Below are 242,833 nucleotides of genomic sequence, written 5' to 3'. Positions count from 1 at the left end.
TTATACTTTTATACTTTTCATAAACCCCTTCCCCTTAGTCTCTTATCAGTTTATCATTGGTTTTTGTTTTGCAGGCTTTCCCAGCATTGGTTCTTGCTTCGCGGGCTTCGCCCTGTTACTGAGGGGAATGGTCACCTGATGTCCCTGTTTGGCAGGCCCCTGCAGTCGGCCCCTGCTCCTGTTTTTCTGGCTTTTCCTCCTTATAAGTACGCTTAAACATACACCCCAGAACAACAGGATACAACGTGCTATCTCAACAAACTGACCAAACAAACATTATTAAATTGAAAGATACACTCAACAAAACATTAAACAATTTTAAACCCTTATTTTTCACAATCCCCCCTTTCAATTTTTATTGTTTTGTTGCAAGAATGTCAAAGGGCCATAATATAATGACAGAATTAACAGAGAGGATATTATAGTAGTCAGCCAACTATTCACAAACCCAATACACACAGTAGTAATGTTCAGGATAGATGCAATAAGGCCTACCCGCATAAGCAACAGGGCGCCAATAGGATTCTAATGTCTGCATGTGAGACACCATTACCGGTATTAAAACCCCCATCCTGTGATTCCACACCACATGGACTCTTCTGCCTCTCTGATGGCCGTTCTTCAGCAAGCAACACCGGGAAATGTTATCTTCTCAGTAGCAAACAGTACTCTTCAAGGGATACAGGACAATTTACCTGGCTCGTGGGGTGAGCTTAATTTGTGTCTTATCCTGGACACGATTAGATGCAGTCTTGGGATACTTGATAGAAATCACCTGCATGAGATTCTGCAAGGTGATCAAAAGTATAGAAGGCAATCAGGACAGACATTCGCACCACTTTCCCACATTTGCCTGCATTTTCCACACAACAGTTTCACAGAGTAATCGCAAGAGAAGGATCCACAATCACAACCACGGGATTTACAATGTTCTATAACAGGGTGCTTATAATACCGGAGGTGATTTTTAAAAAATAGAAAAAGCAAACTCTAACAAATCTACAACCAGGAATTTTAGGAAGGCTTAAGAAATTAAGGCAGATTTCTTAACCAGCAAGCTAGGTGTGTTCTGGGGAGACATACAAAGCTCCAACAACCCTTAACAGCCTCCAAACAGTAGGCTGCAACCCTTTCCTCCCTTCCTGTGAAAGGGGGTATTGTTTAACCCTAAGTGGGCAACCAGGGAACGCCCAACTGAATCAGGTGCATAACAAATCTCAGGGTTAGTTGTTTTGGTTTTTTTTTCTGCCATGACCAAGAGCTGTGCCTGCTGCTTTTTGCTGAGTTTTTAGCAAAGCCTGTCCTAAGGGCGTATCAGGGTCCAAACCCAAATACGTCTTCACACTTCTTATTCTTTCTAGCCATTCAGCAGGGTTTTTTTGTTTTTTGGTTTTTTTTCTTTTGGCACTCGTTTAGACACCAGCCAAGGTGGGGCACCAGCCCGGGGGAAGTCCCCAGGGCCACTCCTTGGCGGAACCGCATGCCAACCCCGGCAACAGCCTCGCCGCTGCCGCTGAACTTTTATTCCTGGGGGAAGTCTCCCAGTACTTCAACATGAGCCCTAATGGGCTATCAGGGGGAACATCAGGAAGATATTAACACCCCCCTGGGATACCGAAAGGCTTCTCAAACACAGGCTTATTCATCTGGGCCCATGGGCCCATCTTCCAAGGTACCTTCTTTCACACAGTTCAAACGCTTCCCTCTGTTCGTGGCTCAGTCCCTTGCAGGCTCTGAGAAACGCACTACAAGGAGGTCCGCACTCACTTCGTCCTACAGGACGTCTCACTCACTCAAATCTCAATCAGGCACACCTTGGGAACTGGTCCTCCCCAACTGGAGGAGTCAAACCTTCCCCGGACGGAGGAAAATATTTCTCCCGGACCAAAGGAAAACCATCCCCAGCTGGAGGAGTGGGGGGAAACCCTCCCCAGCCAGACAGAACACTTACTCGTCTCCTGCGAGTCTTTGCCCGGGGCCTTCGTGCACGTGAATTACGGGGGGATCCTACAAAATTCCTTTACTTATAATCTCTCTCGTTTCTCGGTATGATCTCTGAGGTCTATGGCACGGAGCTAGACCCCAGGTCCACCCGCAAAAACGCGGATGGGGCACCCACCCAGGAGAAAAGCTCCACAGCAAAGACTCTCAGGATCCGAGTCATGGCATCAATTTGTCAAAAATGCTGACTCTATGTTTAAAACTTTTTATTGAGAGAGATATAAGTAAAGCAGCGTGCTGTAGCACGCTGGGCAGCCCAGGAGCCGTAGCCCCACCACTGGCTCGCAAGTTCGATAAAGTAAAACCGGTTCTTTTATACTTTTCATAACCCCCTTCCCCTTAGTCTCTTATCAGTTTATCATTGGTTTTCGTTTTGCGGGCTTTCCCAGCACTGGTTCTTGCCTCGCGGGCTTCGCCCTGTTACTGAGGGGAATGGTCACCTGATGTCCCTGTTTGGCAGGCCCCTGCAGTCGGCCCCTGCTCCTGTTTTTCTGGCTTTTCCTCCTTATAAGTACGCTTAAACATACACCCCAAAACAACAGGATACAACGTGCTATCTCAACAAACTGACCAAACAAACATTATTAAATTGAAAGATACACTCAACAAAACAATAAACTACAATTTTAAACCCTTATTTTTCACAGAAATATTTTCTAGTTGTTGCAAACATCACACTAAAGCTTTCATTAAGATAGCTATCCACTAATTGTTTAAATATGCAGCAGGACAGTGATGTGACACTATTTTAAGCCTAGGCAGTATCAAACAGGCGTAGAGTTACCAGGGACCAGAACTACAATACTGGATTAGCAGCAGTCATGTGCTGCTCCCCCAGTACACAGAACCATTGGTAGCTCCAATGGGCCCATGTCACAGTCTTCTTCCTAATTTTGGTTGGTGGAATACACCATAGCCCCAGCCAGCAATGCTGCACATTCCCAGTAGCTAAGTGCTGGTGTTATGAACTGTATAATGTTTGTTCATTTAAAACCTTAAGCAAGGTATATTTCTGATAAGAAGAATTGTTATGAATTATATAGTGTTTGTTATGAGTTGCATATATTGTTTGCAAGGTATATTCCTTTGTAATTTTAGTAAAGATAGAAGCAGTAAAAATGTTATGTTTATACTTTATAAAATAAGCTGCGAAATGTACCCGGGAAAAGTGGGGTGCTACATGACTAAAAATGTGTAGCCACTTTTCAAGAAGCCCCTCTATAGGGTGATAAAGAACCCAGACCCCTGGCAACACTGCGCACATGCGCAGAATGGACACGGCCAAAATTCGTGGCACCAGCAGGTGGCGGACTATAAAAACTATAAAATCACTGCTTGTTGTCGCTTGCTAATAAATTCTAATTGGTTTTAATTGGTGTGTCCTGGTCAATTTTTAGGACCCAATTTATAACACTGGGGCATGGAGACACCACAGGACCAATAAAGGGTCTGTGGCTCCCAGGAGGATAAGGCAAGAGACAGATAATAGGGTAGGAAGGCAAGAACAGGTGGCAGGTCAGGTGGGTTCTGTTAAGACTTTTCAGAAAACCTAGTAATGCCCCCAGCAAGTATGTGTCCTTGAGGTCAACTTTCATTAAAAGGTTTATTGCTAGAACAGACGCAGATGAGCAGTATTTTTACCATTGATGTCCTCACATGAAAAAGCCCTACACAATACTGCCAGCATCTATCTTAACCCAAATGCAAACAACTCCCATATATACAAGCCACCTCTATCAAAAGTCCCAAACTAGTAAATATACTGCTGCCCCCCCCCCCCCCGCACTCCTTCCTTGTATTCTATGATGGTTCTTCTCCCCATTTTCCCAGAGAGGCTGTACAGATGCTTCTGAAGCTTGTCTGTTTACTTCTTTTCCTTTTCAGGTTTCTAGAGCAAATGCCAGAGGATTGCTGCCACCTGCTTCTAACTGTTGTCAGCACAGGAGCTGTGAAAAGCAGGGGCTCAGAGAAGAAGTATCTTTTTTACTACTACCAAAAGCCTTGAGTGACACAGAGCTAGAGGAATGACTTTGATGAGAACGTGAGATGAAGGGCAGAATTCAGGTTTGTACTACACTAAATATGAAGTCATAAATTGCATTTTATTGTAAAAGAAGCAAAGAATCAAGATCAATACTCATACCAGAAGACCACTGAGCAAGCGATGAGTAACAGAGAACTCAGAAAGACAATCAACAGAAGTTAACAACTAAACAAATTTATAAAATTTGCTATAGATATCTATTAGCAGACATTTGTTTTGGATCTCCATGAGCACAATGAATTAATAAACAGCTACTGCAGACATATCATTGGTTATATTAGAGAATTTATCTTACAAGAACATTGTGTACTCCTTCCTTTTTATTCCAACTGATGCATAAGAGAAACAGAAAACAGAAGGTATATGAGCTTATATGTTAATATAAGTCCTTCAGTTTTTCTCCCCCCTCTTGGCTAACTTTTCTTTTGGATTAAGGTATTTTGATGCATATAACGCTTTGCTTCTAAGCATACTGTGACTTCCCTAGAAATACTGCACACTTACATACATGTTTCATCTGACAACATTTAGCTGTATCAGAGACCATTTAGTGATACTGATGGCACCCAGAGCAAACTTTTCTTAATAAATAAAATCAGATATTTATCAGACTGTTTCTTTAAAAAAGGTACAAGCTGTTTCCACAAAGTCAAATATTGCCCAAGGCATATCTGAGCTGCATGTAGCTTATCGGCACACATCAAATTCCTTCAGCTCTGCACATTCAAGCACTTCTGATTTGCAGTATTAACCCATAATTCAGCTTTAAATCAAGTTTCTCAGTCCTCCTCTCAGTTCCCCCTGCTTACAACCTAATTTGGAAACTTCTTTGCCAAAATAAAAAAAAATAAAAATACTTTCCTGTTCTTAGTTGAAAACATACCAGTTCATCCCACCACAAACTTGTCACATCTCTACCACTACTTCTAGTTATATTAACACTTTTTACACTGAACACTTTTTACATAAGCATCTATTAACTTGGAAAATTACCCCAATTTGCACAGCTTCAAAGACTTTGGTTGCACTACTTTAGCAACTTTGGACCATTTGCACAGTATTGATTTCTTTTGGAAAGCCAACTACACCACCTTTTATTCTACAGAAACCATGAGGTAGTTAAAAGCCTAGTCAAAAGCTTCAAGGCAACAGAGAGCAGGACATTTTACCTTGAATGTCTTTCTAACTGCATATTAATACAAGGGCTTTTCCTCACCACTTGTTTTTTGGTTTTTTTTTTTCACTGAAACTGGTCATGAACTGAGTAGAATGGAAAAGGTCAGATTATACCACAAAGAAACAGCTCCATCAGAACTCAACATATGCTTTTCCCTCAGAGCCCTAATTCCAATACAGTAAGCATATCTTGACTCTGCCTCCTCTACTGACCCTCAAAGAAAAATAAATATTTGTTAGCTTCTCTATTAGGCTCATCTCAGAGCTTCCAATCACTGCAAAATAATTACGGCTTAACCTCAGGCACACTTCCCTGTGCTGCATTTTCTCAAGGTAAAAATTATAACCGTAAAACAGGAAGCTTGGGAACATATAGGTTAGAATGGAATAGCTGCCTGGGTCTTCAGAGCATGCACACACATCTGCTCACAGGGATTTGAAATGAAAATTTAGGTTCCCTTCTGCCCCTGCTGAGGCCTGTGGCTCACATTCCCTGTTGGTCCTGGCATGTACATGAGTTTGCTCCTAATCATAAAGGAGGTTTTGGAGTATAAAACATCCTGGATATTAAACTATTAAACTACTAACTACAGCTATAGGAATCATGGATTTTGATAAAGAAATTAATTCAGAATTTACCAGTTCTCAGGTACATTAAGGTCCTTGAAGCTAGGCAATAAACTCCCAGAGACCAAATCTCAAACATCTCACATAATAAAACAATAGTTTTGGCAAAAACATTTTTCGCACAGCTACATCCCATAACAAAAGCTACCAAATAGAAACTTACAGATTACTTTTTGAAGGAGAAAAAACATGGTATAAAAAAAAAAGATGCCTCTAAAGGTAATAGCTAAGCTCCCAAAAATCTTTTCTGAATTTAAATTCATACTTATTTCGAGTTTCCTGTGCATCCTAAACTATCAATACAAGTCCAGTTAATACGTGGCCATCAGAGTAGTAACAGCATAAAACAAAACAAAAAAATGCAGAATTTGGTTTATAGTTCTGAAAATATTGAGATTAGCAGCATTTAATTGTTTGTAATGGATTAAAAATAAAAATATAAAACAACAAAAAACCCAAACAAAACAGAAGAGATGGGCCAAAGTTATTAAATGCAATCATCAGGAATTTTATTAAAGCACTGTATGTATTCTCAGTCCAGCAAAATTTCATTTGCCCAGGTGTCAATATTTTTGATGGTCAAGTAAAATAACATAAATCCTGCTCACACACCCCCCTTCAGATTCCTCATTGTAGTAAAATGTTGCAAAGCAAATTTCAGGCAGAGCCTGGTATTCTTTCATTACACATTCCTAAGGTTTGTGTCTTCCTAACCTTTCATTCTCCTATTCCTGTCTATTTCGTTTTATCCAGCACATTCTCTCTTACTGTCTATATAAGAAAAAAGTTCTAACAATGTTTTAGAACTGTTAGTAACTAATTCTTAAAAAACATTGACCTGCGGTCTGATTTATTGCTTTCTTAATTTTCTCACTTTATGATGTAAACATTGCACTCTCTTTACAGATGTTCTGTATTATTACAGGTAATCAGCAGAGATAATCTTGCCAGAACTAAAAAAAATCATATAAATCCACTGTCCACAAAATATAGCAAGTCCAGCTAAGAGGCATAAACAAAGGATTTTGCATTTACAAAATACATGATAAAGTATCTAAAGGACAAAATCTAAAGATACAGAAGTGGCCTAGTGCTGTATTCATAAGATTTGCAATTTATATAAGTTACCATTCAGGAGCCTATTAGGTCCCTAAATCTGAAAATGCACTTCAACAATACTGTACAATTTGTGAAGCAGCAGGGTACATGTGCGTTTGTATAGGTGTGAGCAGTGGAATAAACTAGAAAAGAGAAATACTGTGCTGAGCAAGAAGTTTAACAGATAAAAAGGAATGAAATGGGGATACAGAGGCTGCAGAGCAGAAGACAGAGTCTGATGTAGGAACAGAAAAAAGATGTATGAGGCTAAGTAAGGGACAAAAAGACATTTGAGGTTTAACGCATAATACAAAACTAATTACTGGCTCCATTAAGATGCAGAGTCTGGTGTCTGTGGGTAGAGTGGCAAAAATATTCCCATACTTCAAGTACTTTAGTTAATGCCTAACCAGGTAGCAGGCAACAAGTAAAACACTCCAGTAATCAACATTTCTACCCTACCTCCCACTTCCTTGTCTCTCAATATATTCTGCCAGAACCCTCAGTATTTCACACTTTTCCTCTGCTTCACTTCTCATGGCTCCATCCTGGAGACCTTGTCTGCCTGCCTCTGCACTTCCAGTTTCAGATTTAATGGCACTTCCCTGGAGACCTGTCAGGGTGTCACCCTAATCGGCTGGAGGAGTCACTGCTGAGTGACACCCAGATCTTCCCTGGGGGGTGAATGTCCTGCTTTTGCAGTCCAAGGGAGCAAGAGACTGGGACCAGGAATCAATACAACCCATTTTAACTAGCAAGAACCACCTAGTAATACCTTGTTTGTATTTCTTGAACGAGTGACACAAGAAACACTTATTTCATTCCACACAATAATTCACCACAATCAGAAGGAGCACAGTAAGGGCAACACCATCTCCCAGCTGCTGATTACATCAAAGGTTTGCAGCACAAATTCGATTTTATGATGTTAATCTCAGCCTGCCACTCAGAAATTTTCTCTGAGGGATATGATTTTTCTCTGGATTTCATTTTAAGAATGATTTTCTTCTTCTACAATCAATAAAGATATGTTTTCATCAAAAGACTCTATCTTGGCAGAATTCAATTGGCCATCTCAAAACCTTTTGGTGACACAATATTAATTAAAATAGTTTATGTTGTACCTAAGCTGGAAAATGGGGCAGTGTAAACATCAGCAACTCAGAACACTTGTGCTTTATGTATTGTCATAAGGTAGGCTAAGGTAATCTTCACCTCGTTGAAGTTACTGTTTTACTCCATAAGCTATTATTTTAAGCTTTGCACAAAAGTATCATGAAATGCTCTTTTGCTAGGGAGAAAAATGAAAAATGCAGGGAAAAATACAAAAAAAACATTTTCTAGAACTGTCATTAAAGGATTCAACAACAACAAAAACAATGATATAATAGCTATTTTAAAAAAAGTTAAAATTACTGAATGTGAGCTGGCTAACTTGGTTTTAAATCATGTATCAAGAAAGCAGTATACATAGAAAGTTTATTGGAAAAAGAAATACATTAGGCAAGTGTGTGTGGAGCTATAAAAGATACCTCTAAAGAAATTTTTTTTTTTTTACTGTCTGTAATATAGCGTTTGGATGTCCTATCAACTACAAGAATAGTTATCAACTGAAAATGTAATATTGCTTAAACACTAATACAGGACAACACACACGTGAACTATTGGCCACTTCCAAAGCCTTAAGAACACATATAGTATCACTTATCTTCTGTGGATTCTCCTATTCAAATGGTAAAATGCTTTAATGAAGCAGAGCCTTAATCAGGCCTTAGAACATTCACCCATTGATTCTTACAGGAAAGCACATAGGACAGAAAGTGGACATTAGGTTCTGTAGAATGTAAGCTTTGATTTCTACAAAAATGCACCTTATTAACTTAAAGACAGGTTTTAACTTCAGCTTTACACACACCAAGTATGCCTGCCTTAATTTCATGTAATAGTTTTCCATGTGAAAAAGTGCTACTTCCTTACCCTAGTAAAGAGAAAGCTCCTTAGATTTCCCCAATTATAAATTGTCTTTTCAGCAGAGACATTTATGTCCTTTAAAGAGTCAACAATCCCAACATAATCCCACATGAATCAAAGGGCCTACAACAACTTGGAGTCAACTCCAAGTTTATGGCCTACATAACTTGGAAAGTGTAGACAGAAATAAGTTTTAAGTCTGTGTCAAGACTTCCAGTAGATGCAAGCAACTGCCACATGTAATGTATAAGAGAATTGATTTATTCTCTTTTTTTATGAAATATCAGAGATTCTGTAGTAAGAAAGGCATAATTAAACCTTAATTAAGTCTTATTTACACTGCTTTAACACTAAGTATATTGAATCTGGTAAGGTGAAGAAACATGAAATCTAAAAGAAATAGAAAAATCTCAAAAGGAAATGCAGTGAATGGGCATCAAAACTTTAAGTTAGTTATTTTGTCTGAAGTGACCTTGAACTCATTAAAGATAAAAAAAAAAAAGTTCATCACAAAGGTGATGTTTTTGGTTCAGCTACAATGTACACCAGCATGTTTCAATATCAAACAGAAGTGAAATCAGATGCTGGAAATAAAACTACAACATTTCATCAGCCTTAGGTTTTTGTATAGCAGTGTGATGATCAGTGGTGTGAACAATTGCTACATAATGACCGTTTCCAAATGACATAAAGAACTCCTATGTTTTCCACATTGCTCCTTGAATACTCCTAATTACCAGAGAGGCCTCTATGCAATGCTTGCTATGGGGCGTACAGCTGTTTAGTGTAAACAGCTCAGAATGGTTTATTATATGTACACAGTCGAATCTGCTTAAGTAAAAGACACTTTATAATGGAGCAGAAGCAAAGTCCGAAACTGATTCAATGCATTGCAATGCATAGATTGCTATTTTCATTACAGTAAACTTCTAATTTTAGCTCTGAAAATTATCATCATAAAAACCTGCTCGTCATGTAATCAAACCTATCAACCAACACAAACCTTTTGAGCAAACCTAGCTCACCATGACAGCCATTTTTATGATGAGTATTCCCAAAAGATCCTATTTCTGTTCCAGTGACATTGGCAGCATGCTCAGATTCCATAATATATTAAGAAAACACCACTACTGCTTCTAACAGTAAACAAGAAAAGTAATTGTAACAGAAATACCACAAGGTTCATAGTGAGCCATCCTGATTTATTTCTTAACTAAGTCTCAAAAACCTCTAACATAAATATGAAAACAGTTTTATTTTCAAGAGGAAATATAACAGCTGTAAAACGAATAAAATTTGATTCTACTCTAAGGTTTTGTTTCACTTATTAAGGTATCACTAAAATAACACAACGGCATTTTCCCATTTCATTGAGCTTGCTGATGTGTCCTCACATTACTGATTTTCTCCAGGAAGTCCACTGAAAAAACAGACTGGAAGACAACCGATGGAATATTTATAACTCACTGGATCACTTGCAATCCCTTGCAGTCAGGAGTCTCACACACCTCCCCTCAGAGACCGGGGTTGAAATACACCATGGTTAGTGCTCAGCAAACAGGGGACCAAACAAAGCTCCCAGAAACTTGCATGAAATTTGCCTTAAGTAAGAAAACAGACGCCGCACCAGTCAGAAAGGCTTAGCACCCCTCACAAGTGCTCTAGGGTACCCAATATTACCGTTTTCGTGGCCGCAGCAGAACTCGGACGCACCCCGGATGGCTCCCTTGCGGCACGGAACCAGTTTGGCAGCCCCAGGCCAAATCCCAGGGAACGGCTCCAGGTTTCTCACCGGGAGCCACCCAAGCCCCAACTCAGCCCCGTTGTGGGGACGGGAAGGCCAGCCCGGCGCTGGCAGTCTGCGGGGTGAAGGAGCGGGGCGGGTGGGAGAGGAGCCGCACCTGGAGCGGAGCCGAGCAGGAGAGGTGTCGGCACAGCCCCTCACCTTAACGGCTGCCGGGAGCCGTTAGCGGGACGGGCTGGGTCGGACCGTTGGGCGGCAGCGAGAGCGCTGAGCTGAGGAGGCGCGAGGGCTTTTATCCCCCTGGGAGCGGCTGCAGCCGGTCCCGCTCCCAGCCCGGACACCAGAACCAGGCGGGCCGGACCCAGCTCGCGCTCCCCAGTGCCGCCCGCAGCTCGCGGATCCTTCACTCCTGTCAGCGCTCTCTGAAGGAAGGGAATTCAGGCAGCAGCTTTGCCCTGACCCCTTAGGGCACAACAGAGAGAGCAAGCGGCTCCCAGACAAAAATTACCGGGGATTAAAACTGGGCTGCCCCTCCGCACTCTGACTCAGGGGCTACGGACCTGGGCGGGGGTGGGATGCACCCGGTCCATGGGGGGGGGGAACTGGTATCTGAGGAGCCAACCTGTCCCTCAGGGCCCCTGTGCCTAGTCGTGAGGCACAGGAAACTTTCCTGCTGTCCTCCCTGCCTTAAGTAAGGCGAAAAGAACATTTCCGCTGGTAGGAGCAGCGTGGAGGTAAAACTGCAGGTGTTGGTGGTTCCATTGAGGAAATGGGTGCAGGGCGGCGTTTGGAGCCGTCCGGGCAGCTGCTCCAAGGACCGAGGTTGATGTCGTACAGATGTGAGAATCAGGAGCACCTGTGCGTGTCAGTATTTGAGGGCTGTAAACCCTTAAGCAGGGCACGGCGTAGTGGTGGTGGGTTTGCACCACTTTAAGATATCAATTTCTTTATTTCTGTTTGAAAACAGTCAGACTATGGTAAGTGAATGCAGCAAAGGAAAAATGAAGTCTGGGTCTTTGTTCAAAGGTCACTCACAGAGAAGCAGTGGTTTGCAAGAGATTCTTGTGAGGAGCCAAACTGAACTGGTCCTACAGAATGCAAGTGAGTTCATCTTAAAAGCTGAAATAGACCCATAGAGATAGGCCTGTAAACAAAATAATGGGAATTATAATTTAAAAGTTTTTTTCTTTAATATTGTGAGTTTTGTGTTTTGTTTTTTTGTTTTGTTTTTTTTAAATAAAGAAGTTACATTGCAATGCATAGGGAGTTGGGGGGTTTTAAGAGAGTTAAGCATACTTTTAGTGCCTGCAGTTCTCCTATTTCAATATACTTAATATAATTAAAGTATACATTGTTTTTGTTTTAGTGTTATTGAGTTTATGTTTGCAGTAATACTGTTTCCCTGAGGCATCTATCTTAAGATAAATATAAACATTCTAAAATATGTTAATGACATTACAGTCTGCATGTATGAGTCACATTTTGGAGGTAAGTGAAGGCAGTGAAAAAAAGAACCATTTACAGTTTGTAATACTTTGAAACACATTTCTCTCAAACTTTTGCTTTTGTTTGTTTTAACTGTTTTGTAATTCAGATTTCTGACTGTTTTTAATGTAATAAAATAAAAAGCTTTAAAGATGAGATTTCTTAAATAACTTCAACTTATGAATGATTTTATGTAGACACATAAACTCTGAATATAGAACTTCAATGGATCTTTGATGGGCAGCTTTCTCAGGTAAGAATGAACGTGGGCCCTTGAAAGTCAATAGTGATAACTGGAACCTTACCTGAAGTTTCTGTAGTCAAAACACGAAGACAGTGAAATGATTGTATGAGACCAAGTAACCTAATGGATAAACCAGATATTGCTTGTGCTTTTTGGCACTTCATGTGAATTGTGAATTCTGCCTGTGAACCTGAATAAATGATTTTGACAGCTTCTCCTTAATCATTGATAGATGGAGGTTTCCATAAGAAAAACTGTCACATACATTTTAGCACAATTTAACACAAAAGGAAGGTCGATCCAAAGACCTTAATTACATCTTATGCTCAGAGAGGGACATGAAGCTGTGTGATTTCTATTTTGTCTTTCATCACCATATTTGTTACCTTGGTAAAATGAATAATTTTATAAAAGTAGTACACATATTTATACCATTTTAATATGTTTACAGTGTACATGAAAAATACTGGTTATAAAAGCTATCTATATCATATATATATTACTTGTATTTCCACCTATTCAGACCCTCCATGCCTTGTATACCATTTGTGTAAAGTTTTAATTATTAATTTTTGAAAGAAATTATTTAGCTACTACAGAGCTAAATAAGTAAATAATTAAAATAGCATTTTTATGGTTGTGGCTTAACGTGGAGTGTTTTTCTGCACTGGTTTTATAGGACCTATACTGCTCTTGACTGCTGTAGCAGTAGTAGGAAAAGTAATTAGTGTTAAATATTTGATTCTTTAAATAGTGTTCTCCTTCCTTCTACAGTGTTCAGTGATTTGGATATTTTAATGTAAAAATGGTAAAATTTTTAGCATAAGTACAAACACATATAAGCATTAAGTTGAAGGTGATGTGGCAAAGACAACACCCCTAAAGGGAGATAAAATTGCAAAGATTAAGTATTTGTATATACTTCCCTGCTTTGTGGCACTGGTTCTTGGTGAGAACCTGCAGTGTGGGAAGAACAAAATTACCACAGACTTATCAACCTGCCTGCTATGATATCAGCTGGGTTTGCACATGAAAACAACCTGAGAATTACCTTATCTCAAAACACTTCTTATGAATAACTTATGATGTTTGCAGAACATTCATGAAGTCCATAATGAATCATAGTCCAAGCTAAATATATCACAAGTTGAATTACCACACATGAAGCTGGTAAGAAGCAAGAATGTGAACAAAATAATTAAAACTGGTCACAGTTTCAAGCTCAACAGAGATCATTTTATTTTGGAGGAAAAGGAGATCTGGACAGTTGGATCTGCACAAGAGAGAAAGAGCAGTTCCCAGGTAAATGAATATAGAACCAGAAAAGCTCTGAATATTGCAGGCATGGGCAGAATCTCATCTGAAGGAAATGAGACATTTTCAAGGCTGAACTTTTTGTATCAAAGCTACATCATCAGTTGCTAATTTGGATATTGCTTTCACATGCTGTCACAGAAGGCTTGCATTTTAATTCTAGTTCTTTTTGTAATTTTTAGTTTGACATGGAGACTACTTCCTTTTGTGCAAACGTCATTGTAACAGAAAGGGATCTTGTGAAATATTTGTCAGCTTCTTTTGTTGAAGAGGATTTCTTTTGGCTTGGTGAGCTAGTGCTAGATTCAGAAATGCTGTAGCCAGAAATGTTCAGAAATTCCATTGCCAGCTTAGGTACTGGTATGTCTGGAGACATGGTGAGGCTAATTTTTCTTTCCAGTGTTTTATTTTCCCCATCTCTAGTGTGATAAATAATATATTTACTTCCATTATGAAAAGCCATGAAATCTGGTCATGAAAAGCACTTTAAAAAAACCCTTTTTATATATATATATATATACAAAAAAAAAAAAAAAAAAAAAAAAAAGCTGGGCCTGTTTCTCACATTCTGGGGTTGTGTAGGTATCTATGTATTTGTATTTATCACTAAAAATAGTTATGCTAATCTATACCTTGTTCAGACCATATAGTAATATAGTCTCTGTTGTAATTATTGTAGTCCATTAATTTATTCAGCTTTCTTCCCTTCAACTACCTTTAAGGATTTTTGTCTTTATCTGAATGGGTAGTAAAGTAATTTCAATGACTGAAATATTTATCTGGCTCCAATTAGCAATCAAGGCATGTTTTTGAGCTGAATGAAAGCAATTAGTGGTTAACAACATTGTTGACAGATGTCACAAACTGAAATATGGAAAAGCATTAGCTTAGATTACATTAAGGGATAGTTGTCAGGTGCTGAGAATTTATTGTATTATGTATAATGTGATGAAAAAATGGGCTATTGTTTTGCAAAGATAAACTATGGTTATTTTCACCATGGGATAAACTTCTGGAGACTTCAGAATGTTGTTGATTAAATTAGTGCTTTTATGAGAATAAATTGGATAAAAGGGTGAGATAAGTCTATATTTTATACATTCTGGAATGAAAGAAATATTTTAATTTCTTTCTTATTGGATGTATAAACATGTAACTTCATGTTCTGGGAAAAAATAATGCCATATCCCATAGGTCTGAAAATGGACTACTTTTACATTGTTATTAATTTTTAAAGATTACCAACAATTAATGTTTTTGTTTATTTATTGTTCCGATACAGGGGTGTGATATACCCTTTGAGACGCCAGGGGGAGCAAGGAGAAAACAGGGAGGAAAGGTAAATTTTATTAACTGCTTGGGTTTGCTCAGAATGGGAAAAAAGGATTTGCTATTATTGAAGGGCAGAAGGCATTTAGACTTGCAGAAGAAACCTTCTTGTTTTTTCCTCCTCGTAAGTGTTTTTAGATGTCCTTTTCTTGCTATAGTTACATCATACTTCTGCCTTAAAAAGTTATTTGCATAAAATATGTATTTAGTTTTTGTTCCTTGTGTTTTTCTGAGGGAAGTGTGGAATACTAAATAATATTTTTAGGGGTGAAACATAAGGGAGCTTTGTAAACAATTTTTCCAAATTTTAAAATTCTTTATAATAAGCATCCTGACCACCCCTTTTTTAGTTTTCTTGCTCCTGTAAGATCATATAACGTAAGCAATTATGGCAGTAATATTTGTTTCTACAAATTACCAGAAAGGAGCTTATAGGGAGGTGGGTGCTGGCCTCTTCTCTCAAGCAAATAGTGTTAGGACTAGAGGAAATAGCCTAAAGTTGCTCCACGGGAGTCTTAGACTTGATGTTAGGAAGAATTCCTTTACTGAGAGTGCAATCAGGGGCTGGAATGGGCTGTCCAGGGAGTTGCTGGAATCACCATCCCTGGAAATATTTAAAAACTGTGTAGATGAGGCACTTCAGACATGCTCTGTGGGCATGGTGGTATAGATATATATTTTTATTCAGGGAGGAATAAAAAATCCCCCTCCCCCCCCCCTTCATCTAAATAGTTCTACAGTCACCTAGGAAGACAACTAGTTATAAGCATTTCACTAAAACATAGATTCTGGGCAATTCCTGTATTCACAGAAACATTCACACAATGATGAAAAATGGTATCTGATATTTCCATTTGGGAAGATGTAAAGAGCCCAAAGTAGCAAGTCTGGCTCACAAGATGAGTAAAACTGAATGTTCCAAAGAAAAATTTTGGGTTAATTTTCTATAACTTGGAAAGAGGGGTGGGGTGGGAAAGGTACTAGCTATATTTACTCTCCAGGTGAGCATTTAAATTAAGAAAAAAAAAGAAAATATTTTTTTGTAATCTCAAAATTTCCATGTGCACTATGAAATAAAATTCTATGTTTTAATAATTTTATTTTTTAAATACACAAATGTTTAATATTCTGTGTTTTGAGAGATAAACCGGATCTGAAAACACTTGAAGATCATTCAGAAATGAGAACTTCTCTCCTCCAGACCAAATAAGACACTAGCCACTAGGTGTCTCTAAATATAAAAAAAACAAACCAAGAATACAGCTAAGGCTGCCTAAGATCAAGAAGAGAGATGCAAGAGAGTGGTAATACATTTTCTCACCCAGGGAACAAATCTGCACTTTGAACAATCAGTTACTGAGTAGAAATGTTTGGTTTGGCCTCTGATGAGCTAAATTTCAGCATTAGGAAGGAGGGTCCTTCCTTTGTTTCCTGCTGGAAAAGGGAAAGTGGAGTGCATTGAACTCATTTATCAAGGTGATTCTTGAGAAGCCCAGAACACATCACCTGTTATTCCTAGCCAGAGCTGTGCTGATCTTTTGGAGGCAAAGACCAAACTGATCTGACCTATAGTTTCTGTCTTCAATATTGCTCATATCTTCTCAAGGTCAGAAATGAGCTGATGGATTTTCGCTTACCCTGTTGCTTTGATGTAATTCTTCATATCATATTTTGTTAGAGTTCATTATTTCTATTTTCTATCACTTATTGAGTCTACTGAAAATTATAGTATGCACCTGAGGTTGCAGAATATATAACTCCGAAAGGTAGAAATGAGCTGGCTAGAAAAACTTTTTTTTTCTTGCTTCCCTGGTCAAATTCCTTCAGCTCAGTTTCATCTTTGTGTTGTTATGATCACAGTAATAACAATACAGCTATACATCATTGTGTTACATCTGAAGAGCATGTAGCTTTTTACCGAAATTTTCTTTTCCCACTAGTTCTCATTTTAAGCCAAATATTGACTTCAAGCAGAAGGCAAACAGTTTATCTCCTGGTCTTCTGAAGAGTTTGGCATATTTCTTTACGTGCTAATGTAAGGAGATGCTGATGAATGTTAGTTTACAATGTTAATTTTCAAAGGAGAAAAAGTCTCCTTCTCAAGGGGAAACAGTTAAAATGTTTGTTTCAAGGTCACAAGTTTTTTTGTTTTGTTTTGTTTTAAATACACTTTGTAGCCAATATACAAGCAGCCAAGAAAAGATGGCTTCATAATGTGCGCAAACAGAAATGTAGGAGATGCAAGGAAACTGCTTCTACACTCTAAATTAGTAATATTAACTGAAATTTGGCTAATTTTTCCCCACCAAGTTTATTTTTTAATACTCTCCTTTACAACTATCTTAAAACAAAAAAGCAGTGTTTTCATTTTCCTGTGAGAGTCGAAAGGTTATCTCCCACATGTTTTTGCAGTCAGTATTCAAATGTGCTCTGTTCCTTGTTTCCATTATGCAACATACTATACTAAAATCTATGGCCGTGGTTTTTGAATTACAAGTATCCTGTAGAGGAGGAAATTCCTGAGAAGAACAATGTGTAGTTTCACTGCCAAGTAGGTAAATCATGAGACTGAAATCTCCTTGCTTTTGATGAATTAAGTCAAAGACACTGGTGAGCTTCACTTTGCTGCAGTTTGCTGATATGTGCTATGTAAGTTGATATAAAGAAAAAGAAGTAAAAAGATAAAAACAAACCAAAACCCAGATTGTCACAAAAACAATTAAGTTAAAAATTTAAAATAATCATGTCAGCTTATTTCAGCTGAGACTTTTAATTGAAAAATAATTGCATGCATCTTTTGTAAGTGGATTACTCAACAGTGTCTGGTATGAGCATTGTGCCTAATTACTCCCTGATATTGAATAGAGTGGAGTGAAAGTTTAGGTAAAAATGCAATGTATATATAATTCCTTTTTTTTTAATGTCTGCCTAAATTTGTAATTCTGCATACAGATCTGCTATGTTGGGACCTCTTAATTGAAGTCAACTTATGGAACTGAAATGTAGTTATCAGGCATTAATTAAGAAATAATAGCAGGGAAGAGGAAGAGGTGTGATGAAGGGATGACTAAATAATAGGGTAAGTACTTGAGGTACTGAAACTGAGTTAGTGAAACATGCATGTTCTGTGCAGCTTCAATTCTTATGCCCTTTAGCCAAACATCATCCTGACACCTTGTTCCAGCTCAATGCTTTTTATTTTGATAAATATAATAAATTCTTTTTCCCAATGAAAGAGCATTTGCATGTGCCTGGTTTTCAATTCACAGTGACCTTCTGCCTATGTTCGAGTATTCTTTGCATATTTCTTATAAAATCATAGCATCTTTCCCAGTTGCACATCTAAGTAACAATCACATGACATTAAAGTAAATGAACTAAAATGACTGCTGTGGCTGCTGGAACCCAGGGATTTAAGGAGAAAATCAGTATTCCACATGAAGGACCTTGATACCTGGAAAGGTGAGTGGAAGAAAGAGTAAAGTTTGCACAATTTCATAAGGATGCAGAATTGCAGCTGTGTAACTTTTTCTCATGAGAAGGCTTACCGTGAACTCTGCTTGCTGAAACGTAAGTCAGCAGCAATTATATTTTTGTTCCAAGTAATTTTAATTTTTTTTTCATCTGACACTTGGGATCATATTCTCAGCCAGTATGATGAGCTCTGTTAACTTCAGAGCCATGGGAGACTTACTTAAAATAAATAAAATTCAGAGGAGAGATATGCAAATATATTAAGCTAAACCACAAGACTAAAAAGTACTCTGTCAACAGCTTCACATTATGGTCTAGTAGCATGATCCTGAAACAATGCAAGTTCCAGACACTTCTGGGGGGGAGGGGATGGGAAATATCAAATCCACACCTACTGTGCAGAGTAACTGTATTCAGTGAGATCCTGCACTGAATTTTCTTCAGTGTTACACTTAGATTTTTGACTTTGTGGGACATCAGGGGATTGCGAGGAAGGAACCTCTGGAGATATCTAGTCCAATATCCTTGCTTTAAAAGTGTTAGCATGAGCAGGTTGCCCAGGATTGTATCTGCATTTTCTTTTCTTAGGCAAAACACTGAGCTGCAATTTGTGTATGCTGCCACTTCACTTGCTATGAGGCAACAATGAGAAGACTCAGTCTTGTTTACACCCTCCCACAAGGTAACGATAAAAATTGGAAAACACACCTCTCCTTCCCCAAACTTTCTCTTATCCAGGCTAAACAGTCTCAGCTCTTTCCTTTCTTGAGGCAAGCCATCAGCTAGACCCAGTTTATTGGAACTCCAGGCAACCATTCAGTTGTGCCAAGTTTGTTGTTGCTGGCAAAGACAGCATTTTAAAATACATTTAGACTTGTGACAGCTGCATACAGCAGATAGAGGTTGAGGAAATGAGGACAAGGAAGCAGCTGTAGAACTTCTCTTTGCCTTTTCCATCTCAGAGTGTGTTTAGAGGGAGAAATAATTTGTCAGAGCTCTTTCACTGCTCTGTCAATGGGCTGGCTTTCCCTGTGTGAAACGTGGGAGGAGCGTGTACAAAAAGTGAAACACATTTGCAGTAGAGGAATAGGAGGACAACACTAATTTCGTCATCAAGCCAAAGTACTTCCTAAAAGAAGCTTAATTTCAATTTATGTTCTTTAAAATATTTCTAGTGGAATGGAACTTCTCTCTGTAAAAGGTAGGTTTTTCTTATCACACCATCTCCTTCCCTAATGTGACAAATATTTAGTAGGTGGCTATAAAAAGTGACTTCATAGATTGCAGATGTACATTGCTTATTTAAGACTATGAGAATATTTCTTACAATACTTCCATCAAGGAAGTCAAGCAAATGCAGTGTGTAAATTCTGTGCTCCTGCACAGCAGTTGAATCACTGCACCGTGTGGGCTCTGCTTGTGGCTCAGCTCACCATTTCCCTTGAAAATGAAAGTTTTGTCAGTGTGAGATACGATGGAAAAATTAATGCTGTCAGACAGACATTCTGCAAATATGAGGCAATTCCAGAGAAGACTTGGGGTTCTCTAGGGATAGAAGAAAGCAAGAATAAGGAAAGGAGGGTAGATGAATTGGGCAAGTGGGAAGGGAATTGGAAAGCAATAGTAAGCTTTTGGGTTTAAAGTTATGGACTCAGCATTTTTATTTTATTGCCAATTACTAGATTCTAAGTATAGAAGTGAAATATCTGATAATTTAAGTATGTTTTTAAAGCAGGACTGCAGTGATGTTTCATTCAAATTGAGATGAACTGTCTTACACACATTGAAAAGACAGAAAAAAATATAATATTTAACAATATTATTGAAATGTCTAAAAATTCAATGAATGACTGTAGTCAGACACTTGATGACCTAGTTAGATTTTTGTAATTATGTAATGACTATCTGAATCACAATCCTGCTAACTTCAGGGCATTTTTCATTAATGGAAGGGATACTATAGAGTGGAACCTAAGCCTGTTGAACAAAACCAAAATCTGAAATTATCACTTTTGAAGTTACAAGATGTTTATAGCAGAATGTCTTTTCTAACAGGCAGAATAAATAAAAGTAAATACTGACATGAAGGATTTGCAAGATTTTACAAGCTACTCACTTAAGATGAAGTCTGTGAGCTTTCTATGATTATTATAGAGAAGACTTTTTAGAACTAGCATTATGAGGAGATTGATATTATGCTACTTACCCCAGTCTCCTGGTCCCCAGACTACAATTTGTGTTGTATCCATATATTTAATTAGTTTCTGTAACCTGCAAAGACTTCTGATGCATTTTTGTTCCCAAAGAATTCCAAATAATCATATTTATCATCTTATCACAATTGTGTTTATATTTTTTTAAGAGCACTTGTTTTTGTTTCTTATTGAGGTTTTTCATACCAAAGAAATCCCCTAGGTTGTGGGGGTTTTATTTTTTTGATAAAGTTTACTGGCAAGCATTGTTAAGATATTATCTGCATATGATTTTTTTTTTTTTACAGTGAAAAAAGGAAGGTTGAATAAAGCAGCTGGTAAGTCTGATTTCCTTTTTAGTTTCTGCTTTTTTATTTCTTGGGCATGCATGTGTGTTATCACAATAAAGAATCATGTAAACTTGGGACTACTTGAATGCATTTATCAACAGTTTAGTACAAAACAAATCACGAAAGGATTGAAAAATATACGTACATTTTAAAGGCCAAGTTAACGAAAGAGATTGTGGCCTCAGACAATCTGTATTTTTCAGTTATAAATCATTGTCTTTCAGATCAGTGATATTTTAATGCTATTTCCACTAAAAAGAATTTTTACAAAATTTGATGATTTAAATAGGTCATCAGTCAAGGGAAACTAAATTTTTTTTTATAAAGAGAGTGTAAGAATTTAGCTTCATCAGAGCAGGGAGGAGGTGGTGTCTAAATTTTCCAAGTGAGTGCAAACCATTTAATGCTATCTGGGCTACAGAAAGCTAACCTGAACTAGCACAGTTTAAGCTGCTTCCTGGGAACATGATTCTCCTAACTGTGACGTATTCATTCCTCAGGCTGTGAAATATGTTTAGAAAGTGGAGACTGAAGAATCATGGAAATTTCATTGACATTCTAATTCAAACAGAAAAATGTTTTGTAGGTGTCAGCAAATCTTGTAATTCTTTGGTATACAAAAGAGGCAATTTACAAAAATTTTCAAATGGGAAAGAAATTTGACTACTAAATTTACTACTAAAAGATTTCTTGAAAAGTTTGTCATCAGTTACAGCTTTATGCAATGGAGATGTTTTAATTTGGGGAGAGGTTGTTAGCTGTATTTTTTATTTAAATGTCAAAATAGGTGTGGGTGCTCAAAAAGGCTGGAGTTCCTATCTTTCAGCCATGTAATTTAATTGAGAGGTTTTTTTGAAAATTTCTCAAACCTTATGTTTCAAGCCTCCAACCTATAAACAATATTTTTTAATTGGTTTATAGTTTATTATAAATAGGTTATTTATAACAAAATAATCTATTAATCTATGTGCTATAAACACATTTTGTTTATTAAAAAAAATTTTTTGTAAATTTTGTGTTTTGTTTGCCTTAGTTACAAAGAGTGTTTAATAGAATAGTGTGTGAGTCACACATTGTTGAGATCATTTCTCAAAAATAAGTCACCAGTCACCAAATCTATATTGACTTTGTCAGGTTTTTTCAGTGTAAGAACAATAACATGTTTGAGAAGTCTGGTCAACTGAAGTATAGGAAATAAATAAATAACATTGATCACTGTTGATTTTGTTCCTTGAAATACATGGTTCTCATTGCATAACATCCATTAGCCTTTTTGTCAAACATCATCTAAGATCTACATCCAGGATGTAGAGAGCAACCTCTCCTCCACACATTTTGTTGACTTCAGTGTAATTTGATGCAACCCATTGCAGACAGAGACATCTTCCCTCCAACTCAGACTGGTTTATAGACCTGTGGTAACAGCTCAGAGAGGACTTAGGTTCTTGGTGACATTCTGGTCTTGGCACCAGTGTTGGTTTTTTTAAGAATGTCTTTTTTAAAATATATGTCAATGTTCAAGCTTATGTAGGATGCTGGAGGCTTACGAAGGATATATTGCATACCTGCCAGTTGAGATGTTTTTCTGAACAGCCACATATCAAGATGATACAATATGCCATAAAGGGTAAAGATTTCCCTTAGTTCTGTTGCTTTTTTTCTGTCAACGATATTTTCAAGCTCTTTAAAATTTTAAAATTTTAGTCTTTTTGCTGATTAGGTGCAAATTGAGGAATATTCACATTGTTCATCTACAAAGATACCTAGAAAAATATTTGAGTTCTAATGGGACTCCATCTGAAACCTGTTTTCCTGCTGCAGGTATATATGCAAACAAAAAGGCAAATCTAAATTACATGTTTCAAGTCTGTGGCCTGAAGCAGATGTAAAAGCCCAGTAAGCAGTCACCAATATTACCATGCAACTGAAAGGCAAAGCATAATAACTATTTGCAGAAAGGGAGTACATACTGGCTTCATGCAGAATCTGTCAGGGAGAAATAATCTGAGAAGCCATGTCTGGAAGCTGATCCTTAAAAATACTTGCTTGCAGTTAGAATTATGTTCTTTCCCACCTGTGATGGGCAGGGATTTCTGTCTAATCCTGTTAGAATTAAAAAGAATTTCCTTGTTTAAATCTATATATTTGAACCACACCTCTGAATATTTTGTATGAAGTAAGAGTTAAACCCCTACTAATATAGATTTTCATGTTTCTAGCTTCAAGGAAGAAATAAAGTGGGTTTTAATGTGCTGGTTATTTCCTTTTCAGATGCAGTTGAAACCTATGTTGTTTTAAAAGTTCAAAATCTAAAAAGCACTACAATAGACAGAAGGGGAAGAGAACCTTGCTGGGAACAGGACTTCATGTTGTAAGTAGCAGAGAATTCTTACAAATTGGTTTTGTTGTAACAGCTGTATTTAGACACCTGGGAGCAATTAGTAATATAGGAGACCACATACAGACAACAAAAACAGAAAAAAGTGTCCAGCTCAGAGAAAATATGACAGGGTAATTTTAGGGAACAGAAAAAAGTTGCAATAAGTCAACATATATGCCTTCTTTACATGCTGTTTTATGGCTCAAATAATAACTTTAAAAAATCTGATTACTGAATACATAAAACATATTAACCTGGGGCTAAATACTTCCCCACTCCCCAGTCATCAGGTTTCTCTATCAGAGTGTTCAGAGCAACAGCCTAAATTACCCAAACAGGAGGATCACATCTCTGAAAATTAATGTTACTAGGCAGTCCTCTTAAAAAAACATCCTGATAATGCAGCTTTTATTTGTAGAAAAGATTGTCATATTTCACTGTAGAGCAAACACTGCTATCTGATGAAGCTAAGTAAATTTTTCTTTTTTTTTTTTTCCTGTTTAGTGATCCAGACAACAGTTCTGTAAAATGTTTAACAAGGATTGGATTACAATGTAACAGCATATCAAGGAGCAGATCAATTAAATTTCAACATCTGTCCTGTTCCCTTTAGTGCAGGAGGAAATGACAAAATATTTTCAAGTAGCAGTGTGTAATCTATCCTCTAAATATTCTTCAGAAAGGTGTTAAAACATTATTAAATACTTTTCTGTTGTATGAATGCTTTGCTTTTAATTGAATTATATATGTAAATAAGTGTTCTGTGATGTCATAGTTTAAAGGCTTGGAAGGCAAGTAAACAAATGACAGATGCCCTTTAGTAACACCTCTCCCTTCCCAGAAAGGGAAAGGGAAGAGGATAAGGGAAAGCAACCTAACCTGCAGGTTGGAAACTATACTACACAGATTTAATGAAAGAATAATGATGGAGAAGAAAATAATGAGATATATACAAGTCTATAGAAAACCACTATCATGCTTCTCCCTAATAACATCACCACTGAGACTGTAGGACAGGCCCTGGAAAACATCCTGGGCTGGACTGCAGCAGGCAGGAGCTGGATGCAGGTACACACAGATCAGGATCAAAGGCAGCACAGCCATAGTTGCCCCAGGATGCCACTCAGGAATGTGAGGAGAGCTTGACCCTTGTGATCTCTCATATTTATACTGTATGGGATGGATTACTTCGTGTGGTCAATATTGGTCACCTGTCCAGTCTTCTCCTTCCCATATGGGGGTCACACATGTGATTTCTCTTCCTCCCTAGCATGCACGAAGTTTAGCAGAATGAAGCGGTGACCTTGGTTCAGCATAACATTGTCCAGCAATAAATACAAACATTGTTTTACCAGTTCTAGAAGCAGATACTGATTTAAAAACATGTTGTTAATTTCAGTGAATGCAGTTGATTAGAAAAGGGTTAACCAAGAAGTAAAGCAACTAAAAAGAAAATTGGTTCTGTTCTGGCTCAAACCAGAACATTCCACCTCTTATTTCATACCATTTGCATCATCATCATCAGGTCACTGACTGTATGGTCACCTGGACTTTTTGTCCTCAAATACGAATATACAGAATCATCAGTACATCTTTTTATACCAGAGTCCACTGAGTTAATTTCTTTCATGGCTGCCCATGTCCACCTGTCTGTCCAGTCTCACAGTGCAGGGAGATGATCTGAAATTTGTCACAGTTCATGGCCACTGGCTGCAGGTTACAGGTGTCATCCTTGATGAAGTTACTGATGTCACTTGATGAAGCTGGTTTTGGTTTCATCACCATGACATTCATCACTGAGGAACTACATGTACAGAAGCTGCTCTGAAGCTCAAGATGAGCTAAAGGCACCTCATGGCCCTGATTCTTCTTGGGTAATATCCAATAGCACCAAGTCTTGTAGCAAAATAAAGCTACTGACTTTGGTGACACATTTGCAGCAGAATTGTCCTTATCACTTTGTATAAGCAATCCTGACCAATAAGACCTGAGACTTATCCAGTCTAACCCTTGTATCATGCCTGTCACCTTGCCTGTTTCTTCTGTTTAATGGTTTGTGTGTTTGTTGTTTCTAGTGAAATCTGTGCTGATGGAAAAGGCTTCATAATAGAGTTGTGGAAGAAAGGCTTGCTCTGGGATAGTATTTTAGGAGTTTTATGGATTCCCCTTGCAACTGTGGAACATGCAACAGATGTAAGTTGACTTTCTGTGGAAATATCAACACGGAGAAATCTAATTTCTCATTCTTAGCCTCCTCTAATACTGTAATGGCATTTGTGATTGATGTATATTTCTATCTCATTTGTTTTGCTCTGTAGTATTGAGGCATAATGCACATGTGACTCTCAAAGTGACAACTGATAGGCATTAGCCATATAGCCTGGAGAAACAGCTCACATATGAAGTCAGGTATAAATCAGTAAGCAGGTTAGAGTTCATCTGCACTCATGAATTATTAGGGAGTGATGGACAGTTTGGTTTTTGAGATTAGAGTGAGAGATTTTCAAATTGAGGTTCCTGACCTGGATCTTCATTGTGTGACCTTGGGTAAATTTCTATTAAACTGGGCAAAATAGTGTTGTCTCGTCTCTCAAGGGAATTGGCCAGTGCCTCAAAGAGGAAAACAGAAATTTGCCCTGTGGTACTGTGGAACAAATTAATAGCATAGTGAGTGCAGTGAGAAGGATGAGTTGAAAAAAATGGGTCAATCACAAGAGCTACCATATGTCCAGCATAGTCATAGTTAACCACTTGAATGAGAATGCATGTTCTCAATGGATTAGAAAATAAATAAAAATGGTTTCTGGGAGTGTGGAAATACTGAAGCAATCTGCAAGTGCTGCAAATTTTTCTGAAATTTAGAAAAATAAGAGGCACTGTATTTTAATATTGCATAGTCTTCCCAGTCATAAATATGCTTTCCTAAACATGGACCATAGAGTCTATTCTTAAACAGTAATTCTGAAGTAAAGAAGGTGAATTTAATTCTTAAAATTAAATTTAGTTTAAATTTTCTAAACAATAATAAAAGGCAATTGATGATGAGGTAAAGGAGAGAGAATCAGGAAACTACTTCCTAATGCAACTTCCATCAGTTTCTATAGCCACTTCATTATAGGAACTAATAAATATTAATATATAAGTTGCACTGACAGTTCAGTGATTCATGCTCAAACAATGAAAGCAAGGGAAGAAAGAAATTCTTGCTTAAATTAGAAGTTGTTCTTTAAGACAGCTGCCAAGTGACATTTCGGGCCCCAATGCAAGTTGTTTTGCTCTGCTGTCCCCCCTGTTGTTGAGTTACAAGTTGCTGACAGAGTGGTTGAGGTTCAACAGTAAATACTGAACCTTTAATCAAAGATGCAGGAGTAGAGATTGTTTCTTAATTTTTCCAGACCCTCTAAACCTTCATCTGTAATTGGGACACTGTGGAGCTTTCCTAGTTATTTATCCTGCTCCTGTTAAACCCCAGAAGAGCTGCAGGGTTATAACTCAGAATTAACCTGTAAGGGAGTGTTACTTCAGAAGCTCCTTTTTGGCTTAGTTATGGCTTATTGATTGTTTCCGTCTTACTAGAATGTATTTGTTTGATACTAGTTCAAAGGGAAACTGGAAAAACTCAGTTCATGAGAATAATTTTCAGTATTCATATTTTTTGTGTCTTATACATTAAGATATTCAGATGATTATTTGTCTATATTGTAGAGCATGGATTTTGTTTTTTGAATTCCATGCCTGTGAGAAAACTGGATGAAGTCCTAACTGCTACTTATATAAACAAGAGTTGGAAATGTCTAGAGTGGATCCTAAGCCTATTAGTGTCATAAAAAAGCTTCTATTGATTTAGGGGAACCTTCATTCAGGAAAAGTGGATATGCTACAAATCACACTAAGGTAACTTTCAGAACATCTTCTTGTAGGAAGGCCCAGGTTCCTGGTGGACATTGCATTCTGAAGTAATAAAAAATGGGAGTGAGATTCAAGGCACAAAAACACCAACTTCACATGAGATCTTACTGGATGTCTACTTTGCATTACCTTTTGGTGAGTTTCAGGAGGTCTCACTCCAGTTTTCCAGCTATTCTATTCCACGTAAACATTCCTGAAATACAGGGGCAAATAGTAATTTTTCTACAGAATCTTAAATGCTTATTCATTACTGATGAATCAGTATAACTAACACTGGTAAGTAACAGAATCACTGAGAGCCATTTCCAATAAGGAGCTAGGTGAACCATTTCCAATAAGGAGCTAGGTGAACCATTTCACTGGACAAACTTCATCTACGCATGGACTGTAGAACTAAAAGGAGTATTTCCTTAGGGCTCAACCTACTTGGCCCTGTGCATTATAGCTCTGTATCATGTTAGTTTTGACCAGCTGTTCACACAATGTAAGATACAGAAAAATCTATGGCTTCACAGCTTTTTTTTCTTACTAGTAAATATTGTCTACCTTTATGAATAGTGTGTATGAAGATGGAAACTTCATACATACGCATGAAAATATGAAGGCAAAAATGGAAATTGAACATCAAATGATTAATAGCCTTTTTATTTCCAGACATAATACAAAGAGATTGACTTTATCAAGATTAACAGTCCACCTATATCACATAGTCCAACATGCCAAATAGGTTCAAAGGTATTGGCTTAATATTTTGCTCTTTAAACTGTCTAATGAACTATGGCTAAAAAGACTAATCTTAATATTAGGATATTATCCTATTTACAAGTATAAAAGTAAAACTTGTGAAGAAATGTGAATGAGGAGTTATATATCTTTTGAAAGATACCAAAACTGTATTCTTCAGATGTTTAATGTTATTTTTGAAGTGTATTGTCTGAAACTGAACTTGGCGATGATAAGAGCAGAATAGTTCTTTCTGGTATTTCTGGATGTAGTCTGTGTGACTACACTGCTGTTGGTGTGTGTGGCAGAATGTATACTTTTTCACAGAGTAACTGTGGACTGGTCTGGATTCGTCACATTCTGGCTTTTGTTTGTGTTTTGTTTGGTATTTCTTCCCCAGCTACAAGAAAATTTCAGTTTCCCGAGTACAAGTTCAAATGGAAGTACCCTTTTATTGCTGTTCATATGTGCCTCCATCTAGATTATTATCACTTACTAGATAATTTTATTTACTTCAGGAATAATGAGTAGTGTACCTATGTAGAATGGACTGAGTCCTTAAGTATAAAAAGAGAATAATAGTACAAAGAAATAGAAGTTTATAAAGAAGATTATAGAAAAGGACAACATTTTGTTTAGTAAGAGTCAAGTACCCATTATAAAATGAGAAAAAATGGCAGAAACTGTCTTTATTCCATGTGCTATAAATTCTTTAAACCTCCTTTGAATCAGCAGAATGTTTTAACTGTGTCCTCGTGTAATTTTCATATCTATAAATGTGGTGCATGTTTGTTACGGAAGCTTTACAAGCTGGAAACTCAGGTTGTTACTGGTGACAGGCTGCTCCTTGGAGGGAGTGTTTGTAGATTGCCTGCATTCTGTTAGCAAATAAATATGTTTCAAACAGTCTTTTAAAGACAGTCCCTGGAACTGTAGTCGTGGAGCACTGGAAATCCTGTAGAGGTCACTCCTACACTACAGTTTTCAATGCAGAAGGAAGAATTCCAAAACATTGGTCGTCAGGTATTGAAAAATCCACATTTATCTTTACCTCCTAGCAGGATTTTGACCAGGGTATTATGTTTTCATTTCTTATTCTGTTAAATGACTGTCAGCTTAGCTGTGACCAGCTGAGAATCTGTTCTTTAATATTGGAATCTGTTCAGCCCCTTTGTTATTATGAACTACATGAGAAAGGTAGAACACTGCAGTTATTTTTTACATTTTCTGAAAGATTTCCATTTGAGAATGCCAAATACTTGGTAGAGAGCCTTCCACATTGCTTTAACAATATAGCTTCATTTGGCCTTGCTGCACTGCATGTAGTAACAGGGAAGTGTTTCCCTACCATTACTTCATCCTAGAATTAAAAAGTCATGCTTTTTCCTAGAAGTATCTAACATTAGTTGGGGACCAACAAAGTTGTTATTTCACTAGTGCTTTCTAGGCTGAGCTCCAATAAAAAGATGCCAAGTGAAATAAAAATTACATGAACTTTAAAATTCTGCAAGCATAGTAACAAATAACAGTAACTTAACAAAAGTCTCTAGTTAAATAATATAGCCTAACTGCAAACATTTGTAGTGTTCCTAAAAGTAATTTTTTTAAAAGGATAGTCAGGTTTGTTAAAAAAAATATAAAAATTTTTCTTCATATATATAATGCCAGCCTTGTAAGAGAAGACAGAAGATCCAAAGGACATCAATAATTTTTTTTAAGTACAGCATTGCAGACATATATCAAGCTTCTTAGCATTCAATTATACATTAGAGAGTATAATCTAAAGAAAATAAAGATCATTTTACTTAGGCAGAATTTATTTGGTAACACCTATAATTTTGAAAGTAATTTTTGTGGCTTAGGAACCAAGATCTCATTTTGCCAAGTAATCCAATGAAAGTCAACAGGACCCTGAACCTCAGGAGTAATTTTGGAAAATGCCATGCAGGTATTCCCTTCTTAGGCTTGATAGAAATTCAACTCATTACTTACTTCCATATAAATTAAATAACAAATGAGGATATGAGAATGAAGTAAAACTGAGATTTATCTCTCTTTCTGTATTAGTCACCATGGTAAATCAACATGGGATTAACAAATGAGAAAAATAATTGTTCGATACAGTTTTGACCAGCTTAAAATGAGGCATTGAAAAATTAGGCATGGAAAAGCTCGTGCTGCAAAGCATAAAATTATAAGTACAGAGCACCTTAGTTAGTGTAATAATTCACATACACTTGCATAAATTAATGCCCATTTTTAGGTTGTAATAGGAAAACCTCCAAATCCTGTTGTTATCCAAAGTATTATCTTTGCCTTCATTTCACAACAGTGCTGCTTTTATTTTGAGCAAGAGATCCAATATAAATCATACTGCTTTAGAAGCTAATCAGGGGTGAGTAAACAGTGTGAGAGGAAATAAATCAAAACATGGTTCCTAATATGTAATCAAAACAGCAAAAATGGAAGAAAAGACATGGCACACATTCTTTTAATTACTTTGTGGAAAATGTCTTCACACTCAGGGACAGATCATTAAGCCTTTCATCTCACTAAAGGTTATAGCATCATGTATAGAGTAAAATGTTCTGCAGAAAATCAGTTTGTACTTCCAATTGCTTGACAGGTTTCTCCAAAGAGATAAGAACTTTAAAAAGTTCAGTTCTAGGCCAGTAGCACCCGGAATTAAAGTAAAATCTGATTTCTTAACTTAAAACACGATACAACAACAGCAACAAAACTCCCAATGCAACAACAAAAGAACAACACCCTCCACATCCTGAACTCTGTGTATGGACACATAAGAAACACAAGGCCAGTTAAGAACTGGAGTTGGTCTGGAAAGATTAAGAGATCCGTATCTTTCCTAATCAAGCAATATGTCATTTTTCAGTTGTAAAATGAACTGTGTCCAAGTTTGTGTAACAAAAAGGTAACTGGTTTAGGACTCTTAAATTTTCAGAGCAACAATCAGAAGGTGATCTTGGAATTCTGCTGTTCTTACAAAATAATTTTATTATAATAATTGTTTGTAATTGACTTGATTCTCTGTAACTATGAATTTAATGACTTAATTTTGTTAAGGGGTACTTCCTCTTTTACAAATTCCTTCAGTCAGATGGGCTGAATGATTCCTAGCACCTTGGGTTTTTTTCTCTACAGATATCCACACAAATTCAGATTGCAGAGGCTGGCACACAGGGACAACCCACCAAGGTTCAAGATGTTCACATCAAGATACATATTGTAGCTGGTCAGCCATGGAAAGCAGTCTCAGAATGCAAGAAAACAAACTAAGGTATGCTGATTTGCCATATCAGACTTGTATCACAGTAATTACAGTTTTTTTAAAAATATTTTTAGATTTTTAAAATTACATTTATACATTATTTTAAACAAAATGTGACTAAAAGTTTTATAAACATATATAAACATGTTTCCATCATTATGGTGACATAGTGTACGATGAATCTTTATATTCTATTGAAAGAAAAACCATGAAAAATCCTGTATCCCTCCAAAAAAGTTTGTGAATATTTGTGCGTTCTCAGTGAATGTTTGGTGGTCAGAAAAAAGCATTTCAGCCTACAAACAAACATAGATATTAAAGGCAAGAAGAAATAGTTTTCACAAATTCCTACAAAGGGGTAAATAACATTTGATAATCTGTTGTAGCAGATTGTTATTTGTATATGTGTATATATATAGAGAGAGAAGGCTTCAGAAATGCAAAGGAGTTGATTAATTTGCCTTCATTTAAGGTGATGCTTAAAGGATACTATTTTTAAGATTCATTAGCTTTTCTGAGTTCTTTAATAGCAGATACATGGTAAAGCAAGTTTCTTTTAAGTAAAAGGAACATCCTACCAGAACTGAAATGCACTCTTTCTGTCCATTCTTGTCTCTAATTCTTCCTACTCCATCTCTAGCCTCCTGTTGCAACTGTGGGGCTGATCTTGTCTCCTCTTTTTCATCTCCTCTGTAACTGTACACTGTTGGAACAGGCTATCCTGAACCCTGTGTTGAATTAAACAGGGAGCACCACTTTTCAGCTTGATTAGTTTTCTGCATGTTGAGTTAATTTAGTAATGGTGAATGGAGGACACTGAAAGAAGCTGTGCTCCTTGCACTTCCAGCAGATCACTACTTTCCCTGTGATGTCCATCTCCTTGGGTCATTATAAGAGTTTTTCTTGCCATGAAAGATGAACCATCTTTCAATGAACCCTACTGGAAACTGATCTGGATTTAAATTTGAAATATCTTGCCAGGTTACTCAGCTTTGTGGGCTGTTTAACATGGCCCACAAAATACTCAAATATTTTGTATCAGCATAAAGAAAAAGCAGAAATGAGAAGGGGCAGTTCCAGCTTATTCCATTTTAAAGTTCTGTACTGTTAGTGAATCAACAGCCTCAATATTAATAAGCATGGAGCAGGTTAAGTTTTTGAACCGTGAACAACAGAACTCCATCTTGCAACAGAAGGCATTAGAAAGTCTTATGTTGCTGCTGTTTGCATTAGCTTTAAATTAAAGCTCTGAATTCCTGAGTCAGCTTTAATAGAGACAGCAATGACCCATAAATGTATAGTTTGAAAGGTGAGAACACACTGGGAAGAAGACAGTACTTCCCTTGCAACAAGGAGCTAATTATGCCAGGGAAGAGGTGGGTGGGGTCAGGCTGCAATTATTGCTGGGTTATCTTTAGCAGCTGTGCAGCTGATGGGCTTGGTTCAGGGGTATTTCTGAAAGCAAGCAGGAAGAGGTCTTCTTCTCCAGGATAATATGAAGATCAGCATCAATGTGAGTTATCCTTATGAAAGTCTTGGAAAATGTAGAAGAAATATTTGCACTTGGCAAAAATATTATTTCTGCTGTGCATTCCTTGAAGCTTTATTTATTAATTTTCTCTAGAGGAGAGTCAAAAGATGTAGAAGTAAGTTCTAAGACTTAAGACTAAGTAACCTGAAACAAGAGGAGGGGAAAAAAGTGTATTACAATATATTTGGATCTGAATGGTTAGAAAGTGGAGTTGTTGCTGTATTATGTATATGTGTACACAAGGTGTTCTAAAGAAATTAGAAAATGTTATATTGTTACTATACATAATGTTGCTCTCAACATACAGGTTGGTGAGCAAATTCATTACTTCATCCTTGAAGAAACTAATTCCTCACAATTTTATTTTTAAAACTTGAACTCTACACTGTGAAAAAAGGCAGTAATATAACTGATATAAACATGTTAATGATAACTAGAATATATCCTAAAATTTAAAGTTGTAAGCAATAAGAAAAGGCATAAGAAAAAAGCATAGTCACACTTAAAATGGTTAGTTGGTTTCAGTCTTATAAGCAAGCTTTGTTCTCTGCTCTAGTGCTTGGAAACTGAATTTTTAAGTGCAGCTTGAGCATCTGCAGGCCTATGGAAAGGTATAGATTTAGTTTGGTTAAAAAAAATAATCTTGGAACAAAGTCCTGCCTTCTGTTGTCACTGAGAGAAACAAAAGCATCTATATGAGGTAGCTGGGTAAGGCTGAATTCTATGAACCCATGTGAGGCTTAAAATGGTGAGGCTTACTTTCATGTAGTTAAGTGTGAAAAGCCTAGCTCAGTTCTTAGCAATTTTGTCAAGTTTTTCACTTCAAGGTGGTGTGATTATAGCTAATATGGACACACACTGCCTACTGTTTTTCCTAAGGTTTTAATGAACTGCTAACTATTTATTTAATGTTATACAGATTCTTTTATCTGTACTATATAATTGAGGCCCATGAAATTAGTAAAATTGAATTATAGCTTCTGAAAAAATTGCAAAAATTCTTAAAGTGAGACTTTTTTTTTTTAATAGCTCCATATTCCAGTTACACTTTCCAATAAGAATAGTGTTCCCTTTTCAGTGCATGAGTTAACTTGACAGGTAGTGGTGCAAAGCACCCTGTCATCAGCTGGAAATGATTTAGTGCAGTCAGCTTCAGACAATCTCCTCACAGGTGCTGTAACAAGGGCAAGTTAATTGTAGCCCAGGTGTCTATAATACTGCTAATGTCACTTTAACTTGATGTGCAAGGCTGAGGCAGCAACTTCTGCATCTACAGTGAGAGATATTACCACAGAACATGTACTGCTGCACTCTAAATGAATAACAGCTGTGTAAATCCTCCCCAAAAAGTTTAAAGTGTCTTTGATTTGATCATACAGTTCCAATGCACTTGACATTGTGCAGAACGTGTCTCAGAAGGTTTGGCCTTAGAAGTGTGGTATTTGAAAGTACTCTTGGTATTCTGAAAAGCAAAGAACCTGTTTTTTATCTTTTATTATTCTCTTATCCTCTTCAACTATTACAAAATAAAACTGGAAATTACCATCAGCCTCCTTATCCCATATTTTCACAGGAATTACCATTATCTGATACTCTTGAGAAACTTATTGAAATGAAGCAAACAAGAAAACCCCACAGTTTTGTGGTAATATACTGTCCAAGTACAGCTCTGCTCTGTCTGGCCTTGAGAGGTTGATTTAAGCACTAAGTGTTGGTTCCAGCATGACTGTTGCTAGTGGGGAGTGGAAATTGCTGATTAAAAAAATGTCATAATAGAGTGCAGCTATTTCAATTTTTCTTCCATAGTTTATTTCCCATTATAGTCAAAGCTGACAATATCGATGTGAGTGATGTAGATTAGACATCATTAGGTTAGAAATCAATGCTGATGTTCAGGACTGCCTATTCCAAACTAATAAGTATTCAGAAGATGTCATTGTCTGTGGCCATGCTGCAACTGCTATATAATTAACTGCTTTACAACAATGTCTGTAGTGAGATTTAATTGCACAAGAAGTGCCATGAAAATGTGAAGTGATACTGAAATACTAGAGCAATTTCAATGTATTTGGGCAATGTAATTGAGAGGGAAAACATCAATTAAATAAAATTGACAGTGTAACTTCTGTTTACTATTAAAAATCGTTTTTATAAACCACAATGAGCAGCCCTCTTGTTTATTTAGCCTGTGCATTCCTTTGCAAATAACTGTCTTGGCTGGTTAATTGACTGCAACAGGACTGGTAATTTTGATCCTAGGAAATGTGAAGGCCTGCTAAATTTGATGCCCAATGCATCAAAACTTTGACCCAGACTGCTTTACTCATCAGAGCTGAATATTGCTGGACTTCTCAGTAAAAGGCTTCTCTTCTAATATTCCCTTTCTCATTGTTTTTGTGAGTGGCACTGGTTCAGAATCCACAGTTGGGCCCTATGTTGTAGGAACAATGAAATATCAGTATGATTCTCAGGCACTCTTAAGGCATTTGTCTTGTTTCCAAATATTTTGGTTATTCTGCCACATGAAACTAATGCTCTTATAATCAGCTCTGTTTCCCTTACTTCCTGACAATGCTTGTGTGAAGTTCTCCTAATCTGCTGTTATTGCTTCAGTTCTCATTTTCAAAAAAATCATTCCCCCAGTGGTCTTTGCTACTCAGTAAAAGCAAAGCATGTAAACTGCATGTCATCTGAAGGCTTTATTCAGTATTAAGAAGGTATATTCTGCCAGGTAACTGATAGGTTGCGTTGTGAACTGATAGGTTCCTGTATGTGTTGTTACCCACTATAGATCTGAATAGATATTTAACAATCATTTGTCTAAATGGGACCAATCACTGTGTCAGCAGTTGACTGAAGTCAACAGATAAAATGCTGCTTCTGCTGCGTCTCTTACACTGAGTTTTATAAGCAGAAGTGCATTGAACTGCTGTACTGGTCTGCACTGCTCAGCAGTCTGATCACAGTCCAATGGCTTTCTAAAAATGTTCCAGTCCAGTTAAATGGTTCTATCTGCCTACATCTTATGCCTTTAAACTTAAGAATATTCTTGACCCTAATTTCAGGTAAGGCAGAAGAAGCAGTTTTTCTTTGTTCCTTCAGAATCAGCATCAACAACCAATTCTGCCTCTGACCTTGAGGTTTATTACAGCAATAATTCTTAAGGTTAATTATCTAGTATTTCCAGTCTGCTTAACAGCAGCCATATAGGGTGGACTAATTGCTAGTACCTGTTTCCTGATTTACTGTATATTTTTTTTAAAAAGTGAAAAATCAAAAGATTCAACCTGCAACCATGCAGTCTCAGAGATGAGGGCAGGGGAAAACAAGCCTCTTCAGACTTCATTTGCATCATGTTCACTCAGCTGTGCATACAAGAGAGAACATTTCTCTCCTCAGCTAAAGAGCTTTAATCCAGAAATCCAAGATAATTAAGTGGTGATGTGTGGACCCAGGGATATCACTGGTGTATAACGTAAATACATGGCAATTTCACTTAGCTGACAGGCTGCTACTGTCCTCTGTAGACAGAACCTATAGACTTTTACTGTATACTTTTTATTTTGCTACCTAACTGTTTTTGTGCAAGGCTGTATCTTTTAAATTACTTAGATTCTTGCAAGTGTGGCAGAGTCAATACCAATGATTTTAAATTGTGCTTAACAGAGGTGAACAGAATTAACATTTTTTGGCTTGAACAAACATTCATCACAGGTGTGGTGAAACAGCTGCATAATAAAATCTTATTATAATTAATCTGTTTAATGGTATAACTTCTTTGTGGGGGCAGCCAGTTATTTAAAAAACCTGTTAGAGATCTGTTAATGATGTTTAGCTGATCAAATGTAGGTTTGTGTTTATCTGGCTTTTTCATGGAGGTCTTGTTTTGCTTTTTGGGGGTTTTTATCCATTTCCTTGTAGAACTGTATTCCAGGCCTTGAGAAGTATAAATGGTACCAGCGTGAATCTTCTAGTGCAGCTTACAAAGGCTAGTGAGGGTGCTAGCTCTGCATCTCACAAGGATGTGCCTCTACTGAGAAAAACCCCCATCTCTTGGTGGTTTGTTGTTTTGGCTTCTGTGTTTTGGGTTTTCTTTAATCTGCCATTTGATGCCAAGGACTTGGTAATACCGGCTTATGAATCGCTCTATTCAAGCAATATATTCCTTATATTCTTGTATACTCTATTAATAATGTAAGGGGTAGGGATCACATTTTGTTCAAGGCAGTATACTCTTAATGAAACTTCCTATAATCCAAGGGGACTATAAAACCAGTCTACTGTACTTGAATGTATCTTAATTGCTTCAGAATGGCTGAATAGAAGGGAACTGTTTCAGAACTGCAGTTTAATATTTTGTTACAGCAGAGAAAATCAACATATGGGGACACTGCCATGTGTTTTGCTGTAGTTACTGCCAAGTGCTCACTTATTTTTTATCCCTGTATGCTGAATCAGCTGTGTGTGTGCTGTGTTGTAGCTTTACAATCAAATCACCACCAGGTCTGGAGACTCTTAACTGGAGAGATTCTGTTTTATATTATCTACTAATGGCCCAAGAACAGAGTGTTGGGGTAGTTGGAAATGAATGCAGGAAAGATGGGAAAGAGATGTTTCTCAAGCATTACCTTCAATTGTAATGAAAAGAAGAAAAAAAATGCCTAAAATGTATTTTCAACTTGTTATGTTAGATTTTAACAATCAAATCTGAGTAGAAAATCAAAAATGTTTGAAATATTAATATCATGGCTTCTTAGATTGCTATTTCAATTTACCTTACAGTGAAAGTGGGCTGGAGTTAAAAATGGTGCTTTGGATGTAAATAATGGCAAATCATGGCTGTCTTTAACCTGGTCATCCTCTATAAAATATTGATCTAGCTCGCAGTACATCATTCATCAGATATATGAAAATTTCCATGTTGAGGGGTAAACAGGTCATAATGAAGTGTTTTCCTCCTTTATTTTGCAAAACTTGTTTGAATTTAATGCTGACAAAGCAAAGCTACTTGTGAATCCACACACTCAAACTGTACTTGCTGAACAGCTGATCATACTGAGTGACAGGCTGAAAGGATGTGACTTCAGATCAGCCCCTTTCCTGCTAAGCAAAAAGTTCCTCTTATGCTGTTTACCTGGATAAATTTTCATAACTTTCTGCTAAGAATAACTTCCACAGAGCTAATATTTTCTAGTAGGCAGGGGTACTGTATACAGAAGAAATGCACAGGAAATGAATGATTTTTCTGGCTTTTATCCCCTTATCCATAGACTTATCAGAGTTTTGGCTTTTCTTTCTGTACCTTTCTGTTCTGACTATTTTTTTTCCCCCTTTTTCATAGGAGGAACAAAGACCAAGCTGGTGAAAGTAGCTTTTTAAGAGCAAGATGGGCCTGGGCTATTCAGAAGGTAAGAGCCACTCTTAAAATAACTGATGTATTACTGTAATTGAAATTATTTTCTCAGATGGAGGAAGAATTTAGTATAACATCTCTAGTGCATGTAAACTTGTAGTCAGTTACAGCAAGACCTGAGGATGTGACTGCTGAGTTTCTGGTAGTAGACACAGTTCCTTCTGCTGGTTCTTACATATGTGGTTCCTTCATCTTAGGATTCTTCTATTCTGAAACTGAAAGAGAATTCAGAAGAGATTCTTAAGCTTTCTTTAGGTGCATGAGAAATTGTTGCTGTTTGACCATCTTGTATATTAATACAGAAGCTGTAACTTCAGACACCTATTTCTGAAAATTTTTGATACTGAGAAACATCAGTAATTTGATAGTATTTAATAAAAACGGTTTTAAAAACATTGATAGGTTTTCCTATAAGAATCTTGTAAGGTCTACTCATGGTACCACTGCCTAAATAGGCTTGAGTTTTTAAATTAAATTTGATAAGTTAATTAAGGGAAATTATTATGATTATCTGCTTTATGTTACCAAATATTTTCTTTCTCACTGTTGCTTTTGTACTATACAAACTCTGGCCTTGCAGACAGAGATTACAATAGTCTCAGGATGCTTTTTCATATTTCCTTCTGTGAAGACTCACTTTTCATTGCTTGTCTCATTGCCTAGTCAGTAGGATAAATTTATTTCCAAGCTTTATTTTCAAATAACTAATGTTATGTGGTCAGTAACTTTCTGGTGTGATGAAGCAGCTGTATTTTGTTCAGATTAATAAAGAAATGCTAATGGAGCTTCTTCCCACTACCATTCTTCAAAGTGATTTTGAGTTCAGTGGTTAGAAGATGATTGGAGTAAACAAGTTAACATGCATGACCCAGAATCTAGGTTTGTCACTGAGCAGTTGAATTGTTTTCTGTCACAAAGGAGTAGAAATATCACAGTGCTGAAATAAAGACAGATTGCTCATCACTTAATCTAGGATTAGGCTGAGGCTGAAAGATGGTGACAATGTTATTCTAAGTCTCTAAGGTATTGGAAGATCAGGTGGATGGTAGATGTAAGCAAATACCTCATGTGGAAGTTATTTGTTTTTGTTTTTTAAGTGTTATATTTCTATAAATATTTAAAGGGCCATTCTGGTTTTCAGAAACAGGACACTGATATCATATCATCCTTCATATATAGTGCAGTTTGTGACATGAAGTGTAATTCTTTGCTTAGAAGATCTAAGAGGCATGAAGGATGAATCTTCTTCCAATCTCTAATTAAACTAAGCTTTACACTTTCAAGTATTATGCCTAAAAAAGGGCCACTGAGAAGAAGAATCTGCAGCACAAGAATATCAGAAAAATAACCAATCCTCATGTATTTTACAGAAGATACCATATCCACAGAGCCTCATTAAGGAGACAAGCAAACTGAAAGCAAAAGTAATTTGTCACAGAAAGCAATCTCTATATATATGTGTTTATACTCTAAGACCCCACTTCCACAAGAAAGAAACTGTACTTTTCTGAAGGGAACTGGAAAAAGAAATAAAATTTAACCACAAGGAATTGGAGCAGGCTGTAAGCAGGGGATCCATCAGAAGAGACTTTTAAGAACAGAGGAGTAACAATAATGTTTTGAGGGGATTTTTAACTGTTCATGGAGGTTTAGGGAAGTGGGCTTAGCAGATGACATGCAGTGATTCACCTGAGAGTATAGTAGCTAATGAGTATTTATTCAAACCTTGACCAGATTAGAAAAGTACCAAACTGTTGTTCTGCTGTATGTGTCTTTTTTTTATATATAACAGATTGCCTCAGTGTCTGTTGGAAATAGCTATAGTTAGGCCTTCTTGCAGTCACAGAATATAGCCATGCTGAGGTAAAAGTATTGGGGAAATTCTTCCTATGTGTGGTAGGGGAGAGGCTTTAAGCATTCAAAGAATTTTATATTAGGAATTAATAGCTTGTAAAAAGGCAATGCAGGACTTGTTAGGGCTCTTTAATTACTACTCTGCTTGTCGATTAAAAAAAAAAAATCCAAACTAATGTTCTTTTACAATAATCCGGAAGTAGTATCTGCTTTTCAGTTTTATATTCAATGTACTTCTGGGAACAGTAAACAGTTGGGAATTTGTTTGTTTGCCTTAGTTCTCTAACAGATTTGAAATAAGGGCTACAGTGTACTGGCAATAATTTTGAAAAGATGCATTCAAAGGGTTTTTTCTTTTTACTCCATGTCAACCTTGCATACAATTACATGGGTTTTCCCCTTTCCTCCTCAGTTGTGTATGTCACTTTGTTTATAACTTTAGCTACTAATTCTATGGCTATCAGAGACAGTTTTGCTGCTGAAACATAATCTCTTATATACATAATTGCCACCTCTCTGAGGTGGATATGCTTTTTATAAAATACAGAGCATAGTAATTGATCCCTAAGGCTAACAGTAAGTAGGAGGCTAATCATGTGAATTACCCCTTGTATCATTCCAAGAATGTTCAGTGATATTAGTAAGTATTGGAAACTAAAGACAGAAAAACAGGGGCACTAGATTTTCTGGTCTTATAATGTGGAGATTGACAGTGATAATTACATTTATTTGCATATTGTAATCTTCCCTGTGTTTCTAATCTCTTAGTTTGCAAAATGAGCATGTCACATTTGTGTGTCAGTATTTATGCCATTAAATAATAAAAAATGTTGTGTTTTCCAGTATGAAAAAAACATTATATAAATTTAAATATTCATAATGGATTGTTCTTAGGCTGTTCTTTATGATTCATGGTTAACTGTATGGTGGATGCACTGGTGATGCTCAGAATGCTCTCTAGCAGAAGTTTTCAGTAGCTTAGTTCTGTCAGCCCTATTGATTTAATGTCTGTCCTGGAAAAAAATGTGATCAACTAATACTAAAGCAGATGTCAACACAGTGACAGCAATGGGAATTCAGGGCTGAATAAGAAGAAATTCTTTATTTAGGAGACATGGTGTTATGAGATTAAGACATAGCTTCCCTTTAAAAGATTTTAATAGGCCCAAAGAAATTAGACGTTTTTTAAAATCAAGCTTTCAGTTGAACAGTTGTTTAACCCTGCATTACAAGTAATATTCTGTATGCAAATTTGTCTTCAACTGGGCATAAAGATATATTTGCTTTTCATTACGTATTGACAATAAGTTTTAATAAAAATTAGATTTTTCTTGTAATTAAAAAATAATCAATATTCAAGTGACAATCATCATCTTCATTTGGCAAAATGACTGCCGCAAACAAGTCGATTTCTGAGTTTTAGGTATTTATTTTGAAGGTGAACTATTTAAATAAAAAGTAACAAACTGACAACTTGAAAACAAAGAAGTGTTGAAATGCACTTTATTTTCAATGAAGTGAATTTAATATCACTGCAAGTTTCTCAGTTTCACGACATTTTGACAATTCTTTAAAGTCTTAATTGATGTTATGAGAAAGCTCAAAATACTAGGCACTCAGGGACTTTCCAGGATGCCTTTTCTTTATGAATCACTCTTTTTATTATTATTCTATGAAGAAAATTATTGATATGTCATATCAAGCAGTTTGACTTTTATGATACAAGTGATCTGGTCTATCTCACGTCTGAACCATCTTGGTTAACATTAAGAAGGTGAAAGGGAGGAGATTGGAATAACAGTTCTAGGATCAGTTTATAGTTGCCCTTAAGGCTTTCAGAAAGTTGGGTTTTGTAAAAAGTTTGGTAGGTTTAATTAGACAAAAGTGGACAACAAGGAGTACAATACTTAGAAATAGTGTAAATTACTTCCTCAGAGAGATGATGTGAGACTGATTTATCTTTCATGGATTCAGAAATCATGCATGACTTCATCCTGATTGGGGCCTAGAATGCAGGGTTCTAAGCAGACATAATGGATTAGAAATTCAGCTGATAGGTCAGGATAAGAACTTTCCTATCAGAGGCATAAAGGAAAGTAATAAAAAGCAATAAATGTAGCTGATAATTGCATGGAAGCAATTTCAAGTTTTATGCTTCCCTGTTGGTAAATTTTCTAGCACAGATAAATTATAATCAGCATGTATTTTAAGTTAAAATCTATTCCATCACTTTTTCTTTCATGTCTCTTGACTTTTGTGCAGGATATACAATTAAAAATAAGATAAAATCATTCTTACCTCTTACTTGACCAAATAACTGCTTTTGTTTCTTTTATTTCCTATCTTTTTAAGTAATCTCACTAGAATATTAGGGGTTTGTTTTCTGAAATAACTGCCTCTGAAAGCCACTCAGGAGGAAAATATATCAAAGTCAATAGTATTTTGAAGAGAAGAAAATGGAGATGGATTTTATACATCAAAAGCTATAGTTAACTTATTTGAAGACTTCTTTTACTTAATTCTTAAATGCATCGAAGAGTTTGAAACTCAACAGGGCTCAGATCAGGGAAAGTTTACTAATGAGAAAGTGTGCTTCACATGTAACAGGACAAATTAAGCCAGCTAGTGTTAATCAGCTGGGATGTCCTTTATAGGCCATCATTCTGCAGAAGCAAAATTCCAGCTTTTGGAATGTGGTGAGGGTAGTGAAGATAAATAGGACTGGGAAGGCAAGACTCCATCAAGTTAGAAAGGATTGAGGTGGTTAATTATGATGATAAGCTGAGAAAGGGAAAAAGTCCCAGGGTGAGGAGAGAGAAATATTGGGATTTATTTCAGGGAGAAATCTGGGATAGGAAAGAGCTCCAAGAATAGAGCACTGGTGAACTTGGAATCCTGGCACACAGGCTGACAGGTCATACACTGAAAAGCCAACAAATGAAATTTATCAAATCTAAGCAATGTCTCGAGAGAGGGCTAAAGGAAAGAGAGATCCAGGAGAGGAAATTACCTTGCTTCCAGATTGATGATAATTAATGATGTAACTTTTGCTCTGGCAGTCCGAGGACTGTGAGCAGAATTGTTACAAATATTGAGCAGAATCTGGTTTTGAGTTTTTGAGTTCCTGCTTCATCATTATGGATCTTTCTTGTGATCTACCCTCCTTACCCCTTTTCAAATTAGTTGTTTTAGTTCATTACTGAATATATTTTTCCAGTTACATAGTGTGCTCTTTATTGCTGAACCTTTCTATGCCAAGCCTCAGGATGACTCTTCATTGGTGCTGCTGGTAGTGCTGTTAAGCATATACTTGGATTTAGGTGTATGACTGAGGGTTGTGTGAAAAGGAGATGCTGTAACTCCCACTGTAGGTCACTGCTGTCCAAATGAGCTTTACCATATGCAAAGAGGCTCTGCAAGCAGGATAAATGTGACTTAAGTCCAAATGGAAATATTCATTTCTTAATATGAACAACAGAAAGCTTGATTTAGGGAGTTACTAAGTTAATCATTAATATGCACATCACCCTGACAAGACCAAATGTTTCTCTTCTGTTTTCTACACTGGGCTGGGAAAACAGAAATAACCTGACTCTTGTTGACACTGAATTCCTCTCTGCAGATTCTCTCCTTCTATAGCTTGTCATACCAGTACATTAACTCTGAAATGCTTGAGTTGCTAACTTTTTCCCTATTTTATTTGTCTTATTTGGTCTCCCTCCCCTGCTCCTACCTGCCTTTTGATTTGCTCACACTTTTATTCTCAATAAAGCTCAGCCAAGGTCATACACCTATACAGCATTTGAGAACTAGGATCAAAGACACTTGAACAAAGGTGTAAACAGTCAATACAAATAAGTTACTTTCAAGGGGTAATAATAAAAATAACTTATATAATGGGACAAATTTAAAAAGTAGGCAAACTATGTAATTCTGAATTTATTATTTTCCTGTCAATATCAACACTATTAATTTCTGAAAGTAGAAATAAGTAGAAGTACAAGTAGTAGAAGTAGACGAGAGTCAAAATAAGTATTTATATAATGCAGCTCATATGACAATTTTAGGATAATACAAGAAAGTAATAATATTCCTGAAATATACAGCTTATGTCAGTCCTTGACCATATTACATTAATTTCTGTAAAGATCAGCAAATTCTTCTGCATAAAGTACAAAGTTGCATACATAATTAGTTATATTGCAGTTGTGGAAGAAGAATGAGGTTTCATATTCTGCTGAAACTTTTAATGTTTTATTCCACCATCTGTTGTTTAGTAGAATGGTCTGATTTTAATTTATATTTACATATTTATATATTTTTATTTTTAGACTATTTGTATTTATATAATATTTAGAAACAAATATTTTCTGTGATTAATAAAGAGTTTCTAGCTTTAGTCATAGATTGTGTAAGAGATCAGTTACTGCAGAAAATATTAGTCTTGACAAAACATAAAGGGGCACAATAATGGAAAGCAAAGAATGAAACTAAAAACAGTTCCCTACATAAAAAGTGGAAACTGAGTCAGATTCTTGATTTTAAAAAGTTCTTTAGCAAACATTCTACTTTCCTAGACAAGAAAATCAAACAGTCTCCAGTATTAACACATACCTAGATGGCAACCCTGAGCAAAGTACTCATAAGGAAAGAACACAGTGGGAGGATTCAGTTTCAGGAGTAGCATATGTTGGGAAATTTTAAATGTTGGATGTAGCCAGACAGGGTGAAATCTCCCTTTTTTCCTCTTGAAGTGTGCTTGGTTAGTGGCCTTTCTAGATTTCTTTTTTCAGTTGTTGTTGGGCTTCCAACCCCATATCTGGTTTGCATTGAGATCCCCTTTTTGATTCCTTCCAAAATCACAGGCAATTTATGTCTAAATTTCAGCTGGCAAAAAGCTGTTACCATGGTGTAAAAATGCTTGCCTGTACCCCATTAGTAGGTATTTTTTAAAAATCACAGAAGTATTTTTACTTAATGGAATTCCAGCTGTGTAACTTAGTAAACAGAGCAATTGGTTAAAGGAGACAGTGTGTGGAAAAGGTTTTGTGCAGGACAGGAAATGGTCTTAATCTTAACTTCAGAAACCCCAAAACACTTATGGCAGTCATCTGAATTAAAATCCAAACCAGCTCACAGGTGGATTCCACACTTTTAGGGAATAACAAGACTTGTGTCTCATGAATAGTTACTTTCTATTCCTCTCATCATTAAGTCTAATTTTTAGAACAAAACAGCAAGCTTCGCAGTAAGTAATCACTGCACAGAAAGGAAAACTCTTGCGTGGAGCAGAGCACCTTTCAAACACTACGTGTGCTTCCCGAGAGGGCTGAGGCTGCTGCGGTGCCTCTAGAGCAGACGGGACACGCTGTGAGGAGCTGCGGGCCCCAGCTCTGACCTCACCTCAAACTAAAGTGCAGCCAAAGCAGCTCCATCACCTCCTTTAATTCCCTGCCGCCGCCCGAGGTCACGCAGCCGCCCCCCGTGAGTAGGTTCGGCCCGGCGGTACTGGGGCCGCCAGGGGGCGCGCGGGGAGCGGCGGGGACGCGGTTCCCCCCCCCCTCCGAACCCACCGCGAATTCCCGGCGGCGCGGTACGTGCGGAATGCGGGGAACCGGGAAGCCGGGGGGAGGAGGAGGAGTGGGGGGGTGTGCGGCTGCGGCTGAAGGCTGCCAGCCTGATCCCCCCTGGGAGAGCTGCCGCTCAGGGAAACTTCCTGTAGCGCTTCCCCTTCTCACACTCGCTCCATCTGCGCATCTCTGATTAGGTCAGAATCTTGTTATACAAGAGCGTATCGGCGAGGCTTGTTCTGAATCGATTGACTAGATCTCAGAATTGGCAAAGTTAGTGTTTAGGTTTTTTTATGAAAGAGAAGAAATATCCATCCCTTAAGCAGAGCAAGGAGGTAGGGGGCAGACAATAGCTTAATTCTGTGACAGCTTTTCCAACTTTCAGGCTGAAATTTATCGGGAAAAAATAAAGTATTTTTAAATTGTTCCATCAGTTGTTCATTTTCATGATTTCAATATAAGTGGTGAACAACAGAAATAGTCAATATCTCTAATAGCTATGTTTCTTACCACTGATTGTATTCCTTAAAAATAAAGTTAAAAATTATTTAATTATTTTCACTGAACAAACTATTATGAATAAGAATTCCAAGTGTAATCTCTGAAAGTCATGGTCACATAATCTTGAAAACAGAGACACAGAATAACTGTTTTCTCCATGAAGGCTTACAGCTGCCCATTGGGGGTTGAGTGTTTTGGTTGGGTTGTGATTTGAAGAGAGGTGTTGGGATGTGGTGTTTGGTTTTAGTGAGGGTTTGTTGCTTTTCTCCATTAATATACAGGGACTGGCTAGAGCTGCGTAATAAATTGCCCCATCTCTCTACAAAGTCTGCATTTCTTCTGCTCTTCTATATGTGGGAACTGTATGTTTAACTGTGTTTGTGAAGTGCAGTAAATCAGTGTGAAGCCTTAAAGGTTTCTCAAGGCCATCTTCACCAACATGTGAGGTTACTGGCAAGTAGCCACAAAACCACAAATGGCCCAAGAATGCAAACTGCCCTCTTGTGTTAGTTTCTTGAAGGCTGATGTGAAGACTGTTTCAAGATGCACAGTAATTTCATTCCAGTCATTGGCTTACAAGTATCTGGGGAATCAGAACTTTGAGAGTTTTAGCTGTCACACAGAATGAAAATCTTTGCTTTATATTTACTATAGAAAATTCATGTCTGCGTGAGGAACATGTGAACAGATGTGGCTGGTAGGTCTTTATATGTGAAACTAAATTCTTGACTGGTCAGTATCATGGAAAGCCAAGTCAGCATTTTGTGTTTTCAGCATCTTGTAACATAACAGAATAGTATAAACAGGGTCAATATTTAGGAACTTGGTTGAAGATGACAATATTAGTCTAAGTGTTGAATTAACATTATTTGAAAACAGTGTTTTAAGAAATGACAAAACCTTATATTTTTGCAAAACATTCCCAGTACTATTTTATTGTCTGTAGTCCCAAAATCACTTTTGATCTTGATAAAATACTTATTTCTGTTATGTATATCTACTGTGGGTAGCCATGCTTGATTAGGCTACCTGATTTTTCTTTTTAAATCCTTACACGAGTAGTGCTGTTTATTTTGAAAGATATTATTGTTACATCTTACATAATTAAGATTATGTCATTGAGTATTCTACAGAAGCTGAATGCTTGTACAAAAGTTTTATTGGGTTCTTGGGGTTTTTTGTTTTGTGTTCTTTATGGCATGTGGCAGGGCACATTTGCAGCATTAGCTTCTTTAAGTTTAGACAGAATATTAAGTAATTACTGTGGGATAATAGCTACAATAAGTTTTGAATAATAAGGCTTTCATTCATCTGGTTCTTAACTGTAAATCTAATTAATGGAGTGTTTAGAGGTTCCATTCATTTCAGCAGAACTTAATAAATAGGATGGTCTGTAATTGTTTTTATCAGACAATCCAAAATATTAATTTTACTACTGCCTGTTACAGATTTTATTCTAGGACTGTTCCGTTTATAAACTGTACTTTAAAAGCATTCTATCCAAAGATTGAATTACTAAAAATAATACAAGGATTACAGAAAGTGAAAGCTACAACCAAAAAGCTATAAATAAGCATTGCTAGAAATTGTTTGATACTTTTATTCAAGGTATCCTAACAAGCTTCTCTGTTACAAATGTAATCTGTTACCAGAAAGTCCAAGTTTTGCTTTTATACAAAAATGCTTAACTTGCTGAAAACTTAGCAGCACTGAAATGCCATATAAAATACTGTCTCCCAAGATTAAAGGGTATAATGGGATACCTGTGGTATTATGCATGCACACATTCTGTGAAACTTTTGTTGTTAGATTATGCATATACTTTGTCTGTAGAAGGTTTTATAGAGGATCATACTGGATGTATTTCTGCAGTTCTTCATGTGTCAGAGTTTCAAATATAGCTTCAATATATGTAAGGCTGAATGTGGCCTCTCTGTTAAATCAGTTAACACCCCATATATTCTGTACAGAAAAATTTACTGCATACACAATAATAGTGCATGCTGCTTTTTGAATCTCTGTAAACAAATAGGTGAGTTGTACTGACTTGTTATTCCTTGGGAGCATTAAATGCTTTTTGTGGAAAACAGATATGTTTCATATTATCTGGAGCATCCTTAAATAATCATGGAATGATAATAGCTGTGAATCTACTCAGCAGATTCATTACCAAAACCGATCAGCTGTTGATGAAAGCAGAGCTGAAAGATGTAGCTACACGATTGTTACCCTGGGCTGTGTAAGACTGATAAATAAAAGGTTGGGTGAAACGTGTTCCTCCCGAGCAAGAGATGCTGTCTCCCACTGGTGTCACTGCGTGTGCTGGGGCTGTGAGCAGGGTTTCTCAATAAGCCCATTTTACTCTGTCTGTGAGGCTGAGGGGCTGCCTGCCACGCAGGAGGGCTGTGGCTATTGCAGCAAATACTGCATTCAGAAGCAGTGGCAGGAGAAAACAGCAGTGAGTGAAGTTACCAGCACATAAAACACCAGGATTATTGCTGTTCCTTAATGCTGATTTTGTATTCGAGCAGGAGTAGGACACTGACTCCCGTTTTGCTGTTAGAGAGGAGAAATAAAGCTGAGCTGCAGAACGAATTAGTAGCTAACACCCTGATTACTCTTTGCTGTTAGCACAAGTTGTAGGAGGGGGGGGAAAAACAGGAGAGGGAGAAAAAAAAAAACAAAACAACCAAACATTTAATGCTGCCTAGGGAATACGATGGAATTTAGAACAGCTACCATTGCGGACTAACAGCATGCCTGATTGCACTTGAGTTGAATCACTGAGAAGCAGCCTCATGTTGTATTGAACTGGTTTTAAGGCTGAAGGAAGAACGGCAAAATAGTAATGGAGATGTGTACAGTATTTCTGCATAAATGGAAAATAATATAAAGATGGTGGTATGTAATTTGTATTTTATTTTTAAGAAGAATTTAATCCAGGTATGTATCCTCTTTGTTATTTTGTGTCTATTCTACACACATTTTTCTCTTTCCTTTGTTTCTTTTCCTTATTTTCACTCTGAAGGTACCTCCCACTGTTCTAGCTAATGCAATGCATTGATTTGTAACTGATATGCTTTCTAATGCTGTAATGTTGATGAAACTGTCTAGGCTTGTGGGCTTAAGATTCAACACTTTATTAAAAAGTGGGGGGTCATTTTGTAATGTTGGTAAGTTCGCAGTTTAAGTTGTGAGACAGGATAGTATTTGATTTCACAATGAGTTGGAACATTTTAATTGGTATAAAAAAGATATATTAATAATTTAGAGGAATACAAGGTGAAAATACAGTATGTTTTTCTCATATCTGCCAGTACTTTTTTTACTCATTCATGATAAGATTAGTAATAAATTGAGCTTTACAGATGCTTCTGTGTTTCTGGGTCTTGATTAATCTTCAAGATGAACACCCTGCAGCTTTCTTTAGAAGAGGCAGCTTGCTTAGAATACATGCTTGATTGTTCCACAGCTAAACCTCTGTGCTAGAGTACCCTCTCTCATGGACCTTCCCCAGTCCACAGACTAAAAAACCCTGTAGCTATTTAATACTTTGCCCATCCTTTTAGGTTCATGAAGGTAACATTAGTATTTTGCCTTCCACAATCCCAGAAGTGAAGTAAGAGTGGCTGAAACTAATTTCTTAGTGTGAGATTGAAAGATCATTTTTCTTTAAGAGGAAGAACTATTGAGATATAAAAATCTGACTGTACTTATTAACCCCCATCTTTCTATAGTTACCCAGGTTCTATTGCATTTCTTGTTTTAATGCTGTGTTTCAGCTGACTACTGATTATATGTAATATGTGAAATAGAACATAAAGCTATATGCCCTTAGGCTAAGGACACTAATAGTTGTCTTAAAATGGGCATATCTAGTAAAATATATTAAAAACATTCAAGATACTAAAAATAATGGTCATCTGATTTTTCAGTAGTCCTGAAATCTCTTAAAACGTTGTGTTGCATTTCTAATTTGAATGCAGCCTAGTTTTATGTAGGGTTTTTTAATAATGTGTTGATGTAAAAAGAGTTCATATCAGTTTCAGCATCTTAATACTGATTTTAACCCTTGACTGACAGGAATTCTTGTGCCTCAGAAGCATTCAGTGGTGTAACATTATGTAATGGCTTTCTGATGTGAAAATAAACTTTGGTCATAAAGTTGTAGGTATTTTTCGCAGAGGTGATGCTTGTTTCCTCAATGGTATAAAATTTCCTCAGTAATACAAATAGGAACCTTTATTTAGTGTAATTTGGCAATTGAAAATGTAAGCATACTTAGTACCTTCGAGTGTTCTAAAAAGCAGTGCTAATTCTTTCCATATAAATCAACCTACTGAGAAGTGTTGAGAGAATACTGTTGCATCTCAAAGCATTAAGAATGAAAAGTAATATTTAAACCTTGAACATCTTTTGTTAATGATAAATTACTTCTGTAGAATATATTATGATAGAAATTATGGTTAACAGTCATCTCGATGACCTTTCATATCGAAAGAAGTCATGATGCAAGGTAAATCAAGTCTTTTCAGTGGGATTTACACAACCTGAAGGGAGTTGTCTGAAGATTTTCTGTCACTGTACCCTTTGCTTGATCCTACAGTGATGTCAGCACAACACTTTCATAATGACTACATTGTGGAAACACTTAGGAAATCACAGGTGGAGTACTGGAATTCCAGGTTATTTTTGAGGAGGAGAAGATTGATAGCTCAGAATACCTCTCAATTCATTAAAGTCTGAAGGACTGAAATACCCAATTTTCTTTTAACTGTAGTGTTTTGAAAATATAGAAAGAGTGAAGCGGGACACTAGAGATTGGTTCATGAGACCATTATAGTAAAACAAAAGCTCTGAAGCGTAAAAATTCTTTGGCACTTAAGAAGGTTCCTGTACACATTTTTTCCTAATCGTTGTTATTCAATTAGGTTGACAGTTTTAAAGCAGAATTTCTTACTTTCAAGTGGGAAACCAAGTATCACTCTGTAGTAGTCAGGATATTGAAGAAAGAGCAGAGAATTTTTTCTTACAGAGTTTTGCAGCAAATTTCAAATTGTTTAATGTCTATCATTCTTATCAGTGAATGTCATTTCAGGTACTTAGCAAGCATGGCTCATAGCTGTGTGTGGCTACTCATCCTTGGGTATATTGCTGTCCACAGCAGTTAAAGTGGTCTGTTTTTGTGGCATTTTTCAGATGTGAATGTCACAGGTGATTGCTAACATTTGTTGTATGAAAGACCTCATTATCAAAACTGTTTGTCCGTTTCATACTTTTCTGTACTAAGAATTTAATGGAATTATAAGTTAATTATATTTTAGAAAATATTCAAAACCTATTTGTTGGAGAAGGATGGAACTCAGGAGGTTTACAAGTAACAATATGATTACTTCAAGTTCTCTTAATCTAAACTTTTCATAGAGAGTTTTTTTTTAAGTAGTTTAAATAAAGATCCTCCCCAAACTCATATTTATTCCAGCTCTCTAAAATAATCTGTGTTATACATAGTGATGTAGTAGTGCACACATGATTGCAGACTCTGTGGTGGTCTTTGTCCAAAAGAGATCTGATTCAGGGCAGAGACTTGCCCATCCCAAGGGTCAGGATTCAAATTCTATACCTGGAAGAAAACAGAAGTGTTTTTTAAAACTACTTTTTCTAATGGACTCACTATGGAGAATCTTTAAAGTTGCTGAAAAGTGTGAAATATTAGTATTATGTAAGACTTTGAATGTGCACTCAGTATCCTTGTACATGCATTCCCTGTGTGTGTGTTGTGTCAGTTTATGTTCAGTCACTTGGACTCTAAGGGTAAATTGCTCTAAAGAAAAATCCAAAATAAAAACAGGTAAAATTAAGTACAGGCTGATTTGGTCAAACATATGTTGACTCTGTCTGATTTTTAAAGGCATTAAATAGGTTTGATTATTCTGTAATCTCTACAGTAAATCTTTTGCCTTTTTGTGGTAATCTGACATAATAGCATGCATGTAATAGCCTAACTAATATTTAAAAGCCTCATACTAACTTAGTAATACAATTATCACCATATTGTCAGCAAATAATTTTTCCCTCTCCAGATTTTCTATTGCTTTTGTGGCCTGCATTTATGTAGGAATGGACAATTAAGCGGAATTATATCTAAATCTTAGCATCTTTTGAAAGGAGAGTATTGACTAAAAATAAATTTATGGAGGACAGTATAAATCATGTATACAGCTGTAAAAGCTGAGGCAAAGGACTCTCATGTCCTCTGTTGCCTTCATTATATACTGCAGTGACTTTTCATTTAAAAAGTTGGAAACAACTAGAAACAAAACAAAACGAAAACCAACCAACCAAACAAAAAAAAGTTAGCCAAATACTACTGAAGCTGTGTTCCAAATCAATTGCAGTCTCTTGTTCTTTGTGTGCACTAGTAGATTCAAGTACACTATACTCACCTATCTACTGCAGGTTATGTTTAGGAATCTGTTCAGTAGCTTTTCACAATTAAGAATTAATCTACTATATTTGGCAAATCTCATCCTTTTGTCTTCTAGTCAAGGCCAGTTTCCTTTAAGGACAATTCCTTTAAATACCATTTCCATATTTGTAATATATAATACATATATATACACACACACACCATACTACATATTTTTTCTAAAGCAAGAAACAGTGTCCTACATGTTTTCAACAGTTTTATCAGTACATCATAAACTACTGATTGGGAACTTTAGCCTCACAGTTGCTATATGTCTCCTCCAAGAAATGCAAATACTATGAATACACACAAAGATGTGGAGAATAGTGTAACTTTAAAAATTAAGAAAAAATAGTACTAAAAATGAGGGTTTATTTTTTAAACTTATGTCTGTCCTCAACAGTAATTGAGGAAAATGTATCTTTAAAAAAAAAAACAAAACAAACAAAACTTTTTTTTTTTCATAGTGGTCATATCATAACAGTAAGGGAATGCAGATGACTTTTCTCCATGGAATAATTACCCTAGCTAGCTGGTAATTTTCATTTTAATTCAAGCTGTCCTTAAGACAATATGCTTCTAGATATTGCGAAGTAGTTTAATTGCAAATAACTGTTGAAACCCTTGAGTTAATTCAGTAATACACAATGTTCTAGATATTACTGTTTCAGATGCTGTTCTAAATCCCAATGAGCCACAATTAAGCTTGTGATACTTGCATCTGTTTTTATCCCTAAACTCAATTAAGCTCTATGCTGAAAGAAAAGATAGGTCAAGGAATAGCTGTGTCCTACAGTCTGCCTCATGAACACATCTACAAGCTGGCTTTGTGGGTTAAAAAACTAACATTCTAGTCTCTTTAGACTGGGTTTTGCAACAAGAGTCTGGTGGTTAGTTGTGTTGGTAACATTCTTTATAAATAGAAAGGCAATATATTTACTGGTAGATGGATACATTAATAGCAGGATCCAGAAGGAAATATTTCTTCATAAACTAGCAAATACAGTGAAATTTCCAAAGGATACTGACTGGCAATAGCAATAGCTTTCCAGCCAAAAGGTGTGCTGATAGCACTCCATGCTCCCATCTGAATGTTGGAAGGGCATTGTGAATTATGTGAATTATAGGACAGGGCAAAACTCTGCTGGTGAAAGCCTAAGGAGTTCCTGAAGAAAGATTAATTCTTCAAAAGAGAAAGCAGGACTGCTACTTGCTGTCCTCCCTGTCTTTACAGGGTCTGCAGGCATGTGCAGTATTAAGATATCACTTCACCTTGAGAGGTTCACCAATAACACTGATGAAAAATGTCAGTATCTAAGAACATAAGGAAAATTTAAGAGGAATATAAAGGAGCAGATAATTGGCCTATTAATTTGATGTTATAGTAAAGTAATTAATCAATCTGGAGTACACAGTTATGCTCCTCTCAAGAAAGGTAGTGTAGGTTTCACCCACCAGACAAACACTGATTTTAAGTACAGCTATGTCAGAAAAAACTTATTTACAGGTGACCATTTGACTAGTGAAATACTATACCTGAAAAATCTGTAGAACTGAATTCTAGTTTGTAATTCACTCCTTATGTTCCTGACAGTAAGAGAAACTCAGCTTCAGTTTCTGCAGCTGCAGAGGTGATTGCTTATATTTTGTTTATCATGTATGATTAATTAATGTTTGTGAAGCATTTTACATATCAAATAGATGTTGCTGTCTATAAGTAGTAGTGACTACATTGGCAATGATGTAGAGAAATATTGCTGCAGAAAAAGACTTTTTGGGTTTTTTCCCCTCTACTGTCTTAGTGTTGTGAACACAAAAGAGCCCTATGCCTTTTTACAGAGGGAGACTGCACTTTAGTCTCATTTTCTTCCCTGTCTGCTTCTTCTTGTAGCTGATTAATAGTGTAAAGTTTAAGCAGGGTTATGGTTCTTCCTGGTTCTTGCTTTTGGGGGAGACAGTTTGCATCCACAAAGCTACCTCTGAATGGAGAGGGCTGCTGTTTCACAGGGATCCAAAGAGAAGGTCAGTTGTGACCTAGCTTTTTTTTTTTTAATACATATATATATATACATACAGTGAAATGATTCTTTAAGAATATTCAATTTTCTTTCTAGATAAAAAGACAGGGCCGGATTTGATGATTAAAAAAATGAAAAAATAATAAAAACAAACGAACAAAACCCTCCCAAAACCACAAGCAAACAACCCAGCAACAAAAACAAAAAATCACACTTGGGAATCTCTGAGGATCTATTCAGATGTGCAACTGAAATATGCTGCTTGCACTGAAGCAAGCACTAAAAGCACTTGCAGTAAAAAAAGCTATCATCTTAACCTAGGCCACCCCACTTCTACCTGATGTGTTAGTTTGACATTTGTACATCTTGTATCATTGTCTATCTTGACATTTGTATTTCTATCTGACAAGTTTTTTTTTTTTTTTGGCAATGCTTTTGTTATCAACATATCCTTGAAATCAATCCAAGTTACCTGTTCACCATCAAGCTGATTGACAAGAGTCTTGAGTAAAAAGTTGGAGGAAGTGTCCCAGAATCACAGAATTATGGAGGCTGAAAAAGACCCCTGAGCTCAGCAAGTCCAGTCTGTGACCTAACACTACCACACTGACTAGACTGTGGCACTGAGTGCCACATCCAGCTTTTCCTTACACACCCTCTGGGACGGTGACTCCACCACTTCCCTGGGCAGTCCATTCCAATGCCTGATCACCCTCTCCATGAGGAAGTGCTTTCTGATATCCAACCTAAACCTCCCCAGGCATAGCTTCAGGCCTTAACCTGCTGTTCTGTCACTATTTGTCTGGGAGAAGAGCATGACCCCCCACCTGATTATAACCTCCCTTCAGGTAGTTGGAGAGAGTGGTAAAGTCCCCTGAGTCTCCTCCAGGCTAAACCCCCCAACTCCCTTAGCTACCCCTTTTAAGACTTTTCCCTTAGTCCATTCACCAGCCTCTTGCTCTCCTCTGGACACACTCCAGCACTTCAGTTGTGTCATTGTGTTCCTCCTTTCAAGAGGAACATTAACCTTTTCTTTTATGTCTTATTTGACAATCTGTAACACTTTGCAGTTTCCTGCTCTACAGCCATCTAGGATACAGTTTGTACTATACTGCTATAACATTTCAGCTTGACTCCTGTACTAGAACGGGTTAGAATAGGTTAACCCATCTGTGTTCAGCTTTTTCATATAAATTTATTTAAGTCAATAAACAGGCAGAGTGACAATTAAAAATGGGGTTATGGTGGTCTTTTGGGAAACCTGGATAAAACTAGAAAAATAAATCGCTGAATGACAACTTTCAGCTTATTCAAATTGTCTTAGTTCTAGTGCTGCTTAAAAGATTGTTTCTTATTTCCTAATGTTATAACATAAACTGATTTAAAATGGTAGGTGCAAGTCTGTGCAAATCTTGGACAACAAAATGGTTGAGATCTATAATGACTCAAACTTGATTCTTTGTGTAGATACAGAATTTTAGAAAATGAGTACTTGACAGAGCAATGGTAGGTTGTGGACTGATGAACAGCTCATGACTAATATACCTGAGGTGGAATGAAACTCGCATGAGAGAACATAAATCTGCTCCATTTAGCAGATCTGCATGTTTTTTTAACAGTACAGTTTTTAATTTACTATGGTATTGTCAGAAACCGGATTTAAATTGAGTGCTGAATTTGCAGCCATTCATAATACTTTAGTTATCTCTGATAAAAAGCTTAGTTTAGACATTGGGTCAAACCTCTTCATGAACTGGCTATGAAATTAAGATTCTTCTATAGAGAAGAAATAAACCTTATTTAAAATGAGTGAAAATCTTTCAGGTCTGATAACCTCATTATTTCTTGATGTTTTGTGGGGTGAGCTAGTAAATAAACCTTCTTGTTTGTTTACATGTCATTGGTTTGAAGTCTTTTCAATAAAAAGAATGTCCAAGTCATCTGAGTGATGTTGGTTTAAAAGGACATAAGCTCTTAAGAGGACAAAGGGGACAGGCAGTCACACTTCAGAACTTGTACAGTAAAAGGTTATATACATTCAGTATAAGAGCTGAATGGTTAACAAGTGTTTCTACATCTGGAAACATGCCTTTGATACTGAAAAGAGCCCCAGCTCTACCAATATGTGAAAACAAGGCAGCCTTGGCTCTAGAGAGTGCTCTCTAATATTCTGAGATGCCATTTGCAAGCCTTGAAAATTGCATGAGTCTCACTGAACTTCCTTTTGGTTCCAAACATTGCTTGCTCTTAATTAACTCTTAATACTCTGACTTCAGGAAGAAGTCTGGAAGGAAAAGAGCTATGCTGATGCATATATGTTAAAAATAAGATATGTATTCCACAAATATTTCACCTTTTATAAAATAACAGGAAGAAACTTTGGGAAGTATGAAGAATGTTTTCTATTCTTGCTCTGCCTGCTCCTGGGCTGCATCCCAATTTTATTACCACTTGTGAAGAAATAAGTCTGTTTATATCCTCTATTCCAGGATTTCAGAAGCCAACCAGGCTTTTACTAGCTTTAATTAGGCTCTATTCAACATAATACATTTTGCTGCTGCAGTATGAATCATTAGCAAGTGGCTTTTATTGATCAGGGTTATAAAAGTAAGGTCAGTGCAGCCAACCTCTGTACTGAGAAGATGAGATCTTGAGGTGTATGAGCAGACCATAATGTTTCGTACAGTGCCATCCTATTTGCAGATGAGGACAATTCATATCCTTTATTCCTCTAAAGACACCACAGACCAAATTTTAATCCTTCACATATCCAGTATCTAAACAACCTCCTTATTCTGCCAAAGAGTTTTCAGCTGGTTTAAATATCAAAATGTCTATTTTAAGAGCTATTTATCAATTTTTTTTCTAAGCTATTTGTCCTGGTTTTATTCTGCATTTATGAGACTGTGAGGTGAATGCTGAGCTCTACAAAGGAATACATTTGTATGTTTAACATTAATTGACTGCATTCCCATGGAATAAAAGCTCTTGTTTTATGGAATAAAGACTTTCAAATACTTATGAAATCTTTTCTTACTGTTCCATATTTTAGAACAAATTGCTTCCCTGTTGTAATGGCATCTGTTTTGTCCTAAGGCTTGTAAAGCATATTTATTTTTCCCTCCTCTCATCTTGCATAGGCTATTTTTTTTCTTCTTTTTATCTGTGACCAAAACAAAAAACTTAGTAACCTGAGTGAGGCTGTTCCATCAGTTGTCATTATGATTTTCTGTTATTTTCTATAGTGGATTTTTTTTCTTAAAGAAGACTAATGAAGAAAGTATGCACACTTTAAGTCCTGGCTTACCAGTAAGATATGATTAAGGTATAAAAATAAAGCATCTATTTCTCAAACAATACTCATGTGCATAATTCAACCTCAAGATAAGACAGCACTTCATGTATCTATATAAGTATATCTTATTCATTTATGTTAAAAATACTATCCTAGAACTTTCAGCTTCAATTGTTCTTGAAAATTTCTGTTCAGACAATTATGGGGAAAGTTTAAACAAATATTTAACTCGTGGGTGCTTCCATTGTGTTTGGTAGCCATTGTAATGTCATTCCCTCCTTTTTAGACGTTTCAAGAAGCCATGCTCAACAGAGAGATTTTGCAAGACAAACACAACCCATTCAGGATTTCATTTTGAACACGTGGATGTGTGATTGAAAGAAAAAAAATTGCATCAGAGCATCAGTAGTATATATTTCTATATTATCTGTTGGTGAAATATTTGCTGATGATCCTGTTGGAGATACAAATACTTGTCTGGATCAAGAATTGGGGTTTGTGGAGAAAGGTTAATATAAGTTACACTCTATGGTTTCTGCCCTCTTAAAGAGCCTAATCTCATCTTACATATATAAGAGTTGTAAAGGAATGTTTACAAAGAAAACGGGAACTAGTACAAAAAGGAAAGAGAATTGTCAGAGCAAAAAGGAACAAGATTTAACTCAGATTGGGCAAACAAAGAACCCCAAATTTTCAAACACTTTGAAAAGCACTGTTAAAAAAATTGCCAAGTGTCCATCTGCTCGCAACTTATCAACTGAAGAAGAGGAAAGTAATAGAGAATTTTCCCTTTCTCCAACATTCAGTTACCGAGTTGCTATTGCCAATGGACTGCAAAAGCACGTTTTTGTAACAAACAGTAATAGTGAAGATTTTGTTCCAGATCAGTCTTCAAATGATAGCTCACATTCTGACTCCCCAGGGGAAGTAAAAAGTAATAGCAAAACAACTGAATACTTATCACACACAATGCCTGTCAGACGCAACAGAAAAAGCTTAAGCAGCCTCGCACCATCCGATGGAAGTTCTGATGGAGAACGCACTTTACACACTCTGAAGCTGGGAGCTTTACGAAAACTAAGGAAATGGAAGAAGAGCCAAGAATGTGTCTCCTCAGACTCAGAACTAAGTTCATGGAAGAAAACATGGGGCTTAAGAAGTAAATCTCTAGACAGAACTGGCCGTCACCAGAAATCAAATACTCTTGAACCTGGCTTTAGTTCAACAGGCTGTATTAGTCAAACCCATGATGTTATGGAAATGATCTTTAAGGAGCTTCAGGGCATAAGTCAAATTGAAATGGAACTCTCTGAATTAAGAGGACATGTTAATGCCCTGAAACAATCAATTGATGAAATTTCTAGTAGTGTAGAAGTTGTACAAAATGAAATTGAACAATTGCGAACTGGGTTTGTACAGTCCAGAAGAGAAACTCGTGACATACATGACTACATTAAGCAGGTTGGCCACCCAGGAAACAAAGCAAGTCTGAGGTTTCTAAATGTGCCTGAAGAGAGACTTGAAAAAACTGGGAGCATAGTTTACAAAATATTAATAGATAAAATGGGGTTCTCAGAGGCACAAAGCACTATTAAAATAGAGTTTGCTCAAAGACTGGGGCAACAAAGAGACTGTCCAAATGCAAAACCAAGACCCATCCTTGTTTACTTTGAGTCATCACAACAGAGAGATTTGATTTTAAAAAAGTCTTACAAACTTAAGGGTACTGGCATTGGAATTTCTACAGATATATTTTCCCATGACATAAAAGAAAAAAAAGAAAGAACACTGCCTTCCTCGCAGACATATGAGAGTATGGATATGAAGATTTTAACTGTGGAGACAAAAACTAAAATGCTTGACTGGGAGTCACCTGACAGTGATAGGGACTTGGAATCAGATATAAATAAGAACAGTTACGCAAAGGTATCTAAATCAGCACTTCAGATTAAAAAAAGCAATACGAAGGGGAGTATTGAGTCCTCAAATACTAAAGACCTTAAGAGAGCTGCTGATGACAGCACCTTTACAAACAGAAGAAATTATGGCAGTCAGTCACCAGAATTTGACAACACAGAAAAACAATCAAAGACTTATTATTCAGATATGACTCCTCTATGGCATCTACAGAATGACTTTGCAACACCAAAACTTAGTCGTTCAGAGTCAGATTTCTCAAAATTGTGTCAGTCTTACTCTGAGGATTTTTCAGAAAATCAATACTTTAGCAGAACAAATGGCAGTTCACTTTTGTCTTCCTCTGATCGAGAACTTTGGCAGCGGAGGCAAGAGGATTCTACAAACTGGTATGGTAGTTCCCAGGAACAGACTTTTGTTCAAGATACACAACAGTATCCAAAGCAAAAGGAAGTAGTGGAAACAGAAACTGTTGGCAGTGGAGTAAGCAATGGAATAATATGTGAGTCTGGAGACAGAAGCCACTATGATAATTCTCACCTTTCTTTAGGTGGTGATCTTTCCCCATGGAAAGACTGGAATCAGCTGGAACAAGGGGCAGGTTTGGGCCTAGACTCATCCACACAGGAAGTTTTTGTGTATGATATGAGCACCCCTTCAGATCAGCAGACAGATTTTGGAAAGTGCCAAAATTCTGACCTCCAGTATGATACTGAAAGCTATGATTTTACCCTCGACGGTACCTCACCATCATGTCCAGGCCTTGATAGTGAAACACAAAGTCAATGGACTGGTCAATATGATGATTATCAGGAAACAAATTCTCTCTCTTCTTATCAGAATCAAAACAGGTTGCCTATGATGTACCGAAGTCAGAGTGAACTACCAAGTGATGACTCTGAAGAAACAGCCCCTAAATCATGGCACAGCCGATTAAGCATAGATCTTTCTGATAAGACTTTCAGCTTTCACAAATTTGGATCTACACTTCAACGTGCTAAGTCAGCTTTAGAAGTAGTCTGGAATAAAAGCACACAAAGTTTGAGTGGGTATGAAGACAGTGGATCATCTTTTATGGGAAGGTTTAGAACTTTATCTCAGTCTACTGCAAATGAATCAAGTACAACGCTTGATTCTGATGTTTATGCTGAGCCTTATTGCTACAAAGCAGACTATGAGGAAGACTTAATGGAACCACCTGCTGAAAATGAAACAGACTATGTAGAGGTAATGGAACAAGTCCTAGCTAAGCTAGAAAATAGAACTAATAGCAGCGAAACTAGTGAGCAAGTCCAAGAATATGAACTGGAACAGCCTTCATATGAGCAGCCTTCATATGAGCAGCCTTCATATGCAGTACTACCAGAGGAGGAATGTGACTCACAGTTTGACAGTGTGGTCAGTGAAGAGATCTTGGAAGTTGAAAGTGATGTGGCTGCAGACAGAGAAGTAAGGGAAGATGAAAATCAGAATGTCCAAGAGATACTTATTGAAACTTCAAAGAAAAAAAGAATACGACCATCATTTAAAGAAGCTGCTTTAAAAGCATACAAGAAACAAATGAATGACTTGGAAGAGAAGATCCTTGCTGGAGGTAATAGTATTTTAGTTTTGCCTTTTAAGTAAAACATTGTTCTTACTAGATTTGGACATTCATTTCTCTAGTGTAGCTGATCATGTTTTAATTGAATTTGATGACAAATATTCTTTTTGTGTCTGTTTTTGTTTATAGGGTAAAATAGTCCCATGGAAGTCAAAAGGATAAAATTTTACAAAATAATTTTGAAGGAATTCTCTGAATATATTTAGTCTAACGTTTATGAGCTATGAATACATTGCTATGAATGTCACAAGATTTAAATCCTATAAAAGGAACTAAATAGACCACTGTTTCTGATTTCCTTATAGCTTTATAAATGTATTCATAGAAGTGTTTAGATATTACAGTATTCAAGGAATCGTTGGTTCTGCATTCATCCTGATAAGCAGTGTTTTCCTTCCTGTATTCTACCTATAGCTTGCTATGTATTTGCAAGAGTGCAAGTCTAAACTGTTTTTAAATCTACCCTTATCTGTACTCCCAGGAAGCCCTCAAACAAGTAATTAGTCCCCAGAAAGGAAAGAGAAGGGTGAGGAGGAAAAAGTGTAAATGGTAGCATCCATACATGAAAAGGTGATAGAAAGGAACTTCACTCACAGGGGGTGTTGACACAGATTTATTTATGATCTTTGTCTTCTGAGTTAACAGACTTCAAAGTAGTCATATACATAACTTTAATGCCTCTAGTAGTAAACAAATATAGTGGCTTTCAATATTAACAGACACTGCAATGCTAAAGTTTTAATATTGTCTGTGCATTTAATTGGGAGCACATAATTCCTGTAGCTAGCCAGATGGTTAATTGTCACCTTGACTGAATCTTGACTTTCTTTATCTGCCTTGAAAAAAGTAATAGTCTAATACATTCATTTTAAAGATGAAGAATTGATCCTCTATCCAAAATTGCATTTAGTAGTAATGAGCATCCAAAACTTGAGCTGCTATAAAGTTTCTTTTTCACATGGACAATAACTTTTACATGAACCATATAGTCAAGTGGAAAGTATGTTACACAAGCAACTAAATATTCCTGGTATGGAATTTTATTTTAAAATCCATTTTTAGATGCAAATAATTGCACTAGGTTATAGATTTACATTTTGAAGATAATTTTTCTATAGAGCTGTGTTAGACAATAGTTTGTGTATGCATTAAAAAAGAGCAATAATAACTATTTTCATGGCTTTTTCATGATTTTATGAGGAACAGGAGGGGAGACCATAGTAATTTTACTTCAAATTCTATGAACTTTTATGAATTTAATTTTTTTTATTGTCTTACTCCTATATCTGCTTCACAGTCAACTTCTGATTTCTTATGTGTGGTTGGAAAATTACTACATGTATATTTAATTCTTTGAGGTAATCTTCATTATATAACCAAAACATAATGTATTCTGTAATGATTGTTTCATCTCTCCATGAAGGCAGGAGCAGGTAGGCAGTAATCTGACTAACCAGAGATATAGGCAGGTAATACAGTAATATTATTTCTTCAATTTAGTAGGAAAAAAAAGTTTAAAATTATTTTCATTCTAGTAATGCATGAGGTAAGGTCACAGAAGATTTGGTGTATAAATAATTTATTAGTGCACAAAAGCCACACTGGATAGTCCTGTTCTCTCTCTCTAGCTGGAGAGGAAAAATACATGATGGGCTGATTCCTTATGAATTTTTTATCACAACAAGGTTTTGGCTACACACTAGAGTGAAAGTAATAGGATATAAGGATGAGAGGAGACATGAGCAGTACATGAGTAATCCTCAAATTTAAAGTTCTGTAAGGACATAGATGCATAGTGATGATGCATGTATGTTGATGAGAGAGAGAAATGCTAGCTAGTGGTTTTATTTGTATGCTGTAATTGGAATAACTCCCAGCCTTTTATTTATTGTTCCAGTACTCACTTGTTATTGCTTAGTTTTCTTTTTCCCTAATAAATTCTTCCATTCCATCCCATCCCATCCTTATCTTTTTACCTTTTACAGGTGCCTTAACATAAGAATCATTCTCTCTCACTATATCTGTGGATAATTTTCCAGAGTTGCATGTTCTGAGTTGCTATTAATGATAACACACTTTTTCTATGAACAATAGTTAATGAGCAAAAGCTTCTTGATCTAGTTGATTAAGATCTTGCTGATCATTTGGGAAAATAATTAATAAAAGCTGTTAGTTCCTATATATAAAAGGAAATAGGGAAAGTAACCCTTTTTTAATGTTCTGTTAGGAAGGTCAATCACTTTTCTTTCATTAGGATTATCCTGAGATTTTTTTGAGTTGATTCAGTTAAAAAGAATGATCATATTACAAAATATATTGAGCTTTACAGTATTTGACACATGAACACTACTTGAATATTCTGTGAGTAAGCATACATATGCCAGACACTGTCAATAGAGCCTGATCTTCAAGAGGACTGTATTTTTTTGAGATCACCAAAAATTCAGAATCAGTAGTATCATACAATATTCCATAATTAAGTAGTTTTCTTGATAATCAATAATTATTCTTTTAGAGGTAAGTTTCAGAAGTTGGTAGAATTATCTAGTAGTTGTTGAAAGACACTAAGAAACAGGAGCCATTAGATGTCTAATGGGACTCGGTTTCTAAATACCAGAGATGAAAAAAAAATATGTCCTTGTTTCAGATTTGTAGACCAATTTATTTTCTTAATAATTTTTTTTGCCTTGTTAGACACAAATGCAGTTTTTATCTTCACCAAGCTGACCTCTTGCTTTGGCTCTCAATGTATCCACTCATAATTTTTCTACATCACTGCTAGTGAAGTGCTAGCAGCAATTCTTCTATTTCTCCTGTCAACCAAGCTTTAGTCAAGTTTGACCTTCTGTTTGTCAGACAAGCATCACTCATCTCTTATGATGTTCTAGCTTTAATATTAGCTCTCAAGCATTATGCAGTCTTATCTTCCTAGAATATACTTCAGCAACACATCCTCTAGGCTTGCATACTGGAATATTCTTTTCTGTAGTGATAATATTAGCTTCTGGGTGCAGCAATAATTGTTTTAGCATGGTTTAATTTGTGGCATTGTTTTGGATAGACTACCTTAATGTGCTGGTTTTATTTGACCCTGGTTTTCATCCTTTTCACCCTTTCTGAGCAATACACCCAAGTTAGCATTGTCCAGCTCTGACTGCAAACTACTTCTGACAATGTGTACATTACTACTTCCATGGAATAGATGTATTTTCATCTAATTCCAGCAAGTATTATGTCTAAATGGTTTGCTTCCAGGAATGATGTAATTATGTCGGTTTGGTGTTGTAACTGGTTTGCAGAATTAAAGATTAAAATGGTACTTCAAGAGAATAATGAAGTTTAAATCTTTTTCCAATTTGGTGTTATGCAATTATGTATACATTTAAGAGCGGAAAATCAGGGTAGCATACATAATGCTGTTTTACTGCTGGGGTTTCCTAACAGTTTAGGCTTTTATGACCTCATTACAATTCTTGTGCTGTGGTGCAGGGGCTGTAGGGGCTGCTTTTTGCAGTCACTGAAGAAAGTGTCTTAGGATGAAGTTCAGAAAAATGTAAACATCAATGTAAAAGTAAAATAATGAAAAATGGTTTGAAGGGCACTTATGACAAGGGTGAGGGGAATTATCTTCTGGCCTTTTATACAGATGTCTCTGCTGACAACTGAGATTATTGACTTGGTTTATTTCTGTTGGTATCACAAGCTACAGAAGTAAAAGTCTGTCTTCACTTCTATAACTTCCTTGCTAGTCTACCTTTATGATGGAAGAATCTGCCTCTCCAACATACTCTAGAGTTTGGGGTTTTTTTTCTTATGGAAACAGTAACTATCTTGTATGATCAGTTCCTGTGTTGTGTGGTAAGTTACAGGTGGCAACAGTGCTATTAAAAATGGTTAAATCCATGTGTTAATTTGAAAACAGCTGTTAACAGTATAAAGTTCAACTTATATAAGATCTGTTACTTTTGAGCCTGAATTTGTATAGTAATTATACAATGTTAATAAGCACTTCTTGCAAACCTTTAAACTGATAGGTGGACAGAAAAAATATTTGAGTCTGAAAGAATGCCAAGTAAGCCTCCCTCACTTGATCCTCCCTTCACCCCTGCCTGGGGACTAACTTACCCCAGTGGAGTCTTGTGAACCATTTTCAAGAGAAGGAGGAATTTAGTGGGTATGTTGAATGTTATACAGCCTTTTAGTATTTGGAACTTCCTATTAGCAGAACCCTAAAGACAAATTTTCACTACTGAACATTTTTAATTTCTTGTTTTCCTAAAGGTTTATGTTGCTTTATGGGATGCTTAGAGTGTGGTGGTGGTGGTGGTGAAGGAGGATTAGAAATAAGTGGTAAAGAAATAAAGAATGGTATTGAGCTGGAGAGAACCTCTTAGCTAAGCAAGTACATTTTAAAATATGGCTTGCTAAATATTCCTTAAGGTTGTCTTTTCCTTCCTGAAGTTCTTGTGTTCTGTCACTGACTCCCTTAAGAATTCCGCATAGAAAATGAACTTATTTGGAGAAATGTCATGTGATACAGTTTATCATCATGCTTTCCTCAATGCAATTAATGATATGCTGCCTTTTTTATTCTGTATAGGTGTTATAATTATGTAAGTTTAAATGAACAACAGAAGCAAACATTGTTACCACTACAGTACCCTTAACAAAGTTTTCTTGACTCTTCACCAGTTAAGTAATTGAATATAATTGAGTTTAAAATTATCAGACTCCCTAAAAAAAAAGGGGAGGAGGTGGAGTGGATTTTCCTTTTGCCTTACATGTTTAACATTATAAAATATGATTTTCAATAGTAAGTAGCTAGATGACAATCGTATGCTTCATCATTCCACTTTATAGCTGTATATATGGAATGCACTGAGCTGAAATTGCAACAAGTATGGAGCAATATCACTGCATGCATACCACTGCACCCTCCAGTTAGCTAAAACTGTGTAGGGTGAAGAGGCATAAAATGAAAGCTATACTGATATTTTTTAGTGTACTAATTTTTCACATAAAATAAAAATCTAAGGAGAAACACACTAAATGAAACCAGCATTTACACTGTTCTTAGTGTGTTCATTACTTTGTTACATTAGTTGTTTGCCACAGAATGTGTGGATGACAGAAGAATTTATATGAAGATAAACCCTTTTAAGTAAATCATTGTCAATCAGCAGTATAATCTGAGATGTCTAGCCTTGAATCCCTGCTTTGAAAATATATTCAGTGGTCTCTTACATAATCACAGTTCATTTCTTATCTACATCAAGGAATGTTGCTGTCTACTCTGGTAGCCTAATGACTACCAAAGCTAATTCCTTGGTGACTGAACGCTTCTTGATTTGCTGCTCTCATGCATGGACAGCACTTCCACAGTTCAGATTATTTCTCTCATGGTGAGGCCGGAAGAAGAAATATGCAGCAAAGTCTTCAAACAAATTTTGTCTCTGAAGATGTAGTCATTTCTTACCCAAAAAAAGGGATGCTCTCAAAATCTCATTTTGGGAAATTTGCGTCAGTTGTCTGCTTTATGCAATTTCTCTTGAATAAAGAGGCCATTAGATTGGTGCTTTTTTAAAATAGCAACTGCAAACAAAAGCAAAAAAACATATAATACCTTTTTTTCCTTCCTAATTTTTTATTGTTGCTCTCCTTCCTAAATTTAGGCAAAATTAAGTTCCAGTAGGGGAAGTATAGTGAAATTAGGTAAAGCTGGTTGAGACCCAGGAATGATGATAAAAATTTCACATCCATCTCTCATGGTCTGAAATACCAAATTCCATTTAATGTGGAAGACAGGTCTCAACAATTTTGTACTTTTAATATAACTTTGCAAACAACTGAAATAAGAATATAATTTATGTAATTTTTTAGGCAGCTGGTAGCAAAATTCCTGAAAACTCCTTAAAAATTGCATTTCACATAAATAATATTGAGATTTATTATGCAACTTTAAAAGCAGTATTACAAATACTATGATCAGATATTCTAGAAGAAGGTGTAGATCGCAGGAACAGACTCTGATGAGACATCTTATTTCACAAGTGATGTCCAGCCTGAAGTTTCCCTCATTCATCAGATTTTATCTTCACCTTTTGGACTCCAAAAAAAAAGCAAAGATCAGTAAGGTGACAATTAAAACACTGCAGTTTCAGGTATGTCCTCTACTACAAAGTGTCAAAAAAAACCCCAAAAAACCAAAGGAGACACCTATTGGCAGAATATTATGTAAATATGATTTTAAATGTTTTAAATTGACAAGATAATAAAATAAGGGTACTCTTTCTTGTCACTAAATATTTTCTTATCATGAAATGCTTTCGCAGTTATAGGTCTTCTATTGACATTTAGGCAGTAATTTCTATCATTATAGGAATATGGCTGATACAGAGGAGAATATCAGCAATTCAAGTGATAACTTTCTTATATATTCTCAGTAGAAACACTCATTTTCCTTGAAAACCTAAATGTAAAAATCATGTGGAAATGGGATACAGGATATGAATTACCACGAAGTTCTGCATGTGTGGCAGGGTTTCTTATCTACTCAAAATGTAGTTTTGCTTGTTTAAATGTAGTAATGGTGGTCTTGCTGCCTTGAACCAACTAAACTCAGGTGTTACTTGGATTCTGCTCTTCATTAGCTGAATAAAACAGTAACAGTTTTTTATAGCATAAGGTATCTGCTCAGAAACTATTTTTATCTAACCTGCATTCCCCTTCTTCCCAATTCTCTTTCAGATAGCGGTTCTGTGGATGAAAAGGTTTAAAATTATGTATTTATTATATAGGGATCATGTATTTTGTTGATGTTTGTTTGTGACTTATTTGACCTCTTTGTTTCCTTCATTTTGACTGTGAAATTTGCATGTTTTTTCCCAGCTTTCCACTCTTTTGTTCTCCCTTGAGTGTATTGCAAATGTGTTGCATTCTAAACAGGGTAACCCTCACTGTTGTGCTTATCATAATTGCCAACAAATGGTCTGCTACTGTCAAACATGATATCTGGGATTTTTGCCTCCAATTGTCATCTACACTTCATACACCATAGGACTTAAAGGACAGCAGTGTTTGGGAAGTACTTCCTTGCCTTTCCATGGCTTCTTCCACTGTGTTTCACTAGATGCTGAATGCTACCAAAATGTATTCCAAAGCCATAGTTACTCTAGCTTTGGCCTGGAGCTGACCCTGCTAAGCATTTTCATACTAGGTGTTGTATGTTTGATGCAGTTAAATTCTGTCCAAGACTTGCTTAAAGGCAACTGAGTAACTGTCCCTTTTTTGGTCTTTATTAAAGGCTCGGATAGTAAGTGGGAGTTCCTTGGATGCTTCCAAGCTTTATGCAGTGCAAGCACTGAGTGGGTAAGTACCAATGTGACTGGGAATTCTTTTATCTATTGAAATTAGCCTCATGATATTAAACTACTAAGGCTTTACTAAGTCTTGTTCTCATAAGATATTGAATTATTTTAGAAATAAGATAGTAAGTTTCATTATGTGTCTTTTCCTTTTTTTTCTTTTTTTTTTTTTTTTATTGCCCTTAATTTTTAAGAAGTTAATACAGCAATTCAGTTGTACATGAGGTGGATGACAACTTTTTACCTTTTTGCACGTAAAATAAATGTCTTTTGACGTTGTAGTTTGATTTTATCTCTTCATTTTAGTATATGTGTAGTAACGTAATAGCAGTCCAAAATTTGAAGGTCAAGGGGAAAAGATCTTCCCATTGCTGAGAGCAAATGTGGCAGAAACCTGTACATTTCGTTTGGTGGTTTTCTTATGGAGCTGTCTTACATCATGTTCTAGGGATTCCTTCCTTTGAGGAAAATATCACCTTCCTATTTTGAATACTTTTTTATTATTCAGTTTGGAGAGGAAAAAGAAAAACTAAAAGTCTTTGGTAAACTTTATCAGTTATGTTATATTTTAGAGGGACATTGTCCTCCTGGTGGAGCACTTTATGAGCACAGTTTGCTATAGTTATGCTTTGCTACAAAGACAAGGTAATGAGATCAAATTATCTTATTTATCCTATTTATTCTCTTTCATCTTCTCAGTAGCCTTCATTTTAAAGGCTATAGAAAAGAATAGACATTATGGGTTTTTTCCATAGGTATTCCTTTAATTTTTAAGTTATTTTTCTTTGAAAGACTCTAATGGTATTAATTTGCTCAATATAATCACATAGTGCTGTGAAAGATATAGCTACAGTAGTATTTGTACAGTCACTCTTGAGCTTTACAATGGCTTAGGTAATTTCTGTACATTTTCATAGCTCAAAGTGTTGCATTTCTTCCTTTTTCCAGCTCATAGAAACTTCAGAGTTGCTGTAAAAATGTGAGGCTCTGTGACATTGTACAGAATTAGTTTCTGAATGCAGCATGAAACATTTTGTGCAGTAAGAGACAATTGATTTGGGATTTTTATTAACTTGCTCTTTGGCATTAGAATAAACTTGCAGTATATTACTCTTGGCTCACAAATGCCATAATTGCTTTGACTTTGTTGACTTCAGTTTTCCAATAAAGCTGAAATTATCTCCTTATTAAACTAAAAAACTTTCACCTTATATATTGGTCAGCACTGTTTCCTACTATCCCAAAACACATACTCCTTCTTCGGGTGGAAAATAGAATGATATAAGTAGTGTTACTTTTCTTTCTTGACTTTCAAATGCAGAACATTAATATTTCTGTTTGGATAATATTGTTCCTCAACTTGAACTTAGCACATCTGAAGCAACTTTGTTTCTTTTGATTAGATTACTGGTTTCTGTACTTTTTCAGCAATGAATTCACAACAGAAACATTTACAAAACCACTCTGTGCTGGTGTTCGCTTTATTCTTCTAATGGAAGGCTTTCACTGGAACATTGCAACTGTGCCAGCAAATTATGGCAATAACATTTTTATTTGATGTATAACCATTTATATTTGGTGGCTGCTTTGTTGAAAAAAAAATTAATGCATTGACATTAGAAGAAAGAAATGAAAAAAGCAGAAAAGCATCACAGAGGCAGCTTCTGATATTTGCCTCTAATTCTCTTCATCCTGTCCCACAAGCAGGTATGTTCTTTGGTTTTTTGTGCCATGCCATGTCAATTAATTTTTAAACATGGCTTTTACAGCCTCAGATTTTATTAATTTATGATTTGAGGCACCACAAATAGTAACATACCTCGCCACTGAGAATCAGGAATCTGACATCTTAAAATGCACTACAGTAAGCTGTGGTCTACTGAAACTAATAATGATCATACTCAGAAATATTAGGTGTAAGCCTGGCACAAAACTTTGTGAAATCAGAAATCTAAGACTGAAAATAAAGCTAGTCCAAAACTGCCTTTGATTTATCATCTGTGGCTGTTAATGACCAAATTTGGTTCACTGCATGTTGGTTGGACTTTCATTGCATAAGCTAGAGAATTGTTTCTTAACCAAAATCTTAAGAAAAAATTTCAGTTTCATATGCTATGTTTATTTCCCCATCTTTAATTTATTTCCTTCTTGTTGCTCTGTTACTTTTTGTTGATTGCCACCCCATATGAGTAAGCTTAATAAGAAAGAATTTGTTCTGTCAAATTGCTTAAAATCTGCAAAACCAGAAGAGAAATAGTTGAATATCTAGTTAATGTGCTTCAGAAGCACACCAAAAATAGTCAGCATTGCAGATTTTTTTCTTTTGTTGAATGATAAGTTCTTTGCCTTCAACTTCATCATCATCTATGTCAGGATGTTATTGAGTTGTTATTATTGGAGGTGGGGAGAGGAGTAGAGAATTTAATGTATAGCCTACATAACCTGAACAGTTTGTCTATGGCTGCAGTGTTTAATGTTCCAAAAACTATGTACAAAGTCTAATATTTCACTGCATTTACAGCATTTCCCAGTTTGTTAGTTCTGATAATGTAGCTATTCTCTTGTTTTTCAAAAAAATTTGATCTTACAACACAGATGCATATATTAATCCTTACTTCCAACTGATAACCAACAGTCTTTGTGTAATTATGGTCCTCTTAAATGCTATTAGCAGGATCAAATTTGTTCTTGAATGGGGATTTTGTGCATAGCAGAATTTCTCATTCCTATCACCAGAGTTGGGGCTGTTCCAGTAAAGATGCAAGAAAAAGCACTAAATAAGCAGTTGTCCAAGAAAAAGTTTGAAATGTGTGTTTGCAGTCCACATAGGTATTACTGGAACTATACTCTCCCACTGGATCTTCCAGTGGATTCTCCTGCTCTCTACTTAAAGCTGAAACAGATATTGCCAGGTGTACATTTACTGTTTAGCTATCTCTGAGGCAGGAATGATGGTGGGTCAGCCTTTCCATGTCTCTACTAGGTATTGTTCAACTAATTGTGCACAGATCCACTTTTATCCTTGTTTTGCCTGTGTCCTTGAAACAATTTTTTTAACTAGTTCTGTAATTCTTTTAAATAGTCCTTCTAACTAGATATTTACATTGTGGAAAAAGTAATTAACAGAATTTATAAATTTTAATAAAGAATGCTATAGCTGTTCTGCTGACAGGAGTAACATGGAAATAACTTTCCTACAGACCCTTCAGTTTCTACCACAGACACCCCCTTCACCTGAATATATGCAGGAGTCCATTGACTACTGCCTTGATCCTTCTATATGTGACTGGATCCACCATTATTCAGCCTAAATGGCAGTAGTGAAAATTTCTGGTGGTGCCCTTCTTCAGCACACTACCTTGCTTCTGTCCTTTCCCTCTGTCTTCCCACCAAACCTAAAACATAGAGGCACAGGCAGACATCTGCTCTAAGCTCCTTCATTCCATTCTTTCATACAATTAGCTCCTCCCCAATTTTAAAATATGGTCTTTGTTGTTGTTCTCTTCTTTTGAACTCCACCCCTTAAACAATCCTGAAATCTAAGACCACTGTTCCCTGCTCCAGCCAAAACTTTGCCAAAGCTGTTCTTCTCCCTTTTTCCTTTAATCTTCAAAAAGAAATGAGGATTGAAGAAATACTCTTACCTTCAAAAAGTTAAATGTGAATTTGAAGTTTTAGTGGGGTATTGGATGTTTGGGCTTTTTGGTTGTTTTGCTGATTGATTTTTTTCTTTCTTTCTTTCTTGTTGAGCATTGTTTTACCTGTAACTAAGCTTAATCACATCAGGAATACATAGAGAGTAATTAATGGTTCTCCAGGGTCCACTGATAAGGTAGCAGAGAAGTGGGAGACAACTACAGCTTTTGTTCCAGAAAGATAGTTTGAGAACATGTTAATTTGTGTTGAAATACAGACCACTGACTAGTATGCTAAACAATAGAGGCCTCTGTGTCCTGCAGCTATAACAGCTGCAGATAATTCCTTGGATTTTAGTTGACTACTGCTATAAGGATCACATAAATTTCTCATGCAGAAAAGGTTATAATGGAATGAGTTTTATTCACTGCTGATGGAACTGCTCCTGAGAACCAAAGATCCCCAAGTTTCTCTCTTTAGTCTCTGTACTTTTACTTGTGCCACCTCAGATGACATTTTATTTCTACCATTCTTTTGCTGAGATTTTTAGATGCTTCTCAAAGATGCAATTTGTGTCTTCTCTTGATCTTTATGCTCATAAAAAGAAAATTCTAATATCAAAATCCTGGAGCTCTGTATGTGTATATATAATAGAAATACATAAGCAGCCTATGAATCCCTTTTTCTTACAGAATAGTGCAGGTGCATAACAAGGAGGTATGGGAGAAACAGATAACCTCCTAAAGTTATAGAATGTGTTAGTGTAGCATTGGAAAAGTGGTAATGCTCTTACTACTGAAATTAAACACTCCTATACTCTAGGTAAGTGCCTTACCCACTCAGGCAAGATAAGAAAGGGATTACCACTTTTTTTCTCTCTTGGAGCTAAAAGGTACTCTACAAACAGGAACAGAGGGATGCCTTCAAGAATTTTAATTTGGCCAACATGCAATTTAGGAATTTTGTGCAAAAATAGTGTCAGTATGGATTGACACATTAGAAGAATTCAATGAAAACCATGAAGAATGTAGGTTTTTTTAAAAAAACATCCAATTTCACAAGTAGAGTCATCTCTCTTTGTGTATTTGTCAGACTTCAGCACCTCAAAATTAGCATAACTACTTACTTCTTGCTTAGCTTTTCAAGAATTCCTGTTTAGAATTTTACAAGTCAGAATGATGTGGTTGCTCTGAGAGGTGCCAAGACTCTTTCCACTTGCTTACTATCAACTACAGAGTCCAATTAAATTTGTGCTTTTCATTTGAATGCACAGTCTGACAAAACTGAGGTGGATACCCCTTCAGTATAACCTTGGCATGCCAAAAAATTTCTGACAGCTACTTGATTTGGCCAGGATAACAAGTTTTCTTCTGTGGAGGGATTTGGCTGATTTTTCTTTAAGTTCTAAATGTACTTTTAGCTTATATTAAGGCTCTTTAATCCAACTTTCATTTTCAGAAAAAGTGCTAAGTGTTCCTTTCATGGCATTTTAATATACTGAGGACCAGAAAAGGCTGTAAATCCAGTCCTATAATTACTTTTATAAGGCTGGTATTTTCTCCCACTACTCATACACAATTTCAGCTTTCCACTCCAACACAAATTATGTGGATTTGTGGGTCTTCAGTGTGGTTGTCTCATAATTATTTTCATTAATTTGCTTGGTTCCATTTTATTTTTTTTATAAAGGCCACTGGCTACATCTTGTGATGGTTTTATATGGCAGTGATTCGTTTCTTCTTCCCTTCTTACCCATTAGTTCAATCTTCAAAAATTCATTTCAATTTTCCTGAGATCAGATCATCATTATAAGTTATTAGAAGCTGCCTAGGTGTTTTATTTATCACATTTAACTACAAAAGTTTCATTATGCTATAAAACACTAATCTAATCTGAAATATAAAGTCCTAAGAACCTCAGGAAAAGTATGCCATTAACCCAAAATATATATTCAGTACATATATTCAGAGTGACTTAAGAAGCAAATCAGTGAAACCTTGCTGCTTTGGTTTCATTATTATGTTCATCTGGAAACAAACTTGCTTACACAGAGCTTAGAGTGGTGATTTTTTGCAAAATTTTTATGCCTAGGAATAAAAAACAAGAGGAGAAAGTAAGAACTTTTAACTAGTAAGATTCTTGACACCACAGGGTTGTCTCATGAATTTTGCTGATTGAATCTTGTTTCTCAGTGCAAATAATAGAAGATTTTTGTCAAAGTCTTTGCAGTTCTCTTGATCTACAAGATTAATTTGATGTATAGATGATCCTGGACATTATATTTAAACATTTGAGCTTTAATATTTGACCGCTGTGATCACAGTACCAGTCTGTGGGATTTGAGTGTGCAGCAGTAGTTTTGGAGTCCTTATTTCTAGTATTAACTTTAACAGTTAACAGTTTCTTGATGCTAATTGATCTCTTGCATCCAAAACACTGATTTCAGTGTTATCCATGCTGCCATAGCTATTAGTTTGGCCTGGATCTTTGTTTTCCACTTTGTGGTTTTATAAATCTATTTTTTATTTCATTGTAGGGATTTTTTTTCCTGGTATCTAAAAGGGCTCTTTGACTTGAAGGATAGCTTCTCAAATTTGTTTTACAATGTATTCTGTCTGGAGAGCTCCTCACTAAGTAATCTCTTGGCCCAGATTTAGTCTGTTCATTTTATCCCTCTTTTGTTGTGCCCCTGCACTTGTGTCTAGCATATTTTAGGCTGGATTTTGACCAAGATAGCACTTCCATTTCCCTGCCAGTCAGAAACTGTATCCATCCATAGTGCTGCTGCCACCAGGGATAAACTTACACCAGAAACTGAAAGTATGAGAAATATTGAACAGAAGGGGAATACCTCCAAAAATATCGATGCCATTATGACATTTCTTCTTCTCTGATTTTAGTTCAGTTAAGCTTTTCCCAAGCTGAACTTTTGAAGACCCCCATCAAAAACTCTCCAAGAAAACAAATTTGCTGCTCCACATCTGTTGAATGTAAAGCACTGAAATGAGTACTACCTGTGTATTGCTGTGTCCATTGCTTCCAGAAGCATGTGGAATAGTAAGGGGACAAAATAGAACCCCATTTTATACCACATGAGAGAGAAAAATTGTTGTAGGTTTTGCCTTAAAAATAAAACAAACAAGCAATCCCAAGAGCAAATCAACCAAAAAAAAAAACCCCAAACCAAAGAAACCCCACTTATGTGGAGTCTCACCAAATGTCCATATATCCCAGCATCTTGCTCCTTCTGCTGGTGGTCTAAAGCAGATACCTTGGAAATGGTCAGAAAAGAGTAAGTAACCACAGCATGGTATTTCCTTAGGATACTCTCCTAGATTTCCAGGATTCTAGTAGTTCAAAATTCAGAGACTGATTTAACCAGAGCGGGTTTCCTTTTTTGTAACATCTGTTAATGTATTTCACTTAAGTCATTTGGAGTTCTCCTGTATAAATTCTGTTTGCTTGTGTTGATTCATCTTGAAAATATTAACAGTTGAAGTAGCAGAGTAGAAGAATCTTTGTGTCTGAATTGCTTAGAGTCTGGCATATTACCATAATCCAGCATTGGTCTCAGTTTTTATTAATATTACTAGGCTGTATATCATGAAAGCTGAGATCCCTGATTCATAATACCTTTTGGATTTTGCTGCACACATTGGAACCATAACCTCTATTTCCAACAAGAATCATCAGCCAGTTTTGTCTTGAATAAATATGGTACTCTGCTAGCAGGGAGGGGTTGCAATCCTCAAGTCAGAAATGGAGTGTTTGGGACAAAGAATTGACCCCTCAGAAGAAAGTGAAAACTCTGTAATTAATTTCAGTTAAATGTCTTTTCACCCAGTAATTGTGACATGCATAAAAAAAATTGGGGCTTTCAGATGAGAAACTGTTTGCTGTGACATTCCTTTTTTAAAATATGTAGAGAGGTAGAAATAAATATAAGAAAAAATATAAAAGCTTATTTGAGACAGTGTCAAAGAGGAGCGTGGAGAGGAAAATTTTGGGTCTTGAAAAATAGGGTCTACTTCTGTATGCTTCTCTGAGGATCTCAAAGTATCTCTGCATTAGATCTGACAAGGTACATAGCAGTCTTCCAACACACATTGTGGACAAAATGGAGGACCATAATAGCTGTAATACCTATTCTGAATAGTCAGGAAGAATGAGGCATATTGTTATTGAATCAGTATGTAGTCTTTTAAATCTCCTAAGCCTGTCTGCCTTTTATTCTTTGAAGTGGCTCCAAGCTGTATTTGAGATCTAATATGGGGTTTAAATGTATGCTTAATGAAAAACCTCAAACCAGGCAAGAGAAAATACTGATGGTCACCATGGAATTACCTTAAAATGTGACCAGTTCTGTTTTATACATTTACATGGACACACATGTTATTATGTATTTAGTTAGATATTTTACTCTTTGTATCTAATTTATGACACCAGTAATATCCTTTACAATGTTGGCATCTACCAGCTATAGAAGTCCTGTTGATGGAAAGCTATTCTAATTTCTACTTTTCTAAAGCTAATTTCTAAACCCATGGCAAAAGGCTTTAGGCATTATTAAGCAACCTTTCAGCTGCTCTTTGCTTTGGGTGAATGCCAGCAGAAAGTCAGCCACACCAAGAATTCTCTCATTAATCTTTGTCACATTTTAACACACCTTCTTTAGCTAATAACTGCTAATTTTGATCTTAACTGTAAATGCAGATATAACCAGTTCCTAAGGATGCAAACTTTTACAGCCTAGGTTTTTATTTTCTTCTTTGCATTTTAATCTCCTGCAGTGCTGGTCGTGGGCTCTATGGAATTGATAGCATGCCAGACCTCCGTAGGAAGAAATCTTTTCCCCTTGTTCGAGATGTGGTAAGTAATTTCTGATGCCATTATACTGTTGATTCATTTGCCAGTTATCTAGATCTATCTTGTAATTACTATTATGCATGTGAATGATAGTTTCTCAGCTATTGTTTTATGGAATAAAAGGTATCTTGAGAGAATGGATTGAGGCCAGTAAAAGTCAGTGATGCAGTTATTATAGTATACTAGATAAGTCTGAATATATCATTGAATATATATAGATATTACTTGTGGAATTCAACTAATGTGCATTTTGTGCAATAATAAATTACTCATTTTCCTATTGACTTAGCTTATGAAGGCAGATGTTATTTAGTGCTTGGGATACCAATTGTTTTGATTTATTATGATACTAAAAGAGGAAGAAAGTTCCTTTTTAAAAAACCAACCCTGTTTCAATAGTAATTTTTCAAAGATTTATGCATACTTTTTGTACAATATGAGCTGTTTTACTAGCAGTCATACCAGACAATAATAATTTAGGCAAATAAATTTCAGAAAGGTAAAAAGAATGGCAGTTCCTTTGAGACCTATTCTGAATCGCAGCTTAAACAAAATTAAGTAGACTCTCTCTGCTTGGAAGAATTTTAAGCCCCATTCACATTTCTCTTTTTCCAAAGAATCAAATTCACAGTTCACTAAAATAAATATTTAGTCTCTGGTACAGGTAAGCCCCCAAACCAATTTCTTATGGGAAAGAAGGGGCATCAGCCAAAGTGAATTATTACTATATTTGTCTTTAAATGGTCAATTTTTGTCAAATTGTTACTTGAATGTATTCTAAGCTCCTCTGTTCAGCTACTTTATAGTGATATACCATACTATCTGAAGAGAAACTGCACAGCAACCTTTTAGAACAGAATTCTTCCTGAAGTCAACAAAAAGTTGCATTTTATGACTTAGTAGAGCTTGCATTAATTGATAACTATCAAATCAATAGTCATATTGATGACCATCATATCAAGTCATTACACTGTTAATTGTATCTAGCATAATTTTTGGCTAGAGTACTTTTATGCATATTAAAGCACTTTGGTTTAGTCTTAATTGTTGGAAATGTTTACAGACAAGTATCCAGACTAAGTTGAGATTTCAGAATCTTAATATTAACTATTCACTTTGAAAAACACTGATGAACCTAAATTTGAAACAAATTCCCATTTTGAATGGTAGCATAAAATTTTCATTTTATTATTCATATACATCAACATTCCTGTTTAAGTATTAACTATTTTGCTGTTTAGTCACTGAAGAATAGTTATTCTCTTGAAAGTGTTCTCCCTTTAACAAGTGGCAGTTGCAGAGTTTTAAAACTGAAATTTATTCTGGAATTTCATCATTATGAATTTAGAGTATAGCTCCTAGGGTATATGTTCTTTCACTGTGTACTTCTTTAAGTAGTAAATTATATTACAGTTCAATTCTGCAGCTATAAGTATAAAACAATTTTACCAAGTTAAGAGGAACTTACTTCAGACTTAGTGTAGGTCATCTTCATCTTTGAAAGACTATTTGAAGGCATGTGCATTTTAAGCAGTCTCTCATGAGCTCTGATCATGTAGTTAGTGGATCCCAAAATACCTCATTTAAATTGTAAGAACTGATACATTATAAATAATCCTTTTTGTTTACTACTATGATGGTTTCAGAAATATAGAAATAATATTGCTATAAGTGCTAGATTTTTTTGACACTAAATGAATTAGATATCATGTTATATCTTATTTTTTATTGTTGCAATAAATATGAAAAATTATTAATATTTTTGTAATTTCTTTCCTATCTTGGCTGGATTTTTCAGGCTTTGGTAAGTTCTTTTATACTGATAAACATTTTTAAATGTTCATAATAACTCTTAGGAATTTCATTAATATCTAAATGAATGCCTGCATTTATCTTTCTTCCCTGCTGCTATTTAAAAACAGAAGGACAGTATGGAGAAAATTTTTCTTGCTGGATTCATAAGGTCTTAACTTGTTTCCCATAAATAGGTCTGACAGCATTTATTTTTCCCTTCCTCTTTCCAAAATACTCACCATTCATTCCTTCCTTCCATCCTTAACAACAGACACTGTTCTGTGTTCAGTGTTACAAGCTGTTGAATTATCACCAACTACTACATTTTAAAACAGAAACATTTTATTTATGGGCTGTTTCTTGAAGTGTTTCCTGACACCAATAGATGAATGAAATTAATCCTTATGAGTTTTTTAACTAAAAACTCTGTAAATTTAGCCCATAAGACTTTTATCATTACTGATTTTATCACAAATTCCTCTAGATATTACTTCTGTTATTCTTCCAACATCACAAACACTTCATTAAGAATCTCCTAATTATGTGTTTCTTATAAGGTTTTGTTATTTTATATAGGATGCTGCACTCTGATTTAAGACACATTTATGATTAAGGAGCAAATTGGTTAAAGTACATGATTCCAGGAGTACCTTTGGGAGAACTGGGCCTTAAGGGCACATGACAGTGTCAAAATTGCTTCCCTGCTTTCCCTTTTCTCACAAGAAACTGGATCTGTGTATTGACCTCCACTCAAAGCATGAAAATGCAGTTCTTCTGCTGGCTCATGTGCTTTGACTGATACATTGCTGGAGGACATAACAAAGTATCATCACCACCCTATGTTTAAGGTTAATATTATTATGTCCCTTGTATTCCTGCCCTGACAAGTAATCTGCATTGCTCTATAGCTTGAAATAGCTAGGACTGGTTATTCTAGACCTAAAAGAATTGAGTAACTGTCTAAGTATTAAGGACATGAAGATTAGAGGTCAAACTATAAAACTAGTTTGCCTGAATATGGCAGCTTTCCAAGACTTTGGAAAGAATCCTAGGCTTCGAGAGGGCTCAGAAGATGGATGCTTTTAAAATTCATCTCTTGCAACCTGAGTATGAAAATTATTTCTTTTCTTCCTAATGTTCCCAAAACATTTTTGCTTGCTATTTCTCACTGCAGTGTGTGAGTCCTGTAGCATTGCGTTTCATCAAAAGTTTGAAAAAGAAAAGTTCTGTTTTATTTAAAGCTCTAATTTTTTTTTTTATTTAAAGGCTCTGTTTTATCTTTCCTGTCACTTTATCAATCTGATTGGCACACCAATGGAATTGCCCATATTCACATAAAAGGAAAAAATGGTCACAAAGAGGCAGACAGAATTATTTACTTATTAATAACAGAGTGGGAAAACTAATAGTGAATTAATGGCATAGACTAGGTAAACTTTTGAGAGTTTAAAAGAAAAAAATAGGGTGGGGGTTCTTTGCATCTCCCATTAACTCTAATAGAACAGTGATGGGTCATGAACTTCCATGCTAAGGATGATGTAAAGCTAAATTGTTTCTGACCTAGTATGTATGTCACAAAAATAAGAATGTCATGTGGAAAATGTCACTGAGACTTGCTGCAATAGCTCTGTAATGGTGGACTCCAGAGACCTAATTCACAGCAAGGTGAAAATCTGTATCCTCACAACAAAGGCAATGACAGACTTATGGCTATTGGGTGGTATAAGTGATCATCCTCACAGTGCTAGACTGTGAGCACAGCAGTGTATGACAAAGCAGATGATGCTTTATGGAAGAACAGAGATAAAGCACAGAGATGCATGAGCCCAATTTTGCAGGTAAAATGCAGTAATGTAGTATTACTATGGTAAAAAAATTTTTACAGTGCTTCTATCAGGCCAAATGGGCTCCTGATAGCAGAAGTGACATTCAGAGTTGGAATATTATTTGGAAAACACAGAGAACTTGTTTCCCCAGGGTCTTTTTCCTTCTGATAATTGTACTCTCTAATTAATTCTCTAGAAGCTATTTAAATTACAGGGATATTGCAGTAATGGAGAAAAAATACTCATTTATTGTATATTAAAATTACTTTATATTACCTTTGAATGTGCTATAATAGAGCAAACTGGATTGTCTACAGCCAAAGACACGTAGACTTCAAAACTGGGAGGTGTTCATAAACCCATAATATCATGTGGGCAAAAGAGGACAGATTGAGGCAGAATTCCTTTTTTATCTCCCCCCAAGACGCAGAGTATTTCTCCATATAGCTATTTATTGTATTGAATTATTATTGTCTTTAAGGTAAGGATTACTTTTAGGTTTCCCTGCTTTTTAAAGTATCATTTTATGCATACTCACACAGTTTTAAATGCTCAGTCAGTTACAAAAATTATCCAAACTGACAGTTTGAACCATAAAACTATCACAAAATGATCTTCCATGTTACTGCAGGCACAGACAACTTCCAAATTAGGGCAGGATGCCTATCCTTGTACTACATTAATTTGGTTGTCAAAGTGGAAAAACAGTGACAGCCTGTGGTTTAAAAAAACCTGAGTCAGAAAACTGAATTACAGGTTTTATATTAGAACTGGCAGTTCAGCAGGCACTGCTGAAAGAAACAGTAATGATGAAGGAAAGGGTACTGCAACCCTAAAAGTTGTGTGCTGCAAACATTAACTGAAAGTTTATGTAATTCCTGCAGTTTTGCTTATATACAATGGTGTAACCACATAATACCTGACTTCCATTAGATTCAGCAATTGAAGTTACTAGTTTAATTTTTACTGTTTTGCACTTGCTTTAAACAGACCCTTGCAGCTCGAAAATCTGGGATTTCCATGGGAATGCTCATCCGGACCTCCGTAGACAATGATGAAATGGTAAGGGGCTTCAGTTTATGTCATTTAAATAATGGGTGTTTTTTTCAGAAATTATTTAAGCCTTAGACACTCCAAACTGAATGTTTAAGCATTCCCATTTTTGCATAGGAATTCTCAGGGATCTTGAGCAGAATTTTCTGCAGATCCACAGTTAAAAGATCAAGTTTGTTTCTACTCATATCCGTGACAGTCAGGAGACATGAAGTGAGAAACCTTTGTTTTACAAAATAATTTTAAATTGTACAGCTGCACCAAAATTTATCTGCAGTCTTTCAATTAGAATAACACATATAATTCTAGATGAAGAAATGCTTAATTCATGCAAGTGACAAGAAAAGTATTTTCAAAAATCATTCTCATAGCAAGTAAAATCTATTTGTTGTGGTTTTCCATTACTGACTTGACATATTTTGGAAAAGAAATTTACTTTAAACAAAAACTCAACAAGTACTATTTTGTTCAGGAATACTCAATGCAATATAAGCTAATTCACCTGTCTGAGTTAAGTAAAAGCATTCATTTGAAGGAATAAGGGTCCATTTTGTGTTCCTTAAATTGCTAATGCAAACATAGGCTTCTAGAATGTATCCTGCAGTGAAAAACACAAAGTCTGGCATTTTTCTTACACTGTTTTTAACCTGCATAGTAGAACAGAACAGAATATGTTGACAGATATTTTGGGAGCTGTATAGTACAACTGTACACTCATCCATCACTTTTTTTCTGATTTATTGTGAACTTTCTGTGCTTATATGGTAATCATAAAGGAAAAATTCCATAGTGCACAGGGATGAATTGATGAGGTGGGAAGCAGCTACTGTTTGAAATTATCTTTCTGTAGGAGTAGTGCTTATTTTGTTCTGCAATCTGAAAATAGCAGCACAACTTGATAGAATGAAGAACTGTGGAATCTTAAGAAGCAGTTAAAGGCTGATGGAAAATAAAGAGAAAAAGCTTGCAATGAGTGCAAAATAACAACTTTTTCAATCCATATTTAAGTTCAGTAAAAGGCCTAAGATACGCCATATGCTTTACTAAAAGATGCCTACTAAAAAAAGAAATAAAACTATTTATAACTATTACTGCTTTATATGAAAATAAATACAGGTTCAACTGTTTATTTGAATGCCTTCCCTAATGCAAAAACTACCATGCTGTGACTTCAGAGGTCAAAAGGTACAAGTTTGGGAGATAATATGGATTGCCAGCAAAAAAAAAATGCAGGATAAGAACAAATAATTTGGACTGCACTCAGAGATTCTGACTTAAGTTTTACTGTTGAGGAGGAAAAAGGAAGGCAGCAAATCCCCCTGGACAGCTCAGCCCAAAAATTTCTCTGGTGCTTCCTGGCCCTGAGGGTAAACTACTGAATTATGGTTCAGGAGAATGGAAAGAGAAAAATAAGTTGAATGTAAGTTTATACCACTATACACTTTGGCCTTCATTTTAACCAGGCCATGTGGAAACTTGTCTACCAGAAATTCAAATAAAACATAAGTCCAAAGGCAGACAACAAAAATTTTAGATATGTGAAAGTTCATTTGGTGAGATCATGTAAACAACCAATTCATGGAAGAGGTAGATAAGAGAAACCAGAATCTTATGCCAGCCCTCACTAAACATAGTAAAGGGAAGTGAGTACTCTTTCAAGGATAAATGTAATGGTACATCCAGTAAAACTACTGTCAAGATCTTGAAAATAAGTGAAAGGTTGTACTTTCTTACTTGGTCTGTAAGTAGGTATCAGAACTCAGTGCCCTAAAGCATCATTAAAACTGTGTAAAGCAAGATCTGGAAACAGAAAGAACAAGACCTTTTCAGGAATAAAGGAACTCTTCAGATACTCTCCACAAAACCAGATGAAGTAGTGCAGTCAGTGATGAGAGCTGAGGAAGAAAATCCCCTTTGGGCAGTTATGTCTCTGATTTAAGGTTTTTCTGGGGTATTTTTCTCCCTCATCTTTGTCTGGAAATAATATTAGTGAATCAGGGGAAAACAGATTATTTAGCTGATTAGATTCAGTGTGGAAATTCTTTGAGCTAGTGCCTTTTATTAAAGTTCAAATGCCACTTACTCCAAAAATTAAAACCTGAGGTTAAGGGCTTTGAGCTTTGCCACCTGGCTTTACTGTTTTGATGTAACACAAACATGACACAGTGAGTTTGTGTGTGCCCAGGCACTGATCCAGAGACACTTTATGCGAAGTGTTGACTCCAGTAACAGTGAAGCTTATGTTTTCAGTTGAGCATTCATTTAATTGTTTTGCTGAACAAAGAGGCAGAGCTGCAAGTTTGTGAAAACAGTAAGTTGATGGTATTGAAAAAGTATCTCAAATACTATACGACAGAAATAAACTTCATGTCAGAGGATAAGCAGATAACTAAAATAATTCTCCTATATATTAACAGTGCTAAATGTTGCCATACCCAGAGTTCAGGGCATGCATACAGTGGATTCATTTAAACAGAGAAAAATGTTAGGAATGAAAGTCTCTAGATGGTAAAATAAATAAAATTCTCCTTTACAAGTGTGGTTTGCTTTATTAACAACAGAGGAAAGATCATGTTCAGCAGCAAAACCGTTCTACAAATTGTGTCTTTCACTTGCAAACTCCATTTACTCTCAGATGTTTATTTGTAGGCCTGTCAAGCTGTGCCAGTTCATGACTTACTGCCATTGCACAAATAGGTAAAATCCTGAAATTATTTATCCTGTGAAAAAAACAGTGAAGCTGAACAGGGTGAACTGATACTGCTTGAGTGTAGGAATGCATCAGCGTGATCAGCAAAGGGATCTGTAAAGAGCTGAGAGTTTCTGAGAAACACGATGCATAAACAAGCTGCATATGTTCATTTTTAGGCTGGTTTTGAAGTTTTCTTTCTGATCCCTGTAGCTGGTAGGCTGTGACATGGGAGGCAGAGGGTAGAGAAATGCACAAAGATGAAGTCTGCTGAGTTAGGTGACCTTGAGTAGCCCAGTCACTCAAGGGTCTGTCAAATTAAACCAATGCAGACTTGTGCTTGCTTTCAGGGGAGTTACTGAATGGCTAATGGTGTAGAATAGGCTAAAAAAGCATGCTGGAGAGCAATTTCCTGTTTGTTTTGGTCATTCCTATTATATAAGATTCTTCTCTTAGCTCAATTCTACAGTGTTCTCAAAGGTGCTAGGGTCAAATGTCCCTGAAATATCTGACCAGATTTGGTCAGGATTCACAGGATAACTTGCTTTTGACAAGTGTCTAAGAACTTCAGTAGAAGTAAGTAGAAGCAGAAGTAGAAGTAAGAGCTCTCTTCAGTAAGAGCTGTTACAGACTAAGCTACTTAATATTTGCTTTTGTTATTTGAAGGGTTTAACTTATGAATCTGTAGATTTATGGCTACATGGTAATGGTTTTCCTGTGGTGTCAAAACTCTTTTAATTGATGGCTGATTATGCAGCATTACACAGACCTACACAGAAAAAAATGTTTTCTTCTTATCAGACAATTTATTATTAGCAGAATGTCTCACATATTTGAGCAGAGATGCAGATACATAAAGCCAAGAGCATGTCAGTATGCTTTTAAACAGGCTTGCATTTGGCAGGTACTTACCACAGCTGCATATTAAAATTAGAAAGTGCTAATAGATAAATAAATAAGTTAATAAATAAAAGTTAAGTAAATTTAAAAAAAAAAAAAAGGTAATAAATAAGTTATCCTTGCTTTCTCTACTATCAGAACTATGGCAATGATGCTAAAGCTCATATGGGTAAACCACACAAATTCCAGAATCTTGTTACCCAGTTTGGTACAAACAACCAGACAGCATTACAGTTACATGGCCTTGTATCCACTCAGGGTGAAGTTATGGTAGGACAAACAGACTTTTCAGAGATATTCTATTTCTTTTAATATGTTTTCTTCTTCCTAAAGAGAAAAGAAGGAAACAGTTCCTAAAGGAAACAGTTTCTTCTTTTATAAGGGAACAAGTCTGAACCATCTAATACATTCATGGCAGCCATATGTGCATTTAGTGAAAAAATAAATAAGTAAACCAAGTTCACGTTTTTATGTGGTGTCAAGTGCTGCCTACACAGTGTTGAGTTTTTCTTATTTCAAGTAAATCAACAGGACTTAGAAGATCTGGTTGCCTGAAAACAAAGCTTGACTAAACAAACTATACTGTTGTAGCCATATAAACCTATCTTTTTTATGCAAAACTTCACAGACTGCTTTTACCTTATTAAACACAAGTTCTCAGGTTGTTTGCTGTACTTGTAAGTGAACAGCTGAAAATCATTCTCCTATTAGAACTGCTCTTGGATCTTTAGTCAAAACAGACAAAGAAATCAGTGTGGATTTTTGAGAGCATGGATCATTCTTCTTTATAGCTAAAAAGCATCTTGGTGCTTAAAAATAAGTGGTGAGTATGCTATTGTAGAAGCACAGAAAAAATGGAACTGTAAAATTGGTCCACTTTTATTTTAAGATATTTTATAGCATTATTTTATAGCATAAGTGTCTATATAAGGATATAGATATATACATGTTATATATATGTTATATATGTTATGGATATATGTGTTATATATATTTTATATATATTATAATATATATATATATTTATAATCTAAGCACATTTTATGCAGAATGACTAAGTTCCTCTAGGAAGTATCTAAATATTCAGAAGTAATGTGCTAGGTAGGTAGTTACTTAAAATGCATCAGTTAATGTAACATTAATGAATTTTTAAATTTCTGCCTCAAAATATAAAAAATATTTAGGACTCTGTTAATTGCCTGACCTGATTCCAGCTTAACTCTCCTGTTTCAATCATCAGTCAAAACAGTAATTCAGGGTACTTTTATCTTCAAAGAGCAAGAGAAAACAAATGTTTTCCAGATTGTTTTATACTTCTATGTATGTTCTGGTATTTTGTAACACTGCAAGTGTAATGACATATGCTTCAGCTCCAGTTTACTCATATTAAAGTCTTCAACCAAAGTCTTGCTAAATTTTTTTTCTTACCAACAGAAAATACATGTCTTCAAGAAGACATTGCAAGCTTTGATCTATCCAATATCATCAACTACACCTCATAACTTTGAAGTTTGGACAGCTACAACACCCACATATTGTTATGAATGTGAAGGTCTACTTTGGGGCATAGCCAGACAAGGGATGAGATGCACTGAATGTGGTGTCAAATGCCATGAGAAGTGCCAGGACCTCCTAAATGCTGACTGCTTGCAGAGTGAGTATTTCCTGAGAGCTAAAGCTTTGCAGTATTTAACACCTTTTGAGGTCATCAGCAATTGGTGAAGGAATGTTGATTCTCACTGCCTGACACCTAACCAGAAACTTTATGAAATACCTGCTGTTGATTTACATTTCTGCTTGGAACATGTTTAATGTTGCTGGTATGTTACAGGAGCATCACACAGTGTTTGGTAACATCAGCGTATTATTTACTTTCCTCTGTCTATGGCAACACTCAGAGCAATTTGTTACATGACTTAAACCCTCTTTTTTTGTTTAATCACACTACAAGGAGTGTCAAAGGAAAGATAAAAAAATAAATTTCTGGTACTTATTCTAGTCACATTAATATGTTGCAAAATAGATAAGAATATGAAACAGTAAGTAGGACCTTGTACCTTCAAAATACCAAGTCATGATTGCTAATTTAGACTGTAGAAATTAATTTAAATCTCAAGATCCTTAAGGTCAATATCTAGGCATGTTCTAAATTGGGTTTTGTATTACCCTCACTAGAATCCTTATCCTCAACAAAATACTGGTTTCTGGTAGTAGGTGTAGTATTAAATCAGAACTTATTTCAGTCATGTTGAGCCTGTAACATTCCCTAGGGTAAAAGGTTTGTTAACTTCCTGTGCAATATACATTACAATATTGTTATAATGAGTCTGATCAATACTGCACTAGAAGAGCTGTTGGTAGACTGCCAGCAATAGAGGATTGAAGAAACAGCTGCAATAATATAATATACTATAGATAGAAAGCTATGGTGACTTTTCAGTAAAACTTCCTTTAAGTTGTATTTTTAACACATTTCATTTTTATATATACTGTTAAAAATCAGCAAGGTTTTCAACAGGAATGCATTATTGCTGTTCAGATTGTGTCTGTGGTTTATCATTTCCTTATGAAATTGTATCTGTGCTTCTTAAGGAGTAGCAGTAAATAAGAGAATATGAAAAATGTTGCTTTCCTGCATCTTTTAAGAACCACCTGTTATGCTTTCCAGGCAACAACACAATAATCATCACTTTTGTGATAAATTCACTAGAGAATTCTTTAGCATTTGGTTTCACAGTAGCACTTAACTATTTTTCTACTAATTCTTAATTTTTAAGTGTAGAAAATCCTTAAACCACTAGAACTTTCATCTTTCACATTCAAAAAAACTAGGTACGCAGACCAAGAGATTTCCAAAATTTTTCAAGAGTTAATAGCCATGGAAAACACCTTGAGGAAGCCAATATATTTCAGCCTTTTTCACAGTCTGGAATCACTGGTATCTGATATCTCATACATATTTATATATATTTATATTTATATTTATATTTATATTTATATTTATATTTATATTTATATTTATATTTATATTTATATTTATATTTATATTTATATTTATATATATATTTTGTTCTGTGCTGAGAAACCTTCAGATAGAATGAAAACAGTAAACAAAGCAAAAAAAAAGAAATTCTGTAATATTTCACTGAGATTTTTGCTGAAGGATGACACTTTCCAGCTCTATAGACGCTGATAATTTTTTCTTTAGACACAGCAATCTGAGAGTTCCTCAACAAAAATAGCCCTGAAAAGAATATAATGGTATCTGGTCTAGAGAAAGAATTGTGTTCCTTTGCAAAGCAAGTTGTTCATCATAATTTTGTCTTAATTTTACTATCCATCTGAAGAGAATGGTAAAACTCAAAGTAATATTTTGATCCTCCCAGGAGCTGAGGATGGCTAGTGGCATGTTTTCACCTTTTTGAAGACTGAAGTACTTACTGCTGTCGGTAGTAATGATGCTGACAGTGGTCACACTCAGTGCATTGAGCCTTCAAATAGTGTTTAACAACATGAACTAAAGATCAGCAATACCCTTAGGAAGTGGTACTGTGTCATTGATTATAAAACTTGTACTATTCTTGCATCTTGCCTTATATGTCAGACTTCTCAAGAGCTGAAGTAGCTCAAGAACTTGTTAGCTTGTCCTTACTGCAGGAATTTCAAATTTTGCTTCCAACATTTCTAATACCATTCTGCCCATGCAAGTCTGATGTTTCTTTCCTCAAGAAAGAAATATCCTTGCAATCCACTCTACTGCAAGGTAGACTTTTTTTTTTTTTTTTCAGGAGTACACTTAGGTTACATACATTATCTATTGGAAAGGCATTGATCAGAAAGTCTTTCCTCTGGAACAGTAGGGTCATTTTATGAGAACTTCACATTGGTCTTTAAAGGGCATCTAAGACCTGGTATGATTTTTAGAGAGAGAAATCTCTCCAGAGCTCTTATGGGAAGGCCTGTGAATAAAATCTGTAACATGGTCTCCTTAAAATCTGTTTTTGGTTTTTTGGTTTTTTTTTTAAAACCAGCATTAACCATAGTGATTTTGATGTAGCTCTTTCCAGAACCTCTTTGTGCTCACTAAATGCAGTAATCCTTGCAGAAATTTCCTGGGTGGCTCCAGTATTTGAATGATTGGAAAAGTATTCCCTTAAACCCTTCAGCTGCAACCTGAGTATAATCTCATGCATACTCTTTGGGAGCAAGGACATGGAAGATTGGCTGAAACAGCCAGCAGAAGGTTCTGCTGTTAACTCTGAGCTTTGACACTTTGTTCACACATGATGTTCAAGGAAGGGATAGAGTGAATTGCTGAGTGAAGATGTCAGTGTTACAGAATTGTTTGACAGGGTAGACACAAACTAATCTAAATTTTTAAATCCAGTGAATGCTTTTGGAGTTTTTTTAGATTTTGAATGCTTTGGTAAGTGGCTTTGTTTAAATGAACACGGTTCCAGGAAGGAATGAAAAACTTTATGTGTGCAGACAGCATCAGCAAACATTGAGATGTATCTAGAAGCAGTGAAGAAAGCATGTGAAGCTGCTGTGCTCTTTTCTTTCTACTGTTCACTAGTTTTCCACAATGGGAGAGCACAGCAGGAGTCCAGGTTAATGTCCTTACTATAAAAAAGCAAAAAAACCAAAACTTAATTTAAGAATTATTCATATATGTGTTACTGAAGTTTAGCTAGTAACAAAGGCAAAGGACAGAACAGACAGGCCCAGATACTGCACGCTTGTACACTCCTTTCTGGAAGAAGCAGTATGCCTACATATGTAAGAAAAGTTGCATGTTTGAATGCTCTTACAGTACTGACCAGTACTGAATCAAAAAATCATTTCTAGTTATAATGCATAGATGGTTGACTATGATATTAACCTACCGTGTTAAATTAAATCAATTGATAATTTTACGTGTTGTAAAGAATACATGTAAGAGGCTTGGTATTGTTGAGATAAAACATGTGTTGTCTTTGAGTACCAAGAATTGGCTGTACACCCTCAAGAAGAAAAAGAACTAAGCAACTTTTATAAATTGGTATTGACATTTTCTGTCATTTCAGGGGCTGCTGAGAAAAGTTCCAAACATGGTGCAGAAGATAAAACACAGAATATTATCAGTGCTATGAAGGAAAGAATGAAGATTAGAGAGAAAAACAGGCCAGAGGTGTTCGAAGTGATCCAGGAAATGTTTAATATTTCCAGAGAAGATTTTGTACAATATACAAAAGCAGCAAAACAAAGTGTTTTGGATGGAACATCTAAATGGTCAGCAAAATTAACCATAACAGGTAAATTTTCTTCTGAACTGATTGCTCTAAGAGTTTTTCCTTCCTATTCCCCTAGTTTGAAGAATAAGAGATCTATTATGATTAAAGATTGAATTACATATGCTCTCACTAAAAATTTTAGTAATTTTTTTTTGTGAGAGACAAAAAGCTTTTTGTGACATTAATTAACACTTTAAAAATAAAATATTATCTCATCTTTATTTCATTTATTAAATTTTCAGGTTTAATATATATTTCATGATGTAGATGATGTATTAGTGCATCATCTAATCTGTGATACATCTTGTAATGTGTTACATGTGTGTAATTTGTAAACAGATAAATATATTTGGATTATGTGCTCTAAATATTTTACTATAACCACTTCAGATTCCATGGCAAATTTTTTATGTGTCAGGGAGAGGCCATTAAGAGATAGAATTGCCATTTCTATGGCTGAAAAGTAAAGTTGGCATTCACGTGGGAGTGGGGAAAAGTATTTGTCAAGTAGAGCATGAATTAGTTACTCTGTCAGAGTTGGTAGGTGTGATTTTAGCTATGCATGGCTCTGGAGTCCAAACTAAAGCCTATCACATCTGAGGCAGTATATAAACTGTATATGCAGCTGAAGAACACAGATATGTGCCCAAAGAAACTTAGCAGAAATCTGAGATTGGGAGCAAGATGGTATCAGGAAAAGCAGAGGCTATGGTTGTGGGATAGTGCATGAAAAAAAAACCAAACCAAAACAAAAAACTGTTGAATTTTGGAAGAGCTACCTAGCACTGGGGACATGAAGAGATATGTCAGGGAAAATATGTAATTCATATCCTTATTTTTAGTAAATAAGTGCAATAGTTAACAATTCTTGAAGACATTTTTAAAGCTGGCATTTTTATGTCCTGCATAAACAGGAGAGGGATCATTCCTTTATAAAAGGTTCCGTTTGGATTTATAGTGAATGGCAAGACAAAATAGATTTTGTTTAATTCCTAAGAGTCTTTTCAGGAATCAGACATGTAAAAAAGTATCAAACTTATTTTTTCACTGAAGTCATAAGATCTGATTGAACCCACAGCAGGAACTAATCTGATGAGTAAGAGGGTGCCATTTTTATGTAATCGTTTTTCTAAGAATACTGAGGGAATTTCATTATCCCAAATGATTGACATAATATGTTAACTAAATTTTACTACTGTAATGGTTTAAATAGTATTTGCAAAATAATAAAACCAAGCTCTGCTGATGCTGGGAGCCATGGCCAGTGTTTTGGCTTCAGCTTCCTGGGTTTGGTAGGCTGCTATCTGACAGTTCTGCTTTCTCTTGTGATTTCCACTTTATGAATTATGATGGAAAAGCAAATTGAGTGTATTTGTAACATAATGCATATACATTAATTATACACCCACGTTAAGTGACAGAAAGAGTAATTGTTTTTCTGAGAATGTGGAGGGAATTTCATTATCCAAAATGATTGACACAATATGTTAACTAAATTTTACTACTGTAACAGTTTAAATAGTGTGTGCAAAATAATAAAACCAAGCTCTGCTGATACCAGGAGCCATGGCAAGTGTTTTAGCTACAGCTTCCTGGGTTTGGTAGGCTGCTATCTGATACTTCTACTTTCTCCAGTGATTTCCACTTTTATGAATTATGATAGAAAAGCAAATTAAGTGTATTTGTCACAAAATGCATATACATTAATTATACACCCACATTAGATGACAGAAAGGCTGAGAAATACATAAATAGTTAATGATAATTGATCTGAACTGCCACTCTGTCTGTGATGAAATAGAAAGTATTCTGAAAATCCTCATAGTGCATCTCTTACATGAGAAAAATAAATGCAGAAGTCATAATCATGTCCCTTATGATTATTTTCATCATCCACTGGGCAAATTTTGGAAAAATTGAGGTTTTATTTTGGAAATTCTAGTTTGGATTCTTGGAAAAAAGAACTGAAATAATTATTTATTTGGAAGGAGGGAATGGAAATTTAGGAAAATACTAGACTCAAGCCAACATTATATTATATTCCATGCTGATTAAACCAGTTTGAGAAGAGTATCTGAATTATGCATGGCAAGAAAAATGTTTATTTTGTCTCTGTACTGAATCCTTACATTTATTACTCTATTAAACCATATCTGAACATTTTGTACAGTCCAGAGGGGCAGTAAGAGAAGCCTTGACTATCTCTGGATAGACAGATGCTGGGAAGATTTATCCAGAAAGCTTTATTTCAGGAGCCCTCAGTCTGAGGTCTTTGTTTCCTGTTGCTGTTTTTACTGTCTCATTTATTTCTTGGCAATGAAAGCTGTGAAGGCTTAAGCCCATTTTTTTCCCTTTGTTGCAGTTCTTTGTGCTCAGGGCTTACAGGCTAAGGACAAAACTGGCTCAAGTGACCCATATGTTACTGTGCAAGTTGGGAAAACCAAGCGGAGAACAAAGACTATTTTTGGAAACTTGAATCCAGTATGGGATGAAAAATTTTATTTGTAAGTATTGAAGACTCCTGTTTTTCATTTTTTTTGTCATTTTTTTTGTTTTGTTTTGGTTTGGTTTTTTGAATTTACATTTAGGAAATATAATGCTACTATGTGCAATATTTACTAAATTTGAAAATACTTCTTGTCTGTACTATCCAAATTCATAGCATTAATGAATTAGCAAGTTTTGAATGGAGAAAGCATAGAAGTTTATTGTGACTGTATCATATAGTAGTCATACATCTCATGATTATGTCCTCTGTTGGTGGTGTCTATTTATTCTAATTTTTTAGTGACCTTAAGTAACAGTTTTCAGACTTTGACCTTTCATACCAAATGTTGTCACTATGTCTCAGATGCTGACCTTACAAGTTAAATGAGTGTTTTTCATTCAACATCACAATCTTCTTAGGTGGAACTTGGAACTTTGCTAGTAACTGGCATGCTTCAGGCTCTGGGCTGGGCTGTTGGTAACATCTGTCCATTCCAAGACAGGGTTGTCCAGAAGTGTGATGCAAAGAATGCAGAATGATCCTCCTGTCTCCTTTTTCTGACCAAAGCCTTTGAGATGAATAGGATGTAGGGGGGGTTGTCAGAATATCACCAAAGTTCAGTGTATCACCCTGGCTGCAAAGTAGATGTTTCCATCTGTTATATGCTGGCTAGGGTTTGAATATGATTTCATGCAAGTTCTAGTTCTGGATCTGTGTTCCCAGAACTCCCTTCAGGAAGACATAATTGCAGTACAGGAAATGCCAAGCCTCAGATACTTCACTGTTCCTTTCTTAAAAATACTGCCTTAGACTACAAGTTCCTGACTGAGAATATGACCAACCAATCAGTACATGCAAACTCCTCCAACCTTTTGGCACTATGTTATAAAAGCCTAATATGTTTTTACCTAATAGTGCTATTCAAAACTAATTTGGTATAACTTGATGAAACACTGATTCAGTGAGGATAAAGATGATGTGTCATTTTTATAAGCAACAGTGAATTTATGAAGCAGCATCAGAACAGCTCAGGATCCTGAAGACAGCAAAGTCAAGTTTTAGAAATTCTACTTAGTCACAATGTGCAAGAGACTGTTTCAAAATAATCACTCACTGCAATGTAAAATTGTCGTCAGGCTACAACATGTTTAGTTTCTTCTTACATTCCTTTCCTCAAGTAAGGAAGATAAAAGTTGTCATTTTTATTATTGCAAAAACAATGGAAAAAATTATGCTAGGGCTTAGGCATTTGTAATACAGCTCTGTTTTCTTCAAAAAGATGATGTGTCATAATACAAGAAGTTGCCTTATTATCTGTCACAACAGCTATTTTCCTTCCTTGTTTTTTGACTGAAATCTCCTACCTTATTCCCAGGGAGGTTATTATTTCACCAGTGAGTTTGAGATAGTTATCACCCAAGATACCTTTTCTATTTGTCTGGAAAAGGTACGGGGTAATCCAACTACATTAAACAATGTATCTCTATTACTTTCACAGATTCAAAGGCCAGTACTAGAAATTAATAGCTAATTCAGAGAAAAAACACACTCAGAAACTTTTACCAGACTTCTCCTATACAGATCATGCTCTTTTTTTACAGTAATTTGTGCTGCTTCAGTTACAGTTGAAGTGTCACACTTCATTGAATGACTGTGAGTAACCAAATGTAGGAGATTAATGAATTTATTGCATTTGATTGTATTATCTATAATTCCAAAATTATATATTTTTTCAGGTATCACTTAGTATCATCTCCTGCTCTAGCAATAACATTAATTAAAAAAAAAAAACAAAAACAACAAACCCTATTATAGCATAAGTCTCCGTCTGCCTTGAATTTAATAAATTTTCAATCATTTTTATAGCACTCGTACTTCCTAAAATAGTTATTTAACTTACTTAAAGTATTGGATTCCAGTGGTAGACATATGAGAATTTCTAAAGTGTATAAAATAAACTATAAATATTTAGCCAGAAGATTAAATCTAAAGTAGATAGTTACAACTATTTCTGTGACTCAGGAAGTGTTATACAAATTGGGCTCTACTTGGGATATTTGATAGTCCTGTTTAAATTCAAATACGAATCATAATTTTAAGTCCTAAATAATAAATTGCTAGAATAAAATGTGTTTCAAAACCTTTAAATCATATATTTACTCGTAAGACCAAAGAATTCATTTAAATCTCCCCATCTGTTCAAAAGCAAGGACTTGGAGAAAACACTGGTTTCCCACTGTGCATTTGCTCTGTCAAAGCAGACAGAGTGAGGGCAGTGCTCTGGTTTGCAGAATCAGACATAACTCTAATGGCTGCATGATAAGCAGAGGTTAAATGTTTCTGACAAAATATAATCTAACACACTGTTAAATGATCCTGGGATAGATTTTAACATGGCAATTCATAAACTATAACTAAATTGTAGCTTACAGACAGCTGCGTGCATCTCAGTGAAAAAAAACAAGCCTGTCAGAGGAAGAACACATCCTTGAAATCTATATTTTTTGTACACAAGCTAGTGAGGTAAATAGGCCAGCAGATGCTCCTTGAATGAGAATGCCACATAGGTGTTAAGGGCTTTTTTCCTTTCTATTTGTATTGTTAGAAAGGAGATAACAGAGCAAGTTGTGGGGTGTTGATTTTTGGGGGGATTTTTTGGTTTGGTTGTTTGTTTTTTTTTTCAATAAAACATCAGTGATAGAAGAGTTTATTCAATGCCAGCACAAAGGAAGAGTCATGCAGCTATTTGTCACTTTTCTCTTTCTCATTAATTGTGGTGTCTGGTATGGGAAAGGAGACTGTTTTTTTATTTTTTTAATTACAAGGAAGAGATGTTTTGGCTGAATAGTTTTCAGCTTTGTGAAAACTTATAGATCTACAGACTATAATAAATGTCTTGTTCATTTTTATTGGTTTCTTCACCACTCATTTCAAGAATTGATTGCTGAAATATGGAAATCAGCTTATTTCTGGCAGTGTTGTCTAACAAGCACATGTCTCCAAATTGCCTTTCAGGCTCTGGAGGTTTCATTTCCTCTGGCCACTCATTAACACCTCAGATACAATTGTATAACACAAACATGTTTCACAGAATCATAGAATGTCAGGTTGGAAGGGACCTCAAGGATCACCTGGTCCAACCAGATGATTGTATAAATATATAATATATATGGTATATGTATATATTTATATATAGATATATATAAAACAGGGTTATTATTTTACATATTAATTCAATTTTGGCTCTGTGGCTCTGATAAATAGCTTCACTGGTTATCTATTACTTCTTTTAATGCATGAAAACATTTTATCTAATTGATCTAAATTAGACCAGTGGCAAGGGTTTTTTGAAGACTATAGTTACCACCTGGCCAAAGTAGCAGTTGTCACAAAACTGTTAGACTTTGATTCCTGACATTCTTGATAGACTGAAAACATCAATGTAGACAAAAACTGAACCTCAATTTTTCCAAAATTTGCCCAGTGGATGATGAAACTATTCATGAGGGACATGATTATGACTTTTGCATTTATTTTTCTCATGTAAGAGATGCACTATTTCAGAATACTTTCTATTCCATCACAGATAGAGTGGCAGTTCAGATCAATTATCATTAACTATTTATGTATTTCTCAGCCTTTCTGTCACCTAACGTGGGTGTATAATTAATGTACATGCATTTTGTGACAAATACACTTAATTTGCTTTTCTATCGTAATTCATAAGAGTGGAAATCACTGGAGAAAGTAGAAGTATCAGATAGCAGCCTACCAAACCCAGGAAGCTGTAGCTAAAACACTTGCCATGGCTCCTGGCATCAGCAGAGCTTGGTTTTAATGTGTGTATTTTAGCAGATAATATTGGGGGAAGGTATTCTCTAGCAATAAACAGCATTGATATAGATTAGAGATCACAGTGGTTTAAACATTTGTGGTAGTCAGAGAAGTTGTTCATCTGCTTCAGATTTCAGCCCAGGATTTCTGACTACGGAAACATCTCTGGCAGCTATTTCAGGCATCCAGCTGTGGATGTTCTTTCCTTAGAATTAACTTAAAGGGCAGCACTCAGTTTATTTATACTGAAAAGTAGTGATTAGTGAATTCATGTAAAGCAATGATCTCTATTAACAGCCATGTATAGGAAATAAATGCAAGAGGACCTTACCAAATTCCTTTCCTACGTCATTTTAGAAATTCTTGATCAAGAACTGACTTTTCCAAGAAGTTTTATCTTCACTGTGTCTGAAGTCAACAAGATTGTTTAACTGTTTGAATGGTGTTCCAGTTTACAGTAACACCTGAATAGAGTCTTGTGAGAATTGTTGAAATAGCTTAAAGTTTGTTTTATAAGCAAGAGTATATATCAAAGAATTATATTGCACAAAGCCAGTTGGGTAATAGAAACCTGCAAATTGGTTTTCTGGAGCTACCCATTCTAGAAGTTCTCCAATAAGCAAGCAAGCCTCTGAGAAACATCCTACTAATTAAAATAACTATCTTACAGCTTCAGCCCAAGACAAAAGAGCAGAACACCTCTAACAACTAATTAAAACAATAAAGTATTTGTTCAGCAATAATGTTTTTTAGTTTCACAGTACAGCATGTTTGGTCTGAGTCTTTTTTCAAACTGCTGTCAATCCAGTTTAATTTTATACACCTCTCTTTTTGTTATGACAGAGTAAACTCATGCATGAAAAGACATAATTAGGCACATTCTACTTTATCAGAAAGCATGGGCCTTGACACTGTTAAAAAATTGGGACTGTCCAGACTAGAGAAGAAACAAGTAGTGGAGGTAAGGATGTCTTTAAACACATCCTTCCTCCTGGAAAGAGGAAAGGACTTATCTATTTTCCATGCTTCCTATTACAGTACCTCAAGAAGCAATAGGTGCAAATTCCATTTAGAGAGACTTAAATGAGACTGCAGAGAAGGTTTGCCAATGGTAGGGCTAAAGAAATACTGGAATATATTTCCTGAGAGAATATGGAGCTATCTCTCAAGGCATAGAAGTAGAAAGGACAGACCTATTATAGCAATGCCACAGAGGCTAAATACTTTTTAAAAAGGAGGAATGGACAGAGTAAGAGAGAAGGAAGATAATTACAGAGTGGTTTAATCTGTCTGTCAATCACTACCCCAGCTCTAAAATTGGAGTAAGAATAGTATAACACTTCCCCTTTTTATGTTTCTTTTTTCTTCTTTTTATATTTCTTTCTTTATTTCTTCTTTCTTCTGTCACTTTTGAGGATATTTTTAAAAAATAAGCTGGTCATTATTTGTGGCATTTTTGGCTTTATTATGTGTATTTTATCAGATAATATTAATAGGAAAGGTTCCTATTAATAATTGTTTCCTAATAATAATGGGAAAAGGTTCCTATTAGGGTACAAATTCTCCAAAGCTTTTCTGCCACTAGCTGTCTGTTCTTCACTTGTTCGAGTTCTCAGGGTATACAAGACCAGTTCTAAGCAAATTTTTGCTTATTTCATGACAGAAAAGATTCTTCCCTGCTTTTTTTGAGCTCTGATCAAAAATAGTGTGTTTGATTTTTTTATACTGCTCATTTGTGAATGATGAATAAAAGCTAATTTCAAAAAAAATAATAAGCTCCAAAATGTGCAAAACTGGACATGAGCAAAACTTGTCAGTCAAGTTCATTTTTGTCATCTCAGACACAGCAATTTGTCTACTGATTCCTTACAGAATTTCAGCAAGATACTGTATTTTGTTGTAAAAAATTTTCTTTATGTTAAAGAAATAGCACTTTTTTAGGGGAAAAAAAGCCCTCCACCTAGACTAACTATTCACATTATGCAGATTTGTTAGTGCATGGAAGAGGTTTTACTGAACATTACAAGGAAAGAATGACCAGTGTATTGCGTTTTGATACAGTGGGAAATTATCCTCCATAAATTCTTCACTAGAATTTTAATTCATTTGCATAAATTTCTTTAATGAAAGTAGCATAGTATCAATTGACTGCTATTTTAGCACTGGATGTAGATCTCTTACATGAGGTGTACAATCAATTTATGCCAGTACACATGATATTAGATTTACATTGAGCTGCTCTAGTAATAATAGTTTATTACATTTTTTTATTACTCTAGCCATTAGAACAAGTGGGAGTGTTGTGAGGATTATTTCATGTGTAGCATTCTGGAAATGCAGAAGCCATGTATCATCACCAGATTGCTGGTAAATTATTAATACCATCTCCTCTACCTAGCATCTCCAAATACAGTGCAGCTTTTCCAGATTTCAAAAAGCATCATTACCTTCATTCTCTGTATTCTCAAGAACAATTAACTTCTCACGTTCCTTTAACACACCTGAGTGAACTATTTATTGTGCAAATAAAGCAGAGTGGCTACTAGAAGAATACTGGAAACAGGATATGTTGCCTTTGCCTTGAATTTCCTGGGCTGATCTTCCTGGACAGAATAAGCAGAAGTAGGAATCCCACCCAGTGCTTTTTGTGAAGCCACAGAGCTTCTGCACAGATGTTATAAGTGATGAAAGCAGAGTGTGCAGCTCATGATATCGTGCAGTTCCTGAGAGGCTGGGCAGGTAGGTAGAATCATGTAGAGTCAGTTCTTTAACTGTAATAGTAAATCTCCCTCCCATCTCAGTTCCACAGGGCAAACATGTAGATATATGTGTTCACGCACCCTTCTGTTTTGCATAACAGAGCTATGCTGATTTTAGAGTCTTGCACAGCAAGGTTTAAAACAGGTAGCAGAACTAAAGGTTTAGACAGAAATGGATATGTGAGCAAGCCCATTGATTGTGAAAGGTCTCATGAAATTTCACTGATCTAAGGTTTATGAAGAAAAGATACAGGATTGATAAATGTGGGTACTAGGGAAAAGTGCAGTTGTCCTGATCATCTGAGTAAATATTCCTTAGTAAGCTAAGTGTACATCAGAAGGAAATTGGTGTTGTATTAGTGAAATATGGTACTGGTACTGAAGTACCATTTAATTAATTTTGTATCATCTCCCTGAAAAGCAAAGCAGGGAGAGGGTATCTGAGATATGGTGATAAAGATCACGTAAAGGCCTCATCATCTAGAAATCTCTTGTTTAATATTTCCATTTTGTGCACAGCTAAATGCAGTTCAGGACTTTATCATCGTTAAGCAATAATTCTGGGCTACATTTTAGGAGAATTCTATAGATTCCGGGTTTACCCTGATTTCTTGAGGCAAATATATTTATTTGGTGCATCTGTGTCTTCCTATATTTTGGATGTCTTTGTAAATATCTTTTGAATTTTGTGGTCAGAGAAAATTCCTACATTGCCTAATACTACATGCATCATGTTCTATGAAAGAAAGTGGTCAGACGCAGATGAGCTCCTAACAGCCTCCTCAGGATGAGCCCACCCCATAAATAGACACCAGTGAGTCCATATGAAGGGTAATGTATGAAAATAACAATTATAGGAGAAGATTCAATAGGTGATTGTAGTTTCTCAGGCATCAGGGAAGCCAGTCATAAGACAAAAGTAAAATAGGCTTCATTAGTTTTGCTAATCAGAGAACAATGTGTTTTTTAATTACCAGAGATATCTGCAATGTTCAAATTCGCAATGCAGACACAAGTATTTCTGTGGTACTGGGTGATGTCTGTGAGCCAGAGCAAAAACTGTGCATGCCATTTGTAGTGACTGATTTGCCTTGACAGTAATAATACCATTTAAAGCACTTTATACTTCCAAAGCCCATTACCACCACTAATTAATTCCTAGAACACCCCTGAGGGGTGCCAGTTTGGAGATAAGTTATACTATTACTGTTTTAATGCTGGAAAGACTCAGATCACAGTGATAGTGCTTGGAACAGAATTCATGTAAAAACTCTTAATCAAGTGTTAAACAGAAGATCAAAATTTGCTGCTACACTTCAAAGCTATATTTAAAGACAATCAAAGATTTGTAACATTTTGTAGTATTACTGAAGGGGTATTTTAAAAACTGTATGGTCAGATGCATGAGTATGTAGTAGTTTCTTTTCCATTTCTGTGAAAAAATGCAGGATGGAGCTGTGAGTAAAATTTTATTCACTGGGACATCTGCAGATTGCAGGTGAAGCCCTCATACACCCAGCAGCTCCTCAAATCCATTCAGCTTATGAGGGGTCAGTAAGCCACTTAAATTTGCAAGGAATCTTTTAGTACATAACAGTCTGTGCCTACTTCTCCTTACCATGGGGAACTTGAAAAAAGTAATATATCTTTTAAAGAAAGCAGTTACATATTTTCCCAGGTTTTTCTGATTGCCTGTCTTTCTTTGCTGTTTTTTTTTTAAAAACTTCCTGCCATGGACTGGAAATTCTTTATGATTTTCTCACTTTTTGTATTATAACATTCTAGGCTACTACTTTTTTTTGTCTAGTTTATGTACTATATAGCATCCCTAAATCAATAAACCTGACCTAACTCCTTCTTTGTTAAATACCATTAAGAAGTACTCGTTGTAAATTAATTAATTAATTTTAATTAGTTCATTACAACCCTAAATACAAACCATATTTATATATAATTCTGTCGAGTTAATATCTTTACTTTTTCTTATATGTAGGAATTGCATCTTTGTCCCTGGAAATCTTTCTTTTTATTATACTGAACGTTGCAGTTGTTTGTTTTCTGTCACTTTGTGCAGTTTAGCAAGTGTATGGAAGTGGGGGACAATAAATTAGACTGCAGAAAAAACATAGGTAGCTTATGTACCACTCACAGTTTTGTATTTTATTATTCTTTTACAGTGAATGCCATAACTCTACAGACAGAATAAAAGTGAGAGTATGGGATGAAGATGATGACATCAAATCTAGAGTAAAACAACATTTCAAAAAGGAATCAGATGACTTCCTTGGGCAAACAATCATTGAAGTAAGAACACTGAGTGGAGAAATGGATGTATGGTATAATTTAGGTATGATTCTTACTGATTTTTTTAAAACAAAATTAGGTAGACTGTTAGCATCTGTAGATTCAGTACCAGTATACAGCTTTAAAAACCTTAAATATTGCCAGTTGATTTGAAAATGAAAGATACTTTCTCCATTTTGATTCAGCTATAATAATTACAGAGAGCAGACTAATCACAACAACATAAAAAAAAAATTAATGCAAAATGAAAACAGGTATCAGAGCCCAATATTTCAGACCAGTCCATTCACAGTAGCATTCTGTGGGAAATAAATCTACAAATATACATAGAAAATTTGAGGAAATATTTTGCTGTCCACATTCCTTTACTGATAATTATAGTATATGTTTTGTGGGGTTTGGGTTTTTTTTCTTTACCATTCTGGGCCTATTAATTTTATTCTGTTTTCACTCTGTTTACACCTGTGTTTCTTCATGAAACTTGCTTGTTGTCAAATGTATTTATATGCAGAGTCATAAAGTGAAGTCAGCTTGCTGAAGCTTGGAATGCTCCCTGTTGTTCTTAAATACTGCACTTTCTTGTCTGGGCAGGTCTTAAGAAGAAAAAAGTATTTTAGAATATATTTCCTTTACCTAAAGCTAAGCATATACATATTATTCAATTCTAAAAATCTCTTTGGGTGCACTAAATATTCTGGAGTAGTATTTTTAAGTTAATCTCCTATATTTGACAATTAAAATGTGATAGAAACATTTATGGATGTCACCTGAATTATGAATTAATGATGATGATGTTGGATGACATAAAATTGTAGTGCATTTGTTTCCTGATCTACAGTCCTAGTTTCCTTGGAGTGTTTCATTTCCTTGTGACTTATATAGATGTCAGGGAACTAGTTGTTTTCTTATTGAGAAATACTTGGTTTATTTCCTGTTTATGATGAGGATTTTTTAAAGGTAAGATAATTGGGTTATTATTAATTCTAATTTATATTCCTTTAAGAAATCAAAATACTTAAATGGATAGAAAAATGATAGAAATCATTATGAAATCGATTTTTGAAAAAATCTCACTGAACATATTTGATTTGAAACTGTTTAAATGTATTGAAAATCTGTGTCCTCTGTTAAAGGAAGAATCTAGAATGACCTTTCAACCAGTATCTAAAAAGTGGTAATGGTAAATGGCTCATGAGAATTTTAATATACAAAAAAATTGACAAATTTTAAGCTGCTACATACACAATTGACACAGCTGTGGTGTCACATCATACAGAGGAAAGAGGAGTGAAATCCTGAAACAAATCGATTGGATTTATAGAATAGCAATTCTTATTAATTGTTATGTTCATCACCACTTGCACCAGAGTCCTTTTGAAAGAATCATAAAAATTTTAATCCCTATTGGCTCGGTTATGCCTCTGGAGAAGACAGGAAAAGTGAAAATTGGAGTCAAGATCATTGTTCTTGACAAGGAGTTACAGCAGCTGAACAGACTTGTGCAGACAGCATAAAGTTCTTTAGTTCAGGTTATAGCTAAGGTCTTCATAACTAAATGAAAATATCAATAATATAAATAAAAATAAATTAGTATATATACCATATAGAAAATTGAAATCAATTGAAAATGGAAAACTGTAAAGCATGGTTTGAATTTGGCAGCTAAAATAAGAAAGGTTCTTTATTTCATAATCTGATATTTGCTTCGTCGCCCAAACTGTATGTGATGTACTAAAAAATTTCTCTAATTCTCAACAGCTGGACTGTCTGCCTTTCAAAAACATTCTTATTAATCTAGACTGAAAGCTTTTCACATGATGTCTGTATTCTTGATAGTTGCCAATATTATTATTTCTCTGCTCTTCAGAAAAGCGAACAGATAAATCGGCCGTCTCTGGTGCCATTAGATTGAAAATCAATGTTGAAATAAAAGGAGAGGAGAAAGTTGCTCCCTACCACTTGCAGTACACCTGTCTACATGAGGTATGTTGGAGAAGTTAAACAAAGCTGTACATAAATTAATATTGAGTAGTTTCATAGATAAAGGAAAAAGGGTACAGAACATGAGAATACTGAAACAAATTGGTGCTGCTACACCTCAGCAGAACATTATTTTAGCTTCCCTCCTTTTTATTACTGATGGCATCTCAAGTAGTGAGTCAAAGGTAGAACAATAAAACACCAACAGATCATTCCTGCCAGGAGGAGTTAGAACCAACAAGAGGTGGAGCCAGGTAAGTCCTCCTGCCATATTTTGTATTAGCATTTTGATGCTCCATACAAACTTGTTAACAACAAGATACAACCTTTTCTGTATATTACAGGAATATAGCTGTTAATTGTGAAAACTTCTTTATTATTTCATATTTTGAATTAATTTGCCTTAATTAATATTTTGGAGAGAGCAAGAAAAAGCAGGAAAATCACTGACAATATAATGTAAAATTTGCTCCTCGTCTTAGATTGCTTTTGTCAACATTGAAGAAAAAATACTGCCAATATGAGTGTGTTTGTACTTGATTGCTCTTCCCTCAAACACTGACATACATGGAAGTTTTGTTCTAGAAATACATGTACTTTCTGAAAACTGATAGATACATGGCTGAATGTTCAGCTCTTGTATATATCTACAAAATCCCATTGTTCATCATTCCTTGGAGAATTGAATGTTCAGATCATTTGCACTCAGAGGTTTTGACATGAGAATGCAAATATTTTGACCTGTGAAGTAAATGGGAAATTACATTAAGGTAATCCACAAGATAGTTATGGACTAATTAGAAAAACTGAAATTATTTTAAAGGTTTTGGGGGGGTTTTGGTCACTGAAAGCAGGAAATCAAAGCTGCTGCTTAGTTTGCAGATACATACAAAGGTAGGTGATCTGAGAAGCACTCTATGACATTAACATCAGATTAAATACTAGCTTTGGTCTACAGGTTGCTGAACATAAATTTTATTTCATGGCTTCAGCTCCTTGAGAGGCTTTTGCAACATTTCTGGTAGGCTTCCTGTAACTTGCAGTTCTTAAATAATGAATTTGAAATTTTTTGGTCACAGGCCCAATTAAAGTTGAAGCATTATGTAGTAAGCATTATGACACCATTATTTCAATTATTAGCAAGGGCAGATGACAGAGAATTGAAAGTTTCTGTACAATTTTATGTTGCAGTCTCTCTGTGCCAGTTAACTGATGTGACCTTATATCAAGGAGATAGGTCAATGTGCTGAATCACAAGCCTGCACTAACTAGAATTCCATTACAAAACATGTGTTTGGAGTCTTAGTGCCATTCTTCATTGAAACAAACAAACAAACCCCAACTAATTAACATTCAACATATTGATGACTGTTATGTAGGATATACTTTCAGAATGCCACTTAAAATCTGACAATTCCGGTTTGAAATGTCTCTTAAATTTAGAATCTGTTCCATTACTTGACGGAAGTTAAATCTAATGGTGTCGTAAAAATCCCTGAAGTGAGAGGTGATGAAGCCTGGAAGGTTTACTTTGATGATGCTGCTCAAGAAATTGTAGATGAATTCGCAATGCGCTATGGAATTGAATATATTTATCAAGCTATGACGTAAGTTTTATTATTTCTGGTTTTCTGTTCTTCTCTCAAGAATGAGGGAAATGATGAGTTCTGAGCCTCCATGCTTTCATTCTCCATTTCATTTGTCCATCTAATTCTTACTGAAGTGCTTCTTATTTCCATTTATTTGGCTCTTACGGTACCACTGCTAATGCATTTTTTCATCTTTATGATACTGGTATGAGGCAAGAATCAGAAAGACTTTCACTGTTTCAAAAGGGGAAGTTCCAGAACAGGGTTTCACAAGAAATAATCACAGAACAACAGCAATAGCTACGGTAAACTTGCATAGTGTGTGTAAATAATTAATGCAAACCACGTTTAACTGCATAAGAACCTGTGACTACGTTGTCCATACCAAGGCAGCTGTCTGATCACTTCAGAACACAGCACCACTGAGCTTAGAGGTCTGGGGGTGCAAAATCTCTACCATGTATTGTTAATTTGTCCAGTGAAAAGGACCATATGGTGCTTGTACTGCTGCCACAGGAAATCAGAGGACTCCAAATGGGTTCTCTAAGGAAGAAATATGGATACTTTTTTTTCTGTAGAAACTCTATGGGATTTTTTATCAGAACATGTATCTCACTTCCTCTATCTTTTTACAGTACATCCTAAAAAAGTTATAATAAGTATGAGGGCACATAAACAGGTGAAGTTTTCTTTATTGCAGGGTATAATGACACCATCTGCTATTACAATGAACACGCCTTCACTTTATATAGCTCTTTGTGAATTATTGTACTTTGTATCTAACAGATAAATAGAGGATATATTTGCAATGTATATATTATTAATGCTTGTTCTCTGAGGACTTTAAACAACATTGCACAGAAGAATTAATTAAGCTTGACAATTTCCCTGTGGTAGTGTATATCTGTAATACATATGGCAGAACTCATGCACTGAGTTTCATTAATATTTGGATATTCATGTTTTGCTTCTCTTTAAGCATGTATATCTTTACAGCTTGATTAAGTTATGTTACCTACTAACTAGCATAGTGTTATAGTCCCATAATTTTATTTAAATAGCTATGCCTTTTTTACCAAAGTATTAATCTCCAAAATGACAGGGTTGTTTCTGCTGTATGTATCAAATGAATTCAGGGTTTTATAAGATGAATTCTCAAGAGCTGTTAATGCCAAGGAAAGGCTTTTATTGCTGTTTTGTTTAGGAAATAAAGCAGGACTGACTTAGCATCAGTGTTTCTTCTTGACTATAGCCCCAGTACCTGGTTATCTCAATACAACCACAACTGAAAAATTTATTTTGAAGTTTATTTTCTTTTACCTTTTGATGAATGCTATCACTCTGAAATTTTCCAGGGAAAGTTTGAAAGTTATTTTAGGAATTTAAATGTAGCAAAAATCAACATTGCAAAAATAGCAATATATTTAATGTATTTAAAGAGCTTTTTCATGTAATGATTTTAGAAATAGGTTGCATTTTCACATAAAGAAGATGCTTTATTTTTATATCAGTAAATAACATAACACAGATTTAAAAGAAAGTAAATTTGCTCTGAACATCTAAAATGGAGCTGAGGAAGCACTACAACACATTTTTCAGTAATCTTAACTCAAATTCTAACAAAACCATTTTAAGTTAAATGATGTACTTCAGCTTATACTTTTTTTGTTCTTGCTTTCTTCTGTACCTTTTCCATCAAACAGCCTTGCTACTGCTGACTGCAAACCAGGCATTTGATGGCAAGTGTAATCAGAAAGTGAATTTGGTATCAGTAGTCACAGGTAATTTACACAGGAAATAAAATCTCAGATTTAATTTACCCCCATAGCCACATTCTGTTTAAGACCACATTAAGGTAGGTGTAAAATCAATAATTAATGTAATCTCAAATAGTACTTGGAGAAGAATATATATTCATATCCACTGGTCTGCTGATTCATCTGCAGAGCTCTCCTGGTAAGAGCATCCAGACTCTGGGGAGAATAGTAGGGAAGATACTAGATCTGCCATGGGGAACTTTCTTTTTGGCTGTTATTTGGTGGTTTTATTTGTGTTTATGAGATCACCTTTTCTGCTGGAACAACTTCAGTGATGGGGAGGAAATTTACAGCTTCATGATTTGGAAAATATAATTGTCAAATTCCATTTGGTAATGATGTGCTCCTACTAAAAGAGAGGCAATTTTCTACCATATAACAGAGAGGTAATTTGGATGTAATCACTTGGCTCAAAGGGATATTGTGTAAGCATTTTATGCTTGCGAATCCAGTTGCAGAATATTTCTATTGCATGTCTCATGATAACATTGTAAATTAAAATGTTTGCATTTGTAAATGTAAAACTGACTGTGCTTTCACAGCTGATGATCCAGACCCCAGAGAGCACCCCCATGCTTCTTATATCATGTATCAGACACAAGTGACTTTAGGGTGTTGCTAATGAGGTGCTCTTTTTGTCTGAATGTAATTTTTATAATTCATAATTGTTTGGAGTCTATTACCTAGTATATAAAGTGTCAGAGGTAATGATAAGCAGTATTGACCCTTTTACATATGGGTAGGCAACATATGCTGGGCTAGTAGCATATGTCTCTCTGCATTTCTCAACACAACATAAATCTCATTAAGCCTCCCTAAAGTACCACTTCCTACAGCAATTTAGCATCCTGTTCTGCTATGGCAGTAAACAACCCACTTGTCTATCATTTCAGGTTCATGCTGGTAGCTTTGTCATCTATTGTCCTCCTAGTAAGCCCTGATTGTTTGTTTCTGCTTCACAATGTTTATTGATATTTATTCCTTTAAAGCACAGAAATAATATTTCAGAAGGATAGACTTGATGTTCTAGATACACTGAGTATACTCATCAAGCACAATTGTGGCAGCTCAGCAAATACAAATAGTAGTCTAGATTTTCTTGTTCCAGTGCCTGACTGCTTCATGGAAAATCTGTCCAATATGTGAACAACTAAAAGTTCTGAAAACACTGAATCATCTAATGGGTTGGGTTGGAAGGGACCTTAAAGATCATCTTCATCCCTTTATCTCCCACCTGATACTGCCTAAATATAAATCTTGAAATTAAGAATGTTTTGTAGTGATCTTATTCACTCTCTTCATGTGTTAAATCTTTCATACATCTTATAAGCTCTTTGTTATAAGCAGCCATTTGAGCCAGTAAACAGTGCAGCTGTTTTGCAGCTCTGGGTTTCTGGTGCAGTACAGCAAGTTATTTAGGGTTTTAATTTGTATATGTTCGATTTTCATTTTAATTTAAGAATTTGAATCTGAATAAATTTGGAAGTCTTAAAACTTTGCTGATTCTGATCTATAAGAGCTAGCTAAATAATAAAATATACGACTTACTCTAATTTGCATGTCTTTATATTGTTCAGTATTCTAAGAAAAACAGAGAATACATGAAATATTTCTGATTTTTTTAAACAATAGTGTCAGTTACTTGGACATAACTTTCCACTTTGAAAACTGTATATTGACAACAGGTTTTCCTTTTTTAATCACCTAACATTATCTTCTTGCTGAATCATCAGTGTTAAAATTTCACCTAATAAATTCTAGTTGCCTATGAAGCAGACTGCTTAAAAACCAGAGCTGAGTTAATACACCCAGACCTGGGTGGGAGTCACTGTTGGGGCTTTCATGCATTTGCCTGCCTGAGGTGCTGCGACCAGTAATGGTCTTTGGTTTCTTTGAGAAAAATGAAATAGTCTGGGAATTAAAAGGATTCGAAACCAAATAGAAAACCACTTTCCCTGTAGTTTTGTCTGTGATCAGCACTCAGCCCAGACTTGTGCTTTCAAGATTCTGTTGAATACAAAGTGGAACTCCATCCAAAAAAATGCTTCCAGCTGAAGCTCTAAAGGTTGGAATGACTAAATGCTGGCATCCTAATGGAGATGATATTCTGCCTGGAGACTCACAATCTGCAGTGCAACCTTGGGTGGCAGCTTCTTCCTCTCCTCTTTCCCTTCCTGTAGAATTTCATGTTATGTGAGCATCAGCCCTTCTATTTGTACTCATGCCTATGCAGCTCTGCATGCTGCAGAAGGAAACTGTGCAATGTCAGATCTTCTCACAAATATCTTAAAACAGCTCTGTCTGCTCCTAATGTGGGTGTATGAAGTTCACCCAAACTTTTCTCCTTCCTCTCCTACTACCAGCAGGTACTTCACTCTGTAAGGGATTCCCAAGCTGTGAGCATGCAGCACAGAGATCTCCATGCCTTCAGTCCAAGCACTGTGCCACAGGACTGGCACTGCTGGAGTTTTTTTCTGGGATCAAAGCAGTCCAGATCAGGGAGCAGGACAGTAGTTACAGGCTTGTAAGACAAAGTAAATTTCTTCAAACTCTGGAGGAAACAGGGGGTAAAACCCTTTTGTCTCCTGAAACCCCAAATGGGCTCTGAGATAGACTTGTAGTAAACATTGTTTCTGAATATGAAGCTGGTTCAAGAGCTTACCTAAACTTTAGTGGCCTGAATTCAGTGGATTGATTTAACTTATGGCCTAAATTGAATGAAGGTGAATCCAGTAGTTGTTTGATGCTTTACTTTTCATTAATATTATAGCCTAAAATACAAGCCCCAGTAAAATGCTGGTTTGAGTCTTTCTGTTGGCATTAGTCAAATCCTTTTCCACTAGAGTACAGATCTGTACAGTTTGTGTTTCATTTTGTCTGTGTTTAAGAAAGAATGCGTTACCTGATAGAAATCAAGATGGTTAAATTGTGTTTTTGTATTTAATAAGAGTAAAAACCTTGTGTGAATCTCATGTCTTCAATTTGAAAATACCAGTGTGCAATGCAACAACTGACAATTATTTCAACCCTGTCTGAATTTTCCTCACATATACCAGACAGCTGTCCATGAGGTAGCTTGAAAGTTATTTTACTGAAGCCAAAAAGAAATTCTGCTGAGAGAAACACCAGAATCTTTGCCATCTTTAATAACTGTCAGTTTGTTTGGATTATAGGCACTTCTCCTGTCTGTCTTCTAAATATATGTGCCCTGGTGTTCCTGCAGTTATGAGTACATTGTTGGCCAATATAAATGCTTTCTATGCTCATACAACAGCAGCAACAAATGTATCTGCCTCAGATCGGTTTGCAGCTACTAACTTTGGGGTAAGCAGACTTCCTTTTTTAATACAGTATCAGTTCTCAGTCTTTTTCTTTTTTTTTTTCCAATACATGACAGCATATTAACTTCTAAATCGAAACCTTTTTTAAAAGTTGTTAATTTCAGAAAGTAAGAGTTACTGTTAGCTTTGGAAAATTTAACCCTGAGTGTTCACAATCAATCACCATAAAATCTAAAGATACTCTTTATTTCCATATATCGCTATATGTAAGGTATATAGAGTAGAAAGCACTGGCATACATGAATTGTACTAAAATCTTCAACAATCAGATTTTGTTTTTATTGCAATGGAACTTGTGAAATACTAATTGTGCTAGATTTATTCTCAATTACTAATATATTCTTGGGCTGTGTCATCAGTGAACTCATATTAACCTTATAGATCTAGTCATAAATAGTAGTATTCTTCTCATAAGAGCCTATAGAGATAGGGTCTTATTTTTGCTGAAATAACTATGTGTTGCCTAAGTTATAGATCTGGATTAGTTATCTGAAATTTTAGGAAGAATACCAGGATCTCAGGATGTGGTAGCTGGCTTTCCTTCTGTGGATATGTATCTGACAGTGCAGACTTCGTGGTCTTTGAACATGACAAAAAATAAAGATACATTCATTGTGTATTTCAAGTTGTTCACCTCCCCTCACTGGGAAGATGAAAGCAGAAAGGAAGAGCTCAAAAGTTGTTGCTTTTGTATCTCTACTATTACTCATGATATAGAGAAACACAATTTGATGCTGAAAAATGCAGTCATTCTTTCCCTTTTTTTTTTTTTTTTTTTTTTTTTTTTTTTTTTATAGTTGTTACTTCTATAACAAACACAAAGCTAGAAACACAGTTATCAGGCTATGCTCAGCAGAGTAATTCAATCCATGACTGCAAAAAGTGTAATGATTTAGTTGTGTAAAGAAAATTTGTTCTAGATGCTAAAACAAATTTTGATTTGTAGCAGTGCATTAGGTACAGAATTCCAGCATAATGTTTTCATACAGAGCTTCAAATAATTGAAACTAGATATTATTTTTCATTTCATGCACAAACACCTTTGAGATAGGGCTTCTATCTCTAAAGTTCCCTTTGCATAGTACTACCAAAGATTTATTTTTCTTATTATTGCTGAATCCTGAATGTTCTCAGGTTCTGATGCAGCTGCTTAGGTGTAGATAACCAGAAGTGAGTTCTAAATATTCTTGAGGAAGTACAAAATTAATATTTCATTCATAACATTTTCAAATATAAGGGATTTCATAAGTTGGTTTAGGAAAAAAAAAAAAAAACAAACCAAAGCAAAAGCAAAAAACAACCATGAAGTTATTGTTTTCAGTTCCACTAAGTAATATTTTTAGAGGAATATTTACTCTAAAAACCAATTTATTTTTCTTTTATATGTTTAGTCTGCTGGAAGTACTCATGCATGCATGTACCCAGGACTCAGTCTTTATTTTGGAGACAAGGTTCTTTAACTCTCCTGCAGGTTTGCTTTGATACAGGAATATAAACATTGCTTCATTACTATAGACTAAAAAACTACAGATGAAAAGCACTGTCACAATATTTATGAACTATTTCTTACCATGATATCAGAACATTGCTCTGTTTTTATTCAGGTTTTCTAAGTCAAGCCCTGGTTTATTATGGAAAGACTCTGTATCAATGTTAAAACAAAGGTACTCTTTCAGTGTTAAAGCTCTGAGACTTTTCAGTTTGATCTAGCTTTTGAAACTTAGAATGGTTTTGCTGGATCTTCTTTCTATTTTTTGTTTTTTCCTGTTTTTCTAATGGTCAGAACTACTTTTATCCTCGGAGTGGATAGAGATTAAGTCCTCTCTGATGTAAATGCCAGTTTACCTTTGACGCAAATTCCAATCCAATCCATAGCTCAACAGATGGGTGGTAAGACAGCAGAAAGCACCACTCGTAGACGTTTGCAGCTCTTTTTACAAACAGTTGACTTATAGGCAAAATATTAGATTACTTTTCTCTCTTGGGTCAAAAGGTATTTGTCAGTGGGTAGCTGCACAACATTCATCAAAAAGAACAGCTCAAATTCCAGTCCTCAGGCTACAGCTGGGAAGGATTTGGCTGGCTGAATGTTTCAGTGCAGATTTATAATGTGACAAAAAAGTTCCCTTTTGATTGATCCCTTAAGGGAACTGTGCCAAATTAGTGGCTTTTGGTATAAGTTAATGCTCCACTGATGAGAGACAGTACACAAAGATCTCTATTTTCATATTCGTGTCGACCGTATTTCAGGGATGGTGTGGATACAATCATGAATTCTGAGAGCTCTCAGATCTTGCTACTTCTGCAAGCCTGCTGCTTTCACAGAAACTGGCAAGGATTTCTGCACAGTTTTGTGCAGTGGGCTATGGAATATGTTCTAATGTGAAGATTAATAATTAAAAGCTCTCGTTAGTATTAATTGGGAACTGCACCACTCAGCTGGGTGTCTCAAAACAAAATGTTTTCACTAAACCTTCATCTATCAAGATAACAAGTTAATCTCCCCAATTGAAAGGGAATCCTGCAACTGCACAGTATCAGAGCTTATTCTCACAAAAGCCACTGTTTCTGAAGTATATTTTTCCATCACACTTCTACATTAAATACTTCTGTAAATGAGCATCATGAAAAGGAAATACACGTTGAGAAGTGCTTTCTTCAAGAGTGTAAACAATTACATTATAAAAGTGTAACAATTTTACGTGTTTTAATAAACCTTCCTAACATAGCTTAAAACTTTGCATTTTATGTTTTATTTTCCATCACAAGGCAGAATGGTTTCAAACAGAAAGAAGGTAGATTCAGACTGGATACTGGGAAGAAATTCTTCACTGTGAGGGTGATGAGGCACTGGCACAAGTTGCCCAGGGAATCTGTTGGTGCCCATCCCTGGAAGTATTGGATAGGGCTTGGAGCAGCCTAGCCTATTGGGAGGTGGAACGAGATGATCTTTAAGACCCCTTCCAACACAAAAAAATTCCATCGTTCAGTGATTCTGTAACTTTGTGCTGAATTGATGCTGTTTGCTGACCTTTTGGTCAGCAACATCAGTCAGTGCTTTTCAATTTCTAGATATATTGAGGCATTTGACATGTATCAGTCATTAAGAAAGGAAAACGCTGCATAGGGAAGTGTGTCCCCCCACTAATGTACTGCAGATCTGCACAGTATGGAATACAGACCAGGTAAATAACAATACAGGATAGAAAAGGAAAAGAAAGTGGTAAAAGACACATTTTCTTGGCCTTGAAACAGAGATACCTCAGACCTGCACCTCTATATGAAAGTATGGAAAACAACCTCTTTTTTTCCAATAAGTTAAGAATGGAAAGCAGCTTTCTAAAAAGATATCAGTTGCAGGAACCTGAAAATTCTAATGAATCATATTCTTGTGTTCTTTTGACAGAGGGAAAAGTTCATAAGGCTGCTGGATCAATTGCACAATTCTCTGAGGATTGATTTATCTAAATACAGGGTATGTGCAAGTTATTCTATCTAGAAAAAAACACAAATGTTTTTTCATTTAAGTATCCCTGTGTGCTTTATCTGCTTAAAGACGTTTTAGAAAATAATCCCTTGCTCACTACTCCATAGTGGAACGGTGGAGAAAACAGGAGGGGTAAAAGTGAGAAAACTCGTGGGCTGAGATAGAGAGATTTTAATAGGCAAACCAAAAACTGCACATGCAAGTAAAGCAAAAAAAAGAATTCAGTCACTGTTTCCCATCAGCAGGCAGGTGTTCAGCCATCTTCAGGACAGCAGAGCTCAATCGTGCCTGAAGGCAGATATGTTAATCCCAAAATCTTTTAATTTAGTAATGTTATCCAGATAATATTGGAGCATGAGGATATTTGGCTGATGTCTCCTTAGTATGAAGCCATTTAAATAACGCTACTTCACATCAGTCTTCCTGTTAACCTAGAGATTACAGTATAAATTTCATATGTGATTTCTTCATTAAGCTTGCTACTTCATTTATGCCTATAAGTGATTAACATATTGTGGAGAATGGATAAATTATTTCCACTAGCGACATTTTACAGTATTTTTGTAGGGATTTTTGCTCTGTTAATGTTTTGAAAATATCCCAAGATTTCAAATCATTCATATTAGAAATACAAGAGAATTATCAGCAGTGTTCCTACTCATGTCAAAGGGATACCCATCACTGACTTTCTTATATCCAGATTTCAGATAATGTGTGAACATTTGTAATCCTTCCAAGAAACATCAATTGTTGCAAGTTGTTTTTTGGTGGGTTTTTTTCTGAGCTGTTCAAAGATCTTACCTGTAACTAATTTCATATGATTTCTCTCTTCTTGATTCACCAGGATAATTTTCCTGCCAGCAATCCTGAAAGACTCCAAGATCTTAAATCAACTGTGGATCTGCTTACCAGCATTACTTTTTTCCGAATGAAGGTATTGTCCTTTATTTGCACAATGACTCAAAAAAACCCAAACAAACAAAAAAAAAACTGTTGCCTTTTATTTTCCAGGAAAAACAAGCTCTGTTTAATAATCTTAATAAATTCATTTCCTTCAGTTTTAAATTACATCTCCCTGCTTATTGGAAATGTATGAAGTAAAGTCATCTTATTCATGCTTTTTATCAAAAATGTGGTGAAAGCCATTATCTTTGAAAAATAAATAACTATATTTTCCTTTTTTAACTACTATTTTTACATCTCCCAAAGGAAACAAAATAAAATTGCCTTTTTAATTACTTCAAAGTCAAGTCACATAAAGCACTCACTTGAACACCTTAGGAATATGAGTTGTGTAGAATGTTTTCATAGAAGTATTTTCATATCACGTGTCAAATGGCAAAATATGTCTGATAACTCTACTTGCTTTAGTCACTCCAGATATTGATAGGTGGTCAAGGTCTGAAATATTTTTAGAATAAAACACATTGATATTACTGGATAAAAATGCAAAACACAAAACAATGTTGTTCACAATAGCGTGTGATTTCACTGTGTTAGGCACTACATGAAAAGAAATAAAATAACCCATTCAAGTTCAAATTAATGTATCCTAAAGTAGAGTAAAAAGCTGAACTCTTTGTTTTAAATAATAAAGAGCTATTTGATATTCTCATTCAAAGGAAAACATATAATTATATGGTTCAATTATTGTCTCAATAATGGAAATTTTTCAGCTAGACACAAAAAACCTAAAGACCCAAACCCTTGTGAATATATGCCTCTTTCATCAGATCCATAATTTAATTCAAAGAAAACTTAGTAATAGAGTCTACAGGTTTAATTTATGTGTTTTAATGCATCTTTAAACTAACATTACCTGAAGTCAACACAACTTTAAATATTTTACCATTACTATAATTCAAAGCTTTTTATCCTGTATTATAGAAATACATTCATTGAAAATTGAAAACTTGGATTTTTTTTTTTTTTTTTTTTTTTTTTTGATTGTTGTATCTAATTCTGGTATTCTATCATTTTGGATATATTTCATATATTTTCTTAGGTCCTTGAACTACAGAGTCCACCCCGAGCCAGTACTGTGGTAAAAGATTGTGTAAGAGCCTGCCTAGACTCAACTTACAAATACATTTTTGAAAACTGCTATGATCTTTACTCTCAGTTACTAGATCAGGTAAGCCCAAAATTAACGTTTCATACTATTGTACATTAATTGTTATTAGTTTACCACAAGTGAGTACAAAGCATCCTGGTGTTCCTTCATATCAAAGCACTCACGTTATATTCATTTTCTTTATGTCAGAGAGCAATACATTATAAATAAACCCACAGATAGCTATGAACTCTAAAATGTTTAACAAGATGAGTTCAAAGTGACCATGTTAACTCTTAGTGATCACATTGGACATGACTATAAAATTTTCCAGTGACTTCAGGGAAGGTGACATTGGATTGATTGTTCTTCATTTAGGAATTTTAATTAAGCAATAATTTTTAAAAATTTAATATTTCACTTCAGTAGCTTTAAAAAAGAAGCATTATAATTTGCTGAAAATTATATATTGTCTTTCCAGTCTTATGATTTAACACCTATGATACATACTTGGATCCAGTCTTTAAAGAAAGCTGTTTCAAGATAGCTGAGGATAAAGATGTAACATTTCTTAATACTAGTTCATCAGGCTGAACTGTCAAGGCAAAATAGAAAGATTTGTCTTATTCCAAATACTATGCACAAGCCTTGAGAATGTTTTTTTTTCCTATAATATGGCCAGGGTTCTTTTATAAGTAATGTTAAAAGGAAGAAATTTGTATCTGCAAAATTATACAGCTATCTAAAAGCTGCATCACCTCTTTATTGCATTACTTCTTGTTCCTTCCTTTTACCTGCTGGGTAGTACACTGAAAAAATGGTATTTCAGTGACTATTCCTACCTTGAAATGGATGAATTAAGTTTTTTGGCAAATGCACGTTGGCTGTGTAGTACATAATAGATAAGAACAGTCATGCTACATGATGTAAGACATCGTATTTTATCAGAAAGCACATTTCACTTGAATCAAAAATACGAATTCCCATATTTCAGGAGAGGCAGCACATGCTATATATCCAACTTTTCTGATATAAGAATTTATTTTCTAATGTTGGATTTCTGTTATGTGAGAAAACTTGTCCCAAGCTCCTAGGCTTTGAAATAAGAATTTCTTACCAGAACCCATAGGCCCTGACACTGTGAGAGCCTGTGTATGGATTTTATTCTCCAGCAAATTATATTGCAAGATGAGTAGCAGTACAAAAAGGAGCAGCTTCAGATACCAGATCTATTTAACTCATAAACTGTTCTGTTTTCTTGCTGTCATTTACTCTGCAGCAATTCGTTCTTGGCTGTTAAATATAATATGAGCTGGCTAGACTGGGTGTTGCATAAGTCTGCAGGGCTTATCAGCATTTGTTAGCCATATCAGCAAACAGTGAAAAGTAAAGAAATCTTACTTATGAAAGCATAAGTAAGATGCCTGTGAAAGCTTATCTGTTTTTTTTTTAATTTTGTCACTAATTTTTTGTTTTAATTTTTAAAATATAGTCTGTTTGTTTTAGTAGATGGCTTTAAAATACAGGGAAATTACAGCCTTTCTGTTTGGTAGGGCAATGTATAAGAAGCTTAAAGTAATGCTTCTCTCCAGTTTTGGTTTGGTTTGGTTTTGTTGGAGCAGAAGGGTGAGCAATGTTATTTCTCTCTTACACAACTCTGCTTGATGACAGAGCGATGTAAGATCCCAACACAAAAAACCCCACAAATATTCACTCAGCTGGAAAACTGAATTAACTGCTTTAGACTGCATTTATGTGCCTCTGCTACCCTCTTTCAGAAAGATTTCCAGCAGGTGAGGTTTTTGGTAGAAACTGCAATCAGACAAGTGTCTGCAGAATTATGGTCTCAAGCAAGCGCAAGAAATTTTTGTGAAAATGTGCAAAAGCCTCTTATAGTTTGTTACTGATATATCTGCACGTGCATTTAATTTCAGTAACAGCTGAGTGTACAGCTTGTTGGAACCTATAGCTCTGGAAGTTTTTCAGTGAATCAGGGGGACTGACTTGTCATATCATTATTATAATTATGAAACAGTAAGCAATATTGTAACTAATAAAACCCCTTGGTCCAATTATACCAGATTCCAACATTAGAACTTCTTCATTAACCACTCTCTTATCTCAGCCTGCCTCGCTATCAGATGAGGCCTCCTCCTGTCAGGGGGAGGGAAGGAGTTCATTGTAGCTTGGTGGTACAGCACAGAAAGTTCATGCCTGAGCTGCACAGCTGAGATTTGAGCTGTGAGTAGTGAGAGCTGAAATCGATGAACCCCAAAGCAACAAGAAATGGTTCATATGTAGGTCACCACCTGCTCTCACTCAGGGGAAAGGCTGGCAGCTGCTGTCCTGCTGAGGCCCACTGCAGGCTCCGGGTTTTACCATGGTTCATTTCTTGCCTGAATCATATTGTGGAGATGTTAACAAAAGGTGGAACCTAGACACTCTGCTTTAACAGTGGTATTTCCATCTGGCCAGAAGTTAAATGTTCCTGCACTTTATATATATTTATTATCTCTGTGTGTAACTCATGTTAACCACCTCCTGCATTTGCTTTTGTCTACAATCTAAAATTCTCAAAGTTGCCTGACACAGTATTTCTAAAAAATATGTTTAATGTCTGAATGTGTGGAGTTTTCTGATTTTGGGTTGAAAAATAGAACAATGAATGATGAAACTGAGCATGCTCAAGCTGGAGTTTTGGGAAATCATATATTATCACTCTAATAAGAGTAACAAGTAAATCAAGCAACATGCTCAACAACCCCCACTTCCTCCTTTTACCACTCTGTGTCAGGGAGGCAATCACTCTTTTAAAGCAAATATCTTGCAGAACAATATCACCCCTGGAGAACAGCAATATTTCCTAGGGTAAACATGGTGAATGCTAACATTATGCAAAAATGTCATAGTGCAGCTTCATATTGGAATACAAAGAACAGCTGATTAAAAAAAAAAAAAAAGAAAAAAGGAATACTACAGAAAATAGAACATGACACCTTGAAGTCTTGCTGACACGTATCACTGTCCTTGTTATTTGAGACAAACCACACTGATGAGGAACTACCTATTTCCTTATGCAACAGATGTAGTGTTTTCTCTTTTTAATTAATATTGAACTGGGTGAAGAGCTAGCTGTCTCATGCTGAAAAAAATAGTTTTGCAAGCACTTTTATAACTTTGAGTCAATTTAAAATATGTAAATATAGATATGTAACAAATATGTTAAGAAAACAAAAAAATCTGAAGTCTTGGCTGATGCTGTCATTGACTCAGATCTCTTCAGTAACTCTTTTCGGAGTCTTCTCCAAATCAAATCTCTCCTGTTCATGACTGATAGCACCAGACACTGGAAAAAATACACTGGGATACTCTGTATTTGACATCTGCTCAGCAGAGTAGTAGTGGCATTCTACATGATTTTGGAGTTCTTTTCCTTTGTTACTCAGCTCTCTGGGTTGTCAAAGCACCGTGCAGAAGACCAGGAGCTAGCAAAAAGTTAACTAGTTCTGAAGCCACATATTGGGCAGCTGTGGCAGCACAGGGCCATTCCCTTGGGATTTATCTCTGCTTAGAGGGATGGCACCTTAGGTCAGGTTGATCAGAGTTTCTGTATTAACAGGGTGTGGTAGGCTGGCATGTGGATGGACCTATGCTTTGAGTGATGGCTCAGTTTTTCTGTACTCATCTTTAAGACTCTGATCAATTCTACAGTTGGATTTGGTAATGCAAGATACTTAATTGCTTCCCAGTGTGTAATTCCTTTTCTTTTTTAGGAAAGCTGCCCCAGTTAAATGCCGTTTCAAGTTTTTTCTGTGAAACACAGTCCTTGGATAAGATGCTAGTTTAAAATGGGTTTGTCTTCTATAGCAGGCTTCTATTTGGTCTGCCTTAAACATGCACTAGCTTCTGCGGAAAACTGGAAGATTAGAAATAAATCTTTTCTCTAGAAACAAGTGCTTTTAATAATTTATACCGGAGAGAGCCCCTGTGAGTGACATTAATGCTCCAATATTAATTTCTGGTTCGAAAAGCACTTTTGCTTGCTTGCATGGTTATAAATTGCCAGTGATACTTGTCACACCATCTGTTGTAACTACTGAATCTCACCTTTATTTCAGTAGCTCTAGACACTGGGGTTGTTGCATTTTTGGATCAGCTAAGGATAAAACAGTGTGATTAATTAGACTTTTCTAAAATATTCCACAGTGACCACAAAAACAATTTCAATTAAGTGTTGTTGGAAGTCCCTTTGGGCCATTCTAAATGTTGTTAATAGATAAAAGTTAATTGAGGCTAAGAGAATATTTAATTCACTATGACCCTTATATAGTGTCATATTAATTCAAAGAGATACAGGGTCAATTAAAGTGGTCAGATTTGAGCTATAAATGAGAAATACAGAGAATATTTGCTTAAACCTGCAAGATAAGAGACTTGTTTATTTTCTGTGATTTATTCTGACAGCTGTGTGGAAGAGACCTAGCATGTGCAGATATACCTCTCTGTGTAGTAGAAATTATGTTTGTGTATGTCTGTGTCCACAGAGATAAAAACATTTACATGCCATGTCCTTTCTTGTGATTATTACCAAAATATAATTGGGCATCTCAGGTTCTCTGATTTGGATGTCAAGCTGGCGAAGCCCTTTTTGTTTGAAAGAACTACACAAAAATCCCATTTCCCTGGATTAAAAAAAAGAAATCAAATCACAAAATGGCTTTTCTCACAGCTTGAAACTGCTTGGCAAAGCAATACCTTCACAAGCCTCTCTTGAATACTTCTATTTTCCTAGTATTTTTTCTGTCTGAGGATTATTTTTTTTTCCCTCCTACTTTGTGGGGTTTTCCTTCTCTCCCCTCTTAAATGTGCAGTTTGCAGTTCTACCAGTCAATCTGAGAGTTCTTGGAAAATATCTGTGCTGAATACTTCAGAAAGTAGCCCTTTTAAATTTGGTTATTAAAACAACAGAAATTTAACCACTTCTTTATGTAGAGTGAACAGCATAGTAGCTGTTAGGCCCAATAACTTCAGCTTATAATCCAAAACAAAGTGAAAAAGGTTCCTTATCATTTATTTGTTCAGTGTTTATTGTGTAGTGCATAGAAGTTCTGCCTCAGTAGACAATTTTATCTGCACTCAATATCAGCACAGCAAAGAATTCTAGAATGCATTCCACTGAAGTGTGGATGTGCACTAAAAATCAAGTCTCCGTTGATTACCTTTGTAGAAAAATAAGATAAACCAGGTGCCTCGAATTGCCAGTGAGTGGGTGTGAGTCCACCTGTGTCTGATTAGGACAGGCCCCTATTGGGCATGAGCAAGATCAGGGGACCAATAAAGGTGGGACACACACCCACAGAGAGCAAGCTCAGCTTGCTCTGGTGCGAGGCATGGAGAGGCCAGCAGCTTGTCGAGCCTCTGGAGCAAGAAAGGCTCTTCCCACTACACTTCTACCCTGGAAGCGCTGTGTGGTGGCTGGAGTCCTGGAAGAGACCAGCAGCTCGTCGAGCGTCAGGAGCAAGAATGGCTCCTCCCGCTACACCTTGTCCTATGTGACTTTATTTCCACTCTGTAAGTGTTTGGCTGTATGTCCACAGCCAGGGATAGTCTGCCACACAGTCTTCTACTAAGTTGAATGGACTGTCTTTGTCCAAAATTTCAGAAGATTCTTACTATGTCACCCTTTAGAATCAAGCAATAATCTTTCGGTGGATATCCTCATTTTTTCCCTAATTTCTCTAATATAAAATATATTGAATCTTTTCAATACAGGGTAAGAAACAAGAAGTTCCTAAAGAAGAGCAGGGACCAACAACAAAGAATTTAGATTTCTGGGCACAGCTTATTACTCTGATGGTCACCATCATAGATGAAGATAAAACAGCGTATACACCTGTCTTGAACCAGTAAGTAATCACCTTCCCCATAAAAATAAAAAATCCTGGATTTATCAAAATAAGGACAGGAAATACACCTGAATCAGTGTTGCATTTTAACTATAATCTATCTAGAGATTTTTTAGCATACAGAATGTAACACTGACATAGTTTGATAAAGACTTAATGCTCTGGTAATGGAAAGAGAATGTTTTGGTTTAGGAACACTAAAGATGCATGGTAAGTGAACCATCCCAAAAAGTTAACTAATAAAATATCATGCAAGAGAACTAAATGGATAGACAGGTGGGAAATTTCAGTGTGACAGTATCATGATGGTGTCTTGGCACAAAAGGTGTTCAAATCCCTCTGAGATCTTTAAGGCATTGCAGTAGAGCTTTAGGGATGCATTTGTAAAAGAGCAATGAATTCTTAAAAAGATCCTTTCCAAATTTATGGCTGGCTAGAGAGCCTAGCTAGGCTGACCTGAAAATTTATTAAATGGAAAGCAGTATCCTGGGTTTACCAGAGATGGAAGCTGACTTCTCAGAATTGAAGATGTAACAGATGAGAGAGGTAGAACCAATTACCAAACCAGCTGAATGACTTAGAGTTGAGATACCAGTAGAGAAGAGAGAGTCAGTCAATAAACACAGAATGAGGAGACCAAAGTGCTGGGGTTTGGAAAGAAAAGGACTGCACAGAAATATATTTCACGAATTAAGGGTGGATAAACTAATTGAAATGTCACACAATGAGGGCCTTGGGAAAAAATTTCACTCTTCTAGGTCTTTGGAGCTATTTAACAGAGATTCTAAATAGTCTGGGCATAGTCTAGCTGTGTTGACATATGAAAAAGTTAAAATTGAAAAATATATCCATATGATGACTAAACTTTTAATAAAGGTGTCTGCAGTGTGCTTAATGGAATGGTCTAAAGGGATGCAAGAACAAGTCTGCCTATTTCAGCCAAGATAGGGTAGATACTGAAACGCACTCAGCACATGGTGATGTGCTGATTTGTTGATAAAAGGTACCATACATTTTATGGACCCACAGTGCAATTACCAGAGGAGCCCCCTGATGATAAGCACCAGTTGAAAGATGTTTTGTTGTCTTCTCAGTCCTTCCAGTCCTGGATAATAAATACCTTTGTTCAGTCTTTTGCTTGACCCTATCAGAGAACAAGTTCTTAGCTTGAAAGAAAACTATTTTCCTGTTTAGTCCTTTTATAAAACTTAGTGTGAAGTTCCTCTTTGAAGGAGAACTCAAATTATTTGTCTGACTGTCAGCATAATAAATATTCTTATTATAAAACATACAACTGGAACAAATCCATACAACCCATACAGTGTTTCAGTCTGTTCATTGAAGTTAAACAAAAGTAACTGGACTTTAATTATCCTAAAAATTGTTATAGAGAAAGGAAAAGGATAAAGGGTTCCTCTGAGTAGATTAGGACATTCCCTAACATACAGCTGAATGACTGTTTAAGATACGAAAAGAGACTCAGGGGTGGACAGAATTGGGACAGATTAAGGGACAGAAAATTTGTTTGCCAGTTTTCTCACATTGTCACTTTGTTTTGAAAGTGGAAGGGGGAATGCAGGGAATAAATTTTCTTTTAGAAATAGGAGACACCAAGAGCAAGAGATTCAGAGGGTGTGGGTGGAAAAACTTGAAAAGCTGTTCAGAATTGCTTTGGATACTTTTTTTCTTAAGAAATGATACTTCTAACACAAAAGCAGTATGTAAAAAATACTGTAATACTGCTATATGTTGAGAAAATTGACAGCCTCTTCCTCATTCCTTACCCCAGAAAATAAAATGCATGAAAGCAATAGGTAAGTTGAATGCATAAGAATATTGCAAAAATATAACTCCTTATCAGAAATATATGGCCATGTAGTGTCTCAGTAGAATATTCAGGCCTACATTTATTTGAATTCTGTTGTAGAAATGAGGTTACTGAAGATCCCCAGGAGATTCCAAGCATTCTAATTTTTCACAATAGTATAATACTGCTCAGAGTTTTTTCCTCAACCAGTTTTGGAAAGCCTATTTTTATATCTACCTTGGAGGAAAAAAAGATACTGTGATAAAGCAGTTTGAACTGCATCAGATTATGAATCCAGATGAAGCATGGCATCATTGCCTCAGCAAGCATCACAGCAACTCAAAGACCATTCCTGACTGTTCAGTGGGAGTTGTGTGGGCAACCTGCAGATTTTATGTGACGTGAGAAACGTGACAAGTCTGAGGGAAAAACATGAAGTCTGATATTTGAGTCATAAAATTCTCATCCTACTATTTAAAGCAATATAAAATGTGATGGGAACCTGATTCACAAACAAATCTAGGACTTCCCAGCACTTGTCAAATATGCAGTGTATACACTGTGAGACAGCAGAAATTGCTATCAAAATAAAATCTGTTCAGTTAAGAGGAAAAACAAAGTATGAAAAAAATCTTTAACTAAAGTATGCTTGTGCATTTGGAAATCTAGATCTAACCTTTGTGCCTCTGCACTCGTTAGCAAAATGGTTTCCATTTAATTGCATAGCATATATAGTCAGAATGTGGTTTTTGTAACTGTAGCAGATTCTTAAAACAAGGAGCAATTGTTACAGCTCATGTCCATGGCCCAAAAGTTGCAGGCTGCAGATGTTAACTTCCAGGAAGTTACTGGGTGCCAGTCAATTAACCTTCTGGTTTCATCACCACATCATCAGCCTGAAAAACGAAACCACTCACAGAACACTGTTAGTTTATGTAGCAATTCACATAACTGTAGTTAATGTGGGATACAAATTCATGACTCCCAAAGATTCCATGCTCTATTGATTAAGCTAGACAAACAAAAATTAAGTATTCTCACCTAGGGTTAGATTCCCTTGTGGTACACATTGTACTTCTCCATCTTCCATCATCACCCACCAAGTGTGTCCAGACCCTTGAGCAAAAGCCACAAATGGGTTTGCCTTTGCCCGAGGCAAGATAGCTCTAGGGGGTCTTAAAATTTGTTTACTTAATTCTTACATCTTTGTAATGTCAGGATCTGTTTTCTTTACTCTGTGAACATGGTGCGTTTCATACTCATATTTAGTACTTCAGTAATCCTTTAGTACTTTTTAGTTTTGTGTTTTAGTGACTCCTGCCGAGCATATGGAAAACCTAGCTTAGCTATACCTTGCAATTTTTAGTCTCTACCTGAGAGCTAAAAATCACATTTTGGAAGGAAGATAAAAGTCATAGGTACCATTCAAAGCCAAATACTATTAATGTTGGCTTAGATAGCCAAAGTTGACTATAACCTATAATTATCTGAGTCACTGAAGAACCAAGAAGAAATACCATTTATTATTTGGGTAAAGAAAGCATAAGTGGTGTTTCAGCAAAGCTCATCAAAGATGGTTAGAGAAAGTACTCCAATGTGAAGTAGTATTGCAACATCTCCAAGGAACTTTCATTTGCAGTTGGAGATAAGAACTTGGAGCAATGTCAGCTCTGTGTTCTTTGAGAAGACAATAGTGAATAACTCAATAAGAATGTTAGGGGGAAAAGCAGAGCCTGAAAGAGATGGGGAAAAAAGTTCTATTATCAAAGTTAAATATTTGAAGTTAGAATGTATTGTATTAAAATTCAAAAAGTCAAGATAGATTACATATTGCAAAAGAAAACAGAAACCAAAGAAAAATGGGACTGAGTTCTTTTTCTGTGAACACTGTATTTAGTTGTAATATTCTTTTATTTCACAAGAACTGCTGAAAGAATGTTTTATTTTTTTATTTTTTAAGACCAGGTTAGTTATATACAGTATAAGCTAGCTGTCTTGTCCATTATACTTTCTTCAGAAAAGTCAATATTATTTTGGTTAAAAATAAAACTTTTTTTGATAGGTGGATGGTAGAGCACTGGAAGAAAAAATAAATTATTTGCTTGCAATTTAATTAGAATACATATTTTCCAAAATGAGATGGAGCTTTTGTCTTAGGAACCAGTGAAGCAGTGACTGTGTGCAGCTCTTCACAAACAGTGTAATCTAACCTGTCACTGCATGCACAGCTTAAAAATGAGGGTACTCTTATAAGCACCTGGATGAAATTAAAGCCACCAGATACGGAATATAAAAATTTTCAGAGAGGTTCAGGGACTTTGGTACTCTGAAAATGTAGCTGTCTGCAGAGCTAAGAGCAGAAATTAAGAGAAAGCATTTTTATTATGCTAGGAATTTCTTAGTTTAGAATTCAACTAAAGACGTGCAGTACTACTAGGAAAATGCTTTTGGGATTTATTTGTGATTTGTGTTTTGCTTCATACATTGATTCTTCTCATTTTCTTTCAAGTTGAGTCCTGTTAATCTCTGGTTTTATGTATAACTCTTTGTTAGAACAAGCCAGTGTAAGCAGTTCTCATTTAATTTTTTGCATTATTAAAACCAGTAGATGTTCATGAGTGGCTACCATTTATTTGCTGTGTAGTAATTTTGGAAATTACCATGTCCAGACTATCTTTTGGTTAATTTATATCCCATGAAAACCGATTTCATTATCTTTATTATCTTTATTAAGAAGTTCCACCAAATAGTATTTTATAGTTGACATACAAGTCATCATGGAAGATAGGAAAGTGATTTTAATAGCAATGTTTTGGATAAATTGAGATTTTATAGCATTGCTGTAAGTATGACGGAGAAACTGGGAAAATTATGGCCTATGAGACAGAAATAATTGTAACAAGAAGAAACAGAATAACTAACAGCATTCTCCTCATTGTCCTCTTGCTTCACTAAGAAATGTGAAAATGTGTGGCTTTTACAAAGGTTAGAAAATGTTGTGTGTGGAGGTTTGCATGGGAAAGTTCTCTGATATTTTGCTGCCAAGGGACCAAATTCTAAAATGTTTGCAACAGAAGATTTTTTACCTTGAAATAAGGAGTTAAAATACAAATAACACAAAATTTATTACTTACATAGATGATCTAGAATTTGAAGTTTGGTTATCACTTTCCTTTAATAAATGAGCTGCTGCTGTTACCATTTATCTTTAGCATGTGGAAAATTTTGCATCCTGCTGTTGTATGTTAAGCTTTGTTTGCTTCTCACAAATAACAGCACACAGGCAGAAATGATGATCCTTGCACAGCACCCTTAACTATGGCAGCTGCCAAATACCCAGCAGTCTCTGATTGTTGTAAGTATGGAAAGCAGTGTGAGTTTCCTTTCTAAAGAAAGGAAGTTTGGAAGAAAGGAAGTAACTTGGAATTCAATGTACACACAGAAAGAGGGAAGCTTCTGTTTCTGATGTGCTACAATTAGCAAAGTACATTTTGAAAATCACCTCTTTGAAGTTTTACAAAGCTTTAACTCATTTTCATGAGATCTATTTTAGTATGCCCACACTTGCATAAGAACTTTGTCAAATGGAAATGAAGTGGATAATTGAGACTTCTGTGGATAATTTGACATGTTTTAAAATGCCTGTTTAAATGGATTTTTTAGGGTTTATATTTAAAGTACATAATTGATTGTTGGATTTGAATAAGTAAGTAGGCTGTCATTTGGGCATAAATTTATTTTTTTTATCTATGGAGATCTTAAAGATTTTTCTTTTTTTTTTTTTTACTTCAGAGCTACATTTAATTGCAACTTTTCAGGCTTGGACAAAGGAGCTCTTCTAAACCATGACATTTGTTACTTAAACAAAGTTCACACAGCAGAAGAATGTTAAGCAAAACACAATACTATTAAAAACTCAGCTGCCATTTTAGCAATTTAAGGACTTGAAAAAGTCCTGCTACCATCCCAATAAAGTTCCTAGTGCAGGGTGTTGGGTTTGGTGTAACAGGATCCTGGGCTGCATTAGGAAGACCACAGCCCATGGGTTGAAAGAGATCTGTGCATTTGGGTGCTTATTACCAGTTTTGGTTCTCTAATATAAGACAGACATTGTCACTCTGCAAAACCAGAGTGGACAACCAGTAGTGGGCACATGGAGCACATAACATGAGGAGAAGCTGTGGGAGCAGCATGAGGAAAACAGCTAAGGGGAGTGCTGGTTGCATTCTTCACCTTCCTAATGAGATGCTGTCAGAACATAGCTAAATCTCTTCCAGGAGAGTAGTGAAAGGCATGAGCATACTCTTCAGGTAAGGAAACATATTAGCAGCAAATCCACATTCCACAGTGAGAGTGGTCCAGCACTGCAATACATCACCCAGAAAGTCTGTGTCATTTTAATGCTTGGAGGTATTCCTAATTCAGCTGTACAGCCCCTGAGCAACCAGATACGGCTTTGAGCTAGATGACCTTCACATGTCCATTCCAGCTTAAATTGTTCAAAAGTTTTATAAAAATAGCTGCATTATCTCCAAACAACATCCAGTCTGCTGAACATGTAGTCAGTGCTGGATGCCTAGAGAGAACAAGCATACCCCAGTCACCCTGGGCAGCTAAGGCTTGAAACAGTAGCCACAACATTACAGCTTTTTTAGTTAAGGACAAAATTTTACTCAATCACAATTTTGTGATACTTCTTGACTCAGGTTCTACCTCTACTTCCTTTTCAGTGGCAATCAGAGCAGAACTTTTGAATGCAAGATGTATTCTGTCAATCTTGTACACTTTGTATAATATTTATTAAAAGAACAAGTAACTGAAACAATCATAAATATTACTTAGGTAAATGTAAATATATACTACCAAGGGGGAACATCTAAGCCCAGGATTCGATGTTAGCAATTGCAGAAATTGGTTGAAAAAATTAAAATTGTTTACATCTTACATTCCATTTAAGAAAAAGCAATGCAGAAATGCTGTATAAATTACACTCTGATAATTTCTGTCCAACACTCTGTAAAACAACAATACCTTAAAAATTTAACATCAAATTGGCTATACCATACAGTTTTTATGTCTCTGTGCCATTCAGTTTTGAATTATTATAGTTACTATGTATATGAAAGGAATTATAACTATGGCAGTTAACAGCTATTTATTTCTGAAATACGTTTATAAATTGTTGGGGTTTTTTTAATGAGCAGCTTGTGGCTCATTAGGTTTTTGATACGAGATGTTTTACTGTCTCAGATTGTTGTGAAAAGTATAAAGAACGTAGAGGAAATTAATGGAATAAAGCTTATTTTCTTGTGTCAACATAATTCATCTGAATGACAGGATAAAAGAAAGCCCTGAATCAGAAATGCTAAGTCGTAATGTGAAAACATTTGCCAGAGTTTGCTTTGTGCATACCTGTCTGGGCTGTGTGGATTAGCAAACATCCAGGTTTGTGAAGGTGATGCTGAAAACTAGAAGTTTACTTTGCTTATGGGATTCCACTCACCACCAGCTCTGATATTTGAGTACTGTTCATAAATGCAATAACAAATTGGAAAGGCAATGACATTGTATAGGGAAAAGGCTGGGATTGTGCTGAAGCCAAAGTCCTGCCACAGAACTGCCATTATAATGTGATAAGCAAGTAATTTTACTTTCTCAATTAAATTATCTGGAAGTCCAACTGTTGAACTGTAAGGAACTTCCATGACATTATGTCTAGCTGAACCCTGGCAAGCTACAGGGTGTCCTTTCCAAGCATCTTAATGCTTGGAGAAGTGTGTATTATGGCCAGTACTTCAACCAGGCAAATTAGGTACCTATTAACGTTAGTCAATTAGGTCAATTTCACTGGCTGAAAATGCTGATTAGCTTAACTCTCCATATTACATTAATAACCCACTTTGGATAAATTAAATCCTATTATTTGAATCCTGCTGAATACACCTATAGGTATCATAAGTGTCATGAAGTACGTTAATTACATATAAAAAGTGAGAGGTTTATACTAAAACCCAGAGGCTTCCTGTTGTATGCTCATTTTTGTCAGTCATCTGCTCAGAGGTCACCATGCTGGTTACAGTGTGTACAGGATGGGTGAGAATGGCAGTCAGTCCTACAGCTATACTACTCTACTCTATAGAAAAATATATCCATGCAATATAAAATTGCAAATATCTGTACCCTAAGCACCAGCTGGAAGGATTTCACTGGTATCCACTCATTAGGTTTATGTTTCTCATGGACACAGAACTTGATATCTCTGAGTGACAGCTTTAGGTACCTAGCTAAAGCCAGGTGGGATGAATTAAGGATACTCAGTAAAACTACAGGAAACAACCTCCTGAGAAGATCATTGTATTTTCTCTGTGCACATGTATATTCACAAGTTAAAATGCACAAACATATACATACCGCTAATCAAACAAATGTATTTATATCAGATTCAGCTTTGCATCATGGACAAAAAAAAAGTGTTGTTATCAAATCAGCTTTTCAATATTTCCTCGAGCAGCTTTGCTAAAGTTAGTTTGTGGTGCTAAGAGAGCACTCAGACTGGACTAGAGGTAAAGAAGAGAATTATAGTTAAAATATGGATAAGCTGAACAAAAATTGATATTGTTAACAGAGTTAATATAAAATTCTGTAACTGAGCTTCTGTTTGCCTACTAAAGGCATATCAGTGACCTGAGCTAGAGGTTCTTTCTTATTAAAGTGACAGGGCTAATGAGCTGTTTGCAGGTATGACACTAAGAGCTTCAAAAAATCATTCCATTTTTACAAAAAAGTATAACAGTATTTTCTTTTTTATTTCTTATTTATTTATTATTATTAGTAGTAATGTTATAATTTATTATTTTATTATATTATTTATTAATGTCTTTATTATTGTATTTCTTATTTTACATTTTCTGTAAAATATTCTGTGAAAAGTTGTGCCATAAATTCAAGAGAAAAGCCATAGAGCTCTGTGTGTTTCCTCATGAACATGTTCTTAGATGATTTTTTATATTCATGGTGAACAGTGAGTGTGTTCATACTGCTCTCACTGCACAGCTGTGTCAGACCCACAGGTCCAGTAGAGCAGACTTTTGTTTTTTTGTTTTAAATAAAAAGAACAATTGCTCTCCTTTTAAGTATGAGATGAAACAAGCAGTGTGTGTCACTAAAATGTCAGCTTTTGCTAGTAGCTAACAGTGAAGATGGTAACTGAAAGCTTAAAGCTTTTTTTCTACATAGAATAAGAAGCATCTGGGATCTATGAAAAAATTGTTGAAAAAATACTTACTTTATAACAGCAAAAATACCTATAAGGGACTGTTTTTCAAAGATGACTTGAGCCATAATGCCAAAACAAAATGTATAATTCAAAAGTGTGCATTTTTCAACCTTTTACATTCTTTAGTGTTTTATCCATACTTCAAGGTGGATACTTCAAAGTCTTGAAGCAGTAAATTGGGTTCAACTGGTACAAATCCATATAGCTTCATAGACAACTTGACTATTTTCCAGTGTAATAAGGGAACTAAGAACCATGTGTTACTTTAACTGATAAACATCTGAGCCTGAGTTTCGGGTTTTTCATAAGCCATCTGATTGATTTAAAGTTGAAGTGTTATCCACAAGATGGATGTTTCTTGATTTAAAAAGTGGTGTGAGGGAATTGCTGCGATATTCAACTCATAATTAGGCCCCTGACATTAGACCAAGGCAAGGTTTTGTTTGAAGATTGGATGGTACAAAACACAGGACGTGCATACTAGGGGAATTATTTTGTGGAAATATTTGCCTTTCTGATGTGCAGCTGTAAGCATAATTTCTAGGAGCAGGTGAACTGATATAATGTGATTGATTGCAGGTTCCCTCAAGAGCTGAACATGGGAAAAGTCAGTGCTGAAATCATGTGGACTCTGTTTGCCCAAGACATGAAATATGCTCTGGAAGGTAATTAGAACACTTAATTACACTAGAGAGTTCACTGAGACTGATTGCAACAGCAAATCACACCTGGCTGGCATCAGATTTCTGAGGGTACTGGGAGTTTTCTGACGTACTTGTTTAAGATACTTCATAGGTAGTGAAAAAGAAGCACTGTAAAAGAAAAAAATCATTTTACTGTGACTATATGAAGTTATCTGAGGAAGGAGAAAAAAGAACTGTAATTTGAAATGCTGCTTCTTATTCCCTAAATATAACAGAATCATCAGTGTCCAAGGAACCACAAATATGCTTGCTAGAGAGTACTGTAGACATTGCCTGTTTTCTTACTAGCTGAAAACAGGTAACTTGTATATAAGAGACATTTACAGAATGAAGTTGTGGAGAAAATAAAGGTAAGTAAACCTTTTTGTATTCAAAAGACAAGTCGTATTGAAAAAGAAGTTGGACTTAAAAAGCAGTTTAACAACTCAACAGGCATAAAGGATTAAAAAAAAATGAATATTTGAAGATCAGTGCCTATATTATTTGCTCTGCAATGCCTAATGCAATATCAGTGTAATGTTATTTTGACATTGTAGGATTTTATGATTATAAAGAAAAAGAGCTAAAAGATGAATTACTAGAATTGCTCCTAATGGAAGAATTATTTTGTTCATCTGCTGTTGTGTTACTCTGCAAATTGTTCTATTTGTATGTGGAATTTGCACACTAAGCGCAGCAGAAGATGAGAAGAAAGGAAAGAATGAATTAGAGGCAATGTGATTATAACATGCAGAATGACAAGAGAAGACATGAGAAATCAATTCGAAGATGTGGGTAGGAGAAGAGGTGTTCAAACTAATACTTGCAGGTGTTGTTCTATAGTCCTGTCAATCAAAGGTATAAGTTTGAGAAATCTAACATCAGGCAGGAGATCATCCTTTGAGAGTGATCAGTCAAGTCAAAAGCTACCAGGAGAGAGAAGTATGAATAACAAATGAAAGCTACTACTGTAATCCTGGTTACACCTGTGAGAACAGCCTTGTATCTCAAGAGGTTGTAAATCAGGAACAGCCTCAGCAACTCAGTATTGTGATGGCACATAGAGATAGCTAACACAGGTTGATAAGAATTTCTAAAAGCCATTAGAAGTGGCCTGTTGGCCTGCCCTCACAGCTTTGGGTGCATAAGATCCCTGTGCCCCCCAGTGCTTGTGTTGTTTTAGCCATTGAACTATAAATATTCTGTACAGCAACAAGATAATTCAGGGAAGATAATTAACTCAGTTTGCTGAGTAGAGCACATTGATCACTCAAAAGGCAGCTTCAGATCACACTGTTTGTTTCTTGGTTGTAAAGAACAGAACGGGAAACTTTTGAGGGAGAGTTAATTATACAAGTTATGAAATGGGGATGATTGAGTTGTAGAAGGACTTGAAAACAAAATATAACGTTAATAACCTAATTCTGCAAAGAATCTCCGTGTATGGAGATACATTGGTGTCTTTTTTTCTCCTATAGGTACAGGGGTAAATGTCCCCTTATGGGCAAGCACATTAGTTCTAAACTAAACATATGATACTGATTCCAGCACCTCCAAGAAATAAGATAAATCCATTGAAACTGCTTGTTTCTGCATTGTGTTTCAATAAACTTTAAGTGCAATTTGCTAGATAACAATTAGAGAACACCTGTGTGGTTTTGTCTTCGCTTCTGCTCTACAGGCAGAGGCAGATACAAGACAGGTAATTATTAAAGTTCAGCCTCACATTTATCTTGCTGCCTGATTATTCCTGTTTTGTACTTCATTCTACTAATTGCCTATAAAATGCTACCATGCATATTTGGTAATTTTTTACACTCACTTTGCACTCTTGTGACAAGCCAAAGTGCAGAGAATCAAGTCTAAATGTTTCCTTCATGGAAACATTTTTTTTTTTCTTCAATGAAACAATAGATAAAAGAAACTGCCAAAAAAAATAACATCAAAGATGCAAGGCTGCATATTCAGTACTTCAGACCCAAGAGAATTAAGGCTGCCTTTCTTACCCATATTCTCTTTTTACTCACAGATTTCAGGCATTACAATGTAGCATCTAATTATGTGATAACATTTTCTGAAGAGTATATTCTTTCATAATTTTCCAAATTTTATGCATAGTAGAGATTTACAAAAGCCAGGATCAATGTAAACTGGATTTGTACACCAGCATTATTTGTTCTCTTTTATTGCTTTCTGATTATGTGATTACTTTGAACTAATGTTGAAAATTCAAGTACAAAGTATTTGAAATTTTCATCATATTCTTCAGAACCAGAGCTTTAATCATCATCATAGATATCCTAGCAGAGACAGTGATTCCATTCATAGCTTTTCCATTTCCATAGGCTTTCCATGGTCAAGTCATGCACAGAGTAAAAATTCCATTAGAGTAAAAAAGCACAGTTCAGATTATTTCAGTCCTTGGAAGCAAGTGCTTATTTCCTTCTGTAGCCAATAGTAGCTGTGTATATCTGTATATCTAAAGACAGAATTTTGTCTCCAAGGGTTTGTTCTTTGAATAGCATTGATCTCTTTATTTTTCATGATACATAAATTTCACTCTGGTGTGATATTGGAAGGTAAAAGCTATACTGAAATTGATTTTATTAAATTATTTTATGTGCTGGCATTTTAATTTGTCTTAGTTGCATGCAGGGCAACAAGCTTATGTTTAATGAAGCTGCATATCTTGCCTCGTCCTCTTAGGGATGTTACCATCCACTTCCTGGAACTCTTCTGGAAGCATTTGGCTGTGAAGTAGTAATTGATGAGACCAATATGCTAAATTTTAAATAAGGAGTAAAAAAAAACAGCTCAGTAATATTTAGGAGATACAAAATTAATTTGCCTAAAGGAATGTGAAATGTTTAGGCAGTACAACACAGAGAGTAAAAAATGACAATGTTTTGTAGTAGAAAATAGAGTTGTATGCAGCAGAATCACACATCCCTTCTGATATGACATTTTACATCTATGAGACAGTATTTTGGTATTTTGTGCCCTGAAGTTCCCATAAGCAGTTTATGTCTCCTAGAGAGGAATGTCCAGCTCTGCCTTTTCAGATGCTAAGCCAGGTGGCCTTGGACTCACTTGTAGCTGCTGTGAAGCAAAGCAGGGGCACTCTGAGCAAATGGCCTCTCACTTCCAGAGCTCCCCCTTGAATAAAAAGAGCAATGTCACGTCTTCTCTCTTAAAGTGCACTGCTTGCAGTCAAGGACTGATTAGCCCACTTCCACTGCAGGCAAGGAGACAAAAAAGAACAGTAAATAATTTTTTTTCTCACGATTCAGAAAAGACAGTCTGCTTCTCTTCCTTGGTCTCTGGTCAGTGAGGAAATATTACTCTGGTTAAAAAATCTTTGAACAAGATCTACACTGCCTTTCCTAATTTAGGTATGTGTCCTCATTACATTCACTTGATCTTATACTTCTATTTGACAAATATGAATAGCACAGCTTAATCATCTCATAGATGTGCTGAAAGTGTAATGCATTGTATTTATGAAGTGATCAAAGATATTTTGATAAAAAATTTCAAGCAAATGCAAAGATTGGCTATGAAGTAGTCTTTTATGAAAGATAAAACTTACTTTTAAAGGTAGAAGTAGAGATTTTTTAGTTGTAAATCAGTTGTAAATAGCTCCATAAAAGGAGATAAGGATGGCAGATTTTCAATTATATTTATCTTGACACAAAAAGCTCTTGCAGAAAGACCAGTAGTACTTCACATTATCAAAACCAATCTACATTATACAAAATTATCAATTAATTGTGTCCCACTTTGAGTTTCAGTTAATAATCAGTGACTTCATTGCCTGTAGGAAAGTACAAGAACCCAGGAATGAGATGAGCTTGAGTTTGTTTTTCTTCATTTGTAGCGTGGGCCAGTTTGTTACATTCAGTCAGAGCACAATAAGCATAATAATACCCACCTTAAAAGAGGCAATGAGAGCAAGCAGCTGCTGCACTGGAGAGAAACTGAATTGAGATCAAGTACCTGTAAGCAAGCTGCATCAGATTGCTGTGGTGTCTCCACAGTGATCCATCCTCAGCCAGCCTCATTCCTCATAGGACTTCTTTAAGAGCTCTTCTTCCATTAGCCAGACTCAGTTTGTGCCATGAATATAATTTCCAATTATAAAGTTTGGAAATAACAAGTTTTCTGGAATAGCAGTTCTGAAAGAAAAAACCAAAATATGCAGCTTGTAGCCTCTAGAATGATTGGTAAGTAAATATTGCAGATAAGATAGAATTATGTGACAATGGTGGAAAACAGCATAAGGGTTTTGATGGGAAATTTTGTAGTTAACCCAAACACAATCCCCTCATGCTCAGTCTCAATCATTTTCCTTTGAATAAACTCTAATGCAATAGCTTGTATGTAGTAATTAAACCAGATGAGTATGATATAATTAATTTGTTCCACATAAGTGTTCTTTGTAGCAGTTATTCATCTCTGCAACATTATCCTTAAAGCACCAAAACTGGACAAGCTTTTTTATGTTACATATTCGTATATATATTTTTATGTATATCTGGTGAATTTGCCCATTTTTACTTACAAATTTCCTATTTGCAGTTCTTGTTCATAAAAATTCAAACTATTCTGTAAAACTGTTTCATTAGAATACTGCAAGCAGTTTAAGTGTATGTTGTTACAAAAACAAAGGGTAGCTAGGAAACTGCTTTAGAAAAAAGAAAAAAAAAAGACAGCTCATCTACTCAAATAAGGCAAAAATAGAGTTGAACAAAGTATCAAACTGATTACTTAAATATTTAAAATGTTCATCTTCTTTGAAGGTTGTTAGGTTACCCTTTTCTCCTTTTTTAGCAACTAATACATATCAAAAATTACATGGATACTTAGTGATGTTTTTACCTCAAGGTTAAAAGGGAAAAGGGCCCTATAGTGAAGGGGATCCTATTCCAGTTTGATAAATGACATTATGTCTTTAGTGTCATGTAGATGTCTGTGCTTATTATGTCTTACTCTGACTTTATCAGTGACATGCTATGACACTGCAAACATCAGAGCAAAACAATAGTTGTGTTACAATTCCTTTTTGTTTGCTGTCTTAAGTAAATCATCTCAGCTTTTTGGAGGAATTTTTGGGAAATGAGCAAGAGAGGAAAGTGTTTCTTGATATATTTTTTCTGTAAAAGAGCAATTGTCTGCAGTTAGATATTTGCTAGATCCTGTGTCACCAGGTCAGTGGCTGATTTCATCATAGAGCAAACATGAATATATTCATGCATTCCACATCAGAGTCCTTTTAAAAATCTGTCTTCTTTTTCGGTTACCCAGACAGCACCTGAATAGAAGATTTTTTTTTTTTTCTTGGTGCTCTTTCTTTCTGGAAGTTTTCTTAAAGGCATTACTGTAATTGTAATTTGTGCAACTGAGATGGAACAAATCTGCACCCAGTTTTCTTTGTAGTTGCAGTTACATCTATTACATCAAACCTGCAGAAAACATCTGAGCATTAGAGCATTACCCCTAAGGAGATACTTAAAAAAAAACAACCCACAGTATAATCAATACCATAAAAAAAGATGGTGCTATTTGAACCTCAATAGATAAAATCAGATAAAGTGCCCTATAGACACAGATTACAGTTTACATATTTTTACAGTTTACAGAGATCTTATTGGTTTTTTGGATTTTTTGTTGATTCATGATACAGAAATACAGAATAATGTGCTGTTATCACTAATGGGAAATGCAAATTTCCTTGCTATGAAACTCCCTAGATGAATCAATGCTTATAAAAATGCTGCATTACCAGGAATCTTTCATTAAAATAGCAGGGGAAAAAAATAGTTAATAATAGGCTCCCTGTACTGCAGATTCTGCTTATCCAGCATTAATTATGAGAAATGTCTACTATTTCTATCATAATCTCTGCTGAGCACATTTACACATCATTCCATTGGCAGTTTTACTTCAAGGCTGACTCAGTATTACAATAATTTTGCAAAAGAGAGTGGGCAACTTCTTTCTGGGTCCTAATCTAAATTTAGAATGCCAACAGAGATGTTCCTGTGTTTTCTAGATGAAATTCATGAGCAGTCCAAATAAAACCACTTAATGTCATCTAGTTAAAATTGTCTTGGGCTACCCCATATGGGTACCTGTTTTTAATCTGTTCTTTGATTTCTATGAACTGAAGACGTAACATGGATGGGCACAAAGTGACTTTGTAGATCCTGTGAAGTGTTTTCTGCTGTTCACGGGGGTTAATATTAGGAATTTTGGATGTGGTTTTTTACTTATATGTAATACATTTGGAGAATTTTGAAATTTTCTTTCCTAGGTACAATAGCCTGGAGAAAAAACTCAACTAGTCATTAATTATTCTTGTGTTCAATTCTAATGTGTTATGAATTAGATCTTAAAAGAGAAAACATAAGTGAATGCCATTTTGTAAGTTTTACCCTTCCTTAGAAGTTTGTCCATCACTGACAGCAGCTCATTTCTAAAATTGGATCAAGAATTTACTTGGTTTGTATTAGTATAACAATCAGTCCTAAGTTGCCTTGTTTAATATAATAACACATCCAGGCAACCCTTCAATGAAAAATTACTGTTCATTTCAGAAATTCTACTCAATTGGGCTGTAATATAAGACAGATTTTTCTTAGTAGTGGCTTAAGAAGTAGATTTTGATAGCAATAAGAATTATTCTCAGGCAAAGACTGGTATCACCTGGAAGAACCACATTTTATTGAGCATGCGTTTGGTCATCTGTCACCTCTAGTAGTTTGTGGAAAAGCTCTTACCAGAATAAAAAAAAATAACATTCTGCAAGTATGCAGAATGTAAGACCTATGAGAGTACACATACATCTTTCTGTGGTTCTGTATAAGACTAGTAAGCAATGATATTATGTAGCAGAAGCAAGTTTGTGGGTTTTCCTTGCTGCAGTTGAAAAGCCTAAACTGTGGTCTGGTCTTTGCTTTGGCTTGGTTTCCCTAAGAACCTGAATACTGCAAGTACTGCTGTCTCTTAAAAAGTCAAATCAGTCGTGCTTTAAAATGCAAGTATTAGGTCACTAGTGCATTGAGGCACAAGGATGTTATTTACTGTTAGTGCACTATTAAATGCTTTTATTTTAAATCCTTCTATTACAGAACATGAAAAGCAGAGGTTATGCAAGAGCACAGACTATATGAATCTGCACTTCAAAGTGAAATGGTTTTATAATGAGTATGTGAGAGAACTCTCTGCTTTCAAGGATGCTGTGCCTGAATACTCTCTGTAAGTAGTGCATTGGGAACCCTCAGATGAGTTTTGGCTTGGTTCAAGATTTATTTTGGTTGAATATTTATGTTTAGCTTTGTGCAAGATCTCAAGATGTGTTGCACTGACAGCTCTTTACTTTTTGTATTTCCTTCTCTTCAGTTTTTCATCCTATCAAATGAAATAGTCCTGATATTAAAAGTGCTATTAGCTATTTCATTAGACTTTTTATCCAACTGTTGTAACTGCAGCTCTTCATAGATGAAAAAAATATTCTGGTCAGAAAATGCCTAAGGAAGGTATGAAATGCTGGAACAGCAGCAGTATTCATTAGAGGCCCCTGCATTTGTTTCATACCCAAATTTGGATAAAGATTGAATGCTAACGGTATACAGTACTGAAATTATTCTTCATGCATTGGATTAATATTTCAATGCTGGTTTGATTTTTTGCCTTTCCTTCTGCAACATTAACTCCTGTTCTTTTATATGAGCTATCTGGAATCTCATTCCTTAATCTTTTGTAAGTCTGCTGATTTGCTGAGATGGCTTGAGGCCTGTTATTGCTTTAAATTTTGAGGGGTTTTTTAAATAAACATATGATATTATAGTAACTGAAAGTTGTCTTAAGTTATTACATATACAAATTTTAAAATTCTTAATAAAGAAACAATATTGCTAAAAGACATACTCTAAAATAGGTGGGCATTTTAGCCACTAGAACACACTAGACACAAGATGCCAATCTTGTGGGTCATATGGCATTTCTTCTCTCAGGATCTTTATGAAATATACTTAGTTTACAAAACTGCTTTTAATTTTCAGGTGGTTTGAACCATTTGTCATTCAGTGGCTGGATGAAAATGAGGATGTCTCAATGGAATTTCTTCATGGAGCACTAGAAAGAGACAAAAAAGATGGGGTGAGCCTTTACTTTTTAATGAAAAAAAAAATTCCTAAGACATTTATATTGCAAAACCAGAAGAATATTGGGTCCCATAGTATGTTTGGTAGGCCTCCAAGGATTCTGTCAATAACACTAATGGTGTGGCTCTAATTTCATCTATCTAAATTCCCTATAGATTTCAGTCTTTGGTTCCACTAAATTGCAAGGTGATACTGGCATCATGAAGGACAATTTTGGTTTTAAAAGTTTTGAAAGAAACAGAAATGTCAAAAGCCACATTTCTCAGTATTATCAGTGTGACTTTTAAAAAAGAATCAATAAAATTATTTGTTACTTTTTATATTAGGAAGAATTTCAAGTGAAAGAAAATCAGTTAATACAGTTTGAATCTCTGAACAAGTATTCATTTGAATGTTTGTCTCTAGTTTCAGCAAACATCAGATCATGCCCTCTTCTCTTGTTCTGTGGTTGATGTCTTCACACAGCTCAATCAAAGCTTTGAGATTATTAGGAAACTGGAGTGTCCTAATCCAGAAGCACTGTCTCATTTAATGAGAAGATTTGCAAAGGTAAATTAAAATCAATGCATCTCAACTAAGCTTCAGAGAGCCTGGCACTGTGTTACCATGTACTTTAAAGCTAAGTAATTGGAATCAATATGTTCTATCTCTGACTGGGGTCCTTAGAAAGATGTGCTGTCTGTGGCTTAAGACTCTTTTTTATGTACTTTGTCAAAATCATTTACCAATTTGAAAAGTCCTATCGACTCTGAGATGTCATATTTATATATGTTGTACAATCAATTTTTACTCTTGCTAAGCACTGATAACAATCCAATTAATGGAGCAATTTAGTGAAATGCAATTATCTGAGTAGTCACTGCAAGGGGAAAAAAAATCATGGTATGGCAATAAAGTATTGTTGCCTGAAGTCCTGAGGAGGTAGTTCTTATTCATTTGCTGTTCAATATATTCAACTTTCTATTTGAATTGTAAAATTTCCTCACAAGCTTTAGATTTCCATTATACTTCTGATGGCTTTCAAAAAATTTGCATTTATATTTATATCGTTTGCTCCATTACAACAGTTTTTCATTTGCAAACAAAGTTCATATTTACATGATTATTGCAAGGTGAGCTCATATTGTCAGGCTTTGAAAAGTTCTCCCTTGGTCTTATTTTTTTGCATTATATTTTTAATCAATGCATTATCACCCTGCAGGGCTTTTTGAGCTTTCAACTATTCCATCAAGTAAGTAGCATGTTGCAAGGAGTAGAGCTCTCAATACATCTCAAAAACAGTATGACTAAAATTAAAGTATCTCTGCTATTGAAGATTACATTCCATTAATAACAACCCACCATCTGCTGTGCAAGGATTTGAAAATGTGCTCACAGGGCTTTTTATATTATAGCTAAAAAATGCCATATACTAAATGTGTAAGAACCTGTAAAAACTATTATTTATATACACCTTTCTTGTGTTGTTTTTTTATTAATTTTGAGTTATATTATGAAATATACCATTTAAAAAATTCTTCTTCTCTCCTAGACTATTAACAAAGTGCTTCTTCAGTATGCTGTAATTATTTCAAATTACTTCAGCTCATACTGTGATAAAGAAAATGTGGTGAGTAAAAAGCTGTGTTATGTTTCTGCCTTAGAAATTACCTTCAAATGACTTACTGTATTTTTTGAAAATGTAATCACTTTTGTTTGGCAGAAAAAGCATGAATGGATGATGGGATTTTTGTTTTGCTTTATTTTTAATAGGCAAGAATGTTTTCATAGCTGTTTACATTCCTGTGTAAAAGCTGGAATAGGTGGAATTAGTTAAGAATCCTAATTAGAAATTTCAGTATTAAAGTGGAAAAGAAAAATGGCCTGGAACACTCCCTGGATAGCAGCCTTATACAATGGTGAATCTGTTGGGGATGATCTATCAGGATGTAACTCTTCATGCATTTGAACTTTACAGATGCACTTTCCATGTATTCCTTACCTCTTTCCCCTCCAGGGGAAAAATAGAGAGCTGCAAATAACACAGAACTTTCTTCCCAGTATGGAGGAGTGAATGCGTTGCACACCTGTTTTAATCTTAATCAGTTCAAACCAAGCTTCAGCTAAAATAATCTGTCTCTGTATTTGACCCGGTATGAGCCATAACTAGTCTCAAATTTTAATGTAAAAATGAAATAAAATCTGTACCTATGTTTTCCCATGTCTTTCAATTTAATGTTAATATTAAGTAAAGCTTACCACTTTACAGAAGAAATTAGTTTTAATAGTGTTCAGTCAGTGAGTCAAGCTGTTTGTGTAGTCTTTTGACCTGTGCAGTGGGATTTTTTTTTAATTGCTGAAGTGCTTGACTTCTAAAGTCACCCTGGTATGCCAATCTTTACGAAGACTTTAGATGGAATTAATCTCATTATGTTATAAATTGTTGTATCAGATGTATTTGGGGGACTTAACTTATTTTTGATAGAAGCTGCCTTTATGAAATACACTTAGCTTAAGAAAAGACCACTTGATCTGGTGATCTCAATCAAATGCAAAAATCTGTCAATCAATGCAAAAGTCTGTCTTCTGCATTAGGGCTGCTAGAAGGGATTAAGCTAAATAGTTTTTTATGATTCCAGTTAGACTTTGGCATTTTTTTTTCAAGTCAATACGTCTACTATTTTTCTTAAACAGCACAAAATGTGCACATAAACTGCTCAAGTTAAAGCATTCCAAGGTGCTTTTCATAAAGATCTATGTATCTAATGTAAAAACATCCTCTTATCTCCCACCTCCTGTCAAGAGTTTACAAACAAACCTGGTTTTAAGTATTGTACTTGCCACTCATTTTTCCATGTTGTTACATTTAGCTGTCGTTCATATAAATTGCTGCAAAGAGTATTCTGAAGGACAAGATGATAGTGAAATAATTAGATGAACATGTTTGTAAGCTCTGGTTCTGTTATTTACTTACAGCAACAGAAATTTTTCCATTCAGCCAAGGTAGGCTTAGTCCCTGAAAAAGCAACCCTTGCGAGCCCCAAAGGAAGCTTTGAGAACTGCCTCCATCTGAAGTATTTCTCTCATAGCTTCTATATATTGCCAAAGGCATTTGCTCTTGTTTTGAACAAAAGAACCATGATGTTATTTTCAGCTACTTACTCCCCTGTGAGAAATCATAATAATTGGATTGTAATACTGCAGGTGATTTCCAGAATAATGAATATGTCATAATGGAGATGGCACAGAAAAGGACGACTCAGTTTTAGTCATCATAAATTAATAGAAGGTAGATAAAAAAATAGAAGTAGTCAGGTTGGTAGATTTTCTAAGGAGCAAGAAGAGAGGTGACATTTCAGCCATTATACAGACCAGTGTCTTTTGCAGGAGGGGAAATAGCATGCTTTACTGGAAAGCATTAGTGTAATGATTAAGAAGTTAGATCAAATTTCTTTTTTTTCCTTCAGTTGAGAAGAACTCCCACACCAAAGTTCTTTGAGAGTAATGTAGATCTAATTAAAGCTAAATTATGTTCTTGATCTTTTGAGTACCAAAGTCTAATTCTACCATGTTTTAGCAGTCATTCGAGTAATAGATCCCTTCTTCTATAATTCCAGACACAGTTTGGACAGAGTCTCTGTCACCTGACCTGATCCAGGAGGGGGAATCAGGAAAAAGAAAGGAGACTTGTGGGTTGGAGTGAAAACAGAATAGCAATAATGAACTAATATTAACCCCAGTACTACTGTGAGATGCAAATTTAGAGAGAATCGGACAGAATTTGTATCTTACATCGCTAAAATTTCATCAGCTCCAGATGCCAGTAGTGAGCTGTGCACTTCTGGCAGTGAAGGCTGAATGCCAATATTGCCAGCACAACAGCTCCAGAGAGAACACACTGGTGGTTACAGCAAGTGGAGGAAGAGGCCTCAGGAGTGAGATGACTGATGAGATGGACAGGACCCTCTCAGGAAGAAAGCCATGGTAGCCCCCAACATCCTTGCAAACCTCCCAGTTTATAGTGAGGTGGTGCTTATGGTATGGAGAACTTCAGCTGTCAGTCTGGGTCAGCTGCCCCGGGCTTCCCTCCTGGCCCTCTGCATGTGCACACCCTTGGTCACTACAGAAACCTGCACACCAGAGCATCTTAACTCTTTTGTTGTCAAAGACTTGAATTCCACTGTCTCTCAAAACAACAGTTCCTTTGAACAGAAAAGAAGTATTTTAGAATTCTGTTCCAGCAAAACCAGAACAATTTTGTAATAAGCTGCTTAATTCATAGAATCATAGAATTGGCTGGGTTGGAAGGGACCTCAGAGATCATCGAGTCCAACCCTTGAACCACCGTTGCGGTTGCTAGACCATGGCACTGAGTACCACATCCAGTCTTTTTTTAAATATCTCCAGGGACGGAGAATCCACCACTTCCCTGGGCAGCCCATTCCAATGACGGATCACTCTTTCCGTAAAGAAATTCTTTCTAATATCTAACCTAAACTTCCCCTGGCACAACTTAAGTCCATGCCCTCTTGTCTTGTTGAAAGTCGTTTGGTAAAAGAGCCCAACCCCCACCTGGCTACACCCTCCTTTCAGGTAGTTGTAGAGAGCGATGAGGTCTCCCCTGAGCCGCCTCTTCTTTAGGCTGAACAACCCCAGTTCTCTCAGCCTCTCCTCGTAGGGTCTATGCTCGAGTCCCTTCACCAGCCTGGCTGCCCTCCTTTGGACCTGCTCCAGAACCTCGATATCCTTCCTGAACTGGGGGGCCCAGAACTGGACACAGTACTCAAGGTGTGGCCTCCATGTTTTAGTTTTTACCTATTTATCTAGCAGTTGCTGTCTTTTACATTGTGGTTCTTGTGTTACCTTAAAGAAATGAGATTAAACATCAATATTTGTAGACTAAAATGATCATAAAAATCATAAAATCATAAAATTCTACTGTGCAATTCATTCACCAGCTTTCCAGGCAATGCAGAGTGTATGTTTCTGGAATCTTATCCTGTTAAGGAAATTGCCTGTTGATTAATCAAATACTTAAGCATCAGCCATTATCTGGGTTACAGTGCTGCCACAGTTTTCTGCAAAGATTTGGTCCAAAAAACAGCTTATCATTCCCTTTCTCCCAACCTATTTTCACTCCCCAAGAACTGTGATCATTTTTGTGCCTCAAAGAGATAGCAGTGTACTACTAGCATGATTCTACCAGATGTAATTGGACTGTGTGAGTAGCAGCTACATGGTTCAGGAACGGAAATACTGGGATCTGGAAACTGCCCAGCTGGTTGGGAGCAGGTATGAATTTTCTGGTGGGGCAACACTGTCTTAGGGTCATAATGGGCAACACTGGCTGTGTGGGTTTGCTGTCTTGGAAAAGAGGAGACAGCAGTGGTCAGGAACATGAAATCCTCTAAAAAACACAATTGCATGAATTTAAGGCTGCTGAAGAACTGACCTTAAGCCCAGAGGCTTTATATTCATAAAAAAAAGAAAAATAACATGCACATTCTCACATTTGCTGTTTTCTTTGTAGCCCTGTATCTTGATGAACAATGTTCAACAGTTAAGAGTCCAGCTTGAGAAAATGTTTGAGTCGATGGGAGGAAAAGAGGTGAGCCATACTCGTTTCCTGTTTCATTCAAAGTTCCTTAGAGATCATTAGCATCATGATTTCAACGTAGCCACAGCCTTAACTTCTGCTTGCAAAGAAAATCAGTACTTAAAAAAAAGTCTAGAAGAACTATTCAATGTCTTGACAATACTTGAAAGACCTAACACTATTTCACAGAAACATGCTAATGATCTGTAAATTTCAACCAGCCCTTGGGTGTTTTGTGTTGTAATCTGTAGTGGCAGCTTTATTTTAATATTTGTATTGGACTATACTTTGCTTCTTTCTGTATCAGCCTGTTTTGTCTGTATCTGAAAATTCTGTAGAATATGTGCTTTGTGCTTTGTCTGTAATGTCATGTCTCTGTCTAATGCCTTCGACTTGCAATCCACTGAGCAGAAGAAAGAAGGAGAGAGATTCTCTTATGAGGTTTGTGATAGTAAGCATCTTTTATTATTCCTGACTATATTGTCTAAGGCTAAGAATAGTCATAATTCCTACTAATTTTCATTGATGCATTTGTGTAATTCCCTATGATCTAAAATCAAAAAGAGCTATGCTTGGGCATTCAGTTGACACTCTAAATTGAAAAGCTTTACTAGGGAGATGGTGTAAAGTCTTTCAGAATTGCTGAAAAATCTATGCATCATTTTTAAGTGCACTTTTCAGTATCTGACAGCCTGCTTGTACTCAAGATTTGGCACCATTTCACCAAGAGCTGCTACTCAAAGTCCAGAACATTCTTCGCTTTACCATCTTTTATATTTCAGAAGATTTAAAAGTGCCTGGAGTCCTGTCAACAGTAAAAGGACAAAAATACATGTTTGAGTACCTCCCTGATTGTAGTCTTTGACTGTTTTGAAAGCCAATGAAAAAACTGACATTTTTTCAAGCTACAGAATATCATCTCCTTCTTGAAAAAAAATTTTTAGATCATGAATATGCCATCCTTAGTAATAGTAGCTGGCTTTAAAAGAGAAGCTACATCAGCTTTTTCTCATTGAGACTGTCATTTGATAGTTTCACAAAACTTAGATATAACATGACCACATTACACACTGGAAATTGGAAAAGTGGAAAATCCATTATTTTATATCCCCACATGCACAGTGGGATGCTGCAAAGCGAAGATAATCCCCTGTGCCATTCACCTTCCAAATGAAGCTATAGATTAACTCCGGTGAGGAAGTTTTGCTGAGCTAACTGTAGCTTCTTGAAGCTGCCATGGCAAAAATCCTTCCTGCTCCAGAGAACAGGGAATAAACTTCTGCAGTCTTGTCAACTCAAAAATTTTGTATCAGTCATTAAGACATATCTTTATCATCCAGACATTGCTATGTTTTTTGTGGTTACTATGAATACCCCTTCACTCTGAATATTACAAACGATGTTGACTTCCATGCTCTTATGTTTCTGTGCTAAGTACTTTTCTATTAAGGTCTTGGATAAAATGCTAGGTATTGAATGGCACGAATCATAAAAATAGTTAAGTGTCCATAAATCCTGATGAAGACGGGGCAGAAGAAAGCTGAGTAGCACTTTATGTCTGTATCTATCACATAACTTTCAAATCAGAATATTTTCTTGAATCTCCAAAATGCTCCATTTTCCTTAAGAAAATATTATTTCTTCTTTTTCTCCCAATTGTTTATACAATAAAACGAGAGGAAAAAAATAGGGGTTTATATATCAGTTTTCTTTCAAAGTCTCTCATCATTTCTCATCCTTTTTGCTTTCCCCTTAGATTTTAATGGGGAAGAATTATTAAAGGTTTTACAGTATCAAAGGAATGTTTCTTACAGGTGTGGTGCATCAGGCAACCCTTGGAGAGAATTTGGAAGTTTTTTTCAACCCCTTTGCTAGGTACTAGATCTACCTGTCTAATTTATACTCCAAGAAAAAAGATCTAAAAAATGCATTTAAAGTTTTGTTTGTTTCTTATTAGGGGAATTTCTTGAAGAACAGTATCAAAGTGCCCCTCAAATGTTTGTCCTCAAACTGGGGTACTTACTCCCCTAGCTATTCCAGTACTGTAAACAAAAGTGGCCAGTTTATCTTATTGAAGTGGTACTTATAAAAAATAAAGCCAGCAATAAAAACTGAAAGCAGCTTCCTTGCAGGGAAAATAGTTTAATATTTTGCTTGTGAAGAGCATAAAATGTTGGATGATTTTCAGTGGAATAGGGATTTCTACTTCAGTTAAAGCAAAGCTAATTTTAAGAAAAATTAAATGCTGTTAATCTTCTCAGTGTCACATTGTGAGCAGTACATCTTTCAAATTATGCAGTCAGAAAACCACTCTCAAGAAACAGTCCCTGTGCAGAGTAGGCCTATTGCAGGGCAGGGAGGTCTATAAATAGCAAAAAATCTGGGCTTGCAGCTCTCCTGCCATTAAAATAAAATATTCTGAACAATGTGAGGTATTTTTATTAACTTTCCTCTTCTGCTGTGGCAAAGCAGAGGCTTATTTTGAAAAGTATAGAAATCAGAGTAGTCTGCCATAATAAATTAACACTAGTAAAGTGGGATCCATTTTACCACTGCCTTGGTTTTGTTTTGTTTTTTGTTATACTCATATAATCATTTTAGTTGGAAAAGACCTTTAAGATCATCAAGTCCAACTGTTAACCTGGCACACTGTCAAGTCCACCACTAATCAAGTGCAGGATCATGAGAATAAATTATTGTAAAGCAGAATTTTGGTTTAGCTCCTGTTTGTTTCACCCAAAAGGAAGCATTCATTTGCACTGAATCATTTCTTCGTGTCTGACAAGTTGGAAGCTGAGAAAAAGGAAAGGAGAAAAGCTAAGGCTTGTATTGCTTTTCACCAGATGGCAGAACATGTCAGAAATGAGTTGCAGCAATTAGTATTTTAAAACAGGTAGAAAGCAAGAGCCAGGTTGTTTGTGTACAACAGGATTATATTGACTGTAGGCAAGTCATAATTCCACTCCAGTAAATTCAGTTCCACCTTTATATGTAATGCTTAGAATTTCTGATAGCAATCTATATGTTGTCCTAAAGACTTTGGTGGTACGACAGAGGCCAAGACTTAAGCAGAATAGTTCTGAAAGGTTCATCTTTATTAAGTCAGAGGCCTGAGTAGTTAGAGCAGTGGCAGCCAAACACCTTCAAAATTCACTATACTTGGATAGAGGTTGGGGGGGTAGAAGAGGGATGATGTCTATAAGAGAAAAAAAGAACATCTAAAGTGATGGATCTGACAAATACTTGTATCTTCCCTAGATGAACATACAGTATGTAAAACCATTTTTTTAATAGAAGTAGGCAGGTGGTCCCACTAGGAAACTCTAAGTGATTAGACCTATTAAATAGCAGATAAGCAAAATTCCTGTCAAAGATGTTCCCTTTAACTTGTGCAAAAGTAATTTTCATCTCTGTAGTTTCCTATAGAAGCACTTCTCAGTTCACAAGATTGTGTCCATACCAGCACACACTGAATTGCAGCATGGAATAGCTCAGTCTAACACATTGTGTCATAAGCAGCCAATTTAATCACATCTTTTAAATCTTCTCCAAGGTTTGTAGGTATAAAAAATTCAGAGTTTTAGACAGGCAGCTGTTTTTCAGTTTTTGGAAACAATCATGTTCAAATATTACTCTTTTTATTTTTTTTTCCCAGCTGCTCAGCAAAAGAATTTCTCTACTTTTTTGTAGCATCCAGGAAAAGTCAAGCATATAATTAGCTATTTAATAATCTGTAATTAACAAATCTTATGAAATGTGCAAACAGATTTGAAAGTATGCTCTGTTGTGAGCAAAAATTAACTAGGAAATAATATTGAACCCAAGAAAGATAACCAAGCTCAGAACTGGTAGAAAATTATGATTTACACATTAACAGCTTAATAATATTTCCATTACTAAAGTCTGCTCTTCAAAATAATCCAGATTTTGACACCTGAACAGCCTACATATGTATTTAGTCCATACATGCTAGGAGCTGTAAATGGAACATTTAATAGATAAATGGTCCTGTCTCTCTTTTGATTGTTAAAAATAAATGGCATATTAATAACACTTATCTATTTGCCCTCTAACAAAAGCATTGCTCAGTTAGGTTTTATTTTCCTGAAAACCTGTACAAGCATGGAGTTTTTTCCCTTTTTTGTCAAACTCTATATGGAGCTGATGAAACTCAAGAAGACAAAAAGAAAGTCCCCAATACTGTAGATGCCATTTCAAATCTTTATATCCCACTATGACATTTTCTCAGATACTGATCAGCATTTCTTTTTGCCTCACTTTCATCCCTTCCTTCTAATTTATTGCAAAGTAGGGTAACACTGGGGCTAGGTCAGCCCACGTCTGGGTGGCTGAGCTTTGTGTCTAGGTACTTAAACTGAATCAAGTAGCAAATAGTATGAAGAATTACAGACTGCATTTGCCTGAGTTCTTACACCCTTCCCTTCCCTTAATAATTCTGCACTGTCCAAAATCTGATGGGCTCATGAAACAGAGGTGGCTGCTTTATTGTTACTCCCTTGCAAGTAATTTCAGCCAAGTCAAACGTGCTGAGGACTTCTTCCCTTGGCCACTGGAAAGCCTTAGATAATGAATTATTCTCTTCATCACTGATTTGCCTGGCTGGGAAATGTCCCTCCTTTACAGAGTGGTTTTGAGAGCTCTGTGTTACTGTCTGAAATAGTGTTGTGATGTCAGTCTGCCTAAGTCTTAACTTCATGAACCCAAGCCATTTGCAGAGTGCTATCGTGTATTCCCACACAATTCTTTTCTGAGAATAAAACCGGATACAAAATTTGTCAGCAAGCATTCTTCAAACTATTGGTGAAACAATCAAACCTGCTAAATCACAAATAAAATTCCTTATTGATCTTGTTGTTGAAAAACTGGTGTTTTCAACACAATGTAGTTGTGTTGCAAACTACAGCCTTTTAGAATATTTGAGTGGAAGGCAGTAACTCTTCCTACTTTGCCTGAATTTTTCTCTTCCAAATATTTTTCTTTTTCAGTAAGGCTTCTTAGCTGAACACATTGTTCATAAAAAAAATTTAAAAATAAAAAATTAGTGTATTAATTTATATAGAAAAGATATATAGAAGATAATCCATTATAATGTGTGTGATGTGTAGAAATACTGAGGCTGATTAATCTCTACTGTACATCCTGAAACCATCTTTACCAGTTGTGAAGCCCCCCTCTGAATTGTATAGTATAGAACCATGATAATAGTTCTCATCCTAGCTGTTCAATATCAGTAAAAAAAAAAGCAGGTCATGCTTGTCATATATTTGGATTATGTCAGTGAAATGACTCTCTGATCTGCCCTGAGAATTCCCCAGCACATAGAGGGCATGTGATAAAATAAAGGAAAAGTGCACATTTTAGTTCTGGTGAGACACTCAAATTGTCGTATTTTCCAGCAGTTAACCAAAACTAACAATAGGAGCTTAAAATCTTGTTGATTTATTCTCAGTCATCACACCACCAGGTGTCTGGCACCTGGACAGCCAGCCCGCATACCTCTTTATATTCCACTCCCCCTATGACACTGCATTAATGAGCATGAGCATGTGTATACACAAGGCTGGATATCCTGCCAGATGCCTCCAGCTGTGCACACACAAAGTTGTTCATGCAATTTGTGAGCACAACCCTTCTTAAAACATCCAGCACTTGCATGCACTTTCTATGATGTGTGTTTGCCACAGTCTGATTTTAGCATTTAATCCAACTTTGACCAAACTAAGTCAAACTCCAAGTGAATTTAGCAAAGATATTGTATTTTCTGGTTATTGCTACAACCTCTGGTAGAAAGTAACCACATTGACCTTTGTAGTTCCATTAACAAGATGATTCTCTAGCTTGTGCATGATCTGGTAAGAAATTCTGAGTCTTCTGCCTGTCTGGTATTTTTGTGCTTTCGCTGCTGCGTGCCATGTTCAGTGTGAATGCTTGTGTGTTCAGTATTTCTTAAATGTTAAAATTCCAGTGTTCTTACATTTCTGTTCCATGTTTACCCCACCAAAGGAGGCTGTATAAATTTCTTAATGAAATGTATTTCCTGGAAAAAAATCTTTGCCTTTCTTATTAAACCCTGTATTTGTTAAGTAGAAGAGATATTACAGTAAAATTAGCTTTTTTTATCCCTGCTTTTCATATGAAGGAAATCTCCTACTTAAAGTATATGAACTGTCAGAGTGTATCTGCCAGGGAAACTGCAAAGACATGAAGTGGAGAAGCAACAGAACTTCTCTCAATGTAAAGTAATTAAAAACTAAATTAGTAAGTAGTTACAGGGTTCAAATATGAGCTTCTCAGATTAGAAAAGTGTTACCGAGTCACTGAGTATCTTCTAAGACATGTATGACAATTTCTCTTGTCACATAGTTCAGTTTTGTGTAAAAAAAATGTACTGAAAATCTCAAATTTTTAATGCTTTTAAACCACACATAACTGGCAAGGAACAAAATCATGGTCTGAATTTAGAACACAGCCTTTCAGAATGTTTCAGAGTTTGTTTTTTATTTACTTTGCCTTAAAATTATTGTGTAGTCTCATGTAAATATACAGTGTGCTGAGGCAGAGCTTCCCCTTGACAAAGTATGATTAATTAGAGCTGAGCTACTGCACCGCAGCACTCTCAAAGCATCAGATGAAGGATGGGCACTAAACATTGCTCATGAATGCAGGTCAGGAAAACAGAAATAGAGATGGAGCAGGATATGTGTTTTAAATGTGCAGTTTCCTTTGAAATTTTCAGAAGATCTGTATCTGACCTTACTGCAGAACAGAGCCCAGGGACTATTCAGGGCTATCTATGCATGGCTCCCCATCCCTCTGAGTGTAAAGCTGTATTTCTCCCCTGCATTCTGTTTTTTTCTAAGTTTAGAAAACATGTATCAAAGGTACAGGATCTGTACATTAGAATGCATTGCTCTGTGCTTGAATTATGTATGTCTTAGTGGCTTTTAGAAACAGAATTACTGAAATTCCATTCCTTGCCTCGTAATACATAAGTAGAAGCAGCATGGATATTCTTTAAGCCATTTTTCCAGTGCTGGCTGTTCTACTTTTACACTGCATAATAGGAATCATGGAAACATCTTCCATGCAAATCACAAAAGAAATTACCAGTGGTGGTGAAGTGTACAAAAAAAAAAGCAAGATATTAAAACATCTGCAGTATTATCAACACAAACACGAAATTCTCATGCATTCTTCTCTTTGGTTTCCCTTGTTGAAAACCATTTGCCCAATAACAGTAAATTATGTTCTTGTGACTGCCAACCCAATTCAAACTTTCCCATAGAAAGATGTTGTTAATGGAAACAGTTTTGATTTCTAATTGTACAATTTTTCACCATTACTATCAAATATTTTTTAAGTGGTAATTGGATTTTTAGTCCCACTAAAGCAGTTCTGTGTTGAAGGAGGTGTTTCCACATTTGATTTTCCATAGCACAGTGTCTCATGGCATAGAATTCCTAATTCATCAGCTGTACTGATAAACCCAAAAGCACAGTGTGTGTGTGAAACATAACATCTCTTATCTCTTTGCAGTTGGACCCTGAAGCCAGCGTTGTTCTAAAAGAACTTCAGGTGAAACTCAGCAATGTACTGGATGAACTCAGCGTCACATATGCTACAAGGTATCAAATTAGTTTTACTGCAAAACTTGGTAAACACTTCTGTTCAAAAATCTATCTCATTAAGTCTGGGTGGGTGTTTGGATATCCTGTAGTACAGCTTGCTTCTGCCTTCATGAAGTTGTGTGAATTTGTGTGTTTAGACTCTACACATAGCAGTAACCTCACTGTAAAGAAAACTGAACATTGCCTGTGGGCAAGAACATGTTACAGAGGTGATGCTGATGACTTTTGTTCTGCTTTTTATAAAACAAAAAATGTTGGTTCGGTCTTGTCTGATGCTATGTTAAACTCTTCTTTCTGACCATGTTTATGTTATTTCCTGAGACTGGCAGCTTCTTCCAAGTGCCCTGCTTCAACCAGGGATTTCTGCCTGTGTTTAGCCTGCTTCACATGGTCACAGTGAATGGTTTTCTTGGGTCATGTACTTGCCTATGGCTCTACAAAAATTGTCTGCTTAGCCTTACTCTCAAAATCTTTCACTAATCAGAGTGCACACTTCTGTCTTGAATGAGGATGATGCTGTGCCAGCAGTGCCTGTGTGACAAGAAGCTGCAAGTTATTTTTGCTGAAAATTAGAAAGGAATCTAAGAAAGAGGGATTAGTACTGTAGTGGTATTCATTAAGCAAAATCTGCAGTTGCTTATTTAATCCATCGATGAACTGTCTGTGTGGACAGCATTCCCTTTTTCTGAGTATGCTTTTTGTCACATTGCCTTGCTTTATTTTTACTTCCAGGCCCTGGATCTGTCATCACTGACAGTGCATGAATATTATTTTTTTCCAGGGCTTCTTTTTGAATGAGCCAGCCATGTTTCTGCAAAAGAAAACCCAGGAATAGCTCAAACTAGGATATGTTCCAGATATCTACTGCATTCCTCATGGTCAGCTTATTGCTTGGGTTTGTGAGGTTAAGAATGTTAGAACAATGGCTGGTGTCGAGAAAGCTCAGCGCATTATTTTGGCTTTTATTGGGGAGACTGGTTCAAGGATTTACATGAACAGCTTCAAGAGCAACTTCATGTTGATTTGTATCTATCACTTTGAAATATGTAGTGAGTACATATCCAAGGGTACTTGGAAGTTTCTGATTTTTTCCAGTGTTTTCACATGGAGATCTGCTTTTTCTTTTTATGATTAGACATGTAGGTGGAACAGCTTGCTGCCTGATTATAATGTTTCTTTTCTCTCATAGCAAGCTTGCTTTCTCTTTCCTCAAGTTAATTTTTGCCATTTATCTTTTTACATTAATAGGTGTAGAATATTTTTGGCTTCTGTTTTTCATTCCTGTTCATAAACTAAACCTAAACCAATTAATTATAAATCAATTCATAGACCAAATTACCATGTGTGCAGAGCCCTATTCTTCGTCTGCACTGCTGACTCTGATAAAGTTCTGTTCTGCATTATTTAAATCTATTAGCTGAAGGCTGTATCACATCAATGACACTGTAAGACTGCCAGACACATTGCTCAGATCAGTTAGGAAACAGGAGTTTTCAGAAAAGAAGTTTTCTGAGCAGGTACATCTTGAGGAGCAAGAATTTGTTCACACTCACCTTGAAGTGGAAAAGATTCCTTCCAGGAGGAAGAGTCTAACAACTTCTTAGAGGGTTTTTTTAACAAAATAATAGTTTAAGCTGTCCAAATGTTTTAGCTCTGCCTAGCTGCAAAGAAAGTAAGCAAACCTTCTGATGGCACTGACCCTCTGTGAAACCCCAGAAAAAAGGCAAATTAAGCCTAAGAAGTCAAAATCAGTTGAAGTTTTCTACTTGTCTTCCTGAAGAATATCAAAGCTTGATTGATGTTAACAACATTAACATATTTTCAAGAGAAAAATAATTTACAGTTATCTGTTTCTGTTGTCAATTCACAATAAAATTAATCTGTAGAAGCTGTTGCTAGCTGGTAATCAGTCATACCCTAAACTACAGATTCCATTACACCTGATACAGAAAGTAATTACTTGGCATGCTTAAAAGGGCATGAAAACCAAAATCACAGAGCAGAAACAAGGGGAGGAGAATCGAAACAGTACATGAATTATGAGCTATAATCCTTAGGAAAACTTATTTTCAGTCTGTAACACCTGCAGTATCTGGCATTTGTGAAATTTCTGTCACTGCAGAAAGGATTTAAAACTTGTTGACAAACCTGATGCAAAATTATGTCTTGTTTTGCATCCCACAGATCTGTAATTCTCTTTTCTTCTTCTGTCCTGTAGTTTCCAGTCTGTTACTGAAGATTGTGTAAGACAAATGAGCAATGAACTGAATCAAATGAGAGGAAACGGGAATGCAGCAGCCAATAAGAACAGTGCAGCCATTGATGCTGAGATCATGCTCCGGCCTCTCATGGATTTCCTGGACAAAACGTAAGTGTGGCAGAGCAGGGAGATGTCAGATTAGGATCTGAGTGCTACAGTCAGGCATCCTTGGCTTTACCCTGGAGCATTATTCATACCTAGAAACACTCTGTAGCAGTTTTAGTATTTGTAGTATTCACATATGTGCAGAATACTCAACCAACTGGTTCACTTATAACAAGCAATTTATTTTTAAGAGCTTCAGGTCTCCAGTCTCACCTGCATGAGTTGGACACCCTTTAACCTCGGGGCTCCTTATGGATGTGTGTCCCCTAACCAGATATTTTCAAAGTAAAGGTGGAAAAGGTACTGAGGGAGAATCTCGCTTAAAGCAGCATCATTACCAGGAGGAAGTGGCTGGGCAGGAGTGGGGTTAAAGCTGGAGCTGTGCTGAGAAAATATAAAGGGACTGAGCCAGGCAGAGAGCAGGCTCAGGAAAGCCTGTGGCTTACAGAAGACATTGTGTGTGTTTGCAGGATGCCTGCTGTGCCTGTCTTGTAAAGCCCCTGTATGGAGAGTTTAAGGGGCAGTACAATGGATTCTGTTTTCTTGTGCATATATGATCAGTAAGATTCTGTTTTGTGACTAGAGGTGCAGAGTGTTGGGACTAGTAAAACCCACGTCAAAGGCTGATTTAAAGAACTGATTTTATAACTGTCTTTTCTTTGTCCAGGGCATTACTTTACATCCTTATTGTTTCTAAAAATGGGATTGATGGATTTACCATTTTAGAAACACGGCTGGAATTGTAGCTCCCAACTGTACATATTCATAGCCAAATTCTTAAAGTCAGTGGCATAAAGGGTAGAGTAGGGAATTCTGGAGATTCTTTGGGTGGTTAATTTTTCTAGGTTTCTTTTTTTTTTTCAGGACTTTTATAATTAAGTGAATGCTGGCAATGGACAAATGCTTATTTAATGTACTAGATAAAAAGTGACTATTTTTGCAACCCTGTCAAGTGCACTGCCTGGATTCCTAACCTGGAAAAATATTTTAACCGCTTTATCTAAATGTCAACCTTTTATTTTTGGCACTCTACCTAGTCCTGTGTGTTAAGTAACAAGAGGGGGATCGTGTTGTTCTCAGCAGAATAGTTTTAAATTTAAGTACCTCTGAGTTAAGATGTTTACTCCTAGCATAAGTATTAAAGAAAATCCAAAAGTGTTTATGCACTTACCTGTGCTATCCTAAGATCATCATTAGAGCTGGGTAAGATGACTTTTGCCTGACAGGTTCAATTCCAGATTGCCATTTCTTAAAGCCATCTTGACAGCTTCTTTGAGATTTACTTGACTAATGACATACTAGAAACAAAAATAGATCTTAAAATTACTGTCCTAATAGAAAATATTCCTCACAAGAGGAACGTTAAATTGAATTTTTTCAGATGCTACACCCATGCACAGAAAAAAAATATGTGAAATTAAAATAAATAAATTATAACACTTCTAGGGAATATTGCCCTTCTCAGATATACATATTTGTAACAGGACTATAAATAAGACATATTAATACCATTTGGGTTTGTTTATTTCTTATACTTAATTTTTTGCTTACTAAGAGTAGTATTAGATGCTAAAATATTAATTGGCATATTTATTATGTGATACCAATAATGATTTTACAATAATCTTCTTTTCCATTAATAGATGAGACTTTATTCTATAAAATTCCCCACATATGCATTTGTATGCTATTATTTAGAAATATTTTTCCTGTTCCTGAAAACTGTAGTAATTTTTTTATGATGATCTTATAAAAGATAATTTATGAATATACTGTTAAATAGAGAAAACAATCTAAGTCCATATATACTTGAAAAATTAAATTTTACTGGAGGTTACTTATGGCAGCCCTGAATTTGCACTAGCTTTCACCATCTAGTTCTACATCACAAGGCAACTATAAGAAAACAAGGGAAACATCTGGTTTTCACTATAAAGGTATAAACAACTTATATACCAAAGCCTCAATTCAGGGGTGTGGGAGTGCTATGTTGTATCATTCGTCTATCTTTAAAGCTCGTCATCACTTTGCAGTTTTGACAAATAAATATCAGTAGTACATTGATTATTATATTGGATAGTAATATCTTAAGCAATAAATTGGATAGTGGAGATTAACATGATTTTTAATCCATAAATCTGGTTATTTACCAAAAATTGAGAAATCCTTATTGGTAGAACAAACCTTCATGGTCATTGCTCTGAGCACACGGTGATACAGCCTCTCTGAAGTCTTAATGCTAGTTTTGGAGACTGGTTTGTGTTTTGTTTTATTCCAGTTTAAGCGCATCTGCAAAAATCTGTGAGAAGACGGTTTTGAAACGGGTTTTAAAAGAGCTGTGGAAGTTGGTCTTGAACAAAATAGAAAAACAAATTGTGCTTCCACCCCTGACAGACCAAACGGTAAGTGGCATGGGAATGGGTCACACACTTTGTGAAGGGCTGTGATGTGCTTCATCAGGTGTTTGCACAGGGCTCTAACACCATCCTTTTCTGTCCCTTGACCAGAAGGAATGTCACCCTGACTGCATGCAGTACTGTATGCACGTATCCAGTGCTCTCCAGTGCTTCAAACAGTGTGGTGAGGCTGCTGCTGTGTAGCCAGTGAGGAGTCTTCCTCTTTCATGCACTGCCTGCCCTAACCCGGGGCAGTTTTCATGAATGCAGTACACTACAAGCTGAATCACTGACTCTGCAGTGTGCTTTCATGTTAAGAGCTTTTCAGTTTGATTTCTTTTGGCTTCATTGCCCTTCCTACTCACACCAGGAATTCAATTGCTGCCATTTTTTGGCTACCCTCAGAAAGCCAGGAGTGCTTATCCCATTCTTCAGTCCTGCCTGCTGTGCCATTCCTCATCTTGAGGCAGCACTTCGCATCAGGAACCAGAAGCCAATTTAAGTCTGAAGTTTTGGGGTATTTTATTAGCAAACTTGATTGAAGGTCCTCTTTGGACAGGACTGCATTTATGACCTGACAAGAAGAAGGAAAGAAACCAGAAGTTAATGCAGAAAGTAAAGCTGCTGCACACAAAAGCTGTGTGAGTGATGGCCTGAAATGAACTCTGAGTGGTGACAGCTGAGAGCACCACGAAAATCTGATTCCATATGTGGAATAAAGAAAAAGAGCCTGCTTTTTTTTAATTGCTTCTTGCTTTGCATTTGGAACTGTCATGCTGAACTGCCAAGTAATTGCACTAGTAACTATATTTCTTGGAATAATTGTGAAAAAGAAGGTGATCACAGAATTATAGTAGGATTCTGATTGTCTAAGACAAACAGGTAGGCACTGGCCTTTGGTATCATGCCAGGATTTGGCTGTTGTAAAACATTGGTTTAACTTCATAAATCTCTGATATCTTTCCTTAAAATATGGGCTTTGGCTTAATAGTATGCTGGTATGTTGTATATAACTCAGCTGAGGATCTCTCTGTAGACATTAAGCTTTTGGAAGTTCCTCAGGTCTGCTCACTTCCCATTATGATTCTTTATATTATCATAGCACCTGCGAGCTATGATTATGGACAAATATCTCATTGACACACTCTATAAGGGAAGGTTTAGACATAGCTTAAAATATAAAATGAGATAGCAGACAGGAGCACACAAAACTGCTATCAGCAGAATAGACAATGTTCATATCCAGTATAGAACACCAGAGAGAAACATATTGCAAGCATTCACCTACATAGCTGTATCAAATGAATGAAAATATGTCTCATGTGTAATTGAAATTTTCATTTAGCTTTGCTAAACAGTGACTTTGGCTAATGTCCTAGAAGAAAATAAGATTATGTTGACATAAAAAGAAAACATTCTGTAGTGAGTCTGTTTCCTGAGTTTTCCATGTGATTACAGGGGCCCCAGATGATATTCAGTGCAGCCAAAGATCTTGGACAACTGTCAAAACTCAAGGTAATCTGTGAATGGCCTGCTCTAATCATAAAAATATTATTAACTATGAGGCTGAGCCTCATGCCTCATCCCTGTCCTTGTTTACTAGAATAAGACTGTAAGATTGAATATAGCAGTAACTAGTCATAGGTGAGTGATGATTTTACAGTCCCGGATGATTATATGGTAAAGTGATCACTAGATGGCTCAAGAAGATGTCATTCCCATATTGAACAACTAGGCCTTTTAAGCATTAAGCATGACCAAAGAAAAGAATTTGAGATCTTTGTGTTGCCTTCTGGAACTCACTGGCACTGGGTTACTGAAGTTGATAACAGGTTTGATGGAGCAGTACATCTGGTTAGATGTTTGTACTGATGGATGTCGGTTGTTTGCTGATCAGATTTGCCATTAGGAGTTCAGACCTGCACACAAGTGCAGTAACTCATGCTTCTATGAATATCTGCTCAGATTGCTAGAGGATTTAAAATATTGCCTAAATAAATCACAAGATTATTATTTAGACAAGTTTAGACAGTATAGTCACTTTATGACTCAATTTATGACCCTTTTTATTTTCTTAGTCTGGGGCACTGATAAACATTAAACCATCAGGTTCATTACTAACATGAATTCTTTCACTATCATCTAATTATTAAAATTTAACCATTTCCCCACCCCCCAGAACAGAGAAATTATATGTCCTAAGAAGAGAAGTAAAGCTACACAAATGGCTCATTACTAATAATTTCTTCTTTTTCCCTACAACCTAAGTTTTCAAGCAACAATATGATTGCTCTAGGTTATAAATAGGTGTAAAAGAATTCTGAATCAGTCCCTGTTTATCATAGGGACTTGGGGGACATCTAGCAGTTTTGTTTGGTTTTTTGGGTTTTTCTCCAAGAACAGACAGGCCAGAATACTGTCTTTCAAAATTCAATGTTATCTTCACTTGCTTTGCAGGACCATGTCATTCGAGAGGAAGCCAGAAGCCTGAACCTGAGGCAGACTGCAATAATGGAAGTAGCACTGGTTACTATAAAGGTACAGCTTTGTTTGGGCTTCTGTGTTGGAATAACCAAAATCATGATTCACACAAAGGACACATTGTAATAGAATCTTTTAATAGATTTTTACTTTAATAGAACTCCTTAGAATTGTAAAGATTCCTTTATATGTCAAGAGCCATTTAATCCTAAACTCCTAGTGTTGACTTGACAGCAAATGTCTAATAGCTTGCTTGAAGTTAGAAAATTTACCAGTTGCAGGCAGAAAAGGGACAGCATCCACACTCAGGTGGCTGAAGTTGTTCTGATTCTTGTGTAGTTTCCTGTTCACAGTCAGTGCAGATACAGCAGCTGCCTTAAAACCTTACTATGTCACAGCATAAACTTTTTTTCTCCACAAAGGAGACACTGAGCCTGAAAAGTGTAGCTATTCCTAACTGCACTCTCCTGCAAACACGTATGATACATTATTTATAGCAAACTAGAATGCAGGCTTTTAATACCATGCATTACACACATCTTAAATTTTTAACTTTGGAAAGAAGCTTTGTAGTAGAGATGATGAGAGTTATCTCACCTTCTGTACTCAAATCTAGGCATACATGCCAGGTGTTGTTATACTTTAACTGTAAATAGGGCCACTCAGATAATTTGCCTGTCTGAACAAGTATATTTGCTTTTCATTTTAGCAATACTTCCATGCTGGAGGAAGTGGACTGAAAAAGAATTTCCTGGAAAAGAGCCCAGACCTACAGTCCCTAAAATATGCTCTTAGTCTTTACACACAAACTACTGACACCTTGATAAAGAAGTTCATAGACACTCAGAAGTCACAAAGTAAGTGATCTGTAAGAGAGATGTAAGTACACCAATTGTATTTTAAATGTTTTAAATCCCTGGTCTCTAATTGCATACTCCGAGCGTTTCTGTATTTTAGGGTTTATTGTCACAGATTTGCCTATGTGATGTTATCCCATAAGCTGTTTCTTACCATTTCCCTTACTTCCTAGGCCATTGTGTTCATACCCCTACAGTACATACAGGAGCTCTTTTTGTATAGATTAGTGTGCATTATATTCCAAGCTGGATAGGGTTTTTTTCAAAATCTGCACATTTTTGCATCATAGTAATCTATACTAGATTTCCTCTGAATGCAATGGGCATTTGTAAATATGGTATGAGTGCTACTCTCTCTCTCTGTGGGAAGGAATACACTTTACTGATCTGTAAAGAATTACTTTGCTCCCCCTTAGGAGAATCAGAAAACTTTTAATTGGACAGTTAAGTTAGGAATCAATCACTTTTATCTCCAAAGTGCAGTATGTTATTCACAGTACAGAACACATGAAACATTAGTTTTGCAGCTTACCCCAAGATTAATAATAATTATTATTAGGCAATAGGGTTAGGTAAAGATTGGATTCAATGATCTTAAAGGTCTTTTCCAGCCTGAGAGATTCTATGATTCTATGATTCATTTCCAAGGGTTGATTTCCTAGGCAGCTTCCATTTTAGACTGAGGATCTCTGTTAATATTTCATATATTACAAGTAAGAAAATAGCTATAAAACTCTAATATATAAGAAATAGATTCTTTCAAATCTTCTATCAAAAAGATTAGCAATATGGATTTAAAAGTCATTAATTACCAAGATATTTTGCTTTTCTTTATGCATACTTCTATGATCAGTTCAGAAGAAAAAATTATCCAGGTTGTAGCCTTAAGCAGAGCTCCTTTATAAGTCCTGAAATGCAAACTTAAATTTTCTGATTTCCATCATTATTTCAGCCTGAGGTCTGTGTTCATTTCTGTGTGCACATTATCATGCCTGTATTTTCACACCAGGTATTAGCAGAAGTGTTGCCACTGGAAATGTTACAGAAAAGTGACTCATAGCTTTTCATCATCCTTTAATGTCTCATCTAAAAGAACTAAAAAAACTCATCTATTATGACCTCCAGCCTCGCAGCTGTAGCTGCATCATTAGTATTTAGTTAAAACGACCCTGTTTGCAAACTATAAGCTTTCTCTGAAGTATAATTAGATTTATATCTGCTCTCATATTTGTGCATATAAGCAATCCAAAAGCAGTAGACAGTTAGATGTAATAAAACTCAAAGCAATGCAAGAAAATATTATTTAAATAAAAATTTAAACATAGCATATTGAGTAATAGCTGTAAGTGCAGATAAAAGTTTAATTCTTCTGAAAAAATAATGTTCCCTTTGTATTACTTCCAGCTTAAGAACAGTTTTACCTTATTTTGACTTACTAGATTAGTATTACCATGACGTAATTTTGATCTCAACCCTTTACTCTTATTTAAAGATTGTTACTTTTTACCCCCTAGAAAGCATAATAACTGTGTAAAGGTGTATGCCCTTGATGCTCCCGTGTACAAGCAGGAACAAGTTCAGTAGGAATAATCATATTATCCAAGAATATGCTTTTGAACCATTTCTGAAGAAAAACGATTGTTTGGACTAGAGTTTTGATTCCCAGCTTTTGTGCCTATACATTCCTAAAGAGCTTCCTGGAAACAGATTTGCATAAGTATTATTAAAACATTCCTAACTTTTAAAATGATGACCTAATCACAAGGATTTGCAGTTTTTCATGTGGGGTTCACTAAATACTTGAAAGCTCAACTCTTATCGTTATTTTCAAATATATCAGGAGACTATATCATTATGGACACACACTTTAAAAGCAGATTATCACACAGTCAGGACTAATGCAGTTAACTACCATGATCTTACTCTAAATTTTCCTTTTTATAGCAGAGCTACAAACCTCCAAGACTGTTTTTGACCAAGAAAAGTGTTTGAATAAGTAAACAACAATGCTGACCATTAACTGGCAGTAACTTATTGAAAACGTTTTGTTTTTTTAACTTTTTATTTTTCCTTTTTAACACCTAGCCATTTAAAGTAATAGATGGTAAATTCAATCCTCACTCAGTGCTTTCAAAAAGAAAAAACTAACCAGTAACTACACTATGAAAATGGAAAAAAAAAATGGAAGGAAAAATGTTGTGTGTATCAACTATATTTATCAGACAATACAGACATCAGATTAACACCCTTAGCAATATAGCTTAAGTTCTAGCATAGGCTACCATCTTAAGCATCTGCCTTTCTGACAGGAAATACTACTCCCCTTCTTTCACTGTCCATTTCTCTTGAAGTTTTGAGAAGCTAAGTGTGCTAAACTACTCATTATTATTTCAGGTCAAACCACTAATAATTCAGTGGGTGAGATATCTATACAGGTGGATGTCTCTACACATCCTGGCACTGGTGAACATAAAGTCACTGTAAAAGGTAAGTTTAAACTATTTTAAATTTTAAAAAGAAAAAAACAACATAGTTCAAAGGTCCCAAGCACTACATCCTGAGTAAAATATACCAATAATGAAATAAAATACTTTAAGTATTACAGTACTTGAAAAGCTGTAAGTATGCCTCAGGTGATTAGGATCATACTTTTTTCTTGTCTAACATCAGCAGAAGTTAAGATTATGCAGGTAAGTACTGCCTGTGTATCTCCATGTGGACAGTCAAAATTTATTATATGAAGTCATGGAGTTACAAGTTCTAAAGTGCCAAATGATATTTCTGACTTTCTTGCTGTAACTTAGTTTTCCAGAAGCTGTAGCAAAGTTGAGTGCTGAATGACCACCAAGACTTAAAATGTTCCATTTTTAACAAAATGCCTTTGCTCTATGCTGAATTCCAGAGGAAACCCAGCACCATTTAGATTAGTACAAACTGTGTTTTACAGTGAAGGTAGCTGCTATTAGTAGACAAAATAGCTGCTATTGTAAAGCATGTATAAAATGTATGCTTATAGGTGCTGCTGTTGTAACTAGACATCTTTTGGCAGATAACAAGCAAAGCTCCTCCTAAGTTTGCCAGATACCTATAGGTATCCTATAGGAAAGTTGTTAGATTACCTTTCATTGACTAGACAAAGTCAATACTGGTAATCAATTGGAGCTCTTCAAATGGAATTTTATTTATCTTTATTTCTTTTATTTCTCTATAGTTGTAGCAATTAAGAATCTGAACTGGCAAACAACAGCCATGTTCCGGCCATTTGTGGAGGTCTGCATATTAGGACCTAACCTAAGTGACAAGAAAAGAAAACATGGAACCAAGACAAAGAGCAACACCTGGTCACCAAAATACAATGAAACCTTTCAATTGTAAGTCTTTTTTTTTCTCTGTTAATTGCATGTATTATCCAAATGTTGTTAGAATTTCTTGCCATTAAACTGATAAGAACATAAACAACTGTTCTGAGTCCATAGATATAGACACTACTTCAAAATTATTTACTAATGTCTTTGTTTTATATGAAGATGAATGGTAGCCATTAAGCTTTCAGTCTTTAAAAAGCCAGTTAAAATCCACAGTTACCTTCCTTACACAGGAACAAATATTTATATACCTAGGAATCTATTTGTTTGATTAGTTGTCTGGACAGAAGCATTTATTACTGCTGGATATCTGGGCATTTATGAGTGCCATGTTATTTGTCTGCAAAGGGTTATGCATGTCTCGATGCTATTATTTGTCTCTATTACTTATTCCTTAAAGCAATAAGAAGCATTCAGCTAACCTGGAGTTTCCAACTTAGTTTAAAACTAAACAACATTTTAATGCAAAAACACAGAACTACAACATTCAACTTCCTACTATCGTTTTAAGTTTTACAAGATTTCAAAAGTATGCTTGTTGCTTAGGAAAATTAAACTGAACTTGTTCTATATTTGTATTTTTAATCCATTCAGTGTTTTGAGTAATGAAGCTAAGCCAGGAGCCTACGAGCTTCACCTCTCAGTGAAAGATTACTGCTTTGCTCGGGAGGATCGCATCATAGGCATGACGGTTATCCAGCTGCACAGCATCGCTGAGAAAGGCGGCTGTGCCTCCTGGTACCCCCTGCTGAGAAACATCTCTGTGGATGAAACTGGCTGGACAATTCTTCGCATACTTTCTCAGAGGACAAACGATGAAGTCGCTAAAGAATTTGTAAGACTTAAAACGGAAACGAGATCTGCTGAAGAAACAGCCTAAAATACCCAAGTCATGCGAGATTGCCGCCACCAATACATAAAGCAGTAACGCTGCTGTTGTCCAAATAGTGCATGCATGTGCAAATCTGTGGGAATGTTCAACTCTGTTTTCAGTGTTTGCCAGTACTTATGTACTATATTCGCAAGGTATGTCAAGGAGCTGTATATCTTTTATACATATTTTGGTCTTTGGTAAAGTAATTGTTTCAATGAAGTGCCAAAACTAAGATTAAATGTTTCAGCATATATTTTTAAATGTTGATTTCGCCTCACCACAATTCCTTTGTTTTTTAACAGTTATTAATGAATAATTAGCTTTTTTAATTGATTAATAGTTTATCTCTGTTCAGCAACTGCATTGCTTATTCTGAATTATGTTACATTCTTTACTATTATTTTTTTAAAAGATGTACCAAGTTTTCTTCAAACTACCATTTTATGCAAACCTCATTTTAGGTATCTTACTGATAACTTTTTCTATCATTACTACAGATGCAGTTACTTATAGAAAGTATTTGTAATTTTATAATTACCAATATAAAGTAATGATTTTTGCATAAAAAAATTCAAAGGATGGAAATATTTTATGCTAATCTTTTTCCAGCCTTTCATAAATATCACTGTGAAGAAATGCTGTTAAAGCAAGTTCTGAAGAAGCTGTGCTTATCAGAGTTTGTTACTGTTGTTTGATATCTTGACATAACTTGTTCTTCAAAACTGCCAAGGTAATATCATATTTGTATTAAAGGGGTAAGTCAGTATCTGTAGAAAAAGACTGTCAGACAGTATGTGTGCTTTTAAAAACAAAGTTTTTTAATTACACAGTCCTGTACAATGGTTAATAGTTTGGAATATGTAATGCTGGTTTGTGGTTTGTTTCTAAAAAATGTTTACGAAGAGAAAAGATATTGTTAGCATTTTCACTCAGAGTTGTTAACTTTGCTTTACATACTTAGCTGTAACATCAGTTAAGTGTTTTATTTTTTTGAAAAAAGTTCAAGTTTGTACTTATGCAACATTACTATGTATTGCACTAAAGCAAACTCTGTGTCCTGTAAATATATTTAGTGAGAAGTTGTAAAATAAAGGATGAAGAAACTGCTTCTAGTTTTGTTATTTGATATTATTTATGTACCTGTAGGTTTTATGTGCATGTGAAGCCCAGGCAATGGGCTGACAATAGAGCTTTATAGTATATCAAAGTACAATTTCAACTGTAAGTTTTGATATGTCAGTGTCCTTAAAAAAAAAACAAAAACAAACTGTAATAAGAGTTGTAGGCATTTTGTTAATGCACTTTTATATAATATAATGCTCTGTAATAATACACATATTTGCCACTGGTTTTGCTTATACATGTTTCTAATATAAACAGGTTGGATTTTTCAGCTCTGCTTAGGAAAAAAATAATTCATGGGAAAGAAAGACCTCTAAATAGCATGTTGATGCCATTCAGGTATAGCCCTAAGTGTCTACATTTAAAACAGACAATCTATTAACAGATAAGATTTCATGTAAGAAAACATCAGCAGTCTGAAATAAAAACAGTGAATAATCAAGAGATTAAGTGGTTCCTGTAATTATTTTAGATAAAATGAAAATAAAAGGCCAGAATAAACACTTTGTGGTTTGAAGAATTAAAACAGAGAGGCTAGGGTAGATAGTTTCTTTTTTACATGGAACATTATTCTCATACTTTTGTGTAGCAGTTTAGTCTACTGCCAAATGGCACACCTTTTGGTGGACAGTGTTTTCACCACCCACCTAACCCTTTATCCCTGAGATTCACCTATAAAGAAATAAAAATAAGTGAAGGAAATCAGTTACTGTTCTTAGTGGTCTCCCTCTGTTGTACACACTAGAAGTAACAGGCAATCTGGTAAAGCAAACACTTATAATATAAAGCTTTAAACAGTACATTTCCATTTTTCATTATTTTTAGTAGAGAAGGGCTTACATTCTGCATCAAAATTTGTCATGTAGAGGATGAGAAGAAAATATGTTGACATCACAGCGCTGTTTTAAACTCTGGTATAAATCAAAATGCAAATATTGCCAATAGTGTGGCACAAGCAGGTCAAACAAACATTTCATATGATAAACATAAATTGATATGGAAAAGTTTCCAGTGCTATTTTAAAAGCTGTTACATTCTCTTATAGGGAAGTAAACACTCCATTTATTAAAAAGAAATAAAAATTAAATTTAAAAAAAGCTAAACACAACTGAAATTCAATTTATGAGAACATTTTCTTAATTCAGCTCAGATAACCTTAGACCACTGACAGCTGTTTCTGCAGCTTCATCATGAGAACTGATGTAATCAAAATTCTACTTGCAATTCTATTTGTATTGGACTGTTAAGATAGTGTAAATAAATACATGTAGGGAATTAAAGGAGGGGAAAAAAAGGCAGGGGAGAACAGCAAAATTAATTTGAGAACAAATTTTCCATTCTCCAAGGAACCATTACTGCATTTGATATGCACCTGGAAAAAACAAATACATTTAGAGACGCTTGTGATACGACAGTACTTCTAATTAGCCAGTACACTTGGAATCAACAATTTTATGTAGCATGAAGTGTTAAGTATTAGTCCTTTTTATTGTGTTTTCTAGGATGGAAATTTAATAGCCAAATAAAGGGAATTAAATTTTCCTTCATGTGCTTCATAGCTAATATATGGTAAAAAAAGTTGTAATGGACAAATTAAATACATCAATATAAGCCAAAGCTCATAGCAGACATTCTGAATTCTAAACCAACTTATCTAAAATAATTTTTTGTCTAATGCCATGTTTGAATGACACCTGCATTACAAACACAGCATTTGTACCCATCATTAGATTTTTCATACAGGATTCTGGACCCAGGAGACTGCCAAAATATCAGTGGTGACATCTATCAGCTGGAACTAGATCTGCATGATTCTTCCCACAGTTTTATCACTTTTGAGGAGGTAAATTTACATCAAAATAATAAATACATAAGTGTTAGGCCACCATCAAAAATCAACAAGTCCCAGAAGCAAACTAAATATGTTTTTCAATTATTTCCTCCCTGATGGATGTCATCATCTTTCCTATGCAAGTAAATCTAGACTTGAATAAGACTTCATTCTTTTTCATATGTCATGCATGTTCCATCAGTGACAATCCCCCTAGAACATATTTTACTGGGTTGAAAATAATTGTTAAAAGTTTTCCTGTAACCTGGAAGAATTGAAAGATCCCTTTGAAGCAGTCAAGAAATGCATGTACAAGTGCCAGCATTTGGCTTAGCTGTCACTCTAGGTATATTCCCTGGACAAGTTTTAGCATAGTCATAACTGGCAGCTACCCTCTTTGTGCAGCTTCTTCACAGGCTTTCTCATTTTAAAGAGAGATCATTCCCACAAGCATACTTAACACAAGTAAACTACTAAAAAGGAGAGTTATTTTCAAGTGATTTACACTATTTCTTGTTCACATTACATGCTAATACCAATTCTTGGTGACTATCAATCTCATTTATTTGCAGAAGAGGACACACAGAATTTGCTTTTAGAGAGAAACCTTTCATCCTTTCTGCATGCCCTTTGCCCTTTGTAATTAAATGCATGTGATTTGCAAGATGTAATCAACTGGAAAGTTGTTATTGCATTCATGTATTTAAAAGATATATGTCTAAGTTCTTGCCTGTTATCCAAATTGAGACAAAAAAATGTTACATATCAAATATGCACAAGAGAATAAAATCCAGATATTTCAAACTGCAGATTTTGGAAGTTGATAATCCAGTATATTTAAACTCAAAGTCATTATTTTCATCAAGCAAGAAAAAACTACCTTGAACTTTTGGAATCAACATCAAGAGCCTCTGGACCACAGATCACTGAGCAGACAGGATTGCTCCATAGGAAAAGCCATCGCTCACTGCCAGGGAGTTTGGGAACCATGCCAACCAGTGCCCCATAGGAAAGAGTATCTGTAACTCCAACAGTTTATCAACAGAATTAAGTGAGAAGCTTACAGAACAGAAATAATAAAGCAGTAATTTTCATTGGTTTTCCTCTAATCTGTTTTACTAGTTTTCATTTATATTCTCAAGCTAGTGACTGCAGAAATCAAATTTTTAGGCAAATATTGAAAACAGAAGAGGAATTTATCATTACTGCTTTAGTCTGAATTAAATCCCCTTTTCTTACAAATCCCTTGAAAACTAAAGAAACGACCTGAAAAAATATGTGGAAAACATGAAATTATTGCATTAAATGACATTCAGCTAGCAGAAATAAAATTAACATAAATAGATTCAGTAAAATACAGCTGGGCAAGTGCTGGAAAGTATTCAGCTGTTTACACATGCTTATTTTGATGGTATTTTTGTATCATTCGTGACTGCCTTTTGGCATCACATTTACATGATTGACTTATACTATCAAAAATTCATTGAAAGGAAAAAAAGGAACAAATTCTAAATTACTTTAGGCATGATAATCAAGAGATGGGAGACAGATAACATTAGACTGGTAAATGAGCACAACCAGGATATTACAAAAAGATGTCGCTCTAAGTGTTGAAATAAAGAAAAATTAAATCACATATCTGGAGAATATCTGCTTCTCTCTTGTGTGCCACTCTGGGTGTATGCATACACATACTACATATAAACTTGTAAATTATGAATCTACTATGTCTACTTTGAAGGTTAATCTGACTGAGATGGGGGGAAAAAAAAACCAAAAACCAAAAAACACAAAACACAGGAAGAAATCTTTTCAAAAATATTCCACAGAGAAAATCAGCTTACATCAACAAACTTCCTAAATGACTTCTGGCCTATGACCTTTTTGCTGTGAGAATTCAGGTTCAGATTTCAAAGGCTGAAGCAATACAAGCTGAAAGCTTTCCCTATCAATTTAAACAATTAAATACATCACTGTAGATTATGAAATATCAAGTGGGCATATTTTCAACTTTACGTTGAAAACTTAAAATTTCAGAGTAATTTTCAACTAAGTACATGTTTATCCAAGGAAAAAAAATAAGTTTAATATTTTTTATGTTATTTATTTCTACCACAGTATTGATAGTACAGTAGCAGACTGCACTAGACTCCCAATATCTGATCTGCATTATCTTAGGGCCTCATGCAACTCCTATTTCTGTATTTTTTCAGAACACTGTTAGGAGCTCCAGGCATAGAGGACAACCCAGCAAGCACTATGTACTGTAGAACCAACCTGCTGAGTGGTTCACAGCTCCAGTCTGTAAACTGGACACACACTGTTGTTTGATCACTGTGCATGATGGATAAATCATGCTCACATTGGTAAGCACATTTTACTAGAGTTGTAACAGAGCATGCTCAGGCAAAAACCAGAGCTGTCCATCTTTACTTGCCCTAGATATAGAGAAGAGCTTGCTGACAATTAGTGCTCTTGGTTCACTGCTGATAGCTACCCAGGCAGCTCTTCCATTCCCTTGGAATCTAAAGACTCCACACATTGTGCTCAATCTTCACCATGCATTTAAGCATGAAGTTTTTTGTTTTGACTGGAATATGAGTTTAGCCTCCATGCCTGAGGTTATGACACTACAAAAACAAATGTCAATTACTGACTAGCGGAATAAAAAAAAGAAAAAAAGGTAATTGCCAAAATACACACTGAACAGCAGAACACTAATGGAAAACTACAGGGCAGTGAATGTGCTCCCCTCTCTACATAACAGGCTCTGAGATCTCTGAATAAAGAAGGCACTGTCCATACACAATGCCTGCTAGCTTGATTTCAGCTTACAGCACGTAGCAGGACTTCATTCATAAAACCCCACAGTTTATGTGCATTACACAGCCCGGAACAGGAGATACACACAAGGGAACTGGATACACTGAATACCTGCACTGTTACAGTTTCGAATTCGAAGTAACCAAAATTTCAACATTGGAAAGATAGAAACAGAAAAGGAAACCATGGCCATGCCTGTTTTTTAAATTGAAGTGACACAGTATGTTTGCCTCACACAGACAGGAGCAGAAGAGACCTAGATAGGAATATTAGGAAGATATTAGGAAGATATTAGGAAGATATTAGGAAAAGGTGATTTTAACATAGGTATGAAAAGAATCAGAGAACAGAATTCAATGGCAAGGTTCACCCAGTACTCACTGTACAGAAAGGACGTATAGGAGTTGGAATTGGATTGAAGTTACTTACACAGGGATGAGGGGAAAATATTTATACAGGGATGGGGGAGATTGAAGCACAGATTTGTCACAATTGGAAAATACTTCTAAGATCACCAAGTCCAACTATCAATCCAGAAAAAAAACCCACTATGCCCAGTAGAGAATGGCCTGAAAGTGCCACATCTGCACATTTTTTTAATACCTTCAGGGATGGAAAGCCCACCACCTCCCCGAGTAGCCTGTTCTAGTGCCTGAATTACTCTTTCAGTACAAAAGTTTCTTCCTAATACCTCCCTTGGTGTAACTTCAGGCCATTTCCTCTCATCTTATTATTTACTTGGGAGAAGAGGTCATCACCCACCTCACTACAACCTACTTTCAGGTAATTGTAAAGAGTGATAAGGGCTCCCCTCAGCCTCCTCCACACTAACCAATATCAGCCTCTCCTCATGGGCCTTGTTCTCTAGACACTTCTTTAGCCTGGTTGCTGTCCTCTGGAATTGCTCCATGGATCATGTAGGAGTGATTTGCACAGGGATCAGGGAAAAGAATGAGGAAGACCTCCGACTGTCTCACAAGGTTCAGAGTGGAGCTTCTTGCTTTCTGAAATCCTCCTCAGAGAGGAGTCTGGGTGCAGCTGGATCCACTCCTACTCCCAAACTGGCCCAACGGTTTATGACTAAAGGTTTTAGGTGTAGGGATTTTAGTGAAGTGCTTTATCAGATAATTATGGGTCTGGTGTGACTTGGAATAATAGCAAACTGAGGTTGATTGACACTACTATAACAAATAAAAAATTTAATTTTTATGGTTTTGTAAGACTACTTAATAACAACGCTTAATAATCAACAATTTGTTATAATCCACTATAGAGGTTCAATTAAAGGTTTAACAAAGTTTCATAACTAAATTGCTCACACACATACAGATACAGAGGTTAACCTAAGACGTTAAATTTTGGAACCCAAAGATCATCAAACTGCATAAAAAGAAATTGCAATGAAATATCCCTCTGATTCATCCATGAAATGGGATTATAGTAAATTACTATAATTTGGTAAATTTCATGCAAACTGAGCAGTAGCAGACTACTCACTCTTTTCCATCGGGCAGACCAGCTCCCTTTGTGAGGCAGAGGGTGCAGTCTGCTGGGAGGGAAAGATGGAGAGGAAGAACAGAGAGCAATGGATGTGGAAGAGGTCCCACAGGCAGTCTGGCCTTGGACCACTTTCCCTAACTCCTAGTAGAACCAGAAGACACAAGGTGTGACTTTGATATAACATACACAGAAAAGTAGGTCTGTCTCTGTTTTTTGCTGTTTTCTAGTGTAGTTCAAGAGTTTCTCCTCTACTTGGTAGATCCTCAGTCAAGCCACTGGACAGGATTCAGTCCCTGAAGGAGACTATCCTACTCCTTTTCTACTAAGTACAGTCTGAATACATGACTTCTGTACTTCACTACCCTCTGTTACAAAAATAACCTGTTTCCAGCCTGGAGACTTTCACAAACAAGTTCAAGCTAAGGAGTCTGCAGAGATATTTATCTGAATAATACATATCCAAGAGACAACAGCATTAAATGGGTGGAATATTCTCTTGAGGAGCTTGAGAAACAATAGCAATTTGCATCTAATGATGCATCAATGTATCAACATGCTAATTTGCACTTAGGTGACAGTAAGAAATCAATATGCACTTAAAATGCTATCTTTCTGTGTAATTTGAAACAAATTTGTGTGGCAGACTGTGCTTCCTCAGCACAGCACTGTGAAACCAGGTCAAGTCTCTCAGTCTCCACTACTCAGCTTCATGTTAGAGACAGAACATTGCATCAATCACTGAAGTGAGATGGAGTCAGTAGCAGCAGTGAACTTATATCAAACACTCTCTATAATGCTCAATAGCCCATATAATTGCAGCACATCATCTATCTACTGCAGAGAATTTCATTTCTGATCAGGGAGAGGTTCCAGAGCAGAAATAATAGAAATGAGGAATACTGTTTACATTTAACATTTGCTTGCTGCATTTTTATTAGATGGAAACAATGAAGATTATAGCTCCAAATATATACCCCTTACTGTCACAGACAATAACCAAAGCTTATACACAAAATCCATTGCATTAATTGAACCTCTCTTCTATTTACAAAGTGCTTATAAATAGCTTGGAATTTTGGCAAATGCTATTATTTAGACTGGCTGGTTAAATGATATGCAAAAAGGGGTTAAACCTTTGCTGAATAGCTGAATGTCAGCTATTGCGGTTAGCACCAACTACTGAAGTCCTGTGTGGCTGAAGACAACAGCTACAATCAGATTATTAAACACAGAACTAGTTTTAAATCCAGCTCTTCAGACATGGTTTCTATTAGCAACACAATTAACCAGCCTCCTTTAAGAATAACATCAGTCTTTATGCAGAGAGCAAAGTCAGCACCTAAAAAAAACATGAGAGCAGGCAAACTTGTAAGAACATCATGATCTACAGTAGCAGTTTGCATCTGCATGATGTTAGCAAATGAAATACCACTGAAAAATACTCAAGTCAAATAGCAACAAACCAGAGATGGAAGGGCAGAACTGAAAGCAAAGGGACTTTCTGCATAACAAAGACTGCACAATTCTAAACCAGGTCTGTCAGCTAGAAAGTCTTTTGAGACTTTTACACTGCAAATTATTTAGACAACTGACTAACAGTGGAAAATCAGCAGCTACCCATTACCAAGTGACTGTGATTAACCATAAGAAACACACAGTCAAACTCTTCAGACCATTGTGTGAAGGTGGTCTATAGCAGGAGGAGTAGTCCTAGATACATTTTGAGATTATAAAAGAAAAAAAAATGTTAGATTTATACCAAGTGCCAAATGTATTTCCAGTATTTCCAGCTTGTATATGATGGGGAAATGGTAAACCAGAGGCTTTTCCCATTTTTTTTACCCACACCCCATGCTTAGGAAGGGTTTGTTGTCAAAGTGCTATTTGAAGAGAAATTTATGGTTATTGAACTTGGTGGTAACAAACACAGCACAGCACCTTTTAGTATGCCAAATTATAATCAGAACATGCCATAACATCAGAAACAAACCAAATTTCAGGGAGGGGAACAAAAAAGAACAAAAAGCCCCACAAGACCATTAATACAAGTTGGCCTCTGTTCAGTCAGAGCTAAAACTGCAGTTTGAGTGAAGAGCTGTTAAAGACTGCTGGAGCACTGGGTCACTACTTACAGAAAGTTTGAGTTTATGTGACTTTCAGCCTTTGAATACAAATAGCTGTGCCCTTGCTCCTAGGGCTGCTTGAGGGAAAGTTCTTAATTTATGTTACCCTTTGCTCAATATTAAAGCACAGAAAATGCTCAAAACTTTAAGGTGGTCAACAATTCACTGCACAGCTCAGCTTTGTAACAGCCCTAAGATCTGAGCAGTAACCACTGCACTATGGTTGTCCAGGATCTTACTGGTGAATTCTTTGTTTCACATCCAAAATGAACCCTCTCTATTGAGCCCACCCATTTACATTAAAGACAAGCTGGTAGAGGGCAATTTTCTCTACTGTCAAAACTTCAACAATTTATGATAATATTTGTGCTACTTCAGTAGTACCCATGGAGAAAGCATGATCAAGTAACCACATCTGTAAGCACTGTCAGCAAAACCTCCCTGAACTATTTGCGTTCCAAAGGATACAGAAACTTGTACTCAAAGATAGTATGTACACTACATTTAAAGAAATCTAAGGAAGCTGTACAAGATTACACCTCTTGTACGAATATTTTTCCATTTTTTGTCATTACAGCAGAGAGTAACCCTGCACATAATTCTTCATGATTTAGAGAACCAGCAAAAAAGGTTTATCTCAACAGTAGCAATACTGATCTTGAACCAAAGCCTGTCTATAAATATCTGTTTTTCAAAACAGTCCTGTAAGAGAAGATCTACCTTCTACAAAATCAGGAACATTAAATCAAATATTAAAAAAATCTCAATGAAAATAACTATGAATACAGAGCTTGTCTCCAGCATGATTTTATTCACAAGTGTGATTTGCAGGAAGAAGGCTTCTTAATGAGATTTGTAACTGAACAGTAGAGGAATGAGCTCTGTTAAACTGTTCTTGTGCAACTACAAACACCTTAAGTCAAACTCCTATTAACCATTTCTGTATGATATGGGCAAATGGTTAATGAAACTTCTGGGATCCTGATTACAATGAGAGCAAAAAGCACGAGCATTTGAGAAGTCATTTTACACAGGCTGTTGATGTGGAACATAAATATACAGCTCAACCTAGGGGCACATTCAAAGCTCCTAATGGAAAAAAGATGGGGTAACCACACAGCTGAACAGGCAGATGAATTTTAAAAGTAAAATTTGAAGCTCTTAGTTCAGAACCTTCTACAATTTCTGCTTATACTCAGATCCACCTTTGCCAAGCCAGTAAGTTTCATTTAAAACTAAAGCTGGGATGCCATGAACCCACAATTACCATTAATAAAATTTTCTCTGTTATCAGCTGGTAAAGCTGTCTGGGGTTTCACCAGATACAAGGACCAATAATAAGAAATAGTGGGAATCAGGTATTAGTTCTGTTTAAGCCAATTTAAATTAATTCTCCATTTTACTGATTCTCCTTTTGACTCAATCCATATGTGACCTGTTCATCCATTTCTTTCCACTGTTCATCAGTAAGGTGTTAGCAGGACTTCTACTTGACTTTTCCCCATTGCAAGCAGACATGCTTTAGGTTTTAAAAAATAATAGGTTTTTATTCCATATTAAAAATACATCACGTAATCTACACTCATTAGAATTTATCTCACACAACTCAGAGGGAGATATCTTTTTTTAAAGAGGTCATTTAATCATTTTACGCCTTTTCTCAGCTAAAAATGCAAACCAATTGCTAGGAACTAGAAGATGTTTCTTGCATGATAGCTATCAATAAATCCTGTCAAACAATTAGCAGTTTTTCTGCTAAACTACTAGATTACACATATACTTAATTATTTTACAGTCTCACACATTTAAGAATCTCCTATTAAAAAAAAAATAATTTAGCTTCTGATTTACACTTGGCCTAGAGGTTATAGAGTCATATAGTCATAGCCATATAGTTCTACAATTCCCCCAGCTATTTTAAAGGTGCCTACTTGAAACAGCATCATGCAAAAAAACCTAAAAATAAAAAATGTCATGACATCATAAGACCTGGGAGTTGTTCTCAGAAGCAAAATGGTTCACAAATAAAAGATGGAACAGTTCAAGAAAACCTACAGGACTTTGGGTCATTTTCAGAGATTGCTTCATTTGGCAGAAATCCAATACATCTAATATTTTCTATCACTGGATGTCAAGGAGGCAAGTCCAAAGCAAAAATTCAAATATCCCAAAAGTCTGAGTATTCTTCAAATTTAAGGAACTACTTAAATTCCCTAAGCTACAAGGGCAAACTAAGATCCAAATTTAAAATTCAAAGCTGTGAAGGTTTTAGTTCAGACTTGGCAAGCTGTCTGGCCTGTGATTATACTGAATTTTAAATTATATACAGACAACTATGTAAAATATTTTCCTCTAAGAAAAAGTAGGGAAGAAAGACTTAACTGTACTAAACTAACTAAACTACAGTTCTACTACTATGCCTGTAGTAGAACATGCTTTACAGCATGATACAGAGACCCTTTATACATAACACCTATTATCTGTAAAAATACAACAAGCAGAAGACATTTTTACTGCAAAGGGATTCTCAAAATAGCTAAAGCACACTGAAATAAAAAAAGCAAAACAGAAGCAAAGACAGGTGCCTAAGGTCATACTATAAATCTGTGCCAGAACAAGGAACAGAGCCAGGCTTCCGAATGCCAAGTCAGTCCTCTGTCTGCAGGTTACACACTTCACAATCAGTTTTTCTACAGCATTATTCTGACAAACTAACCCAGAAACTTGAGAAATTCAGGTTTTTATTTCACTGACGTGACCATGCTATTTGTGAACTATAACTATAAACCTGCTAAAATTTATTCAAAAGCATAGAGAACAGAGGGTCACTTGGAAAGTTCACTAAGAAAATTCTGAAAAGCAGACACACACTATCATAGAGCTATTTGATACATTTTTACCTGTGTTCAAACTGGAAATACAAGGGCTTTAGGTGTTATTAGCCTGAGCAATTTCCAAACTGACTTTATACTTCTTATTGTGAGAGAACTGAACTGGAACCCAGTCTTCCCTACATCCCTAAGAGACCCTTAGTTCAGTCAAGACCATTTTTATTACTAACATTGAATTTTCTCAGTAATTAAAAGATAAGAAAGTACTAAACATTACATGGCATAGATGATCTGCTATGATTGCTGGAGAAGGAGAGGCATATCTGCTGGACATTGAGGATTCAGGGCAATTCTTTTTCATTTGAAGTACATCATTTATAGTTCTTAGCCAGGAGCTGCTTTTATATTATGAATTAAACTTCACAGAAAGTGGCTTAGATTAAAAATAATATTTCTTCAATCATTGCTGCAGTAATTAATTCCCACTGGATGGTCCTACAAGAGCAGAATAAATACGGATGAAAAAGAAGTGAAGGCTAACACACCCTGCTGCCAAGGTTATTCTGACAGCTGGCAAGAGTTACACAGCACAAACCCCACACCTTTTCATAAAGAGGTGTAATTGAACTTTAACTTTGCTTTAGCTTAAACTAAAGACATAAACTTCTAGACTTGAAAAACACAAAACTACACTTCAAGTAGTTTGGCTTTTCTCAGAAAATATATTTGAAATGTAAGTTGTAATTCTTTTCACAAAGTGGATGAAATTCATTTTAAGGATGTATGTATTTTCTAGTGTCTCTGTACAGCTTTTAGAGTAAAAACTTAGAAAAGCTATGAATTGTAAAAAAAAGTCAATCCAACTACTTCAGAAAAAAAAAGACCAAGAAACAAAGTTTTCAGAAACTCATCAGCAGTTTCAGTACACAGAACATCTTTGTGGAAAATGCTGTTTCCAGAGATATTTATTTAGTATTTAGTTAGCTTTAATGTCTTGACTACACCTCAGTTTTTTCTAAATAATAAGCCAGAATAATTACTTAGGGATATGATTTCAAAAGGAACTCTTCATATCCATGAAGAGTTCTTTCTTTGAAAGTTAAGGCAAAATATAAGAGCTCTGTTTTGAATGTGCACACTCCTTCACAAATTTAGTAGTTTTCAAGAGTGAGAAACACGAGAAAAGAATTACTACCAGATAAAGCAAAATCATCACACAAATTGTAAATGAAACAGATCTCATTTGATTGGAATGAAGGTCTTAAGTGCTTGGTTCTCAGTTACTCGTGCAATTTGGCAGCTAACACTGGCTGACTTTCCTGAAAGTTGACCCCAATGCAGTGTTACATAGAAAACCTAAGAGTATGTAAATGGACACATTCTTGAATGCCTATTGGACTTCTAAAATCAAGACCACTATCATATGCAGACAGGAAAATGCATTCTCAAAACCAAGTTAGGATTAAAGAGAATTACTGCAAACATTTTAGGGGTGGGGGAGAAGTAATAAAATTGCCAGAGACACATCAAAAAGGTCAAAAAAACCCCCTCACTGCCTGGATAGATGCATAATAATTCTGCTGATTTCTATATTTTTAATATATAATACATATTCATATAGAGATAGATACCTGCTAAGTATGCTACCCAATTCTAATAATAGTAATTCAAAGGAAAAAAAAATCTCTTAGCCTGTTATGTTCAAATCAGCAACTTGTGTTGCATTTAGTTCTGGTGGAATAATACTGACATCTGTAATGCTTAATGAGAGTGTCTATCAGAAGCAAGAGAAAAATCTCCTTCAACTACATATTAAAGGACATGTGCTCTAAATATAGGGTGATTTACTTCTCTTCAGTAAATACTGTGCTTAGTAAATATTACTATAGAAAACCACGTTTTAATTTCCCTTTCAAAGATTCAGCAATACACACACCTAATTCCTGATTGTTTAGAAAATACCCAAACCACACTCCGAGCACTCTAGCCTCAAGCCATAAGAGTCTCATTTGTTGGATTTCAGCTTTGTAGAAGAAATGGTTCATCACTTCTTATTAGCTAAGCTGCCATTAGGTCATGCATCTGTTTCCTTTAATCACAACAACACAGCATCCCCATGTTCTCACAAGGGTTTTAGATTCTGCCTCAGCTGCACAAAAGAACTTGACATACACTTATAAACAATAAATGCATCGATACAGACTGGCAGTCTTGTAAGTAATTCTGCATGCCACCCTTCTGTTAAAGCTGAAATCCCCAGAGGTTAGCAGTGCTAGCTGAGATCTCATCTACACCAGGAAAGACATTCATGCTTATTTCACTGCCCCTGGCACAATTTCACCTCTGCTGCCTTTGATATTAATGAGTAGATTTTGCATTTCCAAGTATAGAGCAGGCATATGTGAAGTGCTTTTATGCAATTATGTGCTGAATTCATGCTTTCCAGAACAGATCCCACCAAAAACCATGCATACAAAATAGAAAACATGCAGAATACAGACACTAACTTGAGAATTTTACACCTGTAGCAAGTAAACATAAAAAGAAAATATTTATGTGCAAAGTTTCCAGGCCACAATCTAGTCCACTTTTAAAAAAACACCAACTGAGGAACTTAAAAACATTTGTACACTGTGGAGAGGTTGTTCTGAAACTGCATGCCAAGCCTCTGAGGAGCACAGAGGAGCTCTTACGCTGTTACTAAATGTTCATGGCAATTGCTTAGTGAAGGTTGACTGGATGTTACCATCTCCATCTGGTTAGGGAAAAGACCATACAGATAGAATTTTTTTAAACACACAGGGCCTTACCTGTTGCTAGTAAGAGATACTGAACCTTTTTTTTTAAGTGTTTTTTGTTTTTTTTTTTAATGTGTATTTCATTTATTTGCCTTTAAATACTCCAAGCAAAATACTTCTTAAGATAAAATTTTCCAAGGAAAAAAGCCAAACCTTTGTGGAATTAAGGCAAATTTTGTAAATCAAAAGCAGATTATTTGTTCACTGAGAGGGAAATATGATAGAAATAAAATATAAAATATCCTGCCACCTTTCCTTTTGTCCTGTTTCCTGACTGAAGATGCAGTGAATAGTGTTCAATTAAAACCACACAGTAGAGAATGACTTTGCAGTACTTCTCAATGCTTTTAGCACTTCCATAGAGTGAATCTCTGCATAGTGGAGTCCTTAGAGAGAAGAACAGCTATTTATAGAGAAAAACTGATGCAAAAAGGTGGATCATCATCTTGCACTGTTTTGGGACACATAGGAAACCTTTCATTCAGATCACCTAAAGCAAAATTATGATCCCTGTTATCACAAACTGCTCTCTGGGCCACTGACACATTGTCAGATTGTTCCTAGACATGCAACACTTATCCCTGATTCTTCCCCATTCAGAACTCAACACCAGTATGACAAATGTATGACACAATCTTACTTTACCAACTCTATACACCTCTTTTTCAGTCTTCTGCACTGGTATAAATAACTGTATAAGGTGCAAAGCAACAGAATTATATCCACATCACACTGTTCTGATAAGGCAAAGGTGACCTTCCTTTGATTCTAGCAGCCCACTGCCAGCAAACCTGTGAAAGACATTTCCTGTTTTGTGTTTGGAACAACTGCTTTCTTCTCCTGCCCTATGCAAATGAAAATGTTTCCACAGACTCTAGATGTTTCTTCCTTACTGAATCTTCCACTGATACTCTTTCACTCTTTCACTCCCCACGACTCTGGAAGGCATTTATCAGCAACCCCTACACAGGCTAAGCCAAAACCAGCATTCACAGCTGATCATCCTGCAAACTGGGTCCATCCTTCATATGAAAACATGGTGTCGTCCAACCACTGCCAGGAGCCAGCATCATGTTCTGCCTACACCAATGTAGTCAGACAACAGAAACCTGAATTCAAGTAATTAAACCACATGAAAATGCAGGGACCTTGTATAGGTTTGAAAGCACTGATTTTTGTTCAATTCAAATACATTTTTCAGCCAGCTCTCCCTGGGTGTTGCTGAAGTCGCCCATTAGGAAGGACACTGAATTTCAGCCCTGAGACCAAAGCATATTTTGAGACCAGAGGTTCACATTACAAATTTTGTGGAGTTTCTAATTGGGAAAAGGAAGGGGCTGTGTAAAAAAGGAAATTAAGCCTGGGTGCCTTCCTTTCAATAAGCCACTGGGATACATCGTGAGCCAATTCAGTCCCTCTTGTCTTTTCACGACCAGTCCCTACCATACCACCACAGAACAGCCCTAAAATGTTGCTCAGTGCTTCCAGGCTCAATCAAGTGCCTAAAGTGAATGTGCAGTCATTACCTTAGATTTCTATCCAGGCCTATTTCTGGGAAATTAGGTCACATTTCTCCTGCAGCACAATAGAAATACTATGTAGTTATACAGAAGGTAATAATGCAGAGATGATGGAGCTGAACATCATAGATGAGATTAGATGCAGTACTAATGACAAAAGAAAATATTGCTTTATGTTGTGACACAAAATCCCTGCAAAACACAAGCTATCTTCTAGCACATATGTGAAAAACTTTCACATCAAGTGCCTGGGTCTGGGTTTTTATGATGCTGCACAATAATGCAGTCTGCTTTCATTTCCATTCACTGGTGTGTAATTGCCCTGATGTACACAGAAAGTCTGAGGATGAATGGAAGACATACAGTACCTGACTCAGTTTCCCCCTGCTCTCTGATACAGTATTCCTATTTTATGCCCTAAAAAAAAACAGCTTTTACTTACTGTACAGACAGTACACACAATTTGTTAATTACTGCTATGACAATAAACACTTCTTATCCACCATAGATCCAATGTGCTGTGATAATAGAACATTTGTTTTCAGGAGTTATGGACTTCATTGAATTGAAAAATCTCCCAAGAACAAGACGCTTTCAAGTCTTCTGGGATCTGTGATTCTCCTTGTTTAAACACTGGGTCAGGAACACAGCAAGATCAGTCACATTGTGCCTTTTGAGATTTCTCATCATAATGTTTGTCAGCATCAAGGACGATAGAGACTTATGCAAGAAGTTTCATTGTGCATTTTCCAATGAAAAAAAAATTAAAAAAAAAAAATCCATAACTGGTTTCTGGTAGAAACATTCCCAAGCCATACACCTCCCAGCCAAGAAAAATAAAATCTGGATTTATTATTTTTAAATTGATTTATTATTTTAAAATGCAGGAACCTATTCTCAAAGACATCATCAAGAAATTTGCTTTATAATCAGGTGCCTCAAGGAAGTCAAGAGATCAGGAGTTCCAGACTCTCCTGCTTGTCCTTTTTGCCATCTGATTTATGACCTAACCAACCCTGACAAATATTTGCAATTAGAGATTATATTAGGTTTTCCTAAAATCACAACAATAGAACTAATTCCTAGTTAGGCTCATTACAATCTGAGAATTCCACTATCATTTGACATTCTTTCAGCCTTGAAATCTGTCCACAAAGAAAAATATTTTTAGCACCAGGTTAAGCCACCTGCTTGGAAGAGAGGCAGAACACACAGTGCCTTTTTATCCTTCTTCTTCTTTATTTCAATCTTACTTTGTGTGATTAATCAGATGCATGGTGCATGGCTTGCTACAGGCTGCAAAACAAAGCCATTGCTGTCATAAAAAGCTATTTTTGTATTGTCAGATAAGATTTATCATGCCATTTGTTTTCATTATACAGCTGATGAGCAGCTCCTGAGTTACATGGCTTGGTTTTCCTGCATGATGCTTGGCTATTACAAAAATAAGTTTTGTAGCATTCAAATATGCTGATTTAAATAATCAAGAGTTGAAATAAAGACAGAATGATACATTGCCCTCCTTCAGTACAGTCTATACACTGAAAGCATACACCTTCCAGAAGCAGCAGCAGTTTTCTGTTTGCTTGTGTTTCATTTGGACTTCCCTTCACCCATGTATAGAGCAGCTCATCTGACCAATGCACATTTCAAAAGATGAAATGTATAAAGGCAGACTTCAAGTACTTCCTGCAAAGATGTGAAAAATAAAATAGCAAAATTCAAACAGGGGAAGTAACCATAATATTCTGGAATCTAGTGACCCCAAGACTTTTTTAAAGCATGTTCCAGAGGTGCAAAGATTGAAAGTAAATGCTTCTGATAAGAACTTTACATATTGATGAGGAGGCAATCTATTCAGTTTAATGCTCCTAACACCTGCTGTAGATACAGCCAACTTAAAGATGCCTAATGAATATTCTTAAAAGCTCAGTTTCTCTGCAGACACACAAATATGTGGAGATTTCATCTGTGTGAAGTAAATCTTAGATAAACAAACCCGAAGTCAAGGAATTCCCTGTTTGATTGCTTTATTTCATCTATTCCAACTTAGATTTGCATCACTACAAGATAACACTCAGGTGGTTCCTGGGATATCTGGGGCATCTATATTATTCATTTTTACACAATTTCTCCATAAAAGTGGGTGTTTGAAAACCTTTTCTTTCTACTTTCACTTCCAGACATACCTGTTTATCTATTTCTTTTCTCTCTGCTTTGCTTTGTGACTTGACAAGGAAAGTTTCCCCCCAAGGAAACCCTCACAATACTCAGTGTAGCAGCCCAGCAGAGGCAGATTTAATCACTGCTGTAACATTTAACTTTGTGTAAACTAGCACATTCAAAGTTATTTCATTTGTTCATCTACCTAAACTGTACATCCGGATAATTTAGATTTAAATCAACAATCTGAGTGGGACCCTCAAGACTATAAGAAAAAAAAAAAAAAAATTAAAAAAATCCTATCACTAAGAAGCAATTATATCTACCAACTTTAGTAACACCTCTTTCATCAGAATATGATTTATTACTGCTGACTGCCTGTTCTGAGGTTCCTTAGACTCCGTCACCAAAAGGAAAATTGCAGAGCTGCACTGAACATTGGTTTTTTTCAATATAGCCTTCTTCTGTTTTGACCAGAATAGATGAATGAATATTTTTCTCACTTCACATAGTTCTGTACTATAAGACACTTGTGGTCAAATTTTCCCTCACAGCACCTATGTACAGTCACTTCACCTCCCCAGTGACCTGTTATCACCACTGCTCCAAGCTTTCCCTCCTGAGATTTATTCTTCTGCAAACTTTAGACTTTAGCCTAAGGAGGTGGCTACAGATATACCCTCACTCTTTCCTCAGTGGCTTTCAGCCTGTATGTGCTCCAGATAAATGTTATTTTTAACCTCAGTTAGATTCCTATATTAGCACAAACAAGGAGATGTGAGAAGGTTGAATAAACAGCCAAACGCAGGGAAAAATTCAAAAACAGGTGTTGCTCAAAACAAAAAAGGTTTGTGTGTATGTGTGTATATAGATACATAGAATCATAGAATTAGCCGGGTTGGAAGGGACCTCAGAGATCATCTAGTCCAACCCTTGACCCACCGGAGCAGTTGCTAGACCATGGCACTGAGTGACACATGTTTTATGCATATGTCTCAGTGTTCAGTATTCTTTCTTCTCAGGCTGATTTTCTGATCCAGTTCCCTGGCTTGGGCCTTATGTCCTCAGAACATCTTATGTTTATGAACATATTTTTACCCAACAAGTTCCCCCAAGTGAAAGATCAGTTGGCATCTACAGACAGAACTCATTGGTTTACAAGAAAAGCTGAGGCTTGTGTACAGATTAATGACGAACCTAAGACATGAGGACATCAGCATACATTTCAGCATGCCACTCTAGCTGGCCAAGTATAATTTTTAATAATTTTTAATTTTAATCTTTTTTTTTTTAATCCAGGAAAAGACTATCAGACATACTTTATATATTGAACTGGAATTTCTATATTAACAGATATATGTACGTAAAAGACTTTCCCCCTTGGAATAATAGTGTTTCCCCCTTTGGAATAATAGTATTTCATACCAAAAAAAATTATACTGGTATTCATACAAAAAGAATTTCATCTTTAATTTCTAACAATACTGGAATGACTGGCCCAAGAGAACAATGTATTTGACTAACAAAAGGACCACTGTTAGGCTGCACAAATACAGGTGAACACCACGCATGATTTCCATACACTTTAAACATCAAAACATGTTTTCTTCCTTCACCAACATCTACACATCTTAACCAAAGACTATTTATCTGCATTGCCAGGCCACATTATATCTACGGCCAATTGTGACGTTAAATTTGCTTGCCAGAATGCACCTAAATTAGTTGCTTTTTTTTCTTTGCTTTTTCCCTTAATAGAAGTAGAGTCCATGGAATTTGTCAAGTAGATTGTGCAAATGAAACACAAGGAGCATGATATCGTGAAATATTTTTTTCTTGTTCCCCTTTCTTCCCACAGCAGCATTTTTTCTGACACTGTGCTTGCAAATGATGGGGCCTTGTGGGAGAGAAACCAATGACATCAAGTCTGGGTATAATTTGTGTAATGTTTTCTGTTTATGTAGGACCTCTGTTCAAGGCCTGCAACTGAAATTTTCAAATTGATTCCAGGCAATCTCTTCCTCCAATAATAGCCCAAGCAACACTGGGGACTTCTCAAAGAGCACCTCTGCCACAAGAACAGAATTCAATCAGAAATCTGGGTAAAGAGCAAATTCTCCTGCTTCTCTCCCTCTCCAAAAGACCTGTCAGTATACCAAGACTTGCACAAGTAAAGCTATCAGCAGCACAGCATGTCTTCCAAAGAGTGAACTTAGCTCATAGGCTAAGGAAAAAACCTCCTTGAAAGGCTGCATGTACTAGTACCATCTATTGACACCTTCCATAGCCCTGTTATTTCCCATTTACAGACACCACCTACAGGTCAAGTTTGAGGCTTTGTTGTGCTAAACTTCCTGCAAACATGACAAATGTGACTGTCAGCCTCTCTAAATGTTTATTTTATATCAAAGCACCAGCAGTTACTTATCAATGATTACCAAAATAAGGGCACTTTTACAAATTTTGCATAACACAGCTCTTCAGATGTATTTTTCAAAGTCAGGTTTTATCATTCTAAGCAGCTAGTTCACAACACTCAGGTTACAATTCTAAATTTTTGTGAAATAACAACTTCTCAATTATTATGGGCTTGTCAGAAGAGTCTTCAAGCCAAGATTACCAGCCAGTAGCTTGGCTGGCATCCATTGGAGATGAAAATGATCCACTGAGCTTAGTCAACAAGAACAGAGCACAGGGAAAAGAAGCAACTGTAGAGGCAGAAATACAGTTAAGGCATAATTGTGACAAGACTAGAAAATTAGAGACAGAATAAAAAATAACTAACAAAGCATCACAGAAATAGTAGTCAAGAAAGGACTGTGAAGTAGCAGATAGCAATTTAGACATCTGCCCAGGGAGGTGACCAAATTCATTGCTTGCTAAAGTAGGCTCCTCAGGTTACATGGTAGGGGCTGGAATATTGGGAGCAACTGCTAATGAAGAGAAAATGCATGGTTTAACTTTTACATTGCCCTGAGTGGAGTCTAGTTGGATTCTTTGATCCTCATAGTCTCTTCTGACTCAGGACATTTTATTTTTCTATGAAAATGGACATTTTCCCTCTCCATCACCAACGTGGCACTCGCTCTCCCCATCTGACTCTCCAACTGCTTTCCCCACACACCTTCACAGTTCAACTCCGTTTCCTTCTACACCAGGAATGGCCCCTAGCCTTCACACTAAGACAGCAAAACTCTGTTTTGAAAAGCCTAAACCAGCTCTAAAGGTGATACTTGGAAGGCAATAAGAAACAGAAGACAGAATGACATTTGCACAGCAGGAAGAGAGGTCAAACATCTCTAGGAAACATACTGGCATTGATGCAAATGTGCAAGGAAAGGTTTTGGAATAATTTATACAATTCTGATAACATATTTGAGAACACGTGTTTCAGTTCATATCAGGCAAAAGGCAGAGACATATTAGAGAGGTAATCAAAGATTAAAAAGCTTTTCACCCAGAAAAACCAGGGCTGAAGTGTAAAGTACATTCTGTGGTCATACCCAAAAGAATGAAGACATGATTTCTTCAAATTAAATGCCAATAACAACATTTGAATACAAATGTACATGAGCAAGCTATCAATACCGCATGGAATCCTAAGGTTTCAGTGAGGTTTTGGAAAAGCTTTGTAATTAATACTGTAAAGGGAAGGGGGAAAAAAGGAAGAGAAAAAAAAAAACAACCAAAAAAAAAAAAACAACCAAAAAAAAAAAAAAAACCAACAACACTACTAAAAAGCCAAACTAAAGTCCCCACTAAGTTAACAACATTCAGAGCAGAGCAAAAGGTTATCACAGAGATTTATGCCTCAGATATCCATGAAGCAAAGACCTTTAAGTCGTTTTCCTTCTCTCCTCCACTCTCCCTGCACATTCTCCATTAGCATGAAACATTCTGCTAGCTGAGATCACAACTGTGTCTCTGTCATGAGTCACTCAGTACTCCCCAAAATGGAACAGTGATTCAAGTCATAGTAACTTCATCAAGTTAACAACTTCTGCAAATCTTAGTTATGAGGAAAAAGAAAGCCACGGAAAAAAAAATTACGAAGACAACTGATGTGAGGAAAAATACCTTTTCTGTCATTCCACTGATATTTAGAATGTCTGCACTAAAACCAGTAATGCCAGATACACAGCCAAAAAAAAAAAAAAATCTGATTTTCTAATTTCATTCACAGGACTTACATAAATATTTGGCATTAACTTGACTGCTACATGAGCTCCAGAGTTATCAGTCTTCTCATATTTCCTTGGAAATAGGCACACAAATAAGCATAAGTAAACAGAGACACTAAAATCACACACAGAATCCTTCATGAATAAGTGACCTCATGGTTTTGCAGTTTTTTCTAGACATATCTGTATTAGACTAAGTTCCCTTCTTGAAGAAAAATCAGTTGCCTACAGATGAACAATGTTAAATTAAAAATTAATGATTAAATCATAAACTGAGGTGGTTTTTTTCTTTTCTTTGCTATGCAACACATCATCACTACTGTGAAAACAATCACCTGACATCCTCAGTATCTGTGCATTTGCTTTAGATTCAAAGCACTAGGACACATAAATAAAGCATGATCCAATGTTTTTTTATAGTAAATTAAATTTTTAAAAGGGCTCAGAAAAAAAAAATAGCCACCTCAATTTCTATTCAGGATCTGGCTCAAAACTATTAAAATCTAAATCACTAGTTCTAAAATTAGGAATAAAATTTATTAAAATACCAGCAGTGTGCTTAAACATTTCACTTAATTGTGTTCACTCTGTTTCTGTTTGAGATTCTTCCAAAGAAAATAACCCCAGGTTTTACTGAATCAGCCATATGAGAGAAACAAGGAACAGATGGAGAACAAGACTGTTTCAGTGCACTCACAGATGGAGGAGGCTGTAAATGATATACCCAAGTTATTTTACACCACTCTGTATTTTGAGTAAACAGTGAAATAAGATACCAAAATGCTATCACTGTTGTTGGCAGAAGTGATAGTCTCTGTTTGCAAAACTTGTATTAGTAAACTCTACTTGAAACACTGTACCTTAACACACTATTAATTTCTGAAAGACTCTCATTTCTCGTTCTTAAGTCTGTTTCAGTAACTACTGGCTACTGTAGCTTATTCTAAACCAATGCCAGATGAATTAGAGACAGATTCCTGGGAATTTTCTAGCCTGATTGCTCACAAATGGAATATCAGCAGTACTGAGCAAATAATCTGACAGACATTCTCAGGAAGTTACATAAATAAAGATTTACTACTTTAAATTAACAGACTGTATGATCCCACATAAAATGAATCAGTAATGAAGCAGTAAATTACGTTAGCTTAGCTACAACACATAAATCCTGAGTTGTACCAGCTGCCAATTTTAATGTGATATTTTTCTATGTCACACTACTAACCACACCTCAGGAAATTACTGGGAAAGGGTATGCAGTTTTCTCTCACAAATCATGGAGAAAAAAAATTAACAGAAGTGAATGCAGCTCAAATGAGGTTATGCTTATGTAATGCCAGCTGCCTCTACACTATGCACAACAGCTCTGCAATCACACCTTCCCCTAGAAGGGACTTCCTTGCTGCAGTGTCTGTTCACCAGCTTTTATCTTTACCAAGCTGCATTATTTAGCACTCAGTCTAAGTGCCAGCCTCCTGTTCTTGATTGCATTCAGCAGGGATGAATATCCAATTTTAAATATTTACAGAGGTTTACACTAAGGGTCTAACTCCTTCTGAAAGAGCAAAGAAAAGTTAATTGCATCGATGCTGCACCACACTGGATTACATGCGGGATCCATATATTGGGCAAAATTCTGACAGCTCTAATCCACAAGAAACAAATGTGGACTCCAGTGGTTGTACTGAGAGTCATACATGCTATACCTGCTCTCTATGAAAAGCACAAAGGAGTCTGTAGACTTTTTTTTCTTCCTCATACAATTTTTCAAGGCAGTCATGTTTTTCTCCTTCCACATATAATCTGACAACATTGGCATTTAACCAGCCAAGAAGGGACTTATTTCAAAATCAGTTTTATAAGTGATTGGGCCAAAGAAGGCAGTAGTGATGAGATACACCATAACCATGCACCAGTCTTGGGGAAAACTGACCTATAGAATGGACTGTGAAACACTACCCTGAAGGAAATGGGCAACGGGATCTTTAAAAACAGGGACCAATTAAATGCCAGTGACAAGCATTTGGAGCAAACCATGTGACTGGTTAATATAAGGGAATCCCTCAATTGACCTGGTCCTGCTTGGTAGTCAGGGATAAAGTCCCTGTAGTGCATGAAAGGAACCTGCTGGGGAAAACTGGGTTTTTCCTGCTTCAGGAAAAGACAAACCAAATCCTGGGATTGCTTTTATTCAAGGACATATTCAATTGGTGATGGAGGATGAAGAATTGCAATGTATACCTCAGGAAAATCTAACCTGGGGTGAGAATACCTAATTTTTCCCAATAACCTCAGTAAGTAAAACAGAGGTTTTTGGTGTCCCAAGGTGCTGGATTCTATCCCTATGTGTGGCAATTGCTGTAGAATACTGGTGTTTAATACTGGTGTATAATACTGTGTTCAACAGGTGTTTTTCAGGATACCATTGTGGTGATGAAACTGGAACTAGGTTTATTGACTCAGTAGCTCCCTTGAGGCTGACATCTGTAACCTGCAACCCATGGACATGACAACTTTCATATAATCTTCTTGCCCTAAGAGAGCCTTTGATAGACAGACATCTCCAGTCATTGACCCAAATTTGGTAGAGAAAGGCAGACTAATGATCTGTATAAATGCAGATTTGAGAAAAGTAGTAGTGACCTGAGAATGACACAAATGGTGTGGAATAAGGGTTTCTCCTGATTTGAGACAGGAGAAAACCAGTTTTTTTTCCAATAAGTTTATTAACTGAAAAGTCTCTTACAAGTAACTGCACTTGCTGAAATTAACAGCATATTTTTCACTCAGTGTCTGAAAGGGACTTGTAGAACTGTGTTCCTAGAACTCAAAACACTCAATATTTAAAGTAATTGCTGGAGAACAGCACGCAGAGCCAAGGTCCTGCTAAAAGGTTTATCCTTCAGAAACAAAAAGAAGGAATAGGGGTCACACATATGATCCTCATGTGAGGACCAGACAGGTGACCAACCCTGAGCAAAGTATTCCGTTCTATATGTGTCATACTCAGGATAAATTTGAGGCATCACAGCTCTCTCTGTCTCTGGCCAGTGTTCTGGGAGGACTCCATCTCTTTGTCTGGTTTTTAACCCAATCTGTGTATTCCTGAACCCCTGTGCTCCTGCATCCAGTTCCCAGCTGCTCCTGACTCCACAACCACAGTCCAGGACATACCAAGGGTCTGTCCTGCAGCCTTGGTGGTCAACACAGGTGTTATTGGAGGAGAGCATCATAGTGGTTGCATATATATTTCATTCTTTTATTTTCCTCAATATTGTTTTTCACTAAAGCTGTGTAGTTTGGTTACCAACCCATAAGTATCTCTTATTCTTTCCTTCTCCTTTCTGGGAAGGGAGGGCTGTTGATAGAACACACATGTCATTCATTTAATTGCTGGCCATGTTAAAATGTGACAAAATTGCACCATGTTTTGCAGGATTACATAGGATTTCAGAAAGTGGCAGCTCCTAAGGAGCTGCAGGTGAACTTCATCAAGACTTTAATGCAAATCTCCCAAATTAAATGGAGTTCTTCACACTGATTTCCCAAATGGAAAAACTTAAAACAAAATGGCCATCTTCTAAACATTAATTTGTAGGTCACATACTGTTGTTAGAGAAAAAAATTAATATGGTACCATTACCTACTAGCAGGTGGTGATTAGCTGCAGATCAAATATATTAACTACCAATCCAGAGTTAGGTACAACATTGATCTTACAATGTCACTCTCTTGACAGAACAAGTTTTCCTGCTGCACTAAGAATTCCAGTACTGCAATTAATGACAGTAGGTATAATATTTTACATAAATACAACCCTGTGATACAATAGAAGGGAAAGCATAAATGTGCTGATGAGGTACAATAGAGCAATCTGCTTCTATGCTCTTGCGCAGTTCCTCCATGCAGCTGCTTTTGCCTCAGAAGAACATGAAACCCTTCAGTTCAGTACAATCAGTTCATGGAATTAACTTCACACCAATGACATGTTAATACTCCCAGAGGACTACAATATCCTCTCTTACCAGTGTTCACATAGTTTTATAAATCCTTTCAACTAGATCAGTCTGCCCTCCTCTCCCGTGCTGTGCCCATTTATTCGTAGCATCTTTCTCTTTCTTTTCGTAGAATCTTTCTCAATCTTTTATTTGAACCAACTCTGAGTTGCATCCTGGCTAACAAACCAGGGACTGTTGGGAGCAGAAGGACAATTACAAAACCAGTCCAGGCCCAGACCACTGTACACTGTACATATTTCAGGGTATGCCTGTGTCCTGGTTTGGGCAGATGGACCTCTGGACAAATCATGGAAACCCATAGCACCCTGGGTGCACCAATTCCAAGCACTATAATACCAGACATGTTATCGCCTTGAAAATTTATGGGGTGAAAAAGCTAAAGAACTGCCAAAGAACCTTCCATGGCAGATGAGGTTAAATTTTAGGTAGCATTCTATGATACAAATAGGGAAGCAGTCACTTTATATTGACAAGAAGCTCTCAGATCAGAACTCCTTCATTTGGAATTTTAATCTGCAGTTATAATAGTGAACATCATCAAGCCAAAAAAGTAAATAGATTCTTACATAGTATTAAGAAAGAAATAAACAAAAACACCATTATGCAGTTTACGGTGAACTCATGTTAAACACATCAACTTCTGGTCTCTCTGTCCTCAAATGCAATAAAACAGAAAAAGAGAAAATACAAATACAGTTGATAACAATGAGTAAGTCTTCAAATCATTTCATATTAGAATCAACAAAGACTCCTCAGTCTTTAAGATTAAGGGAATATTTTGATAGAAGTCTAGAAAAAAAAAGTCAGCATGGCAAATAAAGCATATCAACTGACCCAGGTTCCCAAGAAACAAAAGGTGTGATTCTTCATAATATTCAGGAACTACAAAAAGGAATTAAAAATAAACACTTTCTTCATTTACAAGAATTCCTTTTTGTTCAGCATCTTGAGTAAATCTCAGAGAAAATCAAATCAAGTAAGAACGAGTTCAACAGGCATTCATAAATCCCAGTGAAATGAGAAGGATTCCTCTAAAAATAGGTCAGGTTACATTGCAATATTAATCCTCTCCTTAGTACAGGTTGCTTTATCTACATTCTATATTCTTACATTGCAAATGCCTTCAAGTATCATGAATTAATTTATGCAGAACAAGTATCATATTAGTGTCTAAGCAGTTCAAGCAGCACATAACTCTTGTTTAGCACTGGAATGTTTTCTCAGATTTTCTCAAACAATTAAAAAGGAGATACATATATATAACATATAGATACACACTACACAGGGAGTTACTGATGAAGCAGAATAAATGGGTCACACAGTGTTTTAAAGCATATTACTGTGAAAATACATGCTCCCTAATGGGATGTAAAACCACAGTTCTCAGTAAGTAGGTCATGCAGCATTTTATAGTCTATTAGAATGTACACATGCATACTAATGGAACACAAAACTAGATTCTGAAAAAGTAAGAAGATTAGCAAGCCCCAAAAAAATCCTATGACATGGACAGGGTCTGAGATGGTTGCTCTATTAGACAGCTGTATATATTTGTCAAGGATAATCTGTTTCCTGAAATATTCCTGTCTCTTTTCTTACAAAGTTGTTTGCAACAGCCTCTATGGGAATCATGCTTTTCTGTTAACTCAGAGCAATAAAAATATAGCTCACTTTTAAAACTGGAGGTTAGAAAGTAATGCTGCCTGTAGAAAGTATTATCTTAAGTAGTCTAGCATCTGAGAAAAGGAAGTTAGATGACAGAAAACCTAAACATAGTCATACTTAAAACTATCAGTCATTCACTTATAATTTTGTTGACAGATTAATTAAGCTTGCTTAAAAAATAATCACATTGAATCAGCATAATGTGTATCTATGAAAAATAAAATTCCAGAAGTCTAATATAAAAGATGAAAAACAACGTGACTAAAATATAGGCATTTGACCTCTGCACTTTTGTTAGAGAACGCAAAATATTTATACTTAAGGCTCATTTAAATTTTTTATATTCAAGTGTATTTGAAACCTACCAGACAAGTTCAGAATTTCTACTCCTAAGAGCAATTTGGCATAATAAAACCAAAGATATTGAAATGAGAGATTTCTGAGGAGTAAAAGCAAAGTCTCACTTTAGGAAGCTTATTATACATCTCAAAAATGAAAATGTATTGATCCAACTAGGTGCAACTTTAGATACCAGATGATGACTGCACTGGGATCTAACTACACAAGAACATTAACACATTCACAGTTTAAGTGCAGTTGCACTGAGTGCAAAATTGCAGAATTTTTTTTTTTAATGAGCTGTCATGACTGAAATAGTGCCTCATGTTCTTCATCTTCAACACAGGAGGCTTGCTGAGAGTCCTCACCTTTCCTTAATTTAAGAAGCACAAATTATTTTAAGAATGACAGTACATTACAGCCTGCCATTCATATAGTGTCAATCCTTGCAAGATAGCACAGCTGCATATTGCCAGACCGCTGATGGGCTAACAACTGATTTGAATTGTTTTTGTTTTTAAATACATTCTGCATTCCATGATGTCTGCCTGGCAGACAACTAATAAAAACCTTTAGGACCATCACTTAGAGGTAGATGCAAATGGATTTTTTTTAATTTGCCTCTTACAGAATCAAAAAAAGCAACCAGCTCTAGGAAAAAAAAATAGGGAAAAAGCAGGTAAAGTTGCAAATATTATTGTTTTGGTGATTCATCAGAGTGACATCAATGAATGGAAGCAATCTTAGGAGCAGAAGGAGCTGAAGACAGTAATAGTTTTCAACCCCAGAAGCTACTTCAGATGTGAACCACAACTTTCTTCATTTATGTGGTATCCTTTCACTTCTTTCCTTCTCTAATGGTAAATGTAGCTAGGACACAGCACAATGCAATACATGAACCCAGCACAAATTATAATCAAGAAACTCAGTTAATACCCTCACTGAAACACTTAAGTTGTGAAAGGCTGAAAGGACAATAGCTAAGTCTTACTTCTTTCAGGGAGAGAAATTTGGAAAGTGGTGATATTTCCAAATTTCTTTTTAATAGTGTATATTTACCGATGAACAGAGCTGTTAGAGTGAGAAGTGCTAGCTTTTATTTTACTGAAGTGAATAAATTAGCACACCACCTGGTAGTTATATTTTCTACTGTTACATGTTCCTGCTTGCAGAAGTAAATCTCAACAGTTTTTGGTTAATTTGAAAAAAATAGCTGATTCAATCAACAGGCACCAAAAACATGCCCACTTTTGATAAAAAAAATGTTTCATAAATGATTGTCCCATATTAATTGCAATGGTTAGGCATTATAATGAACTTAAAAATTTAACACTATCTGCCAAATGTATTTCTAGTTCAGAACTCAGAACTAGAAGAGTTACTCTTTTAGTTGATGGGTCTGGTGAGGTATCTCCTGCTCCTTGCTATCTCTCATTTCACAAGTGCTCACTGTATTTTGTGTCATAAGCTGGAACTCAAGCTAGAAAACATAGCTTTCTAAATTAGTAATTCCATCAGTAAACTAACAAATCTCAAACAGTTCCCCCGAGTTTAAAATTGCACAGTAAGACATACCTTTTGGTGTGTACAGGATGTTTTGTTTCCTGCCACTCCCCTCTCCCTGAGGGCCAGAGGGGCTCACCCTCACCAAGTTAACCCAAGCAAGTATAATTCACATCATAAAAACAAGTTCAATTTCCTCTCTCTTTCAGAACTTTCCTTTCCCCTTCTTCATGGAAAACAGACACAAGGAAATCTTATATGGCTTACCAGTGTCCAAAGATACAGCATGGACAGCTGTCTCTTCCCTTCTGGCACCATCTTCCTCAGGCACTCACTGCCTTTCTGCCGGCAGTTCCTCCCAATACCATTTTCCTCCTCTCTTAGACCACATCCCAAGCCAAAATGAACTTGACAATGTGCCTGCTGACACTTTCTCCTGCATCAAGACCCTGTAAGGCAGAAAAGATTTCACAGTTCAAGTAAAGAAAACTCAGAGGGGATAGGGACTGGACTCAGAATTTCAATGAGAGCCAGCTCAGAAACTTACCCACAACCTTAACAATCCAGATCCACTGCTCCCCCGCTGCACTCTACTAGCTCTAAAACCTCCTCTCGTATGTGCTGTCCCACTTCCCTCACCCCACTCTCACTTCTCCCTCATCAAGGCTCCCCTCACCCTGCTGCCCCTCTGCCAGGCTCCCTTCAGCCCAACACCCCCTCAGCAGGGCTCCCCTCACCCTGCTGCCCCCTCAACAGGGCTCCCCTCATTCCTGCACCCTCTCAACAGGGCTCCCCTCACCCTGCTGCCCCCTCAACAGGGCTCCCCTCATTCCTGCACCCTCTCAACAGGGCTCCCCTCACCCTGCTGCCCCCTTAACAGGGCTCCCCTCACCCTGTTGCCCCCTCAGGAGAGCTCCCCTCATCCCATCACCCTTCAACACGGCTCCCCTCAACAGGGGTCCCCTCTCATCATCACCCCACATCAGGGCTCCCCTCACCTTGCAACCCCTTCAAGAGGGCTCCTTGTAGTAGCCACAACTCCTGACTGCTAGCCTAGAATGCACCCCGTACTCCTTCCCAGCCCCCCGAGGGACAGGTGTTTCCCATTATTTCTTTATTTTAGCCCAGCTGCAGACAATAATTAAACCTTAGCAAGTTAGACCTTCCCAGTCTAAGCTGCACCTGTTTATCACAACTTCATGTCCAGAGCTGAAGGAAGAGAAGCCAGCTATGTTTTATTAGGGGCAAGGAATTATGGTTTGGGGGTTTTATACTCAGAATTTTAGCAAGTTTGATAATATTCTTCCCTGCTTTGCTATGATGTAATTAATCTGTACGAACATCACAAAGACAACTGATCACTTGTATTTCTTTAAGATAAAATACATCTTGTTTCCAACATAATCTATATCTCCTTGCTCTGGCTCGTACTTTCTGCCTTGTCACATGAAAAATATCATCTCTAGTTAGGAATATCAGTTGTGGTTGGGTTGCTTCCTTTTTAGGTCAGGAAATGAGAGCAATGAAAGATAGTAGAATGCAATTGTAAAGTTTAGTATATGAATACAAGCAGAAAACACTGAAAACAAAAAACCCTCAGGTAATGCAGAGAGATTTATGTGAAGAATTTAGAATATTCCTATTATTGAATAATACTGATCTTAAGCCATAACTCGAAAAATTATTTTGTTTAAATTCTGAAATTAGAAAGCACAGCTTTTAGAAACAAAAGCTTTTGGGGCACCTAGGGACTTTAATTTTTAAAAACCCTATGGACCATTCAGGCATCTGTGCCCGTCATTTATTTTTTTAAAAGACCAAGCACTGCTGAGATATCCACAGGCTCTAGAGTGAGGGATTTTAAAGACCACATGCAAAATTGCCCAAATTTACTGACCTGTACCCAGGTTCAGGTTCATTTTAAGCTGTTCCTATCACACATGGGGAAGATTTACAACATGTCACTTGTTGTGAGGCAAATACACTCTGTTGTGCTCCTGGATGTACAGGAGATGGTTTCTCTTACTTCTTGTCAGTTTACAACCTTCACAATTTCCCCTGAAGGTTTGATTTCATAGAATTCCCAAAGTAAACCATTTCACAAGGTTCTTGAATTTCATCAGCTATAAAAAAAATAAGTCTTAGTGTTGACAGAAACAGAGCAGACTGTTTTTATCTCATACGACCTTCTCATTTCTGATGCCTTCACTCTGAGCATCTTGCCTTAGGAATAAAAGGATATCAATGTCCATTCAAATACCTCTTTCTAATCTAAACTTTGGGTTTGGTCTGACTCAAATGTTTTGATGTGCTGAGAAAAAAAAAAAAAAACAACAAACCACAAACAACAGTTCCTCTGCTACTTCTAGCTCTAAGGAATACAGAAATAACCAAGGAGAGAATAATACTCAACCAACATGTGAAAATAATAAATAAAAAGTCACAGTAAGCCATATGCATGGGCTGCTGCTAAAATAACAGTTAATATATGTGTAGCATAGCAAATAATGTTAAAATTGCAATTGTTGACCAGAAATAAAATTAAGGTTGTCTAAAAACACCACAAATCTTTTTGCATTATTTTCTCTAATAACATGTTTTCCCACTGTGCAGAACTCTCTTTCAGTGTGAATTGTCTATGAAAGAACATTAGGCACTCTAGAGCCTGGAGGTACCAATTGTTTTTCACACTGGAGGATCAGAACAAATCCTCTAAAAAATAATTTGAAATCCCACCAGGTGACCTTTGTGGAGCCATCTTACTCTCTTTCTTTCCAAACTGTAGGGTTTCTTTCCAGTATTACACATGCACTGCCTGAAAGTGATCCTGAGGCTTAGTGGTAACAGATGAACAGGACTAAATTCTCATGTGTGCATTTTAGAAATATAGCAGAAATATAGCTTGTGTGGAAAACCCCTGTCATACTCATTAAGCAGTTCCAGAGGTTTCTCAGAATACAATAGCTCTTGTAAAAGCAGCCTTAAGACAAGAACTATTCATACAGGTGCACTGATTACTCCTTAATTCCTAGTTTCATAGGCTACCTCAATGGAAAATACTTTTAAAATTACATGGTAACTTCTCATCAGGTTCTCCCAGCATCAAGTAGCATTTCCAAGACCTTGCCATAACTTACCCTGTACCACAAAAATTTTATTAAAAAAATTCTCAGTTTAGTTTTGTTTTCTTTTTTGGACTGTCCTGGAAACAGTCAGAGAGGGAGAAAATGCTGTTACTTAAGCACATATAATTCTAAAACCCTTCCCAAAACTAAGTTACAATATATAAAATAAAAGCTATGTCTGAGAGGAGAACAAAATGCTATACTATACAAACTGCAAAGAGGAAAAAGCAACTCTTTTCATCCCAAGCATTTTTTCCAAATTCTCATTCATGGGATAAATACCACCCAGACTTTAAGGAGCACCATACCACCTTTTCAGGGATGTCAAAAGGGGGTGAGAAAAGAACTGAGGTTTGGTTTGAGGAAAGGAGATGGCATTTGTTCATTTTGTACTAAATAAAAGCTGAGAAAAAGAAAGCTAAATTCCAGAAAATTCTCAGTTGGCCTGTGAATCTAAAATAAATATCTGAGTTCATGAAGAAACTGAAATACAAGACTTGTTTTGTCATCACAAATACTCATTTCAACATTACTGAAGTTCTTAGCTGGGGATGATTGTAGATTTGTTTTGGCTGGAAAAGACCTTAAAGATCATCAGTTCAAACCATTAACCTTACTCTGTCGAGTTCAGTGATAAACCACATCCCTAAAATAATCTCATGAGCTCTTGTATTAAAAATAAGCGGTTACAAGAACGGGTAATTACAAACAGGCAGAAATTACTCTTAATAGTATGATCTTATTGACCTCACTAATTCACTGAACAAAAAGTGGTCACTAGTTCATGTAATTTTAGAAAAAGGAGGTATTTTCCTTAGGTGCTGGTTCCTCAGCATGAAAATGGTTGCCTAAGAGCCCTGTTCACAACAGTGACTCTCCCATGGGAATATTCCACACATATTATGTGAAATAGAAGAAGAACAAGCTTGGAATGTGGCAATTCAAATTCACTTTAATAAATACAAATGCAGGGCACAAAAACTTGGCATGTTGTACAAAGCAGATTTCACTCTATGTGCAGCATTGAAAGAACATTCATATTTGACACAGCACACTAATAACTAAATAAAACCAAAAGATGTAGACTGACTGCAAAGGAAATTGGTCATGATGGGAGTGTTTACACAGAACTGCATCATCTTTTGCTCAAATGAATAAAATTATTTGCACGGTGACTTGCCTACAATGTCAAAGAATGATATGGAGACAGTTAATAGCAATTATTGCTCTACTCTTCTGATTACTTCCAGCTGAACTGCTAACAAGTGCATGTGATTAACTGTAATCTGTCACCATCATTGACTCTCAAGAGAAGGAAAGGCACTTTGACCACCAAATATTATATTGTTGGAAGAAAAGATAATATCTAAGTCTAAATAATGGCTAGAGAGCTGACAAATACTAGAACTCTCAGAGAGGTTCCAGAAAGAAAGGCTGGCTGGCCAAGTGGAAAAGATTAGCCTGAAGGAAAAGCCTTTTAGCAAAATATGTATAAACAAAAGAGTTCATTTCATTTTCTTATCAACAATGGTTCTGAGTGCAGAGCAAGAAGAAGGAAAAAGTAAATGTTTTCTCTGAAAAAGGCAGAAAGGACATAAAAGTCTCAATGTTGATCGGATGTTACCTACAGATGTTTCAGTGGATATGTCAGAATCATTTATTTTAGTAGGAAACCAGAAAAATGTAAAAGATCTCACGGATTTGAAAAATTTTCCAGCAGCTCTGCTTACCACATTTATCTCCCCAGTGTGCACACGGGTGTCTCAGAACACAATTCTCTTTTGCTGCTCTATTCACAAATATGCAAGATTAACCATTACCCAATAAAGTGGAAATTTAAACTGCATTCTGAAAGCACGAGCTGCATTTTAATATGATTACTGTCAACAACACAAAAGGTCAATTGTCATGCAAAATGGAGGGCTTTTTAAGCAATGAATATAATAGAGTAAGAAATTCAGATATGTGATATTGTGCTCTTCACACTGAGTCACCTGTACATCAATCTAAATGAAAGAGGTGCCAGATAAAGCACAACTCATAATTGTCAGAGAACATCCCAGGAAACTGAATTCTGACACATCCAGCACATTTCTGGAAATCATCAAGGTATACAAAATCATCAAGGTATACAAAGTTTCTAAATTTTTGACAGCTTTTTCTAAGCAAAAGCAGAATATAAGCACAACAAGAAACCTAGTAGTTTAGTGTTTACTCATCTGTTGATTTTTCATTAGTAGTATTTAAGACATAAACAATTTAAATATTAATTGCAAGGAAGAATGTGCCAAGAAGTGGACCTTGCCCTGTAACACTTCCCATGTTCTCACTATAATCACTCTATAATCAGAACATGCTGAAATAAATAATAGACTCATAACAAAACAAATAAAAGGCACCTGGAGCCATTAAATTCTATCCCCCTATCTTTTTTTTCTTTAACTTTGAGAATTTCAACCAAATCTGACTTCTTGGTGAATATTTCCAAGGCAGTTTTTAGGGGATTTTTGAGAAGCAGTGATCAATAAAGAGCCAGTCACCCCCTGGAAAGGAAAGCAGAGGTCAGCATGGTGTGAAGCAAGGGCAGCCAGTTGGCTGAACAGCATCTGCACAGCTCTCTGTCCGTAAGACACGTAAGCAACATGGGAGCAAGCTATAGGCAAACCAAAGACAAGCAGGGACATTTTAAGCAGGTACAGATCTGGAGAAAGTTGAATGTTATTGTAGTAAAATACGTGCTGGTAATGGACTAGAAGCTTTGTGTTATGTTTATAAAAAAGAAACCAACCCGGCTATGTATGTTGATGTAACAAATAAGCACAACTATTTACAATAATAATAAAAGGCATTTCTTCTCTTAAAGGAATTACAACACAAATATGTAGCAAAATACATCACAGAGATACATATTGGGTGGTATAGGAAAGAAATAAGTTTCCTCAATATGGAAGAGTATGCTTTAAGTGCTATAAAACCCCAATTATATCAAGTTTCCTGGCAAAAATTTGACACAGGATGATGTTACAGTTGTTAAAAATGCTATATCTTGTAGCAAGACAAACCTCTTTTAGGGCACAGCGCTTCAAGGTCCAACCAGGTGTTCCAGCAGAGACTCATGAGTAGTGCTATGAGCCTATAACCCTCAGGGTTGACCAGCCTGGATCAGTGCTGCTGCTCCAAGAACGACTGACCTCTCTGCTGGCTTGCTCAGGAGTGAGATGAGCCTGTGTCTCAGGCCTCATCTTGTATTGGCCCCCTAATCCTGCTCATGTGCAGTGGGGGCCCGCCCTAATCAGGCACAGGTAGGCTTAACACAAGCTCATGCCACTCCCTGGCAATTAGTGGCACCTGGTTGCCTCATTTCACTACAGTATCTTACTGAAAAGTTTTGCTGTATCTTACTGAAAAAGAGTTTTCTCTGCTGTCAATGAGGATAGTAGAGGACAGTAGAATCCAGGTGGCACAACACAAAGCAGAGTTCTCTGAACATTCCTGTTCAGAACTTCAAAGCAATGCATCTTCATTCAGATTCAAACCTTCCCTCTTCAAAACACACTGAAATCCCTGAGGAGAGCTGTAAAACATTTTCTGCAGCTGTTCCAAGTAACTAAGAAAACATCTTTTGGATCTTATTAGAGGAATATGCAAGTGTCTGAAAAAGTTAAACAGCAAAAAAAATAACAATGACATCATCATTGCAGAGCTAAAAACTTTCATACTTTTGTAAGCATCATTATGACCAGATATTTTGTTTATATGCTTAAAAGCACCACGGAACCTTTTTTCACTTCCTGAGGAATAGAAACACATAAAATCTGGGGTCCAATAGAATACAAACCTATCTGATAGTCTCTCTTTTCACTGAGTATTGCAAGTTCTAGCAGATATGAGCAAGACTTGGAGAAGGATGTCGAGGAGACCACGCAAAGTCATAGAGAGACACAAATGAAAGTTTAGGAAGCTTTAGAACCAGGTTAACTGGACAACCTGAATTAATTCCCTTGAGCAGAGCTTCAGTTCCAAAGTAACTTTCACTCTGCAAAGAAATAATGCCCCCAGGGCAAAAATGACTATGTTTTCCAAAATGGGCTTGTGACTAAACACCTGCATAGCCCATCCTGTTTATGAGTAATATGTTCATGCTTTTACAAAGAATACCGTTCTTGGGAAACACTTGGCTTAACATCTCGCAGACAGAATAAGCATGATCTCACGAGATGAGCCTGTATATTTGGGAGTTAATGATCAGATACAAAGGAGAATATAGCACTAGCATTTACAACATTAACCATAAGCAAAACAATTTAAATCAAACGTTGTTGTGATCTAAAATAAGGACATCCTTTTTGAAGTTTCACTGGGTTATGCCAAAGTTATGTTTGATAACCGATTATGAAGCTTGTATTTTACAACATAATAAAAAAAAGTTATACCAAAACTTGTTTGGAATATAGCTACAGAGTTAAAGCTTCCCTGTTTGAGCAATAAAAACAACATAGAGTCAGCCTTACAAAATTATTAATATATTCAGCAAGGTGCTGAAATCCTTCCTGATTAAAGTGCAAGTGTAAAGCAAGGTAACAGAAAGTTTTCTCATTTGCTCTATTCTGTTCTCTGTGTCACAGACTCACATCACCTCTGTCACCCCTACCATGAGAAATGCCACTAACCAAGTACTATAAAATCTCTCCTGACACTAGTTATGACAATTTGAGAGAAGCCATTTTTTTCAAATCTGGCATATAATACCTTCTGTCAAAATAATTACAGTCTTTTTCAAAAGATTCTTCTGTTCTGTCTGGATTTCTTTGTGCAAGGTTTTCCCCTTGTCATTTGGAACCACTTCCATAACATTTTAATGGCAATTGCTGGACCTTCCACTTTTCTGCTGAACTTTCTCAAATAACTTTGACATTTTTATTCCCCAGACTAAGCCTGATGAACACTTTGGGTTGACAAACCATCCCAACCAGCCACATCTGTGACTGCCAAAAGCAGCTCAGTCTTGGCTATTAAAGCATCTAAAATGGTTTCAGATTCAGAAGTTTGTTATTTTGTGTTTCAGGACTCCAACCTTATTTCTGAAAAAACTAAGTCACAAGGTGTTTTTTTAAATGCAACCATAAATGGGTATCCTCTTTGGCAGTGATTTTTAACAGTATTTATGGTTCTCCCACATTCTATACATCACTACCTTCCTGCTACACCTTCTGCTATTTGAGTTTCAGACTAGAAATAGAATGCAAAAATTAGTCTAGAGCATGATGGGAATTGGAGTATTTACTTGCATTTGTAGCTCATCTGAGAAAATATCTCACTTGATGACATTTCAATCAATTAAAACCTATCTAGTAAGGAAAAATCAGTTTTCATTTTGACTTGCTTTCAGCTCTACAAATATAATAACTGTTTTCTAATTGAATTACACAATTCTAGAAGCTGAATCTTTCCTGTGGTCAGCAAACCTGCCTTTATGGCCTGGATAGGTGTTGTATAAAATTGTCAATTTAAATCTGATTTGGCACCCATCTCTCAAGTTTTGGTAAACCAGAAATTCTGACAAAACCACTAAATATGCAATATTTCTGAAAAAAAAAGGTTCAGGGGTCAAAATAAATTAACTTGACAGTTTGCTCACAGGAAGCACAGAAGACCCTGAGAGTAGGGCAGGTCTCTTCCCACACTGGACAGAGCAACCACCCTCCACACAAGTTAAACCCCAGGATTGCAAGGAGCCAGGAATCTCACACAGTTAACACAGTGTTAACCTTAACACAGTTTCTCTCTGAAGTACAGCATCATTCAGGACAGAGGGTTCTTGGTCACTTCATTCCATGAGGACTGGATTCAACATACTCAGGATCCCGGTCTGAAACAAACTTGTCATGGGAAGCACTTATGGTCTGTGACAGAGTTTTTATTGTCCACAAATAACTGAGCCACAAGAGTCATTCAGTAAAGTAAATGCCTAACTTTCAGTATCTGCAGGGTATATCATTTTATCAGAAATTTTCCTACCAGCTCTTGTTGCCAATCACTTTGCAAGCAATAGGTAATGTCAAAGACAACCAAGTCTGTGACTGCAAGCAGCTGCAGCGCTTGTAGTTAATGCAGGACCTGTCCAAGCCCTGGCAGCACCAGCACCACTCATCACCCCATGTGGGTACAACACAGGCAAAGCCTGTGACTGCTGAACACCACTATGTGACTGCCTCAGGCAGAACATTTGGGGATTTTCTTGAGCACAGTCTGTCTGTAACCAGAATTTGTCAGAACTCAGTGATGCATCGTGGATGGAAGTCAGTAACAACTTCCTACTGCTGCCCAAGTCTTTATTATATAAAAACCACTGCTTGTGACTATGCTTTGGTATACCACATCATTTGAGAATCTTTTGCATTTCTGTGGAGTGATGTATATATTCCTACATCTAAAATGCTTTAGTTACAAAAACAGGGTAAAAAAACACAGGAAAAAACCACCACAAACCACTGGGTGTTCATGGGAACGAACTGCAGCAAATAATCTGTTGGGCTTGGATCTTTTTTTACAGCATTAATATCAATCAGCAGCAAGTTTTAATTTATGTTCATCCACAGTTACTGCAAATTAATGTTATTATTTTTGCTGTATGCAATGTATACATACACACACACATTTTATTCCACGTTTTGTTTGTAATGTATGATCCAATAAAATGCTTTCAATGTCTAAACAGACTAATGCTGATGGGAATGCAAAGCTGAAGCAAAGCAATGAATTTTCTATATACTTTCACCAAATGGTACAGATACATAGTAAGGTAGAGGGCTGAAAGTTTAAATATTCTGAGAAAATTGAACTGAGATATACACAGAAGGGTTTAAGTAAGGAAATATGCAGGTGAAATCACTGCAATAATTTTTGAGGGATTTTGTATAGTGACGCTTCTTGGGTGATAAGATCATATCACCATCACTTCTTTTTAAACACTGTTACATTGACTACTTCTCACTATCATGCATTAAAAATGTCTGATTAAGGACAATTTTGCACAAGAGGGAGATGAGACAACCTTCCAGCTTGATTCTATACTTTAAAAATGACAGGCACGTTCTTAGGTTAGTGCTGAAGATTGGAACTGCAGTAAATTCCTCTTACATTATCTCTATGTATACAGACAGAGTTTCTACAGTATGTAAGTAGGTCAGCTGAGAAAATACTTGTCTTGCTTTATGAAATACTGAGCTCTTTATGTATCCTACCAAGGCAGGGTTACAGACAATTAAACCACTAGACCTGGGTCCAGTCCTATTTAAATTTTTAATCGTTGTTTCTCAATTTGATGTTTTCATACTGCAGTTATACACATTTGCATAATTCTTTAAACAGTTCTCTGAATGAAACTTGGTATCTGTGTACCTATCCTACTGAGATGGGTTGAGAAATCAGAGCCAACAAGCCAACAGTTCTACTTTAAAAGTTTTAAGACAATTATACTACAATATTGCATTTTATTATCTGTATACATACATTTCTGTATGGCATAGTTTAGAATAAAGCACAAATATATCTCTCAGAAAAACAACATGGCAAAAAGCATTTATGTTATTGCAACCCCCTTCAGTAAGTGTTTTTATCCCAAGTTTTCAAATTGGTTTGGCTATCAGACCTTTGTTAATCTTAATGTAACTCGCATAAGCACCTGAAGGTTGCTTTCAGATGGAAGGTAACATTTCTTCCTTTGTGCACATTAGTTTCCTTACATCAGGGAATTTCATTGTAAAATATCATGGCTTAGAGTAATTAGGAATATACTTAATCCTCATTTGATTGATGAAGAGAATTCATAACTTTCATAACAATGACATTAATAAGAACTTCATGTCCTTCAATTTTATATTGTGTCATAAAGTTGCATTGTAGTATCTGGTACATGAAGTGGACATAAACCAGTCTTGTAGTATTCTGTGACACTCGTGCAATATAAATACAATTTCCTTTACTTACAGAATTTAAATAAAAACTTAGATTTTGTCTATCTATAGGAAATATATTCATTTTAACATCTCATGGTTTTGCTCAAATTAATGTCTGAAGAACTGCTAAATATTTCACACAAATCCCAGAAAGGTCCGAAAATTTCACATTTTCAAAATGTGAAACATTCATTAAGTTATATTTTATTAAATCTCAGTGTCCTAAATTAAATTATAGTAAATCTCAATCTCAGTGTTCCATATACTGCAGAACAGACTGTGACTGTTAGACTACGACTATCATATTCTTAAATGAATGATTTCCAGGAGAAAAATAATTATTGTTATGGTTTCCAGTCACAGACATTGTAATTTTTTTTAACTATTAAAAAAGAATATTTTTTAAAGTGTTTTAAACTGCTTTGATTCTTTGCAATTTTTCCACATGTAATTATAAGGTTAAGATTTCAGAAGGAAAATATGTATCTTTTTAAAAAACATCCAGTGTAAAGATTAATCTAAAAACTTTTTTTTAGTTTTTTTTTAAAGCTTAACAAAAGCAAAGCAATAATGCACATTTGGATGGGCAAAGCTATCTGTGACCAAAGCAACATGTTACCATGATCAATGGCTAATGTATAAATCAGTATTAATATTACCTTTTTACTGCTTCATTAACATTAAAATATTACTGGGAAGGGTTTGCTCATTAATTCATTTCTGGAGCATAGAGGATTTCCATTAAATTACAATAATACTGATTTCAGAAAGGTTTCACTTTTTTAGCTGACATTCCATAGAGATTGAGGTACTCCTCTGTAATCAATATAGTCTCTGAAATTATAGATTATACACTGAAAACTACTCAGAAAATATGTTTGCCCACTTAATCTTAATCTGCAGAAAACAAATGTGTTATTGTATCTGGTAAACCACCAAAAACTAACATGAAAGACATCAAAATGGGACATATAAATAAAGGCCTATTTATACTGCTCTTCAAGATGCCTGACAAGAATCCTCTGTAAGCCATAAAGAAAATCACAAGAGATGTGTCAGGAGACTCATAGAGAGGGGCCAGAACTTTATGAAATGCAGTGTTATCCATCAGTGACACTCATACAGCTTCATGGACACGTAGTGAAGTTCATAGCTGTATCTGCTTATTCACTCCCTGCAAAGTCATAGCTGGATACATTAAGTTTGTTGGACAAGTTAGAAACAAAATAGTAAATAATTTTCATTTTTATTCAAAAATTACTTTCCTAAATAAAAAGCAACCACAATCATCACTCAAAGCTTTCCATTATTAATGATAAATTAATTATTTCCATTATTAATGATTGAGTCTGACTCTCATAAGGTCTTGGTGGAGTACTTGAAGTATTTGCGTAATTAACTTCTGCTACCCCTGTTGTTTAAGAATTTGCTGTGAAACTTGAACTCTGGTTTACTTCAATTCTGGATAAAATAACATCCTATTAAATGAAACAAGAAGCTTATCCAAGGGAATTTCACTAGCTGAGGAGTTACAAGAATTGCAGAAAGGAAGGTCAAATACAGTCTCTATTTGCAGATGCAGAAGCTGAATCAGAAGACAAGGAAACCTTCGTCCAATTTCACACAGGCCCCATCCACATAATCCATTCTAGAAAGGTGCCCAGTTTCACTCACAAGTGACACATTAAATAAAGATACTACCATCCCAAATTAGACAGGAAAAAAGCAAAGGTGTGCAGCACTGATGCCTTTAAACACAACTGCAGACATCTTAATGAAGATTGTTTACTGATTCAGTGACAGAACTGTACAAAGAGACCTTATGCAACACCCATGGGAAGCTAGACAATGTGGAGTAGGTAATTCTGTGGTTGGTAGTTCTTACACAATCTATTTTTTATAGGTCACGACTTAGAAAAGAAACAAAATACCCAGTGTACATGATGTTAGCCTATAGCTAGTGACACAGGGATTTGCTTTTGCTCTGTCCCAGACTGTTTTAAGCAGCAGCTCTTTCTTCCAGACACACACACAAAAACCTTATATTGAATAGTCTTACACTGACAATAGTCTGTTACCAAGAACTAATCAAGCAGCTCTTGTTGCCCTGAAACTTTAGGCAAGGACTTACCTGTGCTCAGTTATTACAAGGCAAACATTACCTTTAATATGACAGGAACCACATAGGCTGCATAAAATGAGTCCAAGTGAATATTTACAAGACCAAGTAGGAGATGGTAAAACCAGATTGTCCTCTTTCTTCACATTTCTATAACATTTAATATAGTAGGGCTTTGACTCCAAGCAGGTTATTTATAAGTGAATGGAATACAAATAAATTAAACAATTAAACACATGGTAAATGTTAAATTTCATTAAGGACTTTACAGAACATGATATGCTAGTAAACCCCAAAAATTCAAAATAAAATATTAAGCGTAATGTTTTTTCCCGTATTTCATCTTGATAAAAGTCAGTGAATGTCTTGAATCAAAATGAAACAATAGAACAAGCAAATCCTCTCCCATTTGTACACATTGATTGATTGTACTAGAGAAGAACAACAACAGTAGAATAAGTAGATATGTCCCTTGTAAAATCAATCCAACAGTCTTTAAAAATCTTCTACTGAAATCCCAAGAGTTTGTAGGAAATCAGGTTATTTAGGACATCTACTTTGAGACAGATGCAAAAAATTGATTTGTACAGTGCAAGCCTTGTAGTAAAAAAAAAATCAATTATATATTTCAGTGAATGAAGCAGTTTGGCAAAGATTGTTGAGCTTTATATAATGATCTAAAAATCAAAGTTGTGTAAAAGAGACTCCTCTCCTTTATCTCCCACTAGACCAGGCTGTTCAAAAGCTCCATCCAACATGGTCTTGAACACTTCCAAGGATGGGGTATCCACAGCTCCTCTGGGCAACTTGTTACAGTGTCTCTGTAACAAGAGAGACTCACAATTAAGAATTTCGTCCTGATGTCTAACCTAAATCTATCCTCTTCCAGTTTAAAGCCAGCTTAAACCCCTTCTCTTATTGCTACATCCTCTTATACAATAATTGGTGCTAGATTTTTACCAAAATATGTATCTGAATTTTATCATTGCTTTCCCCAGAACAGAAATTATAACATTCTATTCCATGATGGACAAATAACTTTTATGGTTTTATAGATCCAGATGTCATTAAAATACATGAGAATAGGCAAACTATTAGGCTCCTTACTGAGAGACCAATGGCACAACCACCTGATTGTGTCCCTTGATGGAGGCCTTTTCATATTTGTAATGATAATGTCTCTAATTATCTCGTTGGTATCTCCAATTGTAGTCAGACTTAGCAGTTCCACCACCCCAGCAGAGGTCATTTACCCCAGCATGCGGAAGCAGGATCAAGCACACAATCTTTCCATGTGCAGCCCAGTTGCAGAATTTCTCAAAGTTTAGTAAGAAATCCCCACAGATAAACTGGGAATTCTGCAATTTTCCTTCAAATGAGAGGTTTTTTTTTCCTCTTGTATAAGCCTATTGAGTAGTTATATTAAATATAAATGTACCTGATACAGTAAATAAGAGGGTAAATATGTGCAGAACTGCCCTTGATACTGCTCTTTTATTGTGATTTTCCAAGCAATAAGGAGTTAAACAAATAATATAAAAGAAGACAACTATTTTTATTGTTGTATTTGAATTTTTCTTCTGTTTACCAATGTATTAAACTGTTCCTTCAAATAGAATGAGTAAGATAAATAAATTAGTCAGAAGCTTACTTAGAAAAAGATCAAGTTAGTTTACATCTTAATCCCATCTTAAAAGCAGAACATTTTCCCCATGCAGTTTCCTACCATAGCTTGTAAAGTTCAGAAATTTGAAATTCAGGATACTATTTTAGCCACCAAAACTTCAACCCTGCCAATCAGAAACAATTAATGATAGAAAACACTATAAATATTATTGTGGGACTTGGACCAGCTACATTACCAAAAATGCAATATCTCTGAGAGATCTGAGACTGACCAACAAGGGTTTGAAAACCTAAATTTTCACAAATGGAGATTCATTTAAATAAAAATAACTCCATATAACAGCTGGCAAAGACTGAAGCACTGCTACCTGCAGCACAGGTGCACTGAAGGAAATGTGCTGGAAGTGGTGCAGGATTGTGTAACAATCTGCCACAGTCCAGTTTTCACCAAATGCTTGTGAGCTGCTCTGGTGTGCAGGCAAGGTGCCTTTCACACGTATCATCAAAATCTCCACAAAGTTTTCATTGGCGAGCAAATAAAAAGTTTTATTTAAAAACAGGTTTAGGTCAGGCTAGTCAGCTAAATAGTCCCACCTTTTGTGCTGGCTCACCATTTTATCAAAGGTCAGGGAGAAAATTATAAAAAATTCAATGCCTGTTTAAAGTTCAAATTATTTAAATTTCAACATACAAAAGATAACTTTTAAAATAAGCACTCCCTGCATTTCAGAAAATTTAGGATTGACTCATAGGTCCTGGAAACCTGAGGCTTGAATGACCAATGTCAAAGGGAGTTAATTAGGCACTGAAAAGGTAATATAGAGCCAGGATTTTACTATTCAGTGCAAGCATTTCAATTAGAAAAGCTTAATGTACTGAGCCAGTCCAGTAAGGGATATTTTTGTATTTACTGTAGACATTACACAGCCAACATCCCAACCATTTGAGGGACAGATATGAGCCTACAAAAGCTCCCTACAGAGAGCCCCTATTATCTATAATTGAGTAAATGCCACTGTATTGGAACATATTCCTCTTCCTGCAGCCTGCTGGTGGCTGGGTATAACAGGATGGAGCAGTACAGTGTGAGGAGCTATTGAGCATTTTCACTGGATCCTTTAGTGGACAGCACAGATCCCTTAAGGTTTTGCTGACAAGATTTACAGTCACCAGTGGCACAAAACTGCCTTGGAGATTCAGAGTTTCTGCATGGAGTCTCTGTGAGATTTAGAGGCAAGTCCATTGAAGGGCAACAGAAATTGAGTCTTTCCCCTGACAAAGCAGAAAGGAAAAAGCTCCAAAGGGGAAAGGAAATTACCATGGACTTTTTCTTTTCATGAGTTTTTATAATGCTATTTGAGAGCAGTACTAATGACTTCCTTCCAGCTTACTGCTAAGATGACAAGCCTCCTCAGCATCAAGCTGAGATGGCCTTTGTACTGATGGGGACACTGAACTGCAGGAAATTAAAAGTCATGTTTCAAAAATGTCTCAAATGTCATTATTTGATTTTCAGAAGGGGTATTTTCCTGCAAATCTAGACTGTACTTTAAGTAGTAGTTAATAGGAAAAGCAAGTGTGAAGTCCTCTCAAATTCAGAAAAAGCAAATGGCTAATATTACAGATCTGTGAAGTGTGGAGAACCTAAAAATTAAGATCACCTTTGAAAACAAGAACTTCACTCACTTGCCAAGAGGACAGTATTAAATTGAGAACAATTCTGTGTGGTTTCCAGATTTTCTGTATGTATCCCTGAAATTACTGTGCCAGTAATGTAAATGGCAGAGAAGGATTCACTAACACACTTTCCTGGCTGCAAAAGCATAATCCAGGTAGGACCAGTAACTGATATGTTCTTTTTGGTTAAAGTTCATCTCATATTTCTAAGGTAAACACACATTCACAAAGCTAAATTAAGATACCAGCCATGCAGTGTAAAATGATAACTATTTGCTATTCACTTCCAAACTATCCAGCTGTTCCTTGTTCACATCAGAACACAAAAGCTTTCCCATACCTTGGAAGTGATCAGTATGGATATCAGCACTACAGGTGATTTGACACAAATGATATATGATTATGGTTGTGATATATGCATAGCTGTCACAGCAAATATTTTGAAATTTCCAGAGATGAGTACAGGGTTCTATAAGTGCCAAGAGAAACACCAGTTATCTAAGGAACAGAACATTGAAAATCTGTAGGAGGTTTACATTTGCAGCTGTAGACACGTATGTCCATCACAAGAGAAGCTGGAATTCAGCACCAGCTTTGCACTCCTACTGGATCCTTTGACAGTGCTATGATTTAGGGGATTATCCTAGAAGTGATTACCCTAGAGAGCACACCCCATCTGTTAGGACATGGGAATGCGCAAGTCTGGGTAAGAAGCATGGTGATCCTGTGGCAGAGGAAGAATGGAGACAGCACTAAGGTCTGGATTTCCAAGGAATAGAGAGTTGTGTAAGACAACTTAAACAGGAATGATAGGTTTTTGGTTAGAGAAGTTCAAAGCATAGTGAGGACATAAAGGAATGAGTAGACTTTGGATATATAAAGACTGAACAATGGAAGTCTATAGAGCTCTCTGGCTGTGTTGAAGAAGCATTTCTCTGTACCTGAGCTCAATTACTTAGCAGACAGCTTATATGCCCCTCAGAAAGGGCATCTCTTTTCATGGCAGAGGCAGTGTGGAGCTCACACAGCTAACACACTTCTTCCTTTTCTTACAGATACCCACAGGGCCCCAGCCTTGACAGTCCTGTGTGGTACGTCTGCAAGAAGCTAACCAGCACATCAGACATTCGGGATCCAAAAGCTGGAGAAATCACAGATCTACACTGCAGCTAAAGAGAGAAGAATCTGTAAGCAGAGCCTCACATTTATAGGAGCCCAGCTGCAAGGATCATTTCCCAGCTACAGGTAAATGTTTCCTTTCAGTACTGGCTGGACTTCTTGAGGATACTGCGAAATAGCACCCAAATGTTCTCCTCTATGCCATGGCAGTATTACATACCAAATTAACTGCTTTTTTGAGTGATTTTAGAAGACTTTGATGCACTTATGTTTGCACGAAAGTGATAGACTTCAATTTCAAACTTCCAGCTTTTAGAACACACTTCAATAACTGGCACTATTACTCATGTGATCATTGCTGAATCAGCGCCCAAATCTGACATAGTTGAGAAGTCAATTGACTTTTCGCTAACTCAGATAATTTTGGTAGATAAATCTTTACAACTTTTTCCTTGAAAAAGACTGAAATCTTCCTCTTCTAAAATTTACTTGTGTTTCTATCAGTCACTTCGGGGTTTCTTAGCTATTCAAGCTATTACTCAGAAATTCTGAACAGTTATATATATATTCACAGAGCCTTGTCAAAGCCAGTTCTCTCACTCCAGGGGAAAAAAAGTGTTGCCTGTAATCCTGACTTAATCTCTAACAAGAGCATCCCACCCCAGGAAATCAGCATAATGGGAAGCCCAATCCCATGCACTTTCAGCCACCTGCAGCACAAACTGACCACTGTAACCAGCCTGGAGGATGCATTAAGGGATGACTCCTCAGATGCCAGCGGTTATAATCTGGCTTTGCTCAGACATTTCTAAACCAAGTCTCGTAACATTAATGAACAGACACTAAGAGAGATCCTTCATAATAAAACAAACCAACCTAAAACTTCTGCAAGAAAAAATATCTTCTTCAACACAGTTTCCCAGCATTCCCACTTGCTATAGAAAGTCTCTGCTTGCTGCCTGAGGAAATTTTTCTCATTACAATCACATGAACTCCAAAATACTCAAATGATTGCATAAATACCCTGGAGGTATTTAAGAGATGTGTAGATGTGGTGCTTAGGGACATATTTTTGTAGCAGATTTGGCAGCGCTGGGCTAATGGTTGGGCTTGATGATCCTAAAGGTCATTTCCAAGCAAGGCAATTCAATGATTTATTGAAAGACATGCAAGTCCTTCCAGTCAGTTAGTAATTGTTTCTAAGAGAAGCTCTAAAAGTCATGCCTTGTATTCTAGACATGATATCAAAAGAATCTGACTAAAGCTTACAACACAGTTTCAGAAAGTGAAGTAATGGTAACCTTGACAAAGAGCCAACACTAAGAAAAGCAAAACCACATTTGTATGTCCTGTAGTGCTGGGGGGAAGGGGAGGAGGAAGAGGTGCAATGGAGCATAGTCATTTATCTCAATTATTGTCTGCTTTTCCTAAAGCAGTTTTGACAAGAATTACATTTCATAATATCCATTATTCTCTCAGCTCTGTTCAGTTTGGTTCTCTCTCTTTCTATTTAATAAGTTCATCAATTTTTCCCCAAACTACATTGCCTGATGCCACAAACAAACCCTGGGCTGGATGGACCATAAACACCCACACGTGGTGGTCTCACAAAAGAACAAGTGGTGTTTTCCCATTGATCGCAGGAGTGTCCTAGAGGGAAGGTCTTTTTTCCTTAGGAATTCCAGAGGTGTGGGAAAATCTGGGTCCCATGCACAGCCATGAGGATTTCTTTGCAAGTGATTCACATGACTGTAACACTGCATAAACTTCCAGCAAGAGAAATAGAAGAAACTGGGCAGAAAGTTCTGCCTAGCAGTTTTCTTGAAAGAGCTAAAAAATTGTTTGCAGAATACTGTTGTAAATTGAAAAAAATGTTTATCTTACCTCAAATGTAAGCTGACCATTTCTTGATGTGTTTGCCCTTAGTGGCATTATGGGAGACGTAATCTCTTGTATATTTGATTGCTTCCACATAAAAAGAAAATCCAACATTTTATGTTATCAGTGTATGTAAGTAGCAGAATTCTAACTAAAGAGAATTAGTCATTAATTAAGCTATTTTCTAAATGAGGGAACATCCCTTTCTACTGTGATGCTGTGAAGAACCCAGCAATAGAGGAACTTTTCTTTTACACTAAAAAAAACCCCAAAAAACCAAAACAAAAAACAATAAAACAAACAAAAACAAACAAAACAAAACAAAACAAAACAAAAAAAAAAAAAAAAAAGAAAAAGGCTGTAAAATTTTGTTTCAAAACAGGAACTGTGTATTAAAGTACCACCTTGAAGACACCATTTAGTTTAATGTAGCTATTAGGTTTGTTCTCCAATTTCTCTGTCCTCCAGTTTCTCACTTTGTGAAAGACCATCCTGAAATAAAAGTACTAACAGCTACAATCATTCCTGTCAAATCATTGCTTTGGCTTTAGTTTGACATTTTTAACAGAGAAAGCTCTAGTTTTTGCCTTACCCTTTTTGCCTTAAATATTAAAGCATTGCCACAAACATAATGCCTTCAGTGACAATTTGTTTATTTAAATTTAGCCCCTACAGGTAAGCAACTGTTTCTCTGCCACTCATTGGGGTTTTTATTTGTACAAACTAGAACAGGAGAATAAAATACACAGCTTTATGTCCAGCCACTGGTAGGAATGCCAATTTCTTTCAACGACATCAATTATCATGTTCCAGTGAATGAGGTGAAAATAGGCTTTCACTTTTCTTTGAAAAATTGGACATATTTCCATTTGCTTTGTTATCTAAATCTTGATAATTCAATATATCTCCAATGGTTTAGAAGAAAAAGATGCAAAATATGTCACTGAAGAAGAATGAATTATGGTCATTCCTGTCTTTGCTTCAATGCTTTTCAGAGCCTGTTTAATATTTCATTTCCACAAGCAGTGTCACCCAATCTCAAAATATGCACTGCTTTAAAGGGGTTTCACAATTAATTCACTTGGGCCAATAAATGTTAAATATCAGAGAGAAATTAGAGTTTTATTCAAAAATGAAGGGAGACAAAATATTTTATTCTATAAGACGTTTTTATATGGTCCATTTCAGCATTCTCCCAGTGTGAATTAGGCACTCAGGTTGTCACATCACTCACAAATGGAGATGACAAATGAGTCTGTGCAAAATATTTTAATGTTTTGGAAAGGTCATATAGGTTGATATCTAATATTTCTCTAGGGATATTTCTGCTATTTAGTTTTGAGAAAATTGTCGTATTGAATTAAATTTGCCAGAAGACATTTAGATTTGTACATCTCAACCAATATATATTAAAAATATAAATAGGAAAACACTGCAGCATTCTGTGTGTCCTCCAGCCTCTTACCCTTCTCAGTTGCCTTCTGTATTTCAGTACTCTCTACTACGGTTAAAGATTCACATATGGACTGCAGTTTTCCTCTTAAAAATTCCAGCATCACCTAGTGTCCTAGACTTCCAATAGTTCATTAGATGAAGCTTGAATTAAGTTTAATTTTGGTACTGTTTATCTTTCTTAACTTGCTCCACAGGAAAAATTTTATTCTATCATCTCCAATACATAAAGGAAAGCCAGTTCAAGGAAAAACTTACAAAGCATATAAAGCAAAATCTATTGGAAAGACAAAACTGCATTTTGTAGACAACCTGATAATAAAAATCTACATGCTAAATAAGAAACATGAATAGCATCTGTTTCAGATGCTATTGACAAGATGCCTTGACAAGAAACCATATTAAGGAGCATTTTCACAGCCAGCCCTTGCCAGACTCCCTATATCATTACAGAATTCAGTTTGGTTGGAAAAGACTCTTAAGACCATCAAGTCCAACTCTTAACTTAGCACACTGCCAAGTGCATCACTAAGCTGTGTCTCTAAGCACCACACCTACAGGTCTTTTAAACACCTCCAGCAATGGTGACTCCACCACTCTCCTGGGCAGGCTGTCACAGTGCCTGACAACCCTTTCAGGAAAGAACTCTTTCCTGATATCGAATCTAAACCTCTGCTAGTACAACTTCAGGCCATTTCCTCTCCTACTGCTTGTTAGCTGGGAGGAAAGATCAACCTCCACCTCATTCCATCTTATTTCAGGTAGCTGTAGAGAGCAATATGGTCTCACCTGAGCCTCCTTTTCTCCAGACTAAAGCCCAGTTCCCTCTGCCTCTTCTCATAAGAGTTGTGCTCTACACCCTTCACCAGCTTTGTTGCCCTTCTTTGGAAATGCCCCATCACCTCGGTGTGCTTGTACTGAGAAGCCCAAAACTGAACACAGTGTTCAAGATGTGGCCTCACCAGTGCTGAGTACAGGGAGGCAAACACTTTCTAGTCCTGTCACACCATTTAAATTTAATGAGTTTTATTACAGAAGAAAAAGGTTTGCAAAACGTGCATATGCATCATAAATTTCTCTTACATGGACTGTGATTCTGATTATTGTTGGTTCTGATTCCTAGACAGGAATTATAGCAGTCAGATATCAAGACGCACGTAAAGACCCATGTCCTTGTTTGTCAGTCACAGTAAAATAAAGAGAAATTACAATGAATTGGTTTTGATAAATCAACAGATTCATAACATTTCATGCATTAGAACATTCTGTTTTTTGGCACAAGATACCAGAACTAAGAAGCTGGAAAAACAACTAAAGGTAATCTGAAAACTACAGATAAACCAGTCAAATACTTTCAATCATGTGTTTGACTCTGTCTTTGCTTACTGTCTTTGCTTACTTCCAGCCCTGGAAGCCAATACCAGTGCTGCAGCTTAAATAAAAAGTGCCTTATACTCACTGCTAATCTAACTCCATTGAGGCCAATTAATTAAACTAATCTGATTTTGCTCCAAGGCTTTAGCACTTCAGCCTTTTCTTTTTTAATAAGTCAAACATTATTAAATAGATAAAGTAATAAAGTTACAGTAGGTTTGTTTGGTATATATTAAAAAGAATTTCATGTGACACCAACAGATGTCAGTTCACAAGTTCCTTCTTTTATTTTAAAATTGTGTAACAGCCTCCAACCAATGAAACAAAGCAAAATTAAATTCAAGATAGATCATCTGAATTCATAGATTTTTCTAAGTTTGTAAAGTAGATTTATGCACGTACTACCTACCACAGAGACTGAAAATTCTTGGATTACTCATATTAGTTCACAGAGCAAATAATAAAATTTAGAAGGTTATGATTCTGATAAACTTTAATAACTGAAAATGTATAAGTGATATTAATATTTTTGTTCAAAGACTGATCATTTCTTTCTTCTCCCATATACTAAAGAAGGTGAAAAAATCCACCTTAAAAAAAAATCACTATTAATAAGACACAAACATTCAAATGAGCAGAACCTGCAAATGGTATTTCTTGCCTGCTTCTTTTTCATGTCTCTGCCAGCAATGGGAGAACAGTCAGCCAGTCTGGACACCGGGAGAAATCCTTACTAGTGACCATGAAAAGATTAAATGTCTTTTATTTCTAAGTTTTAGTGAGATTTTCCAATTCAGCTCTTATTACTGTTCTCAGACTCTAGGAGATCAGTGAACAGGAAAAACTTAAACACAAGGTCCTTGACCCAAATTGCTTGTAGCTACTCAGTGTACTTCGGATACCAAAAGTCCAAAATAATGGGCACAGTATTATTCCTTTCAAGGAGTACACGACGTTTGATGGTACTCACAGCTCTAACATCAAGCTCAGTGTGAGAAATCTAAGTTTACTTTTAAGACTGTCACAATTAGTATAATCATGGGGGCAAGCAGGAAGAGCAGAGCTCTATATAAGCTTTTAGTTGCAATGAGTAGCAGTAACTTTGGTACCTCTTACAGACAGAAAAGCTGATTAGTCAGCAGAGCTCAGCACAGCAATGATGTTTTAAAGTTCAGTGACTTTGAGGAATGGTCAAAACAATGCAGAATCAGCACAATAATAAAGGAAGATGACTTGATTCAAGCATGCCTAGACAACATTTCAAAGTTCAGAACCTCTTCTAGCTCACCCACCTGGACAAGGTAATTGCTCTGCCAAGCTGTCCAAAGCTAGCCAAGGGCAAAGGCTTTCCTGCAGAGGGGCTCTGTTAGATGTCTGCAGGTCTGTAGTAACCTAGCCCAAGTTGTACTGATATGTGGAAATCAACAAATTTTGTGAGGAAAACTAGAATGTCTTTGCTCATTAATTTTATAGCTTCCATTAATGCCTTCAATGAAGATCTTTCGTTGATAATCATTGCAAGTTTCATGTCCTTAAACCAGAGAATAAAATTGGAATTTCTTTAAAGCAATTTTCACTTGTGTCTTTCATTAAGAGCCTCGTTTGAGAGCACAGAGATTTCAGTAGATCTGGTCTGCAAATGGAGTGTGGAAAACTCTTTCCTCCTACAGAGTGTCATGGAGGAGCCAAATCTAATATTATTAGAAATATAATAATGTATTTATCTAAATACTCTCTATGTTTCCAACAGCTACTTGGGCTCCACACAGAAGTAGTTTTCCCACCCCAACAATTCCACAAATATCCACTTAATGCCATTCAGCAACATCTCCCCTACATATCTTACCTGTATTACCTTCCCCTGGTATAGTCTGCATTTTCATATGCTGAAACACCCAGGGGGTATGCAGTAGTAGCTATAAATAGCTGTTTCCAATTATTCTTTCTCTGACCTTTCTGTCTCTCATTCTTGCCACTGTTCCCTTGCAGGGCAGCAAAATGACAATTTTTTCAGTAGTTGTCTTGGAAGTACTCTCTTCTCTCTTATACTCTTGCTTTTTTCCTATGCAAAACATGCTTCACTTGCAGCTTCGAAGTTATACAATATTAAACACCTACTGTACACAGCCTCATACAGTTCCTGTATCTTTGCTCTTTTTCCACCCCACTACACTCTTTATGTCCTTACTGACTGTTTTGTATGGTCAGAAAGAAATTCAAGACTATACTGTAGTATTTTAGAGTTTGTATTTATTAACCATTATTACTATATGCTGATTCATTTAGAATGTTGACCACTTTGATTTTCACTAATTTCTCCGTGCACTTCAGGTTCTATGCACTTGTATTTTTAACTCAAAAATATTTTTTCTTAGAAAACTGTCCCTCCAACTCTTGCAAGATGATCTCCAGTGAGAAACAGACCTGGAAACCACGGCTTGCAATTAGAAGTGTTCAGTGCATAATAAGTCTTGAATAAAGCATTGTTTTCTTCTGCAAGCATTGCCTGATCTGTTTTCTGACTTCAGCAAAATAAAAAGTAAAAATGTGATTTTCCTCAGTAAGAGCTTCAAAACTGAGTAAACTTATTTGCAAATGTTTATACATAGAGCTATAAAGCCTAACTTAACTACCAAAACACTTCCCTGCTATAAAACTCTACAGCACACCCATCTTGTTTAGTGGAAATCAAATTCAACATTTGAAGCATGAAGGAGAAATCCATTTTGAACGACTTGGCATGCTTGGCACCATCTGTGGGAGCAGAAGCCAGAAAGATGGCCCATAGATTGTACTGGGTGGAGAGAACTGATGTGAGGATGAGGAAACTCACATGTTTATCTTAAAAAAGTTTAGTGAGGACTTATTTACTGATATCCTCATACCTTTATGAATCCGCTAGTGCGCCACACTCACATAAACACCTGTTAAACACTTGTATCCATCCAACCAAGGGTGGTAAACACCCTCTGTAAACCTGAGGTTTTAATCTTGTCATCCGTGGTCCTCTGCAGTATTTACAAAAGGTCTGCAATATCACATAGTAAGTACAAGCAGAAAGCCCATTATCAGTAGGTTTATAACTGCAATACAAGAAACCAAATTTTTATTTTAAAAACTTAAACGGTCCACAGATGGATAAAGGTTGGAAGTCATTGTCCATCAGGACTCAAGACATGAATTATTATCTACCAAATATAATATTACATTTTTCCCATTAATATTACTACACTAGTCTGTGAGGAGATGATAGATCAACATTTGTCTCTACTACTGTCCTGATTACTTGTCAATATGTGCTAAGCTCAAACAACATAAAGCGCATTCAAACCTCTATTACTTTTCTTTACATTTGTATGCAAGCTGAATATATGGTGCATTTATCATACATGCCATGTTTCTTGGAGGAAAAGAAAGTTTTGTCTCTGGACTAAACGGTAGCTGACAGCTTAATCTTGACAAAAGTTACTGCAAATTTTTGATATGTTCTGTAGTTTAATTTTATGTCTCCAAATGCCTGACCTAAGTAGAAATCTATACACTACACAAGTCTTTAAAGATTGCTTCTAGCAGTCTTTGGAGAGAACGTTTTTTTCCACTAGGAGCTTACAGACTGATGGATGATGACCTTTTTTACAGTAAGACTGCACATCAAGACTATTGGTAGAAGATACAACAGAATATTCAGCTTCAGCTTCCCTTCTCAGCTGATCAATATAGCAGGATGACAGTTTACAGACCCAGCTTCACTCTAGAGAGCATAACAAGGATTTAAGATTTCTGAAAAACTGCTTTGAAGCTACTTTATAATGAAGGCAACTCCTAGATTTCTTCAATTTATCAAGACTTTTAAACTCCAGTTTTTTTGTAATGTATGACTTCAAATCCTAAAGTAGTGAAATAATCTGAATGGGATACCTTCCACCAAACCAGAGGTGTTACAAGAGTTTATGCAAGTATTAAATTTAAAAGGTTCCTTTAGCTGGGAAAGCAAATAGCCCATAAGACCTCAGGGTATACAGACACACTAGAGGACATTTTGCCCAAGTATTAAAGCCTAAGGCCTTGGCGTTTGCTCACCATTAATATTTCATAGAGCCATTTGTAAAAGTCAGGGGCACCAGTCGTTGTGTTTTGGCTCAGCTCCAAATTTTGTAATTAATCTATGAAAGCTTAAATTCCCTTTGCCTTTGAAATATCCTCCTGTTCTTTTTACAAAATCCCTATCACTTTTTCCTAGTATCACTGCTTTTCAATAAGGTTCAGCCTTTTATATCTTGAGTTCGTACCCTCCTCTCACTATTGGAAAAGCTGTAATGTCTGTAGATGCATAACCTGCTCTAAAGGATAAACTAAAGGATAGCTCATGGAGTGCCAGTGAAACCAAAAGATGCTCTCTGAGTCACACTCAAATGATTTCCAATAAGGCAAGAGGTTAAATTTACTCTGAGTACTTCTGTCCAGGAAAGCAGGACTCTAAATTGATGATGAAAGAAGCCCTACGGAAAAGAAAAGCCTCTGAAATTTTTGATGCTTAAATCCCACAGCAGGTAGGAGCAGGAAGAAAGACTTCAGAAGTTGGGCTTAAAAGCAAAGGAAGAAGGGACAGAGCTTTAGTTCTGCCCTTGTCCATGACAATTACAATGGGCTTGTAGAGAACAAAATATTTTAATAAATATTCAAAGGGGAACTGAAATCGTAACTAAAACTTTACTAATGTAACAAGTAACAGGTAGTGAACTTGGAGTTCCTTAAATTTGATACAAAACACTCTACTCTTCTATTCCAACACTTCTGCTGAGATCTGGAAGTCCCCTCTCCACACAGCAGTAACCCACTGTGCTACAACAGCCTTTACACTTAGGAATATGAGATGTTCAGTTAATCTATAGAACCTCTGTGGAGGAAATAAACATTTTAGAGACAAATTATGGTAAAAATGTTGAAAAACATATCCTTCCCTTTGCCACAGTTTCTCACAGTGTGTAGAGTCTTCTCTGCAGTCATCAGAACTACTCCCAGCATAAAGAGTCTGAGCTTGAGGTCGTTTTACATGCCTGGGCAAGGTCATACAGTATATCTGTCACCAAACAGGCAGACAGCCCAGACCTCTTCCAACTACTGTCTCCTATGCCTTAATTTTCAAGCTCTTCCTTACTATGACATCCAAAGTTCTCAGGGCTCTTTAAAATATTGATACAGTACATTAATTTATGAAATACTTGGGATAATGTATATTCTGCAATGGTATGCATATAAAATAAGAGCCATAACAAGATGGAAAGACACAGGGGGCACCAGACTTAAAAGCAATAACACTGCTTAAGAGCAAATAGCTCTGTTTCACAGCTACCTTAATATCAGAGTGCTTTGGAAGGCCATTTGACCAAAGGAAGTGAATTCCAGAAGGACTGCACAACATCCAGCAAGGGTCCATGCAGCCTTCCCAGAAACCAGGGAAATACAAACACATTCACAGACGTAGTATTTGCAATACACAACTCAGGAGTCTCTGGTGCAGTCACACATTATTATTTCAAAGTGTCCTTGACTTACTGTTTTCTCAGCTGTATACAGTTACAAAGAATTATAAAGGAAAATCCTTAAGTAGCTATTTTATGCTCCTTCTTGAACATATGATTTTGGGCTATTTAATACTAGAGGCATTCTGACTTGTTCCCCTTGAAATGTCACTCTGTATCTATTGCAGCATGATGCTCTGGCTGATCACAAAGACATTTCTGCAAGCTGCATCCACTGTTCACATATTAATTTTTCATCATTTAACTTTGGACCAATAACCTCAAACAATGGTTTTTCTATGGCATCAAGTGCTGAAATAATCTTAAGTTTTCTTGCAGCTTTTTACCTGGGATAAATATTTCTTATAGTCCCCCACCTTTGATGCTCTCAGACAGCAATATCGAGTAAAGAACACTGCAGGCAGTATCCTCCCTACTTCTGCTATCTGCATGCAAGAGGGAAAGAGCTCACAAACAATGTGTGGCTGCTAAACCAGAATTAATGTGCAAGTTTTTTTTATTCCCATTGCTGAAAGATGAAGGATTCTGGACATTTGCTCTCAGAGAATATTAATAGCTAAAGAGCAGCACCAAGAAACTATCAAAATAGCAATAAACCATTTTTTCAGAGCAAGATCCCTTCCTCACAACTCCCCATGTTGGTAATGAGTGCAAACAAATTCTCACATTTTTACACCTAAGTGTAGCAGGACGAATCTTTCTTCAGGGATCGGTGCCTCAAGGTCTGAGTAGGTGTAGTAGTATAGACTTGAGAGTTGTGCTCTAAGTCTATCACTCACGTAGTGGAACTAGCAAGACCGGACCGTGGCTCGATGAGCTACCAGCCTCTCTTGTGATTAGCCCAAGAGTGAGCTGCTCGGTGGGTATGAGCCTCACCTTTTATTGGGCCCCTGGTCTTGCACATGCTCAATAGGGGGCCTGCCCTGATTCGGCACAGGTGGATTTGATACCGGCTCACACCCACTTCTCGGTAATCAGAGGCATCTGATTGCTTTGTTCCACTACATTTCCCCCCTCTTTTTTTTTTTTTGATACAAAAAGTGCTAATCCCTCTCACCCCTTTTTTTTTTTGTGTGTGTTTTTGCTTTTTTTTTGAGGGGGGGGGGGGGCACAATCAACAAGTAAGAAAAGTCATGTAATGTAAGGAAGGCCATGAAATGTCCAGGAAAATTTGTCAAAATAACTCAATTGGAACTACTGGATGCTGCATTGTTGTTTCTTGGAGGTCTGCTTGTGTCGATGGATCCTTGTAATTAATTTGAACGTCTGGCATGCGGTTGATCTTCTGGGATGAGTAGTTAATGTAAAAAGCACCTTGCTCAGCCGCATCTGTGGGTCCATGTCTTTGCTGTCTTTCTGTTTTTGCAAATATGTCTTCAGGGTGCGATGAGCTCTTTCTACTATCGCCTGGCCTGTAGACGAGTGGGGGATTCCTGTGATGTGTTTCACCCCCCAAGTAGCAAAGAATTGTTTGACTTTTCTGCCTGTATAGGCTGGTGCATTGTCAGTCTTTACTACTTGGGAGACCCCCCCATGACAGGAAGCAGTTGGTTAGATGACGGACCACATGTAATGCCTTTTCCCCTGTTTGAGCTGTCGCCCAGAGCATGCCTGAATAGGTATCCACTGTTACATGGACATATTTCAGACGTCCAAATTCTGGGACGTGGGTGACATCCATTTGCCAAGTTTCACCCGCTTGCAGTCCGCGTGGGTTTACTCCCATTCCCAGGGCAGGGCCAAATTGCGCGCATTGAGGGCACGCTCTAACAATTCCTTTTGCGTCTTCCCACGGTATGGAAAACATGCGCTTCAATGCCCTGGCATTCTGATGGAATAGGGAGTGGCTGTTTTGAGCCTTCGCGAACTGGCTTACCGGGCTCTGTATTCCTAGGCTGACCAGGGAGTCAGCCTTTGCATTTCCTTCACCCAGTCCCAGAGAGGTTTTATGGCTTCTGATGTGCAGGATGCAGCATGGCTCTGTCCGGATTTTTAGTACACGTTTTAACATAAAGAAGAGTTCCAGTAATCGCTTATTCTGTACTGGCTTGATGATAGCATCCTCGATGCGGTTCGCGACTCCAACTGCATATTGTGAGTCGGAGACAGTGTTAAGGGGAGCCTGTCGCCATTGCGTTAGGGCCCAGATAATAGCCAGCAATTCCAGAGTCTGTAGATTATCTTCCGCAGTGCCCGGAATCAGGTGTTGTTTCCACCGACCCTTATCCTGCCATACGCAGGCGGCCGTTTTTGACCTCTTTCCGGCATCGGTAAAAACCGTGATGCCAGGCACTGGGCGCTCTGAAACGATCGGACGCTCAATCCAGTGAAGCTGGCTGATGGTCTGTAAACGCTTGTGTGTTGGGCCTCCATGGCGGACTTCCCCGGAATACCTGAATAGGGCAAGTTGTAGAGGCACGGAGCGTTGCAGTAGCCAGTCAAAGTCAATTGCTTTTATGGGGATGCTGATCTACCCCGGCTCTTGACCATCTACCTCCAGGCAACGCTGCCGTCCCTTCCGTATCAAGAATGCTATCATCTCGGTCTGTTGCCAAATACGAGTGGCGTGTGCGATATAAATAGTCATTCCAAGATGGCTATGGAGTCCGATCTCAGGGCGCTCTGATCGCGTTGTCGTTTATCGGTGTTGCGGAAATATTCCCCATTTTCCTTATTCCAGTTGAAGTCTTGTAGTAGCAGCGCGAATGGGTATGATGGGTGATTACATACCCAGATTCCGATGGGTTGAGTGGCATCCCGTCGATCCGCATAGCCGCTTGCCAGTTTACGGACGACCTGTTTCAATGCATTAGTATGGTTATTCGTCCAGTTCACTAACGCACCTGGGTGCGTGCCCCGTAACAATGACAAAAAGGGGTGGATATCTGCATTGGTAAGACCTACAATGGGTTGAACTCACTGGAGTTCGCCCACTAATTTTTGGGCATCGTTCAATGTTTTAACCAAACTTATTACCTCCAGTTTCTGTGGTCTTACCATAGCATGGGTAACTTTCCACCTTAAGTAGCTCCAAGGCGATTTTGTTTGCACTTTTTCCGGAGCAACTATTAGTCCTTTCGTCTTCAGTCGGCTGGTCAACATTTGACTGAAGTCGTCAGGGAACGGGGCTTCTAGACAGAACAATATGTCGTCCATGTAGTGATATATTAATGTATCCGGCATCTCGTTGCGGATCGGCGATAGTGCCCATGCCACATACATCTGGCATATTGTTGGGGAGTTTTTCATTCCCTGTGGCAGTACTACCCACTCGTACCTCTTCGCAGGTTCACTTTTGTTGATTGAAGGGATGGTGAGTGCGCTGTATCTTCTGGGTGAAGGGGAATATTAAAGAAACAGTCTTTAAGGTCAATGACCAGAAGGTGCCAGTCTCTTGGTAGCATCGTGAGTAAGGGCAGCCCAGGTTGGAGGGCGCCCATTGGCCACATCTGGTTATTCACCTTACGTAAATCCTGTATTAGTCGCCATTTACCTGACTTTTTAGGAACCACGAATATTGGTGTGTTCCACGGACTGACTGATGGCTGGATGTGTCCTGCATCCAGCTGTTCTTTCACTAGAGTGATGGCAATTTGTAGCCGCTCTTTTTGTAAAGGCCACTGCTCCACCCAGACAGGGGTGTCTGTTTTCCATTTTAGTCTGGGTGTTGGCGGCACTTTTGCAGTGGCCCTTACTGAAAATTTTGAGGGGATCGGGTGGATTCAGGGATGGAGAGGACGGCTCCCAGCTGACTCATTACTTCCCTGCCTATCAGCCCTCCGAGTTGTCCTGACAACGATAATACATAGGGACGTACGGTTACCTTCTGTCCTTTGGGAAACTGTAATTGCACAGGTTCTAGGGCCTGAAGGGGAGTGGAACCACCACCTACTCCCTGGACGGCATCACGGGCAGTAACAAGTTTCCAGTGACGAGGCCACACGTTGAGGTTGATGATCATGACGTCAGCCCCTGTGTCCATCATCACGGAAAGTGTCTTTGTCTCTTTTCCAGTTGTCATCTTTATGATGATAATGGGCCTGGTCTTCATCTGTTGCACTAAATCTACCAGAGTGCCTCCAGATGATCCAAAGCCTAGATCGCCCCTTGCCGTGGGGACGTTCTTTCCTATATTCATTTTCGGGAGCAGGACTAGTTGCGCTATTCGGGTTCCCACTTCGATTGTCAGGGGAGGCATCAACGTGAGACACGTGATCATTATTTCCCCTGTAGAATCTGCGTCTATTACCCCTGGAAGCACAATAAGTCCTGCGATTCCTGTGGATGAACGTCCCATTAACAGAGCTCCTACCGTGCCATTTTCCCGATGTATGGGTCAGTGTATTCCCGTCGGTAGCCGATAAACCTGCTTAGTCGTCAACGTAATATCTATTGCACAGGGCACATCGATGCCCAAGCTTCCTCTTGTGGCTGGGGCGGGGAGCCGTTGTAAAACGCTGGCCCGGCTACTTGTGTCACAGCGCGGGGGCCTTGCGTGCTGCGTCGTCCGTTTTTTGCGGACCAGCATGCCCGGTTGTTATGACTATTTTTTTTGGCAGCGGTCACACCATACCGTAGCCGAGCAGTCCCTTGCCAAGTGGCCCGTTGCTCCACAACAGACGGAGGTGGGTTTTCTCGGTCGATTTCTTCTTTTGAATCGGTTTCCCCTTCCACCTAGCCTCTGTGCTACTGCCGCAAGGAGCTTCTGGGTGGGCTCCAGAGCGGCAGCATTGGCCATTCCCTGGTGTTGCTGCGTCTGGGTGGCCCCGGCAGCTACCTCCAGCATGTCCGAGACGCCAGCTGTGTTCGGTAACGTGGAAAACAGCGATTTCATTCTCGGATTTGCGTTTTTCGAGCGCCAATAGCTTAAACATTGATTCCCTTTGATCGACTCCCAGCTCGGATTGCGCTGTGATAGACTGCCAAAGTCTATCGACAAAATGTTGGAACGGTTCGTTCATCCCTTGCTTAACGGCAGTGAACGAAGGGAGTGGGGTGGGCTCGGGAACCACATTAAACGCTCGGCGGGCCAAATGCGCAGAGATATGATGAAGCACAGATGGGAACTGGAGTTGAACTTGTACATCCGCGTATTGTCCCGCGCCCGTGAGCATCTCGCCAGTTACCCCTGACAATGGGTCACCGGGTGTTCGAGGGCGGTTCGTATCCGGCATCTCGTTGCGGATCGGCGATAGTGCCCATGCCACATACATCTGGCATATTGTTGGGGAGTTTTTCATTCCCTGTGGCAGTACTACCCACTCGTACCTCTTCGCAGGTTCACTTTTGTTGATTGAAGGGATGGTGAGTTCGCCTCTGCATGGGTCAGGAAAATTACTCAACATATTTCTGTGGGCTGCCATACAGAAATGGGAAGAGCTGTCATCTTTCATTGGGTTTCCAGTATCTATAGTCTCTTATTAAAGATTGGGAGATAAGGGGGGTGGGTAGGAGGGCAGAGTGTCATGAAAAAGGAACATCTGAGAGCTTTAATTAACCTGCCAGTAACCTCAGCTCTTCTGGGTGTGCTGCTCATGTGATTTCATGTCTTGTTCTCCCCGTCAGCTCCACAAGAAGAGCACAGTACCAGCCTTACACAGGTAGCAATTTCTTTCAACTGAAATACTATTCAAAGGTACAGTCTGCCTCAGTCATCAGTTTGTTTCTGGCTCCTAACATTGCATTCTAATATACAAACCAAAATAAAAGACAATATATACATTGCACTGAGAAGCAAGGACTGACAGTGGGATGGATAACTAAGAGAACATGAGTGCAGTCTTGTTAATTTTACTTATAAACACAGCTACAAGCAATCAGTTACACAGGGAATTAGGTACCTCCACAATCTCGCTCAGTAAAGACCCTGTAATTATCTCTGGCATCTGCAGGAAACAGCTCCAGCATTATGTATTCCTCATTTCCATCAGTGCAACCTTACATCCTTTTGGCTTTCATAAAAGAAAAACTATGATGTCAGAATCTCAGTGACCAGCAAAGCAAGCTAGCCTGCAGCACTAGGAGATAATAGTAAATCTTCCCAGAGACAGTGTAAGCAGTTCACTTCAGACGTGCAACCAAGCTCACCTGGGTGTCTCCCTTGATTACAGCTGTTTCAGCATTTTTCAGAACACAAATTCAAAAGTTCATTAAATTAAAATTCAGTTTGATTTCACTCTTTCATACAGAATAGCAAGGCTGGCTATGCTAAACATCATCATTCAATACATTAATTATTAATTTAACAAAGTCAGAATAGCTGTCTCAGAAGAGATAAAAGCCAGTAGTTTAGCAAATAAGTCTCAGCTAAAATTAAGGAAAACAATAAAATGCCATAGTTTGACAAAAAGTCTGACTATCTTGCACTGAAATGAACTGTGCTCCCCAGGGCTGCACCAGACACTCTGCATGCTGGAAACATCCTTACATAACACTGCAGCTCACTCACCTGCTGGGCAAAAATCCACCAAGAGGAACCTTTGGGGAAAGTTCAGTCACGATGAATATACACCATCCCTAATTACATATTTGTTCTGTTGCAAACTTCTAGACCTTGGGAACATGACCATATTTTTTTCTATTTGTAACTATGCCACTAGTGCTCTGTAGTGTGGATGAACGGTCTGTATTTCATATTGATCTTAAGTAATTCAGCAAAGGCTTTTTTTTAATCTATAATTAAAAATTAAAACCTTTAGGGGAGCTATTCATCTGACAGTCAGTTTTCTGGCTGCTGCTCTCTGTCAGTAATTGAGTTCTGCTAGCACTTTCAGTTCTTATACAGACCTGGCTTATTATGATTTTCTTCAAATTCGTTGCCACACAACACCAGAGGCTCATGTGACAAGTCCCATTAATAAAAAATTTAAAAAAAAAAAACAAAAAAACAAACCTCCACAGAAATACTGATAATGTATTTAAAGTGTTCATAATTACCAAGCTGTACTCTGCAAAAATCTGTACTGCATATCCATCTCTGTCTTTATTTTATTCTTATTACAGGTAAAAGATATGGTTTGCAGAAAGAAGACTGTAGATTTTGTCATTCTGAATTCCATTTTGTTAGCTTAAAACTGCCTGGTTTTACTTAGTAAATTCATACAGTTTGACTGGTAAGAGGAAAGGACTGATACCATAAAACACCTAGGTATCACTTTCCAGACAGAGACATGTACTCATCAAGTGTCACTGTTTTTTGTAAGAGTATTCCCTCTGTGCTGCCTCAGTGGGACTAATGCTGATCTTTGTATTAACCACAACACTTTCCACCCAAAGAGCTTAGAGCACTTTTCTAGGGCTGAGAATAATTATCCCCATTTCCCAGGCAGAGCAGGCACTCCCATAACTCGCCCAAGACCCAGTTCTAAAGAAACAAATGTTTTGATTTCAGCCCAACCTAGTTAATATACGTAAGCCCCACCACCAAAATACCTCAGTAGTGATAGACAACCAGAGTATCAAACTCACTTGCTGCCTAAAAAATATCTTGCTTTCATCTCTGCTTGTCAAATCAGAAATCATTATTTTACAATAGAGAAACCTGACATTTGGCACTTCCCTTATTAGAGTGGGAGCTCAGGAGGAAAACATGGGTAAGAACAGCTCTGCAGCAGCACGCCCCTGTGATTAGGGTAGTGGCATGCAGTGCTTGACACTGCAGGTCTTGGTAGAAAGAAAAAATTCAAAGCAGCTACCAGCCTTCCCCAAACTTGTCATTAATTGCAACCACAGGACTTAAAAAATTAATAATAAAGATGGGATCTGAATAACCTCCTGTTGTGTTACCAAAAGGTTCTTAATCACTAGCCTGAAAATTTTATAGGAGAGACAAAAATTGTTTTACTTAACCAGCCCATGAAACCCCAAAAGGATCATAGCTAACGCAAGGAAATCACTGCACTGCTGCATTTCAGTATTAAGAATTTCAGCCCACACTATGTTTGGGTGGTTTTTTGTCAGCACAGATAAAGAAACATTAAAGAGTTTAGAATTTAGCCAGATTTAGAGTGTCAAACCCTGGAGCTAAAACATTCAATGTCATAAGCATTCTTCTGCTTCTATAACATTAATTTGAATGCAAAGGAAAACTAAAGGTCCCAATAGGCAAAATAAAGTAGGTATTAGAAAAAGTCATTAGCATGCTGTTTCATTTCATGTTAAGAGGTTAAATTTATGCCCACGGGTAACATAATGAGTGAAAACAAATCTGATATGGAGGAGATCAATTTCTCTTTAACCAGAAGAACATGGAAGTCAATGTGTATTATCCAAGAGGGAAGGTTTTAAGTGTAAAGTGTGGGTGCATGGAGGTAAGATTTAACTATCTGGTGAACCCAATGCCAGCATTACCACCAACATTTACTTTGTTTATCAGTTCTGATTATCCCAGTCATTCCAGGGAGGAGAAATTTTCAGGGAATACCCCCTCCCTGCAAGAGATCAAGGCCAGGCTGGAAGGGATTTTGAGCAACCTGATCTAGTGGGAGCCCCATGCAGGGGCTTTAAGGTCCCATCCAATCCAAATCATTCTATGATTCTACAACAAAACCACACAGTTGTGTAGATAATTATTTTGGAAGACATTTGAATGTCTTATGAAGTGTTGTGAGAATTTAAAAAAAAAAACAGCCACATGATCTCAGTACAACCCCACATTCTGGGACACTGACAGTGCCCTAAGGATCATAGCCATAATTTGGAAAAAATAATATATTTTCTGCATATGCTTCTCTGTCTTGATTAACCCTTGCATATTTAGGGAGCCCAAGAAGGAAATGAGGAACCTACTTTGTAGGACAGAAACATGTAAACTGGCTGTTGGACCTGTTTATTTGACCTGGAATATGAAATTTACAGGAAAACATAACTGTAACCTGACAATCTGTGTTCACTGATTATGCCAGTTATATTGTTTAGGCATATTTAATTTTCAAAAAATAAAATTACTCATGCTGAAGCTCTGTTTCTATGTTTTTTCCCCTTGAGATCTCTTGCATTGTGTTACATCTTGTTTTTCTGAACTGAAGCAATAAGACTGTCTTAGATCCTCCCACAAGGATATACAAGGAAAACAAAATCAGAAAGCTGTTAGATATTTTGGTTTTCTGGGGATTTTTTTGAGAGGCTGCTTTTCTTCTTTATCATTCCTTTTTCAAGAATGAATTTCTAAGCTGCTGGACATACTAGGATATATATTCTTCTATTTAGACTGCCATATATGACAAGAGCTGGCCAGTACCTCAGTGTGTAACTGCTTCACCACTTCATAGCCAAAAGGCACCAGAGGCTTCCAGTCCACAAAGCCAAGTTACATTAAAATGAAACATACAGAAAACTAGACCAAGGTAACCATTTTAAAGCAAGAAAACATAAACTTGCTGGGATGGATGGAGTAAAATTAAATGACCAGAGAATAAACTTCCTTTTCCCTTCCTACGGTCTCCTTGCACAGTGCTTCTTTCCACTGCTCTTCACTTTACTACAAATTCCTCATGTCCACAAACATCCCCTGCAGATCTGGCCTCCCTCTCAGCTACCAGGATAGCTTTGGAATGCTCTCCTGCTGCAGTTTTCCAGTGGGCTGCACCTCTCACAGGGACTGCTTGCCCAACTGCCCTGGATAAATGCAGCCTCCTGTCCCCCCATAGCGCTGCTCACCCTTCATCACAGGAGGATGACAGGGTGGATGGGTTGCCTCCCCCCTGCCACCCAGCAGAATGAGACACCACACCACAAATTCAGTTCTGACATTCCCTGCACCTACAAAAAGAATATTAGCCCTTAGTGAACCACTATAACCCCAAATCACCCAGTGAGGGAACCCTCTCTCCCTGGCAAAATTCATGTGGTAATGATCAACTTACCCTCTGCACCAGGGAGGAGACCAGACTTGCACAGCCACATGAAAACCTGCCACTGAAAAAGATAGAATGCAACAACCATTTCTGTACAGGAGTCATATTCACAAAGGAATTAACACAAGCTATATAAATGCATTATTGCTTCAGAAGCAATACAGACCTCAGTCTGAATTACAACAGCATTCTACTGTGCCAATTTACATTACATTTACTCATGACAAATGCATGTTTCTGTTTTTTGTTTTGTTTCCCTGTGCCTGACCAAGCAGCTGTCACGGAGAAATTACACCGAAGCAGCAGAGGAGAGAGAGTGTGTTGACATTGTGAATCATAAGAAAGGAAATCTCTGTGGCTATTTTTCTTCTATGGAACTTCTAAATTCTGCTGCTTCGATGTGTCTTTGCATGACTCAATGATCCTTCAACCCAAAGGGCATAAAGTTTGGCAACTTTATTTTCAGTTGCTTCCTTGTTTTCCATTAACTGTTAGTGTGAAGACATTGGATTTTTTTTTTTCTTTGATCTGCTAGAAGAAAATCAATCTTTCTGAAGAAAAACAGGCAAATTGCCTACTGGCAATCACTGTGCATTTTACATTTTCCTATTATTTGAAAAGCAGTGAATGAATCATTCTACTGTAACACTACTTGTATTAATACCAAGTATTCTCCAAGGTTTTCCATTTTATTACTCAAGTGAAAATATTTCTACTTCTATGAAAACATAGAAGTAGACATGAAAACAAATAATGCATATTTTATATCCAGTGATTAAGAAATGACTAAGTTAAAAATCAACTTCAGATGGACTGGAGCAGAAAATCTTTAGTCGAGAAAAGGCTTAAAAAAACAATAAACTTCAGAGTTACATCTCTTTTCCAAACTCAGCCATTTGCATATCCCTCAGAACGGAATCTGACCCAGGAACCTGCTGTGAATATGTGGCACAGGTGATCTGTGCCTGGGTAGTGAATCCAATGTTTCTGACACACACTGTGTTTGCTAGCTGGGCCCATATGGATAAGCCCTTTAGGCACAGGAGTGGGTTGTAGCAGCCTGTTGTGGGGTTTGGAGCACAAAAGGTTGAGAAATGAGCAGAGGAGATTCACCTAACATCCTAACCTTCTGCTTTTTCCTAGCAAAGTTTTCTAATCTTATTTTTTTACCTCTTAGTTTGCTGCTATCAGTCAGTAAGCATTGCCAAATAAGTTAGAAAACATAGGAAAATATTTTCACCTGATAAATAACCAAAATTACAATTCAGAAACTTGGAAAATGGTTTGAGGTAAAAGTAAAGCATGCTTTACACAGAAAGTGATTTACATTGATTCTTCACATAAATATGCAAAGTTCTTATTAAATTAAGGAAGGAGAGACAAAATCAACAAAGTATATGAAGATTAGTTACATTCAGTCATCATGGTATATATTGTTCTTTTTTGTCCTAGGGTGAAACCATAGAGATGATTCCAAAATTGTGTTCATCTGTCTATTTGAAAAGGAACCATCAAAAATACTTAATCTCCCTTGAATACAATCTCCTTTGGTAGTCTCTCTGATGAGTGGAAGGGAAGGCATTATGACTGACAAGTCAACAATACCATAAATGGCTTTTCATACTTCAGAAGTGACAAGGATGAAATCAAATTTCCATGCTTAAAAGACAAAGCAAAGGAAGCAAGACAGCTGCTCTAACTAGATCTGATAAAAATAAATAAATAGATAAAAAAAACAGAAGCCACTTTTCTGAGAAACAGAATACAAGACCCCACAGGGCAGGAAGTGGCTTCACTAATGGTGGCAACTTTCACAGAGAGTTACAACAGGTACCATTCCTCTTGTGTACTTGCAGAACAAAAACAGGAGAGGTTTTTTGGGGACATTTCAATGTAAACACTGCAGAAACTTCACAGGATACTGTAAAAAAAAGAAGTAAAAAAAAAAAATGTTCCTTAATATCTGCTCACTTAATCCAGGCATTTTCTCAGTGAAATCAGAAAACTTGAGCTCAACAAAATGGACCAGACTAGTCTCTAGTCTGGTCTATATAAGAACTCAGCTAACATAATGCTTTTTATTCTCTTGAGATACTAATTCGCATTAAATTGCATTGACACATTTAATAAGAACAAGGTGCAAAACAATGCCAGAAAAACATATGTGTCTGTAATAAAACAAAACATAAAGATCAGCTATTCCAATATAGGCATCCATATTTTCATGAAAATTAAATTATCCCAGTTCGCATAACTTGTCTTCTGAATACTGTTTGTTCCTCACCAGCACAGCTGTGTAGTTGCTTTCCAATGAGGGATTTTTTTCTGGTGAAGGAGGGTCTTGCATTGGTATTCCTCCTGGAAAAAAAAAAAAAAAAAAAAAAAGAAAAATCACACACAAATAGATAACTAGATTAATTGAGACACTTACTATCTCATTTATTTCTGAAGCTGCTAATGCTTATAGCACTTTAGTGGTACACAAAATGGATAGAAAGACCTAGGGATATTCTAGTGCAATTTTTTTATTTGCCTTGCTAAAGATTTTCCATGATTTTGGGATAACGATATATGTTGAAAGGGCTATTTCCATTGCAAGAACTGCAAACCCTTTGAGAACAGCCAGGTTGTTTGGCCTGTGAATGAGATGCTGACCAATATCAGCACCAAGATTTCTCTGGGAGTGAGAGCAGAGCCCAGACTACTTAATTAAAAACAGTGCTTTTATAGTAGTGCAAGGCAAACATTGATTTTAGTGATTCATAGAGCACCTCTGCTGTCATCTTACCTCCCATGAAAGTCATCAACTACCCTATAGCATTTTAAAAAAAGTATCTCCTAGCTTAACTTCAAATATATGTTAAATATGCTCTGAATCCAGACATTTGAAGCTTTTACAGCATAAATTTTCACTTAGCTAGTTTTTCATCTGATGATGAGAAATCAGTCTGCAAAGCTTAGTATTTTCCCAATGCTTCTCTAAGTCGAGTTGCATTATCATCTCAGAAACAAATGCTATGAATTCATTAAAAATGTCAGAAGTAGCAACAGGAAGGACTGACATATAACAAAGATCACTTGATTAAACACCAGTTTATTTGCAGGTACTATTGCTTCAACATAAAAGAAAGCTTATCTCCTAGTTTATTATTAGGCTTCTCTCACTTGTAGTCATTAAATATAATTTTAATTCTGCTTTTTAATAACTATTAAATCTTAACAAATAAGGAACATAAAATTTACCACCTTTCTCTGTACTTTATAAGAGAATCTGATTCAGGTTTTTTATCTCCATGTTATCCAGATTGCAGAGCTTAATTTTTCAACTTCAAGCAAATAAGAAACAACCGAGAACTTATTGTAAAAAGATATTCAACTAAAGGTAAAATATTCAGTGCAAATACCAAATTCTGTCCTTAACAGAAATGGAGGAAATCTCCATAAGCATAAGTATTTTAAAATTTGTTTAGTCATAGTTTCTTTGCAGATACATAATTTCAGAAGCACAACAATGAAGCTTCAGTGGAAGATGAAAAGCTAATTTATGCTGCACAGACAGGGACAACTAGAATTTATACAACATAGAGCTTAGCTCAGCAGATATATATATACATATTTAAAAAAATAAGTTCTGCGAGAGGTAGAGCCATGCAGTTCTCTCTGGAATTTTACCATTTGGATTTTACTGAATTCTCACAAAAATTTCAAGTCTTTTTGCCCCATCTGGGATTGCACAAGACCACAACAATTCCACAACAAGCCTTTTAGAAAAATGTGTCTTTTCTTGACAAAAAGAACTTAATAAAAACAAAATAAAAGTAAGCCAAGTGATTTATTGTATTCATGTGGTCTCAGAGAGATGCAGTTCCTCTAAGAAGAAGGGACTGGTGGGGCACTGCAAAAGGGGAAGATGGGACCCAGGAAGAAGCAAAGTGATGTGTGGGACAGGAGAATGGGTCAGAGGCCAAAGCAGAGGTACAAAAAGAAAGAGAGAAGAAAGAGCTGCTCAGGGTAAAACTTCCCAAGGACTAAAGGGAACTGAGCAGAGTTTTTGTGTTAGACAGTACAGACCTTCAGTACATAGGTTCAGATGCAAGGAGAAAGAGCTGGAGAACCTCTAACTGTATAACGTGTAACTCCTGCTCCCATCTTCGTTGGGCTTTTGCATTTTTTTTAAATATTAAATATTTGAGTTTAATGTTAGTAAAATATTTTAGAAGGACATAATTTAAAGGATTTTGGGTGTTCTGGGCAGCTCATTTATCAGACCCTCTGGGTAGGTCTGCTTCAAAGCTCCATCTGCCTTGGTTCCCAGTCACACTCAAAATTAAATCAAGAAGTTATATTTTTTAATCATTTGAATGTTTATTTCTTAGTAAGTGTAAGCAAGGAGCACCACTTTTGTAAGTATGTACATTTTTAATTGTTATTTGTCCTTCACAAAGCCCTTTCCTCATGACCTTCACTCTTCCAAAATGCAGTCCTTTCAGTGTGGCAGCTGCAAACAGATGGCAATTGTTTGTAGCCAGAGAAAGAGTAAGATAGAAGATGACAGTCAGATCAACTGGGTACACCTACAGGAATTGGCCTTGCTGCTCTAAGGTGGTATTGATGGAAGTCAGAAAGCAAAGAAAACTACTGAAGGATAACTCAGTGCTGCAGCAGGTCACAGAAAAGTATTGAATTTGTTTCAGTTGGCCTGGCCCAGAGCCACTCGGCTAATTGTTACTTGCTGTGAGCACCCACCATTTCTCCTGCTACTGCTGCTTGGGAGTAAAAGAACAGGGCTGTGTGAATTGCAATCACAGCAGCTGCCCTGAGCATTCAGAAAATGAGACAAAAATATTTACCAGGAGATCTGTCACAAACACTGACTTTTCCCTGGAGTTTTTATATCAGCTGTCAGTGCTGAGGCTTTATGTTCAGACAGAAATACTGTCAGATTTTTAATATTACAAAAATTATGGCTTGCTGGAACCCAATTTTCAAAATCACCCCCCTGCCAAAGCTGTTTTGTCTTCATTAAAGCAAGAATCATACAATGGTAGATAGCATGAATAGAGCCTGCATTATTTATAGCTGTCACTAACTACATTTTAGCCTCACTAGTGACAGCCATAAACTTGAAAAATAATGTAGAGCTTTGTTTTAGAATTTAAATTTGAACTCTTCAGAGTGGGGAAAAAGCTCTCTCTTGTCTCTCATTTAATAATCCAAAACAAAAAAATCTTCTTTTATTCCATTTGCTTCTTCACCAGAAAGATAGCTTTAAATTCCTAACTGGTTTTATTTGTTTGGGTATGGAGTCCCACGAGATTGCTTAAAGTCAGATTATTGGTAACTGAAGTAATTTGACAAAATTGCAAACTAATAGATGCTATTTGTATTGTGACTGAGTTTTAGGAACTCCCTAGAGTGCAAACTAGGTAAAGATCATTTTTGATACAATAGCTTTTCTGGAGTAGAAAAATTATTTTCATTGGAGCTCAGAACAGCTACAGAATAAGGGACACCTCAGAAAAACTATCTCTGTTTTTAAGGCAATAAAAAAACTTCAGAGGAAACTGTAGCATAAAGTTCCCTCTCTTTTGAAAAGAAAAAAAAAAAAAAAAAAAAAAAAAAGGAAGGATGGAGTTCAGCATTTAACAAAAGATGAACAAACATGTCACAACACATTGAAACCATGAAGAGACCAAAGGGAAAATTTTTAAAACAGATTTGAGTGCCTCTGTCTCCTCCCTTTAGCTAGACTACTGGACTGCCATAGCCACTCCCATAGGAGCAGAATATAATACAGTTACTAACATAAAGTAAGTGGAAAATACTTTATCATTCAGGATGCTGGTGCAACCAGACTGATCTCACTTTCATGCATACATTGCCCAGCAGGATACAAAGCACCTAAGAAAAATGAAGTGTTAGTCAAAATTTAGTTCCAGTGCTCTGTCAGAAAAGACTGATTCCCTCAGGGCCTGCCTTCCAGGCACCACAAAACATCTCAGTCTGCAGTTATTCAAAAGCTCGAGGAGATTACTGCACCCCTGGCCAAATCGCCATTTTTCACAGGCCAAATGACTTCCATCACCAGTTTCGGCTCTCTTTTGCCATGATTCATTACTTCAATCCCATTACAGTAACAGTGGAATAAAGACATAATTTAGAGTCAACCAAAGGTTATAAGTAAGAGTATGGCATAAAATTGAGAAAAAACTTCGAGTTGAAAATTGTCCCTAAAAAATTGTTACACAGAAAGCAATTTTATTTTATTGTGAAAAGAGCAAAGAAGAATAATTTAAGTGTTTGATGTGTCAACTTTCTATGCTTACATCATGTTCAAATGTATACTTTGAGCAAGGTGCTAGTGAGAAAAGTGAGCTGCAGAGAACTTGATGGTGTCTACTGAGAAATTACAGACTACATGTGTTAGTTTCCCTGCTCCAATCATAAACTAACAAGAAAGATGATACTGGAAAAAGTATTTAACGACATTTCTATGCATAGAACTGAGAAAATAGAAGTACACCTGAGAAAACGATAGGAGCTCCCAAAAATGTGCAGTACAGCCTCTGAACTTGTATTCAGTATCATAACAGGAAGACTGGAGGAAAAAATCTCAGAAGGTTATTTAGCCAGATCTCACTGTCCATAAAGCTCTGGGTATTAATATTTGCCCTAGTCATTTACATTGTAATTATAATAATAAAAAAAAAATAAAAAATAATTTTTTAAAAAAGTAAAGTAGTAATACAAACTTAATTGTTTAATTCTCTTCAGGTCAGACCTGTATGGTTTCAGAAAATCTTTCCTCTGAATCTCTATAATATTCTTTAATGTTTCCTGAAGCTGGAAAGATGCACATGAATGCTGCCATTGAATACTTTTGGGTTCAGTGTGGAAACGCAGGTGATGAATACACAGACTTCAGAAGTACTTTGAATCTTTTCAATGCAGCCACAAAAAAGAAGGGGAGAAAGCAGGTAATTATATAATCTAACATTTTGTGTGGCTTTGAAAAGTTTTCATCTAAACAAGTAGAAGAAACCCTCAACCTTTTCAGGTCACTTTATCAGTGGAAAGATTTCTTAATAATATGAACCAGTCTGCACCACAGAGTACTCAATAAAGCTTTAGTTAATTTTCATTTGTTGAGTGTACAACAAAGGTGCAAAAGCAAACTACAGCCCTGAATACATTCCTTATAGCATAGAGAAAAATACTAATTAACTAACTATTAATATAGCTATAATGAGCAAAGTTTGACTTCTCCAAATATCTTCCTAGCACAGGATTTGGGACAGCAGGTTGCAGTAAAGAATCCCTATCTCAGGAGATAATTTCTTACTATTTTTTCCCATCCTTTAATACCTCCTTATTAGGCTACTCTTGATGCAGCTGCCAAAAGCTACACTCAAATTCTGTTTACCCTCATAGAAAATGTTTTGCACAAGGGACAGTGAAAGCTAAGGGTTTAAAATAAATGTATTGGCAAGCTTCCAAAGCTACGAGACTCCAAGACAGAGGACTCAGAAAATGACTGTTTAAAAGTTCTCTCCTCCCTAGTTTTGTCTTAATGTTTATACCAACACTATGTACATCAGCATCAGCCTACACACAATGCTTTATAAACCACCTTCCAAATCACAGAATCCATGGAAGGACTGAAAAGGAAGCTGTCATCATATCAACTTGAAATTACTCAGTAAAATAAACTGTGAATAGTTTTGTTGAATAAGTCTTAAATGCACTGTATGAAAATACTTGATTTTTTTTCTTTCTATATTCTCTAAATATGATTTTAAGATTTTCTGTCATTTGGAGTGGCAGAAAAAGCAAACATATAAGGAGAGAGTCAGAAGTGTGTATTTAATGATAAATATTTCTCATTTGTAATTATGGCCTCAGACAAGACTAAATGAGCCAAACCTCAGGGCAATAAAATATAGTATTAAAAGCAATATTAGGAAAAGCTCAGTATTATTCCTAGTCCTGGAAGAAAAGGTGAGCCCTGGTTACACACTCAGATGGTTTAAGGGCAAGCAGAGTAAAATGCAAACAGCCCACAGAAAACCAAGTCTCAAAGAATTTGGCTGCTCTGCACTTCTTTATCTGTCAATTAGCAGAAAGGCAGTTGACAGACTAGTGCATACACCTCTAATTTGGTGCTATGCTATCCATATTCCCAGAAGGCTTCTATACAGTTTGCTATTTTAAAGAGTGACATTATACTGTCAAAGGCAAAATTTACTGCACTGCCTTTTCAGTGAAATAATAATCACTGTTTGCTGAGACAGTCTCCCACATGAATCAGCAGAAAGAGGCGAATATGTTCACCTTCCTCTAATCTGCTTTAAAATTGCCATACAGTCAGCTACATAAATCAGTACCCCTGAACAATAACTGTTTTTTGCTTTAACATATACTTAATGCTGGATGCACAGCAGGTCCATTCTTACTTATTAGGAGCACTATTTGCAGAAGTTACGAATCTGTCAGCTAGTTCATTAGAGAAACCTATCTTCAGAGGTTTGTATCTACTTGACAGAAATTGTCTTCAGGCTGCAACATAACCTAAAAAGTTTCAGATGTGGCTCTTAGGGGCTGGATAAAAAAAAAAAAAAAAAGAGAGAGAGGAAACAATCTTACTTCATAATTCCCATATCATATGCCAAATAGAAACAGCAAAGGAACAGCTGAGTGTTCTGTCTTTGTGGACTTTT

At 36.4% G+C, this 242,833-nt stretch overlaps 1 protein-coding gene across 2 annotated transcripts; it reads left to right on the top strand.

Moving 5' to 3' along the window:
- The first annotated feature begins 58,402 nt into the window (after positions 1 to 58,402).
- Positions 58,403 to 166,216, top strand: UNC13C (unc-13 homolog C). Of its 2 annotated transcripts, XM_008492046.2 has the most exons (32): positions 58,403 to 61,512; positions 68,269 to 68,291; positions 68,825 to 68,889; positions 77,312 to 77,390; positions 79,186 to 79,191; positions 81,998 to 82,069; positions 87,084 to 87,303; positions 90,716 to 90,943; positions 93,285 to 93,426; positions 102,181 to 102,350; positions 104,175 to 104,290; positions 105,731 to 105,894; positions 110,867 to 111,017; positions 114,441 to 114,509; positions 115,366 to 115,455; positions 116,527 to 116,655; positions 122,347 to 122,480; positions 132,143 to 132,228; positions 139,377 to 139,503; positions 140,310 to 140,406; positions 140,817 to 140,960; positions 141,943 to 142,020; positions 145,921 to 145,998; positions 153,544 to 153,632; positions 155,854 to 156,003; positions 158,279 to 158,402; positions 159,855 to 159,911; positions 160,854 to 160,934; positions 161,587 to 161,734; positions 164,129 to 164,221; positions 164,946 to 165,105; positions 165,694 to 166,216. In XM_008492046.2, the coding sequence occupies exons 1-32, from the start codon at positions 58,530 to 58,532 to the stop codon at positions 165,977 to 165,979; spliced, it is 6,639 nt and encodes a 2,212-aa protein (XP_008490268.1). In that variant the 5' UTR covers positions 58,403 to 58,529; the 3' UTR covers positions 165,980 to 166,216. The 2 variants fall into 2 exon arrangements, with proteins under 2 accessions (XP_008490268.1, XP_030312736.1); XM_030456876.1 differs by lacking the exon at positions 79,186 to 79,191.
- The last annotated feature ends 76,617 nt before the right edge of the window (positions 166,217 to 242,833 follow it).

The sequence above is a fragment of the Calypte anna genome, chromosome 10, assembly GCF_003957555.1.
Source record: "Calypte anna isolate BGI_N300 chromosome 10, bCalAnn1_v1.p, whole genome shotgun sequence".
NCBI classification, from domain to species: domain Eukaryota; kingdom Metazoa; phylum Chordata; class Aves; order Apodiformes; family Trochilidae; genus Calypte; species Calypte anna.
This window is presented reverse-complemented; position numbering and strand designations above follow the sequence as displayed.

Bases quoted from the DNA above. Each gene is read 5' to 3' on its own strand.
- UNC13C (XM_008492046.2), top strand. From the start codon at position 58,530: ATGGTTTCTGCCCTCTTAAAGAGCCTAATCTCATCTTACATATATAAG. The intron at 116,656-122,346 runs GTAAGCCCAAAA...TTTTCAATACAG, and splicing joins ACTCTCAGTTACTAGATCAG to GGTAAGAAACAAGAAGTTCC. The intron at 132,229-139,376 runs GTAATTAGAACA...CTTCTATTACAG, and splicing joins CATGAAATATGCTCTGGAAG to AACATGAAAAGCAGAGGTTA.